The sequence below is a fragment of the Copadichromis virginalis genome, linkage group LG7, assembly GCF_057382275.1.
Source record: "Copadichromis virginalis isolate Kocher_CV1m ecotype Utaka linkage group LG7, C_Virginalis_male_GT1.1, whole genome shotgun sequence".
Classification (NCBI taxonomy): Eukaryota; Metazoa; Chordata; class Actinopteri; order Cichliformes; family Cichlidae; genus Copadichromis; species Copadichromis virginalis.
In genome coordinates, this window is record NC_140624.1 from 60,542,820 (window position 1) to 60,756,079 (window position 213,260).

A 213,260-nucleotide genomic window follows, 5' to 3' on the forward strand; every position below is an offset into this window, starting at 1 on the left:
ATTCTTTACAAATCCTACCATGTGAATTCATGGATTTTTTTTTTCACATTCTGTCTCTCACAGTTGAAGTGTACCTCTGGTGCAAATTACTGACCTCTGTCATCATTTTAGGTGGGGGAACTTGCACAATCGGTGGCTGACTAAATACTTGTTTGCCCCACTGTAAATGCACACTCTCTATATGCTCATGTAAAGCTGAGGAGCACAAGCCAAAGAATTTCATTATGGATAAATGTGGCTACACTGTTATCTGTACATGACAATGAAACTTGAAACTTCTTTTATGTCACATAGAAACTGCACTGAATGTGCAATTCCGGACAAAATGATAAAATTTTTAAAATTTCCGTTTTATTCATATAGTGCCAAATCACAACAACAGTCGATTAAGGTGCTTTATATTTAAGGGAAACACCCTATAATAATACAGAAAAAAACCCAACAATCAAACATGCCCCTTTGAATTTCAGGGTGTTGACCACGAAAATTAAAAACGCCCTTTTAACAGGAAGAAGCCTTCAGAAGAACCAGGCTCAGGGAGAGTCAGTCATCTGCTACGACAGGTTGTTTTGTTTTTTTGTTTTTTTAAAGTAGAATAATTTACTATATGTAACTAAATAAGTAACATTTTCACCTCAAAGTATGCATTGGTGGTTTTTGGTCCCTTATATCCAGATGTCACATGTATCCAAAATGTTGTTTTTTCAGCATATTTTTCGAATCTGTTTGTGATAATACGGCAATAAATTGAAATAAATCTGGAAAATTGCAAATATTTTGTTGTCCACATACACAGAAATTCAAACTTCTTAAGTGAAGCCAAAACTCACAGATTTGAAAATAAATTCTTCTACATATAGCAACGTAGTTGCTGCATGATGGCAATTTAACAACATGACATATGTGCTCAATATTCAGGCAATTTTGCTTTTATGTAGGAATACAACTACAATATACCGAGGTGGCAACCAGCTGAGTCAAATCCCCCATTGCACAAAGCAGATGAGTTGGACTCATTAGCGCAGACTGACTCGGGTTGATTGCACCATGTTGGCAATTATTTGCAAACCACTGGCAGTTTGTCTGAGTCAGTCAAGGATTATCTCGAGACAGGTTACCACCCATCAGGTAACCTGTGCAGTCAACTTGAGCTTAAAGTGGTTGACTAGAGGTTGAGGGTGTTGCAAGGTGAATCTCTGGACAACAGTTGGTTGCTGCAACTACTTGCAAATGGACACAAAAATATTAATTAATCAAATCATCAGGCAACCACAGATTTTTCTTAGCTTCAAGGACGTTGATGTCTGTTTTTTTACTTTAGTGGGATTGAGCCATACAGTGATGAATGATTTAGTTTGTCTTTATTAGTAGATATACTGATATCAGCTAAACAGGTAAAACAACTCAATTTCGTTATATTTCTTTCATTCTTTAATACTTTGTGTTTATTCTTTATATATATATATTTTACTTTTTTTTTATTTGTGAAAATAGCTAACTTTAACAATAGGCTAACGAGTGCCATTAGATAATTTAATAGTTTTTTCTATAAAAAACTGCAGCTCTCTGGTGGACAGGATAGGATTAGCTTTCGAATAGATGGGTATCACTGTCCTGACTTTTTGAAGACAGAATGACCACATTTAAACAGGATAACTTCAGCTTAAGTTTTCTTGTTTAACATTTAATGCTAATGTTTGCTAACATTAACTAAAAATATTAGCTAGCATGGTTACCAAGGCACTAGCAGAATTTCTCTATGAACTTAAGTAATGGTGTTTGTCAAATAATTTTATTTAAAAATGTTCTAAAGGGCACACTAGAGAAAATATGTTCAAGAAGTCTAGTTTGGTTACCTGAGTTACCAGAGGGGAAGTGTCTTTTCTTTTTTTTTTTTTACCACTGAAAGTTTCTGTTTGCTGCACATGTTTAAGAACAAGCTAAATTTTGACCTAACACCTCGCAGACTCAGAGAAGTTTATAGTCTCAAAGTATACATGTTCACAACTTAAACTCTAACCTTTCTGTTTAGCATGGATTTGCTTTTCCACAACATTTTTCGAACTAAAACCATCCACCTCCTTCTGCTGAGAACAATTTGGCTCCCACTGTTGAGTTGGTTAATTATTCTCTTAGGCCTCATGATTACTGTTGACTAATTTCATATCTCACAGGATCAGTTGTAAAAGTCAAGTGTTGATTAATGCATGTTTAAAGTGCCCAGTTCAAAGAAAAAGCATTATGTAAAAGTCATTTAAATCTTAATACAGCAAAACTGTGACCTACCATTTCAACAGCAAGGAAGGTGTATTAAATGCCACTTTACTGCTATATCTCACAGGTTTGCAAGAAAGTATCACTGAGAATGATGGGAAGCACTGAACAGTCCTGACTTTGACTGTATATTTTATTGTGTATTTGATTATTTCATTGGTCAGCCTACCCTCAGATTCCTTTGAAAAGGAACAGGAAACAGCTGCCGAACAGGCACTCGCCCACAGCGCTCTGTCACGTCTTCGCTTCCCAAACCTTTTCCCATCAGTGCTGTACTCCCTCTTGAAGGGACAACTTTATGTTCCCAGACAAAAAAATCCTTTCGCTCCTTTGAAGTGGGCGGTGAAATTTATGTCTGGGACAGTTGTGGGAATGTGTTTTCATAATTGTAATGCAGAGTCAGCACTGTAAACCAACTCTGTGCTATGTGAAGAATTTCAACATGAATAACCTCTAAATTCATTCTGACATTATTCCTAATATATTAGTCGGTAGGATGTAAATGGAAACCTGTGGGAAATACACGTCTGAAAGGGAAATGGCAATCTTCGGTCTCTAGACTGAAGAAGTCACTTGGATGAGTGACAAATTGTTTCTCCCACTGAAAACGCTATGTCCAGATGAACAGAATCAAGTCTGTTTTAAAAGCATAATTTTATACTCAGTTAAATGTGAAACTAATGATTGAGACTGTAAACTGTTTCCTGAAGGTGTTAGAAAGAATGGACGTTTAAGTCATTTTTTTATCAATTTGTCCATCTTTAATATACTGTTTATTTTATTTTTTAAAGCACCCACCACTTCAGAGGTCTGTCAGCTGAACATCAGCCTCCTACAATGACCATAAAATTCTGCTACACTTGTTCCCAGGTCTCTTGGGGGTCTTGGTAACTGTTCTGCAGGGTAACTGAGACAGACAGACGTAGCTACATGAGTCAGACACAGCAGACACGGATTAAGGTGCATCTATGATATGGCATTCTGCAGGCTTTGAGCAGATCGACCGAGACAAATATACAAGTGCACCTTTAGGGTGGATGTGATCATTCAATTTTGAGCGTGTTTACCTGCTCTAAACACAGGAAATTGTCTGTCTGTGTTTGTTTGTGTGTCTGTGTGTATCACAAAAACACAGTTGTGTATTTTGTTTAACCTCAGTATATATGACAGTCATCTGCTGTCAGAGTCAGATTTCAGTGGCGGTGTTGCCCATCCTGGATCTACTCCCAGCACTTATAAAGTTATCCCGTAGACTGACTTCAGTTTCCTTGATCCTGCTATGCAACCAACCTTGAAACAAGACTCCAACTCATCATGTCCCTACTGGCACTCAGTGTAAAAAGATAAAAAACTTTCATGCACAATTTCATGCCTCGCCCTGATGCTTCTCCTTTTGTTGATGGACTGATGACCCTTTTCTTCTTAGTAAATATGTGGGGGAATTTAACAGGTGCTTAGCTTGTTTTCCATCTACACTGAACAAAAATATAAACGCAACACTTTTGTTTTTGCTCCCATTCCCCATGGGATGGACGTAGAGACCTAAAATTCATTCCAGATACACAATATAACCATCCCTCCCAAACAGTGGTCACAAATCAGTCCAAATGTGTGGTAGTGGGCACATCTGCTATATTGAGATAATCCATCCCACCTCACAGGTGTGCCACATCAGGATGCTGATCTGACAACATGAGTAGTGCACAGGTGTACCTCAGACTGCCCACAACAAAAGGCCACCCTGGAATGTGCAGTTTTGTCTCACAGCAAAATGCCACAGATGCCACAAGCAATGAGGGAGCGTGCAATTGGCATGCTGACAGCAGGAATGTCAACCAGATCTGTCGCCCGTGCATTGAATGTTCATTTCTCAACCATAAGCCGTCTCCACAGGCGTTTCAGAGAATATGGCAGCACATCCAACCGGCCTCACAACCGCAGACCTCGTGTAACCACACCAGCTCAGGACCTCCACATCCAGCAGGTTCACCTCCAAGATCGTCTGAGACCAGCCACCCAGACAGCTGCTGGAACAATTGGTTTGCACAACCAAACAATTTCTGCACAAACTGTCAGAAACCGTCTCAGGGACACTCAACTGCATGCCCGTCGTCCTCATCGGGGTCTTGACCTGACTCCAGCTCGTCGCCGTAACAGACTTGTGTGGGCAAATGCTCACATTCGATGGCGTCTGGCACGTTGGAGAGGTGTGCGCTTCACGGATGAATCATGGTTCACATTGTTCAGGGCAGATGGCAGCTGAGAATGTCCCAGTTCTTGCATGGCCAGCATACTCACCGGACATGTCACCCATTGAGCATGTTCGGGATGTGCTTGACCGGCGTATACGACAGCGTGTACCAGTTCCCACGAATATCCAACAACCTCGCACAGCCATTGAAGTGGAGTGGACCAACATTCCACAGGCCACAATTGACAATCTGATAGACTCCATGCGACGATGTGTTGCACTGCATGAGGCAAATGGTGGTCACACCAGATACTGACCGGTTCTGGGTCCCCAGACCCCCAATAGCGCAAAAAACTGCACATTCCAGGGTGGCCTTTTGTTGTGGGCAGTCTGAGGTACACCTGTGCACTACTCATGATGTCAGATCAGCATCCTGATGTGGCACACCTGTGAGGTGGGATGGATTATCTCAATATGGCAGATGTGCCCACTACCACACATTTGGACTGATTTGTGACCACTGTTTGGGAGGGATGGTTATATTGTGTATCTGGAATGAATTTTAGGTCTCTACGTCCATCCCATGGGGAATGGGAGCAGTAACAAAGGTGTTGCGTTTATATTTTTGTTGAGTGTACTTCTCACGATATGCCGCTCATATTTTAGAGCACAAACCACGTGACAAACTGAATGAACACAATGGTGTTGAAGATGATTCAGCTGTGTTTTTTAATGATGTTGTACACTGTGTTCCCCAAATGAACCTGTGTATGAATTGTAAACATTCACAGAGTCCTAACTGGTCTGTTTGGAAAGCAAACAGTGAAAATGGAGGCAAATCTATTGTATGACCTCTGGACCATGCACATCTGACCTGATTCACTCTTGCTTCAAACAGCCACTTAAAAGCCACTGATGGCATTAACAAAAAAAAGAAAGAAAAAAAAAAAGAGTTGAGTACTACGTGTCAACACGCTGGTATTCACTTACATCTAGATGCTTACAGAGATAGAAACTGCTTGATTCTATACTCATGATGTTTCTCATCCTCAGGCAAAGTGAAAATCTAGCAAGACAGGTCTATGACTATGTCTGTAAATTGCACAACATGTCCTCATTCCAGTGGGACCAACTCCACTTGTGTTATTTTCTCTCAGAGTACAAGACCATAAAACCAGTGCAACTGGTTTCTGTGCGTTCTGGAAAGTAAGTATGAGTTTTTACTACTGTGGTGCACTAGACTTTCTTGTTTTATGTAGTGTGTGTGCACACTGTGGGGATACATGGTTAATAAAAGTGTCCACTATGGACAAGCCCAGGCCCAATTTCAAAAAATCTCAATTTCTTTAAAATTGAGATTAACATATCCTATTGCAAAGTATCAACAACAAGACATTAAACAACAACACAGAGACTAAGAAGGCTAGAGCCTGACTGAGGTATTCATCACATAGAGTGGGTAAGAACACCTCTTCCACCCTTGTGGTCAACACCGGTGCCCCTCAGGGGTGTGTTCTGAGCCCTCTGCTATACACTCTCTTCACCCATGACTGTATTTCCTCCTGCGCGTCCAATCTCATTGTTAAGTTTGCAGATGACACTACAGTGCTCGGACTTATATCCAACAATGATGAGACAAACTATAGGACAGAGGTGCAACAACTAGAGTCATGGTGCCACGACAATAACTTGGTCTTAAACACCAAAAAGACCAAGGAGATCATTGTAGATTTCCGGAAGAGGGGTCATAACAACCATCTGCCTCTCTTCATTGGCAGTGAGGCGGTGGAGAGGGTGAGCAGTTTTAAATTCTTGGGGGTAACTGTGACCGAGGACCTGTCCTGGGACAACCATATCACCTCAGTTGTACGGAAGGCCCAACAGCGCCTCTACTACCTGAGGAGACTGCGGAGCGCACACATTCCCAGATCTCTGATGTTGAACTTCTACAACTGTGCCATCAGCAGCGTTCTGACGTATGGATTTCTAGTGTGGTTCCCCAGCTGCACCAAGGCCGATCAGCAAGCACTCCAGCGGGTGGTGAAGGAAGCTGGCAGAATTATTGGAACAAGTCTGCCAGAGATCAGTAATATCTTCCCCACTCGCTGTCTGAGGAGGGTGCACAGTATCCTGCGGGACCAACATCACCCTGCGCGCCACCTTTTCCATCTGCTGCCCTCAGGGAGAAGGTACAGGTCTATACAGGCCAGAACATCCAGACTGGCCAACAGCCTGTATCCACAGGCTGTGAGGCTCCTGAACTCTCTGCCCCCCTCTCACGGACAATAACCATATCCAACTTCTTAATAGCAATGAACTGGTCTGCATTGGTGCATCATATCTTTATTCTCTTCCCCCTCCTGCCCCCCCCCCCCCCTCTTTCTTAAATAGATAACTATCATATCTGATATCATATCTCACAGTACAATAATATTGAATGGGTTGCATTGTAGTATTTTGTCATGTTTCTCAGGTCTTTGTCTGAATTTCTACGAACATTACTGCTAAGGATTGTCTTATTGCATTGGAGTCACACTGGGTTAAATATGTACACTTGGGTTTTAAGGGGTATTTATTATTTTCTTTTTTTTTTTTTTTTTTTTTTTTTTTTTTGGGTTGTATGGAAGCCCCAAACGCAATTTCATTGTTCTTGACAATGACAATAAATAAATAAATACTAAATACTAAATACTATTTAACAGTAGTGGCAAATATGTTAGGTCCAAAATGACCCAGTGTGAAAAAGTATACGCCCCCCCCCCCCCTTTTTTTTTTACAGAACATAATGCGAAATAATATTTTAAAAAAGGAAAAGATCCTTGGAGTATTTTATAACTAGCTTCATCACTCTCAGCACAATTAGCTGTGTTTGAAGTCCAAACTTTCAGAGACTCAGCGTGACTGCAGCTTGTTGCTATGTCAGCTTATTCACATGCCGGTCATGCGTTTTGGAGATGCGGCACACAGTGTGTTAATAACACTCACCATCATTCTACCTTCAAAGTGTTAATGCTGCCTTATCTTAAACCTGTCTTAATAAACAACAATGTCATATGAAAAACTAGGGTGACACTAGGGGTGGCAAGAGATCATTTCAGGATGGCACATGCCACCCCTCTAAATCCGCCCCTGGGTGGTGGAGACCTTCATCTAGAAGAAATGCTGTAAAACTTGTGAAAATACAGTTAAAAAAATGCCCTCACTAACATCTTCTAGTGTCTCCTTAAACTGGTTGTGTTACTTTCACGCAGAACAGTTACCCGGGGGTGGCCGTGTCCCATGATTTCTCTGTGATCTGGTCCCTGAAAGCCACGGGTGCTGTGTGGGCTTCGGGGGTGAGGCGGAGCAGTAGCAGATTTCCGACGCTAGGGGGTGTAAAGAATAAAGGAGGGCTTTATGGAGGATAGGCTCTGACGTAAGAGACGTCGTAATTTCCACGATTCTTTTATTCGTTCAGAGAGTAGAGCAGAGAAAGCACGCCGCTCTGAGTCACACAACAGACACGCCGTGGACTCCTCGTGGCTGAGGCCGGCCTGAGCATCAGAGCGACCGGCACATCAAACTGACGACAGAGGGGGGCGAGACGGGAAGCTTTGTGCGGCAGACAGAAGAGGAACCAGCTCAGCCAGCGATGTCAGGGCTGAAGAAGAGAAACTCCAACTCGTCCGTGGACAGGGAGGAGGATAAGCAGGTCACTGAGAGGATGCTGTCCCCGGGTAGCGGCAGTGATAGGGGGGGCTTCGGTCAGGATGGAGGACCGGGAAGCGACCTCAGCAGCCCCGGCAACGTCACAGCAGGAGACGGAGCGGAGGAAGGGGTCGCCCTGAAGAGGACCATCACGCTGTTGAACGGCGTGGCCATCATCGTGGGCACCATCATCGGCTCGGGTATCTTCGTCACGCCGACAGGCGTAGTGAGGGAGGCTGGCTCTGTGGGTTTGTCCCTCATAGTGTGGGCGGTGTGCGGGGTCTTCTCCACAGTGGGCGCCCTCTGCTACGCGGAGCTGGGGACCACCATCACCAAGTCCGGCGGCGACTATGCCTACATCTTGGAAGTGTACGGCTCCCTGCCGGCATTCCTCAAACTCTGGATCGAGCTGCTTATCATCCGGCCGTCCTCCCAGTATATCGTCGCCTACGTCTTCGCCACCTACCTCCTGAAGCCGCTGTTCCCCGTGTGCTCGGTGCCGGAGACGGGGGCCAAGCTAGTGGCCTGTCTCTGCATCAGTGAGTATCGGAGCTCAGGCACCGGGCGAGATGATGCAACTTTAGTGTGTGTGTGTGTGAGAGAGAGAGAGTCCCTATGCAGGCGGTTGTGGTTGCACTTCCTGTATATCTATACTATAAAAACACCTGTGCCTCGTGGGCACCTCCTGAGATAATGAACGACTATGCTCACACACAATATATAAAGCCTCATCCTATGGAGCGCGTGCGATACCATCAGCACTCGCACACGCGCGCGTGTAGTAGTGGAAAAAATGCGGCGATATTACATCAGCTGCCGGGGTGATGTAGGTTGCTCACAGGTTATAGGTCTTAAAAATAACCCAATTAATTGCTTTGAAATAATTCCTGGTGTTTATCATAAATAATATTTTCTGTGACGTGATAAGCAGCAAAGAAATCAAAATAAATGCCTTCATTTTAATTACTTAAAGCTTAGATATGATAACTTAATGTAAGTTGGTTTTATTAAATCAAATGCAAGCAAATATACACCAATAGATGATTTAACCCCAGTTTTAGTGGTGCGGTTTAAAAACAAGTAGTTTATCATCAGTTTTCCGTGTCGCATGTCTAAGTTAATAAACAGCCGCACATTTATGATGGATGTGCAGAGAGTTTTCTATGTGCACTGGGCTGTTTTACACCTTATTTTGTCTTAAAGCAATTATTTCAGGATTCTCACCTGTTTCATCACTTCATTCTTCTTTTCAAGACTTCATGGCAGCCTGAACATAAGTTTAGAGGTGTGTGTGTGTGTGTGTGTGTGTGTCTGTGAGGTGGTCAGGGTCGCTGCACATTCATAGCTCCTAAAGTCTATTTTAGTGCCAGGTTTTGTTTAATTTGACTGCTGCTGGAATCTGTATAATTCAGATCAGCGTGTCTCTGTTCCCTTCAGGTTTGTGAATATACGTGTACGCTACATGCCCAAGTATTAGCCATTAGTGTGTGTTTGTGGGTCTGGATGCCAAAGTGTGTCTACCCCTGTACTGTACTTGGCCTCCTTCTCCTTTGTCCTGGTCTCTCAAATACAGAGCCTCATTGTGCCGTCTCGTCTTTCTATTGTGGCCCCGACCTGATTTAGGAGCTTTGAACAGGCCTGCTGCTTTAGTTAATCACTTCTAACAGGCTACTGCAGCAACTTTGCGTGTGTGCGCTTATGGAGGATAGGGTAGGCACCAGCCGGTACATGGGCATTTAAAAGACAGATGGGTACAGGAGAAAAGACTTTATTCTCTTAAAATGTGTCACCCCTGTAACTTCTTCCTCTGCTCGCGTCATGTTGACAGCAGAACGTACAATCACACACACTCACTGTAAGGTCCCACAAGTGGAGCAGAAGAAACACATTACAGGGTAAAGTTGTGCAATTTGACTGGTTACAAGATTGGTTTCCTATACGCGTAACACACCTGTAAGCTTTATGTGTCAGTGGCCTCTTTTACTCTGTGGTCTTATTCTCTGCCTCCTTTTCTTTCGCAGTGTTGTTAACCTTTGTGAACTGCTACAGCGTGAAGGCGGCCACCAGAGTGCAGGACTTCTTCGCGGCAGCCAAGCTTCTAGCGCTCGCGCTCATCATCATCATCGGATTTGTCAAGATTGGACAAGGTACCTTGCACAAGCACACAAATGCACACGTCACCTCTTTGCTCTTATGCCGGCTTTATTTGCCCAACCCCCACTTTATAAGCGTTTCCCTCCATCCCTCCAGACACACCTTTAATAAGTTAAATGTAAATGACCGACATGGCTGAAGACGGGCTGAGGTAGCCACAAATATGCAAATGACACGTGCTGACAGTTTGGACTTGTGCATCTCCGTGATTTATAGTTCAAAGCACTCTTTTTCTAATATACTCAGGCTTGATGAACCCACTCAGTCTGTTTTTCCTCCCTCTCCTTTTCACTGGCTGTTCCTAAAAAGCAGGAGGTTTGAACATCAGGTGGGTGTGGCTTCCGTGCTCGCCGTCTGAGATGCCCACATTAAGGATTTCTGCTCTCTGTGACACCATACTGATCCATTAGCTCTTATTAAACATTGTCCATGTTTAATAAGAGGATAGACCATCGTGACAGTGTATCAGAAAGTAATTAAAAAGCATAAAAAGGTTACTTTAAGAGCCTGACACACATTACAAAAGTTAAACAGTAAATAAACTCCATGGTAAAATATGTGGATTTTATGAACTGTGGATTTTAATGTTCCGTTTATATTGTTATTAGATTCCCTTAAATGATTTAGGCAGTGTAGAAAGTCTTTACAGTTTGAGTTGAGTGATTTGCATCAGCGTCAAGGAAGTTGACGGACCAGTTTGTGTGCCACGCGACATAAAACAGGAAGTTTCAGCTGTGTTTACTCCAGCTGTGTATTCCATTGACACAGTAGCTCGCCTGCTGGCACAATCAACCCTTACATAAGCAGGTAATCTCAGTTTCAAGGGGGAAATCCTTAAATTAGATTACTTAACTTAATGGATCTGTGTCTCCTTCACTAAGAGATTTGAAGAAGTGTTGTCGTGTACCTTTTTCCTCAAAGTCAGTCTAAGATTAAAACCGGCAAACTGACTGTGACTGTGAGGTTAATTGTGTTAAAAAGAAAGTCGTGATGGCCCAGACGTATAAAGCTTTCATGTCTTTCATCGCTTGTGACTCCTAAATTGTGTCTGGATCGCCTCTCTTTCAGCTGCTGTGTTCCCATCCCGAGTAAATCCTCACACACATGATTTGTAGATATTTGATTTCATGGAGTGACTTCTGAATTTTATTACAACCAACAGGATCTGGTGAAGCGTTGTGTAAAGATAGGACAGATAAACCATATAATGGCTCTTATGTAGGACACATTTGGGAGTGTGCTCATTGACTGTTGCAAGTCTGAGTCACAAATAACTTCTGTTTGAACTCAGCTCACTATAAACCACTGAAAAGTGTGCTTTTAATCAGACAGGAAGTGTGCTTACGCGATCAAACTGCCCTCTAGAGGAAGGGTTTGGCACTCTCAGCCAAGACTGACTACCACGGTCTACATATCAAAGCTGACACAAGACCCCTCTGCTTCTTTTGTGAGGTTAAAGCTTCTACCAGGCGACTGGAGGCTTGTACCCAATCTGCTGCCCGTGTTGGCTCCTAACTGTGCTCTCATGGCTGGCTTTCTTCCTGCACGCAATGAAGCTGTTGTCCATCGTATTCCTCTGAGAGAGACGGAGGAAAATGGAAAACGGGGGTACATTAGATCATTAGCATTAGATCAGAGTAGCTCTCCTGGACAGAAATAGTAAGAAAGAAATGCAATAAAAGGGAATACAGCAAGCACTGTGTATTGAATGAGGATGAGCTGGTACATCTGAGTATAAGGAGATTGACCACAGGGCTTATTTTGGCTCTAGACTCTGTACATGACCTGTGTATTTTCACTGTATGAAACACTGACGTCAGTGTAAACACACTAACACCTTATATTCCATCGATGTATTGAAATTCAGCAGATTTTGTGGCAGTACTGGTTTACTTAAAACTGCAGCTGCACTGCAAAGTTGATGCAGTTGCACAAGTGTCCACATTCAAAATAACAACAACAAAAAAAGGAAATAAGCTAAAATATTATGAAGGAAATGCATCAAAACACAACACCGAAAGCAGACTGGGTTTAGTCTGGCTTTACTTCAGCCTGTTTCTTTCGTGATAAATGTGTATCTAAAATTACGTTAACAGCGCACTGCAGCACCAGCCAGTCTCTGCTGCTTTTTGTTTTCATATCAAATCCAAATCCACTGTTTATGTTCTGATCCCTTATTAGTTGCCGCTACTGCCAAATTGTTGGTGTAAAACTTCAGCTAACTGTTGCACACAGAAGTAAGTGAGCAAGGGTATCCTGTTATGGGGCAAGATTACTTAATCAGAACCAAACTGGGATAAATTTAACATGTTCAGCTGGAGCTGTGAGGTGCACTGGAGCCACAGATGCACAGGCTTAGTGGGTAAAATGACAGGTCGGAGATCATAGGTCCGAGATCACCTGAGTGGCGGTCGATTAAACCAGAGCTGCGTCTGGTTCAGCATGTCTCCTTGTCAGACTTTTAAAGCCAATATTTTCGACTCATACACCGATGTTCTGTGCGGCACTCGTTAATAAATCTTTGTAAAGTTGAGGTGACTTCCCAGTTTGTTAGTTTAAGGTGCTCGACCAAAATCGTGCCGTATGGATCCAATATTGAATATCCAGAGGTAAAAAGGTTGCAGTGACTCACAACATTCGATAAAAGTTGCCAAAATATCAATTTCCGCTGTTTTTGTTCATGTCAGCAAACCTGTGTCAGCCTTGTGTCAGTAACTGTGGGGAATTCATAGCAAACTGTGGAATCTGTAACATCAGCAGCTGCAGGGAGCAGCCTCTGACCTTTGTGCTCTACTCTCACAATACCGTTAATTACATTAATACTTTTGAAAGTAATTCTTCCCCCAGTAGTGTGAGAAAACTTCATCAAAGTGTTCTCAAGTAAATAACAAGCATGAGCTGTACCTGCTTTTACTCTGCGGCTTCATTCATCTTTCCTTCCTGATCCGTTCCCTGTAAGCTGAATGCTAAGTTCACCTATCTAGTGTCTGTTTTGGTTTGTAAATGAAACACGAGGACGGATTCTACCAATTTGTTATTCTAGTCCTTTTCCAAGTGTCATTTCTGGTTTGGTGTCTACTCTGAATCAATTTTAAGATCTTTAATCATCACTCTGCTTCTAATAACTGTTTACCTGGGACGTCTGACATTACATAGACTTCTAGAAAGACTAGGCATGTGCCTGTCATTATATCAACAAAGGAAAGCATAATCCCTCTTTCTGTTGTAGCTCTCCCTGGCTCGTGACTGGTTGAGTGCGCCTCGAAAGCACCTCATGCACTAACGGGTTCACTTTAGATTCAACAATTCCAAATATTTCTAGCTTTCTGAAGCATTTAGTGAGTGCATGGGAATTGTTAAAGCACGGCTCTGAAGCTTTACACATAGGGCCCTGTTCATGAGGCCTGGAGTGTCAGATTAGAAGGCAGTGTAATCTGATTAGCTCCAATAAAGCCTCCGCCTTCTTAGTTTGACTGCCGCCCACACTGTTTGTAAGAGAAGCAAACGGAGAGAAGGTTGACCATCTATCTGTAAGAACAAGTTCTCCCTCCCATCGTCTTCATTTACTTGACTGTAACAGGAATTATTCAACACAGCCGCTCACTCCCAAAGTTACACTCACAAACCAGTGTTCTCTAACCTCGTGTGAAAATCCACTGCTGGGTCACACTTCAGCACAGCTCTCCCTGCCCCAAGGTGTCCAAAAAGTAAAGGCGTGTTTGCTAGAAAGCCTGTTTACCATACCTGATTCACAGGTGGTTACCTCCCACCTATGTACAAATACTTCATCTCATTTCAAACAGTATAACTAATCCATGTGCTACTGCTAACTGTGAGTCTGAACCACATCAAGAAACATATTTTCTGATGTAAAACCAGCCTATTCACTGTATTGATGTGAAGAAACAAGAATAGTTGAGATACTTTAAAGCTTACACCACAGCAGCTTCTAATAAAGGCACAAAAGCCTTTATTAGCAGGGAGCTGTTGAGAAAGCCAGGAAATGAAGGGAAAGAACGCAGGGGAATGACAAGTAGAAAGGCCCTGTATTTGGAATCAGACTCGGGGTTACAGCTGACGACATCTGTGCCAATTTGATCTGCTCACCAACAACATGCATTGGTACTGGGCCTCACTGAAATGTAGAGAACTCTTTGCGTGAGGAAGTGACTGTAAATGATTATAAGGTAAGCAGGTTAATATTTCTTACAATAAATAAGTGGATTAAAACCATTGTCATAGCTGCGTGCTAAAGACCTTGACCGATTTTTGCCATTTCATGATCTGTCAATATTTGTGGTTGTAAAGAGCGTGACTGAGAGAACTAATATGCACTTGAAATAAAGTGTGCTTATCAAAAAACTAAAGAGGTGTCTTTGAGTGCATTGTCAGAGTTGTGCTTTGTGCCCTGATTCTACACACAGAATGGAAAAAAGGCAGGAATTTAGTTCATTCAGGTGTTGCTGGCAAGTTATCGGCTGCGTGTGTGTTCTCTGTCGTTCATGCATATTTGGTTGTGTGTGTGTGTGTGTGTGTGTGTGTGTGTGTGTGTGTGTGTGTGTGTGTGTGTGTGTTACTTTCACTGTCTGGTGCCTGTATCATGAGACCAGCTGGTGGTGGGTCAGCGTGCCCAGACCGATATGGTGGAATGTGATGAGTGGTAGAAACAGAACTGTGAGGAAAGTCCCCCACTCTGACTTTAGGCAAAGATTTAAAGGTTTCACCATACGCATGCCTAATAATAGGAGGTCTAAGTGTTATCAGTTCAAATAAAACGCATCATTTAGCTATGAAAAGAGGCTTATTTGGTTGCTTTTCTGTTGGATCATTCACACAAATGGCTTGCATGAATGATCTAACAGAAATGTGCCTTAATTTGGTTGCTTTTCTTAAAGATTAAGTTTCTGTGTTTTTTTTTGTTTTTTTTTGTTGTTGTTTTTTCCCCCATTAAATATCAAAGGTCAGTAAGTCCCGTAAAAATGTCATATCATATCAGAAAAGGAAAACAAAAGGAGCTGTGATGAGTCAGACTTCGCTATCATAGGAATCTGTAAAGGTTACTATGAAATTGGCCATTGCACTGATTTTTAAGCCTGATCAGAAGCTGTGAGTTTAACAGGAATTCTGTCGAGTTGAGACACGGGTCAACATAAGGCCTGAGGTGGATGACATGACTTGTGCAATGTGTGGCTACTCACATGGTTTTAAAAAAAAAAAAAAAAAATCTATTCTTCTTCATAGAAATGTCAAACCAGCATGAGCAAGCTGCTTTGTGACGTTTAACTGATGCTGGAATATGCAGCAGAATATTTAAAGGCAAACTCAGACGACAACTGTCTCAAATATTAAAAGCAATCCATCTTAAGGGGGACCCATCATGTAGATTATCAGTCCATACTTTTATTCTTGCAATAGATATTTTTGCATTATTCACAGTTCAAAATAATCAAACTTCTTCAAAGTGAGCGCCATGGTCTCTTGACACTGTGGCCACACATCTGTCTGCTTCATCAGAGGTGGAGCAATGCATGAGGCTGTCTGTTGGACCAGGCTGCACAATAATCGGGCGTTTCCCACGCTGCACATTGGCTCAGGGCTAACCCTCCCAGTACCAACACTGCCGGGGGCTGTTGGTTTAGCAACCGTCGCCATGTCTGAGAATGAGAATGCATGTCGTGGAGAGCAGGAATTTGTACACAGATCCCCTACAACCAGCAGAAACCTGAAGGACTGGAAAAAGAGGCAGTGATCAGAATGTGATAAATCCCCATAAGGGCTCAGGATTTGAGAAATACATATGCTGTCTGCTGGAACAAGTTGCATTTATATCAGCGTTAGCATCTCATATGCCATTGGATGGAAGGCGCGATTCATAGAGCTATGATAATTAGAAATGACACAAATGTTAAAAAGTTGAACTATCCTTAACCACAGACTTTCCCCTGCTCCTCTCCCTCGTCTTTTACCTCTGCCTCTTTTATAGGCTGCGTGAGCCTTATGTCAACCCGCATAGCCTTGCCACTGTCTGGGTTACTTATTGACTGTCTCAGCCAGGTCTTAACTCCAGTAATTCTGCAGTCCTTCACTGATCCGCATAGTGGGGCGGATTTAAGCATGATATTAGACATTTTCCCTTTCAAAGGCTCTTTGGCTTGTGGATTCACTGGTCAGTGTTTTATGTATTATGCCAGAATGACTGGTCAACCTGCCCGTGGCCCAATAGCGCAGACGGTAAACTGGGGCTTTTTTATTTTTATAAATCCTAATCCTTTTGTCTTCTCCAGGTGATACAGCCGGACTTCTTCCAGAGAATTCCTTCAAGGGGTCCAAATATGAGTTTGGAAGTATTGGCCTGGCACTCTACAGTGGCCTGTTTGCTTACGGTGGCTGGTGAGTTAACACATCAGCCTAGCTGTGCAATTAGTTTGCTGTCCACTGTCTGCCTGTATCCAGTTTCCCTCAATTCAAATGTTAAACCTGGTGCTTGGAGACGGTGTGAAAATGGATCAAACGCTGGGGCATTTTGTCAGTAACATATCATCTGATAAGTCCAATGAATGGCTATTACAAATAACACTGAACATACTGTACATTACTAATGTTTCTTTTAAATAATAAATATCAGAAAAATAAAGGTTCAGTGCATCTTCATTGCTTTTTACTGTTCAATACCTATTTGTTGTCTCTTTTGTTTCCAGGAACTACTTGAATTTTGTTACAGAGGAGATGATTGAACCTTACAAGTAAGTTGATCACAATTGTGATTTTTACCTTTAAAATTCATGTGGAGTAGTCAAAAGTCCGCAGTTGTAATCAGCCTGCCGTTGTTGTACGTTTTCCTCAGAAACCTTCCTCGAGCCATCATCATCTCCCTGCCGATAGTGACAGCAGTGTATGTCCTAACAAACTTGGCCTATTTCACCACACTCTCCCCCGATCAGATGCTTAACTCAGAGGCTGTGGCTGTGGTGAGTGCTTTGAGCTGCAGTAATGTACAAAAGTCTTGAGCCATCCCTCATTTCTTTATATTTTGCTAGGAAAATGGGAAATTGGTTCGGTGATTTATTAAAAGATATAAGACAAAAACAGAGTTTGTACAGTTCTAACAAGCTTGAAAGTCTGTATTTGGTATGCTTTAAGTGCTTCCTATCTAACATTCACACACATTCATACTCCAATAGATGCTTCGGAGAGGAGCTTGGAGTCTTTCCGAAGGATATTTGACATGCAGACTGGAGTAGACTGAACCAGCAACCTTCTGATTAGTATACAACCTGCTCTAATCTACCTCCTGAGTTAAAGCCAATCCAAAACCACGCGTGAAGCAGAAGGGAAATTTTCTTGTAATTCCTCTAAGTGGTCTTAGGGAATAGTTCTCCAGGCTTCTTCAAGGACATTTGAAGCTCTTCTTTAGATGCTGACTGGCTTTTGTTCCATTCTTTATCAGGATGATCGCATACTACTTTAATAATGTTGAAGCCCGGCCTCTGGGGAGGCCAGTTCATGAGTGATAGTGTGTTTTTCTATCCAGGTGTGCTTACTGCATAGTGTTTGGGATCATTGCCAATTTGAAAAAATGAAGCCATTGCCCTGACAGAGCCTCCACCTTGTTTTACAGCAGTATTTTAAGGCAGCCAGTGTCCAAAGAAAAACTTTAAGACACCTTCAGGAAGCCTGGAAAACTACTGCCCGGGACCATTTTATGTTTAGTTTCCAAGAAGTCGGTCTTGATTGTAATTGTCTTAAAGAAATTAGCAGCACTGTATATTTGGGTGGGGGGTATAACGGGTCCAAAGATGTGAATACTTGCTGCTGAATGCTGAATATATGTTCCTGATGTTGTTGTCTACAGGATTTTGGTAACTACCACCTGGGTCCCATGGCGTGGATCATCCCGGTGTTTGTAGGCCTGTCCTGCTTTGGATCAGTCAACGGCTCACTGTTCACATCATCCAGGTAACACTCTCACACCAACCATGTTAAAAAAAAAACTCGTGCGCACACACACACAATTAGCAAGTGTTAAGAGTCAAGATTAGAAACACCCGGAGCCTCTTCATCTTTCTTTTCACAGCGATTAATCACATATCTGTGTCTTTCTATTCATCTCAGGTTATTCTTTGTGGGTTCTCGGGAGGGTCACCTGCCCAGTCTGCTGTCAATGATCCACCCCACTCTGCTGACCCCACTCCCCTCACTTATATTCACTGTATGTTTTTGGTTTTTTAACTTTCTTTATTGGCACGCAAGAGAGTACATCTTCTGAAACCATAGCTAAAATAATAGTGTGCGTGTCTTTTCAGTATTTTAATTTGTGGGATCTCACTTCACTTCACTGCATAATAGGTTATTATATACAGTTACAGAATATTTTTAATTAATTTTGAATAAAAGGACAAAGGTGAACTTTTCTGAAAACAAAGACTTTTTGCTGCTCTCTTACACAGCGGAGAATCAAACCATACCAACATGCTAGCAACTTACACCTGCTCAGTTGAACTTCAATGAGTTACTTTATTTAATTGCATGCAGAAAATCTCATACTTGGAGGCAGTGTCACCAGACTTAGAGAGGTAATGTTTTCCCTTCTCTCCGTCTGTCCAGTGTTTAATGACGCTGCTCTACGCCTTCTCCAACGACATCTTCTCCGTCATAAACTTCTTCAGCTTCTTCAACTGGCTCTGCATCGCCATGGCAATCATAGGAATGATGTGGCTCCGCTATAAGAAGCCTGAGCTGGATCGACCAATAAAGGTGAGTCAGCCTCGAGAACTGTTTTTAAGAGGTTTTCAGCAAAAAATGTGGCTGGTGGTGGAGAGAACTAGTCTGTCAGGCAGGCCAAAACAATGGATCTTCTCTTGGTCTTTGTCATCATTGACTCCCACTGAAGTTGGCTTTGGCAGCAGGAAATCTTCCTTCTTTGTGTAAAGCGACAGACAAAGATCCATTCAGTGCAGATGAACAGATACTGATCGCAGATTAAAAGACAGGAGGGGAGCTGGATGCTAGTCAGCTGGTGCTGAGGCTGTGTGTGTGTGTGTGTGTGTGTGTGTGTGTGTGTGTGTGCGTGTGCGTGCGTGCAGTGTACTCGTGTTACCCATGCTGTGGGGACCTGAATGTGTTTATACAGTCAGTGTGGGAAAAGCAAAAAAAAAGTCTTTGAATGTTACATTTGAGGTTGAAAGCTTTCACAATTAGGGTCCAGATTTGGAAAGTTAGCTATGGTTTGGGTAGGTTTGCACGATCTCCGTGATGTCCTCTGAGGTGATGGAAACACAAACGTGTGTGTGTGTGTGTGAGTAAGAGGAAGAGCGCTACCGCTGCACTCTCCGCATCACAGAGGACCCTTGTTACAATTTGAGTGTGTGTTTGATGGTCAGAGGCGGAAAAGTGAAAGAGGCAAATGGATGTACTGGTCCAGTCCTGTGTGAAAGCGGGTGGCTGGGACAGGAGCGGCACTGTCCCTGCTGACCTCCATCTCTCTTTCACTCTCCCACTCTTTTCCTTTCTCCTTTCTTTGTCTGTCACATTCCTGCTGTTCAGCCAATGAGAGTAGTGGAGAATCACAGTTAGATTTATTCCTTTTTGTAGGAGAGATAGGGCACAGTGTTCTAAGAACAGCTCAGTTATTGACAGTGTCCACTCACATTGATGCTACGTGGCCAAATGCATCTGAACACATGTGCATCGCATATATGATTATTGAGCACAGACGCTATCAAACATAACCCGGTAATAATCCTTATTACCGGGATTATTATTACTGCCCTGGGGCGCCTCTGTCAGTGCGCCCCAGGGCAGCTGTGGCTACAATGTAGCTTGCCATCGCCAGTGTGTGAATGTGTGTGTGAATGGGTGAATGACTGAATGTAGTGTAAAGCGCTTTGGGGTCCTATGGACTAGAAAAGCGCTATACAAATGCAGGCCATTTACCATTACTACAGTGGCGCTGGGAGGTCAAATGCACTGCAGCTTAAACTTAAGAAAGTATGAGCGAATGTAAAAATACTGCAAAAGCTTTCAAAACACAACAGTTTAAATTTTTCTGGGAGACGCATTCACAGCTTATGTGTTGTGAGGGAGCAAAAGATGCAGGTAATTTTAATTGGATAATCCATAAGATACTGTAGATGCATGTTTGCTATTAGCCGTTTACACTTCTGTTGTGTTTTGTGAGCTTTTTCTGTGTTTTTTCTATTTACTGGTGTTTTCTTAAGTTGCAGTGCATTTGGCCTCTCAGGGCCACCATAGATTATAAGGACAATCTGTGAAAGATTTAGACTTTATTGAATCGTGCCACCTGCCACATCCTGGCATCCCATTTTATCACCTCAGCTAACCAGAGCTGTGAGGGTGGCGGTGGCGGTGATTCGATATTTTACTTGGCTGATGATTTTTACAACTGAAGGGTGCTAATGGAAGAGTCCATTAGTTGACACTAGTGGTTAAATGAGTTTATCTAGCATACATAATAGGGAGCATCCTGTCTTATTGCATCTAGCTTGGCCAGGTTAGATATCACAACGACTGTATATAAAAGATGGCCGTAGGTTCTGTGCATAGAGTATAAATGATGGATTTAGCCACCATGATGTCCCTCATTGGTTTAGGATTGGATTTTGAGCCTTCCTTGTTAGCATTTCCGCTGCCACCTTATGTGGATGAAATGGTGGAGTGCTAATGTTGTAGCTGCCATAGGGGCAATGCAGACACGCCCGTAGCTCAGTTATCCTGGTGGATACGTTGTAAAACAGTTTACGTCATAACTGTTTTTTGTAGCATATTGCAAATATTCTTTTTCCTGCTACAAATTTGGGTATTTTAGGAGCTTTTGACTCCTTTTGTCTCAAGTGGCTCATGGAGGAACTGTAGTTTTGGGTCACTTCGCGCTGACTCTAAAACATCGAGCCAATGCAGAAGTGGCTTACAGCGGCGTTATTTCTCAGCAAACACTCAGTTATGAGTTTTTGTGCTTCTCCCTGCAGGTGAACATTCTGCTACCAGTGAGCTTTGTGTTAGCCTGCCTCTTCCTTATCATCGTCTCCTTCTGGAAGACTCCAGTCGAGTGCGCCATCGGCTTTGGGATCATCGGCACTGGACTGCCCGTCTATTTTATTGGTGTGTGGTGGCAGACTAAACCCAAGTGGCTGCGAAATGGAATCCGTAAGTATCAGAATCAGAATCAGAATACTTTATTGATCCCTGGGGGAAATTATTTTAAAACAAAGTAAAACAAACTCCTCCCCCTTGTCTATGAATATGTTACTTGGAGCATTTTATTCCACCTGTTTTTGTGTGCGCTTTTAATTTGTGCATTAACCTCCTAAGACCCAAACTCTTCCATGGCATGCATTTTTAATTTCTCTTTCATATTTGGGCATGTTGGGGCCCGATGAATGTAAAAACAAAGAATTTCCAGATTTATTTATTTATTTTTTACCTTATTTTTGTTTTTAAGAAAAATAAGAGCCACATATGAGGATATTTGTTTAACATTTTGATAGAACAGTAGCAGTATAATGTCCTTGTAAGTGGATATCAGGCCCTTGTAGAGCAAAATTGAGTATTTTGGTCTAAATAACCCAAAATGTGATGTCCACGTATGTGGACGCCAGGTCCTATGAGGTTAATATAAACTCAGTTGATTTTTACTTATCTCAAATTCTGCGTGAAAGTTTCAATGCTAGGTTCAATAAAAACATGACAAGTTTTTCTTCTTGAAACTTTTTAAAATTGTCCTCCGTTCTGCTGCTGATTAATATTTTAGGTTTATACCTTTGGTGTGTTGATCCGTATTTCTCTCTTCAGCTGCTGCATTTTGTCCTTGTCAGTTTCCAGCTAAATAATAACATTTAACAATCAAATGTAAAATTTGGTAGGATTTCAGATTTATCATCTCAAGGCTTTACGTTGGGTAAAGAAAGATATGGTGTTGGTCCACACTGATAGGCTTTCATATTTCAGCTCCATTCATTTGAACATTTGCTTTGCTCTTGATTTATATCCAAGTTTTTTTTTCTTTCATCGCTGAGTTAAATGTTTAACTCCAGGTGACCTCAGCTGTTTTGGCCCCTGAAACCCAGTTCAGGGTTCAGGGTTAGACTCGGTTTGCTAAATCTGAAGGAGGTCCCTGTTAAAGGTTTTTATTAGTGGTGATCTCATGTTTGCCTCACTCATAGCTCTCCTGAGTGGAAATAAGAACGCCGCTGTGGCCTTTAAGGACAGATAAATGGGACTTGGGATGCAGTCGGTGTATTTGAGCTCTGTTTGGGTGGAAACTTAGGTGAAGTGATGATTAACCGTCTCCGATGTTTGTTTTTCAGACTCGACCACAGCTCTGTGTCAGAAGTTCATGGAAGTTGTGCCTCAGCAGTCCTAAAAACCAAGTTGCCCTTTTACTTCAGCCAAAAGGCCAAGACGATTGGGCTAAGATATCATAACTGATGATGTTTGAACTCCGTTAATGCTTTTCTCTCACACACACACACACACACACACACTCACACTCTCTCTCTCTCTCTCTCTAAACAGCCATCGTCATTCTTTGGGGTTATTTGACCCTTTTAGTGTCAATAATTTGTAGTTTCTTTTTTTCTTTTCTTTTTATAAAACAAGAACAGTTTTTTTTTTTTGGGGTTTTTTTTTTTTTTTTTTTTTTTTTTTTTTTACATTTTCACTAATTGTTCTGTGAATACGTCTAATCTGCTGTCACCAGAAACCTGTTGTATTTAGCGGTGCCTTTACGTTGCAGATGAAGGTGAGCGTAGGTGGGCGATGATGCAGAACCAGCTGTCAAAATAAACAAAAAACAAACAAACACAACAACAACTTTTCCCTTCAGGAAGTTGTTGCTGGATATCACTACACACTCTGTTTTGCTCCTGCAGTCTTTACAATTTCAGTGTTGTGTTGTTGTCTGTGCTGCTGTGCTTTTGACAGTAAGCATCTGTCTGCCTCTCAGTGTTGGTTATTTGACCTGGCATGTTGTGCGTCTGTGCACAAAGCTGAACAGAGGCTGTGCTTTTTTTTTTTTTTTTTTTTTTTTCCTTTTTTGAAATATTTAAAGACGATCAAAGTGCTGACGTCCTCTCACATGTAGGCCTGCTGCTGTGGTTTTATATCGGGTAAACGGGCAGTAAATTAAACCTAATGTATGTTTCGTTTGTCTGGCTAACCAAAGCCCGACTTAAATTTATCTCCGAGTATAAAAAATGTGCAGTCTACTGATTCCTCATAGGACTTCTATGTCTGAAGTGTCTTTTAAATCCTCATGTGGTTAAGCTTGACAGAAGTGCCCATGGGAAATAGTATTTTCTGTAAAGTGGGTCAAAATGTGCAACCTTTCTGCTGTTCTTTTTGTGTTTTTTATTTTTTTTTAGGGCGGGGGTGGGGTTGTCACTGATGTCAGTGATCAATATGGTGGATAACTGAGCCTGGCTCCCAGAGTGCTGCTTTTACTCCATCGCACTGAAAGTGTTTGAGGCAATGTTTCCAACTACATGCTGCAGTAAAGCCATGTAACACTCACAGCACGAGGTTGGAATGGAAAGACAGAAACAATGCAGTTTTGTGTGTGTGTGTGTGTGTGTGTGTGTGTGTGTGTGTGTGTGTGTGTGTGTGTGTAACATAGTTGTTTTTCTGGGCACAGACATATGGAGCTTAAATGCTCCCCTCCAAATTATTCCATGCAGCCCTGCTCCATTTTTGTATTTTGGGACCGTTAAAGTGAAGTGACACAGGAGTTTCTGCCTAGTTATACCCAGACTGTCAGAGAGGAAGTTTGATGTTTTTATTTTTATAATGGGTTCGTTGAGAGATGCAGCACGTTTTCACATCACAATATAACTGCTAGTTTTTCATTTTTCATCCTTGTCTTTTGTTTGTATTTCACGCACAGTAAAAGTTACAAACAGAAAACTAGAGCTGCATTATTAGTGTCCACCCCGCTCCTCCTGGAAAAAGGACCAAAAGTACAGGTTACCATGGCAGCGGTGGATCCAGGAGGAGTGATGTGTATGTTATAGAGTTAGAGCCTTCTAACACTCCAGCCATCGCTCAGAGCTGATGGAGAAACTAACATAAATGCGACTGTAGGAACTTTATTTATTTGTAGCAAACTTTTGATGTGTATTATTAGTCGCTCTAATTTGTTTACAGGGCATTTTGTGAAAAGTGCTTGTCAAATAAATCTTGAGGTTTTTTTCCAGTCTTGTGTTCTCTTTTGTTTGGTTTTCATCGTTTGCTCCTCTCAGCTTTCTTTGCATTAATTTATTTGTAAGGAGTATAAAGTACAGATATTAGTGTTAAAATTTAGAGAGGGTGGGGGAAAAACTACTTAAGTACAGATAACTAAAAATTATACTTAAGTACAGTAATGAAGTATTTGTAGTTTGCTATTTGCCACTTCTGCTGACAGTTAAAAGCATTTCTTCCTTCTGCAGCCATAGCTAAATGCCATCATACCAAGGCCACACCTCTGCTCGTTCCGGCCAACTTTACAACCCTAATATAACATAACCCCGATAAAATATAAAGACTATAAAGTACACATACAGTAAATAAAAAAAAGAAATAAATAAATATTTAAGTAAAGGAAAGATACCTGAAAATTCTACCTAAGTACAGTCATGAACTATTTGTGCTTCATTACTTCCCATCCCTGCATTTAACCCTTAAATTTCCAGTTTACATGATCAAACACCTTGTTTTAGGACGTCCATGTGCAGCGGGCTTGCTGCATGATTTGTTGTTATTAAAATTACATTAGGTCCTTACTGTATTTTAATACAATAAATGTATTTCCCGAAACGTAGTAAAACATTAACTAGAGAAACGCTGACACAATCATAAAATCCCATTGCCAGCACCTGAGAGCTTCCATGCTGGACTTTTGCAAACCAGCCACACAGACATCAGCGTGCTTCCTCCTGTGTCTGATGTTAGCAGGTGTAACACTGGCAGCATCTGTATAAACTTTGAAAGGAGGCCAGCGTAACAACAGAAAGTTTGATTTTTTTATTTTCTTGGGGAAACAAGAGCAACTCCAGCATGTTGATATTTCCATGGGGAAAAAAACCCCCCAAAGTGGTGTATGACTAGCATGGTGCAAACATGGTTAAAATGTAACCTTAGAAGATCTACATCTTTAAACCCTTCACTAATAATAGTAATGCTGTTTATTGATAAAGTTATTTTTTTTAGACCAAATCACTGGTTCCTGGTCCCCTTATCCAGGTTGTACCTTTAAGCTTGCTTCCTTTGTTTAGCACTTGAATAGCCTCTCATTCAGCTTGGTAGGAGTAGATGGGCAGGAAGTAAGAGGCTGCCATGTTTGGTCTCCCTGCTGCTTGTTGGATATCTGCAAAGTGCCTCTTCAGGCTTCACTCTGCTTCTTTTCAAACTCTTGACCGGTCCATGTTCACGTGCTCCAGCATCCGTCAAAGATCTTCAAGAAGTCGGAAATTCCTTCACCCCGCTTTTGGCCCCGTGTGCAGACTACAGCTGAATGGATGTTGGACGTTTAATTAGTTGAATTAATTACATTTACTTTGAAAGCTAGTCTGAAAGGCATGTTTTGAGCACGAGGGGTTAAAAAGCAACATTAACGACTGTGCTGCTGTTTCAAGTTTTTCTTTTCTATTTTTGTAAGAATTTGTGTTTTTTGTTTTTATTCAGGACAAAGTAAAAAGAGACTTCACAAGACTACAAAATACTACACAATCATATTAACAGACACTCACTGAAACATTTAGATGGAGTTAAAAAGCTAATGGTACAAAGATCATGTAGGTGTTAAATAACTGTTGCTGCTGCTGTGGATAGTTCTGTGAATGCGTACTGACAGTAAACCGTTGTGCTAGATTACAGCAGGATGTTTGGTCTTTAAGGTTAACATGACACACAGCTGATTGATGTTCAAACAAACATAATCCTCTCAAGCATTCAGAACATGCAATGCAGCCAGGAGTGGAAGTGGATGACGGCTCCGAGGTCACTTTACAGGCTTGTGGTAAAGGTAAGGCATGGATACCTGAACCTCTGAACCCTGTACAACACTACAAAGAAGTAATATTTATGTCCTGATATGTAATTTATTTTGAAATCTTAAACTTTCATTTACATTTAACCTTTTGTATTGTCTATATTGGTACCTAACGTTCTGTTTATTTTAGCCTTTTGTGTACAGGGCTTTGTGACTGCCTGTCTATGAAAAGCGCTTAATAAATAAAGTTTACTTACTTACTAGAGCAGTATTCTACAGTTGCACATGTCAGGAGGTCATCTCTTGCAGGTCTTAAAATTAGATATATACAACTTAAGGTGAGCCACACGACATATTACATTGAGTCATTTTTTTTTAAACAAATATTAAGAATAAATGCAGAAGCAGTGTGTCAAAAACTAAGTACACCCTCAGCTGCTGCTGATCAAATACACTTGAGTGACAGATTATCAGCAAGACATATAAAAGACGCATTCAGTGAAAACCAAACACAGGTTGTCTCATAGCAACTGTCAGCATGGTGGTGGAGGGGTGATCTTTGAGTTGAACAAGAACTTCTCTACATACTAAAAGATTTGAGTGTCAAATATAGGGAATAGGAATTGATACGAATTTAGCGATTCCGATTCCATTATCAATATCGCTTATTCTCTTTGGGTGCACTTTAAGAGTCACCACCATCGCTAAGCAGCACAGACATTACATTCCTGCAAATCAGTTGCCTGCTGTATGATCAAATGTTTGTGCCGATCACTGTTTTGGTCATTACTCAATAAAAATAATGTATTACACATATTACCCAGAACACTGACCTAAAGTAATGCAGTATGTTACTCAGTTACTCCCATGAGAAAGTAATCCATTATACTACTTGCTACATTACTTTCAGATTTCTCTGTAAAATGACCTGAAACACAATGTCTCATAATTACCATTTAACACTATAAACCGACAGACCACAGTCCTACAGCAAAAATGAAAACCAGCACAAACAGACTAAAGCGCTCGTCACAGTGATTCTACTTTAAAAACATGAACAGGTAGAAACGGGAGCTGCACACTATCTGCTCATTAGTTTTGTTACCTGTTGGATCTCAGGGTCTGGCTGCTGGGCTGGGGTCAGCATTCACTCAGCTTTATCACCACTCTGGGTTCTTAGCTAGCTTAGTGTTAGCATGCTACCTGTGCAGGTGCTTGTAAAGAGCCAAAGTTGTGTTAGCAGCATAATGCAGTTGTTTCTGTCCTGGATGCAGTTTGCACTTCACCATTGCACTCTTGCCTTTTTGTGCAATAAAAAATAAAATGTCCACATCAGTGCTGCAGAATATGGCACTATTTTACACTATTGTATTTCACATACAAACTGAAATCAGCTGATGGTAGCATAAGCACAAGTGGTGATAAGCGGGATCACTGAACTCAGCTTCCTGAATGGTTTTTACAAGTTTGTGTTCTGAGTCATAAAGGATTATTTCCTTTAATAAGTTCCTACTAATCTTGTTGCCTTTATATTGCCTATATGAATGCAGAAACACATCCACTGCATGTCGCACTAATCCTGAAATTCATAAACGTACAAGTGGGTATTGTAAAAAATGCTCATAAAATAATTTTTCCAGCAGAATCTATAAAGCAGATATCATCTATTGTGCAATATTTTGCAGAGACGCCTCGGTTCACCTTGTGTATCCATGCCTGAGAAAGGGAGCGAGGTGTTTGTGTCAGAGCTGATCATGGCACACCTGGTCAAACACCAGTGTGTGCGTGTGTGTGTGTGTGCAAGGGTGAAAACAAGCGTTCAGTTACTCTGGTTGCAACAAAATTTACTGCCACTTTAGTAGGTCGAGATCGTGTTTTTACTGCTTCCTATATGTGACTCTGTTGTAACAGACAAACTAACAAACTCGTTCTTTATTTTTAATGTAAGTTTTTGTTTTTGAAAAATGACACAGTTTTTGTAATTTTACCTGAACCACCACAGTAGATTTTTTATTTTCATACTAAGTTCCAGTTTCAGTTTATTGGTAAGCCCATGACCTTCCACACATTAAGAACTATATTGTATATTGTACAGTTTAAATAATTACTCTCTGAAGTGAGATTGTTATTGCATGTATCTATTGTCCATCGCATATACTCAAATGTAATGATCTCCATTCATGAGGTGCCGTGGTCTTTTTCATGGTTCTTGGTTATTGTTGTAAAGCTGCATCTGAAAGCTGGGTTTTACTCTATTCCCTGTTTTCAGTTTACTACAGCTCCTTTTTTCTGTTTTTATTTCCCTTCATATCCCTTGTTACGGTATTGACTGATTTCCCCAGTGCCATTTAAGGACTTTTATTTTGTGTTAATACCCTTCTACTTCTACCGTTCTTCCAGCTTCCCCCTTAGTAGGAATTTAATTTTTTCCAGTTGCAAATGTCTCATTACATCTTATTAATGCTGATTTGATAGGAGGCACTCTTTGCTTCCAGTTTAGTAAAATTAAACAACGTGCTAGCAGCGTCACAAAACGTATTACATTATTTTGGTTGGTTAACAAATCTACAACAACCGGCTTCACTCCAAATAAAGCGCAAATTGGGTCTGGCTTAAGTGTTTTTGTCAGAATCTTAGACAAGTTTTGAAAAACATTATTCCAATATGTTGTTATACAGGGACAATTCCAAAACATATGTGCCAGTGAAGCAGGTTGCTGTTTACATCTTTCACAGGACGAGTTTACATTGGGGAACATTTTTGACAGTTTCAACTTCGATAAATGGAGTCTATGCAGCACTTTAAACTGTAAGAGTCCGTGACGGATACATACAGAAGAAGAATGTACATTTTCTTGGGCTTTTGTCCATTGTGATTCTTACATAAGGTCCTTCTGCCAGGCATCTTTCAGATGATCAAGCGTAATAGTTCCATCCAGTTGTGACAATATATTGTGAATTTTTGTTATTAGTCCTTTTTTGAGTGGATCAAACTGGAATAAGTTATCTAAGGTAGAGTCTGGGGGTCGATCTGGAAAGGATGGAGACTCTTTACAAAGCTTCTGATCTGTAACTATTTAAAGAAGTCGTTACTATGCAAGTTAATTTTTCTTGCAATTGCTGGAATGTGGGAAAAAACCTGTGTGTGCCTGTTTGTCTGTGTCTATATGTCAGGTTGGGTATCAGACGCCACCTCTCTGGGGACATCTCAGGCCCTCCAAGGTTTGGAGGCCTATCTCCCCCCACCACCACTTCCCCTGCCGGTGGCGGACTCCCTCAGACATCGGTGCGTTGGTGGTACTTTGTGTCCGGGGATGGGCGTCCAGGTATACACCGGCTCACTCCTTGGCGGCCGCTTATCGGGGCCTGGAGCCTGGGGCTCGCTCGGGCCACTTCGGAGGTGGGGTGCCCCCGGCCCCTCGGCCTGGGGCTCGGTCACTCAGGCGCAGCTGGCTGCCGGCGGAGCTCACGGGCACGTCACTGCAACCCCCCCTGGCTTCTGCTCTGCGCCTGCTGAATGACCCCTCATCTGGGACTCTCCTCAGCTCTTTCTGGGACAGTGGCGCGGCTGCCCCTCTGTTGGTCTTCCTTGGTCTCTTGTGTTCTGGGGGCCTCTGGATGTCTGGAGTTTTGATCTCCTCCATACCTGCTTCATGCCCTGGTGGACGGGGCTGTGGCTCCCCCACACTCCCTAGCAGATTATTACATGAAGGAACCTTTTAAAAAAAAAAACAAGTGTGTCCATGCTCACAGGTGTACACACGGGTGATCACACCCACAAACTACACCCTTTTTGGCTCCTACCTCAAAGCACACTGTGCTCTCGATCTTACGTGCTGCACAATAATGTTTAATATTTAGTATTTACTGTCATATTCCCATATATCATTGTGATGTTGTTTATTCTATTACTCTTGTTCTCTTCTGCTTGTTTTCTTTTTTCTTTCTCAGCAGGTGATCCAGGTGATCGATATATGCATTTTTTTTCTGCTTATTCTGTTGGTTTTTGTTTTTTGCCCTTCTCCCCCGTCCCTCTTCTCAGCTGTTTTTCTTTCCCTCTTTCTTTCTTTCGTTCGTATTCAGCAATTGAAAATAAAATAAACAATAAAAGGTGAATCAAATGGATCATTACGGCAAGGCTGGGATGGTCAATTTGGTAAAGTAAATCTGTTGGGCATCTTTCTTCGCCTTTAGACAACAATTCTGAGGGCAAAAGAGCCAAACGGGACAGGCAAGAAAAAAAAAAAGGAATGTGGGAAAAACCTTACTAATGAATAAATCCTTTATTAAATACAGCCCCTTGAGGTTCCACTGGAGAAATGAAATGTTTGAGAGTGATCGGGTGAATGTTGCGTTATTCATGAGTGGAGTTAGTATGGAAGCTTCTTTCCTTCCATAATGTTTCCTTATCTGAGTCCAGAGTTTAATTGTATCAGAGACTACCGGATTCTTAAACTCATGTTTAGGGATAGGGGGAGCCGAACAGATCATAGCTTCTAATGAGGAGGGATAGCAACTTTCACTTTCCAGTTGAAACATTTTTAATGCACATTGGAACATCCTACATATACAATATAATATTTTTTCATGACATTGATTTTTTAAAATGTATTTTACATTATGAATGTTTTTTTTAATGGAGTAATTATAGCTGCCAGCTTGTCTATCTCTCATCTGACAGTGTCTTTCAATTATCAGGTCCAAAAAATGAAGTCTTCAGAATATTTTGACACAATAAATATATAAATATATAAATATATATATATCTCTACATCCCAGAGACTTGCTGTTAATTCATCCTTTGACTTATAGACCCCAGCCAGGATGAGGATGCCCAAATATCCATCCTTCCACTTCTTCGTCCTTTTAGATTATTCATTTCACGAATGACTTTCTATACTGACCAGCTCAAAGGCTGACTTGTAAAATGAGTAACAGGAGGGTCAAAACACAAACATGGGGAGTCTCACAGCGATCTGCATTATATGACAGCTTACACTTTATCCTGTCTTTGAGAACTCCCTTGCATCCTTGAAAATGCCCTGAAATCACCACTGATGACTGAGCATATTCTTATCTATGACCCCATAAGTCATAAACAACCCTAGATATTTTGTCTCTCTGGTAAGGACAGAATATCCCCAAATGTACTCACTCTCTCAAAACATGATAGTATAGTAAATCACATCCATACTGCTTAATACTAATAATAAATTCATGATTGTAGCGTACATAGCTTTCTGTGTCTGAATATTAACAGGGATGAGATAAGGCACATACATCTATATGCTTTTAAGAAGGATCTATTATAAATCCTTTTGTCAGGATCTGGGTCTGTGACCCATCATTTTGAGTTTATTTTTGTATTTTTGATTTCTTATGTTATATTGAAAGGTTGCTAAGTTCTAGTATTATTATTAGTTTGCCTTGAGTTTTAGTCTAGTCCTTTTTTACGATTCTTTTCTTGTCCTCTGTGTGGTCTCAGTGTTTTACTTTCAATTATGCCTGTGAGTTTGGCTCTCCGCATGTTCTATGTTCTAATTGTCTTGCTCGTGTGGTCATGTCTACGTCTCTCCATGTTTCATGTTTTATTTTGAAGAGTCTGGTGTTTCCATTAACGTGTTTAGTTTTACTTCCCCTGTGGCGTCATTATGTTTATTCCAGTCAGCTGTTTCCCCCGTGTGTTTCCACAGACTGAATACCTCCTGTGTGTATTTAGTCTGTGTGTTTTCATTCAGTCTTTGTCAGGTTGTCTGTTTTTCTCCCTCCACGTTACTTCAGGTTTAAATTCTTTCATGATTCTGTTCAGGGCATGTTCATGTTACCTCTTCATAGTTCCTTGCATGCACCTATTTAGAGTCATGTTCATGTCACTTTTGTCGTAGTCGTCACAATTTAGTTTTTCCCATTTTAGGTTTTAGTTTTAGTTCTCGCCCTGCTTTGTTTTTGTAGTTATGTTTTTTCAGCCTGATAAACAGCTCGCCTTTTCTTTAAACTCAGTTCTGTCTCCTTCCATGTCTGCACCCGGGTCCTCCTTCTCACTCCCACACAGTCAGCTTCAGCCAGACTGTGACACCTTTTCATTTTCCTATTCATCGTCCTCCTGCGAATACGACAAGATGTTCTGTGCTTGCATTTATTTCATGTATCACATACATCGCCTGCATGTAACTTCACAGTTATCAAAAGTTGTATCTGCAACAGTAATTAGCTCATGGGAAACAGCCAGATGCCGGTCATGTGGTGCAGTCGGCAGTAAGTGTATGGCTGGTTAAGGAAGATTTAATCATTTATTTTATAGAATTTAAGCTCTACTTAGATTATTTTATTCAACTAAATTCAAATCTCTTTGATTTCAGGCTACATTAAGTTTTTATTTATTTATTTATTTTTTATATAATCAATGTTAATTCACCAAATCCAAATGTATACAGTTTAATGGTATTTAAATTTGCTATAAATTTGAATAGGTACATGCATTTGTGGACTTTTTGTGTTTAATTATCTAAATATTTCATTAAAAATCTCATCACAAGCCGGTCACAACAGATGGCTGCCCCTTCTTGAGCCTGGCGCTGCCAGTGGTTTCTTCCTGTAAAAAAAACAAACAAAAGAGTTTTTCCTTCCCACTGTCGCCAAGTGCTTGCTCATAGAGGTCCTCGTGACAAAGGGCAGTCCTGGTATAGTCCAACACCTTATGGGAAAGAGTCCGACTTACTGCTGTGCCCTGAATGCTCGTACAGGGACCGAATCTCTCGTAGCAATGGACCACACACCCCATTATCCTGAAGCACCCCCCGCCCCAGTTTAAATCTTAAAGTATTAAGAATATTTCACATCTTGAGTGTTGCTAGTGCTTCTTGTGTCTTATACTGTGTCCCCCCCCCCCCCCCCCTTTTTCCCCCTAATTGTCTCCCCAAACCAAGCGGCAACACCAAAGCCTAAAAAACGAAGCCAACACAGAAGCCAAAAACTGCAGTTCCTCTAATATCCACTTGAATCTCTAAACATGAGTCAATCACAATACGTTCCAATGTTAAAATAGCCAGATTTACAACATTAATAGGCACTGATCAGTTTTATACTGCTTGGTAAAACCAAACAACTGAGGTACTTGGCACCACTCCGTTGTGATCATTCCCTTCGTTGACCAGCCTAGATGTTGTAGCCAACATAAGATGACATTTCTAGTTCTTTTGTGAGTCCAGCTCACTGTGTTTAACTGCTGTTTATGTATTTACTGAATGCTGTACTGCATGTGTGTGTTGTTGAGTGATATGAACCTTTTGATGATGAAAATATTTGGTATTATGAAGAAATTTGAATAAATGAAGGTTCTGCGTTGAAGTTGCCACGACAGCTGTGTAGTAACCTTTATTTTCACAGTTGCTTTTGATAAACAAATGTACAGTACATTGTGTAAAGCAACACACTTTTATTTAGAACTACAACAGTACATCAAGTCCACGGCGTCTGATAAAGGGTGTGAGAGGAAACCCAATAGAGCAGTGACTGCAGTTCAACAAACAGTCTGAGTCCACACAACAGGGGAACACTCACAGGTGTAAGCTCTGATTTTCAATTCCCCATATAAACAGTCACACACAAGCTGAAATGTCCGCAGACAGTGGATTACACACAGACACACCCACTGGGTGGAACACTGGGATCAAATACTCACTTGTGTTTGTCTTTCTCTATTGTTTCTGAAGTTTAAAGGAACAGAGGTGCAAGTGCAGAGTAAATGTATTTTTGACTACAGAATTCTTTTAACAAAAAAAAAAAAATGTGGAAATGTAGATGAAATATAAAATTCCAAAGTTTTTGGTAGAAAAATGTGATTAAGATCAGCAGATGGGGAAAGATGTCAAATTAAAGCTGTTTATATAAAATGAGAAAAATATGTTTTATGTTGTAGAGAAAGACAGGAAGAAAGGCAGGGAAAGAGGAAATAAGCAGAGTAACATGTAAGACATATCAGTCATGTCAGGTTTTACATCTCACTAACTTGTCTGAAGGTACAATTTGGTCCTCAGAGAGCTCGATAATTTAAGGAATACATTGATAAATGGCACGAGACAGTGTGAAGCCACCGTACTTCTCACACCACTGATTAAACTTAAATATGTAACTGTACATTTCCTCATAAAAAAAAAATTACAGAAAGTTACATAGTCACAAATAACTGAACACAACACATAGATACTTAAAACAACAGAGGAAATCTAGTGGTAAGAAGGACAAAATTGGCACAAAGGGATATAAAATGACAGAAAAGAGCAAAATGGTTCAAGAATAGCTCAAACCAGTCTCTTTCATTCTGAGAATCCTGCCTCTACACCAGGGGTGTCCAACTCCAGGCCTCAAGGGCAGGTGTCCTGCAGGTTTTAGATCTCACCCTGGGCCAACACACCTGAATCAAATGATTAGTTCATCACCATGTTGAGGAGGTAATTTAGCCATTTAAATCAGCTTGTTGGCTCAAGGACCAATACGTTCTCACTCTCCAAGTGTAACATATTAGGCTATGGGACAAATAGTCGGTATGTTACGCGTTCGGAAAAAGGAAGCAACATGAGAACTGTTTGGACTGAATCTACACATGTACATTTATTTTACTTTCTCATCATGAATTGCTTTGGAAAACACTATCTAACATGATTAAGGTTGTGGTTAAGGTTAGGGATAAGGTTACGGTTACGGTTAGGGTTAAGATTAAGGTTAGGGCTGGAATACACAGCTGAAATGTGTGTTACCGCCGGGAGCGTCATTCTACTGGATTTCATTCACAATCCAGCGCGTATCATAGGGATTCCTCGGGACGTGACAAATCGTCGGTATATTACGCATTGGGAATGAGAATGGCCTCCAAGGACACATCTAAAACCTGCAGGACGACGGCCCTTGAGGCGTAGAGTTGCACACCCCTGCTCTACGCAGAGGCAGACATCCTGCTATCAGCTGCTCTTCAGTCCTTGTATTCAAAGTGGCCACACTACATTATTTAAATCTATTTAAATCTTTCTTAGAGGAAAAAAAGAAAACAAACAAGATTAACAAAAATTAACAGCTGTGAGAATATTATTTCCACAGGTGAAGTTGAGGAATTTAAAATATGGACGTTGATGGAACCAACCTCAACTGGTCATTAGAGGAACTGCAGTTTAAAAAAAACAGCAACTATTGTTTAGTGTGCAGTTTGCTGCTTTCAGTTAAATTAGTCAAATCTAGCGTTGTGCTTGGTTTAAATGTTAACACCTGAACTGAGGCGTGAAACAACAACAACAAAGGAGACGATTTTTTTGCCGTCTCCAGTCGTGGAGCAATTCAGAGGTGCTGTCGGGTTAAAATAGCAAGTGAACAAATGTTTCATAGGGCAAACTGTGACAAACAGCCAGAACAAGGGGCTCAGAATAAAACTTGATTCTATTTGTGATTAGGTTAGGGTTAGAAACTGAGATATATGAGATGAATGCTTTGTTTGATTCGTTTTGTTTCAGGAGAATGATATCAGTTTTCCATGACGCGTCGTAAATCATGTTCGTGTGCACGGCAGCGTCTATTTGAAGCCTCCTTTATAATCACAGCAGGGGTCATTTCCTATCTTTTCAGCTGTCAACATTTTGGATCATCTCATCACAGCTCTCCTTTATTACCTCCCTGCAGCTTCAGTCACGGCCAGACTCTCAGATTAACAGGCAAACAGTTCCATGCCGCTGGCAGTATTGACGCAATGATTCTGAGCCACAGCGGTGTTTGTTTGTTTGTGCATGTGTGTGCGAGGGACACAGGTGCAACCCAGCCATCTGTTCTTATCTGTTCATCAAAGAGAAGATGTCCATGTTCCCATGTGACTCATCGCCCAGGCTCTGGGCGATGAGTCACATGGGAACATGGACATGTGTTAAGAAGTTATGTTAAATCATCCCGAATCAAGCAGAATTAGATCCAGTGATTCTCAGAAAGGATGTGCCAATATATTAAATTAAATGAGTTTAAGAAGAAGGGTAAAAGTTCACGGTTGATGAAGTCCTATTGTGAAGTCTGTGCTCGCCATCTCGGTGTAGACGTGAATAAAGACTTAATGCTCTGATCAACATTATTTACTTATCCTGCAGCATTCTTGTCTTTATCTTTTTTGTTTGTTTGTTTGTTTGTTTTTTACTCTAATTGGAATCATAATTTACAAAATGAAGATTATGTTGTTTTAAACAAGGTGTGAAACTGGAGACTGAGACCATAAACCTCTCAGAAAAATTGTTTAATGATGTCACAGATCGAGTGAGGAGTAGGATCGTTTTCTCAGACAGTTCAATTTCATTTTGCAACCAGAGGAGTCGCCCCCTGCTGGCCTTTTGAAAAAAGAATGCTGGTTTAAGGCATTTCCGATTGTCCATCTTTTCGATACAGTCTATGCCCAAGATCCGCTAAGACAGTCAATGTTAGCTCAAATAAAACAAATCCAAACCGTGATAAGTCAAGTCAATGTATATAAACTTGACCCAACAATAAAACATTACTTTTTCTGAATTGCTAAACCACTGTAAAACCTAAACTGTCAACTATGAGAACTCTTTCATCAAATCAATCCCACAGTTGCCAAAATCTTAAACACTATTCATCTGGTTAGCACACCATTTGCAAATCTGAATCTCTCATTTACCAAAACTCTAAACATATTTCTAACACAAAACACATTTAGCAGTGTGCTGCACTTGTACCCAGAATGTTGCACTGAGGATTATCCTCATCATCCTGATCACACCACCACTTATAGACCTCTAAGGCACATCTTTGGCTGCTGGGTGCTGAAATGCATCCTGCCTACAAAGGTCTGGAAGCCAGTACTGCTCAGAGGCCCAGTCTCGTGGAGCCTCACATGACTCCTGTGAAATGTTTCAGTAGTGAGTGTGTAGCGAGTGTGACGTAAAAACATCTTGAGTTTATGTTAATTAGCTGGTTGGAAACTGTGTGATATTATGTGTGATGCTCTCCTGCGATGGCCCGAGGTGGAGATAATTACAGTTTTTTCTGATTGCTTACAGTTTTTACTGATTGCTTAAGCACATTTTTTGTAACTATTGGCTAATTTTGCAAAACTCTTCACACAAATAAGAAAACCTGTCACCCAATAATCAAAACATTGTAGTTCTCTTGCAAAAGCAAACACAGCTAGACTAACTCTTCACACCTTCGTAAAAGTGGTGTTTCCGTATCAAACAGTACACACAAGCCATCATCTACTAAGCACACAATGCGCCAACTGCACACTGATGGTATGAATACAAAACACATCTGACTTTTGCTTTCTCCGTGCACAAGGTAGGCTATGTCAGTTTGAGCTCATACTTCTGTCATAGATCCATAAGCATAGAGGGATCCAAACTTCAAGTACTGGTGTTTATTCAAACACATCAAAACAAACACAAGTGTTTATTTCCAAGTATAGGATTATTTGCAATCGCCATAATGACTATATGGGTTACTTGGTCTGCAGTGAACATGCTTCCTCTGCCCCCAGCATCTGGTCATCTAGCAATTCTGTAAAGTAACAATTTCAGTATTTTTACATCAATGGTATTGGTGTGTTTCTCATTGGCATATGGCAGTGCTACAAATCTTTGTGCGAAGTGACTGTACTAACCGATTCTCATTTCAAGATGTCCTTATGGTACTTGCTACAGTGTAGCGGCTCGAGTTAGGCTGGACCCGTTGGCCAGCTACCCTCAGGGTCATTCCACGGTTGATTACACGGTCCACCATTGTAGCTCTGATGTCATCAGCAATTCTATTTCTTACTCTTCCTACCCTTCCTCTCCCCCCTCCTCATCCTCCTCTCTCCCCTCCTCATCTTCCTCTCCCCCCTCCTCGTCTTCCTCTCGCTCCTCCTTGTCCTTGTCGTCCTCTTCATCCTACTTCTTCACCTCTACGTCCTCTTCCTCGGCCTCCTCTACTTCTCACTCTTTCTGCTCCCTCCATTGTACTCCGCACACACAGCTTACCTGTATTATAGTGCTTAGGCTGATTGCAAAGTGAACTGATTATCTAAAAGAGTTTTCACATGTGAAAGTGTGCCAGACAGTTGGCAAATTAGTGTTAATGATAGCCATACATGTGTATACTTTTGCTAGGAGTGTGTTGGAAATTTGGTAATTGAGTGTTGTGCAGTGAATTGTGCCTACAGTTTTGCAAAGTGTGTGTTACAAAATTGCAAACTGAGTGCAAAGCAGTTTTTGTGCTTTTAGTTTTGCAAACTCAGTGAGTGGTTTTGCTATAAGTCTGAATAGTTTTAGAGATTGTGCTACAGGAATCACAGTTAGGGTTTAAGCATTCAGAAAAAACTGTAAGACGTGGTCCCTCAGGTTGTCTACTAACCTTTCCTTATGAACAGACTGCTCTCTGTGTCTTTTACTATTTACAACAACGGCACACAAGAGAGATTGTATCCAGTGTTCCTGTTAGAGGCATCGTTTGTTCACATTTGAACCCCAGTAAAACACACACCCCGGCTGCTCACAAAAGTAACAAAGACTATCAGTCAGAGCGAGTGGTGGGCAGAGAAGTCATGTGCTGCGTCTTTGTAGTCAGCTGATACTAGTGAGTATATGTGTGTGTATGTGTGTGTCTAGGTGTGGGTGCAAATGAGCTTTTGTGAGTATAGATGCTGGGAAGGAAAATGAATATCATAATATGCCGGCAGATGGTTGGAAAGTGCTGATAGCTGCAGCAGAAACTGGCCTTGATAAATAAATATGTCGCTTCTATCAGTCGTGTCTTCTATGTTTAATCACAGTGAACGGATAGGAAATTATTAGAAGGGATGGAGATGAGAGATAAAACTTCCATTTAATCAGTGGTTGTGGAAGGTATACGTGGGAGCAAAGAAACACACAGCTGTCCCCTTCTGACAGTTTGCAGTGCTTTCCATTTTTAAATTGTCTCTGTCACAGTGTGATTTTTTTTTTAAAAATTACCTAATAAAAAATTATTATTTTTTACTTAAAATAGAAAAGTATTTACTTTTACTTTTTATGAAAAAAAAATCAATACGAATTTGGTTTTACATCTCTGTAATATTAAATAACGTTAAACTTGCCCCCCGCCCTTCCTACAGCTTTTGTTTTATATTACAGTTTTTTTCAGTCGCTAACAAGCGTTTGTCCAAACAGTTGTCACATTTGCAAAACTCTAAACACAATTAGCACAGCATCGGTCTGTTGTGGCCATACCATTCACACATTTCATGTCGTGTTCACCCAATATGCAGTCAGTGAACACATTTCCACAATGCTTACATTTTCTTAACAGACAAGCTATACCTCCCAACAAAATTATGGACTGTTTCTGTAGTATCTACGAATGTTAACACACAACATCCCACAATAGCAAAAACAATATTCCAAACCTTAGATACAGTATAAAAACCTCTGCTTCTGCAATGATATCAGTACAAAAACAATATCAATATCAAAAATAGATCTCAGCTGATAATAAACAAACAATTGAATAATTGACACACAGCTGATTTATGTTGGGTAAATTGGGCCAACCACAGCTTCTTCCATTCTGGCTTAGAGTCAGTGGGGTTTATAAGGCAAGACCTTGAGGAGTGATGTTTTTGGAAACAAAAAAAAGACAAACACTGTATTGTCTGGTCGAGGAAGAGTAGGAGCAAGGGGCCCAGGGAGAAGAGCAGGCCCAAGGAGAGGGCAAGGTAGAGGTGTAAGAATGCGTGGTGGTGGCATTCCAAGGGCTGCAAGAACAGTAGTCAGTGATGAAATTCGTGCCACTATCGTTGACCATGTAATCAACCATGGTCTTTCACTAAGAGAGGCTGGTGAAAGAGTGCAGCCCAATTTGAGGCGGTCAACGGTTGCCTCCATTATACGCATCTTTCAACAAACCAACAGGTAAGTATTGCATTTTACATGGATTGTTTCTATTCTCACTTGACATGTCAATATGGTCATACAGTAATGCATATGTTGAATTTTTTGTCTTTCTAAAGAATGCAACATCTTCCACCCTCTGGGGGAAGAGGAAAGCTCCTCAGTAATGATCAGGAGCTTGCCATTGTAGAAATGGTTACTGCAAATAATGCAATAAAACTGCGTGAAATTCAAACTAGAATTGTGGCGGACCATGAGATATTTGACAATATCGATAGAATCAGCCTCACAACCATTACGCGGACATTGTCCAAACACAGAGTGCGGATGAAGCAGCTCTACACTGTTCCCTTTGAGAGGAACAGTGAGAGGGTCAAGGAGCTACGACGACAATATGTCCAGGTATAGTGTATATTCAATCCAATGTCCAGTTCTATAAGCTTTGCACTTTGCAAGTAGGTAACCTACACAATACTAGGTTACAGTACAGTATGGTATACAGTAATAACATGACTTACATAAACTTTGTTTCAGAGAGTTATGGAATTGGAGGCCAACCATGCCCCTCATGAATTCATATACATCGATGAGGCAGGATTCAATCTGGCCAAAAGGCGTCGACGTGGACGAAATGTAATTGGAAAAAGGGCCACAGTTGATGTGCCAGGACAGAGAGGGGCAAATATTACCATGTGTGCAGCAATTGCAAATGCAGGATTACTCCTTCACAGATGTCAGGTTGGACCCTATAATACAGAGCGCTTGCTTGCCTTTCTCAATGATCTCCACCAGTGCCTGGTTCCAGAGCAGGGTCAGGAGGGTGAAAACATGAGGACCTTTGTAATTACCTGGGACAATGTGGCTTTCCATCACTCGCAAGCAATAACAACATGGTTTGAAGTCCACCCAAGACTGGTAAGTCTCTTCCTTCCACCCTATTCACCTTTCCTCAACCCCATAGAGGAGTTCTTTTCTGCATGGAGGTGGAAGGTTTATGACCATCAGCCATATGACCAGATGTCCCTCCTTGAAGCCATGGATGCTGGCTCCAGGGACATCACAGTTGACGATTGCCAAGGGTGGATCCGACATACCATGCGGTTTTATCCCAGGTGCATCGACTTGGATAACATCAGATGTGATGTTGATGAAAACATGTGTCCTAACCCTGAAGATCGCAGGGATTAGATGCAAATTTTTTGCCTTTTTTTAGCCCCCCTCCCCCTCCCCCCCTTTTTATCTTGGCTTTTTGCTGTTGTTTTTTTGTTCAGAATGCGCTTGTGTGTTTCATGGATATTTTGTTCACTGTAAGCAATACTGTAGAACTTTCTCTGTCCTATCATACCGTGTTTCTACTGTACCTCCTGTAGTAAACAGTAAAGAAACAGAAACTTGTTTGCTTTTTACTGGAATGCTTTTGAATGTGAACATTACTGTACATGTGGACATACAGTTACCAACCAAGACATTTCTGGTGTCAAAATGGTGGATTGCATGTTTCGCATGCAAATACCTGTAAAACTGAATCATAAAGGTCTATGCAGTTTTTGTAATGTCAATAATAACCAGTATTTTGAAACCTGGTGTACTTTGATTGACTGCATGTACCTTGTGAAGTGAAAACAAGTGTTATTCTTTGACAGACTAATTTCATTTTGAGTCAGATTTATAGTGTTTTTGTACAGTTAGTGTGTGCAGAGAAAGATGTGTTCTATTTTGAAATGAAGAGGTAGTATATATTTAACAAAATGTATTTTTGAGAAGAAAATTATCCATTTGGCCAATTGTGTTTTGTAGGTGTGAGTCTGTGTTAAGAGTTTAGAAAAAGTATCTGAAGTATGGGTAGGCGCTTGTTAGCGATTGAAAAAAACTGTAAATGAATAAATATCACATTAGAAACTGCAGCCAACATGTTGTTTCACTGCTGCCTGAGTCAAAGGCAGGTCAGAGGTGTTTAACTGACAAATAACTGGCCATTAGTTTCTCTCTGTGAGATTCCACACAAAGTAAAGACAAACAGACACGTGATGTTAAACAGGTGACTGTCTACACGTGTCCCTCAAAAACTTTCTGCCACTGGTGCACATTTACTCTTAGTTTATTTTATATTTTATCTTTATCTAAACGTTTCTGAAGACTAACAGGACTGCGCAGGACAGTAAGGAGCATACAAGGAGTCCACAAAGGCATCAACCAAACCTACCTCAGGACTCCATGAGCGGTGCCCTGTCCAGACTTTGATGAAGACCTACACAATATTAGCCAGTAGAGCTTGGAGTAGAGAAGCTATCTGTCTTGAACCATCCATCGTATTAATTTACTTTGCTTCCAAGGAGCCAGACTTTTGAGGTGGTTTTGAATAATAGTTCTCCAGACTTTCTGATGATCTTTTAAAGTTTATATCTTTACATGATCATTTTCAGAAGTTTTTTTTGTTTCAAGCATAAAAAGACACCTGGCTAAAGGGATGAAGCAGTGTTGTGTCTACACATAACAGACAACTTTCCAAAGAAACAATTTTAAAGTGCATCTTCAGATGCTTTACTTTGTGCATGTCACAAAAATGGGGCGACCGTGGCTCAGGGGGTTGGGAAGTGTATCTGTAACCGGAAGGTCGCCGGTTCGATCCCCGGGCTCTCTGTCCTGGTTGTTGTGTCCCCATGCCACTTTACCCTACCGCCTACTGGTGTTGGCCAGAAGGGCCGATGGCGTGATATGGCAGCCTCGCTTCTGTCAGTCTGCCCCAGGGCAGCTGTGGCTACAACTGTAGCTGCCTCCACCAGTGTGTGAATGTGAGAGTAAATGAATAGTGGCATTGTAAAGCGCTATATAAATCCAATCCATTATAAATGTAAATTTCCATGTCTTTAGTTACACAAATTGTCAAAAATACCACAGTTTGACAAGCATTAAATAGTATTCCTGCACCAACTACATGATTCAGCTCTTAGCCAAACAAATTTGGCATACCTCAGCAATGTGTGTATTGTTTTATTTATTTATTTTGAGGAAACTAGATATTTGGAGAATAAAAGTAGTAACATGTCACTTAAAAAAATAGGAAAAGAAATCCGCAAAGACTGATCCAGGGCTTGAGACCTTTCGCTGAACAGTGACGGTCTCAGTGGAAGTGAAGTCATTCTTAAGAAAAGAAAACAGGGAGAAAGCTGAAGTATGTCAAACTGCACAAGAACTGGACTGAAAATGAATGGCACTTAGTCTTATGGAGTATGAATACAACTTTGAAATACAATGAGTGTCTACACTCACTGTAGAACATGATAGAGGGTCTGTCGTGGTTTTGGGCTTCATTTGGCAGTTCAGTCCTTTCAAAATTGATGGAGTAATAAATGCAGAAAAGTCAAAGGAGCTTGCAAAGAAAAGCGTCTGGACTTCTTTAAGTTGCTTGAAGACGTTTCACCTCTCATCCGAGAAGCTTCTTCAGTTCTAAGGTCAAATGGTGGAGAGTCCCAGATATAAACCTAGTGGGAGTATCCCCCCACAGAGGGACAAAAGGACCCCCTGATGATCCTCTAATCGCCTGAGCCAAGGTGTGAAGAAGCTTCTCGGATGAGAGGTGAAACGTCTTCAAGCAACTTAAAGAAGTCCAGACGCTTTTCTTTGCAAGCTCCTTTGACTACGATGACCTGGATGACTGAGAACCTTCACAGACAAAATGCAGAAAAGGATTTCTGGAGCTTTCTGGTGTAGTAAATAAATTAAATGTATACATCATTAAATAATTAATTAAATGTGTCTTTCATTCATTAAAATGGAGATAATTAATTAAATATACAAATAATTAATAAAATGTCAATTAATTTCATTGTAAGCGTTTGATATGTTACTTATTAATGAATTAATTAAACATTTAATAAATTAATTAGTGTCACATTTCATTATTTATTTAAGGACGCGTTTATTTGATTGGCAGGGAATGAGCGCCTTATCGGTTATGTAGTCCTCCTCCGCGACTGAGGGCGCTGTTACATCCCAACAGCGTGCTGACGTCAGGTTTGTTGCCGGAAGTACCTCTCAGTTGTCAGAGGAAAAGCATCGAAATCCGGCGTGAGAGGCTGTTTTGGCTTCCATGTGGCACTGAAGTCAAAAGAACTGAAGATTTTACGAGTAACTGTCCGCTTATAGAGCAGCCATGGGGAAAAAAGGCAAGAAGGAGAAGAAGGTTAAGGGAGCCGAGAAGACAGCTGCCAAAATGGAGAAAAAGGTTTCAAAAAGGTCCAAACGAGAAGAGGTAAGAATTAAATCAAAGTAAAATAGGATGAATCGGAAAGCCCTATCCTGTTGCAAACCTTTTACGTTTCGCAGATTATTTATTTATTCTATTTATTTATTGAATCAAATTATCTTTAATATGAGGTGAGCACATAAAGGCGTTTTTGATTTCTTCTCCGTTTAACCTTTTCTGCCTGCAGGATGATTTGGAGGCTCTGATCGCTGAGTTTCAGAGTCTGGACGCAAAGAAAACCCAGGTTGTCGAGACGACGTGTCCGCCTCCATCACCGAGGTGAAAAACATAGAGTCAGGCTCAATATTTGGAAAATATAAATAAAATTCAGTGTCATAAGCAACATCACAGTGACCCACAAACAAAGATGCAAAACAAGAGATGCAAATTAACATAAATTGCACATAAAAATCACCAAAATAAGGCAAAAAAAACCAAAACAAACAAACAAAAAACGTGCGTAAAGAGATGAATGAATCAAAGATACAGAGTGACTAAAGAGCAGAGGTGGGACCAAGTCATTGTTTTGCAAGTCTCAAGTAAGTCTCAAGTAATGTCAGGCAAGTCAGAGTCGAGTCTCAAGTCACTGGTGTAAAAGTCCGAGTCAAGTCACAAGTCTGAAACTTTGAATTTCAAGTCCTTTCGAGTCTTTAAAAAAAACAAACGAAAAAATAATGTTGCAGTTATATGCTAAATGTAAATATTAGACCATGTAATTTTAAAATCTGTGTTTTTCTCAACACATACAAAATAGTGAACTTAGAAAATATACACAAATTGTGAAATTGCACCTCTTTAAAATGCAGCTCAATTAAACTTAGCTCCAAGAATAATTTTCACCGACAGTTCTGAGATAAGCTGCATGTTATTCTTGGATGCGGTTGTAGGACCAGCTTTAAAATCGCATGACAAAAATATCATACACATTAAAAAAAACTGTATCACCAACGTAGCCTGGAAAACATTTGCTAGTTAGATGAAGTCAGCTATCTCATCCTAGCATATTTATATGCATATTTATAATTATACGGTTCTTGGAGTGAGTGCATACACTCATGAAGTTTAGTAACTTCCGGTCACTGCAACAAGCCCAGGTACAGTTTACCGACGGATGGGTGCAGGACCTTGAAATGCACCGTGTAGAACGAAAGACCATCGTACGTATCATAAGTTTACCAGTCTCACAAATCGTCTTCATAAATACACATTCGTTAACCGTTTATTAATAGGACCTTTGAGCTCAACGGTAATTAATTGGTAGTAGAAATAATTTCTGGTACCCATCACAGAAATGTAGCAGTGACAATAATATTGTATGCTGTAATCGTACTGGGCAATTAGTGATACAAAAAACCTGTTTTATCCTGTGAATAAAAGTATGTGTTTTTGTCAATGTACCATAATAACAGAAGCGAAACGCAATATTGTGTCAGGACAATTTACTATTTATGCACAATAAATAAAGGAGCATAGCGCGACAATTTCTGTTCAGCGCCAGACTTGCTTGTAACCTATATCACCAGTTATGTTAAGAAAAATGACGCATTAACTACAACAGCAGACTGACCTTTGTGTAAATGCTTGGAGCAGACTAACCTGTGAGCTGGAGTGTTCTAGGACGTTATATTTGATCTTTGAATGGCTGCAATCCAGTCGCCTCTTTGTTACTTCGGAAACATGGCTCGAACAATTTCTCTTCCACGACGTAATCCGATAACAACCGATCTCTTTACCCGTCGGCTTTCCGTGGCTGTCATGCGACCGGCTATTGCAGTTAATAATACAACAGCTTCTTGACATTTTTGTGTTTCTTTTTATCGCTGTGTGACTGATTTTAATTGAAAGCTTGCGTGCGCTAGTACCGCTTGCCACGAGTTCCCAGAATCCTTTGCGGTTCTACCCGTGAATGACGTCACATTTTCAATCTCCATATAATATGCGTGTTAAATTTTATATTTGGGGTAAAATATCAAGTCTTTTCAAGTAAACCGGTTCAAGTCCAATTCAAGTCCCAAGTCATTGGTGTAAAAGTCCAAGTCAAGTCACAAGTCTTACAACATTTTTTCAAGTCAAGTCTAAAGTCATAAAATTAATGACTCGAGTCTGACTTGAGTCCAAGTCATGTGACTCGAGTCCACACCTCTGCTAAAGAGAGAAGCAAAACATCAACAAGGAATGCACAGTGACAGAAATTCACAAGAAATCACCAAAATAATGCAAAAGAAAGTGTGTAAGAGGGATAGAAAACAACCACAGATCCCAACCTTTGATTTTTTTAAAAGATATAATTTTCTATAATTTTGTATTTTTTATCGTGGTTTTGACGTAGTTTTGTGGTCAAAATTACAAAAAAACTTAGAGTTTTGGATTTTATATTATTCACTCAAATGACTTACAGTGTAAACAAGAGAAATGCCAACTCAATTTTTTGCTAGTCCCTGTCATGAATGAACAAATCCATTATTTATTAAATTAAATGCACTGAAATTAAAAGATTTAGTACATTATAACATTATTCCAATGTTATAAAAAGTACAGTTTGGGGGATTTGCTCCTGTTTAGCACCAGTGAGGACATTTTTCTGCCTCTTTCCACTTGTTTTCATTATTACCAGTGTTTTCTACACCATCACAAGTCTTCTGCACAGTACAAAGGATGTGCTAGTTAGCTGTGCACGAAGTCTGCAGTAAAAACACAAAAAGTTTAATTCATTCATTCATTCATTAATTTTGATGCCGGTCCAAAAGTAGAACTTCAGGGATCAATAAAAAAGGATGTGAATCATCCTTTGACGGAGTCGTTAATGAGTGCACTGAGTGCAATTTCACCAGAGTCCATCCAGTATAAGTTCAGAGATTGTATTCAAAACAACACATTTCAGCCAGACTGTGGTGCTAAAGAAAAGACTCGGGGACTATTGAAGTGAACAGGAAGAAGAATCGCTTGATGATTTACCTCTTCATGCTTTTTAGATTGAATGGATCCCTCTCTGCACATCCTGAGAAAGATGAACTCATCCTGTTTGGAGGAGAATTCTTCAATGGAAAGAAGGTAGCAGATTAGTCCAATAAATGATATTGTGCATTAGTGCTCAGTCGTGTGTACCAACCTTCAGTATATGTCTCCTAGTGTGAATGAGCAGCTAATTACACAGCGAAACAGTTCATCTAACACTCTTTTCACTGATATTTGTTTTTCTTGCAGTGTTGGTTTGTTATTTATTTGGTATTTTTGGTAGTCCACTTTTGCACCTTTTTCTATGTATTTTTCTCCCTGTTGCATGGGCTGCACCTTATTATTTTTATTACAACAACATCAAATGTCATCACACCGACCTGTGTCACTAAAGAACGAGTATGGGCCATCTTGTGTTCAAAGGCTGCTGCACCTGTCAGGACAGCCAATGCTAGTTTGAACCTGCTGTGTGTTTCAACTGACCCTAGCAACCAATCAGAGTAGAGACTAAACATTTTCAACAGAAGTTACCAAGGTGATTTTCGCAGGTTAAGAGAGAGTGTCTTTGTGATGCTCAAAGACCTCACTCACCGGTTATTTTTACTTCATAGTACAACCCTCCGCTTTCTGATTGGATTTTTTTCACAGTGTGTTGATTTCGAATTAAAAATTTTATAATTATTTGCAAGCATCACATGCTTAAATCTCTCCAGCCTATGGTTAATATGAGCCTAAGGCTTCCGTGGCTGATTTTGTGTGGACAGTTTTAAAACCCCTGCTGTGGTTTTCTGTTTTTGCAGACGTATCTGTACAACGATCTGTTCTTCTACAACATCAGGAAGAATACCTGGGTTAAATCAGAAATCCCCAACCCTCCTCCACCACGCTGTTCTCATCAGGTACACAACATCCCAGATGAAGAGTCTTAAGTGTCTTTTGGTACACAGTTTACAACTAAACATCTCAGGGGTTTCTTAGCATTTGATAAACCAGCAAACACCACACTTTTTCACCACACAGCCAGTACCTGGGTCAAATTTGTGCTGTCATAGTGTTGTGATTTATCATTTCAGCCACAAGGGGGCAGTCTGCTGTAGCACAGATCAGAGGGCAACTTTAAAACTTATCAGCAATCGCACATCATCACAGCAAGACAGCCTTTTACAAGGGAACCAGTTAAATCTGAGGACATCAAACTGTCTTATCTCGTGCTGTTTTTGCAGCCGTCTTCTTCCCCCCCGCCTCACTCCTCCCCCTCTCCTTTCTTTCCTCCACTCAGGCGGTGGTAGTTCCTCAGGGCGGGGGACAGCTCTGGGTGTTTGGTGGAGAGTTTGCCTCTCCAAATGGGGAACAGTTCTATCACTACAAGGACCTTTGGGTACTGCACCTTGCTACACACACCTGGGAGAACATCAAGTGCGTACAAAGGCTGCTAAGCATAGATGCAGTAATTGGAAGTTGTTGCTGATAGATGGATTGTGTAAATACAGAGTCTCAAGTCCAGCTGCTGTACAGATGTTATGTTAGTTTTTACTTTTCAGGGCACCGGGCGGTCCATCGGGCCGCAGTGGACATCGGATGGTCCTCAGCAAGAAGCAGCTGCTGGTGTTTGGAGGTTTCCACGAGAGCACCAGGTAAACAGGCTCACTGAACAGGTGTCATGGTGGTCACGGTCTGCTTGATATCAGCAACGGATGAAGTGACAAAGAAACTGAATCCACTGAAAATCAATCATTTATTATTTGAAATTAAATGCAAAAAATCTAATTAATTTGTGAAGACGTGTGTAAGAGATTGCGTATATACCATTCACAGCAATCTGAGGACATCAAGCCTCCTTATCTCACTCTGTTTATGCAGATATCTTCCTTCCCCTGCTTATAATGGAAGTTTAATCAGGCTGCGAAATGTTGGCCGGCTCAAAACTGTGTCAGAATTTGACTCGTCGATCGTGGGGACTGGTAAATGAAAATCACTTCAAGCATGAATACAACTCAGAATATATTGCTCCTAAAGTTCTACTGCGTTCCTTTACTGTTAAATAAATAGATAAGGAGCATGACAGTAAATTAGAAGATTGCGTCGGCATTTGGACATTGCTCGGTGTTTGTTTCAGACTCTTCTTGTAACATATTAACACTTTTTGTGGACAGAAATTTTATGTTTTGGACATACAATCTTGTGAAAAACTAAGTACACCTTTACTCCTTCCAGTCAAATGCCTTTGATTAACTGATAATCAGCACCTCTATAAAAGCACAGGTTTTGTAGGTCTGGAGAATTCAGGTGTTTAACACATTGTCAAACTCTTCCCAGCAACTTAACCCCAATTTCAGTCTGCAATGACATGACAATAAGAATGGGAATGTACAAGAGTGGTTTGTTTGGAAGGGTTAGCAGGAGAAAGCTTCTTCTCCCCAAAAAGGGCATGACAGCAAATTGCATCTAAACAAATCACGAGATTTCTGGAATAATGTACTTTTGACCGACAAGACCAAAGTATAGAGCTATTTAGACTATGCTTAGCACCTTTTGGAGAAAACTAAAGATAGCATACCTGCGCAATTCGACCATGAACTACTCTGTGTACTAAAGTATTCTAGATTCAGATGTCAGGCCATCAGTCCGACAGCGAAAGCTTAGATGAAACTGGGTCGTGCAAAAGGACACTGATCCTGAGCACTGCAGCAAATCTGCTACTGAATAACTTCAATAGAAAAGAATCGAGGTGCTGCAATGACCCAGTCAAAGACGGGCATTAAGAGAGGACCTCTATCTATAAACACATTCCCACAAACCTCAAACTGAAGCAATGTTGCAGAGACGAGTGGGCCAGAATTCCTCCACAGTGATGTGAGAGATCGATAAAGTCATACAGAAAATAGTTCAAATTGTTGCTGCCCAGGGTGGCTCCACAAGCTATTTCATTAAACATCCACCGCTGCTGACGACAGTAGTGACACTAGCTGATGCATCTGTGGATCCCTACAGTTTTTCAGTGTAAAAGCCCAGTGTCCTTATGCTCCCGCCTCTGCCTCCTCACCCTGCAGGGATTTTATCTACTACAATGATGTCTACTCTTTCTCCCTGGACACCTTTTCTTGGTCACGCCTCTCTCCATCAGGCTCCGCCCCCTCCCCGCGCTCTGCCTGTCAGATGACCTCCACTCCAGACGGCATGGGCGTCATCATCTATGGGGGATACTCCAAAGTGGTGCGTGTGTCGTCTGACAGCCTCCCCCGTATTGTTGTCATTTTTTTGTTGTACAGCCTGATTAAACTGCGTGTGCGTTCATGCAGAGGGTCAAGAAGGATGTCGAGAAGGGGACCATCCACTCTGACATGTTCCTTTTGAAACGAGAGGGTAAAGATGGTCAAGGTACACAACACTCAGTTGTTAACGACAAAATCATTCAAGTCTAACGATGTTGCTCCTGTCCTCGTGGTATATGTTGTGACTTTTCCTCTGTCCTGCAGAGAAGTGGTCGTGGTCCAGACTGAACCCTTCTGGCAGTAAGCCCCCTCCTCGCTCTGGTTTCTCCTTGGCGGTGGGCCCAGCTGGGCGGGCGGTGCTGTTTGGTGGGGTTTGTGACGAGGAAGAGGAAGAGTCGCTGGAGGGCGACTTCTACAATGACCTGTACTTGTATGACACAGTGAAAAACCGCTGGTTCCCCGGTGTGCTCAGGGTAAGCTACGATCTATGTCTGTCCTGATGAGAGTGGTCCTTTCCAGGATGAAATTACCTCCACCTATAGATCTGAGTGGTTTGAGTGTGGAAACTGATACACTGTGGTGTCATTCATAATTGCTGTGTGTGCATAAAAGAAGGAGTAGTAAATTGAGATCTATAAAAGCAAAGGCTCTGAATTATAGCTCAGCATAAGCAATACGTCGAGCCACAGTTTCATACTTTCCTTCTAGATCCACTTTATCACAAACATTCAGCAGCTTTGAGCTCATCTGGTCCATAGTTTGTATCGCATATATGTAGCCCAGTGCAGAGGAGGGGGTCTGATGGCATGCTGCTGTGTGTTCAGTAGGGCTGCCACGATTAGTCGACTAGTCACGATTATGTCGACTATTAAAATCGTCGACGACTAATTTAATAGTCGACGCATCGTTTGAAGCTTTGTAAGATCACAAAGGACGCAGGAATGAGTAGTAGGATTTAAGAGTGTAATAACGGACTGAAACAGAAGATGGCAGCACTGCATGTACAAGGATGCCAGCTGCCGTTAAACCCCGAAGAAGAAGAAGCTGTGTCCCAGAATTCATAGCGCAGCTGTCAACAATGGCGGCAGCTAGTTAGTTTTAACTTTACTCTTATTATCCTTTCTGGGTCACAAAAAAAACGTTTAACATATTTTCAGGCGAGAATGTAGCTGTGTAAACCTCAAATATCTGCTCAGTTTATCAAGACAACACATATTTTCAAAAGCGCTCCGACGTTTTCGGAGACGTCTGTTACCCACTAGCTCGTTAGCTAGGCGGGGGCAAGGCTAACTAGAGCCGTGAGAACACCGGACTCCCGGCAAATCGTTTTCAAACCCACCGCCGTCTTTCGCTAGTCAGGTTAAACATATATATAAGTCACTTAGATAACTTAAAAATGTTATTGTTTGGCTTTCTTTAGTATTTTATTTGTTCCTGGGTAAATCGGTTTGGCTGAGATTAAAGTTATAGTTTTTGCACAGCTAAAACTGTCAAGCAGACAGCTGATTATCAGAAGCTGGAGAATATACTCCGGTGTCCTGTTATATTTTAGAAAGCAAGGAGTTTATTAAACTTCACCGAAACAATCTGCAAATTTCATTAAAAATTAATAAACTACCATCTTGTCTTTATTTTTAGTTAGCACAAACACTTCAAGCTGTAAGCTAATGATAGTTATATAAGAGCAGATGCTGCTGGTGCAATAAGCTGTACGCTGTACGTCCAATGGATGATGATCTGATTAGTCGACTAATCGCAAAAATAATCGGTGACTAGTCGACTATCAAAATAATCGTTTGTGGCAGCCCTAGTGTTCAGTTATAAAGCATCGCTGCTGATGCAATGCAGAATTCAGAAGGTAGGAAAAAAGACAACATCAAAGAGGAATAAAGAAATGCAGACTGTATCGGGGCAGGATGACGGTGCAGTGTTCAGCTGTCACAGCAGGAAGCTCCTGAGTTCAAACCTGCCAGCCAGCTGCGATCTTTCTGTGTGGAGTTTGCATGTTCTCCCTCTCTGTGTGGGTTCTCTGTGGGTACTCTGTCTTCCTCCCACAGTCCACATGCATTCTTTACATGGCCATCAATTTAATTTAGTTTTATATATGTAGCTCAAAATCACAACAACATTTGCCTCAAGGCGGCCATCCACCGCAACCAGTTGGGGCTGAGGGGGGTGGAAGACGGGAGAAAAAGCAGCCTGTGGAAGAGAGCAGAGATTAGTAATAACTAATGACTCCCTGTGCATTGTTAGATCCAAACCCAACCCAACTCGGTGGATGAATTTGGCCTGATGTGTTAGTGTTCTTATCACTTCACCAGCTGTAGTACAACATCTGTCTTCAATGGACATTTGGAGATTTTACAGGATTTACGTCACATCTGACACTTGCTGCTCTGATATACGTTATTTTGCACATCTCCATGAAACAGAAGTTTAAAAGAAAGAGCATTGATATGATCAGAAGGTTGGTGGTTCGATCCCTGGCTCCTCCAGTCTCGATGTTGCTCTCCGATGCATCCATCGGAGTCTGATTGTCGTCAGGAAAAAGCACTCAGTTTAGAGACAGCGCTTGTGAGAATGGGTGTGATTGGGTGAATGTGGCATGTTGTATACAGCGCTTTGAGTACTCTGGGAGAGTAGAAAAACGCTGTATAAGAATCTGTCCATTTATCATTACCATTTACTTTCTGTGTGCTCAGTTTTATTTGATTTCTTCTTTGTGTGTCTGTCCAGGGAAACAAGACAGAGAAGAAGAAACGGCGGAGGGTGAAAAAGGATATGGCAGAGGGGGAGGAAGCGGAGAGGGAGGAAGAGGAGGCAGCGGCACCTCAAGGACCCACTGAGATCATCAAAGAGATCGTCACTGAGGACGGAACAGTGATGACCATTAAGGAAGTGATTCCTGGTCCTCAGGTGCAGGAGGAGGAGGAGGAGGAAGAGGAGGAAGAAGATGGCAAGATTACACACACTCGTGCTAAACTAAAGGAAAGAAGTTCTCAGCATCTTTGTCTACCTAACTTCAGGGTCTTTTTTTTGTTTTTATCGTCATTAGGCTCGGCCACGGCCCCGCTCATCGAGCCTTGCCCGAGGTCCAGCGCCATGGCAACAGTGCGACAAGGCAAGCTCTACCTGTACGGGGGGATGTTTGAGGTGGGCGACCGCCAGTTCACTCTGAACGACTTCTACTGTCTGGACCTGCACAAAATGGACCAGTGGGAGGTTCTGGTCGAAATGGACCCAAGTGAGTCAGCCGGACAATAAAAGTCCAAAAGCGACAACAAAGAGGCCTTAAACGAAATCCGTCAGCTCAGCGCACATAATTAAAGCAGCCAGTGTGTGTGTATGTGTGTGTGTGTGCGTGCGTGCATGCGCGTGTGTGTGTGTGTGTGCGCTAACGTCTGAATATCCTCTGACGCAGGAGAGAGGTGCTGTTAAGATGGGAGTCAGGGGCGTGAGGTTTCATTTGGATTTATGATGGTCTCTCCACAGAGACACAGGAGTGGCTGGAAGAGTCTGAGTCAGAGGACGATGAAGAGGAAGAGGAGGAGGCGAAGGGAGCAGAGGGGGAGGAAGAGGAGTCCGAAGAGGAAAGCGAGGACGAGGAAGGCAAGAGATTATTCAGGTTCTTCGATGGCCGACACTTATGTGCTCTCTTTATTTATAATGAGCAACAAGTGCAGAGTCCCATTCAGGATGTGCATGACATCTGTTTATATTGTACACTGCCTGTTGCAGTCTAATACAGCAGCTTCATAAAGGTATTAATACTTCAGTGAAATGTTTTAATATTTTTCCCTGCTCATGTTTTCAAATGAGCATCGAGATCATGTTTCTTCATCTTGAACTTTACTTTGCATACGTTTGTTTTTTTCCTCATTTGTTTTAAGGACACACTGCACGCCGTGCTGAGAGATACCTCGTTTTCAGCTAATAGCTTTTTGTAAATCATGTTGTTGCGAAACTGTCAAACTGTTTTACAGACACAACTTGTGTGTTGTTTTTGAAAGGCCACGAGAACTGTTGCTTAAAAAATGACAAGAAAGTTCCTCCTGAGACATTTACACAGTACCGTATTGTACGTTATTTCATAATCGAGTTTCTCACCCACCACATCTGTTTTTAATCTCATCATTCTTGGTCTGTCGCACACACACAGCAGCGTGTCACGACATTCATACTAACAGTGCAGTATCAGGCAGTTTAGAAAGTTTTTTGAACGTTTAAAATTCTCATGTGCATTTTTACTGGCCTAGGAAAAACAATGTCTGTTACTTTATATACTGTTAATCATATTGATTTATATGTATATTAATAATCTTAAATCTATAAAATAATGAGCAGTGACCATTGTAGGATAAATATAGCGCAAAGAACAATAATTGCCTTAAAAATAAAATGTAGGTAGGAGCAGGAAGTAGGTATGGTTTCAGTGTTTGAGTCAATGGACATGTTTATATTCCATTATTGGTCCTACCTCTGCTCCCACCCAATCGTGTGGGGCATTGAGAGCACACAAAGCCGATGGCGCTGGGCTGGAGTGTGTTCGTCACAATCTGAGAAGTTAACCTGCAGCCACGTTTACAGCAATGTCCCAGATTTGAAGAACCATGACTAGAGTCTCTAGTGTGCACGCCAGTTTTTAATTACTCACACGACTGCTGTTACGTTTTCAGCCTTGATGCTGAGATAATGTAACAGAAGCTGTTGGGCTGAATTTAATTGAAATGAGTTCAGAAGCCCAACTTCCCACATTCCCACGTTTGAATCAGGATTTCTGAGCTGATGCGGTGATTCCAGGAAGTTAGAGAGCTGTGTTTTAACCTCTGCTTCTTGCCATTTTTCGGTCTTTCCACAGCTATACTCAGCACGAAGATATTAACTCTGAGAGAGAGCATCTGAACACATGCAGCGTTAGTGTCTCCCTCTCTCTCTGTTATGGACAGGTTTCTTTTGCTTTGCTTTTGCAGTTGGCTGTTCTAAACAACTCAACAATGCAAGCATATGCATGTGTGCAAATGGGATATTTATTTTGGCACCCAGGTGTAAATAACTCTGGATTAGTTCAGATTTCAGCTTTGTCCCTACACCTGTTTAATTTTTAAATTCTCGAGTTATCAGTCTCACAGATTTGGCTTTGGTGGAGCAATAATCCTTGTACTACTCCCTAGCTCCAAAGACATCAGCTCTGACATTTCTGGTAATGCTACCAATGTTGTATTTACAGATGCTAAAGAGATTTTTGTTAATAAACTACAGCTCTGGCTACTTAAGAGGAGATGCAACTGTGTTGTGGCTGCATCTGCTCAGTAACGTTAGTGTCTCTATTATGCAGGGCGCTCCCTCGTCTAACATCTGCACCTGACTGTGTGTTTCCAGATGAAGAAAAGCACCCCGCAGTGCAGGAGGGGGAGACGGTAACGGATTACCAGAACCGTACAGAGCAGTACTGGATAGGACTGGCACGTGCCAACATGGGCTCCGACGCCAAGGACAAGAAAGTTGCCAAGGTCGCCCTCGCCATGGCTAAAGTCTTCTATGAAGACCAGTAGCAGGATACGCAGAAGTGTGTGTGTGTGTGTGTGTGTGTGTGTGTGTGTGTGTGTGTGTGTGTGTGTTAAAACTTTTTTGTAATGGGTAAACTTTTATATAACATTCAAAAATGCCTTTTGAACAGTCTGGGGGAAAATAATTCAGTCATGAATCGATTACATTCACTTTTCACAACGAAAACAGTAACAAATACAAATGACTGATGGTTTGTAAAGGTCAAAATGTTCATTCATTTGAAATAAAATCACTTAATTCATTAATTTCACCAAAACATATTTAATGCTGACATGTTTCACACACTGCTGCCGACATGTTATCGTGTCTTTGAGTGTAGCTGAGCAAGTGAGCAAATGCAACCCACCTCCAACTCAGTTGTACTTGGAATTAGAATAACTTTATTTTCCACAGTAGAAAAGAAATTGTCTTTGGTTCACAAATCAATTCACAATAAAGATGCTGATAATAATCAGCGCACATTCATACATGCACACACATAAAGCCTCAATAAAACTATAGAAATATAACAAAGCATCTTGTTACTTGGTATGCTAATTACATTTGGCACCCTTTTACGCCTTTTTAGTAGCTAGAGGCATCCTATGACATCATCCTCAGGGTGTTAGTTCAGTATCAGAATAAAGATGGTGTTCTTGGTCAACAATGATAGACCGAGTTTTCCCTAAAACGGCAGTGTGATCCGACTCATCTAATGTGGTTTGTTGTTTACCAATGATTCTTCCAGCAGCTCCGACAATCCTGTCCATGTTGTTTCTATTTGCCAGAGTCAGGAAAATAGGAACAAACATAATCAGTGTCATAGCTGTTACTGATGACTTGTGTTTTCTGTGCTGGGTCTCTTTCCGCCTTACTGGCCATGCATGCGTAGAAAGGCAGGGAGGATGCAGAATAAAGCCACGCTGCAAAAATATGAAAATCAATATTCTGACTACACTCTAAAAACTATTGTTTAAGCTCAACAAAAAAAATTAACGCAACAGTTTCCATTAGTCTTTTTGAGTTATGATAACTTATGTTGAAATTAGATTGAACCAACAAACTATATTGAGTTACGGGAATTAAATTATCCTCCATAATCAAAGGTGATTTGAATTACCATTTACGTAATATTTGGTAGCTTAAAAACATATTTTTAAGTTGTTTACTCATAAAAATTATGTTCCTCCAATTACTTTTTCCACATTATTTGAAATGATTTTTAAGTGTTATGTAATTAATTACAGCAATTACAAAAACAATTTTTTAAAGTTCATTATTTAAAATATTAAGTTGCTGATTTTCAGTATTATTATCATCATTTTAGCTTTCTCTTATTTTTTTTTTATTGTAATAGCTTTTAAGAAAGGAATTCATTCAACATTTTTTTTTATCAAATAACTTTTTTATTTTTTTAACAGTAGGCATTTCAACACTTTGTATTTAAAAAGTGAAAATAAACCAGAAATTTAGATTTATACCATCACAGCCAAGTTATAGAATATGCCTTTATGTATTTAACACCACAGAAACAAATGTGTTCAATTGGTAAAAAATCTACTTAGAAAACATTTTGTTGCAGTAATACTTCCATGCAAGTGTTCAGTAAATGTTAACTTTCAATGCCTACCAAACTTTACAAGATCTTGCATCTTTCTATTACACAATGTAGCAAACACCTTTAAGATCAATTTTACACATACAGGATTCAAAACAGTTAACAATTTTTGAAACAGAGTCAACATCTTTAACATAATGATGGTTCCATCAAGGTCAAGGAACAGCTTCTGAACAACTTCAAAAGTATATTTGCATTAGCTCAGATTGAGAGCATATATTATGCCCATGAGCAAAACACAGCACCATGGGAAATTCTGGCCCTCCATTATTTTTGTTTCCTCCACCACAATGGTTGCAGTCTTATGGTTAGATCCAGGGGTGTACCGGTCACTGATGATGGCAGTTTTCATCACCTGCCTTAAGTTCTTTGGTGTCCTTGTAAAGCAAATTTTAAAAAATAGGTTAGTGAATTATAGATTAGACTTTTATACTTACTGAATCTTAATGAATTCAGATGATCAATGGAACACACACACACATACACACACACACACACACACACACACACACACACACACACACAATGCTGAATTACTTACACCAAACTCCATGAAAAGGTCCTCGTCCTTCTCTCCAAGGAAAGTGATAAGGCAGCAGATGGCTACTTCTCTGCGTGTTTCAATTGTATTGTGCTATTTAAGAAAAAATAAAGTGTGAGTATAAAATACATGGGTGACTGACAACAAAGTGCATTTCAAAGCTACCCAAAGTCTAAATAGTTGTCCTACCTCAAGAAGCATGTCCTTGATCTGCCTGATTCTCACTCCCCTAGCTCCTCCCCTTGATAAAATGACATCCATCAGTTTTGGGGTGCAATGGTCAAGTGTAGCCATTCAAGGCTTACAGTGGTTATTCTCTTGAACTCCTCTTTTATCTGTAGACCACACAAACAGAAGAATTAAACCTTGCAGACTATTAGCTATACTGCATTAATGAATGCTGTAATACATTATTTAAAGAGGATAGAAGTGATCTAAGGCTACCCCAAGTTTTGAGGGAACAAAAACAATCTTGGTGAAGACAAGGGAGACTTCCCCACCATAACCGTGGTGTAATCTCTAATGTTTTAGCAACCCTGTTTTTGCAGAGGTTTCGAATTTACACATTGTTCACTCCCAGCCCATTTTGTAAAAAATGTGTCCCAACTTAACAAAGCACTAATGACCCTACATTATCACACTATACTAACTGCTTACATAAAGTCTTAATATTAAGTAGATTCACATTGTTAATGCCAGAATAATGCTATTTGAATGACATTAACAATATTTCACACAATCTGATTTAAAAAAAAAAAAAAAACCCAAAAAAACAAAACAAAGATAGCTACAGCTCTTAAGATCAAGAACAATACTTACTTTAAGCTGTATCACAATACTAACCAAAATCATTTACAATGTAATATTACGTATAGGTCATGCAAGTTTTATAAAGACATAAAATAGGTGAGCCAGATGGAAAAAAGAAGCCTCTAGGTTATCCCTCTGACAAAACTATTCACAGTTTAAGGCTTCCAATTTTGGTAAAAAGAAAAACAAAATCAGCCTAAGATCGAAATTAGATTGCACTGTGTAGCAAAACTTTAACCACGCTTTTCCTAGCCACAGTTGCACTCTCTAGCTGAAGACTTTTGTCAAATGAAATTGTTTAGGTTTTTTTATTTAAGAAAAACAAAACCTAGAACATCAGGCTTGAGATATAAAGAGGCTTTTTGTGCCATTTCCATGGACTTTCACGCAGCATCATTCATTCCTTTTATTCCAAAGTCATAATTGGGTTGGTGTGCCCTCTGCAGATGGCTGTTGGCAACAAATTTTCTTTCTCTCGCTTTGACTGGGAAAAGCAAACAAGCTCAGCTGAGCCGGGGAATGACTGCATTTGAGGAGGAGGAGCAGAAGAGCAGGGAAAGGTGGAGAGAAAGCCGGAGTGTTTTACAGGAAGATGGCAAAAGGAAAGAGGAGTGAGGCATGCAGGGAAGGATGAGAGGGCAAGTGCACGATGTCAGGAAAGACATCAGTCACCGTGTGAGCACCAGCCTATCCCTGGGTGACCTATTTTATCCTCCGTCAGCATAGCAAACAAGGGATGAGAAGAGACTGATGAATAATAGAGGAGGAGATGGCTGCCTTCCTCTCGTTCACCCTCTCCCCTAGTGCGACCCCACCCGCCACCCACCCCTCTTTTTTTTTTATTTCAACTGCGGTACAAAAAAAGATTTTATAAATAACTTAAGAGATTTTTTTGGGGTGTGCTGCTGACGTGGGGGGCACGTAGCGTGCAGTCGTCAGAGATACGTCAGCCGTGAGTGTGCGCAAGAAAGACAGAAACTTGTAGAATGTGAGTGCATCAGTTCGAGGCAGAGGGATATTTCTGGATATTTCTGTTCTCGCTGTACATTAAATTGCAAAAATAGACGTGCAGGGTTTTCATTCAGTCGTTTCAAAAATGCACACTTGTGTAATGATTGACCACGCAGAGGAGCACACTTATTGATTGCTTGGAGATATCACCCACTGTATGTACCGAGCAGATTGTGAGCAAACAGTGAGCTGCTGGATGAGGTTGCCTAACAGCGAGGAGAAACGGGTTTAGAGACAGATGTGGGTTTCTTTACTTTACCATCAATGTCTGAGCCAGTATGGAGGAACTGGCCTCTGACATTCCTAATGGCTGAAATTTATATCCCCGGAGCATTTAAGGAGTCATAATTCTCACTATAACGCTGACACACATGAGTGAAACCATGCTCGCCAAAGCCGTTTTCATACAGGCGCTGCAACTGCACACTGACTGTAATAGAAAGACTAAAATAGATTTTTTTAAAAACTGTAATTTGTTGTGCTTTGCTTCTTTTGAAGCTACAGATATCAGATATCCCTAATATGGCCATCTGAGCACAGAAGCTCCACCTACCTGCTATTAAACCCTTCTGATTGTGAGGAGCAGCCAATCACAACAAAGCTGGCTTAAATCTGGGGCGTTACGAGTCTTGCTAAGCTACAATAAAAATAATGAGTTGGAAATAAATAAAATGAGAACTTTAAATGTGGCTGGAGCTAGAGTGACCAGATGTCCTCCTTTGTGTGGGACTCCACACCATTTGTGTTCCTTCTCCTCTGTCCCACATTATCCTGAGGTAATGTCCCACATTATGAATGGTTACGCAGCACAAGCTCTTTTCTAAAATCTGGCTTTTACCCAGTGAGTATGGAAGGAAGGCATTTATTATTAGGAAGAGGAAGGTTAACCTGTCTAATCACTAAACAAAGGTGTGACAGTCTGTGATACATTCCTGGATAAACTATTATTTAACATAAAAATTTAAGATTACCGCTCAGCATTGCTGACATTTCCCACTTTGTCCCACATTTTTTTAAATGAGTGAATTAGCTGGTGGGGCCTTGTGGACTTAGCTAAATTATCCTTACATCAACCTGCATATAAAGATAACAAAATATGAATATCTGCTGTCTTGCTTTGACTAATTAATTTGCAGTTAATGTGAACCCTGTTTGTACTCCAAGTTTGGAGTTGAAGTGGCCAATCTCCACCCCTCACCGTCTGAGTGCCACTTTTATTCAGGGCTCCTCTTCATTCACTCAGTCTTCCTCCTCTCCTCACCCCATGACATTATCCGTGATTAAGCCAGTGCTGTAATTGAATCTGTTCAAATGATGTCAAGGATTTGTGAACCTTCGTTACTCTTTTGCTTCCAACTTCTCTAAATCCTAATCCATTTGTTGTGGTCAGGAAATCACACCAACCCAGTCTCACTCTGTTGCCCGCTCACCTGCTCACCTTCAGCCTTCCCCCACCTTTGTCTCTCTGTCTGCTGTGTTTAGAGGTCTAAGCCTTAATCCCTACCCTCAGTGATTTTATTACCATAATCTGGGTCAGAATTGGCTTAGCTCTCATAGACACTGCCATGCGGAAGGACAAAGACAACAACAGCAAAAGGACAGCAGTGTGAAGAAAGTGAATGGGAAAGGAGGACGCGATAAGTCTTGTAGGAGAAAGTGAGAGACACAGGTGTGAATGTAGTATGTTTTACATCACACATTGAAAATGAGCCACACTGGCATTAAACATTACATCCACTTGGAGGTGTTAAGTTCGCTGAGGTACACTTGAGGCAGAAATCACACAGAGAAGAAAGAACAGCGCTTCGAACCCCGGCCAGCATAGTGGACGAGTCAGCAAAAAGGTCAGCAAAGAACAATTTTGGTTTGTTAGAACTGAATCTAAAGTAGAAAAGGCTCTGTAGTGTCTGCCAGTGTTTTATGGTTTTCAAAGTTTTCGGGAGCAGCTCCTCTACCTGCAGCCTTTCAGATGTCAGCAGGTTCAGTGGTTCATACCTCTTGCCTCGTGAGCTGCTTATGCTCCATTGAAATCGCTTTCCTCACCCTGAGTGTGATGTTATGTAACAAGTGACACAAAGACATGGCCAAGTGGAGCGTAGCCCCAGCTGTCTTGGCTGCAATATCACAGAGAAGAAGTTGAATCCCGCTGGAACCAAACTCGGAGACGCAACTCTATGGCGTTATTTTTGTGACACTATTCTGAGCGCACGTAAAAAAAAAAAAATTGAGCGCATGTAAAAAGAAAATTTGCAGGTGCAAGTGTTGCATTTTGAGGAGAAATTTGTTTTGAGCTAAGAAAAGCTCAATTTGAGTGAACAAAATTCATTGCTGCGTGCAAAAAATTTATTTCAGTGTTTGCTATTATCCATACATACAATAGCACAATAGGATATTGCGTTTCGTCATTTCGAGCTGGTTGGAGACCAAAACAGCCAATCAGATTTTTTTGCAAGTCTGTGATTAGCTGGTTTTGTGGCACAAATATAACGGTGTACAGGAAGAGTTGAGCGCGCACAGGCAGAAATGTTGAGAGCGCAAGCAACACATAGCGAGCGAGCGCAAATGCAAAAACTGAGCGAGAGGGGCTGCTATTGTGTGTGTGTGTTTGTGGATAATAGCAAACACGGAAATACATTTTTTGCATGCAGCAATGAATTTTGTTCACTCAAATTTAGCTTTTCTTAGCTCAAAATAAATGCAACACTTGCACCTGCAAATTCCTTTTACGTGCGCTCATTTTTTTTTTACGTGCGCTCAGAATAGTGGCACAAAAATAACGCCATACAACTCTTTGGAGTGGCCAAAGTTGGTACAGCACTTCATGCAAGGCACCCATAAATATTACAGCAAAGCAAAAAGGAATGCTTTTCTTGGTACTTTACATGCCATTGCACACAAACATCTAATATTTTTAGCATTTAATATACCCCCATCCAAAAACACAAGAAAGAAAACAAACAAAAGGTAAAACCACATCTCTAGTCCATTCTGCAGCAGTTAGCTTAGCCTCAGTGAAGACCACGAGAAAACCACAGGAACTGAGGAAATTAAGCCAAAAATGAAATAACCCAAAGTGTATTCCTCTAGTTTTATTTATAGCTCATCCACCTGGATATTGGGTCTTAGTTATGGGTATCCCAATAGTGAGAGCTGTAGTCAATCTGCTCTGCTATTTAGCTAGCCACCAATCTGCTTTTATGCTGTGCTTGTGCTACTGTTGTCTTTTGGAGGATTTCTAACGGCCTGTTGTGTGGTCCAGTCTGTCCAAGGGACATTGTGCTTCAGTTTTAGTGAGTAAAATTAAACTATTTCATTAGTTTTTTGAGTATCAATAATTAGCAGATATGAGTGTCTGTGTGTTTGCTAACTGAGCTAACTAGTATTAGTGTATAACTTAGCGCTCCACCCTTTGAACAATACATATGGTTACTTCTGACTCCAGGAAATTAACAGCTATAATGATGTTGAAAGCATATGGCTCCAAAACCAATCAATGGCCACATCCACGTTTTATATATGCAAGCAGTACATTGAAGTTCTTCAGAAGCTCCAGCTTCAGCTGCAGGTCCACACACGTTTGCATATCAGAGACTAAGAAAAGCACTCTAGCTAAGCACACAATGCACTTAAATGAAATAATTAAATGACACTGTGTTTCACATTAATTAGTCTGTGTCTCCCTCCTGCTACAGAGTAAACCGGATTCTTCTGAACCCAGCATGAAGCCTCTGTAGGTGCTAGTGAGCATTACTGATATTATTATGGGTAGATTAATCGAATTTCATCATTAAATTGGAATCCTTTTTTAAGAAAAAAGTTATAACTGTAATGCATCACCGAGTTATTCATTACTTCAAGAGATTGCATTATGACAGATTTGATTAGATGTTGCTTTATGATGATAAACATATGAGAAAAATGAGAGCCTGAAATTGATTACTCCTCTGCAGATTTCCAGATTTCTTAAGGCATTATTAATTTGAGCTGTTTATGTTAACATCTGCAACAGAAATGGAGCAGAAACTGAAATCGATTATAGAATACATACACATCCCTGGCTTTTTTTTTTCTATGCCTAGGTACTTTTTAACCTAACCTTCACACACTCACACTCTGATGGATGCATCCAGGGCATCTCAGGGTTTGGCATCTTTAGAGATACTTCAACATCTAGATTGAAGGAGCCAGAGCTTGGACCACCCTCTTTCTTAACAGTAGACACCCACCCTCTTCCTCCTGAGCCACAACCGCCTTTAAAGGAACATAGAAGACAGGATATGCAGCATATTGCAAGTTTGGCACACGGCTCAGGCAGCATCGAGAGATTACTGACGACCTGTCTGTAAAAATAAAGAAAAGGCAGGAAATTAAAATGACAAAAATGAAAAATGCTAATAATAGAAAACAATAATGGGATGCTCCCAGCGCTCCCATTGAAACAGATTACCTTCCAGCTTAGTGACAGATCCGACACCAAGGCAATATACAAAGGGCTGAACATAATCATGCAGTATACAGAAGCATCACAGAAGACGTGGTGGACATGTAAGGAATAAAAAGAGTCTGCCGATTTATTCAAACATGGAACAAGACAGCTTTAATGGAGCACTGTAACAAAAAATAATTTCCCCCGGGGATCAATAAAGTATTCTGATTCTGATTCTGATTAATTTCTCATTAAGCCCACAGAGAAACACTTTTCCTGGGTGAAATCCCCAGTGATGGCACCATCATCTTAACGCTTCACACCTGTGCATCTTTATGCCAACAACCACACAACACATCTAAATCCACCTGGTTGTGTTCTTACAGTTAACTTGTGACAGTCCATGTGACAGCATTTGTATTGGTCGTGACGACAAATTTACTTGAAATCTGTTTTCAAATCTCTAGCGCATTTCTTAGTAGCGCAACTTGTTGCTGGTACGCTAGCTACCTCTCACAGTCCAAAGGTTTGCGGTTTAAGTTAAATGACAAATTGGCTGCATGTGTAAACCTGAGAGTGTGGAGTCGTATGTCTTTGTGTTAGCCCAGCTACGGATCATAACCTGTACAGGATGTACACCAACCTTAGCCCTATGATAGGTGGGAATTACCATTGATAATTGTGAGTAGTTGAAAGTTGATTAAAACTGTGAACCAAAACATGTGGCTCAATATTTAAGGTCTGACTCTCATTATCCACTGGAGCACTAATTATGTGTCATTAAAAAAACTGCAACACTGAGCAAACACTGTCCCCAAAGACACAGTTGCCAAGGAAGCAGAAGAACACCATATCAAAGATGATCTGGGTAAATTTGGTTATCCCAGCTGAGCATTTGTCAAAGTAGAGAAGACACCTAAAGAAAGCTCCAGGCGATCCAAGACAGAAGAAAAAGGAAAAAAACTGCCTGAGTGAAAACCATATCTGTGATCCTGTGTCTGTCAGCTGGGTGTATTTTTAAAAGGCTCGATCTCTGTGGTTTATAAGCCCCAAAACATGCTACACCAGAAATTAGTCCACCCCAGGGCAAGCCGGCCGTTTATGTAATAAGCAAACAATCATCTTTGAATTGAAGAGTGGACCTAAGAGTACATCTTTGAACATCTAACTATGCTTTGATTGCAGCCATTCATCAATTCTCTTTGTATAGCGCACATGGCCAGTGATTAATGGCAATGACAACTTTGCATATCAGTGATCTTGAATCTGATCTCATGACTTATTGCTATGTAGGGGTGCTGGTGTTGATCATTAGGGAGCTATGCGTTTTTATAGGGTTGTGGAATCTGCTGTCAAGTGAGACTGAACTCGTGTCCAGATGAACTGAATGAAACTCCTAGGATTAGCTGTGATAGGCTCCAGCCCACGTAACTATATGTCCAATAAGGAGAGATCCTTAAAAGAAGCTGAAAGTTTATTGATATACAGACAATGCTATTTGGCTATAAGCCTCTGATGGCCCATCACAGCAGAACACAATCGCAGCAGTGATCGGAATTAGGGAAGGATAATCAGAGTCTAGGCACCGGTGGGGAAGAAGATAAGATGGAGGCTTGGATGGCGCACTGAGTGACTTGTGTTTAGGCGGAGGTGGGTTGCACCACAAGTGAGAATCAAAGATGAGCAGTATGATTTAAAGTATGCAGAGTGGAGGCTGATTGGCTTGAAGAACCAGGGCAGAAAGATGGCTGGGCTAGAGCGATAATGTCAGAATTGAGTTCTGCTGTGTAAATGGTCTGTATTTGTATAGTGCTTAACTAGTCCCTAAGGACCCCAAAGTGCTTTACACATTCAGTCATCCACCCATTCACACACTGGTGATGGCAAGCTACATTGTAGCCACATCCACCCTGGGGTGCACTGACAGAGACAAGGCTGCCAGGCCCTCTGACCACCACCAGAAGGCAACGGGTGAAGTGTCTTGCCCAAGAACACAAAGACCAAGACTGTCCAAGCCGGCGCTCGAACTGGCAACCGTCCGATTACAAGGCAAACACCCAACTCTTGAGCCACGAGCCCTGTAGGTCTTTGATCCACTGCGTCCATAAGTGGTTTATCCTCTGCGTGGGCTGCCTTCAGATTGCCTGTTTGATGAAATACTATCCATCTCTACAGTGTATAGAAGTGGAAGTGATGTAAAGAACAGACTAGCAACCAAACACCCTAAAAAGCAGACAGATTAGTAAATACAAAACTTCCTTATTGCACTTAAGCATAAGCTTCATTTGGATAAATAGTTAAGAAAATCGATGGATTAATGATTATTTCTTCAAGGCTATATTCTACAGAGCCTGCAGTGTCAGAGAGAAAACCCCAACAATCTAATCCTCTTTGAGCGATTACTTGGCAACAGTGGGAAGGAAGAGCTCCCATTTAACAGGAAGAGCACTGAGATCAGGGAGGGGGATTAATTTTGGCATGAATCTTTGGGGGATGAAAGAGAGACCACAAAGGACAAACAAGGCAAACAGAAACTACCCAGTAGACAAAAAGTTAATGACATGGAATAAACCATCCTCAGGACTTTTAGAATCAGTATCATCATCCAGCCCTTGTGTATTCAGGCCAATAAAATTAGAGATAAGCCGAGATAATGATAAACAGTCTAAAAAATAAAGCTACAGATGAGGGTGGCAATAGAAAGTTGTGTGTGGCGTTTCTATCTCTTTAAGAACTGGATTGTGCTATTGAGCAGGGAAGGAGGGGGGTTGTGGCTGCATTGGAACAGTCCTCTCTAATGAGCAGATTTTCTGAGAGAGAGAGAGAGCTACAGAGATCCAGCCGTAGGAGGAGAAGAGATTGTAAGACCAAGGCAGCAGGCAGGCTGTGCGTCAGCCGGCACTCCATAGGGAAACATGGAGACGAGCAGGCGATGCTGAAGAGGACAGAGCGCACCTTAACAGGATCATATAGATGGATGGTATTTCATCAAACAGGCAATCTGAAGGCAGCCCACGCAGAGGATAAACCACTTATGGACGCAGTGGATTAAAGACCTACAGTCAGACTGAGAGAGAGAGGAAGACGGGGAATAGAAGAAGAGAAATTAATCAGTTCAGTTATTTATTTTCATTGTCTGTGTGTGCGCACTTTCTGTCAGAAGGAGTGTGTGTGCATATGTGTGTGTGCCTGCATATAGTGTATGCGTGCATAAGGCAGGAGACTGCATTGCTGCTCTCCGGCACCACAGGACAGACGAAACAGGCAGCCAAGCAGATTACATTCTGTGTTTTTCCCATTATTTCTGTCTCTCTCCCTCTCTCTATGCATGTGTGCGATCCCTGGCTGTGCAGCAAAGCGCAGTATATGTGTGTGTGTTAAAGCTGAGAATGAAGTCTGGTGTGAGCCACAGAGTCTCACTTTAAATATTTTTGTCTGATCGTCAACAACAGACTTGGAGAAAAAGAAAAATCTGAGGAGGGGAATCTTTTTTTTTCCTTTTTGTTTTTTTTTTTCTTCTTTTGTCAAATATCATGTCACCGCTCCAGCTGAAGCCTCTGTGCTGATCAGGGTGGCGTCTATGCTGGAGGCTCGGAGGTTTGAAGGGCTGCCACCGGGAAAACTTCTCGGCTCTACACCCCAGAGAGGTGGAGGCATCATCAGGTAGGAGGTGGCAGATTGAGTGGGCCTGAGCGGAAGGCAGGCGAGAGAGTAGGAGGAAGAGTTCTGCGTTTGTGTCGTAGACTGTGTAGGCAGGCCGATGGCAGGCCGGCGGAGCTGCCTCATGGATTAAACTTCTGCTGAGGGAGAATAATGGCAGCTCTGGCCCTACTCTCCTCCTCTCTCACCTGGAAAGGCCACAGAGAAGCTGGAAAGTGCTAGCCAAAGCTACAAAGAGCCCACGAAGAGGATGGAGTGAACAGCAACCTGCTACCTTTCCCCAACAGGCCGGGAGAGCCCTGACACAGCTGTGAGGGGCCACGTTTTTTTTTTGTTTTGTTTTTTTTAGTCCACCTCATTTCCAATTCTTCCACACCAAGCTAGTGGGAAACTGAAAGTGGCCTATCTTGATTTGTGTGGGAGTTCACTCCCTCCCACTCCCTCCTTCACCTCCTTACCCCTACCCTCACCAACCTCCAAACTCCGCTCCATGGATTGGTTCTAGCACCAACCTGTCCTTTTTCCTTCCTTCTTTTTTCTTTTCTTTTCTTTTTCTTTTTGTCGAGGCTTCAGGGGAATTGCCAAGACCTGTTTCATGCATGTCCACTGGCGGCAGGTTCAACTTTGACGATGGGGGGTCATACTGCGGAGGGTGGGAGGAGGGCAAGGCGCACGGTCACGGGATCTGCACTGGACCCAAAGGCCAGGGCGAGTACTGCGGCTCCTGGGCCCATGGGTTTGAACTGCTGGGTGTCTACACTTGGCCCAGCGGGAACACCTACCAGGGCACCTGGGCTCAGGGCAAGAGACACGGTGTGGGCGTTGAGAATAAAGGCCGCTGGGTGTACAAAGGCGAGTGGACGAATGGCTTTAAAGGACGCTATGGCGTGCGGGAGAGCACGGGGACAAGCGGGAAGTACGAAGGGACGTGGAACAACGGCCTGCAGGACGGATACGGAACAGAGACGTACTCGGATGGAGGTAAGAACTATAGGAGATACAGAAGGACAGATGCATTGTGGGTGTTTTGGGAGTTGGTTTGCGTGTGGCAGAAGGCACACCACTCAGTTCCTGTCAATGAGCGATATTTGACAACTGTCCTCTGTGAAAACAGCCTCTTACTGGTTGATGATTGACAGGCCGAGAGCAGATGCACAGTAGGAGGAACTTTTCTAAAGGTTTTCTAGGGTCATCCTTTCTTCTATCACGCCTTGTTAACACACACACACATGCTCATGCTGAGGCAAGAGGTCGCGCCAGGACAGCTTTTGAAAATGTACTTGCTCTCATTTTCTGTCTCTGATTCCTCCTTTCTCTGTCTTTCTCCTCCTCTTCCTCGTGTCCTCCCAACCCTCAACTTTCAATTCAGCTGCTGAGGACACTCTGTGTATTTAGAGTCCTTCAATTCAGGCCACGCAGTCTTAAGGGATGAGTGAAAGGTTAGAGGGATGGAAGAGGACATCAGCTCCCAAGTAACAAGCCCCAAAAACATTGCTGAACAGAGGACAGACATTGCATTTGTGCACTTTTTCATAATTTCCTAGTTACCTAAAATTTGAACTAGTTTGTATAGGACAGAAGTTTTTAATCCATCTTGCACTTGACCTGGCTGCAGTATTTGCTTTTATAGGGAGGGATATTTTCTCTACTTGTATTAATGGGCTTGAATTGCTGGAGGAAAGTGCTATCAGAAAAGATAGATTGCTAATGCATGTTTTTCTGTTATACCAGATGCACCAAAACTACTCGTAAGTCTTATATTTTTGGTGTTTCTTTTCAGGAGATTAAGCAAGCTTTTAAAGGGTCTTATTTTCAGACGTTTGAAGGCTTAATTTTACCCCTGAAGCCAGAAAAAAGTCCCAAAAAAATACATGAAATCTTTCCCACTGTTCTTTTTTTTCCTGTTTCAGGACCATGGACAGTGAATAATGTTTATCCAGGAAAAGTAACAATCAGAAAGTAAATTAAAAGTTGGGAACCGGTTGGAGGTCAGTCTTGTGATTTCCAAATGGTGTGCAGTTACCACACAGCCTTGGTGGCAGCAGCGTTCCAGATTGAGAATTGCTGGTTAGCACAAAAATAAACCGACTGTTCATCAGTGTACACATTATTAGTATTCCAGTCCCGCTGGTGCTTTCCCCCCTCCACTTTAAGTCATTACAGTAATTTCCCCTGCTTATTAAAACTGGCCCTACGCATCTACAGTCATGTTAGTCAGTCACATGCTGCAATAAATACGAAAGTCAGCATCCTGATATCTTTATGACAAGGGAAATGTAACGTTTATATTGTTTATCATTCTTTATTAGCATGTTAACATGCTATAATTTACTGATTAGCAATAAACCCAGTGGCATATGGCTTATCTCCCCCCAGTTTGACCAGAATAACTATATTAAAATACTTTTTAATTGGAATTTTGATCCAAGGAATAAAAACTATCATAGTAAATCTGTGGAGCCCATAAATACATTCACAGTTTGATGCTATTCCATCCAATAGGTGTCAAAATATTTAATTTTATGATGAAATGATAATCATAAGAGCCACTAGCATGACTACAAACACAGCCAATATCAGCACACTATTTGTGCCGAACACCCAAAAGCATCCATCAGTCTGCTAGGGACACCAGATGAAATGTTGGTCGCTTAAATGCATGAAATATGTCTGTGTTTGAAAAAGCAAAACATGTAATTATACATTTGATTCTTCTTCTTTCATTTGTAAAGTCTTCCAAATCTGCATCACAATTGCCTAGAAAATGAAATCAGTTGCATGTTGAGTCTCTTAGGTTGTGACTTAGTTCAGTCGCTGTGGGTGTGACTGCACATGCATACACTACATTGCATGCATGTGCAAAAACTGCACAGCCATGAAATCTGGTAGTATGTGTGTAAGTATGGAGCTGACAGCATACGTGCCGCTAAAGCCTCGTTACATAACTCTACAACTACCAGGCCGCATTACACTGCTCTTCACGACACACAAACACACACAGTCCTGAGTAGCCCGATAAAATCCGCAGACCAGACTGGTTTTAGGGGTTGATTCGGTACAAAGGAGAATAATTCGGCTTGATAGATGACCAGACAGATGGACGGACTGACAGAGGGAGGCATAGATGATTCAACAGATGTACAGATTAATGGATGAATAGATCACTTATATGATGAACTGAAAACTGAGAGATGGCTCACTCGGTGGATAGATGATTATCGTGATTGTTATGAGAGATACTCTCTAATCAGGAGGCGAGTGAGATCATTAAAGAAAGAAAGAGAAAGACAAAAATGGGCCTTTCAGAGAGGGATATGTTGGAGCGTAACTGTATCATTTGAACCCACATACAGTAAATGCAGCAGAGATTGGCCTAGTTACGCGTGGTTATCTAGCTCCAACAGTACACAGTGTCCTTATTATAACAGCATGCATCTGTTCTTTTTATAGATCTGTGAGGTAATAAAACTAATATGTTTTAATAGAGGAAGTAACCATTGATGCTGGTGCAGAATTTAAGAAACAGAAAACAATAACCAGAAAAAGATAAATAGTTCAGTAACCAAAGAAGAAATGCGAACATGAATCTTGCCTTCCTGCGGCCGAATGTGTTCCTGACTTTACTTGTAATTATAAACCTGCATCAGCGCCTCCATAGTGTAGTGATGAACACATTTGCCTCACACACAAAAAAGATGCCCAGTTCAAAACTGGGAGGAAACAAAATCCCAGCCTCAGTGGGTAACACGCTAGTATGACTCCTAGGGTTCCTCCCAAGCCTGGATAAATGTGAACGTCAACTAAGAAGAAGCTGGTGGAGCCCAAAAGTTGTTTGCACCAAAAAACGATATTTTCTAGCTGTCCGGTCTGTGTGTAAAGAGAATGTGAGCTTTTCCTACTTGCGTTCTATCCTTTACCTATTTTCTAATCTGTGCTAATGCAAACTTATATTGACATGTGTAAATTGCTTCTTCGAATGCAAATGCTGCATAAATAATGTGTAAAAATTACTTGTTTTATCATCACTTTGGAAGAAGACATGCAGCACAGTTCAGTCCGTTTTTTTTCCATTATCCAAGTTGTACAATCACTTGGATAAGTGACTGTACAACAGGTATTTTCTCGGCAAATGAAAGATACAGTAGAGGCTATTCAGAGAACATGAAAGCTATCAGAAAATAAAGTGCAGCTCAATATACAGACAGTATTCACAGAAGCAGCAAAGTTAATCTGTTCATCAGGTTTTTCTACTTTCATTCGAGCGGCAGTCGAAGGCTACATCCTGAACTGACATCACAGTGTCCATGTCATGAATAGGGAGAGTAGTCAAAAAACTTTTATTTTGAAAGTAAATCTCCAAGGAAATTACTAGCAATCACGATATATATAATCTGCTATGTATCAAATAAGGTTTATCCTTACACTTAACACTTATCCTGAGAACCCGGTGGTTGACGAGGCGTCACTGCTTTCAGGGCTGAGTGAAAGGGGCCTGAATGACTTGACCCTACACTGTCACAATTATTGTGACATGTCTAAAATATCGGACAAGTTAACGTCACATAGTTAGTTGTCATGTGACTGCAAAACTTTAATAAAGTCTAAAAAAGGACATGAATCTTATACAGTGTCAGAAAACCTGGGACTTGTCAGTCCTTTTTGCCCCTCAGCCATAAAAGGGTTATTGGTGTCACGTGGACACCCAAGTTTGTGAAGAAGATATAGGAGTTTAAAATTAATACCATAGCTGTTAATTTCCATGAAAAAAACACGAGCTTAAACTATGCCAGGTCTAACTGTTGTTGCTTATTAAGACAGCTTAAATGTGATTTTAAATGTTTAGCTTAAAGCTGAAATAATCATTTTCCTTCATTGGTTTTGTGATACGGTCCAGTGCAGAGCGCTTCACAGTAAAATCTGCCTTACAGACTCACAGCTCAGTCATCTCCAGAGCAATATGAGCCAGAAGCCACAGCATTCAAAGATGCTCTGCTGCCTACATACTTTTGAAACACGCTGTGCAATTTGAGTCAGCTACACTTCCCCTCCAACTCCACCTGATGCCAAATTTCTAGGAAACACTCCTCCTCCGTCTCTACCGCTGCTGTTTAGTTTTTCTCTTCGTTACTCTCCCACGTCTGCCAGCATCCCTCTCTCCTCTCCTCCCACCTCTCTCCTCCCTCCCTCAATTTGCTGCATTTCCACTGAGCCGCGCTGTACAGTAGGGTTTCCATAGCAATGCTCACTGACATGCAGCAGGTCACTGTGTCACGAGGGACTTGATGTTCCTCGCTGCTATTGGCCGCCCAGCCGGCTCTGCCGAGCCTGGATTGGCTGGTTTGGCCTTCCGGGCTAATGTTGTTTACTGAGAAGAAGAGCTAAGCTGACTGATTACCAACCACATAGAGAGAGAAGGAGAGAGGGAGTGGAGTAGAAAAATGAAAAGAGAGCAGTAGACGGATTCAGTAATCACTTTAGTGAGAGTTGAAGTCACAAAGAGAGATTACAGCTGTCACTGTGTACAACAATGCTAACTGCTAGAGATTACAGCAGTAGTGGTGAATATGCTATTGTCAGAGATGTACAAACTGACCTAAAAATTCCCCTTTCCAACTTATGTGAATATGAAATGTCAAAAAGACAAGAAAAAGCACGAGAGCATTCATATCATGGCAGATGCTCAATCACAGGAGGTGTGCGGCCGCTCACAAGTATCTCTGAACCTCCCTCATGTCCTCCAGCTGTTGGTAAATATGCTAAATCTGATTTATAATTGTTCTAAATTAACACACCCTGCTAGCCTGCTAAAAGCCGCTATCACTGCTGTAATTATTCTCGCTCTGGCCGTGTTATGTAAGCATAATAAATCTGCATAATAAATAATAAATCCACTTATCTTGTTTTAAACTCACCCTGCAACGGTAGGTGGGCCAAATGAGATCAAAAACCTGTTTCCTTTGGCTCGCTGATTAGTGAGACATGCATTTTACAGGAAAAATAACAAGTAGAGATGGACCGATCCGATATTACGTATCGGTATCGGTCCGATACTGACCTAAATTACTGGATCGGATATCGGAGAAAAATAAAAAATTTAATCCGATCCATTAAATATCACGAAAGCATCTCACAAAACTTGCAACACGCCGTAACTCACCTCAGAACGTTAGCACTCGGAGCAGTATGCATCACGTGATAGAGTGGCTGTGGCATGCGGGACCTGTCGGTGGTCTGGATAGCATTTGGAGCTTTGCTAGCAACCCGGCATTTCATCTCCGACAAAGTTATCCCGAGAGAAGTAAAGCAAGTGTGTAAGTCCATCTCTGAATGTTTGTAAAGCATTCCTGCGTTAAGCTTAACAAACGATATATGGAGCGACTGCCTCTTCTTGCTGCTACTTCAATCATGAAACTGCTTAACGATCAGCTGATCGGCTTTTCTGTCGCGAGTCCGTCTCTCTGGTTTGCTTTTGGCCCACTTTGCACCAGAAAGAGGAAACCAGCGGCTGAACAACAGCAGCACGTTTAAGCTTGATCAGCTGTTGTTAGAATGTATTTAATATTACTTTCTACTCCAGGATCTTTTTCTATGTAGCTGACGACTGGTAACTGTGCAGGGGCGGATCTAGCAAAGTTTAGCCAGGGGGGCCGATAGGGCATTAACAGGGAAAAGGGGGCACAAAGACATACTTTTCTTTCTTATTCTCATTTAAAATGTCTAGCTTTTAATAAATAATTATCTGACACCCAAAGTTTTAATTTGATGCAAAATGAATAGAAGTCCATTACTGTATATAGTAACTATTAAGTCTAATATATATACCCTAGTAAGCTATAGTACTTTTTCCTTTGGGAAGGTACCATCTGTGCAGTCTGCAATTCTGTTGAAGAAAGATGTTGAATCTATTTAATATTTCTTGAAAAATAATTGATTTCTGTGCATTTTTTTTCACACTGCATCAAATTAAGGTTGATTACGGCGATTAAGCATCATGAGGTGGCGCGTGAGGGGTGGTTCCCTATTTTTTATTTATTTATTTTTGTTGTTGCTGGGAGTTGGAACCCTATTAGTTAGGTTGCTTAATATTTATGCTAAGTACTCTTTAAAATACCAGAATAGGGAGGATGGTGTAGGTTTAAGTTTATTAGATTGATCAGTATTGCTGAAATATGAAATATTTTTTTTTGCATACAGGTATAACAGAATAGCTTTAGTGTAGTTGTTGTTTTAAACTTGAGTATGAACTTATACAAAATGCAGCAAGATATTTAAAAAACAGTTTTGTTGATTAAAAAACACTATATCGGATTCATATCGGTATCGGCAGATATCCAAATTTATGATATCGGTATCGGTATCGGACATAAAAAAGTGGTATCGTGCCATCTCTAATAACAAGCATGTGTAAAAGAATATATTTGAGAGAATATATTTTCAGTGTGTGTGGGAGGAATCACTTCGGTCAGAAGTGCCACTCTGCTTTCTTTCACCCAGTCGGCCATGTAGTTAGCTCATGCCCTATAGCAACTCATGTAACCAGCATATAATGGACTTATTACACAGAATTATCTTAGACATGGCCAAGATAATGCTCGAGGTCTCAGACAACCCTAACAGGCTTACAACCGTGAGCACGGCTGAAGTCTTCTGAGCGTTGTCTCAGTCCCCGTCAGCTTCAGGATTGCTGTTTGCAGGAAAACCTTCACTTCTCACCTCTGTGTGGAAGAGAGGAAGGGAAAAGCAATTCACAAACAGTTTGAACTCTTATTTGTGACTATGACAAGTCACAAGTAGGAATTGCATATTCAGACAGCCCTTTCCTCTCATTTGACTCAACTTAGTTTCATGTATTCTGTCCTTCTACTGTCTATTTTTATGATTAGTTTATTTTTAAGATTTTTTTGCTTTGTAAAATCTCATCAAAAAGAGAAATATTGAAATTTCCCAAATTCTGAGGCTTATCCTGTTGATTATTTTAGCCTTGAAAGAAAGTAAATTCAAAGGAAGTGTCATGCAAGTCAGGTGAATCCAGTATTTTACCTGCAATTCTTAGACTGTCCATTCGGATGAAGAAACATTTGAAACCAGCAGATGTTATGCATTTTGGTTTAAAACATTATAAGCAACGATTAAAGCTGTTTACAGATAAATAAATATTTCAATCATGTTATTTTGATGTCATTATCAAGGTAGGTTTGCTGTTAGCAAAGTTGCTGATGTTGGTTTGCTAGTGGTAGTTTTTAATAGCATTAGTTAACTTGTTAACTGAATGCTATTGAATGTGATTGGCCATCTCCTTTCATTTCTGCCTTCAGCATTTCTAGCAGCTATAGATTGTTTTTGACATGCTCACCTTTATTTGTGTAAACTGTATTTCTGTAAAAGCAGGAAGTCCTCAAGATAAATTCCTGGGAGGTCTGCAATATGATAGAAGGTTACAAGTCAAATCAAAGCATGTTATTTTCAAAATAAAAGCCCTAAAGTTGTGAGATACCTTTCTTATTTATTTTTCAGTTGTTCTTTTGCAGTGCACAGTATTGATATCCTTTGTTATTTTATTTCCTCTTTTTAGAGAGAACACCTAAAAAATCCAAACAAGGTCACTAGAGGGTTAGTGATGATGTATGCTTTGTCCCATGGGATTTTTAGAATGTTGAGTTTTGTTTCAAGATGTTGTGTGGCACCATTGTTGTTTCCTTTTATTTTTTACTTTCATATTCACACACTCTTTGATTAGTTCTGGGTACCAAAACTACTTGGTTAGATTAGAAAAAACATTATATAAGTCACAAAGCTCAATTGTCCATCTGGCAAAGCTGTTAAAAGGATTAATCCTGGCTCTACAATGGAACTAAAAAACATGTAGGTATCTCACCATTTTACAGCCTTTACTGTAATATTACTACATTTATGGCTGAGGCCAAATGTAAAGTTAGGTCCATAGGGTTTTTTCACAGGGAAACTTTGTTTGGTTTTGTTATTTTGTTGTAATTGTGGTCTTTTTTAATGTGGATTTTAAATAAAACAATCAAGTGAATGAATTACTGACTTTAATTTCTTTAATTTAATTTCAGCTCCTGGGCATAGTCCCTATTTCCAGAAGTTAAAAAAGTTAAAAAAGTAATTGGACAAACTAACACAATTAAAAATTATGTTATGCAAGTCTAGAAGTCACAGACGTCAGCAAATGCTGAATTTCTTCCATTGTGATGCCAGGCCTTTACTTGCTGCTTGTTCGTGGGTCTCTCCTTCCAGTTTTGTCTTCAGTAACTGTAAAGCGTGCTGTATTGGTTTGAGATTATGTGACTGTCTTGGCCATTGAGGAATATCCAATTTCTTTGTCTTGAGAAACTCTTGGGTTGCTGTAGCAGTATTCATTGAGTCAGGAAGTAACCCTCAACCAACTGCTAAAAGCATTCAAATGTCTAATAGCAATATTAGACATTTGAATGCTTTTGCTAAAGGGCGACCCAAGTACTGCTAAACTGGATATGTTGACTGTGTTGGCAGTAACCTTATTACTAATAATCTGTATTAGTTATAGTTAGCTCCATACATCTTTGGGAAATATTAGCTTTTTTGTATTTTTAAATCCAACAAGATGTGATTATGATTAAGGGAATTAACTAAAGTATTACATTAACTAATCAGGAATTGTTTAGCAGAAACTAATGCCACTTTAAGTATAAAGATTGTTTTCAACGCTTGGATGAAAATATTTTGCTGTAGTGCCTGTTTGAAATTTAGAACTCATCAACAAATGCTGTGTTTCATCCCTTGAGATGCTCTACCAGGCATTTACTGCAGCCGGCTTCAGCGTCTGCTTGTTTGTCTGCATCCAGTTTTATCTCCAGTGTTGGCTTGAGAACAAGTGACTGTGAAAGATCTCATATCTTCGCCTTAGGAAACTCTCGGGTTGCTCTCGCGGTATACTTTGGGTCATTAATCATTTGCTCTGTGGAGCACTGTCTGATCAGTTTTGCAGTATTTGGCTGAATCTGAGCAGAGTATATAGCACAGTCACATCATCAATAAACACTGCTGACCTGCTTCCACTGGTAGCCATAGATGCCCATGCCATAACAATACTTACCCCCATATTTGACAGATAATATGATATGCACTGGATCGTGAGCTGTTGCTCTCCCTCTCCATATTTTTGTCTTTCTATTTTTTGAGTACAAGTTAATCTTGGTTGTGCAGCTATTTTAGATGTTTTCTGGTAATGTCTAATCTGGCCTTGCTGTTGAGTGTCACCAGTAATTTTCACCTTGTTGTAAACTCTCTATGTTTACATTCATGAAAGAGTGTACCTTGGAAAAGAGATGCCTGCCTCCTAAAACGTGTCCCTGGCTTGGTTATCTGTTTTGAAGTTGTTTTTCTTAAATCATTCTGTGCTGTCATTCTGATAGTCTTATATCTAACTGTAGCTATTAAAGAAAGGGATCTCACCATGTTTAGTTAAGGTTTGCAACGCGTCATTTCCAGGAAGTATTTATATTTGTACTGATTAATGGTTTTCAATACCTGCCATCTTCTTGTATGGACCAGTTGACAGGGAAAACTTAGGAGGAAAAACGAAAGAGAACATGAAATTACTATATTCTCATCCATCTGTTGATAGGTATTGTACTGTAATGCCAGGTCACCTTAATAGTACTGGCTGACAAATCCAAATGTCCAAATCCTAAGTTGCTGCTAGCAAGGTAAAAATTGACAGCGTCTTCTTTGGACACGTTTTTGAGCTGCCTTTCGTGATGAATACTTTAAATTGTACAGCAGAAAGCTGTCGTCCATTCTTGCTCGGTGGTCACACAGTATCTCGGTTAGTACAGGATCTATTCTCTGTGAAGCCCAGTGGAGCTGAATGATGACTAATTCCTTTATTCTGTGCAAGATGATCCTGTTAAGCACTTTGCCTGGTATGGATAGGATTGTAATCCCACGGTAGTTTGCACAGTTGATGAGGTCACCGATTTGCTGTATTGACGTAAAAGGAAAAGCATCTTCCCCGTGTTGCTGCCAGGTCATGATCCCTTTCCAGATTCCTTGTTTGAGTTATTTATGATCTTTGCTGCTTATCCCCTTCAGTATTTCATCTTCCACTGGTTTTCAGGAATCTTTTACTTGTCTGGTAAGAGCGCCGTCATGCTGCTAGTTTATTTATGAATGCCAGGCCACTGTGCTTTTCTTTTTCATGCTCTTTCTCATTGAGCCGTTGACATCATGCATTTTCTTCTTTACCATTTCTTTCTGAAAGTAAAGCGTGTTCTGTTGGTAAGAAAGATGCACATACGTATACGACATTGAAAACTTAGCACAGGATTGTGGAACTCCATTTGATTAAGGGTTGCACAAGAAAATGGGAAGTAATTTATACACATGCATTTATAAAAAAAAATATGTAGCCAATTTGATCCACATGAAGGTCTCAACGAATGAATAAATGCATGAAAAAAGCAAAGTGATCCTGAAGTCTTACAAAATCCCACCGACTGTTTCACAGCCCAGAACATCCAACTCAGTGACTGTGAAGCAAATCATGCAAGCCTGAAATGGGGAACAAAAGAACACCAGTTGACGAACATGGATGCAAACAATGAGAATGTTAAACAGACTAAATGTTTTATGGGGAACAAAGAAATCTGACTGACTGAGGTTAAGGACACATGACAGTATTTGTTTTTTGCCAAACCATTCATAGTTGGATAAACTATTATCACCAAAACACTGGTTACAAGATGACAGAAAATTGTAGGCATTTTTTCAATGTGCAGGTCATCAGAATGTCATCGCGTTATCGCGAGCCTTTTTTATGAAATTTCTGAGCAGATGAATAATCCTCAAATTGCAATCTGAAAGACTCAGACAGAAAAAAGGGGCCCAAGCAAAATCCCTTAAACGGATAATAGTCCCACACAGCGATTTAGGCAGGAAGAGGTTTAGCTTTGAACAGACTTTTCTTGCTTTCAGTGTTCAGTGATTTGACCAGTTTAGTGGGTTTGTCTGCATGCCTGCACAGCCTGACTTTACTGCCCTTTTTCTTGGCTTGTTGCCTGTCGGTTTTCTTGTCTACCTGTCTTTAGTTACCATCTGTCTTTCCTTCTGTTTGTGTAGTTGCTGTTTTTCTCCCCCAGCCGATGTGTCCGTGCACCGTCCCCAGGGCTCTCTCTCCCTTTGCCTCTCTTCAGTAGTTTTTCTCACTACAGACTGCTCCACTGTATAGCATAATAATAAGAAGAATAAGAATAATATAATCAAAAATTATTAAGGAGGATTGATGCATAAGATTTAATTCTCCCTGTTAAACTAAAACATTTTTTTTAGTGAAAAACGCCCATAAAAAACAAGTTTTCAGTAACTTGTTGTTTATCTTTTTTTTCCTAGGGTCATTACTATTATGTGCCTTCTATAAAGCCAAAACAACAACCCATCTGCAGGCTTTAGCTTATGTAACGGGAGAAGTTTTATGTTTGCAGTGAGGATTAATGGTGCTGACTAAATCATGAAACTCTAAATATCTGTCTTGGAAGTCTGCCCCGCACTGTTGTTGATGCGTTACTAACTGCGTAGATGGAGTTTGCCCGAGAAGCACTTGGGATGGTGTAGTGTTATATGAACAGCAACTGCCTGGGCTGGAAGCATCATGATCCTCCTTCATGATATATAAGCTATAAGGGGTTGAACCGTTACAGTACTGACCCATGTAAGTTTCATTAAAGCTTATACGTATGCATTATTAGGGGAATAGCCAGCACAGGGGGCTGTTAGCCACTGTCTGCTAGACTTCAGCTAGTTTGAATAAAACTTCAGTCACACAGATCTAGAGACATGTTGGAGACCACTTGGCAAACTCCATGGTTGTCTGTAGTTTCGAAGATGCCAATGTGTCTGAAAACACTCTCCAGTTCATTATTCAAGTTGTAGTGAAACTTGAAAAAGTGCATCGCGAGTGGAGAAAGATCACCTTCAATGTAAAACATCCTGATTTTATCATGTTTACTTTATTTCACCTGTTCTGTTCAGGTATAGCAACTCAGGATTGTAGCTCTCACAAACTCTCTCAGTTTGTCTCTGAAAGATTTAAATCCATACTCAATATCTTAGAAAACAATCCACCTCGTCAAATAGCCGTTTCCAGCCTCTCCCACACTGTAGCCAAACTGAGGGAAAGCTCGTTGCTGTGCACAGAGGATTCTTTACCTAACTTGGAGGACCACTGCTGAGCAGGACCTCAAATCTTGTATGGTCAGACATATTGAGTTATCTTGTGAAGATGTTTGATGAGAGGGTTTCAAGTGCTATGGAAGGCCTAAATATATTGAAAAAACTTTTCATGTATGACATATCGGGTCTATTACCAGAGTCAGACTTGTCATTTTCTTTTCTTAAGTGGTAAAAATGTGGTGCACGCTGTCATGTCCTGTAGCTTGACAGCTTCATGTGATCCTTAACCTACTGACTAGTGCAGTCTAAGGGATCTGCTGGAGGGGAGAGGTTTGCACTCATGCGTCCCCCTTCTGTTTGGCTTGCTACAGCCTCATAGATGTTGACTTCAGCGAGGGCTGCCTCTGCATCACATTGCTGATGAAGCGCTTCTAACGTGTTTCTTCCTTGCTTAGCTCTCATTTCCATTCATTTCCTTCTGAGTGAATTCTGCTCTTGTTTTTGCAGTTTCTGCCTTTATGCAACCACTGACTGCAGCCAGCTTGCTGATGGCTTACTGGAAGTCTTCGATGATTTAGAAATGCGTATCCATATAGATGTAGTTTATCTGTAGCGTATCTGTCCACCTGAGATTTATTACTGTAGACGCAATTTCCCTTTTTATTGTTCTGCCATTACTGACCTAAGCAGATTGAGAGGTTTTCAAAAAGCCACAGGTGTAATGTCTTTTTTTAAGACGTTCCCTTCAGCATGCTAAACAGAAACAACGTGTTAATTTCTTTCAGAAATTAACAATAATATTTTTAAAATGGGTGTATAACCAGCATCAAACACACATACAGTAAATTATGTAAAAGAAAGCCTGCTAAATAATTGCTGCCAAGCTATGCATTAGACATGAAGAGTGTTATATAACTTCACAAAACAAGTGTAGATGAGCAGTTTTCACAAGCACAGTATAGCTGCACATCTGAAACACTCACAGAAAACACAGCAGATAGAACATAATAAAACTTACAGCTGCATAGCCATATACAGGGTGTTTGTTCATATAAAACACCTTCAATAATAAATCCAAAACATACTAAAGCCCCCAAAATGATGACTGAAATTATTTTAACAACTTTGCAAGCAACAGAGAGGCTAAACGACAAGGACTTCAAGCTCTTCAACTTTCCACTATGAGAGCACATGTGAGTTGCTGCCTGTTTCTCGCTTTGCTAAGTCCAGATTTACTCCTGCAACACATAAAATATGAAGACAGAAAACAACGTCCCCACCGGCTGGTGAGATTTAATCTCTGCTACCACAGCTTACATTCTGCACGTTTTGCTGTTTTACCCTGCAAAATAGTTTGCAAGTGTTCGCCGACAAGTCAGCATCTTCCAAACTGCTGGTCACCACGGCAACCTACTAGATCCCAAAGCAATCGGTTTTTGGTGCAGTCGTAAAGCTCTTTGTGACCAGTTTCACTCCAACGACCACAAGCAACAACCAGCCATTTGTACCGAGTGTCTGCAACATAAAGGAGAAAAAGTGTTTGATAAACTCGGCCTTGTCTTGTCTTATGTTTTTCTCCCTCCCCATCTCTCTCATATGCACAAGGGCAAGTGCTGACATGGTAAAACAACACATTTATAATTCATATAATAACCAGTTTGAGCTCCTTCCAGCTTGTCTTGCTCCATGTTTTGTTCTTTGCAAGTGCTGTGCATCACAAATCAATACTTTGAGTTGTAAAGTAGTCTGCTATGCAATAATGTGGACACACAAGAACCACAGACTAAGAATCACAGACACCTAGCCGTGTAATCACATTTTTTTTGTGTGTGTGTGTACAGTCCAGTAATACTTTAAAGATTTCTGTTTGCTGTGAATGAAATACAGACCCTATAATGCAGAGGGTTTTTAACCTAGAAACAGAGGACAGACACGCGCATTTGTTAAAGAGACAATTATGAATTCAGCCTGGGGGTTGGCGCGTGATCAGATCGCTGTGACTCTGTGATGTTTCCGCAGCTTTGATCTCGCCGTGTTAACTCTTTCCGCGCAGCTGCCTTGTCCTTGCTGCAGTAGTTGCAATGAGAGTCCACTTTGCTTGTGCCTCCCGTTGGCTTCCAGGCAGAATCAGTGAAATTTTGTCGGCGTGGGAGCTGTGGAGCAGATTCTCCTTGCGACTGTACTCCTGAGGTTGAGGCGTTGACATCCCAACAGTGTTTGTTTTGTCAGTGCAGCCACGGCAGGATAATCCAATCCAGTGTATCTTCTGTCAGAAAACTCCTGTACAGTTACCCCACTGCACTTGCTTTCAGTTAAGACTCTGTAAGGTGTGATATTGCAGTAAATCACTGCCAGCTGCCTTACGCTGTATTTTTCAGCACCATGGAGAGCGACAGGCAGACTGAGGGTGGTATACGCTTCCAAGAAGTCATGAAAAAGCTCAAACCCACATACTGCTTCACATATATTTATTCATTTACACACTCACTTGCCATTTTCTTTGGTGCACCCAGCTGCAGTTAACACAGCCTTCAATAACTCCTACATGCTTGAAGGTTTCAATGTTTCAGTGTGTTAGTGCTATAGAGAGGTGCTGATTCAATGTAGCAGGCATTTTTAAAGCTGCTGATATCTTGTATTGTGCTATACTGCTTTTTTCAGTATTTACAGAAATATTAGTGTATTTAAGTCTATGAATCACAGAGTTAAGTAATAACCTAGATGTAATTTAGCTAATAATAATCCAGTAGTTTAGAAATGTGGGATAAATACAGGTTCATAAATGTGTAGGGCATACAGGACAATGTAAAACATTTACACGTTCTTCTGGGTTCCTGTGCTCATCGTACACACTGAGCTTAGCAGGACGGTGCCGAAGCGGTTACTTCTTGGTTCAATTATTATGTCACAGTTTAGCTTGTTGTTAGCTATTTTAAATATTTATCTGTTATAATAACTGGACTGTAAACAGCAGCGCTGTAAACAATGATCTGCACACAGAGACACTAGTACACTAGTAGCTCAGAAACAAGCTGTCCAGCACAGTGAATGGGCCCTCAGAGTGTACTACATACTACCTATAGTACACTGTATATAGCATAAGAAATCCTCATATTTGGAGGTTTTACTGTAACAGCAAATGAAACAACACTTGTCCCATTTTTCACATTTTACTCATACCGTTAATTTAAAGGGATAGTTCATTATTTTGGGAAGTGTACTCATTTATTGTCATATTTGTATGGTTGATGCAAAACTACAGTCAACTTTGCCAGACTATAAAAAATTCAGTAGTTCAAAAGCTGACAATTGAAGTACGAAACATTAAATTGTTGCCTTCTATCTGAAGGGTTATTAGCAAAAGGCTTGGCCCTGATTTTTTCTTTTTCTTTTAGAAATATCTTCAAGTGGATTGGTAATAAATGAAAGTGTTGGTATAATGAGTTTTTAAGTACCTGTGGGTGAAGCCGACAGCTTCATATTCTAATTTTATTTTTAACCGTGAGCAGTTACTCCTTTACATTTTGTACATTTGTGTACAGGAGCAGCATTATGAAAAATCAGTGTAATAGTCGTACTTTTAAAAAATTTATTTTGTATGTTTTTTCCTTTTTGGATGCGGCTGGTGCTTCTTTTTTTAAAATCATTTACACAACTGCCTTTTTAAATGAACGTGACCTGTTGTAGCAGCGGGTTATTTCCGTTCTGCTCTGTCAGCACAAACACGCACTCGCAGGTGATGCTCGCTCTTCTTGCGCCGGCCTTGGAGCATTCTGGCGGCCATTTAATGAAATGCTGATCTCGTCAAGCTGCTGCACAGGTGCTCGTTTGTGCATGTGTGTGCGAGTGTTCTTTGATCCGCCTTTCATATGGTCGTACAGCTGTGTGCTGATGTGATTACAAAGGCCTTGCCAGATGTGCTCGCCAGCTGTCTGTGACACAGCCTCTGTTTGTTTTTGTGTGTGTGGGGGGGTGAGTGGTGGTATGAGGCAGCACTTCGTGGGGGCAGGTTCAGATTTAACACCACCGCTCACACGGGCTTTTTTGAAAGCGGCGTCTGGGTGCTTGTTGTGCCCGTGTGATCATGTTCTCATGTGTCCTGGAATACGATTGGCTTATAATATTGTCTTCATTCAGCACTTCCCATTTCACCGACACTTTAGCCCACTAGGGAAACATTTGTGTGTGTTTGTGATGGAGACAGAGAATGTGGTTGCAGTCCTTATATGGTCATGTAGTTTGGTTTTGAGTGAGTGCGTTCGCTACAGAATGAATCAGAGTGCTGTTACATCAGAGGTATGGGCAGGTGGGATGGATTACTTGGCCTCCTATTGGAACACACACTTCCATGGAGAGTGAGAGAGAGAAAGAGGAATGACAGCACATGCATGCATATGCATACTCAGATGCCCTACTTTTCTGCAACACAGAGATATAGGGACTGTTATGTAGCAAGGGATGCGGACAGTGCAGATTCATGGTGTGAATGAATGGGAGTGACAAAAGGAAGCCACTCCCCTGTACTGCTTCCCAACACCTTAGCACAGAGAACACAAAAAAGAGGAACTAGTGAAATCTACAAATGCTTGGCAATGAATGAAATGCAGAATGAATTACACCAAACTGCAGGTTGCTAGGGGGCTGGAGCCTATCCCAGCCTCCACTGGACACCGTGGACAGGTCGCCAATCTGACGCAGGGCCAACACGGAGAGACAATCGTTCGCACTCACAGTTAATTAGTTAAATTAAATACCAGAGAGTACAAAAAATCAGTACTTTGCAGCAAGTGGTGTAAGTGTTCATTACTCACAGATGAACTAAACATCACTGGATTAAATCTGTTCTCCAGTAAATTTTCATTATCATCTGTATAACGATTAATTGAGTCATTCAGGAACTCCTCATTAATGATGCTTTAATGGTCATGTCTGTATTGCCTTTATTGAGAAATAAAACCAGAAGCAGATGCCTTCATTTTCAAATGTTGCCGGGAAACTATTGTAGTTTTGGTGTTTTTATATTGTTATTTCAGGTCTTTAGTTTGACTTTGAAATGTGGATTTTTGGGTTAAATGAACTAAGTAGTCCAGAGACCATAGAATAGAGGGTTTTATAGATAAATACTAATATTTGGTATGAGTAAGTCAAGCTGAGCTATGGAGCTAAGGAGTTTTTTTTACTGACCTCAGGAAACCTTTTTGGCTCCAAAACCGACGTCCCTCTCTCTTCAGTAATCTTCTGCTAAATCAAATGGTTCTTTCGGGGTCACAGTAGCCGTAGGTTAGTGCACCTTACCACATAACTGCAGCACCCACTGTGTTAATGTCACAAACCCCTCACTGCTCTTTACGCCTCCTCTCCTTCAATATCAAAAACAAGAGTGCGCGATGGTGAAGATACCAGCAGAGCAAAGCAGAAAGAAAACAGAGAGAAGCTAGCCCAGCCAGACAGCTAGCAGGATGAAAGCTGTGATGTTGTGCATGCTGATAGCTACTATTTACTGGTAAAAAAAAAAAAACCCTTCCCACCTATGGGTGGTTTTTGCCAGGCTTGCAGTGTTTTTTCAAATTCTTCATTTCGTATTTGGTGGTGAGTCTAAAATATATATATATATATATATATATATATATATATATATATATATATATATATATATATATATATATATATATATAATCTTAAACATATGGATATTCATAATTGCTCTATGTGTGACGGTGTTAAAGTTTCATTCCTACAATTTCTTAAGGAGACAAAATTGGTAAATACAGGCAAATATAAATGAGAAATTATTAATACATTTGAGTCTACATGTAGTATATGCTGTAGGTTTTGGAAATATTTCACACTGTATACAAAAGATGGCCTCTCCTGGGAGAGCATGCTGTGGCTTTTTGGATTGTTTCATTGAAACCTCCATCGCCATCTCGTTTTCATTTGTTTGTTTCTTTTTGTTTGTTAACGTATTTGTAAAGGGGGTACACCTGCTAATTTGATCACTGGCTTGCCAGCAATTAATTGACAGCAGTGTTAAGTTACAGTCCATTATTTACTAATTGACTTTAGTTGAGTTCCACTGTTATCAGCAGATACAGTGGGGCAAAAAAGTATTTAGTCAGCCACCGATTGTGCAAGTTCCCCCACTTAAAATGATGACAGAGGTCAGTAATTTGCACCAGAGGTACACTTCAACTGTGAGAGACAGAATGTGAAAAAAAAATCCATGAATCCACATGGTAGGATTTGTAAAGAATTTATTCGTAAATTAGGGTGGAAAATAAGTATTTGGTCACCTCAAACAAGGAAAATCTCTGGCTCTCACAGACCTGTAACGTCTTCTGTAAGAAGCTTTTCTGTCCCCCACTCGTTACCTGTATGAATGGCACCTGTTTGAACTCATCATCTGTATAAAAGACACCTGTCCACAGCCTCAAACAGTCAGACTCCAAACTCCGCCATGGCCAAGACCAAAGAGCTTTCGAAGGACACCAGGAAAAGTATTGTAGACCTGCACCAGACTGGGAAGAGTGAATCTACAATACGCAAGCAGCTTGGTGTGAAAAAATCAACTGTGGGAGCAATCATCAGAAAATGGAAGACATACAAGACCACTGATAATCTCCCTCGATCTGGGGCTCCACGCAAGATCTCATCCCGTGGGGTCAAAATGATCATGAGAACGGTGAGCAAAGATCCCAGAACCACACGGGGGGACCTGGTGAATGACCTGCAGAGAGCTGGGACCAAAGTAACAAAGGTCACCATCAGTAACACACTACAACGGCAGGGAATCAAATCCCGCAGTGCCAGACGTGTTCCGCTGCTGAAGCCAGTGCATGTCCAGGCCCGTCTGAAGTTTGCCAGAGAGCACATGGATGATACAGCAGAGGATTGGGAGAATGTCATGTGGTCAGATGAAACCAAAGTAGAACTTTTTGGTATAAACTCAACTCGTCGTGTTTGGAGGAAGAAGAATACTGAGTTGCATCCCAAGAACACCATACCTACTGTGAAGCATGGGGGTGGAAACATCATGCTATGGGGCTGTTTTTCTGCCAAGGGGACAGGACGACTGATCCGTGTTAAGGACAGAATGAATGGGGCCATGTATCGTGAGATTTTGAGCCAAAACCTCCTTCCATCAGTGAGAACTTTGAAGATGAAACGAGGCTGGGTCTTCCAACATGACAATGATCCAAAACACACCGCCCGGGCAACAAAGGAGTGGCTCCGTAAGAAGCATTTGAAAGTCCTGGAGTGGCCTAGCCAGTCTCCAGACCTCAACCCCATAGAAAATCTGTGGCGGGAGTTGAAAGTCCGTGTTGCTCGGCGACAGCCCCAAAACATCACTGCTCTCGAGAAGATCTGCATGGAGGAATGGGCCAAAATACCAGCTACTGTGTGTGCAAACCTGGTAAAGACCTATAGTAAACGTTTGACCTCTGTTATTGCCAACAAAGGTTATGTTACAAAGTATTGAGTTGTATTTTTGTTATTGACCAAATACTTATTTTCCACCCTGATTTACGAATAAATTCTTTACAAATCCTACCATGTGAATTCATGGATTTTTTTTTCACATTCTGTCTCTCACAGTTGAAGTGTACCTCTGGTGCAAATTACTGACCTCTGTCATCATTTTAGGTGGGGGAACTTGCACAATCGGTGGCTGACTAAATACTTTTTTGCCCCACTGTATATTAACATTAGAGACCAAAACCTAAACATGTTTCTTTCTGCTGATGGGTATTGTTAGATCCCAGTTACCCCTGTACACAAAGTCTGGACCTGCTCTTCTTGTAAAGAGTCTGAGTGGCTGATCCTGTGGGCATTACTTATCTTCCTGTATATTGTGACCGTTTTACAGAAAGACTTCCTGTTCATGCACGTCTGTCATTCAGACTCATTACAGAATAATTATTTTCACTTATTTTGTTCAATTTATAATGCTGCATTTCAAGTTAAATTACCATTAGTGCAATCACATCCGTATATATCTCTGAACTCCATATTTAGGGACAGATATTAACCTTTAAAGCCTGAATTGTGAAATTGTTGCCAGAAAATTTAAAGTTAAATTTAAAGTTTTTGAAAATTAAGCATTTATTCAGGCAATTAAAAACAATCAATTAAATATTAATGTGCTTAAATTCGTTTTAATCTTTTTATCATATTTGCTACATTCCACATTTTTTGCAATGTATTGATTAAAATTTATCGTTTATGTAAGTTTTGACAAAAATTAGGCGTTAAGGGGTTAAATCCCTTATTTAGACAGTCTCAGGTGGATGAGGCCTTGGGGATCTCAGTCTCAGACATTATGTTAACAACAAACTCTATGGGGATTTAACTTGAGCTGCCCTACACCCGTATAACAACTGCAGTTTAACACTTTTGTGTTGACGACAGGTATTTCTAGGCAGCACCTTTTGGCACATTTTAATTAATGCGACTGTAAGTATTTTGCATAACAGCTGACTGAAATGATCACTTGTGAAATCCCTCATTTAACCCATAAAGAAATCCATTTTCTTCCCGTTTTTGAATTCATTATGTATCTGACTCTGTAGCTGTGGGAACTATAGTGTCAGTCGACACAGTAAAGGTGTACAAATTAATCATTATGTGCGAATTATTATCACTTCATGACTTTCATTAATGCCATAAAGCACTGATTGTTGTCAGTGGTTGGGATTTTGTTGTTTGTTTATGCATCTCCATGTGATCTTGATCAGGTCTAATCAGTGTTTTCTTCTTTCCCCCTCAGGAACATTTCAGGGTCAGTGGGTTGGCGGGATGCGTCATGGCTACGGAGTTCGTCAGAGCGTCCCTTACGGTATGGCAGCCGTTATCCGCTCCCCGCTTCGTACCTCCATAAACTCTCTCCGCTCCGGTTCAGAGCACAGCAATGGGACAGCTCTGCTGGACCGGACTGGGGCAGTGGTTCCTGGACCTCCCCCCCTTCCCGGCACGCTGACCACCAGCGTCTCCATGTGCAGCACAGGCAGCAGCGGCAGCAGCCCCGCGGTGTCTCGGGGAGGTTTTGTGCTGACAGCGCACAGCGAGGCTGAGCTGCTGAAGGGGAAAAGGAAGGGCGGGCTTTTTCGAAGATCCATCCTGTCAGGTCTCAAGCTGAGGAAGTCAGAGTCCAGGAGCTCTTTGGCCTCCCAGAGGTCTAAACAGAGCTCATTCAGGAGTGAAGCTGGCATGAGTACCGTGTCCTCTGCTGCATCTGATATCAACTCTACCATCAGGTAATGGCACGTGGACAATAGAGGTGGTAGGTTTGGGCTGCTGCAGGATACCAGATATAAAAGACCCACAAAGACCTTTTTGCACATATAGTTTTCATCCAAATTTGGGGCAATCTGCCAAACCTTTTGTTCTCAAACATAATTTTTCATTAGTTTGAAGCCTGTTTCACGCTGTATACTAGGGCACCAGTTTAGCTCACTGGCTGAGCAGGTATGCATATGCCTTATGACTAAAACGTAGCAGACTGGGTTCAAGTCTAACCTGCAGCCCTTTCCTGTCTACTCCACACTGTTTAACTATCAAATGAAGGCAAAAAGCCCCAAAATAAACCTTAGAAATCCAGCATACTGTGTTGGTTAACTAAAACTGATCCTTCCTTGACAAGTTCCACAGTAATCATACTGATACCCATCATCGTTGTCATGTTTTAGTTATGCAATCTAATATATTTATCCCTGAAAAGTTCAAATTTACTGTAAAAGTCAGACATTTAACACTCTAAGAAATTCTGGCAGGATTTTAACTCAACAGCAATGTTTACTTGAAAAGTATGTCAATCAAACATGAGTCTATCCACCAAAAATCATACAAATAACACCACCTACTGTGGTCTCCTTTCTTGATTCACGCAAGAGGAAGTCTAGCTTTGAAAGATTGTGACTGGAATGACTTTGGAACGTGGTTAGTCCAACGTGGTGAGTCAGATATCAACTCTGTGGCAGGGTAGTGGAATGACGTACTATGAAGTGACCTGTCCTTCATTTGGAGGACAGGGATTCAAGGAAAAAACAAACACCCATTCTTCTTAAGTGCCTTTAAATGGATTGGCATGCATTCCAAAGGAGACTATAGGTCAAAGGTCAGTATGTTGGTCCACTGGACCGGTGCCTGAGGAGAAGTTTAATGCCAGTTTCATTCATTGTGTGAACTTCAGCTTCTTAATCTGGCTTAGATGTTACATGGAAGTGCTTGGCGTCAAACTCCAGGTATGCTGGATTGAGCCGGCTTATTTTGAGTTGAGTCGCCACCTCGTAACCTAATGGCTGGCAGTAGTAGATATTCTTAATATAGTCACCGTGGCACAGAAGTCTGGCTCTGGCTGTTTCATTTCAACATTTTATGATCCTTCCATGATTGATTATTTACTATTTTAATGTAACCTTTCACCCTTTCCAGCCTTGGAGATGCAGACACAGAGCTGACAGTCGCTGAAGACGATGTGGACGCCACAGCAACAGAGACCTACTGCGGGGAGTGGAAGAACGACAAGCGGACCGGATTCGGCGTGAGTCGGCGGTCCGATGGGCTGCAGTACGAAGGGGAGTGGCTCAGCAACAAGCGGCACGGCTATGGCTGCACCACGTTTCCTGATGGCACAAAAGAGGAAGGGAAGTACAAGCAGAACATCCTGGTGAGCGGCAAGAGGAAGAACCTGATCCCCCTCCGAGCCAGTAAGATCAGGGAGAAGGTGGACCGAGCCGTGGAGGGAGCGCAGAAGGCAGCAGATATCGCCCGGCAAAAGGCTGAGATTGCTCTTTCCAGGTAGGGAATTATAGGCGCGATACCTTTTAATGAAGTCATGTTCTAGGTCCTGGTTAATTTAAAATTCAAGTTGTTTGAAGCTGGCACAGTTCATCTGAAAAAAAGTGCTTTTAAAGTCATTTTTTATGTTATACACCAATCAGAATTTAGTGATACTTAAATCAACAGATGATGCCAGGTGTGGGGTTGCTTTAAGGTCACTGCTAATCAAATCTCACCCACACAGCCCTGATCAGGCAATTTCTCTAAGTGTTAATAAAAAAACGATAAATAAATAGTCATTAAGGGAAATTCCCCCCTAACTTCATAATTTGTCGTTTTTTTATGTTATAGAGCAAATCCAAGAGCCTGAGATTGTAATTTGCTTTGCTTTTCTGACCTTCCTCATATTTACAGCTCTGTAGTAATCATCAGCAATAAGGCTAATAGCATATTTCTTGAAGTGTTAGCATATTTACTAAAAATGTTGTTGTGAATTTTTTTCTCATTTAAAGGCAAAAAAAACCTATTATCTGTTATACTATGCTGCATTTCTGTTAGCAGAGGATGCTAACCAAAAATCAGAGAATTTCGTCCCACTCTTCTTCACAATGTTGCTTTAAATTTGTTGCTGTTCGTTTATGCACAGCTCTCCTGAAATCCTGCCAGAGCCTTTAATAAGGTTGAGGTCTGGACATTGACTGGGTCATTACAGCGACTTGATTCTTTTTTCCTTTTCAGTCATTGTGTTGTAGATTTGCTGCTGTGCTTGGATGTTGCGTGATGCAGTTTTGGCCAACATAGATTAACAACAGATTAGAATACTTTGAAGACAGAGGATTTGGTGGCTGCAAGACGAAGTCCAAATCATCAGCCCTCCACCACCGTGCTGACAGCTGGTGTGAGGAGTTTGTTCAGATAAGCTGTGTTGGGTTTTTGCCAAATGTCGTGCTGTGCATTATGGTCAGACGTCTCCACAGAAGTCTTGATGCAACTTTGCAAGCCTGAGCTGTGCTGCCGTGTTCTTTTCAGAGAGAAGAGGCTTTCTTCTGGGAGCTCTTCCAAACAAGCCGTATTTGTTCAGTCTTTTTCTTATTTTCCTGTCACAAATTTCACATGGCCTGTAAGATGTAGCTCTTGGGTTTTTCGTTGTTTATCTGAATGTTGCATGGTCTGAAGTTGTTGTGATGACCATAACTGGAAAGATTTTGTAATTGTGTTAATACACACCTGAACTGAATGCTCGGGACCAGCAAACTGCCAAAATTTCTGCTTTTACAGAGTTGCTCACACTTTCTGATAATCAGTTATTTAAATGAATCTGATTAGCAGCACCTGGCTGCTACTTACTCTCTCTTGAATCCTTTAGAAGCAGTAAACTCGCACCTCACAGGACGTGTAATGTTTAAAACGATTAATATGATACTATTATAAAATGGTTCCCATAGTTTAAACAACTTGTCAATTATATTGCCTCAATGCTTTTATCCTCTTTATTAAGTCAGCTTACTAGGTACATCAATTTAAACATGTTCATAGCAAAACTGTGTTTCCAGGTTCTGGCACGTCTTTAATAAATGAACAAGTTTTACCTGGGGTGAGTCAGAACCCCCAAGGAAGATGGCAGTGCCAGGGCTGCATCTCAAAAGCCCAGGCATCAACATGTTTATATCCACGGGGTGCTGTTATGTGTTAATCCATCTTAAAACAGCTGTTTTTCTGTCTTTCACCTGTCCATCCTCTGCTTAAAAACAATTGCTGATGGCTTTGTTTTACCATGTAATTGAGATCAGTGACATATTAAAAATAATATTCAGGTTAAGGTGAAATTAGGGTTACAGAATGATTGAAATTGGCAAGCCAAACAAGCCCATCTGGAGCTGTTAAGACTCTGATAAAGCTGTTCTGCTGAATGGAGATGAGAGCTGATTCTCATTAAAACTGAGTTCATTCAGCTAAAACAATGAGAGCAGTCTGTCTGATGATGTTAATGGGCTTGCCCTGACCTTCTTTACAGCTGCAAGAAACTTTTGGACAGCAATATAGAACAATTTTTGTTTTTTTATTTGTTTTGTTTTGTTTTTTTACAGCTAAGGACTCAAAACAGAAAGTAATTAGCTGTCCTGGGACCTGAAGCCACAGATACACATTGATACTCTTGTCAAGTGGGGACTCATCAGAAGTAGGCCCATGGCCTAGTTTGTGTCCAGACCTTGTTGTTTCGAGGATCCAGGGTATGGCTACAGTACCTCTGGTGGTGACAAAGCTGCTGCTTTTAAACTCTTTCTGTAGAGCTTAGACAGGAAGGAAATAACAGGTACCAAGGAAAAAACTGGAATACAAATGAAAAAAAAAAAAGCCATTACGAGATGAAACTCTTTGAATTCTTTTAAAAAACATGAAGTTGTTAAATTCCTGATCAGGCAACTCAAACTCAAACATCTCCATGTAGATCTCTTGCCACCTGTAGCATCTATGTTATGAAAAGTCCTGCTGTGATTTTGGAGATTTAGCATCGACTTGGTACCAAAGTGTGACATCCCATGTAAAGAGAGAGAGGTGTTCTGCATCTGTGCATTTACGCACATATATCTAAGTGACATAAATTTTGTCAGCTGGCTAAGTATGTGCTGTCTTTCATGAACTCCACATGCAGAATTTGACACTGCACGGACGGCCTGCACAGCAGAGGCGCCGTTATTTGTGTAACAGATTTCACACCCTTCGTACTGTTTCTGATTTGTTCACACGGTTTTCTTTTTGATTTTTTTTCATGTCATTGAGCCAAACACAGAAAAGCAAACTAGCTCTTGTTCTTGCAGCCAGAAGTTGCCTTCATGCTTTCTGGAGCACATGGTCGAAACGCTTGAACGTATTAGAGAGGAGCGGACCCAAAGATGGCACCTGCTCGCTTAAACACACACATGAGTCCCTATATAAATGTGTCTGATCTTCTGGCCCCACTCACATTAACCTGCCTAACATTGTGATGACTTAAGAAATTTAAGGCTCAGTTTGTAGGTTTTGTGTTTGTTTGTTTATTATAAAATGGAATGCATTAAAGTGCTTTGGAGGACTACTGGTAAAACTTAAAGCTTTGATTTAAAGGCTTAGCCAGATTCTGCTCTATATCTGTGAGATAAGTGTTTAGTGTGTGCAAGTTGACTATTTTGAGTTAAGATATTTTTCCCAACACAAGAACACAGGAGCAGTGAATTGGCTAATAAAAATGTCTGAATCTTCCTGGATTTTAAACCTAGTAATCAGTTATAACATCCTCCAACTTCTGTTTCTAATCTTAAAGGTTTGAATGTGGGTCATAAAATAATTTATATATAATCCATACATTTTTTTGGGCTGTGGATCATTGTCCTCTCTCAGTTTTGGTTGTGCTTCACCCAAATATGAAGATCTGAACTTTGGCTCTGTCTGTGACTTTGTGTTTACATGCTTTGTTGTCATGTTAGTATTGCATAGCTACAGATCACGCCTTTTCTTCTGTACAACAGATACTGAAGAGTGTGATTAGAAACAGCTGGCTGCAGAGTGACAACAGTGTCAGTCAGCGTGTGAAGCAGCTGTCTGAGCTGTTTTTTTTCTGATAAGCAGTTGACCTTGGAGCAGATCAATAATGCAGTAATGTTTTGCACTCTGTTAATGATGTACAGCATATACGTTTAGGAGCAGATCGCCAATTTTCCGCAAGATGTCAAGTTGCTTTCTGAGATGGATGAGCTCGTTAAAATGGAAATATTGAAAACACCAGAGGGTGTCAAAGAAATGATGTGAGGTGGGACGAAGAGAAAAAGGCATAATAAAGTGAGAGAAAAAACCCATTAGAAGTGAGGGCAGATTTCCGCATTATGCCAACAACACTGGCAGAGCGCCTGAAAGAGCAGAGAGGCTGAATTACTCTCTCACAGACTAACCTGCTCTTGCTTATAAGCTTACCTGTGTAGATCGTGAATGAAGCTGCTGAACATGTCTGTGTTTGTAGAGTGCATGCATGAGGAGCTGAATAAGTAAAGATCCAATCCTATTAGTCCTGCTGACGGTCTTCCGCTGAGGGCAGTGTGACCACAGCGAGCTACAGCTGCTCAACTAATTCCTCTCACACTGTTGAGAAGTCACATACATAGAAGAAAGAAAAACAAATTAAAGGTAGCAAACACATCAGCCGCTCGGTTTCTTATATTATGATGACAATATATTTGCATTCGTAGTGACTTGTAGGCTTTTTACAGCACAGGCCAAAACATCATACTGTAGGTTGGCTCACATAGTTTCCATGGTTTCATCTTTCTTGTGAGAACTACTTTATGAATTTAACTGTGCTTAAATGCTCAACTTGACAGAGACCATTTTTTAAAATAAAAAATAAAAAAGTGCATTAGTTTGCTGTAGTAGCTAGTTGAGTTATGGGTGAGTAACTTTTGCTTCCAGTTTACCTGTCGATGCTAAATTAGGCTTCAGATTGTGGACCTTTCTCTGGACACAGACTGATACATCTGGGTCACTCTGTAAAACACTGAAAGTGCTGACTTTTGGTTTTAAAGGCATAAAAATCCCTTCAGTTCACTAAATAGTCATATTAGTTATTGGTGTTCAAATAAACAAAGTTTATTCATCTAATATTCAGTGTTTATCTCAGTCACCGTATTTAAAATATATCTAGAATATATTTATTTAAAACTTTATTTTAAATTTCATAAAATATCTGCCACACAGAATGACGTCAGTGGTGCGACTTTTACTTTGAAATAATGAAGTTTTTCTCGCTTTCAGAGGTCATTACATTCCAATTTTAAGCCTAGTGTCTTCCTTCATTTTTAATAAAATGCCGACTTATTTAACAATTTAACTTAAATTTCATTATTGGTATAATTCATTTCATACTCGCAGGGTTTCCTGGTTTATATCTGTTCTTTCCTCGTCACCATTTAATTCTGTGGTTTGCACCAGTTTCATTTTTACTCTTTCTGAACTCTTTTTAAAAATATATATATATTCTAGGTCGCATATTCTGTTCTTTGTTGCAGTCATACCTCAGTTTTTATATGTTTATCCAAAATACAACCTAAAATCTTATCCTAAGTCTCTAACATAACATGAAATGTAGCTGTGTGGTTGGAAACGGTGCTTTGCAGCTTGATCTTGCAGGTCTAAGACACAAAATATGGAATAAAGACTAATGCCGTAAAAGTTAAGCTAATGAATGCTGAGTTAAATTGTGCTTGAATATTTGGAAGGCAAGAGCTCATGCACAAGTGGGTAGGCCTGAATTATTTTTGAGGAGGGACGGAGTGTCCTTGTTTAAAGTAGGGTGCCACTTTATGCATGCTTAAAGCAGATAAACCCAGATCTTGACACAAACAATATTTAAATGAAATTTTTGCATGATAGCAGTTGGAACAAAACCGAAACTAGGCATCCGTATCAATATAAATAGTTTTGCAATGTGTGCTGGGATTTTGAGTTAAATGCAAACTACGGTATTGCAGGCGTTTGGGCATATCTTTACTTAAAATTAGATTAATGGTAGTGGCCAGTCTGTAGCTTGTGTCATGGTTGTGTTTAAGAAACAAACTGGTAGAGTGTTTTCCTTCTGAGCTGCAACTGTCTTCTTAGACACATCTTCATGTAGCTTTAATCTGTGCTGTGTTGTGTTTATTGAAGCCCAAGTGTGACCACAAAACTAGCAATCTAGGTGGTGCCCGTGGACAACTGCTTTGTTTTTCCAACATTCTGCAGGTTTTTGCTGTCTCTTGCTGTTGAGTTTCATCTATTAAAACTGCTACGTAGGACACCTGTGTGTGAACTTAAATATGTCATGGTCCTGGGCCATGTTGGCCCAGTATTCTTAGTTTCTTGTATTTTTGTATTTCGTTCCTTATTTAGGCCATGTTTCCTGAGTTGTCCTGTTGTGTTGTTCCCTAAGTGTTTTCCCTTCGTGACTCTTACCCCCTGTGTGCCCCTCTGTGTATTTATGAGCCCTCGTCTCTCTTTGTGTTTATTCCATGTTTCCCCTGCCCGTTATGGCTGTGTTCTTCCTGTGCTCTCTCTCTCCCCTCCTGTCTGAACCCCCATGTACTTCCTGTTTTACTTTGTGATTCCCGCACCTGTATTTGTTTGTTTCAACTATCTGAAAAAACTCATGTAAGGTCTTCTGAATGGGTTTCATCAGATAGGGCATCTGGCATAAAAAAATCAAAAATACGGAGCTACCTGCTGTGGTGACCCCCAGCTGAAAGTAGCTTTACTACCGCATTAGCAAAAATAATGTCTGTAGACTGTGGGACGATTGGCGATCCCATTGCCTTTGAAATGGTTGCTTCAAAGGAACCAGGTCTGTGACCTCTTGCAGTCAATTGCTGCCTTCAAAATGACTTTGATGTATCAAGATAGCAATAACAAGTCAAGAAGAAGGAAAACGTCTGCTAACAGTTTGGGATTGAATGGACTGAAGTTGGCAAAAAACTGATAAATTTGTGAAAATCATAAATCGGTTGCTTCTAGACTCTGCTTACAATCAGAGTCCAGTCTGAGCTGTAACAATACAATTTTATTTATATAGCACATTTAAAACCAAAGGTATACCTAAGTGCTTCACAATAATGCAATAAGAACGGCTCCATAATTTAGTGATTTACGCATTGACATGGCTTTTAAAGGGTTCCTTGTTTAAGTTCAGCTGGAGATGATCTCGGGGTTGCATCACCGTGGCAGCCCCTTAGAACCTCATAGATGTTATACGGGGATTCAAAGATTCCTCCACAAAATGGGACGTAGTTTCATCAGGATGACAATGTAACTGCAAAATGGCACTGGCACTTAATATTCAATTTAATTCATTTTAATTTATGTATCTGCCACCAAATCACAACAGGAGTAACCTCTACAGCTACAATAGCAGAGAGAAAACTCCAACAATCAAACCACCCCCTTTGAGCAAGCACTTGGCAACAGTGGGAAGGAAAAACTCCCTTTTAACAGAAAGAAACCGCTGGCAGAACCAAGCTCAGCTATGTGCTATGACCAGATAAGGATTGTGGGGGAAAGTATATATAAATGAATATAGGAGTATAATGAGAGTACAATCAGTTGAATCAAGCAGTCATTCTGAGTCGAAGAACTGTTTGACTGCCTTGAGATCAAAAACAGTTGATGCAAATACTTGTAATTGGACTGCAAAATAAATCCAATGCAATCACTGGGCAACAACCGATTTTTCCTAGTCATAAGGAGGTTGTTGTTCTATTTTTACTCTAGCGTGATTGAGTGTTTCCACTGTTACAAAGCCCACAGTCCACAATAGGAAGGGCAGTGTTGGCACAAACACACCTGAAATCCCAGACTCATCTGGAACCAGTTTTTTACCTTTAGGTTTTACTTTCTGATTACTTTCATTCTTACTCACAGTTTGGTTATGTTTGGCCCAGGAAATTACACAGAGAGGTAAACATGTGTATGAAAGAACCATTTTCTAGTAAACATGTAGAAGCTTATACAAGTAAGGCATTTTAAAATCACTTATTCACACATAACTGGCACATAGGTGCAAAACTGTGGGGGGGTTCTTTGGTTTGCTGATTTGTTGTCAAAGCTGTGGGCAAGATGTGCCAGCTCAAGGGCAGTAAGGGGCAACAATATGACAATAAACCCCTCTGAAAGCATGGATTTGTAAACATATCATCCTGAGTTGGGTCATTAAAAGATCATGATGTCAATTGATTGCGTTGTTAGTGAATGCTCCAACCTAATTCAGGATGTATTAAGCATTTAATGTTGTTTCCACAGAAGCATAAATATATATATATTTATGCTTCTGTGGAAACAAAATGGTAAAGTCCAATTTATTAGTATAGTACGTTTATTTTGGCCTGTTTTTCATCATTTAACATCAGGGTTCTGAGACTGGAGCATGAAGTTGTCGGCATATTGCTGAGGTAACATGCAGATTTTACTAATTTGATGAGTAACAAAGTGGTGATGCTTTAAATATTTGCTCAGAGCAGGTTGCTGATTTAGGATAACGGCACAACTTTACTTGCCCAGAATAACCTAACTGTACATACAGTTTTAGCCTGGCCTAGCTCTCCGCTCTCCTACACACACACACACACACACACACACACAGAAATGTCTAACCCAGATTCGGGCAGCAATGTAGCACAGCACAGAACAGCCTCTCTGTATGTGTGTGTGTGTGCGTCCCAGAACAGAACAGCAGGGTATTTCCTTGTGGAACACCAGGAGAAACCCTGAGAGGTGAAACAGTCACAGGATAATTGCTTCAGTTCTCTTTGAGCAAAATGAAAGCACAATGTGTGAGGATTTGTGGCCCTTTTTCGTCGATTTCTTGCTGTGTGTATGTGCGTCTAAAATTGTCCATAGGCTGAGTTTGAATGTACATCCTACTTGTTCCTAAAGGCAGGGCAGCAAGCAGTGAGGTCAGGGGTCGGGTTTATCTCCTGAAGAGAATCCAACAGCTGGTAGAAATTCAGGGTCAGCTGTCCACGTGCCTGATGTTACAGTAAATCCCAGATTTGTTTATATGTGTGTGTGTGTGTGTGTGTGTGTGTGTGTGTGCGATACCAAGCTCATGTGCCCTGATTACTGCTGTCACATGTGCTGATGTAAATGATTTCTCATCAGGCTACCTGTGATTAGTCAGTACCAGATAAACACACCAGTGACTCACTGTGTCACAGGACTCCAGTCGCTGAAGTTCTGTGACCTCGTTTCATTGGTAAGCCTAAAGTTCAGCACAGAGACACACACACACACACACACACATTGAGTTTCCATCACTTCACAGGGCGTTACACTGACTTACATTCATTTGCCGGTGATTTATTCTAACTTTAATCCAAAACTGTATTTCATACTGTGTACTCCAGTATTTACACTTACTATTGTGAGCATGATTATATGAAGTACTGGGGCTTTGCAGTCACACGACAGCTTAACCGCATGAGTTTAGCCTCTCTCTACCAATTTGGATGTGTGACAATATAGAGTCAAATAAATAAGGCCTAGACACTGCCTGTGACTACTCGGCAAGCACCAGTCACAAGGGAATAATGCGCATTTCCTGGCAAGTCGTTGCTAAAGGCTGATAAGAGCTGCTTTGAAACGGTCACACAGGCCTAGAGACGAGTGACCTCCTGGAAACCACTGGTCTCTGTTTCTGGTTGGCGTGTTTTAAGGCTTTTAAAGCTGTTTTACTCCAGCTCAGCTAGTAGCTAGCAAGCATTTGCAGACAAGTTGACATCTTCTGTGCAAAGTGTGGAAATCCCAATGCCGTAAAAGCATGCCTGGATAGAAAAAACCCACAGTGGAACACTAAAAGTTATGGATTGGCCTCCATACGTGGAAGTTTAGGAACAGAAATATCCCAACTGAGACACAGCGGAAGTGTCCATGCTGAAATTGACAGATTTACCTTATGGGGGCTTGTTTTTGTTGGAGTCCCGGCACTGTTTAGACAGATTTATATCCTCACAACATGAGTAATACAGACACACACACTATTAGCAGTGATGCAAACCGGAAAGCTTTGTGAGATATGAATCATCCTCATCATCATCAACTGGTTCAGAGCGATGACAGAGATGATGGAGGAGCTTAGAGCGTGAGCCCCGGATTAGACTTTCTCTTCCTGTCTCTTTCCTAACCTCATCTCATTGCACTTTGTTGTCTTCCTCCGTATCTCCTGCATCGCTCTGTTTTCATTCTCCTCATGTCCCCTGTCCTATTATTTCGCCTGTCCTTTTGGCCTTGATATCCCTGCTCATTTAGTGTCCTCTGAATGTGTCACGTTTTAAGCATCAATGCGGCTTTCTCAAAGTGTGCCGTCAGTTAAGGAACATTTAGAAGGTGTCTCCGAGATGTAAGTTAGATGTGGGGGTGGGGATTGTATGAATATACAATATTTTATTAAGCCTTATTTCTTTCTTTTAGGGATCTATTTTAGCACTACTGTGCACAGCAGGTGCTCTACACAACCTCTGTGGTGCAGATACTGTATCTGTAGTAGCCATCATACGTTTTGAGAAACTTGCTTTTTTGTTCCCTAGCAACAGCCCCAAACCCAAAGATTTGCTGTCTGGCATTAAGTCAGGCCACCGGTTTGTTTCAGATCATAGACTGTATACAAATGATGAATGTAGACAGGTTTAGACAGGTCCACGTTTACAAAGTGAAGCCGATGCTGAAATGGCTTTAAAATTTGTTCTTTTTTAACACCAGCAGGGGGCGACTCCTCCGGCTGCAACAAGAAGTTTATTTATATAGACGTGTATTAGGAAATATATCTACTTCTCATGCAATATGTGACCTCAGTAAAAACTTTCTTGATTAATTTATTGTCTCAAATGCTAATTTGAAGTCTTACAGTATGATGTTAAATAGGTGATATATGAGGATAAGCTTTCAGGCTGGCCTCTGTTGTGATTGTCACTAACACGTGAGCACAGTTTTCCTTGCTTTCTCAGCAGAGTTATTGTCAGTTTTGTTGTTGCTGTGTTTTATTAACACATTGTTTGTTCATCCATTTTCTTCCACTTATCCAATTCAGGCCTACAGGGTGGAGTGCTGGAACCTATCGCCACTTTCAAAAGCTGAAAGGCAGAGTACACCCTGAACAGATCACCAGTCTATTGTAGGGTTAACACACAGAGGCAGACAGCCATTCACACTCACATTTACACATACTTCAAGTTTATGGAAAGCTGCCCCTAATTATTTTTCATTGTATTTATTTTTTTATGTGGTGTTTGCATGTTGTCCCTGTTCTTGTGCAGACTGCTTCCACCTACAGTCCAAAGACATGCATGGATTGGGTTAACTGACAATTCTGAATGGGCCACAGGTATGAATGGGAGTGTGAATGATTGTCCGACTTGCTCATTTTGGTCATCCTTTTATTTTGATATCTCAAATTTTACTTTGAAATCTGGAACTGCGGTCAGCTACGTTTCCCAACAGCACAACAAAACCTTTGGTATCCTATTTATTTTTATTTTCTTAACTGAGCTTTGAATATGATAAGACTATGATAGTACTAAAATCCAGGTCTGCATAAAAATATAGCAGCAACAGTGCTAGCTTGTTTCCTCCTGTCCACTCCTGCCATGACTAGGATACCACTGGTTATCCTCCTTCCCACAATTAACCCGACAGTGATTTGGTAATGTCGAATATGTAACATCTTTTAACTCAATCTTTCTTTCAGTCTCACACCAATCTTCTTCACTCCCCATCCTCACACTGTACCTGTCCTTTGTCCTCCTTCCCTCCTCCTCATCACCTCCCTCCAGCTCTGCTTCCTTTCCTCTCCTCTTCCTGCCCTCCATCTGTAGCTCTTTTTTTTCGTCTTCTCTTGGACAGGATGCTGTGTTGTATAATCGAGCCCTCTTTGAACAGGCAGCTCCTTTCTCTCCAGGCAGTTGATTCATCCAGAAACAGGTTGTTCCCTGGGAAGACGGGAGCAGGACAGGAAGTTGTGGAGGAAAGGATGACACAGAATTAGACAGAGAGACTTTTTTAAGAGTGGGCTTGTGTGTTCGTGACATTTAAACCACATGAAGATTTTTTTATTTATTAAAAAAGCACTATCCTTGATTATGCTGTGTAAATTAAGGAAACAGTCTTTTCCCTTTCTTTATACCTCACCTCCCTTACAACCAGGAGGCGTGCACTCACATGGTGGTGTTGTGTATGCTGTGAGCCTGACACAGTGGATGCTGGCAGAGAGTCCACAGAGGGGAAAAGAGAAACAGAGAGGCCGAGAAGAAAAAATCAATAGCCATCGACATGCAACACTGCATCAAGACTGTTACTGCCCAGAGAGGGAAAAGGGATGGATGGAGACGCTTTTGTAGACGAGTGGAGAGCCCTTGGATAGACAGAGGAAGATAGGTGAATGGAAATATAGAGATGATGGGGAGAGGAGGGTTGTAATTGAGAGAAAAGATCTATTTGATATTACCAGAGAGAAAGAAAAGAGGGTGGGACAAGAGGTACATGAAAAGGGGTTTGTTATAAAGAAGGCAGGGGCAATTAGAGAGAGGCAAAAAGAAAAATGAGGAATAACAGAAAGAGTGAGAGAGTGGTTTTAAAAAGGAGACTGAAAAAGAGGCTGTTAGTGAGATGAAGGGGATGTGAAAAGCCTGACAGCCTGAGAGGCAGTGAGATGAATTATTTTGTGATAGTAAACACATTTTCAAGCAGAAGATTACAGCGCCTGTAAACAGATGAATGCATGCTATCTCATCATATTGTGGCTCTGTAGTAATTGTCCCTCCGCAGCTTCTGTTTGAGGTATCATGTAATATGCTGATGCCTGCGCGTGTTTGTCACCTTCTGGCTCAGGTGTCTTTTATGAAAGAGATTCCATATAAACACAAAATGAATAATGCCGGTTCTGTTAATAAGAATACCCCAGAATAAATGCTTTATATGGGCACAGCAGTGATGTGATTGATGTAGGTGTGTTAGTCAAGCTTCCATAATGACAGGAAAAATGTTATTATACAACCAAAGCATTATGACCTTTTCTCCAGTTGTGTTTTTTTTTGGCATTCATAAATTTTCTCCTACTTAGACGTAATTTCTGCACAGAGTAAAAATGACAAAAATCACCTGCTTGGCTCTGAGACGCTCTATTATGCTCATTTACACCTCAGTTTATTTATTTATTTATTCAATTCTTGGACTTTACTAGAGGTGCTGTGCATGATTCACATCTCAAAAAGTAATCATTGATTGTCTTATACTGCAGCACTTCAGTTCATTCACTCTCTAAAATTAATCGTTTAGCTTCTCTTCTTTAAAGCACAGCCTTTAAGCCTGCTTTCTTCTGATTGGCAGCCCCTGCAAAGCAAAATGTTTTAATAGCAGGTGGGTGGAGCTTCTGTGGTTATAGCTGATGCCAACAGTAGGAAAATAAACTGCCTGGAACTGAATATTTGGCTCAGAGAGATACTTAAGATAAGATAAGATAAAACTTTATTAATCCCTCAGGTGGGTTCCTCTGGGAAATTGTACATACACTGACCTCACTTTCTAAACTTTATCCATGTTTAATATGTGTCACGGTTTGCGGGGGCAAGCCGTGTGGAATATATATAGGACCAAAAGGCGGCAGCTCTGGTGCAGGTGAGTGTTTATTAACAACAAAAATGCAAACAACAAAGGCGCTAGGAACATGAAACTGAAACCTAAACTGGGTAAACTAACAACACAAACCAGAACCGAAGATGCAGGGAGATCCGGAGAACTATACACAGAGAGACGCAGGGAGACCGAGGGGAAACAACACAGACGAACCAGCAACTACTATGACAGAAGACACAACTTAAATACACTCAGAGAACACAGGGGGATTACATACAGGTGGGGACACAGCTGGGAGTAATTAACATGACGAGACTAGGGAGGCAAACTGAAAACACTCACATAAGACACAGACCTTCACAATAAAACAGGAACTTACACATGAAAGGACACAAACTAAGAAACGCGGACTAGATACAGGAACACACGGGCAGAACAGAGTAAACACTAACCAGAGGAAGAACAGAACCAAAATCGCGAAGAGAAAACACAAAACGCTGGGTCAAAAGGACCCAGGATCATGACAATATGAACATTTGTTGCCTTGGAAACCCAGATAACCCACCTTCTCTGGGGGAAAATACCCATACAGCCAAGGTATGCAGAATAGCATTTCTTTTAATGCAAGATATGTCAAAGTAGCAGAAGCACTGTAACTACAGAGGGCAAGGCCTTACTGAATGGTTTGTTGAATATGAAAAACATATCAGTCTTATGTTGTGACTTTCTTGGTTATCAGATTTCAAACCACTCAAATAGTTATAGTAGGTTTTGGACATGCGTGTCAGACAGCGCTTTCTGCCATTTAAAGCACTAAATGAAGTTCTTTTTTTTTTAAAGAGTGGTGTAAATCCCTCCATTGGATTTCCAGGAAGGTACAGAATCAGTAAAAATGTGCCGTGATGCTGTGATGCCCAATATGACTGCTGTTGGCTTTTTCTGCTAGTTTGAGAAACAGTCAGCCAAAAAGGTTGCTCACAGTGTCTTCGCTTTTTATATAATGAGCTAGATACTTAGCAATGTTTATTTAAAAAAAATCTATTAAAGGGAGTCCCTGTTTAGAATAACTGTGACAATAAACAGATTTTAACCTTCCTTTTAACTATGCAAGTGTTCAAGCTACTACAGTGCGACATCACCCTTTGGGCTACAAACACCGGGATCTAATTAATGGAGCAAAGTTGGTGTGTTCTGTAGGTGCTGTGTGAATAAGCCGGGGCTCAGCCACAAATACCCCTGTATCAGTGAAAAACTGAAACACTGTGGAGCATTGTTGGCACTTTTATTGTTCGAAAGGTCAGTTTCTAATGACTTTTTTAAAATTACAGTATTTTTGGACAGTGGTTTTTCTTTTATTCTATTCTTTTCCTTATCTCCCTCTAATGTACTGCACTGTTTTATATTCCCTATTTTTAGACATGTATAGCTAAAAACTCCTACTTAACACTGTTCTACAAACTTTTTATAAAAATAAAAGAATTATAGCCTCAACTGTGTCTATTTGTACGCACAGTTGAAGCCATAAGTGCAAAAGCCCCACCCACTCTCTGGTCAAACCTTCTTCTTGCAATGGTCTGCCAATCATAATATGGTTGCTTGAAGGAAGGGGAAAGGAGACACAATTGATTATTCCAGCTAGTGGATGAGCTGAGGAGGATTATTTTTGTGGCTCGATTTCCTCAGTGTGTGGTTTTTTTTGGGTTTTTTTGTCCTGTCTCTCTCCCCTAACCCCCAACCGGTTGTGGCAGATGGCCATTCCTCCCTGAGCCTGGTTCTGTTTGAGCTTTCTTCCTGTTGAAAGGGAGTTTTTCCTTCCCGCTGTCACCAAGTGCTTGTTCAAAGGAGGTGGTTTGATTGTTGGGGTTTCACTGTATTGTTGTAGAGTCTTTACTGTCCAAAATAAAGTACCTTGAGGTGACTGCTGTTGTGATTTGGTGCTATATAAAAATAGAACTGAATTAAATTGAAATTTTGAGCTGTAGTTCATGCAAATGTGCTCTAGTATAGTCCAAGCATGAAAACGTGAAACTGGAAATGAGCAGAATAGGTCCCCCTTAAAGATTAAAGATTAAAGTTGGCCTTTTGTGCTGTATTCATTTATGTTAAACTGGTATGTTTTAAAATAGATTTTAAGATTTTATTGACTGACTTTAAAGGGTTTTCATGAACCATATACACCAGAATGTAGTGAAGGGAACAATGGTTACAGTCAGGGCTGAGTGGGCTGAGTCAGTTACTATATTTAAGTTTCATATTTCAATATATTTTTAGGGGAAAAACATTCCTGATTTTTTTTAAATACATTTCCCAAACCGTTTCTCTCTCTTTTACTTTTACTATGGTTTAGCTGTCCTCATATGCGTTTTTTTCAAATGTTTGCTTCATTTAGTTGCTGCTGTCAAAATGCTCAGCAACAGAAAATTTGCTCAGAAAATTTGTAATATGCTATATAAATTAAAGTTATTATTTTTACTATTCTGTGTTTCAGGACGGCTCACGCACAGGGTAAAGCTGAGGCGGCGGTAGCAGCAGCTCAGAAGGCCCAGGAAGAGAGTCGCATCGCGAGGGTCACTGCCAAGCAGTTCTCCCCTTCTTTCCAGCACCCAGGAAATGGTGGGCAACCATACATGCACTGATTAAAAATTTTATATATAGCACATGTTCATATCCGTCTCTATAGAGATCCAGAAACCAAGCCAAGCAGGCAGCAATACGTAAGCATACACCCCGAACACACAAAACACATCAAGAGCTGTGTGTGTGGTAAAGGTCAATGCCAACCACCCTCCAGCTTTGCGGTTCTGCAACTGTCACTCATACCTGTAGAACGCTGCAGGTAGCCTACACAGTCCAACATGCAGCGTGACACACACGCACACAGTGACTTCATGCCGTGCGCTGTACACACACACGGAGCTGAGATGACAGTGATTGTTCTTTTGCCGTCAATTCTGCTCGTCTGCTTCTTCGCACAGCTAAAAAAAAACCTCACACGCACAGAGTTGTGAGAGCATCTTTGTCAACAAGCATCAGCGCTGACATTTTGCAGGATGTTTGTTTTGATAACCTGTTTTGATAATCATCATCTACCTTACTGTTGCCGCCTCTTCTGCTTTCTGACAAAAAATAAAGGACTGTATAGTAAGATGTAAAGGTGGAATGGATGAGAAGATCGATTATGGAAGGATCTTTACACTTCTTCTCCTCCCAGTTTAATTTTTGTAAATGTTTTTTTAAACAGGCTTATAAAAAATCAATGAGATGGCTTGTGTTTTTATACTTGACATATTTTTTTTTTATTTGGAAGGCATTGCCAGGCAACTTTGGCGCTATGTAGCTGATTTGTTAATGTTAATCAAGTGGACTTTGAGTGGAGGGAAACTGCTGCAGTGCACAAGTCCTTCAGCAGACACAGAACTCCCTACTGTGCTTTGTTCACTGTTTACGTAACAGTTTCAGAAAAACATGGAGAGTAGCTAGAATATTCACAATTTACCGTGTGATATTTTTTTAAGTTTATTTATTTATTTATTTTTGTAAAAGTCTCAAAAACTCACAAAAACTGTATGTATCAAATGTGATACACTAGCCATAAACCCGGCATGCTTGTGCGTGGCTTGTCCGTAGTTGCTGTGCCCATGTTGTAGCTATTTACTGTCAGAAGGGGGCAGTGTCCTGGTTGGCCTGTCACTTAGGGGCTGCTATGGAGAAAAGTCATAATTTACAAAAAATACTTATCAAATACTGCAACCATTGTTTGCAATTTACACAAATGCTTTTTGAAAAATGTTTTGTACAGTCTTTACTGCTCGCAGAGATCTTGACATCAACTCTTTTCTGTTCAAGCCAGCTTTTTAATCAGTCAGCATTTGACCTATATAGTCATCAAAAAGGAACCTGACAAACCAGTGGGTGACATCTACCTACAACCATCTCTTATACTGTGTGATTGGGCTACACACTGCAAGCTTTTTGGTGTTTTTGTGTTGTTAAATTCCCACAATCCCAAAGATCTGCACAAACAGAGACTTACTTAATAATGCTTTTTTACTACAAGCCAAAGTTTCACATTTTACACAAACATTTATTCATTTATTCTGGGCTTTTGAGCACTTATCCTCTGTCACATATACACTGAAACTCTAATGAATACACTGAATCGGGGGAATTTGGGGTTCAGTATTTTGCCCAACAATACTTCAACATGCTGACTGGAGCAGCTGGAGGTTGCTGTACCATAAATGCTACAGTCGTCTGATGACTTCCCTTCTCTTCTTCTTCTGTCTCCTCTCCTATGTGCTCTGTGCTCTGTCTACCCCACATTGCACATGCACAAATTAATTAAATCAAATGAATTATTTTTGCTTTGATCATTATGTTTTCCTCTTTGGCTTCTTGGTGATGTGGGAGAAATGAGAGTTCTGTTGGCCCAGTGGCTTTAATCCTGTAAGCAGATGGAGTAGGGAAAACACTGCAAACATAATGTCTAAAGAAAATTGTATTGTTTTCTTGACAGTGTTAAATTCAGCCCCCACTCTAACCCAGTCATTTTTACACATGTAACGAGATTTTATGCAGTGTTGTGCAACTTGTGGGATTATTTTCTGTGGGTGTTGTCACACTTACTCACCAGCCTAAAACAGTTGCATGTGATAATTGGAATTGCAATGATATATTTTATGTAATTGTAAGATTTAACCCCATCATGTTTTTACAACAGGCCCTTACTTTTTATTTATATAAGTTTTATGTTATTTTTTTCTACAGTGATACTGGTGTATCATTTAGAAACCCAGATTGGGTAATTCCAACAAGTAAAACTCCTTCATCTCCTCCTTCTCATCCTGAATGCCTTTCTGATGTCTTCTGCAGGTATGGAAGTGCAGCGTCCCAAACGTCAAGTGTCCAGTGAAGTGGAGGGCGAGGGTTTGTCGAGTAGCGCTGGTACGGCCGACAGTCCTGACCTGTATGTGAAGAGCGCAGCCTCTGACGACCCCTCTAACGACGCTGCAACCCCTGATCTCAGCCCGCCTTCGTCTTCGCCACCCCACACTCCGCCGCCACCTGCCCGGCCGTCGCAACGCACCAAGAGTGCCCGTTTCCACCGGCAGAGCGCAGTGGACCATGGGGACAGGGGAAGGGAGGGGGGAGAAAGAGGTGAGAAAGGTATGGGGGTGGTGCAGACAGAAATTCAGGTGTTGATGGAGGGAGGCAGTGTGGGAGGCGAAGGTGTTGGAGGTGGAGGAGGGAAGGGGGAGTATCCACGGGCCAACAGCTGGAGTGAAGACAAAAGACGGGGAATGTTGTCAAAAGGAGGTGGGGTCAGTGGGAGAGGCACTAGCCGGACCAACGGACACAAACACAGCTCCTCTAATCACAAGTCGCGGGAGCACAGCTCTTCCAATCACAGACAGGCCAGGTGGACAGAGTCATCCTCATCTGCCTCTTGGACGTCCAGCCACAGGGGCGTGCACGGCAGGGGAGGCCGGCTGCTGGAGCAGGACGAGGAGAAAATTAGCAACTACGAGATGGAGATGAAGCCTTTACAGCCCAGAGACTCAACCACCCACAAGCCCCATGGGCACGGGGAGGAGAGGCACGGTCACGGAGAGGGGCGTTCACACGCCGTACAGCGACAGAGGCATAAGAACCGAGATGGGAGGGAGGGAAGGGAAGGGAAAGAGGGGAGGGAAGGGGGAAAGGACTCAGCGCACAAGCTGGACAGACAGGGGGAGAAGCTGGACTCACGGCCTCTGCGCCGGGACCTCACCCTCTCCCCCCCTCTTAAATCCTCCCCCATCACACCGATGCAGCAGGACCACAGCCTCACACAGAGCAAAGGCAATTCGGTAAGACCGTCTTATTCTCTTACACGCCGACACTTTACCAGCTCTAAAAGACGAGGTCAAAACGGCACAAGGGATTTTTTCCCCACAGAGCTGTTGATTTCTGGCACTTAACGTCTAAATCATCACTTGCGCTTCACTAGCCACTGGAATATAACAGCTGACTGCTATAATGTTAGATTAATGATTCTTCAGACCATTTTTTTCAGCTTTAAATCTTAAGGTTGCAATCAGACCTGAAAGTTAAACTGTTACAACACAAATACCTCTGATGGCACAAAACTCAGCTCTTATGTTCCTTGCCTTGAAAACAACAATAAGTAGTTTTCTTGGGGTACTGTGTGTGTGGTTGCATTGCATGAGAGAGGACACAAGCAGCTATATACAATATCCATCCATCCATCCATCCATCCATCCGGGGGAGGGGAAGGGGGGACTGGAACCATTCCCAGGCACAGGGGATAAGAGGAAGGGTACACCCTGGACAGGTCACCAGTCTGTCACAGGGCTTTTATGCAAGAGTTTTATAAATTTGTATGATTTGGGCTTCAGTTAAGATTAGTTAAACCTCTTAGCTCCCAGAAATCCTGCCTATGCCAAACTTGCTCAATAGTACACCACTCTGGTTTCTGTGCATTTTGTGGCCATATGCTGTGCCTGATGCACATTGACCGTGATGAGCTCTCTCATTTATTATCACGCTTTGTGCTGATAAATTTGTGCTGAAAGCATTTTTATTATTCTCAGGAACAAACAGCTGCAGAGCAGATTGGCAGAGTCAGCAATTTCTTTAATTAGTTTGATTTGTTTTACTGAACAGTAACACAAACCTTTCCTCTGGTTTGAATCCGGTCGTCTTAATAAATACTGTCGTATTCCTGTGGATGTGGCCATGTGAAAGAAACATACAGACCTGTTTCAGTAATTATATATGTGTGGAAGCAGTTCCTCCACTAAGTCTGTTTGGGAGAATTGCCTTAATGTGCTTAAGCTTAACTTCATATAATACTGTGTTTAAACCTGTCGGAAGGATTCTGCAGCCCTGTCTCAATAAAGTCATGACATAAATCATGACTTAAACAAGCCCATTTAAAAAAACACAACATCTGGAAAGGCTGCACTCAAAAAAATAATTCATTGGATGAACGTAATTTTATCTTGCCTCTTATATTCCATCTAAACAAATCATGTTATATTAATCCATCTTGGTTGTGTTGTGTCAACACGATATATGTGTGTAGGTTTAACATAATATTAACATTAACATTCAATTAATTTGATTTTTGTTCAATCAACATGTTTGTACCACGTTAGTCTAATTAGATTTATTTAAATTCATCTTATATTGTTTAAACACTTTGGCACATCAAAAGTCTTGTTACAGGAACTAAAATATTTGTTTGTTACACCAACGATAATCTTGTTGAATGAATGAAATGTGACTTATGTCTGTAGTACATGTTGTATTCATATTACATAATGTTCAACAAAAGAATTCAACGGATTTACAGCAACTTCCAATCCACCCATCTCCTTATCTTTATCTGGGCTGCGGAAGTGATAGAGTAACAAGGGCAGGGTACACACTAGGTCGCTAGTCTATCATACAGAGACAAACAATCATTTGCACTTCAACACCTTTGGGTAATTTAGAATAACCAGTTACCCTTTAACTGTGGAGGAAACCAGAGTACGCAGAGAGAACCCACTGCAAACTTTGCCACATTGTGGATTTGAACCCAGGATCTTCTTGCTCTGAGGCAACAGCACGAATCACCATGGCATTAATCTGTCAATACAGACTTAACAAAAGTAGGAAAGCTATGCTTGATGATGCTTTATGTTGTTGTCCCTGACAAGTTAAACCATAAGAAATAGTAACAGCATACACGCGGTGTGGTTGTCTGCCTCTTGTAACCCCAGTGATTTTCCAGTGGTTTGACATCTAACGTGATCTTGTGAATTTCGTGAGTCAACTCAAAAAATGAAATTGGGTGGTTGTTACATGCACAAGATCCAAACTTGTAATTTGAACTAAATAATTCCATGTTTCTATGGTGAACGTAATTAAATCATGTAGCATCTGCATGAAATTCAGCAAATTAATTTGTTCTTGTTGAGATGACATGATACAATCCAGTAAGAGTGGCTGGATCCAGGCAACTAACCTTTAAGGGTGACATCACCCTTAAAGGTGTTTGTGTCACCCGTTATCTGCAGTATTGTACGCCACAGTACTCTTCTTTCATTTATCACTCAACTATTTGTGCCACTTTTTGTGTGTACTAGCCAAAAAAGCACCATGAGTGTGTCCCCAGTGAGACTTTCTGAAAATGTGTGCTAAATGCCATCACATCCCCATCAGTGCTTTAATGACAACCACCTTTTCACGCTGCCTTCCAGTGTGGCTGTTCAGATCAAGTGGAGACCTCCCCCAAAAAAGAGTAAATGTGAGGGACCAAAATGCCCATCTTAACCACACCAATTAAGATTATGTAGAGGTTAATGTCCACCTGTTTAGTAGCATTACCAGTTTTTCTGGTCATTTTGGAGCAATGAATGTATATAAATAATATACAGTGGGGCAAAAAAGTATTTAGTCAGCCACCGATTGTGCAAGTTCCCCCACTTAAAATGATGACAGAGGTCAGTAATTTGCACCAGAGGTACACTTCAACTGTGAGAGACAGAATGTGAAAAAAAAAATCCATGAATTCACATGGTAGGATTTGTAAAGAATTTATTCGTAAATCAGGGTGGAAAATAAGTATTTGGTCAATAACAAAAATACAACTCAATACTTTGTAACATAACCTTTGTTGGCAATAACAGAGGTCAAACGTTTACTATAGGTCTTTACCAGGTTTGCACACACAGTAGCTGGTATTTTGGCCCATTCCTCCATGCAGATCTTCTCGAGAGCAGTGATGTTTTGGGGCTGTCGCCGAGCAACACGGACTTTCAACTCCCGCCACAGATTTTCTATGGGGTTGAGGTCTGGAGACTGGCTAGGCCACTCCAGGACTTTCAAATGCTTCTTACGGAGCCACTCCTTTGTTGCCCGGGCGGTGTGTTTTGGATCATTGTCATGTTGGAAGACCTAGCCTCGTTTCATCTTCAAAGTTCTCACTGATGGAAGGAGGTTTTGGCTCAAAATCTCATGATACATGGCCCCATTCATTCTGTCCTTAACACGGATCAGTCGTCCTGTCCCCTTGGCAGAAAAACAGCCCCATAGCATGATGTTTCCACCCCCATGCTTCACAGTAGGTATGGTGTTCTTGGGATGCAACTCAGTATTCTTCTTCCTCCAAACACGACGAGTTGAGTTTATACCAAAAAGTTCTACTTTGGTTTCATCTGACCACATGACATTCTCCCAATCCTCTGCTGTATCATCCATGTGCTCTCTGGCAAACTTCAGACGGGCCTGGACATGCACTGGCTTCAGCAGCGGAACACGTCTGGCACTGCGGGATTTGATTCCCTGCCGTTGTAGTGTGTTACTGATGGTGACCTTTGTTACTTTGGTCCCAGCTCTCTGCAGGTCATTCACCAGGTCCCCCCGTGTGGTTCTGGGATCTTTGCTCACCGTTCTCATGATCATTTTGACCCCACGGGATGAGATCTTGCGTGGAGCCCCAGATCGAGGGAGATTATCAGTGGTCTTGTATGTCTTCCATTTTCTGATGATTGCTCCCACAGTTGATTTTTTCACACCAAGCTGCTTGCCTATTGTAGATTCACTCTTCCCAGTCTGGTGCAGGTCTACAATACTTTTCCTGGTGTCCTTCGAAAGCTCTTTGGTCATGGCCATGGCGGAGTTTGGAGTCTGACTGTTTGAGGCTGTGGACAGGTGTCTTTTATACAGATGATGAGTTCAAACAGGTGCCATTCATACAGGTAACGAGTGGGGGACAGAAAAGCTTCTTACAGAAGACGTTACAGGTCTGTGAGAGCCAGAGATTTTCCTTGTTTGAGGTGACCAAATACTTATTTTCCACCCTGATTTACGAATAAATTCTTTACAAATCCTACCATGTGAATTCATGGATTTTTTTTTCACATTCTGTCTCTCACAGTTGAAGTGTACCTCTGGTGCAAATTACTGACCTCTGTCATCATTTTAAGTGGGGGAACTTGCACAATCGGTGGCTGACTAAATACTTTTTTGCCCCACTGTATGTAGTGTGTGATTAAAACAATGGTTAAAGTCTCTGCAGATAATTTTTCCTTTACTGTATGGGGTTGAATTTTTCTAAGAACACATGCATGTAAACCTATTAAAGTTAAAGGTTGCTGAAATTAGATTATTTTTATGTTATGCTACTGAGATACACATCATTGGCGTTTTGAAACTTTAATCAATATAATATATGTCTAACACTATGGCTGAAATTTTCCTGGCAAAATTTTTTTGAGGTGTTTTATTCAGAGATGCATTAAAGCGTGTTTCTGTCTATTTAGCTCAAAATTAAATGTGCGCTCAAAGATGTTTGAGGTACTGAGTATTTTTGTAGCCACCCACCATGCTCAAATTAAATTTTCCCTTATATCAGTTTTCGATCCCTTTCATATCTTGATTAAATCTTTCCCCACGCTCATCGCTGTCATCTAGATTTAGTGGGAAAAAGTCAACAAGAGAATGTAAAAACTGCTTCTTCAGTGACAGTCTGGCACTCATTAGCTGATATGATTTCAGCATGTTATCCACAAGCTCAGCATAATTCTCTGCTCTGTGATTGCCAAGAAAATTCTGGACAACCTGCACGGATCCGTCCTATGCTGCTGATGTAGTTGGCTTCAGTTTTTTTTGAACTCACGCATCAGTTCATGAATTTCAGAATCCACAAAGACCAAACCTGGAGACCAAATGTAACTCTTAAATGCTAAAATGCATCAGCATTCCCACCTGGTCATCCTAGTTATCCAATTACTAGAAGATCATAACAACAACAAAAAGAAAAAATGTTTTTTTTTGTTGATGCTAGATAAAAAATAGTTGTCAGTTTTGGGGTCACCAAGTAAAATTTGTAAAAGCACAAGTAGAAAAATGCTTGTTGACCAGTGTAGCATTTGCTGATAATGTAGCACTTCACCTTCTTGTGGAAACACTCCGACTGCTAGCTGCATAAAAGCCAAGATGATGTTCTCCATAAGAGCAGCTTTAAGTGATGCCACAGTGGCCAAGTCCATATTTTATGTACAGTCTGTGGTTCAGGGCCTTTATGAACACATTCAGACAGCATGTCTTAATAACTCTGTAACGCTGTAACGAGATAAGCTCTGATATCGTCAGGAACACTCATTCTCTTACAGTTACAGGACTTGTAGTAAGTTAGTGACTCATGGACCTGCCATATTTACAAAAATAACCATTTCTTCTGGAAATTGTATCTGTCTTTTTCATAAAAAGCATGTAGAAAATAAACATTATTCTGGTTTTAGATTGTTTTGATACCTTATTTGTCTTTATAGCCTTTTAGCTCCCTTCACTTCTATTCACTGAGGACTATCTTCCAAGCGCCCTCTACTGTCCTCGAGTCTGAACTGAATCTAGTTTCTGAACCCTAAAGAAAGTGGAATGGTAGCTCTGAGTTCACCAGCTGTTCATTAACTTTGCCTGCAATTTAGTGCTGGGCAAGTAAAGAGAGATTTTATCAAACTTTTATTTCCTGGAAACACTCTGCTGCTCAAACACGTTTTATGCAAGTAAGTATGAAGCCAAAAGGCACTGAACAACTTTGGGTATAACATAAGTGACCCATTACACTTTACATTAAGCAATTTGACTTCATATAAAGTTGTTTACATAAAATATAAGTTATTACTCGGAATTTTAGCATGAAATTCTCCACTTGGCTTCAGTATCAGTGGACAGCAGCTGAATGGAGCGTTTTTCATATCTGTCATGTCACTGCCACACATTGATTTGACTAAAAGGATTTGTTGCCCACTGTCATGAGGATACATCCCATCCCCAGTGACATAACACAATGTTATCCCACATATTAAGATAATCCGGGTGGAGAGGCACAAGGTTTAACCTTATGAAATAAAGAAAGATTTTTTTGTACTGTGAGCGAGCGGGGAGGGATTATGCTGCTGTAATATAATTTTTTGGCTTCATCTTGACTTAGGCTGGTGGATGGCCCCATCCACGCTAATCCTGGGTGATAATATGGTCGCGGCATTAGCTAATGAAAGCAACAGGAAAATCACCAAGTGAAAACCACACATCGTACGCCGCAGACGTTCACTGAGCACATAAGGACGCACCCCATTTCTCCCTCTCGCACTCTCACTTTGCTTGTGTGTAAACTGCTAAATACAGTTCCTCGCTCCTCAAACAACTTGCTCACTTTAATCAGAATTTTTCTGCAGCAGTGTGATGGCTTTAGTGGCTGAGGCCGGTTGCTCATCAGTTCAGTGTGTGCTGCTACCTGCTACATGCAAACACAAAGCCTTAGACACATGGACACACACACTGATAGAGATACACAGAACCCCAGCAATCCTCTCTGCACCTTAGTAACAGCAGACTGGCAAACTAGCCCCATCCTCACAGACGGCCCCCTATTGGTTAACCAGTGCTCTGTTGCTAGGGAACAGCGTATGCCTTGCTCCAACGGCGCCAATCAGTGGGCGCGTGTCAGTGACAAAGGGGGGGGGGGGGGGGGAGGTAGGGTGCTTGTGTGTGTGTTTGTGTGTTTGCAGCCGCAGAGAAACAAGTGAGATTTGTGTAAGACAGGTTCACAGCATGCACAGATACTATCACACTCAGATAAATACACAGCGAGAACGCCATGGGAATGGACACCGGGGCCCCTTCCGCATGCAGATGTGCAGCAGCACAAACACAGGCCCTCAAAATCAATCAGTCGATTGATCACTTACATCCGTCCATGAAGTGTTCGTACAAGTTTGCAACAGAAAGATGCATACAATAAAATTACTTTAAAAAAAGATGTGTTTTCTTTACCGTGTCTGCTCTAACATGAATACTCTGGACTGAAATAGTCACTCAAGAACATCAACTCAGCATCATGTAACACAGAAGCCAACCTCTGTGCATCCCATAGGCTCATATTTACATGAATCTGCATCCCCATGGCCCATGTCCTACAACAACCATTAGTAACTCGATGACGAAGATATCTAAAAAGTAAACAACTAAAGTTACATTTAAAAATAAAAAGCATATTAGCGGATACATCTGAGACAAGCGCTGAAAATATCTTTAAGATTAGCTACCTCTGGAGGATCCCAGACTGTTTCTTTATTAGTCTTAGTTGCAGATTGTGGAGGAACAGGTGAAAAGCCCGAGACAGATGAAAGAAAAATTAGCAGGAATGTGTAATAAAAAGCATAAATAGACGTGTAATCAGTCACTAAAGTAAACTAGAAGCAGAAAAAGACAAATCTACTACAGAAAATAATCTGTCCTCTCCTGCTAATCCTGGTCAGCACACCTGCTGCATTTTGGCTTCTCTGCAGTTCATCCAAATCTTCCTTGGTATAGGCCACAAAAGAAACCATTACAGTACAGTTGTCAACCCCTGTAAGTGATAAAAGCACGAACAGGTCTCTCTGTATCTGCGTGGGAGAGATATGGCTGTGCTTTTGCAGCATTTCTTAAGATGATAAAAAGGCAGTTTTTGCGATATTTTGTCTGTGCACTTCAAAATTCAGATGAGGATCAAAACGCACACCAAGGTTACTAGCTTGGGGCGTATGTTGTGTGCTTGTGTTAAGGATTTTTTCAAAGTCACCTCAAAACTGAATCACTGCTTTAATTATCAGAACCTCTGTCTTTGATGCCGTGTAGGACTGTTTGACGGATAAAAACAGTCGTATTGTGACTTGTTGCGTCTACCAACAAGCGAGTGCCTTTAATGCAGACTTTTATAGCTATATGGATACTCTCTTAATTAAAAACATTACGGTAATTTAATTGTTGTGTCCTCCAGTGTTAATATTTCAGGTCTGAAAAACTAATTTTTTCAGGCTGGGCATCGTGATGGTGTAAATAACAAGACTTCAAACAAAAGTCCAGTTCTTTCTTTTTTTTTTTTATTGAGGCTAAATTTGGAATGCACCATGCATACTGATGCTAAATTTTTACTACCAAAACATATTGTAATGTAGACACGCTAGCTGGTGTTTTCAGTGCACAGGTAGTACAGCAGCATCAATCTTCTAACTCTCAGCATGATAGCAAGTAATTGTGTTTTCCACAAAGTGCAGCTATTCATTTGAGAGGCACACAGCATCCAGCTCAGTCCCAATTCACTTCAGTTTTATTTATACTGGACCAGTCCACAATAAAAGTCATGTCAATGTTCTTTATGTTGGAAGGAAAAACTCCCTTTGAACAGGAAGAAACTTCCAGGCAAACCAGGCTCTGGGAGCGAACAGGTTCAGGAGAGAAAACACGAACTATGGGAGAGCACAGGTAAAAGTTAAGTGGGATGTAAACATGCTAGGAGTCAGAGAGAAATGCTCAGTGCAGCATGAGAAGTCCCTCAGAAGTCTTAGCCCATAGTAGCATAATTAAGACATGGCTGATGGTCATCTGATCTAGTATTATTTTGAGCTTAGAGAGAGTTTCTCTCTCCTGAAACCCAACCGGGAGCTGGTTCCACAGAAGAGGGATCTAATAGCGGAAAACTTTGCCTCCCATTCTACTTAGAGTACAAAAAAGTCTGCAGTGTAAGAGCAAAGGCCTCTGTTGGGATAACATGATACTATGAGATCTTTAAGACATGATGGGACTAAATTTTTAAGACTTTCTTTGTTGGGAGAAGGATTTTAAATTTAACAGGGAGCCAATGAAGAGAACCCAATGTGGGATAAATATGCTCTGTCTCTTTTTGGTACCCGTTAGTCTTTTCACTGCAGCATTTTGGATCAGCTGAGGTTTGTGTAGGGAGCTGTTAGAGCAGCCTGATAATTAGAAACTAGAATAGTCCAGCCTTGGCGAAAACAGTGCATGAAATTTCTAATTTTAGCAATATTGTGCGGATGAAGATATATGTTTGTGGTGTGTGCTCCATATATTTTACTAATTGAAAATACTAGTTACAAATAAACGTTCTCCAGAACCAATGAAGGAATTAGACTTAAGGCCAATCTATTATATAATCAAGTACCCACTTTTTTAAAAGGGTGCTCTTAGAAGTTGGGTGTCAATATGGAAGTCATTAGTATCAAGTGGTGTGATAACACAAATAAGGACCTCATTTTTTAAATAAATTAGGTTAAATAAAACACACAAAAACAGGCCATCAGATGAATCATCCACTTGTGGTCTGGTAATCATTTATGACACGGATCTGTGATAAGCCTATCGCTGTGTTGATCAGCACAAACCTTGTTTACAGCCTCTGGACAGATTCATTTACAACTGTGTTGCACTAATGCAGCTTAATAAGTGTGTGTAGAGGTTCACGGAGTCCTATTTTCCCTCTCCCACTGCAGCGATTGTTAAAATTATTTCAGAGGTAGACTTAATTAAAACCATAGGTCTTCTGCAGGTCCTCCTCTTTCGGTAAATCTTTTATTAAGAGTAAAAATCCGCTCTGTGTGTGCTAATGCCAGTGCAGTGCGTTATTTTGCAAAAGACAAAAAGTGGTCGTGTCAGTGGATATACTCGTTTTACTTGCACATAATTACCCACAGCGTACAGGTGGTCAGAAAGACTGGCCTTCACCCACATGACCCAGGTTGTCAGCAAGCATCTGCTGAAGTGTCACTGAGCAAGACACCACAGTGACACCAGCTCAAGGCTTCTGTAGTGCAGCCAAGCTTCACCTCTGACCTCACTCTCTCAGAGAATTTAGGCTTCCTTGTTCGATAAAGGCAGAAATGGAGTATTTATATTCACGTGCAGTTTTCGCCTTCGATCTTTTTCCTGTTTGTGTTTATTGAAAGTCTTTAACAAGAAGACAGGTAACACAATGCAAGGCAACAAAGAGATCACAAAAATTTCTGGTAGGCTTAAAACAGTTAACAGAAGCTATGTAAGTAAAACCCAATAGCTGTCTTTGGATTTTTACATGCATCACCACTCCTGCTGGTCTTTTCTCAAGTACTGCTGGTCAAAAAGGCAACTTGGCCCTTTCAAATTGTTTCTTTTCTGTGACATTTATTTTAGGTTACATATTTTACATGGACAGGGGTGCAATGGTTAGCACTGTTGCCTCAAAGCAAGAAGGTCTTGGGTTTAACTCCATCAACTCTAGCTTCCTCCCACAGTCCAAAGACATGCAGTTAGTGGCATTAGGTTAATTGGTGACTCTAAATTACCAATGAGTGTGAATGGTTGTCTGTCTGTGTGTATTAGCCCTGTAGCAGACTGGCGATCTGTCTGGGGTGTACTGGCCTCTTGCCCTATGACAGCAGTGTTGGGCAAGTTGCATTGAAAAAGTAATTAATTATAGTTACTAGTTACTTCTTCAAAAAAGTAACTGAGTTACTAACTGAGTTACAAGATTCTAAAAGTAATTAATTACTTAAAAAGTAACTATTACGTTACTTTAAAAAAAAAAAACTTTAACCATGGGGTCCAGGGTAGAATTGGCCATTTTTAACTACTTTTGATGTTTCCTCTACATTTCACCTTTAAAAACTATTTACTTTGCCTTGTTTGGTATCATCCTTTTAAGCACAACCTCACGTGTCTGAATTTACAGTTATTCTTTCATTTTGACATACTGTGTTAACACAATTGATCTAAAATCAGACAAAAAAACCCCATAAAATCCGAGTAGAAAAAGTTATATTTTTTACTGTAACAACCACAAACCTGTTTAATGAATCATATTTCATAACTTTAAATGCAAATATAAATTGTCAGTTTTAAAAATCCTATGCACAAGTTTTGCAAACAACAAAGTTATTTGCATCCATTTACCTTTTACCTTGATTTTTTAAATAACCATTTCAAACTATTTACAGAACAATCAGCTGTTCTGCATTCAATAAGATGCAACACAAATTATTTGTGCCACTCCAAAAAAATAATTTCTGTCCACTATAAAGGAGAACATCACAGCCTGATACCTGCAGGTCTGACAGCAGGTGTATCACTCCTGTTTCTACCTGGAGACAGCAGTCGCCTCATTGTTCTGACACACAACACAAAACTATCCACAACACTACACACTAACTACACAAGACAACACATTAACTACACACTCCAAACATGCTAAACGTCGCAAATCTGTCACATCTCAAAACTCGCTCTCTCTCTTTTTCTGCTGCCTTTCTCTCTCTCTCTCTCTCTCGCCGTCACTCCTAAAACTTCCCCCTCTTCCTAAACAACCAAATGTCATGTTGCCATATCATTTTTGATTGGTCGACATGTTACATTTTTCCATCAACACGAACAGGCTGATTTTTGTTTTGTTTTTGGTTTTTTTGCTCATAAGCAGAGAGTGCTCGCTGCGCTGTCCTTAGACAGTAAACGTGACGAAACTATTGAGGAAAAAACGCCGCGTATATATTGTTTATCATGACTCTGGCTTTACGTGGCCTATTGACACAATTTAAAAACTGGTATATATCACCTTGTTGCTTTGTCGTCTTGAAGTGGTCATGTGATTGGCTTACCACGACAACTTTAGTATTTCTCAGTCAAACAGCAGCACTCATGCGATTATTTTGCCCCCTCAGCTCCAGGTGTTGTGCCAAAAAGTGACTGCTGCCTGCGGGAGCGCGTGGAGCTGCTAATCACTGTAGCGCCCAGATTACTTACGTAGACAGCTACTTCAGTGGAACTGATATAAGACGCGATAAGCTGAACACAGCTTCAACCATCTGTTTGTTGAAAAATAGTAACGCGACCGCACCGCATTTTCTTGTTAGTAACGGTAACGGCGGTGTAACGATAGAAATAGCAATTAGTTTGATTACTCGTTACTGAAAAAAGTAACGCCGTTGCTTGTAACGCTGTTATTCCCGTCACTGATGACAGCTGAGATATACTCAGCCCCCCTGTGACCCTGATAACGACAGAAGAAAAGAAAGGATGGATATTTTAGATAACATATTATTTTGTGTGTCATGTTTTTCAGTATTACCTCCACTGCAAATCAAATAACAAGAATGAAAAGTAATAATATTGTATTAGTTGGTGTATGTGTGTGTATTATTCTTCTGTAAACAATATATTCTGAGCTTAGAGATGGATACAAAAAAGACCTTAAAATACTTTTTTTAAGACTTTTATTACAACATCATAAAATAGCAAATTAACAGCAGTTTTTAAATATATTTTAGAGGAAAGCAGAATAGTATAAAAAACAAAATACTCACATTTGTTTAAAGAGTTCCATGATCTGATATTGAAATTTTGTCTTTGAGAGAAATGCTTAAATTAAGAAACCAACATGTATTGCATATTTTAAGTCAGTATCCTAAGCTCGCTTTAACTGGGAGTTGTTTACTGTGCCAGTCCAACATACCTTAATGAATATGGTAACTTACCATAACTAACTAGGGGCTTTTATTGTGAAAAGCAGAGATATTCCAAGTTCCTTCTGTTGTCCTGGAGAGATTTAGGACTAGGTCTTCAAAAATGTCACAACACTGTATTTAACTTGACACTTGTGTGTTCAAGATGATCTGTACTGAAAATCCCAGAACTACAGGATTTGTAAACTAGTAATATGCCACAGATGAAATACCAGAATTCATCTGACAGCGGCAGTTATGCAGTGAGCAGTGCAATAACACAGTTTCCAAAAAGAACAAGAATAAATTAGATAAGAAAATTAATGAATGGATAAACAGAAGAATAATGAATACTGTTTTGTTTAAGACAATCACGTGTGAGCACTAAAAATATGGCAATAATGAAAACAGGATCTCCACTATAGCCTCCAAAGGGTTTGCACTGTTAAGAAAAGGTTTTCCAGTTCAACCAAGCCTTAGAGTATTTTAGCTGATGCCAGGAATTCTCATTTTCTTGTTGACCAAAGTCACACTTTCTGTCATATTGGCTGAAGCTGAATTAAACCTGCCATATCCTGCTGGGGAGTGAGTTTAGGGCTTTAGAGATGGGAGAAAGTGCACCACTGTAAATTCAGCTCAATTGAGTTTTGTTTATATAACGTCAAATCACAACAACAATTACCTCAAGGTGATATACCTCAAGGCGTATGTGTGTGTGTATATATATGTATGTGTATATATATATATATATATATATATATATATCTGAGGAGATAAAAGGATGAATATAAATGTGAGTGGTTTTCAGGTTGAATGTACTGAAAACAGCCTCTATTGTGAGCTCTGTGTGTGTGTGTGTGTGTGTGTGTGTGTGTCTTTATTATTGACACTTTCTCTCTTTTCTCTCTTTCTCTCCCACGCAGGCATACAGCTCCATCCTGGTTGTCATGGTGATTCTGCTCAACATTGGAGTGGCTATTTTGTTTATCCACTTTTTTATTTAAAGGCAGCACCGCTTTCAGAGTCAGCCCACCTATGCTACAACAACTATAAATTCATATGAGTATTACGGCGAATCTGCTGCCCCTTCGTGTTCCTGGTGAGATTACTGCAACCAGCTGGGACCAAGGAAGGCTCCACCCTCATTTGGGCTAAAGGTGGCTAACCCAAACTAAGCAGAGCTTGGTCCGGCCGTCCTGGAAGAAATGCTGAAGTGCAGAGCCCAAAGGGGTGGACAAAGGAGGGGTAAAGCAGTCCAGATGACTGGACTGCAGTGAGATAATATAGTCCAGAAACTGGACTTAAGTGAGCTTCAGAGGTTCACGTCAAGACTCGAGTGGGCTGCCTGATTCTCAGGCACGAAAGCTGCAGCTGGCATTTACAGCAAGTGCACAGACAGGACTGACCAGACAGACTTTTTCATCTTCAAATCATAGTTTTCAACAGATTTGTAACTTAAAATTTATTTATTAACATTTTCTCTCATGTACAATACATTGATGGATATGTTCTTTATTTTGTAACCTTCCTCCCCTTCTTTCTAAAACTCCTGCCTTTTGGTTCTTCCGCCTGCCCCGGTGTTGTTACTGATGGTTGTGTGCTTATGTTCCATTGTGTTGGCTGAGACACACTCAAGAGCTGCAGAGTGTGTATGCGCTGTCCACACAAACACACATGCACACACGCACACACACACACACACACACACACACACACACACACACACACTCATTGCTTTTACCCCATCCTTCTTCTTCTTTATCTGGTTAATTTTTATCGCATACTGTGTGTGAGGAGCAGCATGTTTGGATATCATGTTCACAGTGAGATGCGAGTTTCTATCAAGCTTGGATGTTTTTGCCATCACAGTGTATGCCTGTGTGTGTAGGTGTGACGGTGTGTGTGTTTGTGTGTGTGGTCTCAAAATTGCACAGTGGCCTTTCATGCTGTTCATGAACTTTACAAGAGCATCTCACGAGGACAGAGTCGGCGCACAGCAACATCTAGCCGACTAGCATCAGCTGACAGCTGCACTCGCTCCATCTCTCTCCCTCCCACTCAACCCCACCTCCACACACACCGGTCAAAGGATGGAACTTCCTCTGAGTTGGTGGACATTCACAGCACAGCGTATTGGCAGAGCCCTGCGCCTGCTGTACCACCAGCTGAGGTATTTAAAGGAAAATACCGCTTCCATCGAAGCCTCACAAATACGGCTTTCCGACTGCTTCTGTTAAAACCTAACCTGAAGATAATGACAACATCTTTTATACTATACTTGCAAGATGTCTGAAAAAAATCCTAGTCGCCCAACTGCATTGCTTTTGTAGAGCAAATTGATCCAAGTACAACAATGCATGCATATGTGCTGTAATATCTTAGTTGTGCGTTGAATCTGGAAGCTTCAGAAGCTTCAGAAGCAACATGTTAGGTTTTGACAGGAGCACAGTTTGGAGAGCGGCCTCTTTCTCATTGATTTTACTCAACTAAGCGACACAGATTGAAGTCCCTAGTTGGAGCTAGGTGATGCAATGCTGTTGTAGTAAGCAGTAGCCAGCGCCAAGTGAGGATTTATCCTTTCCATTCCTTCACTTCTCCTCTGCTGAGCAAGACGCTTACTGACACGCAAGACTGTCGCAGACAGCTGTCGTGCTTTTTAATCAACTGGATTTCTCTCAAACCGCCCAGTACAATCCCTCTGTTTCTTTCCATGTGTGCACATGACTGCTCAGAGAGTACCGTATATGAACATCTGTGTGTGTGTGTGTGTGTGTGTGTGTGTGTGTGTGTGTGTGTGTGTGTGCGTGTGTGTGTGCGTGTGTGCGTGTGTGCATGTGCGTGTCTGCTCGTCCTTCTCCTTCCTCATGATTGGATGGCAGGATGGCTGAAACCCTCACCATCAGTAACAACTTCCAGGAGGGGCAGAGAGGTTTGCTGTTGCTTTTCTGTCCGACAGCGTTTCTCAGGCTGTAGGCTCATTTCTGGCGTTTCCCCATGTTCTGACAACACCTCGGTCTAGAAGCTCTGCTGTATGTCATCAGCCTGGTGACGATGCCCTGCACCACCCCGTTAGTCTGCAGCATGCTACAGCATGCCAAGCTCTCTCTCTCTCTCTCTATAGTTTCACCCTCCTCTTTCTTTCTTTCTTTCTTTCTTTCTTTCCGTTTCTGGGAGTTACTCTGTTTTTCAGTTGTGTGGAGAAAAATAATGAAAGTGTTTGAAAGAAAACGACTTGGCTCCTGTATTTTTGGTTTCTCTCTCTCTTTCTTTGCGTTGCGTTGTGTTTTCATACTTTCTGTGTGTGCAGTTTTTGCAGCATCCCTGATGCAGAGAGGGAGTGGTACAGAACCTGCTTGGGAGGGAGGGGTATGGTTACTATAGCAACCTTAGACCTTTCCTCCGTCAGCAGAGGGCGGGGTCTTTATTTATGGGCGGGGCTTACCTATAGAGACTAATGTGCTGAAACAGTCGAGACGATGGAGCAAGGGAAAACTGCAGGTGGAGGAGAAAGAAGATTAGAACTACATTGTAGGGCGAGGTGAGGGGACACAGTGCACTAGAGTTAGCGCATTTTATTATTACGTAAATCAGAATTTAAGCAGCACTTTTAGGGTGTGTGTACATTTTTTATCATCTGTGAGGAGGCAAATATTACGCTGGACACAACACCACGTCCGTCGGCAATGTGCCGCTGCAGCAGGCATCAGCATAGCCATCTGCTGCCATCTTCTGGACCTATATATGAACTACACCAAAAAGGCTGTAAAGTTTAAATATATACACTGTTCCGCCACAACAGTTAAAAGGAAAAAAGGAACCCAGACATGAAGTGGAAAACCTGATTTATCCTATTATAAGTCTTAGGTCCTGACATTCACACTGAGACGACCAGATCCACTTAGCTAAGTTGGATAAGTAGTTAAGTGATAGTTATCCCAGCTAAAACTGGGCGAAAGTCAGGGGGGAAACGCTGGACACATTACCAGCTCAAAACAGCATGACCAGATTCTAATATACTAAAATAAATTAAAAAAAAATGTTTTTGTGGGACATGAATTTACGGACGGGTCACAAGGGATAAAAACATGGTGCATTCCCAAAGATTAATGCCAGTTCAACCGCCATACACTTAAATTGCACTCCCTGACGACTGCAGCCTCATTCAGAAGAACACCAAACTGCCCACATCTTTAACTCAGGTCTTACTCCCAGCACACGACTTTAAAGGCACATGAAGTAGTATCAAACTCTGAACACACATCATTCTGCTCAGAGGTACTCAAAGATCAGTAACTATTGGCAAAACTCACCTCTAAGTGGAGGGGAAATGTAAAATACTGTGCCAGGACTTCCTCAAAAGTGACAGTTTATAAGTCATGATATGCATTTTTAAATACACTGATGATGCCATACTGAAATAAATAACTAAATAAACGACTAAAGGGAACTTTACCAAAAAAATCCCCGAATTTACCCAAAAAAAAAAGTGAACCAGTACTGACAGGAAACTACTATTCTGCATATTCTCTTCCGTGGAGATTATTGATTCGATATTGGAATAAAGACAACTGTTGCAGTTCTCTTTATTCCATGAAGCTGAAACTGCCTTGGAAGCATCAGTTGAGTGTGTTTCTGGCACTTTAAATACCTAATAACTAAGCGGAGTATGAACGCATGAGAAAAAGATGTGGAATAAAAGGGCAACGGATATCGCTCTGAACCAATCGCAGGAGGAGCCTCGATTAAAGACAGCTCTCGCAGCCAATCAGAGCAGACCGTTCTCTGTGGTAGGTTTGTCTTGTTACCAGAGTTGGGATAATGTTATATACAGCTGTTTTTCTCGCTTCCAAGATTCATGGCAGAATGAGAAGAACCTAGAAGTAAAATGTGCACCAAATTCCTTCATGGCTTCTTTAAAAAACGCCTCCAGAGTCGTCAGTGAGATTTCTTTTTAATCCACAGCTGCTTTTGATGAGGTAATGTCTAAGAAATGTTCTCGTGGTATTTCCACTGGTAACCAGCAGTAGCTTCGGGATCTACTAGTTGTGTTTACAAACTTGAAATCCGGCAGTCTTTGGCTGGTGCCCGCGGCTCCTCGTACAAGTTTTGGGAAGCCATGAGGACGGTGGAGCAACTCTACAGGAAGGGCTTGTTGTTGTGCCTTTTGGCTTGGCGGCTCGGATCAAAAAGTCTCGGTGTGTTTGAGGGTATCATTGAATGGGGCGGTGTGTTTTGATCTCGCTTGCCTTTGTGCAACCACTGTTTCTGAGCCGTCAGGGGGTCCGCGGTCCGACCGGCGGAGGGGGACACGGCGGAGGGACTCTGGGCTGCCGTGCTCCGTGGTGAATGCACTTTGGCTCCATGTGAGACGACTTTGGGGAGATTCTGGTTCGGGAAGGCCTGCTTAGGTGTCGTCTCTGCTCCGACAACAAAGGAAACGACTGTTGCTTGTTAAATTTCACTCCTGCGGCCGCTCTCAGACAAACACCGAGAACGTTGAAGTGGCAAACAGCCGCTTAAACCTAAGTTGGTAAATTAGGACTGAGTTTGCCAACGACGCCTGCGCAATTTGTGCGCACACCCGAGCGCGCTCCCTTCAAGTCGTTTTTAAAGTGAATTCTGTAGTTACTGTACCGGTCCACATACAGTGTGAGTGCGTGTGTGAGGATGGTGGAGAGCCAGAGCTGTGTTCACAGAGAGGGGGTGTACCGCTGGTTCTCCTCACTCAACTCAGCCCAGAGGGCAGAGTTCCTGTGCGGCCTGCTGGACCTTTGCGTCCCCATCGAGCTCCGTTTCCTCGGCTCGTGCTTGGAGGACTTGGCTCGCAAGGACTACCACTCTCTACGGGATGCGGAGATCAAAGCCAACAACCCCGTCGACCTGTCGGGCCTTACCAACATCACAGATGAGGTGGTGCGCAGCAAGCTGCTGGTGTCCCTCGCACTGCTCGGTTCAGACAACCGGGAGGCTGCGGGGGTCCTGTACCGGACCCTGACCCACATAGACACGGTGATCAATAACTACGGCCTGGCGCTGAACGATGGGAGGACAGAGGAGCAGTTTCTGCTGCTGTTCACCATGGCATCCAACCACCCCGCCTTCAGCTTCCACCAGAAGCAGGTGCTGAGGCAGCAGCTCAGCCAGATCCAGGACATCCTACAGGTGAGAAAGTGCACCTATAACTCCTTCAGAGGGAGAGAAATTAGTTGGGGAGGGGGATTCACACTTTATTTGTTTACAAGAGCCGTATTTATTGGTAGACGTGTCAGAGGAAGTTCTGGCTTGATTGGCAGATGGTGCATTAAAACAGCACAGAGTGTGATATGAAATCGTGTGCCAACTTTTTTGGCAGACTGAGAACTGTTTCAAGAAACGTTGGCAAAACATGCTGGGATCTAACTTCTGGAGGGAAAATGCACAATTATCAGACAGGAAATGAGGCTATTTCACTTGAATTCTCCCACTTAGGTGCTGACACAGCTGTTCAGGAGGTTCAGTTTATGTATCAGATGGAAAAAGCCTGCACAGAGGAAGAGACTTTCAGTGAGATTTTTCTGTGGTTCCTCAAAAAGAGGAAGTGAAAGGCACTTCAGAAAACAGTACCAAGTTTGAATGATATAACCCAAATACATAACGTAAGTCCAGTTGAGGGATTTACTAAGATCCTGTGATTATCCACTGCAAAAATAGTTAAACAAGATGAAAATGGAAATTCAGATCACCTCAGCTTCGCCATCCAGGGTTATTACTGGTGCGTGGCCAGAGGTGAGGGTTTCTCTTCTGGTCAGAAAAGAAAGTGTGATTACAGCAAGTGAAACACCAGCTGGTTACAGGTGTGCAGCACATTCATGTTACCTATGCAGCAAATTACAGGTGAGATACTGTAAATGACAGGCTGCCTGTGAATGCCACAGATCTTGGTCTGTGCTGTTCAGTACTGAACAAGGTAAATTACATGGTTGTAGGTGAAAGCAACAAGTGGTGGGTTATCAGTGCTGAATAGATTGAAGAGGAGCTACCTGTGCTTATTTCAAGCTCAATATTTTCTTTCTTTCTTTCTTTCTTTCTTTCTTTCTTTCTGTTTTTTTTTTTTACTTTGCTTCATTTAAAATTGAAGATAATCTTTAATCATCTGAAATGAGCCGTTTAAAATCTCTTTAAGCTATCTCTGCTGGGATTGGCTGTCCTTTGCAAACTGAAGGTTTTGAGGAGCAGGAATTAGTTTATCGTTTTTAGTGATAACAATGTTATTCTCTGTCGCGAAATCAATCAATGTAGAGCAGTGTCACAAACCACGGAAGCCCCAGAAAAGTGCAATCAAACGATGAGTTTATTAACAGCCCGGAGAAAACATCAACATATGTCTTCTGACCAAAATACATGTTGTGGACACTTATAAAGCAGTGGGGTACACGCCCCCCCATGGCGTCAATGACAGATTAAAATAGGTTCCAGACATTAGTCACAGTTAATCGTACATCTTTAATAGCTATAAGCAGACATACAACTTCTCTTTTCTATAACACCTTCCATACAAGGTAATAAACTTCAAGCCCTCAGGGTCTCTGAGGCTAATTATTGACTCTGATTGTCTGTTACCAAGTAGAATAAAATATATTAAGACACCAAATGAGTTGAGGCCTCAGGCCAGACACATTCCTAGATTATATGTATTATATGTACTATAAGCATGCATTGCAGTTATCCTTCTATGTTCTAGTTTCCCTCAGCATGTATCACCTGGACAGTCACGCCAGTGAAGCTTAAAACCCTTAATGAACTGAACATCAACTCAAAATAAGCACAGATATGCAATGTGTATAAAATACTTCTAACCGTACTTGTAATAAAAGTTAACATAATGGAAGGATCCTCAAATGGACATCTTCAATAAACAACTGTAATGCAGTATCAATACTGTGAGAAATATTATTAGATGAAATAATGCTGTGAAGAATGTTATTAATGCAATTATAATGATGCAGATTATATGGCAGCAATAAAAGAATTTCTGTATCTCCACATTCTCTCAGAAAAATCTCACAGTTAAACATCTCCTCCCAGAAAAACTCTTATATATGACTAAAATTTAATTTAATTACTTCCATTATGATGGAAAATCTCCTACAAATAAGCAGGAGGGTAGTTCCACATTTCTTTTTTGTGTCCTGTGCAGACCAGAGATGAATAGATAAATGGATCACGCTGTCACTCAGCATGTTGCAGGTAGTCATATTTGTGCTCTTCACCCTGGTACTGTGTGTGTTTGTTGTTCCAGGCAAGCAGTGGAGGAGGAGGAGGAGAAACTCAAGCTGCAGGGCCGAGCGGTGAACGAACTGCCATCTGTTACGCTCAGCCGCATCACCACTATCACCGTCAGTCGGTGTCCCTGCCTCTGTCCCCCTTGTCTCCCACTGCCTGCTCCCTGCCTGATGCCAGCGCTGCCTACCTGCCTCTGTCTGCCTGCCAAGCTTGCCTCACACACTGCACCTGCTGGCACAAGGTAGGAATAGTTTAACACTACACCAAGCTTCAGTTCAAACACAAAATGTATTTGAGTTTGTTTTTGGGGGGAGGGGGGTTTTGCCTCCAAACGCGAACTTGTCCTTGTGAACGCCTACTTAACTATAACTTTCCATCCATTCACTTCCGGGTGAGGGATTTACGCCCTGGACAGGTCGCTAGCCTGTCGCTAACTAATTAATGATAAATGTTCTTTTTATAAGCACAATATCAATCAGATTTATATCAACTTGTTAAAGTTTAAACATTCAGCAAATATTTATTTATTAACTTCAGCAATTGGAAATAAATATAACAGTCTTATTAAATGCAGCTTCAGGGTTCATCATAGGAATGTTATTATTTTGACGCTCAAGGCATAAAATATATCTTTCATGTTGAGACCAGTCGAGCTAATCCTAGCTCGTTTTCTTTGGCTTGATGTGCCGGGCTGTACACATCAACCCTTATACACACTGTGAGCTGAACAAAGAGGGTGAAAGCTGTGAAAGAACACGTTACAATATACAGTTTCTTAATATTGTGCTAGAAAAATGGCAAATAGGTTCAGTGAAATACAGTATATAAGTCAAAAGCAGAGTTTGTATAATTTTAACAGGTTGTTTGATATGATCACATTTATTCTTTAACACAGACTGAAGTTGGCTGCCTTTATGTTGAATTCTCGATGATCCCACACTGCTTCATTAATGTTGTAGCCTGGGGTCTGGGGAGGCCAGTCTGACTGATAGTGTCCCGTTGTGTGTTTTTTGCACTTTTACTTTTTTGAAGCTGCAGATGCTTTCCACATGGCATTGCATGGTGGATCAAAATCTGACTGTCCTGTCTTCCTCCCCTCACCCCCAAACTGGTTGCAGCAGATGGTCGCCCCTCCTTAAGCCTGGTTTTGATGAAGGCTTCTTCCTGTTAAAAAGGAGTTTTTCCTTCCCACTGTCACCAAAGTGCTTGCTCATAGTGGGTCATTTCATTATTGGGGTTTTCTGTCTCTTTATCTTGCAATACACAGTATCTTGAGGGTACTGTTGTTGTGATTTGGCGATATATAAATTGAATTGAAGAATGGCTTTGTCACAGCCATCCTCCACTGAGAACATTTCTGATGCTTGTCAAACAGCTGAAGGGCCAGATGCATCTCTTAGGTCTTGTTTGAGGTCTTTGCTGGATTTTTTCTTTCAGTTTTTTAAGGACATGACTTTCAGATACTGTTCGTCTGGTGTAGATGGCTTTTTTAGGCCTGCTACTTATTTTGTCCTCCACCTGTCCAGGTTGCTCAGATTTTCTGAGGACACATAGCACACCATGCTGAGACATGTCATGTTTTCCACTAGTAGCTATCACCTTGTTTGTGAAAAAATATTGTTTTATGCCCGTCAAACTCTGTTGTCTTTGGCATTTTTTTATAGAGTCAACTAAATAAATGGGAACAAATAACGTGAAAGCCTGGAGAAATACTGTTCAACATCACTTTAAAACATGACAAGACCGTCTAGCTCCTTGGAAGCAAAATATAAAGAGATGAGGGGGGTGGCTTGAGACTTTTGCATAGTAATTTAAGGAAATCAAGCACATGTGTTATCAATTTTCATGTCAGTTATATTCTAGTTTTCAAGTCAGCAGGACAAGGAGTTTGAACCGTCAACCTGGCTTTTGAGGATGGACCAAACCCCATCCAGTGACAAATGATTAGAAATTGGAAAAGTGCACTTTGTGTAAAACAAACAGTATCTCTTAACAACACTCATAAAGCCATAAATATTGTATATTGGTGCTAAAATGATTACAAGCATGTGGTCTGTCAGCTTGGATGTGTTGCAATGAAAGGTGGAGTCTGTTGGAGGAGATTTCCCAAAATGGTTCATTAACCAGCTGATACAGTAACAACTGAGATAGTGTTGCAGAGATTTGAGGGATTGTTTTGAAATGAATCATAAATGTGTAGTTTGGGTACTTTGTTTCTTTCTTTCACACACACACACACACACACACACACACACACACACACACACACACACACACACACACAGCATACGCTCTCTCAGAAGCAGGCAGACACTCCGTTTTAAACATGTGTAAGCACTGAAGGGAAAGTACCCAGCTCAGAGAGGAGCGTTTGTATTTAGTGTTTTGTTGCCCTTGGCTCTTGCTTAGTGCAGGTCAGCACATTTCTCTATGCTGAAATCAACCCTCTGTGGTGTGTGTGTGTGTGTGTGCTTCTCCAGTGAATCCCCAGGAAGTTATAAATGCTCTCTCCCTCTCTCTGTCTGTCTTTCCTTTTCTTGGCGCTCTGAAGGCAATGATGGCGTTTTATGTGCATTATCTACATTATAGCAGCTTTTCAGCTGAGCCTGCTGCTGCCTTGTGTGGATTGCCACGTGTGACACAATAGCTGAAAGCAGGGTTTATGCTAGCCACGATGCTAGGAGCACAAAAACACGTAACCACTACCAAATTTCCACATAATCAGTGGTATGGGAAAATGCACAAAACCTTAACTTAAAGCTCTGATCTGCACTAATATGAGTTTTCATTAAGAATTTATTAATATGTAAAGGTTATGGCTCTAATATACTTTGGTAACTCTTAAAAAGAAACAATAAAAACCCCCCAAACAGTACTGCCTATTAATACAGCTGCTGTACACTCATAATTAATACAACAAAACTATTAAAGCCAGTTCTGTACTTTCAGTTTTACAACTGCACAGCATAAGACTGCTGTTCTGTCTTTATATCTATACTAAACAGAGACTTAATGTGTTGTGTGTTCCACCTGGTGGGTGGTTTATTGATTGATGCAGTGTTAACATAGATGTTGCAGGTTATTGCTGCATAGGAAGACTAATATAGTGAATTAATGCTGTGCACAGATTAAATAAGAACTGCACTGTGTCTGCTGAGCTTTTGAAGCTAAGCCTGCCAGCATGCTCTTGGGGCTTTTGTTGTCACATGACCATTAGTCATGTGACGCTAACTTGTCAGCCATTTTTGTGCACCACAGTGTAGGGTTCAAGTGATTAAAGCCCCAGTAGCAAAGGGCTAGAGACCAACTGGCAACCGCTGGTTGCTAGGGAAAAATGTGCATTTTTCTGCAGACTGCATGGAAGATGCAGACTCTTCTGCAAACTACTCTCTAAATTGTGGCGAAACTGAAATGTGCGACACATATAAAGAAGGAGATTGTTTGCCTTCAAGGTAAGAGTAGTGCCTTTTGAAGGCGACCTGTCTCCATTTTCAGTTTACATCACAACTTTTCAATTACTACTGCGCTGCCAGCAAACTAGCTAGTGCTAGTGGGTGTATTCCATTCAAACTGGAGGCAAATCGTGGCAGTCTGCTAGCAAGCACAAGGAAGCTTTTGGTGCAGCACCTTTATTCCAGTGATCGTGTGTTCCAAAACCTATTTTGTTTTTATTTATTCTTTTAGCTCTCATCAACTTTACTTCCAGAGGCAGAATTATTTGAAATAAAAAAGACATTTTAAACCAATGCATGCTACAGTTCTTTGGTGTGCTTGACATCAAACTTCAACTACATAATTAACCACTAGTTGGTGAACCTGAAAGTCCATACCATGATTATTTATTCATTAAGGCTACGTTCACACTGCAGGTCTTAATGCTCAATTCCGATTTTTTGATCAAATCCGATTTTTTTGTCTCCTCGTTCACACTACAAATAAAATGCGACAGCAAACGCGCTCTAGTGTGAACGCTCAAAGCGGCCCGCATGCGCAAAAGAAGATGTCACACACAACGCGCTCTGTTTAGACCAAGAACAAACAGTTTGACTGATGGCCGTTAATATAAAGACTTCGGACTTTACGTTTCCCAATTTTTGCTTTAAGTTATTTTGTTATTTACATAATAATGTAAATAACCTAATAATGATCCTTATTGCTGTTTAAGAGAGGAGCGGTGCTTCAAAGGATAGCTGCAGATTTCTGTCAGAATCTGCAGATTATACAGTACAAATAAAATGTTTACGTTGTCTTCCCAACAGTTTCACTGACATCTACACTGGATGGCTAGGAAGCGTTCGCGATGTCTTCTCGGGCGCTGATAATTGGCTTCAGTCTTGTGTCGGTGACGTAAAAGGCGGATTTAATGCGACTTGACCGTTCAAACAGCAGTCGCTTTCTAAAGCATCGGATATGTATCGGATTCAGTACCACATACGAAAGTGACCCAGATCGGATTTGAAAATATCGGATTTGCGCCGTTCACACTGTCATAGCATGATCGGATATGGGTCGCATAGGGTCAAAAAAATCGGATTTGATGCGCTTTCGCCTGCAGTGTGAACGTAGCCTTATTTATTGTTACACTGCATAGATTTTATCCTTGTAGTTTTAGTTCAAAGAGCTTATGTGAGCACACTGAAGGACTTTACATGACCTACCTCTGCTGCCATGGCTCATTTCTTTTCTTTTAGTGCTGATGACAGCCCCTTTTTCTTCTTCCTGTCATTGGTCCAAAATTCCAAACCATCCAAGAGTGTTTTGACACTGGAAACAAACTAAACCCTGGTTCAGTTTGATCCAGCTCTTTGTCAGTCTCAGGATTGGCTGTTTGGTGCCTGATGGTCTGTGGTAAGTTTCACACCTATAATTTTCAGTTCATGCCAAAGAAAATTCCACACTAAGCGAGTTAGGTGTGAAAAGGCCCAAAGTGCAGCTTTTATCATCTACAGAGAATAAAGCTAACATGACTCGGATTGTTTGCAATCATCAGGTAACTAACTTGTTGCTCTTTTGTTTACAACTTGATCTACTGCCCCCAAGTGGCCAAAAATGAATGAAGCTTTAAAAACAGGATTGAATTTAATGAATGTTTGTTGGGAAATTCACAGAATGCACAGAAAAACTGTTATTAGTGAGATTAACAGCATTTCTGCTTTTCTCAACTACACATAGGACAGACCTTAGTGCCACTCCAGTATTTTCCTCCTCCAGGATTTAAAGCCAACTTTCATGATCTCGTTTTAACACAAAGCAGCTGGATTCTGAGCAACTCCGGGGAGGGAGCAGTGGTCGGGAATTTGATTTTCTCCAGCAGGATCCAGCAATTGCTCATTGGTATAAACAGCAAATGCAGTATGCTGCCCACATCTGGTGGTCCTGCACAGACCTGAATAATTGCCTCATTATATGAGAGCTTTATACGTCTATAAAAACAAAGCTAGTGTCAGAATTAACAGCAGAGTCGAGCTGGTTTCTGAATGCAGGGGGAGGAGGGGCAGCTGTCAGCTCCCAGTCTGAGTTTTACAGTTTTCAGGAGGGTGTTTTTTTTTTGTTTTGTTTTTTTGTGCTACTTGCAGCTTTTTTGAATTACTTGGAAGGTCTCTTTCCACACTCCTTGTTTTTCTGCTTTCCTGCCTCATAATCTTGCTTATTCTTGTTGTTCTCGTGAGTGCTGCTTTTGCTTCTTGTACCTCCAGTCTGAGTTTCCATCCCCTCACTTGCAGTCTGCAGATGGAGCAGAAGTTGGCCGAGTAGCATGCGGATGTGGCAGTAGCACACTTAATTGTTTTCAGATCTACCGCCTGTTTGATTTTAGGCTATAGTATGTTTTGGCTTTTTCCCTTTGAAGAATCATCAGAGCATATCAGCTGAAGTCTCGTAACACTAATCTTTTTGTGTTTCATTTTATGACTCAGCATTATAAGGGGAATTTCCGAGGAACCGGGAGACATAACAGCAGTTAAAGAGCTGATGCTTCCCACTGTTTTTTTTTTTTTTCACATTACTGTACTTAAAATGAACTTCTCATGCTAATTTACAGTTTCACATTTTTATTCTGGGATTCTATCACAGTAGCTTTGCATGATTCACAGTTCAAAGTAATCCTTATTTACCTCATACTGGAACCTCAGTTTATCCTCCTTGTGAAACCAGAACACACCCTCCCTCTGATTGGTTTGAACAGGATGTGGGTAGGGCCCGAGATGACCATGTTGTAGATAGCCCATCTAACTGACATCATCCAGATCCAATACTAGAAAAAAACAGTTTAGGGAACTCAGAGGCCTGAACAGCGATTACTGATTGCCTGTAGTTTTTCATGTTTGTCTGCAAATATTCGCTAACTACTAGTCGGGCAATAATAAATCTGCAGCCAACATGTTTCATAAGGGACAGCTTTTACTTTGAAGGTGAAACGTCTTCATATCCAGTTTCACTGCAGCTTGCAGAGTAGCTGGACAGTGTTTGTGGACACGTCTGTAACTCCCAATCAAATTGCAACTGCAGCAATATGCTAGTGACCAAAGGAATCACAAGGAGGTTTCTGCCACCCATTTGGGGAATATGTCGTTTTCCTTAGCAACAGGTGGTTGCCAGATCATTAACTTGATCCTACATTGTCACTATGATTGTCACATGTCCAAAAATGGGGGTCAAGTTAATGTTGCATTGTTTGTGTCTGCAAAACCTCAAAATGACAATTCATGGGGAAGTTTTTTAATATAATTCTATACAAATGGATTGATTCTCTGATTCAATTCATTAGCCATTAGCATTAGCTGCAGCTTATAGTAAACTAGGTAAACACTCTATGAAAGTATAGAACAATCACTGGGACCATTTTTCTTATGAGTACTTCTCCTTTTAGTGCATTAATACATTTCCTGGTCATACTTAAGAAAAAACCTTTATTTGTAACCTTATTTACCAAATAGGACTTGACCTCAATAAGGGCTACAGTGTTATCCCATTAAATGGATTTGGATGGTTCTCAGGGCATTTTTATTGAATTAAGTTGGTTAAGTGAAAAGTCTGATGGGTGTTTGATCATCCCGTCAATTCAGACTTGAAAATACTCCTCCTTGGCCTTAAGTGCAGGACCTTAAAATAAAGGCGAGTGTGAGGGTGTTAACTGGTTTGTTACTACACAATAACTTATTTTACTGGGAAGAACGACTTAACAACAGCCTCAAGTCTGGTGATTGAACTTCTGTGACTCAGTTATCTTCAGCAGCTGTGAGTTCCCTGCTTTGTGTACACAAAATAATAACGTAGTTCTCCAGCTAAACACGTAAACAGTGCATTATCCTGACAGACTGCAAAGCTGGTTTTGGGCTGGGGTAATATTTCATAACCGCGAGGGTTCTGCTGGGATTCACAAACTGTGTTGTTTGTGTTCGAGGCTGACAGTTTGTAGCGCAGGAATGGTGCATGTTAAAGTTCTGCTTTCACCAAAGCATGCGTTAACGTCACCTTATAAACAGCAGACTTGGTGAGGATCTGTTGTAATCATAGAAATGTTTTTCCTCTCTTTTTCCATAAACCTGTAGGCAACCTCCAAAGCTAAGCTGTAAACCCATCATTAATTTGTTATCACCTTATAACATTTTTACGATTAGCTTGTTAGCACAAATTCGCCCGTTTTCACGTCCAGCAGATGACATTAGCATGAGCATCAAAGGCCATGTGATGAAGGCATGTCTAATATTTATTCTGTTTATCGGGGTTGCGTTGGTGTTAACCAAGTGCAGCCACTTGTGTTGAAGAAAATGACCAACATGGAAATGCCAAAACTGCTGTTCTCATAAACACTCATAATTTAGCCTCAGTTCCCTGTGAGGGAGCCTTAAAGCTGCTCGTAATTAGCGTCGCACAGGTTTCATCTTGTTCAGCTTTGGTTATGCCAAGAGACACTGTTCAAAATTTGTCTGCTAAGTTTTGCTAGTAACTACATTGTGTTTTAAGCCTGTTTTTTCTTTTTTGGTAGCCTAAAATAGCATCCCCGCCCCCTTGGTTGCCAATGCTACCGTTAGCCAATAACCCTCCAACTCTATGGTCTCTTACAGATATTGTCACCTTAGACTTGAAAAGCAAATATGTTGATGGGCACAGACTAAACTCAAGGCTTGTAGTACACAGTGGCATCGGCCATTATTTATATACAGTCTTAATATATCTGAAGCAGCTCCTGAGGCGAACGTTACACTCTTTAACTTCTTTGTCCTCCCTGCTATTTGTTTGCAGATTCTTAGCTGAAAATGGCTTCCTGCCATCCCTGTAAACTACTTCAAAATACTTTAGAGTTGGGTATTAAGTCTCTTATGCTTTCCCACTTAAGATAAGCCCTTTGATGTCAGACACAATCACTTCATCTGTTGTTCATCTGAAGTATTTATCGTTGTTGATTAAAGTGGCTTTAATGAGTCTTAACTTAGTTGACAGTCTTGGCTTGCATTGTGGACTTTGTTCTGAGGCATTCAGGACATAAAGGTAACTAAACATAACTGAAATGACTTTTACCAGAAAAACTGTTTTCATAATAACTTAATAATCCATATGTGACCAACATGCAATAGTTTGCATGTTGCGGAGTAGCTTAGCAAGCTTTGTTTGGGCGTCTCTCGTCATAGCAGTCGTAGCAGCAGCTCAGCCAGCAGCTCCAGTTTAAGTAGATGTTTGGATGTCAGCTCTTCCTCCCTACTACTGCCCCTCGAGGGCATTGCTATAAATAAGAACTCCCTCTCATTCGACGGGCCTCGTTAAATATTGGTTTGCTTGGCGCTGCCAGATCTTTCTCCTCACTTGGTTTTAGCATCGTGCCAGCCGCTGGAGAGAGAGCATCGCTCAGAGTTTGTTTGCGCGGCGACAGCACAGAGTTTTAAGCGTTGCATCCATCTCGATGCTCGTCGAACGTCGTGTGTTTTGTGAGCCCGTGAAGGCGACAGCTCAAGGGAGGGGGCGTTGTGAGGAAGCGGATTCACTGTTTGCTTTTTCAAACTTCTAATTTGTCAGTTGAACTCTGTTTTATTTCGCTGTGTATCGTCTGAAAGAAAATATATAAAGAAAAAAAGCTACGAGCTTCATTAAATAAGACCGAAAATGTGTGGGTCATGGCAGTCATGTGACAGTGAGTCATGTACTTTCTTTGGTAGTAAATTATTGTCATGCTTCAGTGTGGTTACCAACCATGGCTAAAGCTGAGGAGTAAATATTTACCCGAACTGTAACTGCTTCTCTCTGATCTTCGCTCTGTGGTCGTGACCTCTCACCTCTGCCCCTCCAGAGCCAGACCAGAGAGACCGGCACAGTATTAGGAGCTGCTTTGGGACAAGGAGACCAAACAGTCAGCCAGGACCTGACTTCTCCCCACCAAGAACTCCGTCCTCCACCACCACCTCCTCCTCCCCCTCCTCCACCACCTCCTCTGCCGCCCCCTCATCTGCCTTCTTCTCCACCTGCTGGGCAAAGTCAGGATGCGGCAACTAAGAGCCAGCAGGGGAATTCTGGAAAAGGTGAGCCGGCATTAATAAAAAGTTGTGTTTTACATTTCTAAATTGCCCAATTTCTGACCCACTGCATGGATTTAAGAATATGTATGAATATATTGCCCCCTGGGTTTAACTGGGTGTCACGCTATACACCCAGTTAAACCCAGCCAAACAAGACGTGACATGCTGGCACATCTAAACACTTTGACTGCACTGAAAGAATGCTGCCCTAAGGCTCAGGTGTGTGTAGGCTGCAGTGGAGATGCACCTGGTTTCAGGCTCGGGTGGGCGGTACTATCGCCAAACGGGTAGAAAAAAACATTTATATTGTGGTAAAACCCAGCAATATATCCTTCTTGCGCATCCTCTTCCACAAATATGTTTATAAAGATGCGGAGCAGATATGATTAGGTGTAAGAGACTGTGCACGCTCACAGGTTAGCAGCTTGTCAGTCACGTTGGGCATGCCCTCCTTTATGGTGCTTTCTCCCTCTAGTGGGGACTTGAATTTAAAATGTTTATGTCATGTTGTCTTGAATAAGACCTTAAAATACCGACTGAGACCATAAAATAATCAGGAAAGTGTTTCACAGGAAGCTGGGGGAGCAAAGAGCTGTCGTACAGTTTTAAAGCCACATTGTCACCCAGTGAGCAGCTGGTGTGTTGGGGTGTACGGTACGGTTTAAGGTGGGATGAATCTCTACAGGGCGGGTGCTCGCCTCTGTCCGTAACACAATACTCAACTATCTCTCTACATCATGGTCACACCACATAGCTGTCACCAGCAGAAAACGTGCACGCACACACACCTAGCATACACATACTGTGTGTGTTCAGTATACTTGCAGAGAACTGTGCATATTTCCACACACAGTGAAACCTTCCCTGTTATTTTCCCTCTGCATTTTTTCCACTTCTAGCCAGACGGAGTAGGCCACGTGTTGGTTTGCAGCATGTTTTCTGGCTCGCACAAAAAATTTTTTTGCAACTGTAAAGTAATAAAGACCGAGAGGCCACATGAAGGATATTTATCTGTGCCATGTCTCCTCAGTGGATAAATGAGACTCTTCATCGGGACGTTGACACTGCTGGGTTTCATGGTTCGTGCTGCGTGTGTGTGTGTGTGTGTGTGTGTGTGTGTGTGTGTGTGTGTGTGTGGCAGCCCAGATTAGTTTGAATGGCAGGCCTTCCACAGCTGCTTGCCAACTCACTCCCGACAGAGTGATGAGAGATGCGCGACTCCTTTATCTCTCTGTATATTGCTCATGTCTCCTCCTTCCTCACTGCTTGTCTCTGCACGTAGGTGCAGTTTCAAATTGTCCTAAATCAATACCTGAAGGCCTGGCATGTAGAGACACACACACACACACACACACACACACACACACACACACACACACACACACACACACACACATGCACCTCAATGTCTTTTTCAACTTTTTCAACCCAATTCTGATCTAACAGCGGTGGAGCAGCTCTAACCTGCCACTGTGCCTGAGGCATGTATCCACAACAAAAAGAAGACCAAAAAAACCCAACATGTGTGCACATATGCAAATATTCAAAGCATTATCACAGAGTTTGCCACAATTTGAATTTGCTTGGAGAGAGATTCTTTTTTCTTTACCCCTCAGCTGTAAAAGGTTGGTGGGGTATTGTTGTCACCCTCCTAGTCGGGAGGTCAGCGTGGACACCCAAGTTTGTGAATGCAATAAATCGTGAACAACGCAGCGTGAGAGTTTCAAATTGATAGCATGGGTGTATCTGCTAAAATATGTGTGTCTAATGTGTGTTTACTAGGAGGTCGCCAGTAATTTAACATTTTAATTTCACATGAGAAAATGACACCTAGCTAATCAGCTACCCTGAGGCCATTTCAGTGTTGTGTTCTCCTACTGGATATAGTCCTCGATATTATACAGCTTCCTCTCCAGAGATGTAAATATCATCATCAGATGGAGAGTTCAAGTGTGTGTGCAGATGTCCACATGTCTGCCAGTGTTTTTCAGGACCAAACAGACTCGTCTGCAGAGACTTTACATTACAATGAAGCAAGTCCCCAGGTGATGGGCTTCAAGTGGTCTTCAAAGAAGTATAACAGGAATAACTGCTTGGCTGTTTTATCTCCAGCTGGATGTATCCACAACAGAGTATAATCAGGTGGAGAACTGGTTCGTATGGTGCTGCATGAGCTCACCAAGCCTGCAAAGCACAACAAGGACTACTGTCGCCACCTGCAGTCCAACAGCATGGAGTTACAGTTCCTCTGCACGATGAAAAACTCACCGGAGAGTCAGCTGCTTATATTAATCTGTTATCTGTTATTTATTTGTCAAGTAGTTCATTATTAAAGCATTTGCGGGGGAAGCTCTTATAAACGGGGAGTTTTTCCTTCCCACTGTCGCCAAGTGATTGCTCAAAGGGGGTCGTATGATTGTTGGGGTTTTCTCTGTATTATTGTAAGGTCTTTACATTACAATATAAAGGACCTTGAGACCTTATTATGATTTGGCGCTTCATAAATTGAACTATATTATAAGACAGTATTCATAGTTTATATCTAATTTATGGATAAAATGAGTAGAGTTATATTTATTATTTGATTGGGCTCAGGAATGACCCCAATTTTCTGATAAAGAAAAGCAGGAATCAGCCTAAATCAGCCTTAATCAAAATTAAGCTCAATGCAGTATGACCCAAAACGAGTGAATGATTGAGACTCTAGTGACCCTTAAAAAGACGTTTACGTTTCAAAACCTGAAGTGACGTCCATCTTTTATACTCTCTATGATTAGTATTATCACTGAGGCCAGCTTTACTGTTTTTTGTGTCAGTGTTTTTTAATGCAGACAGCATGTGGTTAGCATTGTTGCCTCACAGCAAGAAGGTCCTGAGCTCGAATCCACCAACTGGCCTTTCTGTAAGGAGTTTGCATGTTCTCCCCACGGGTTCTCTCTGAGTACTCCGGCTTCCTCCCACAGTCAAAAGACATGCAGTTAGTGGGTTTAGATTAACCGGTGATTCTAAATTGCCCATAGGTGTGAATGGTCGTCTGTCTCTATGTGTTAGCCTTGCGATAGACTGGCAGCCTGTTCAAGGTGTACTTATGACTGCTGGGATAGGCTCAACCCTGATAAGGGGAAGAGGATGGATGGATGTTTTCAATGCTGATGTGAGGCAAAAAGATTTACTTACTGTTTAATTGCAGTATTTTTGTAAGCATTTATCTTGTTTATAGTAAAACCAGCATCATACTTGTGGTTTTACTTTAAAAGTCTTTATTGTCCACCTCTAACTGGGAGTTTGTTTAGCTTATGTGGAGTGAAAAATGGAGTTTGGATTTAATCCCCTGATTGAGGCATGAACAAGGTCTTAGAGTATTCACTGGATGTTAAATCAGAGCCCCAGATTCTAAAATCTCAGAACAAATCGGACCAAAACCGAAAACCAGTAAACAGTTCGTAGGACTCACCGTCAGAAAATTCAGGCCTGTTGTCTTATTCTCCTTTCTGTCTGAGACATCTTAGCCAAGGAGTGTGGTTTCTTAAATGAAGAAAATTTAAGTGGTTGCCTCCTGCTCAACGCTCAGGACTGCACGCTGTCATCTCACATTTACAATGGAAGGTTTCTCTTTACAACTGTGGGATAACAACTTAATTCTCTTTAAATAATGGAGTTGTTACACCCTGGTATCTTTTTGGGTGCTAGTGTAATGAAAGCATTTTCTATTTATATAGATAATGCTGCACAAATATGTAACACAGATGCTGGCACTGTGGAATATCAGAGGCTTTATAGCCTCTGATATTCCACAGTGCCAGCATTACATATTTGATTTGATGCTTGGACTATGGTAGATTCAGTTATTCTTCACATAACGCTGCAAATATATTCATTTTCTAATTATACGAATTAAAAGAAAAAAGAAAGAAACTCTTCACATTTAGAAAGAGAAGAAATGTTTGCTGTTTTTGATTTAAATAAGCCTCGCTGACAATAACTGTTGATTAAATTCTTGTGAGATAGTCTTTCTCATTTCACCACTAACTTTCTGACTATTAGTTTCACTTTTTTAAACTTTCATAAACTGGACTAAAATCTAAAGTAGCTACAAACCTTCCTATAAAGAGATGATAACACTTATATAATGTTGTACAGCGTTTTACTTCGTTTTTAAGCATTTAAACGTCTCATTGTCGCAGGGGGATAATCTCTTTTACAACTTCATACAAAGAGAGCTAAAAAAAGAAAGTAGTCACAGAGATTTCTCAGCAATCTTATGCTAAACTTCTCGCTACAACATTCACCCCAACCCTTGACCTTTGACTTTTCTGCTGAGACAATGTAGTTAACAGGCCCAGTGACACCATAGTACTCGAAACTGCTTCACCTCTAGCTTGTCATTCTGTCCTTTTCTGATTCATCATGTTGCGAGAGTAAGCTCTGTTTAAATTCCTCTAGGCCATTGAAACCTACAGTATCAACCCCGAGTGAGTGATGTGTTGAAGCAGCTGTCTCAGATATGTGACATGTGGTTAATCATCTGCGGAACGATCTGTGCTTCTTTCAGCGGTGATTGAAAGGGTGGTGCTGAAAGGAGTTCCTCACAAGCCTGAAGACTCCAGCGAGTATAGTTTTGAGGTGGGTACCTTATAAATATGAGTACATGCCGGCATGTATTGTTTGACTCCTAACTTTTTTAGACTTTCTTTAAATATTTTTCCCCCTCATTTCCCTACTCCTTCACTGCCTTCTTCCCATTCCTTTCCTCTCCTCCTCCAGGTTAGCTGGACCAATGGGTTGGTAGTATCTGTTGTAAGAACTCAGCAGGAGGTAGCAGAGCTGCTGACTCAGGTCAGGACCAACATTTCAACACACGAATGAAAATGAGCCCGAGTTACATTCAGGCACTTTTTATTGCACAGTAAAACTAATATGTGTCTCAAAGTGAGTAGGAGATAGAGCTGCTTTGTTTGAAATCAAATCAAATCAATCATTACACGATTGGTGTAATTCTAGATTTTATGGTAAAAAATGTTTTATGTTTTCTCATAAAACATGATAAATATCGTATTTTATCATTACAAATCTTTTTGTGATGTTTTTGTGTTTTTGAGGTGCACATTAAACCTTATGAGCCTGACCTTTTCCAACTGTGCCTATAAATTAAGAAATCATCAGCTGCGATTGAACAGTCAGGCATTGCTTGGTATCATCAGCATAGCAGTGTAATGACACAAAGAGCTCTATTTACTTTGTTTTTATAAAAAAAAAAAAATGTTTCTCACTTAGCTGTCACGAGCATTTCCTGATGGAGTGGAGAAGTTCCCGCCTCAGTCCATGGAACTGGATCCCAGGTTAGTCCCAGAACCCCCATCCTTTTGAGGTGGTGTTTTGTTTGTTTCAGGCCGTGTCCACACTAACACATTTTCGTTTGAACACCGTTTTCGCGTCACAGTGTAGACTGTGTAAACGGAGGCTTTCGGAAACAGTGATGCATTTTAGTCATATGATGCAGTCATGTGACCAATCAAACAAAGATAGCGGAGGGCATTATACAACAGTTGTTTTGTTTGCTCTCAGTTTTGACAGCCCTATTAAAGATTAATATCAGTCTGTACATGCTCCAGATAGCTTTTCTTCAAATTCTTTAATTCTCACTCGCTTTTGCAACTTTGTACTTGCAAAGTTACTCGCAGCAACAACTCCACCTCATTGTCAGTCCATTTAAAGAACTCTGTGCTTTTCCTCGACGTTTTGCGGCAGAGAGAAATGACACAGGTCGAATCGTCTTACGTTTCACGCATGCATAATACAGGAACGTAAGCGTTTTCAGTCGTGTCAGTGTGGATGAACAACTGTTCGAAAACGATAGTAAATGGCCTGTATTTATATAGCTCTTTACTAGTCCCTAAGGACCCCAAAGCGCTTTACATATCCAGTCATCCACCCATTCACGCACACATTCACACACTGGTGATGGCAAGCTACATTGTAGCCACAGCCACCCTGGGGCGCACTGACAGAGGCGAGGCTGCCGGACACTGGCGCCACCGGGCCCTCTGACCACCACCAGTAGGCAACGGGTGAAGTGTCTTGCCCAAGGACACAACGACCGAGACTGTCCGAGCCGGGGCTCAAACCGGCAACCTTCCGATTACAAGGCGAACTCCCAACTCTTGAGCCCCACGATAGTGTGGATGCGGAGCGTTTTTAGACAAGAACGCCGTTTTCAAATTTATCAGGATTAGTGTAGACGTAGCCTCAGCTTACAGTCTGTGAGAAAAAGTGTGATAATTCATATCAGCTTCAGAAGTTACAGTGAGAAATTTCACACTTTAGTGTAATCCAGCTGTTTAAAAGACCTTCAGAAGCCTGGAGAGCTATTGCCCAAGACTGCTTAAAATACAATTACAAGAAAGCTTGGCTCCTTGGAAGCAAGATATAAAGAAATGAGGGTTAGCTCAAGACTTTTGCACAGTATCTTACTTTGGTTAGCAAAGCTACTCGTGTTAAATTAACCTTAATGTATTAGAAGTACTCTTACAGTATAATCCATCACTATGCTAGCCTAAACAAGTCTTGTGTGAAGCATTGCTATGTAAACTCTAGTTTTCCCAATTCACATAAAATACTGGCAGCACTTCAGGATGTTAACATATTGTTAATAGATGATAAGTGAACGTCTAAACATATCAACTTGAAATCCTCGTACAGATCCAAATGTTTTGCATTCTGGCTTTTTATTGTCTACAAAAACATAAACAATCTCCTGACATGGCTCAGTGCCTTTTTAAAACTCAGTCTATTGTTGCACCTGCGCTTGAAAGGCCCATCAAGTTATAAAGTTTTGTCCTCTGCTTGTTCTTCGTCTCACTCTTTCCTGGCAAAACTGCTTTAAAGGCACCCTGTGGCTTTTTCTTATAAACAGACCAGAGATATGTTTAGATTAGAAATGTTAGGTCTGTCTGTACAAATATAGATTTTATGTTAAAGTTTCTTCCTATTGCAGTTAGATATATGCGTTTGTTTAAATCTGACAGCAGAGCATCTATTCCTTTAGCTTTTAATCTACTTCCCACTTCATTTCCTTTTCTTTCTGTTGTCCCACTCAGGTGTCTAACAGCCCTGCCCTGCCATGTCCTCCAGCACCAAAGTGTCCAGCTGTTCTTTACCTCCACCAGGCCTCTCTCACCCAACTGTTCCTCCTCACCCCTCTCCTCCCCACTTGCATCCTCACTACCAACCTCTCCTATAGCTCCATCCTGCCCGTTCACCTCCAGCTCCAGTAAGTCATTATTTCATTGCAAAAAAATTATAGCAAGCAACAGAGATATAAAGGCGGAGACATTCTTATTCATAGACGATGATGAAAGATCAAAGGCAAGAACAGCAAGATAAAAGATATTATGCCTGTGTTCGGTTTTTGGGGATGAGAAAGGAATGAGAGGTAATGGAAAGGACAAGGCTGCAAGTCTGAGCCCTGGTTGGTTGTAGTGAGGAGGTGAGACTGCAGGCAGGATTTTCAGTGTGTGCCTCTGAGGTGTTGGAGGGCGCGGACGCAGTCTATTTTAGTCCGGTGTGGGAATTCAGCATGGCATGTTTGTGTTGGGAAGCCTAGAGTGTGGTGACCTCATGTTGCTGTGTGTGTGAGTGCTCGATCTATTAGTGTGACTTCATCCCAGAGGGTATTTATAGCCACCAGTGCAGTGTGTTTCTATGTGTGGTTGTACTTTGTGCATGTGTTTATTCCTCTGTGAGTGGGTATCAGACTCACAGGAGAAGCAAGGCTAAAATGAATGTGTCCGGTTTTGCTCCACAAACACACCCATCAGTGAATTCTGCACAGACTGCAACAGTTGGAATTAGCTATAAGGACATGTTTTCACAGCATTTCTAACATTTTGCCTACATATATATATTTAGTCCATTCAGGTGCAATCAGAAATGTACCTACACTCGTCATGGGCATGAATGTTACGGTAATGTTGGGGCTTTTAATGATTCCTTTGAACTGTTCTGCTATGGTGGGATGATTGTACAGCATACATCTTTAAAAAAACTGTTTGAATTTATTCTGGATTTTTCTCTAATACACAGGCTCAAATATATACATACACTTGTATTTGCTTAAATATCCTTTGTCAAGTTGCACCTTGACCTTTGGTAGTCATCAGCAAGCTTCTGGTATTATTCTGGCTGGACATTTGAATATTTTCTTGGTAGAATTGGTTTGAGAGGTTTGATGTTCACCTGCTTGATCCATTCCAAAACCAGTCTCGGTGAGTGTTTGGGATTAGTGTCCTATTCGAACACCCACTTGTGTCCAAATTGCAGTTGTTTTGCTGTTGAGAATTTGGAGGAGGCGCTCCATTATTCCATCCACTTTGTCCCAGTATCACTGGCAAAACAGCCTCATAGCATGATGCTACCACCACCATGCTTTTAAATAATGTTCTTAGGTTTATAAGTCTTACTTTTACTCCTTTAAACATACTTCATCATTGTGAGATTTGCCATTTTTTTTACTAAATTCAGTGAGTCATTTTAACTCAGCTTTATCATTATGGCTGTTTGTGCGTATAATACTGATTGTTCTCATCGTTCTCTAATTTTATTTTATTTTATTGACCTGCATATCCGCTAGCTCTTATTTAAGATATTTGTTGTATCTTATGCTTAATATTTTTTTCTGCTGTAACAAGTGAATATAACTATTTTGGGATAAATAAAATAAATCTTATATATTTACTACTTAAATGTTCGCCCAGTTGACTGACATTTCAGATTTTTGTGGACTGTTAGCCTCGTGTTGTGTGACTATCGCCTGATGGTGATGATGGTTTGTATTGTGAATCTGTTGCACAGATCTTGGCTGTATGATGCAGTACAAAGGAGGTAACAGGTACGAGTTTTGCCCCTCTTTGACCTCGTTGCATTAAAACACATCTACATGTACAGTCTTAGAAGTGCACTTGTACCAACGTCGCTCATTGGCTCTTGCTGTCTCTCAGGGTGGTGTACAGAGTGGCCAGCGTCCAGCCCGTCATCAGCACCCACAACTCCATCTTGACTCGCTCCACTCCTCACTTGTCCTCCCTTTCCTCCCCTCCTCTTCCGACTCCGGCTCTCCTACCTTCCATTCCTCCTCCCCAGCACTCCCCACAGCTCTCCTCTCTCCCTCCCCCCGTGCCAGCCCTGCCAGCACGTGGCTCTGCAGGAAGCGGGGGCGACAGCTCCTCCCAACCGCATCCTCAGCATGGTCAGCTTCATTTATACCCACAGCCCTCCCAGCACCACCTTCATGCACAAACCAGCAGCCAGCCCAGTACGCAGCCTCAGACTCTGCACCTGTCCCATTCCCAACCATCGTCCCATTTACATTCACAGTCCCGCTCCCAGTCCCATAATCAATCGCTCTCCCAGTCTCAGCCTAATACGCCAGAGCAGAACGGCATCCTGGACTGGCTCCGCAGGCTCCGCCTCCATAAGTATTACCCCGTCTTCAAACAGCTCACCATGGAGGAGGTGGGTACATCTTTAGATTACATCACGTTGTGTGTATAAAACGTCGTACTCCTGTGCATGTATAATGTATTTGCATATTTCTTGATCAACGTTTTGATTCTTTGAAAGCTTCTGAATTTGTTCCTCTGTATAAATTGCAGTTTTTAGCTCTGACAGAGGAGGACCTGAACAAGTACGACCTCACCCAAGGAGCAAAGAAGAAACTGAAGACCCAACTAGAACTCCAAAAGTCTGCAGAGTAAGGGCAGATAACAAAAATTCAGTTTTTTTGTCTTTAAAAAAAAAAGAAAGAAAGAAAATATTTGAGAAGTCACTCAGATTTGTCACAAACTTGTCTCTCTACCATCTCCAATATTAGTATACAGACCGAAGTTGGTTTGTGTGCTTGTGGCACTGATAGTTTTGATTCTGCAGTTCAGTTGTTTTCCAAAATCACCTCTTTGACTTGACTGATGCCTTACCCTGTTTAACAACTGGCAAACAGACTGACCCGCTGCTGCTCTCCCCGGTAAACATCCTGCACCAATGGTCCATACAGCATCAATGGTTAACCAGCTGAGGATGGGCCGGAGAGATAAGATGTGTTTTACGTGCAGAAGCACAAAAACACAGGCTCTGATTTAAGTACACAAGCATCTGAACTTGCGCACCCCGGATGCACACGCACACCTGAGCGTGAACTTGTTTTCTCTCAGCTGTGTTTCCATTCCCAGAATCAACAGGTTCCCATTAGGCAGGCGATTTGTGTATTTGCGTGTGTACGTGCTTGAACAAGACTCAGAAAATGGAAAAGTTCCTGTGGTGATTTTCCAAAGAGATAGTTGTGTTTATAGAGGTGCAGCTGAGACCCGAGGAGCACGTTAAGTGGGTAATGTCTCCCCCATGTGGTCAGTAAAAGACACTAGTTGTTTTTGTAGCACAGAAATTGCCTGCAGTTCAGCTGGGCACAGCAGGGGGCGCTTGTGAGATAGTCCTTAATAAATAGGAGTGAATGAAGATCTATGATTAAAATAAGTGCACCTGCTTCTAGACAAAAAGTCCTTTATATTTTCTTTCAGTGAAGCTTAGTTAAACAACAGCTGAAACTTGTGTGTAAGAAGCAGCTAGCTGGGCTATCAGGAAGTTGCTGCTCTCTACTGTTCATGGCTGAAATACTGATTCAAGATGCACACAAGTGGCTCAAGTTGCTAGGATGTCCCTAATGCTCACAGAGAGAATATTACATTTTTGGTGTGGGAACATGATGGAAAGAATTTCTGGTCAAAAAGAGCTATCTAAAAGAAGTACACATGGGAAGCTGCATGTTTCCTTTGTTTAAGGATCTCAGAAAATACTTCACTTAGTCCACTTATGATGGCACAAAGCCAATGAGTCAGTCGGCTTTAGGTCTTGACCTCTCTGCTCATGGCTGCTGGTTTCCTCAACTGAGTCTTGTTAGACTGTTACCGCCTGGGTGTCTAGTTAGCCACCGTATGTGTCTGTTTCATTGACCTTTAATAAACACAGTATAGTACATACTTATCTTAAGTATTCGCTACACTTGATAAAGACTGTGTTTCTGACTCGAATGCTTGCGTGTTCCCAGCAGGGAGATGAAGATGGAGAAGCGGCCGTGCAGTGGCATTGCCAGGGTGACGCCTTCCAGTCACATGGGACCCTCAGCTCACTCCACCTCCGGTGCAGGTAAGAGAGCAGGGTTGTTTCCAAGTATGGCCAAATCACTCTCAGGCTTCAGATTGCTTTAAATGTTTCCCTTTTGCGTCTTTATGATGTCATAGTGAGGGAGTGTAATAATATGGTCATCACGAGCTGCCGACCTGCTCTTCTCTCCAAGAAAATTTGGTTTCAAATTCAAATCGGTTTCATAAACGTGCTCCAGAACTATGAGGTTCCATTAGACATGTACTAGATATAGATAATGAAGCAGACTCACTTCACTGGACCCAGGAAGGATTACAACAGTTCAGAACTGAACTGTATTCAAATGTTTTGCAGGAGAACTGCGAGTGGAGGTGGACGCCGTGCCGCACCACCACCCTGTCTCCACAGACAGCAGCTCGTCCTCGGGCTACTCCAGCTCTTCCTGCTCCCCTCGCACCCCACACAGTTGCGACTCCACCTTTGACAGGACCAGAGACATTCACAGACGTACGTTTTTATCTCACGACTGCAGAATTAATTCAAACCGCGTCAGCACGATTTACGAAGAACAATTCTTAAAGTCTAGATTGACGTTAAGGAGAAACAGGTCAACAAAATTAGAAATAGAAGTTTGTTAAAACGATAAGATCAATGACGCAAAACTAGAGACTTTTGCTTTTTCCATACCGTTTATATCCAAATATATATGCAAATGTTATATAAACACAAATCTCTTTCAGGTGTGTTGGCTCCAGATACAGCAGGAAGTGGTCCAGAGAAGGATCGGCCCTGCATGTTCATTCTGAACTCGACAGGCTCCAGTCGCCCCACAGCCCAGGTTCTGCCCGTCCAAACCGATCCAGCTCCTCCTCTTCCTCCCACATGCTCCTCCCACCTCCCCTTCGGCCTCCCGCAATCTGCTTATCACCCACAGGGCGGTTACCCACAGACGCTGCTCTCCCCGGTCTCAAACCCAGCACGCATCCTCACCTCCCCTCGCAAGCCAAGGCCCCCTCCGCTGGCCACAGAGGACCGGACTAAGCCGTTGGGCTCGAGCCTTCCTGTGGCCGGTGCAAGCTTCAGTTCAGGGCTCGGGGTGGGGGCTGGGGTGGGGGTAAGACGGGAAAACCTGTTCTCCAGGGTCAACATGGATGGCTCGTCTGGACTCCAGGACTCTGTGGTTTGTCGTGGTCTTGCGGGAGGTGGTGTTAGTCTGATGGTAGAAACCAGCTGCGCTCTGACCTCCACCTCCAACAGCCACCACCACGTTTCCCACCCCCCTGTCCACTTCCACCTCTCATCCTCTTCCTCCCCTTCTCCATCTGGATTTTACTCTTACCCCCCTGTATCCTCATCCTCCTTCGCGTCTTTCTCCGCTTCCTCCTCCTGCACCTCCTCAAAATCCGCCTCTCAGACTGGCAGCTCCAGTGGTGGAGGTAGCTATGTTCCCATGGCAACAGCAAGCACAGTTCCTGTGGCTGCAGTCCCGGGCAACACTTACTACCCACCCCAGCATACCTCCAGCCCCTCTCCTTCGCCCTCCTCTGCTTCTTCATTGGATCAAAGTTCTGGTCACAGCCCTTCCGTATGTGTTTGCAGTTCTTGCGGTTGTCGAGGGAACTGCGGCGCCTACGGGGCGTTCCCTGGATACGCCGCAGCCAGCTACCTGCAGCCGTTCTCAGCCGGGCCCTCACTCTTCACCCTGGGTCCTCTGCTCCATCTCAGCCCCCTGATAGCATCGTCCAGCAACGCCGGCACAGGCGCTGCACCATTCTCCTACCCAATGATGGTACCGCCGCCCCTCTACCGCCACAGCCCGCTGTCACATGACCAGCAGCAGGGGTTCGGCTTTTACCAGCCCCATGGCATCATGGGAAACAGTGGGCAAAAAAGGACAGCAGGGAACCTGTCATGTTATAACTGCGGTGCCCACGGACACAGAGCCGAGGACTGCAAACAGCCACCCATGGATGCGACACAGCAAGGTGAGTCAGTGAGTACGGAGTGTGAAAAATACCATATTTAAGGTGTGATATACATTTATAAATGCAATTGGCTTTAAGGACAGTACATTTGAGAATATAATAACTGATATTTCTACTTCATTTTGTATTTAAATATAAAATGTTTGTTTCTAACAAATTTTACTTCAGTTTTCAGTCGTTTTCTTCACACGATTTAGTTTGCAAACTGTGCCCAAATGCACAAAAGTATAACAATTATGCAGGAATTAAAATGGTGAATTTGTAAAATGAATTATAGGTATTACGAACTTTAATTTGAATGTGTAATTGGATTAACTGAAATGATGATGTGTAATATACAAAAGTAAAACTTGACCTGTTTAGTGAGATGGAGTTCTTTATTTCAGTATAATTTAATATTTCAAAACAGATTTTGATGTTACTAAAAATTAAAATCTGTTTTGAATAAATTTCTCATTCATTACTTAAAATTTTAAGTCTAAAAACATATTTGTGACTTCATTTACATATTTTACCCACTTCCTTCATAATGTCATGTGTCCGTTATATAATTTTGAACCCTTTGGGATGCCATAGATTGGGACATCTCCAAGGCATCACTTTAACAACTCTGCTGTGTTTCTCAGGGACATTTCGCTTGAAGTACACACCTCACTCTGACAGCAAGGACTCAGGAGACTAAGCAGCAGAGGCGGCTTTGGATTTGAACTCCAGACTAAACTGTACCTCGTGGTCCTGCTGAAGCCAACAAAAAAAACCCAAAAGGGACAGGAGACAAACAGCCTGCTCCTTTAGTGCAGAGGGTTCACTGTTAGTCTGTTCAAAGACTGCTGAGTTGAATCATTGGTATTCGTTCTTTCTTTCTTTTCTTTTCTTTCTTTTTTAAGCCAAAGCTTGCAAAGAGATTAGAGGAGGAGAAAGAAGATTTTAGGCACAAGTAAAAGTGGACATTTATAAACTCTACCATGCTTGATCTCAGAGATGTAGCTCAAAGTCTTCCTCAGAGAAAACACTACAGACCGACAATCAGTCACATGATCTGAAAAGAAGCTTCCCAGTCAAATGATGGGGCATTCACCATGACAACCACAGCACTCCAGATGTGGTCTTCCAGAATACGCAGCCTCTTGCTCTAATCAAGTACCAGTGCTATCCCTCCTTTCACAGGATCTACTGGTGCACAACATCTCACAGTACCAGCTAATCGTTTGAGTGTTGGCTCGTTGCTTCTCATGGTTGGCATGTCCACACAAAGATTCCACTTTAATCTACTATTTCTAAAACTGGCACTGTATGTTCAGGTGGTCGAAAGTTCCAAAGTTAATCCTGACCAAATCCTGAGTCACAGTATTCACATATTCACCTGGATTTAAGCTCTGTTTGATTTCAAAACAGCCTCAATCTACCAGTTACATATTCAGAGGTTTATTCATTTGCTTTGCTTCTGGTTATCAACAAGCAGGAGTCAAATGTCTGGTTTGGTGCTTTACATCTCGTGCACCAGCCTTTATACAGGTGTGCACAGAGCTGTCGGCCACATTTAAACAGGAACACCGTATTTAAATGTGCTAACAGTTGAATGAATGAATTCTAACTGTCACACAGACTGCATGAACTGGAAACCACCTTCAGCAACTGGAGATCTAAGAGGAAAACTGGTGTCTGTTGTGCATCTTCAGCCCGAGTCTGTATGTAAAGATGGAAAATCTGATGGTTGATGTAATGTGCAACCAAAGTAACAACCAGGGGATGAACATGTGGTATTGAGTGCATGCCTTTTTCTCAGCACTGCTGGCTAAACATTATCACACAGCACTTCATCCAAGACTACCAAAATAGTTTCTTTGAAGCGTATTGTATCACGGTGATGTTTGAGTGTTCATTTTTCCATTTGCTCAGTTTGTTTTGATTTTTTAATTAGTTTCTAAGCCACCTGTTGGCCACTGTTCAGGAAGTGTACACAGGAACTTTCTGCACGAATCTTCTAACACATCTTGAGGGACTTTGGCATTTTTTTCAGGAAGTTAAGTTTGTGTTAAATGGGTGATTCGAATGGTAAGCAAACGACCCAACCAGTGTAGAAGACGGGCAGTTCAGATTCTGCTGCAGTAAAGTTGCACAATGGAGGTGGTGGTTGCTGGGCTACGTCAGAGCAGATCTAGAGGGAACAGCTTCACTTCCTGCAAACCCAGGGGAGCTAAATAGGTAAAATAATTATTTTCACCTGCTTCTATACAAAGAAGAACATGCTTTATTTTAGTTTTCACAAATGCAGCATTAATAATATGCCTGATTGAAGTAAACTGCCAGTTATGTCCTCTAGTTTTTTGTTTGTTTGTTTTTTACAACGCTGTTGTTTTTACCCATAAAATGCTAGCACTCTGCTAATGCATGCTGATTGGTTGACTGAGGACTCTCCTAAAAGAAAGTGTTGCTAAATAACTTCTTCTCCACTGCTGGCTTGCCTTAAATCAAAATGATGAACGCCAAAAAGTGTCTCAAAGTGCCGAGACCTTCCTAATGGGGGAGAAAGGGATTTTACTAATAATTAAACCCATATATACAAAACAGAAAATGGAACGATATCTAAGGTTTCAAACTGTTTTATGAAAAACATGGTGGAAACATGTTTACCCCTCATATGTAACATTTTTGGGTCTGTAGGCTGCTGTGAATTCTGGACTGCCTGGAAAGCATCTTCTTTCTTCTGGTTGCTTGATGTTTAAGAGCACTGTGCTTAGACCTCAATACCATGTCTCCACCCCTGATGGGTACTGCACAGACTCTGGTTGCAGATAACATCACCATCACTCAAATTCCATGTTAGTTGGGCTTTTATGCAGTGGCATGCATTGGGGACCTGTCAGCCATTTTTATTCACTTCTTGGCGATCTGCAGCCTTTCTACCTCTGAGCATGCCAGAGGGCGAAATGACCCTCTGTGCACAAATGCAGCAACGACAATCAGAAAATATCATGTGGTTTACATCAGGACGAACATTCAAAGTGCCAATTTTCTCTTTTCATAATTGTGGTGTAAGCGGGAGTTGTTCTTTTGTACATTGTTTGTACAGGTCTAAGTATGTCGAGCATGTTGGAATTTTAAGAAAGCAATAGGAAGTGCTTCTGTGTTCGGGTCTTTGACCCGGTGGGGTTGGGCGGGTGGGAAGCTGCTGAGCTGGACCCAGAGCTGCACAGACACAAGGACAGCTGGTCCTTCAGATGAAACTCTCTTTGTACCCCTGGAGGGCACAGCACAGGGATGTGTGGGGTGTTTATTTAAAATAAGAAATCCGAACATTAAGTATGTACGCGTTTGTTTGAGGTATCGGCAATTCGCTTTCATAATGTAAAATAAATTGTTCTGTGTTTTATTCCATTAGTTACATAGATGAGGGAAATTTCTTTATATTGCTAGTTTATCCTGTCATTGTTTTATATAGATTATACCAAAGAACAGAGATGGTTTGTAGACAGAAAAAGTTCCACTTTTGTAGGTTTTACTTACTCTTTAAGGATGTTGGTAACTTGATGCATGCATGTTCCAAAATCTTTGTTTAAATATGCTTTTAAAATATTTGTGTGTTTTGAAAGTTTGGACTTAATTACCCAGGTCTTTGTTGGTAAGATTTTTTTATGGCTTAAAATTAAATAATTTTGGATTCTCCCTTTTATCACAGTGCCTGTGTGGCTTATTTATTATGGGACCGGCTGCTCCGAGAATCCTTAAAAGGTTGAAGGTGAATGTTTATGTACAATACAATGTGTAAAAAAACAAACAAAAAAACAAACAAAAGGCGGAGCCTCAAGCTGAAAGTTTTTGTTGCCGTCATTTTAGCTTTTCGAAACATGACGATGACACAGTGGACACGCTCCACGGTAATTGGCTAAGCGACTGTCAAAGACATGCATCGGCATTTATATGCAGTCAAAGGTATGAGTCACTTTCACATCTTTTTCCATTGTCCTCTGAATATCTGCACTGGCTGTTTTTTGTTTGTTTGGGGTTTTTTTTTTTTGGCAGTATTTAGTATTGTCTGTTCCTTGTTTTATCAGGAAGTACAAAATCTTGTTTTTCTAGTTATTTGAAGGATTTACCTAAGCTGAATAGCATGCTGTCTAACCAGATCCTAACTCTTCACTACTTCAGTAACACTGAGGAACATTGGGAGCCAGTTTTGACCAGAATATGTCCTTCAAGGCACATATTATACAAATATGCAGGACTGCTTTCTTCCATTTGTGGAATATCTGTAAAAATTGGAAACATCCCGTCTCAGAGTGATGCTAAAAAGCTAGTTTATGCAGTTATTACTTCTAGGCTGAATTACTTTTATGCAGTTATTATCAGGATGTCCTAAAAACTCCCTGAAAGGCCTTCAGTTGATCCAAAATGCTGCAGCAAGAGTGCTGACAGGGACTAGAAAGAGAGGGCATACTTCTTCATTGACTCCCCGTTAAATCCAAAATCAAATATAAAATGCCTCTCCTCACATACAAGGTCTTAAATAATCAGGCCCCATCTTATCTCGTAATATTGTATCACTATATTAGGGCACTTTACTCTAAGGCTTTAGGCTTATTTGTGGTTCCTATTTGTGGTATTTAAAAGTAGAATTCTCTAAGCTGCCTAACATTTGGCATTTTTGCTGTTACTGCTATGATCCTGTCTGCTCTGGTTCAATCTAATTGATTTTCAGTGTAAAGAACTCAGAAGAGGGTTGCCCTTCAGCATTAAAACAAGCAACAGACAAGGTGATTAGTCAGTCGGGCAATCACGTATTTTATGTGCATCTTTTATACAAATCGGTGATCAGCTGTTGGACATGTAAGCACAGACGTCATTATATGGCATTCTATTGTTTAAATTACAGCATCACCTTTTAATGCTGTCCTTTCACATATGTAGCAGTAATAAAGTCAATTTAGGGTTTAATGGTCAGGAAAACAAAACAAAATACAGGAACCTTTTTTCCCTCCTTTTATTGTTTACAAAATACCAACATAAATACATAAAGGAGGCTGTGTGATATTGCTGTATGTGGATGTGTGTGAAACAGAGGAGCAGGCGGAAAGGACAATGCACACACCCACACACACAAATGCTCCACCCCTCTGTTACAAACACACAGTAGCTTAAACTATTTGTACTGCAGACAGCGAATAGTCGCAACGCATCGTACAGTCAAAAAAAACAAAGCCTATTAAATAAAGGAACCAAAAAGATAAAAATACTGTGATATAAAGCAGCTAAAACTCAAATCTGTGAAAGAGTGCCGCCCTTTAAAAACCTACTGGGCAGGTGTAAATTCCTAAATTCCCCTGTAGTGACAGTGCTTGTTGTAATTCAGTGAAGTGAAACTGAACAGCAGTGACAGCTCTGGGAAAAATCAGCCCTGTGGGTTAAAGGAAAAAAAAACAAAAACCCACAGCCAGACACGATGTTCGTGAACCTGCCTGTGTTTTGCTCTCTCCAATCATCGTTTCTGCAAAAAAAAAAAAAAAATGAATTTAAAAAAAAAAGAAAAAAAAAGGATGAGGACATGGCAAACTCCTCCCCTGTTCTGCATTTTTTTTCCCTTCCAGCAACACCATCAATCCTCCAGTCACTCGTGCAATCAGACCACGCTCCTTATAGTGTGTCCAAAAATCAACTTGGTTACACTCACATCGGAACCCCTTTTATATTCAAAGTCAACAATATCTGTACACCAACAAACGAGGCATCTTTTTTTTTTCTTTTTCTCTTTTCGGTGGACTACAATCATCTGTTTCAAGAGCAAAGCAGTTTCCTAACATCATACAGCGAGGATGCTTCAGACTACAAAATGCAGCAAGGTGTAAAAACGGCAAAGAAGGAAGACCGTGAAGGGAATGTGACGACACGTGACGCTTAAGGATCTTCTCTTCTTAATTTTCAAATCTCTCTGGCAAAAGAAATCCCCAAGCTTTATCTTCTAACTGCAACAGAAGGCTGGCTTTGTTCATTGTCTAATGTATATATAGACACAGATAAGTGGTGAGCCTCACCACCTTTTTATGTAACATCACTACCTGAAATTTATATATACATTAACATAAATACAGCCTAGGAGACGTTTAGCCACAACACTGGAAACTGAAAATGCCATCAACATGTAAATGCCAGAGGACAGGATTTATCCAGAGAGGAAAGACTCTTATTGGCCTGAGTCGGTTACATTTTAGGTGGGGTGGGGATCTCTCTACCTAAACTCTGCTGTTTCTGGTCACCCCTTGCGGCTTTATGCTACAGACTGAGAGTGGCGGCACACAGACAAATAACCAGGACCAAAATGAGCTGACAGACGATCAGATGCTGTGTTTAGATTTAGCAGTTTGTGTCTGTGTTTTAGTTCTTACAGTTAATACTCAAAAGAATGTGACAAGAGACATGAAAGGGGGGACGGGGAAACTAAAAACTACAACTGTCCAGTCGCCGGGTCCAGTGGAAGAAGAAACTGAGGGATGAAGGAAGGTTGTTCACTGGGCAGTCGTGGCAGCGCCGAAGGTTTCCTGGGAGGCGTATACCATATAGAGGAAGCCATCTTGGTCGCGCTCTCGCTCATACACCTCAGAGATGGCGGCTGACACAGACACCATACTGTGACCGTTAACCAGCAGGAAGAAAGCCTGGTTGGAGTTTAGCTGGAGGCGCCTCCTGGTGGGGAATGAAAGACATGACAAGAGTGAGAAAAAGGGGAGACAATAGAAGAAAGTGAGAGGGAAAAAATATCCTAAGTATAAACTATAGATAGGAGAGGAATAAAATCAAGAAGTGGAAAAGAACTTGTGAAAGGAAATGAAAGAAGGGGAAGGAGAGTGAATAAAATATGAGATTGAAAGAAAGAGAAAAGGAAATGTATGGAAAAAATATGGCATCCATCTATTTATCCCTTCCTCCCTCAATCCATCCATCCATCCATATGTTTGCTAGCTCAGAAAAGTGCAACAAAGGTTTGGTATATTGAGGTCATTAAAAATACAGAACATGGAATGAGTAAGTAAGAAGAATATATATGCAAATATGTTTTGTATGTAACAAATATGCAAAACAGATGAAAGAAAGAAGAAAGGAAATTTGATGCCAGGAAAAGGGATGAAGACGTTTTTTAAAAAAAAAAAGGAAAAGGGAAAACCAAAGAAAGAGGAGATGAAAGGAAATTAAAAGAAGTGAAAGTGAAGGAAAAGACAGACAAAAGAGGAGTTGGAGATATTTAAGAAAAGCAAACAAAACTGAAGAGGAGAAAATGATGAATGTAAAGGAGAGATGGTGAGGAGGGGAGAAGAGGTCAGCGTCTACCTGATGATCTTGATGAGTTCACTCATGTTGACATGGTCTGGCACCAGGAACTTGGTCTTGTCCAGTACGGGGAGCTGCTTTTCTCCTTTATATCTCTCAATGATCACCTGCAGGAGGCAAAAACTTTATCAGCAATTCATTTCTCCTCTTTTTCTTCTTTTAGCTGGTCAGCTTCCATGAATGGTGCATTTCCTGTGCCCTTTGTGTGTCTGAGACCAGTGAGATGTAATAAGGAAGCTTGAGCTGCCAATATCAGATGGAGAGGTTAAATACAAGAACACAGCTCTCTGCCTCACAGTCGGGTCCCTGTGAATCTAAATCCACATCTACTAGATCAAGATTTGCGTTAGACTTGAAAGGGAATGCCATTGTTTTACTAAGATATGTAAGATGGGTTTCAAACCCACAGGATTAGACTCCACTTCAGAAAGAATCACAATCAGACTCTGTATTAAAGGCTGGCAAAACCCAATTTAACTCACAGTGATGTGCTGATTAAACAAAGGCTGTCAGCCTCTACTTAACGCTCTGAAGCGGCCTATAAGTTCAACGAATCAAAGCTTCTCTTAACAAAAAACAACCAATCACTGTCACTCAGGCCGCACTCACAATCTTAGTTTCCGATCACATGTTTTGTCTTAATTAGCTGTTTTAACTGATGGAGCGCAACTACAAGGGAAAACAAGAATGCAAATCCAGCCCAGTTCGGGTGACAATGATGATGAATGACTGGATAGCTGTGGAGAACTAATATAGCAGTGGGGTTGTGTTTTTTTAGCACAACTTTCCTCGTTTGTTACGCAAATATTTAAGACACTTCTCTGTGTTTAACGTGTCTTATTCAAAATGTAGACACTGTTCTTTCTTTCTTTTTTTAGAGCCTGCCTAGCAGCAGGCATTACTCCCTCTTTCCACTTTAGGAAAGCTGCTAATTCTAACATGTCTCACTGTGAGCAGAACACAAACAATGTTCTGTTGTCGGCTGCAGGAGTGAACAAGATGTTTCATGCACTCGCGTTTCAGGAAATGAAAAACCAATATTATGGTGTTATTGTGTGTTATTGTTCAGTGTTGCTTAAATGTACCGAGGCAACACCGCACTGTCTGATGGTACATGGTTTAAAACCACAAATAGTCCAGTGCAAATCTTCTTGTGTCCTTTGTTGGATTCTGATTGAAACCTGGTTGAACTTCTGGTTTTTGTTACAAACCAACAGCTCTTACGAGGTTAAGGCTATACTAGAGCTTATATAGTTAAGGTTATAGTACATAACCAACTTTGCCATATTTCTCCTGGGTCAGCTAACCAATCAGAGCGAATGTATTTGCGAAGGAAAACCCTTCAAAAAGTTATGGCATTTAGTAATGATCACATTGGTACTAATGAAGCCATGCATCACAGCACTGAAGGTTTGTAGACTCTACCCCGCGGAGGCCCCTGTGACAACGCAAACATCTGATGAACTGCGACCTGACGTTACACAACATTAGCGGACTGTGTGATAGCACAGGCGTCAGCTACACAAAATTCTTGCAACTGAGTGAGTGTCCTACATGCTTGACCCACCCAGTGCAACCCACAGAAGTCCATGAGTGTGTGAGAGGCTGCCTGGGTCTGAGTGACCTACATTTTATCATCACATGAACACAAATTGTGTGAATGCTTGCGTGCCCTTCGATAAGTTGTGAGTGTGCAGACGCTGCACTACAAGGGCACCAAGTGCAAACTGGAAAACAGTCTAATGAGAACAATTACTTGTCTGTATGCATGTCCAGAAGTGAGTATAATACCAGCATGATGATCACCTGTTGACAAAGGGAAACTTCAGATTTACAGTCCAGACCACAGCACTAAGGGGTTCTAGCACTAATCCAGTGAGACCTGCTGACCCAGAGCTTCCTCAGCTTTCGCTTGGCATGCTAATGCATTTCATCTGGGCAGAAAAGCAGCAGCCTCAGTAAACCTCTTCACCATTTCTGCTGAAAGTGCCACAAGACAATGACAAGGCTGCTTTCACAGGCCAGTGATGTGTAGACTGACTTTACTGTTTGAATTAAGTTAAAAGGTTAGAGCAGCTGTTTAGTTCAGAAATCCTAACTTTATATTTTATTAGTAAGTACAAGATAAAGACATTCTAATATTTAAGCCTCACAGATGAGAAAATGTACTGTTTTTCTTTCTCCAGACTTTCAATACTGTCGTGTTAGGGGCTGTTTATCAAGCAATGCAAGTGAAAATGAAGCTGCAATCAGTTTTGGACATTGGAAATTGGTTTGCTGTTTTGTTTCAAAGTAATTGGTTCATATATTATTTCAGATAACAAAATACTATTTGTCTGCTTCCACACAGACCATGAATATTTGATAATTTTTTAAAGAGCATTTCATTATTATTTTTAGCCAATGTCATCCATGATTGATTTACTAGTGCACAACTTCTTCAGTCTTTAAAAGTTTACTGTGCAGCTGGCTGACTGGCCAGAGCTCATTCGGTTGCTTTCCCAGAGAGGATTTCATCCCACAGTTGAACCTGCTCCTGCTTGCACAAAGTACCTGGTAATTCAAATATTTGCACAGAAGAAACTTATAATTTAAAATTGTCTGCAGGCAGCATGTCTGTGTGGGCTCTCAATCACCCAGGTCGTGGCAGTTTCAAGTGCTTGAAAAGATAATAAGTGGGTTCTTTATGTTTATGAAGACATTTTACAATTTTTTAATTTAATTCAACTTTATTTATTTAGCGCCAAATCACAACAGCAGTTGCCTCAAGGCGCTTTATATTGCATGGTAAAGATCCTACAATAACACAGAGGAAACCTCAGCAATCAGATAAGCTCCTATAAGCAAGCAATTGATAGTGGAAAGTAAAAACTCCCTTTTAACAGGGCGAAACCTCAACATGCGCAGGGAGGAGCAAAGTCCAAAAAGCGCCTTCAGTTCTAAAACAACCAAACCCAACAATCACTCCACAAATGCATGACACAGAGCAGGTAGGAGGCCACCTCAACAGGACAGCACTCTGCTGTACACCTGCACCTGAAAGGACACTCTTTTGAGGATCCCAAAAGTCATATCTTGGCCTGAAAAGACAGATGGGACTCAGTAGAATTCTACACTCTGTTTTCCATTTACACATATGTTTGCACATTTCAATAAATCGCTTAGGACTGCACGATTTTGCATAGAATGAGAATCACGATTTTTTGGCTTAGAATTGAGATCACGATTCTCTAACGATTTTCTTTTCCAATATAAATATTTATTGCACTTATTAACTGCACATCAACTTCGTAACAGTTGAAACTGAACATCAAAACAACAAATGTCTCACGTTTTGTGGTTGCCGCAAAATGTTGTACTGCTTGAAATTCCGTCTCCACCGTTGCTCGACGCTGCGTGTATAGAGCAGGTAGTGCAACAATAGAAAAATAGTTGCGGGACGGCACTGTGTAGCGTTTGTCTAGGGTGTTGATCATTTTCCTAAATCCCTGGTTTTGCACAGTGTTGATGGGAGCCATATCTTTGGTCAGGTGATAATAGCCTCCGTAATTTCTTTGTGCCTGCGGGAGTTCGGCGTGTATAGGGTATGAGGTTTCCGTTATTGATGTTTGGGTGGTTGACCGGGACGGATTTTCTCCTGTCACGTGCTCTCCGTTGTTTTTCCCTGCTAATTTCAATCAATCAATCAATCAAAGCTTTATTCGTCACATGCAGGTTGCCCTGCAGTGAAATAGGACCCCCCCCGACCTTACACATATAGCACAAACATTACATGGGGATACAGGTCAGAGATTGGTAGAATCAGAAAAAAACATTGAAATGTACACTACACTGGGGAAAGTACAAGAGGAAAAAAAGAGACCCCTACTCATGCTATGCTTCCATGGTAGGACAGCATGAGAACAGGAAACAAAAAAAAATTTTAGCATCACACGGCACAGCTTCTGTATCACGTGGTATAAGGCTCCGCCCTTGTCATTTGTTGAGCAGGAAGAGTGAGCGCTTGTTTTCATGCAGATTACGTCCCGGATCAAAATGCGGTACAATCGTCGTTGTCTTTTTTTTTTTTTTTTTTTTTTTTTTTTTTTTTTTTTAAATCGTTGTCATTTGGAAATGAGATCGCACATAAGTATGAATCGAGATCGCGATTTTCTAATGATTAATCGTGCAGCCCTAAAATCACTGAACACATTTCCCTTTTCCCAGCAAAACATAAAGAAATGTGGCGAAAGAGTGATGCGAGACTACTATATCACCTGAAGTATTTAGACATGTGCTGACCCCTGTGTATTGTGAAAGCAGGACACTACTGAGTCTGACCCTAATGTGAAAGCTATTAGCAGTCTGCCTCTCCACCTCCTTCAGGCTCCACTGTGGCTGTCTGGGTGGAGTTACATTACAGTGACACAGCACATCTGCCTCTGGTCTCATACTTACTGTGACACGGCAGTTTATAGCCCCGGGGAGCACACAGGAAGCGTGCACAAACACACAGACGAGAAGAGCCCTTACATGAAACGACAGGTGCAAAGCTGTGCTGATACTCTATCTCACTGATAAAATGAGCAGGTGAAACACGAGGTGTGCGTTTGTTTATTGGTGGTTGCTAAGAGGTGCTGGCCACTTACATGGTAATGCAGCTGCACCCACTTTTAACACAACATTCCAGAAAAAAAACAGCTGCTACATCACAACTGCTAAAATGATAAATGCATCTCCAACAGAGTTGACTGGAAAATCCCATCGAGGAACAGAAAGCTCTTTCAGACAAAAGACATTTAATCAGTCGCTGTGAGCTACAACCAGGAAATATGCGGTAACATTTTCTACTGCGGAAAGTTCCTGTGTGCTGCTTTGCACATCACACTTGTCCACAACCACACCAACATCACTGTCAGCTTCAGACATTTTAAACATGTACTTGAACTCACAGGTATCTTGTTGGGGTGCTGCTCCCGGATCAGTCTGACATCTTCTACTCGCTGTTCTGTGGAGCAGAAAAAAGGTCAGTGGGCATCAACCGGAATGAGCTGATAAAAGACAAACACGGTCAATGACAAATAAGGCAAAAAGAAGAAAAAAGCTGGCAGCAAATCCTATCCTATTTGCATGCTGTTTGTTTTACATATCCCTATCTGCACAATAATATCTTTGGTTCTCGTATCAGGTGACTGTGACTGTTTTTACAACCTGTGGTTCAACAGGTTTGCGAGGTGATGCACATCAGACCAAACAATGTCACAGCTGTAAGTGGCTGCCTACTAATTTCTGAAACAGATTATAAAAGCGTCCCGTTAAACATTTATAACACCGGTAAGCTTTATGTACTAGACAGATCTATAGTTTAGAATATGTCTTCTCTCATTTGGTACAAGCTGTTTTAGGAATCCTTACTGGCTGTCCTAAACAAAGAGGGCAGCAGGTGGGTGCTGTTGCTGAGCATATTATCTGATACCTGCTCTTACTGACATCATACATAGCCAAGAGCAGAAAAAAAATGTCTGAAACAGAGTGCGTTTTCAGAGCACAGGGTAAACTTGTACACACGTGCCTCAAAGTTGAAAGTTTAGTCACGTTCAGTATGAGCAACCACTATTTTAACAGTGCATACATGTAAGAACATAACGAAAACCATAATAGGTCCAATTCAATTAAAAAGAAAAAGTAGGATTAGAGACATGGAGCACAGAATCACACGGGAACAAACTGCTTACTGGGGTAAAGCGCTCGAGTGAAAACAAGATGGGCTTTTCTAAAATCCACTCATGGTGCAACAGCATTGTTCTGCAGTGATTAGCAGATCATTAGGCAAAAAATTATGATCCACTTATTATCTATTCAAAGTCTGCACTGATTACTGGGATTGCAAATCTTGTGTGCGTTTATCGGACATGTGCATTCTAGTTCCTTGGAAATCTTGGCTGAAAGCAGAACTAATAATTGGGTTTTTTCTTCACAGTGATAACCCAAAGACTGGATTGAAATTCTACTATTAATTGGTCTGTTTATTAGCAATGGTTAGCAGATATGCATGTCATTGCACTGCACCTGTACAGCTTATAGATACAGCTGCTAACCAAGCTTGTTGGCGTCAGCTGGTCATCTAATGCTTTTGACTCCAGAAAACAGGGATAAAAATTAGTCCAAAACCAACAGGTGGCAACATAATTTTTGTACACACAGTCTACAACCAGCACATATGACCAAAAATATCACCTTCTACTTGCAGCAGCACTACCTACTTGAACTAAACATCAGATTTTGGACCTTGAATTACCTGAATGGAGTCGAGTAGAGACAATTAAAAAAAAAACTGAAGCTTTGAGTCTCTGGTGTCCCTGTGACCCACCGCTGAAAGAAGTTGTTGTTCAGAAAACTGTGCGGCCACTGTAAGACTGTCTAACTAAATTAACTGATTAACATGCTGCGGCCAAAACACAAATGTTTATTTTCATGCTAAAACTGAAAAAAAAAATTCTATTATTACATTTTTCCATAACTGCGTTTCAATCAGAAACAAGGAAGTTCTGCATGCGTCAGTCTCTCATGACCAGACCAAGAAGGGAGAGAGAAAAACCAACTAAATGGGAAGCAAATGACTTTGAGGTTAAAAGGATGTGCTTTTTAAATACATCTTTGTTATGTAATATTGGGAATTCGTCAGTTACCTCAAGGGGACACTGGGAAACTCCCTTTAAGTTCCTGAGTCATTCTATGACAAGCCTAGTAACTACGTAACGGATCATTTATGTTAAAAAACAAAACTAAACACATGGGGCTAGATTATTCTGTCCACAGAGGACAGTAACACAAAGATTAGATAAAAGGCAACATGACTACCAGCTAGTGACCCTTATCACTGAGTAAACATTCATGTATACACACAAAACTGTTTCTGAAATGGCAATATTACAAAAATTTTCACATGACCACGTTAACCAGTAGTTTTTGGACCAGACTTGTTGGACTGTCACAGCTTCATGCCAACTTTAACATCATCATATGTACACATAACACGTTTGTCAGAGCAGGCTGGAACGCACACGCTTTGTTTGTGTATATTTAGACCAATAACATGAAGCACATGCATGTTTAGTCATGCTGGGAAACATACTTCTAACGTTGAAGGCAGCGAGTACACATCTTTGTTTATTAGGTAGTAATTATGATACGGACATAAGTTAAAAAGTTATCTACTTTTATAACGTCACTCTTTGGTATCATTATTATTTTATTTAAATATTAAATACATTCATCCAAATTTCATCTTTTCATTGAGATAAAAATGCTATTTTTAAATCAAATTTGAATAATTCGTATGATTTGAAAAGATGTTCAAAATTCTAGCAGCAAAACTAACTACACCAAACAAAAACTAGAACGACAACACTTAAAAAAAGTTCCATATTTTTAAGTTCTGGCCATCAAGTCTGTTGAACTTAGTTTATGATTTTCATCGTTTAGTTACAAGCAGCAAACCCAATAAACAGGATAAGAATGTTAAATAATCGTTGCGTTATGGAAACTCGGCAGTGAGTTTGCAGGCCTTACATTTAGCTCTGTTGGCTGGGAAACACAAGTGAAAGTATCCTCTGCATCGAGGCTATATGGCCTGTGCACCAAAACCAAAAAAGAAAAACAGGAAGAAAGAAAATAAAGAAGGACACGTAAACTCCACGTGTTCAGTTGCAGTTTTACATTTTCTCCTCTTTTAAACTCTTTTCTTTTCCTCCACAAACTGTCCCATCCCCCAATCCTGCAGCTCTCCTCTCTCTGCCCTGCGTTTCGACACCACTTTGTTTTCCTCGCACTGCTCTCGCACAAGTAAACATTACAGAGACACGAGCCAGCAGCTCACAGCCTCATCATATTCGTCTACATCTAAAGCTCAAAGTCCACGAGTGGAAGCAACTGTCTTTCATCTATAAGTTAAAAGGAGCACATGCCCAACGAGGAGGCTGATTCTGTTAATCAGCAGCAGCAGAAAGTAGAAGCAGCCTGACAAAATGTAGGCTGATACTCGGCACGGGGATAACAACTAACCCCCACCTGGCCTGTGCACGCCAACGCTGTGATTCACTTTTGGGCAGTTCAGAGGACAATTCGGGGCACAACCGAAAACCCACGACCCAAGGCGGAAAAGCAGAGCGAGACATGTTAAAATTAGGAAACTGTAAGACCTACCGAATGTCCTTCTTTGTTTGAAGGTTTTTTCTGAAGGCATGTTGCACCAAAGTCGGTCAGCTGGCAGTAGGTGAAGGCGGAGGTAGTGTCTGTTTCGAAGCAGCGATATAAAAGCTAAAAACAACGTATTAAACTATCCGTGTCCGCGGTGCTGGCAGCTTCTTGGCGACACACCAACGCATAGAGATGAGCTCCTAGCTGGTTTGATGTCGTCGCTTCCTTCCTCTGCCTCTGTTTTTGTCAGCGCGAGCTGGAGCAAGCAAAACAAACCAGTCACATGACCCATGACGTCACGCACCACCCCTCTCCTCTCCTCTGCCTCCTCTTTTTAATTTATTTTTTCTTCCCCCTAACGGCCACTGTCTCCACACGGACGATATTTAAAATTGAACCAACCTATTAAAAAATATGTATGATTTAATTAAAAAAATACGCTTATTTTATCAAAAAATAAAATAAAATAAAATGTTTAAATGTTTATGGAAAGAAAACATTGTTAAAATGGCCACAAATTTAATTTGTATATCAACAGTTTATCTTCAGTTTCAGAAATCTGACCATTTTCGCTTTACAAAAAAATTAACATAATAATAATAATAATAATAAGATTTTTAACAGGGGGCAGCCCATCGGAAGAAAGCTGGATTAGGGGGCTAAAACAGCCCCATTCAGACAGTCGACGACCTTTCTTTTATATTGGGCCCTTGAGGCCAGTATAAAAGAAAAAGAATGCAAGTGTACGCTACTCCAATGGAGTATAGAGCAGGAAATGAGCAGAATAGGTCCTCTTTATCTGGTGTTAATGACCATACTTCTTGAACACTTCTGCTCTGTGAAGCATCCTTCACAATGATGCCATTCTAGTCCACACACCTCAGCAGGTCCAAATATTTACATACCAAAAGCTTGAAGTGCTGTAGAATTGACTTTTGAAGGACTTCATAGCATTGTACATAAAAGCCACTGAAGTTACTGAGAGTTGTGGGGACTTCTTAAGCATGGATCTTTTTCAGCCTCAGAGAGAGGTCAAAAACATGGAACTGTATAGGAAAGCTGGATTTGATGAGTATATGGCATATAGAGGAGCAGTCTATAAAAGGAACATAGGAGAAATGAGTGGAGGTGCCCTCCTGCTTCTGGGAAGTATTTCAGTGTTGTTGTTGAGGGACTGGGGGAGTGTTGGTGGGAGGAGACGGCCATTCATGGCCTTGTAGTGCTGGAGAAAGGTATTCTAAGGAGGGACACTAGAAACCACAAGGCTGGTTCAGTCTTTTAACAACCCTGTTGAAAAACTGGTTTACCTGCTCCTCCTCCTTTTTTTCTCATACCAGTAATGCTTTGTCTGATCTCTTTTAAGTAGTTGATCCATAGCATTTATTTAAAAGAATTAAGGGAGCACGTGCTGATTTATAAGTGAAGTAAAATCCACATAAATTATTCAGTAATCCACAGTAATTATACAGAACACATGCAGCAAACACGAGACAAGAAAGAAAAAGAATACCTCTTTAGAAAAATCACCATAACATTAACTGATGAATCGTATGTATCCCTGCCACACGCATGCAATGTTATCATCTCAGTCAGCAGCTGCACCTCTGCAGCCTTTTCTTTGGTACTGTACACTAACAAGCATGTTGTAACTGTGGAGGAGCCAAAATAGGAGAAAGTCAAACATTAGGAATTTTTCAGAAAGTGTTAAATTTTTTGGTTCCATGTTACACAAAAGAAACGAGTGCAAACAGATGTAATGGAGTTTTTACTTATTGTAAAGACTACAAATAGATTTTCCACCACTGCTTTAATAGCCACAACATTTAGTGCCATCTTGTGGTTAAAACACATCAAATCAGCCAAATCATATGAACAACAAAATTTCCAACACATATAATACTTTATTCAGTTGTTGTAGTGATGGTGTATTATTATGTATCTGTTGTGTTATAAACCCACAGCCCCTGTAAACAGTGTGTACTAAACTGACACCATACTACAGACTGAAGGGCGAGCATAACCATAAAAGATTTTGAAAACTAAATATAAGGAAGAGAAAATGTGATTGCTACAGGCAAAAAAAACAGATATGAAAAAAACAACAAAGAGACAAAACAAAATCATAAAAGCACAAAAATAATTCAGTCAATCACTTTTCAGTTGAAAACGTCCCTAAATATATTTGACTGATGGGTTTTCCTGATGAGGCCACATGTCTGTGCCCAGGCGCCAATTACCTGATTGTCACTGTTAGTATATATTGATGCCAAACCTAACCTGGATGAAGAAGCCATTATGTTAAGGTTACATTTTCAGCCTCTAGCAGTAGGATCGTGTTTAGCTGTTTTTGTGGGTTTTACAAAAGCTGCTGCCACAATTGTGAGACGAGGACATACATGAAGATGTCAGATCCACGAAGTAACAACAGGTCATTTTGCGTGCAGTGAAGTGATTTGATAGTTAATGTTAGGAGCGCCTATAAATGCAGTGCTTGGGTAAAAGTACCCGATTACTTACCGAGGAGATCAAGAAGAAGCTGCAGGTGTTATTTTTGTCCAGCAGGTGGAGAACTCTGATCACCTGTTGCTGATTGTAACGTGAAAGCGAACAGCGCTGGATTCACGGATATCGACGCTCTGTATTTCCAGCTGAATCTGAAGTGAATACACTCAGTTTTCCTTTTACTGTAATAATATAAATCTTATATCGGAAGAGCCCTCCGCTACTTTTTATGCCATATTATCACAAGCATGAAGGCGTACATATTAAGAGGTTGTTTCTTATCTTTCTTTCCCAGTTCAGAGGATTACAGCTTATCCACAAAGCACCTCCCAGTACTTTATATTTTTAGGTCGACCATACTGCGAAACCTTCCCTGCGGACTTCCACCTGAAACCCCCCAACCGTTGCTCAGTCAGGTGTGTTTGTGTTATAGGGATGAAGACAAATCAGTGTTTGTGTATGTGTACGTGTTGGCACCCAACTGGGTGTGTCTGGGCCAGAAATGAAGTCAGTTAGAAATGATCTCCTACAGTCAAGCTGTGTATTTGTCTCAGCAGGGTGCCGGGCCTGAGGACTGTGTGTGAGGCATCCACCTCTCTCTGTGCACGTCAGAGACGGCTGTAGCGCATGAAGGTGTGTGTGAGCACACATCTACGAGCCGGGGGACACCCCGACCCTTCAATCAAGTATTAGCTGTCAATATTTGGACCTCCTTCCTGCTCCCCCCGCTCATTAGGTGGTGGTGGTGTGATTTCATGCTTCTCACCAGGAGGCCTTCGCAAAGTCTCAGTCTGCTGTACAGACGGATAAAGTGCTAATTTGTGTGATATGAAATGTTGACACTGTTATAGTGTTATATGTTACAAGGAGGGACAATATGAGTGTGGTCAATAACATGACAGATGCAAAGGTGCAAAGGCAGAGGTTGTGTGGTGGGCTCTAAACCTCATTGATTTACTATATTAATTCAGAAAGATAAGCACAGACAGTAGAGACAGCCAGTTTCAAGAAGAACTGTCGGTTCACATTATCTATCTATCTATGTATGTATGATTATTTAGAGAAACCAGAACATTGTTACCACCTTATTTGCAAGTTATAGTTCTTTAAAAGAAGGAAAACATGGCTATGTAAGAGACTAAAACAGTAATACAGTTGAGAAATGCAGCAGTCATCTGCAGTGTAATAAAACTGTGGCCCTTCTCTCATCATTGGGCATTCAGTCTGCTCTTTATATGTCACAGGATAATGAAATCCCCTCCTGGTAAATCTGTTCTGACCTTTTTTCCCCCACTCACCTAGTATCCATATGATTATCTGTTCTTTTCTTCACCAGCCCGCTGATGTTTTTCACCAGTCTGTAGTAAACTTGAGCCCCACGTTCAAGTGGCTGCCTCCTTTGTTTTTTGGCATTCAAGCTTTTCAGTGGAACACAGCATCAGGAAATTCTGTCCAGGTTTCAGACTGTGGACGTGGTCATTAGATATATGGTGTGTGAAACAGAACAAGAACACTTATATAAATAAAATTAAATGCAAGTTGTGTCATAATCACATCTGATGTCTAAAGTTTGAAGTTGAGCTCATTTGAGAGGCTCCATAATTAATCAAAAAGAATATTTTATTTTATATATTTGAAATTGATATCTGTCCACTAATCAATAAAAAAGTAGAGAAAATTATTCCTGAACCCAACTCAGTACTTCCAAGTTTGACCCCAAATTACAAAAATTATCTATCTATATTTATTTATTAACTTTAAAATAAATTATCCATAAGACAGAAAATATGATATTTCTTCAGCAGATCTCCAAGCCCATTAAAATATCTATCAGGTTATAGAACATACAAATAATATGAGTCCACTGCGTCCTTCACATTACAAGCTAACTCCTGATAAATTTTCACACAGTCCCTTAAATAACATGTCTAAATGTAAACTTTACAGCCTCTTGCTATTGCTAATTATTAGCCTGTCAATGTGCACCATGGTGACTTTGCTCAGAAAGGTGCAACAAACAGACTTGTACTTCACACAGTGCTGTTCATATTATAGTTATGACTCAGAAACACTAACAGACTTTGAATGTGCTCAGTAAGTACAGGGAGTGCAGAATTATTAGGCAAATGAGTATTTTGTCCACATCATCCTCTTCATGCATGTTGTCTTACTCCAAGCTGTATAGGCTCGAAAGCCTACTACCAATTAAGCATATTAGGTGATGTGCATCTCTGTAATGAGAAGGGGTGTGGTCTAATGACATCAACACCTTATATCAGGTGTGCATAATTATTAGGCAACGTCCATTCCTTTGGCAAAATGAGTCAAAAGAAGGACTTGACAGGCACAGAAAAGTCAAAAATAGTGAGACATCTTGCAGAGGGATGCAGCAGTCTCAAAATTGCAAAGCTTCTGAAGCGTGATCATCGAACAATCAAGCGTTTCATTCAAAATAGTCAACAGGGTCGCAAGAAGCGTGTGGAAAAACCAAGGCACAAAATAACTGCCCATGAACTGAGAAAAGTCAAGCGTGCAGCTGCCAAGATGCCACTTGCCACCAGTTCGGCCATATTTCAGAGCTGCAACATCACTGGAGTGCCCAAAAGCACAAGGTGTGCAATACTCAGAGACATGGCCAAGGTAAGAAAGGCTGAAAGACGACCACCACTGAACAAGACACACAAGCTGAAACGTCAAGACTGGGCCAAGAAATATCTCAAGACTGGTTTTTCTAAGGTTTTATGGACTGATGAAATGAGAGTGAGTCTTGATGGGCCAGATGGATGGGCCCGTGGCTGGATTGGTAAAGGGCAGAGAGCTCCAGTCCGACTCAGACGCCAGCAAGGTGGAGGTGGAGTACTGGTTTGGGCTGGTATCATCAAAGATGAGCTTGTGGGGCCTTTTCGGGTTGAGGATGGAGTCAAGCTCAACTCCCAGTCCTACTGCCAGTTTCTGGAAGACACCTTCTTCAAGCAGTGGTACAGGAAGAAGTCTGCATCCTTCAAGAAAAACATGATTTTCATGCAGGACAATGCTCCATCACACGCGTCCAAGTACTCCACAGCGTGGCTGGCAAGAAAGGGTATAAAAGAAGAAAAACTAATGACATGGCCACCTTGTTCACCTGATCTGAACCCCATTGAGAACCTGTGGTCCATCATCAAATGTGAGATTTACAAGGAGGGAAAACAGTACACCTCTCTGAACAGTGTCTGGGAGGCTGTGGTTGCTGCTGCACGCAATGTTGATGGTGAACAGATCAAAACACTGACAGAATCCATGGATGGCAGGCTTTTGAGTTTCCTTGCAAAGAAAGGTGGCTATATTGGTCGCTGATTTGTTTTTGTTTTGTTTTTGAATGTCAGAAATGTATATTTGTGAATGTGGAGATGTCATATTGGTTTCACTGGTAAAAATAAATAATTGAAATGGGTATATATTTGTTTTTTGTTAAGCTGCCTAATAATTATGCACAGTAATAGTCACCTGCACACACAGATATCCCCCTAAAATAGCTAAAAATAAAAACTACTTCCAAAAACATTCAGCTTTGATATTAATGAGTTTTTTGGGTTCATTGAGAACATGGTTGTTGTTCAATAATAAAATTATTCCTCAAAAATACAACTTGCCTAATAATTCTGCACTCCCTGTATGTCCTTACTGCTTCTATAGGAATTAAGAGGGTAAATATATTAACTAATTATAAGCAAGTATCACCAACTCTGTAAAAGCAGAACTTTTGGCACTTTTCTGGTCTGGATCATTTAGTTGTGAGTTAACACAATGTCACAACCTGGGAGTGGATGTCCCAGCAAATTCACCTCAACACCAGATTGTGCAATACTCCCAGAAAGTGTAACAAACAAACAACAACAAAAAACATGTAAATTTAAAATTACGGGCCTCAGAACATGTTAAATGTTAATGTTCATGACATTACAATTAAACAATAAAGGAACAAGGACGGCATGTTTGGAAAGGCTACCAGGAGAAAGCCTCTCTGAAAAGCAATAGTTCGGTTTACAAAGTTGCAACTGATCAAACCACAAAACGTCTGGAACAATGTCCTTTGGAAAGATGAGAGCAAAGTGGAGATGTTTGGCCCCAGAATATGGTCATCGAGTCATTGCAGTCATTGAGTCGACCATGAGCTCCTCTGAATACGAAAAGTATTCCTGAGAAATGTGAAGCAACTTGTCTGACAGCTAAAGTTTGGCCCAAATTGGAGGACAATGATCTCAAGCAAGCAGAAGGACTGAAAAGTAAAAAAAATCGAGGTGTTGCAATGGCCCAGTTAAAAGTCCAGACTTCAACCTGATTGAAATGTTGCAGAACCTTAAGAGAGCTGTGCATAAATAAATTCCCACAAACATCAATGAATCAAATCAACGCTGTAAAGAAATTCCCTCACAACCAAGTGAAAGGCTGATAGTAATACAGAAAACAATTACTTCAAGTTATTGCTGTTAAAGGTGGTTCCTCAAGCTACTGAATCATGGTGTGTATGGTGTGTACTTAGTTTTTCACAGGACTGCATAGAGACCTGTGAAGAGTTTATTTTTCACATGCCTGTATGATATGTGCAGTGAGCTATGTTCTCTTTGACTAACAGCCTCCCGGGCTGAAACAGGACCAGACACCATATCCATCTTTTCTCATGCACCAATTATCTCATTCCTCCTCTACATGTCAGTTACATTTTTGCAGTTCTCTAAACCAGCTGTGCATATGTGAAAGTCCCCACACTTGTAGTTCACAGCTTTTTTCCCTGTCCTGTCAAAAAAAGAAGGAAAAAAAAGAAAATCCAGCATCCAATTGCCACTTGTCAGATTTCAGATTTAATCTTTGGAAGTTAAACTAACTCTATCCTTTTAGTTAATTATTTACCATTTAGCCATCAATCTGTCCAATGCTGTATTAATTATTATAAGCGAACTATTTGAACCATTTGTTAAAATCTTTTTAGTTTTAACAATGTATCCATTTTTTTTATTTTAAGATAAATATCTCACCATTTATTAATATATTACCTGCTGTTGCTGTTCTTCTCATTTATCCACCAGTAGTATAGACATTTAGGGATTGAGTGTGGAAGGAGGTGTACAGTCCTAAAACATTTAATGAATTGGAAGCACCAATTTTGACCACAAGCAAAGTGGAGAACTTTGTATGACGATTACAAGCATATCTCTGGTTTGGCCTCAAATCTACCTGAGCTATTAACTCCTATTTGCTCTTAGGTGCAACATTTTTAATAGTTATCAAAGTTTGTAAGTTATACTGGGGGCTTATTTTGCATATTGAACTTTGGAATCCGTCGTTGTGTACAGTCAGGCATCTTCAAAATGTGTTTTAAACTTCAAGTTTTCATTCACACTTGAGTCCTGTGAAGACATGAGGCTGGTCCAGTTCAGTTTGAGGTGCAAAACGTGGTTTAAGGGCAGCATCAGGGTTACATCACGAGTTAGAAACAAAAGAAAGAACGTACTCTGGAGTGATGGAAACACATCTCTGTGCATGAATTTCCTAATGCTTTCATAACATCCCAAAGCGCACACAGCTTGAATCATTTTTGCTTTGATGATGAGCTAACAAAATAACATCACCTCAAAACAAAAAATGTAGAGAATCTGGTCGTCGTGCATCTGTGACTGCTGTGAACCACACTGAACATGGAGTGAAGGGCTCAGATTAAACAACAGAGTAACGCACAGTGCTGCACCAGCCTGCACATTTTCACTGGGTTCTGCTGTCCGAAACATTAAATGCAGCTGTGTGCAGTTAGATCTGTGAAGACTAGTGCTGCAACAGGAAACACTTAGGATTGTGGCCTTTTCTGGATTACATTGGTTGCGCTGTTGCCTAGACAACAGTAATTAGAAAAGACTAGGTTACCAAGCAGAGAGCGGTTATGTTTCCTTAGCAACCAAGGTCAGGGAGAAGGCTCTGTGTTTACCTGATTCTGAGGAAGGAGACAGATACAACACATCTGTCATTGTAGTAAGTACTGGGAGGCGTTAGGTTCATGCAGTCATCTATTTTCCCTGCTTGCACTGAAGACTGTAACTTTAGCACCACAGTAACCTGACTGCTTTTTAATTCATCTGTGCAGAAAATAGAGCTTGCGTCAATTTCCAGCCTAACTGTCAGTGCAAGCTTTAAAACACACGGAGAATACGAGGGGGAAGGAATCTGTTAGGAGAGCTGAGGAGAGCACACATTGTGTCCTCCTATATGTAGGCCTGTGTGTGCCCGCTGCGTGCTCTTCCTGTAATTAGTTGATTATCACAGCTTGTCGTCACACACAAGCTTACACAAACACGCTATAATGACAATGACATAACACAGCCTCCTTAAGTATCAGTCTACCGTTTTGTCACTCCTCTGCTCACTGCTTCTATCATCCATCTTCCCTTTCCCTCGAAGCCCTTTTAGTCCGTCTGTCAGACAAAGACACACACACACAAGCTTCCCATGTCCACGTGTAACCAGAGGCTATGAGAACACTTAATCCCTCAGCACCTGCTTTCCATACTACTGTGACCTCTCCGCAGCTGGCTCGGTGTGTGCCTTGTTGCCTTTACATGTTCATATCAGTGCCAGGAAGGAGGAGAGAGGTGTTAATTAATTTGCATATTTGTAGATTTGTTTGTATCCGTGCATTTTAGTGACACGTTTAAGCTTAAAAACATGGCCAGCGCTGTAGTGCGGAGAACAGATGGAGTGGGTATAACATGGCATCGTTATGATCCCATACAGTGCAGCAGAACAGACTGCAGGGATCAGCTTTTCAAATTAAATATGATGACACTTACACTGTGTCCTGTCTGCTCTCTGTACGCAGGTCCAACGAGTGCCAGCATCACTTCCGGTGCTTTATAAAGCCTCTAAAGGCACAGCTAGTTAAAAAAAAAAAAATTGTTCAGGTTTAGAGATGAAAAAGGAAAAAATATAGAAAATTTCATTTGGAGAAACGATGCAGATTACTTGTTTCTGCACTCTAAAGTGTGTGAATAAATGAATTCATATAGAAGAATCTGAAGCAAAGAATAAACAGGGCAATTATTTATAGGGGACAATAACGCTGCTTAAATCTACACACACACACACACAAAAACACACACACACACACTACCCAAAATGTAGATCATTTTATTGCCATAAAATATATACAAACAGTAGCATGTAAATTAAAAAACAAACTGTAAAACTAATCTAAAATAACATGACCTCTTTCCACATCCATGTGAGGAAAAAAAAAAAAGTTTTCTTGACTGCTGCTCACCGACTGGATAAGAAATTCGGACCTGAATGTGCACAGCAGGAAAAAGAAAACACCTTTGGTTCCTTCTAAGAGGTCCGGCTACCTACAGCTCCCACCTCAGCTGCACATCAATCACTCTCTACACATCTCCATTTACACTTATTCCACCCTCTCCTCCCTACAGGTCGCTCTTTGTTTGGTGGAGGAAGGGGCAAAGAGAAGGCAAAAGGGAAATGGCAGAATTGCAGCCTTCTCACCGAGAGAGAAGAGGGGCTGAGGTGCAGTGAGTGCTGCGTGATGGCAGGGGAAAGAGGAGAGGAACAGTGGTTTCCATCAGGAAAAGAATGCAGAGAGAAGGCTGCTGATTTCTCTGGAGGAGGAGACGGCGACTAAGAGAACAAAGTGTTTTGTGCCTCCCGATGGAGGACATGTTTGTTGTATTGTCACCAGTAGCTGCTAACAGAAGCCCAACAGGCCCGCAGTTTATCTCCAAGTGTGAGTCCATTTTTACGCCAGCTCCTCACGCACACACGTGTCTCATGTGGAAGTTGACCACGTACTCTGCGTTGGTGCGCTGGACAGAAATGGCAAAGGGTTCAAAAGGGTGGAAGGTGAAAGCGACCAGGCGACGCACAGCGTGATTAACCGGCCGTCCCAGCAGGCCCGCCTGGATCTTAAACTTCAGCAGGCCGGAGTCACGTGCATAAAATCTGGTGGGTCAGAGATGAGAGACACAGAAGCTGCGTTAAACTCATTTAGTCCAGTCTCTTCTTTTCTAGAACGCTCTATGATGAAAATCCAAAGTATTGTTCTTTCATCTTTTTTGGGGAGCAAGCGGCTAAGACTATGACTGATTAACCTGTCAATAATTTTGCTAATCAGTTGATAAGCTTAAAAAAAAAAAAAAAAAAAAGGTGACAAATGGCCCTAATAATGGGTCAGGCAATCATAGCCTAGCTGTGAAAACAACAGTGTCCATTGCTTATTTCAAATTACTTTAAATTTCAGTGAATGTTTCTTCTGCACTTGGCTCCAGTCTTACTAAGAATTGACTGGTGTGACAGCATATCACAGCTCAACATTAAAGAATTTAAAATTTGCTAATTCTCATATTTTTTGAATCAAAGTGTCTGATCTAACAGCGGTTTTTATAACGGCACGCACATCACCGCATCCAGCGCCTCTAAGACAGAAGCTACAACTGAACGAAGCTAGTTATGAAGGCACCTCTACAACTCTTATAATTATTGGCCAGAGCGTGCCAGTCAGCTGTTTTTAATGATTTCAGTATAGAGTGCATAACTGAAAATGATTTCATACGCTGTAACTAATAACAGTCTGTTACATTTTGCTGATAGGTCAGTGAATGGTAAATCTAGAGAAATGATGCGGATGTGATTTTAGCTCTAAGTTCTCCACAACAGACATTTTGATGTGTAATGACAGGAAAAGCACAGGTGTAAGTTTGCTACTGCTGCCAGCTCTGGTGCTCTCTAACGAATGCCAGGTGAGCTGAACGGTGCTGGTCTGTTAGCACAGGTCCCACTGAAGGACACCAGGCTCTCACTGTGGCCTCATGGAGTTTGTTTCTGACAGTTTGGTCAGACACATGGCACGTGAGCCGTCCGTTTTAGGTTATTATGTAGGGGTCTGGTAGTGCTGCTCCTCGCAGAAAAGAGCAAATACTGGTTTCTGCTGCTGTGTTGATGGCCTTCTATAGCCCCAACAGCTCCCTCTTGTCTCTGTATCCTTGCATTTCTTCCACACTGTTGAGACTATGATAGGAAACAGAGCAAACCACGCCATGCTGGAGGATCTGAACTACCTGTGCAACCTGCGAACCAGCGAAAAGCAGAACTGGAGAAAAATCAGTCAGGACATATAAGGACACCGCAGTAGTCTATGGCCAGCACCTGCAAAGCCATTGCCTTTTTGTGCGTTGCCTGTTGCACATTCTGCAGTGCACCTGTTGTCACTTCATTTACTCACACAGGTGAAATGGGCTGACAATGGTTTATGGTTTCTAACCAGACAGATTGAGATCCCTGAGCCATTCCCTTTTTATCTTGAGTAATGTTTTATTTTCACGCCTATGTTTTCATTTTATTACTGGGATATATAAAGATAATGCCAGTGGGAACAACAAAAATGGCCTCAAATGATTATTTTTTTCTAAACTAACAAAAAAAGAAAGTTACCATGTGAGAAGTTTTGTTAAATTTTCTTTCATATTTTGGTTGTTTTGCATTTTTCCAGAACATTTTATCGAAATCGTTGATGTTTAATTTACAGCTGATTAACCATTTAGTTAAGCGACAGTGTGTCCTCCACATCGCTACCCAAGTTTCATAGTCAGTAAGGCTGCTGGATTATGGCACAAAAACCACCATCACAATTATTTGGTCAAAAAAATGTTAATCTCAATTGTTTATCACAATTATTTATTACGTTTATAAACACAAAAATGTCCTTTGGCACTGGATTTCTTTAAATATGTAAATGAAAAACAATCAGGATAAATTAAAACAAGATAGTAGTGGAAATCGCAGTCAAGAAGGAGAAAGCCTAATTTCTGGACATTAATTAGCATGAATCGCGTCACGCATTAAGATTACAAGAGGACTGGTCATCCTGATGAAGTCCATACCTGATGGGGTGGTCTCCGCAGGTCTTAGGCCTCTCCATAACTGACACCCACTTGTCATCATAGCTGAAGAGGGAGAGGTCGAGGTAAGGGCTGCTGCTGTAGGACTGTGCGCTGATGGGCAGCTGACCCAGCAGCCGACGCACCGCTTCGGTATGGCCGCCATATTTGGCATTCACAATAGTGTCCTTAAATCTGAAGCGGCAGACAGACAGCTCAACATTAGCTGATCCTGAATTGTCTCGTTTCCACTGCAGCTGAGTTTATGTGCAAATTCCCCATTTATTGAATAGATTTCCATAAATGGCATTTAAAATAAAAAAACACTTTTCTGAGAACTTCTTATAAATTGTAGTCTCCAAACTCTCACTATATATTTCCAGCACTCAGCAGTGACTCAGTGGTCTCACTCCTCCTCTCTCCCTTCACTCTTCTAAGCTCGGGATCCATATTTTTCAGACGTGCTCTCACTTTGTTTCATACTACATTATCTCCAGTCTTACCGGCCTGTCTGTTTCACTCTACCTGGCTTGTGCTAGACTGAAGCCCTCTGAACTGGGCTTCACTGCCAGCTAGTTGTAAGTGGTACAAATCGGGTTTGCGGAATGTGCTCACCAGCTTTCAATTTCTCCCCTCCTCCTGTCTGACATCAATTTTCACCACTCTAAAATCCAATTCTGAGCTCTTTTCCTCACTCAAACTATCCTTTATCGTCTCCTCCTTCTCCAGCGCCCTTCCTTGCCACCCCATTCTGCTTTACCCTCCACAGGAGGATTTTGTCACCTATGCTGGCCAGTCAAACCACCAAATTCAATCACAGTTCCTCCAGCCACACTAACCGTCTTAATGTCTTTCTTCTATATCCAGATTAAGTCCTAAAACTCCTTTCCTCCCTCCTTTAGGCAATCGTTGCTGATCTGCTTCACTTCCTGACCACTGTCTTAAAATCCTCCCTGACATTTGATGCTGTGTGGCATTAGGAACATCTGTTTATAGCTTGGGTTTTGAAGACAAACATGAATATATTTGGACTAGTTGTCAGCTAATGCTAGTAAGCTTGGTTAGCAGCAGTGTCCACAGATAGCATTATGGGTACATAACACAGATAGTGGCTAATTAAATAAAAATACAAATAAAAAATGTCATGACACGTCCAGAGACCTGATTCACAGCTTTTTAATGCCAACATTACAGCCTGGAACAAAAAGTGGTTTTGGCCTGTATGAACAGTTTCTTCCTTCATAACAACTGTATGGTGGGTAAATGTCTTATACACTGACAGAGAGCTGTAGCTAATAGCTCGTAGCTTGGCCTCATCTTCATTAACGTGAGTCACTGAACTGGTTGTATTTGTACTGTTGGTGCTTTCTGGTATCTTTCTTCTCTTCTTTGATCCCTTGCTGGCATTAGGTCTGGATCGACTCATGCGCTGCTGTGGGTGCCAATGGTTGTCGAATTTCCTTCACAACCCGTTTCCATGCATTGCGATCATTGGCCTGGCCTCGTCGAGATTTATTCTGCAATCTCTGATGTCATCTTCTGGTATATTATCCACCAAATAATACAGCTTACTGTGTGGTGCAGTTGTTACTGTTGTCTGTTACTGTGTCTCTCTGTTAGACCAATACAATCTGTATTCGCTAACCAGGCACGTTAGAAATAGATGGCAACTTAGCTATCTAATGCTAGATGATCTATCATCATCTTGTCCAAAATATGGTTACTTCTGGTTATAGAAGAAACCAATATGGCAGTGATCAAAATGCTAAAAAACAGCTCCAAGAGTCCAAAACTAGATTGTGATGGTATGGTGGCTTATGCCGTTTTATATATACAGTCTAAGGTAAGAATCTTAATCTTAACTGAAGCCTAATCTGCAAGACTCACTTTGGCAGAAATCTTCAAATGAGATAAAATGTAGTTTTTGGCATTATGCACCGACTTTGTTAATCATCACCATGTGGCTACTTTTTCATCATTTCACTTTATTTTTTAGTCGGTACCTTCTCTGGACCTGCCGTGCGTAGTTATTTGATGAAGCAGAGCAGGGGAACTGGACAGCTTGGCTGTGCAGGGTAGCATTTCTGAACAGGTCGCAGAAATTCTCAAACAGCTCCAGCAGCTGGTCGGAGGTGTTCTCGAAGACAGCCAGCACCTCCGTGGACACCATGTTGTACACAACAAAGAAGGATGGCTGTGAGAGATCCAAACAGGGGAGTGGAAATTTAGAGAAACACAACAAATCATTCTGTAATTATTTACTTTAATTAATTTAATTGGTAATTAATACTTTGATGTAGCTATGTTTTTCAAAACCATGATCAAGGCCTTTAATGGAGAGAACAAAAAAAAAAAAAAACATAGTCAGACACGAGACATTCATTCTAGCATCATTAAAGCTTTGAAGGCTTCAGCATGTTTACATTACAGGGTCACTGCAAGTTGAATATGGCAATGTTTATAAAGTCTTCAAGGTAGGGCTGCTCGATTATGGCAAAAATGATAATCACGATTATTTTCACTGAAATTGAGATCACGATTATTTGACGATATTTATTTAACCCTTTAAGACCTACTATGGAACCAAGTCCACCAGATCTTATATTATTATTTTTTTTTTTTACATGCTGTAGTGCCATTTGTGGGAGCATTTCAAGTTGCTATACATCAATACAACTGTTATAGCCCATATTTTAATAATATGTATGCATTAAGTCCATAGTAATTACATAAATTGCAAAAAAGTGCAATAAACTACAAAAAAAAATTGAAAATCGCTTTTGTTTTGTTTACATATATTTCTACTTGGAGAAATTTAAGAGGTTTATCCCTCAAAACTTTAAATACAATAAAGTTGCAAAAAATAGTTTCCCACCACAGGAAATTTATTTTGTACGGAGCCCCCCAGGGGACATGGGAGAAAAAAAAAATTACGGAGGAAAAAAAAAATAATTAGGGAGGAAAAAAAAAAAATTAGGGAGGAAAAAAAAAATTAAGACGGACTTTTGCGAGCACTCGCAATGCTCGCAAAAGTATTGCGAGCGCTCGCAAAAAGTATTGCGAGCGCTCGCAAAAAGTATTGCGAGCGCTCGCAAAAAGTATTGCGAGCGCTCGCAAAAAGTATTGCGAGCGCTCGCAAAAAGTATTGCGAGCGCTCGCAAAAAGTATTGCGAGCGCTCGCAAAAAGTATTGCGAGCGCTCGCAAAAGTTTTAGCCGCATTCTTCGGAGGCCGCCAGCTCGAAGCCGACCGGGAGGTCGAGGCACGATGTGCCGGGAAAGCGGTGTTCCTCCCGGCTGTAGTAGGTCTCGACCTCCCGTTAGCTTCGAGCTAGTGGGTGTCAGATCTCCAAAAACGTCGGAGCTCTTTTGCAAATATGTGATGTCTTGTAAACCGAGCAGGTATCTGACGTTTACACAACTGCATTCACGCCTCAAAATATCTTAAAAGTGTATTTTGTGACCCAGAAAGAGTAATATTACAACTAAGTAGCTGCCGCCATTGTTGGAGTTTTGCGAGATCTCGCAATACTTTTGCGAGATCTCGCAAAAGTCCGTCTTAATTTTTTTTTTCTCCCTAATTTTTTTTTTCTCCCTAATTTTTTTTTTTTTTCCTCCCTAATTTTTTTTTTTTCCTCCCTAATTTTTTTTTTTCCTCCCTAATTTTTTTTTTTCCTCCCTAATTTTTTTTTCTCCCATGTCCCCTGGGGGGCTCCGTAATTTTGAGTGTCTTCATAGTTTTATTTTGGAGATACACCAATTTTTATATACTGCAGGAAAAACAAAAAACAATCCTATGATGCAAATTTGCAAAGAAAACAGCATGTGCCTCATTTCACTGTGGGAAGTGTTACGAACAGCTGATCGGATCGGCAAAGCGTGTTTCTGGAATATTATGTTTTTGTTCCTGCAAGCGCTTTTTATGCAATTTTTGCAAAGCTATATGTGGAAGGAAACCGTGACCGAGGACAAGCTGATGGCATAAGATGTAAGTACAACTCCTCCGGTTTCATATGCAAAACAAATTATTGCGCTAGCTTACACGGTTCAGGTTCTACAGGGATTTAAAAATAGTTACGCAAAACGGAGCGTGCTGCTCTGACCGGCTTTAAAGGGTTAACAATGACTTTAAAAAAATAATATAAAATAGTGTGCAACACCACTGAAGTTTTTTTTTTTTTTTTTTTAAACTCTCTTTTCAACCAACGGCAGTCACTCTCCAAATAACTTCTGCTTAGCTTTCCGTGCTTCCCTCGGGTCCTCTTAATCAGCGGTCTCCAACCTTTTTTGCGCCACGGACCGGTTTATGCCCGACAATCCGGTTGTTCAGTCTGACGTCACTAGCCGTGTCTGGGTCTAAACTCCGCTGCAGGTCCATATATCAAACGATCACTATGGCATTACTGAGAGTTGAAAAACTGTCTAAAGTATTTCATCTTTAATAAAATGATCAGCCTTCTCCTCTACCAGGTGTAACAATTGAGTTTAACATCCAGGCATCCATGAAAACGGAATTTATGACATTTAACGGAGTTAGAAGTTAGCAGGGAGTTAGCTCGCTAGCTTCTATCTAAATACAATATAGCATGTCCTGACTGCGGGGTTTTGGAAACAAATTAAAACGTACAGCTCTGCTATCACTTCCAGCATAAATGAAGACAGAAAACTAAACAGCAGTGACGTTTGTAGGGTTACTGAAGTTGGGCTAGCTGGTATATAATGATGTGCTACGTGACCGCTAGCGACACAGCTATGTTAGCATAATATAAACAAGCTAACTTTTTTTCCACTCGATAAAAGTTAATGTGAGTGTTCTCGGTGGTCAGGAACAAATGTAATCGCATGGCAGGATGCTGTAAAAGGACCAAACTTCAGCCAGGAGAACAACTGAGATAATCCATCCACAATACGAGGTTAGTCATTCATATACTGCTGCATGGGCTGGGCTGTAGTTACATCGTAAGGTTTTAAAAACTGAGCTTAAATAAATGATTAGCGGTAATAAAAGCCGAGGGAGGTCAACAGTGGTCGCTGACTGTTTTAGGAGCTTTTTGAGATCAAATAGAAGAAAATACATAACATTAAACATGTTAACAACACAAAAGCCATATTAAACGCAGACTACTTTAGACCCGGAAGTAGGATTCGTCGCGTCATCACTGAACAACCGGATATTTTCACGGACCGGCCTTTAAGGTGTCGCGGATAAATGAGGGAGGGGCTAATAATCGGCTCAGTCATTTTTAATGATCGTTGAAAGCCCAGATCGTAATCGTGATTAAAATTCGATTAATTGAGCAGCCCTACTTCAAGGGTAAATTAAAAATGGCTGATTAGCTCAGAAGTCAAATGTGACATTTCTTGAAAATAAACTGAGCATTAATTAGGTCTATTTGTTGCCACAGTGAATTCAGAACTGAACAGAATCTGTAGGACAAGCGTATCCTTGGAGACCTGAAAGAGGAATTCCTGTTACACAGCACAAACAACAAAGGACAGAGAGAGAGAGGCTGGGGAAAGCAACAAAGAGAGGAGAGGGAGGAATTCAAACTCAGATCATATTTTCTGTGTGCTCTCTCTACCTGCGAGGGGTCGGTAACTCTGAGCGTGACCACGTCTTCGCTGGTGTATTTGATGAAGAGGTGATGCTCATCCAACAGCTGCATCTTCCACATCCTTAAACGTTTCAGCTGATCAAAAAACTGGAAAAACCTGTGAGAAAAACCCCAAAACAAACAAACAAGGAAACTTACATGCTGGATGGCCTTTAATTAATCATAGATGCACAGTGGACAAAATCATGAAGAGTTTCAGTGCTTCAGCAGTTAATTTACTCACACAGCATTACACAGAAAATAAGATAACACTAAATAAGCTGAGCTGAAAAACCTTGCCAATTACACAAGTCAGAATTTTGCCAAGCAAATTTAATTTAACTTTTAAATATGAATATTTGTCTGCTCTTTCTTTCTTTTTTTAAATTTAACACAGTCACCATCTTACACTTTATTAGACAGTAAATGTGAAGAGCCAGAGAGGAAAATTTGGGTAGAAAAAGAAGTGGACTGGCATGCAGTAAAGGTCACACGAATACGAATTAAACAGATATATGGCATGTGTGCCATGTATGTATAAGGCCGCCCCTACTTCTTTTTAAATCTGTCTGGCAATCAGAAAAACATGCATGAATTCAGTGATAGCCTGATTCTGTCTGAGTGTTTTTCCTGTTAAAAGGGAGTTCTTCCTTCACACTGTCCCCAAGTGCCTGTTCAAAAGACAAATGTCTGATTGTTGAGGTTTTCTCTCTGATATTGTAAGATCTTTGCTATACAATATAAAGCGCCTTGATGTGACTCATTGTGAAGAGGGATATAAACAAATCACAGGAGCAATGAGGGAGGTGTTCTGGTAGAGCAGGGCGATATGACCAAAAAATATTTATCGTGATATACATTTGAAAATTTGCGATAACGATAGAACTGACGACATAATTGTCACTGGACAAAATATTTTACAACTCCACAACTTTATTTAAACAAGCAGCTGTTTTTTGTGCATTAAAGTAATATAAAAATTTAACAGTGCAAACGCAAATTCCTTGCTGACAGTTTAACCAAAAGGCATTTCCAGTGGAAACTGGCCGACATATCCTCAGCATAACCATGTATAATATACACTGAGGTTAAAAATAAGTTATACACACACAATACGGTAATATTATGTTGAAGCACAGCACATATCACTCCGCGAGGCTCCTGCCTATGATAGCCGTAATGCTCCGACAATCCATCAAGCGGTGCGGGTTCGTAGCTCAGCAAAGTCGTACTAAAACATTTGACAGATTTTCGAGCGCCGTGTACCACATAAAATCGTTTCGAGGTCAGTAAACACAACCAGAATTCATACATAAAGCACACGGGATTATAAGGGGCACTGTCGATTTTCAGAAAAATCAAAGGATTGATTTTAAGTGTGCCGTATTTTCCAAAAAACACGGTAATGACGACGGCCCGCTAGCATGCTCTACCAAAAATTGTGCTTTGTTGTGTATCTGACGGACGAAAGCTAAACCAGTTCCACACTGAAGTTGCAGCAATTTTACAAATCAATTCTGGTTCATCAGTTTCATTCAACGATCCGCTTTTGCCCTCCTCATTCTCCGTCGCCGCCATGCTTTTTCTGCCATGTGCATATGAAAACAAAGGCCCTGCGCGTTTGACCCATATTCTATCGCAATATTTCATTTTCTTATCGTTGCCCAACATTATACCGGTATAATATGGCCCAGCCCTAGTTTCTGGGAATTATAGTATACATCGAGTGTACAATGGCTTTACTTTTCAGATCAGAATCAACATCCATGACTTTGTATAAAATTCAAAATGGAATTGACAAACAGATGAAAATACATGCCAAGGAACTGGAGATAATTGTGTCACTCTGTGACAGCCAAGAGATAAGACGGTGCTGTTTCAGGCTTCAGATTTGAGCTACAGCTGATGATTAGTTTTTCAGTACTGACTACGACTCAAATCAACCACTTGATAGATAAAGTTTAAAAATGCGCATCACAATTCTCCAAAGCCATACATACCATTTGATTTTAACGTTGAACCAAAATTAAAATACCCCCAAAATCTTTACTCTAAGTTAATCTAAGATTAAAGAAATGTTCTCATTAGAGAGCCTGGAAACAATCATAAACATCTATCACAACCTGTGATGACATTTAGTACAACTCCGTCTGCAGACAACAAAGGCTTTCTTATTCGTCCATACAGGCATAGAGATACAAAATATGGCAACCAATAATCAAGAAAATTGAATTATTTTTCTGATAATGGAATTTGAGTTGATAATTACATCCAATAATGTGGAGCCTCCTCAACATCCGGCTGAGCATCTGATTTTTTTGCCTCTCTCTCCTCTGCCATCTTTTGCTGCCCATTTATAGAAGGGCAGAGTGCCTCGCATGCATTGAGGACATAAGTGAGTGAAGAATGGCTGGAGTGAATGACAATCGGGCTCTTTCTCCATATTCAGCAAAATCCAACACTGAGAGATGGCACAAACAATTTATCGTTTGAAGAAGAAGAACATAAACACGGCGAGTCCTATACTCGCAGCTCCTTCTACATCCACCTTTGGTGTGCTTTCCCAGAAGTAGATGCAGAACCCATAAACAACATACAAGCAAACACACCCATCATGAAAAGTGCGTACATATGTCAGGATGTCAGTGGTGCAGTTTGAGCTTTTGTTGGCAGAGTTAGGACCAAATCTAAGGAGGCAGAGAAATAATTTCAGACAGCCAACTGTCCTGGAGCAGAATCTAGCTGTGTGTCTAAGGTAACATAGGATTATAACAGCGTTATTTTACCATTTCCATATCAATGTATATTCAGTGGCAGTCCGCATTTTGAGTTATAACTGCGCTTGTTGCCAAATGCAGTGGTCTGATTGGTCTGATTGGTTTATTCGCATATTGAAAGGATAAAAAAAAAAAAAAAGCCACAAATTTGTTCTTTTAAATTATGCAGTTAGTGTGAACAGCTGCATTAGGAACAGGTGAGTCTGAAAGATCTTTGTGACACACAAAACATTTGCATGATTTTTTAGTGTCCGTGTTTAAAGGCCTCAAGGCTCTGTCAGCATATTCAATTCAATTTTATTTATACAGCGCCAAATCACAACAACAGTCACCTCAAGGCGTTTTATATTGTATGGTAGACCCCACAATAACACATACAGAGAAAAACCATAAACCAAAAACAATCATATGACCCTATGAGCAAGCACTTTGGCAACAGTGGGAAGGAAACAGGAAGAAACCTCCAGCAGAACCAGGCTCAGGGAGGGGCGGCCATCTGCTGCAAATCCACGGCAGCATATCCACATAGATATACATTTTTCCCTGTCCACATTTGTATGCCATTATTCTCCACAACAAAGGTTATTTTTTATCAGATCTTAAATTATGGAGCGGTCCTTAATATTTGGCTGTTTGGATATAAATTAATTGGGTCTAAATATTGAAGTATATACAATATTAGATTGCCCTTGAACTTGAGCTTGACATCCCTTTCACTCAAAAGTGCCTAATCTTGCTCTCCTAGCAGTGCACAGCAGCATTTTCCCCACATACAAACTTAATAATAAATAAGCAAATAGCAAATTACACTTAGCGGAGATTCCACCTCTACTGTCTAGAAAAGCAGCTCACAGTTATTCACCCCCTCTCGACATCTGCTACAAGTTAGACAACCATTTTAACCACAACCAGGTGGAGATCTGATGCCACCACACTCAGCTTATCAAAACTGCAGAACAGGCAATAAAGTTTGAGTCTGTCAACAGTTTGACAACATATTTGAGAAGAAGATTATTATCTCTGCAGGAAATGCTGCACAGGAACAGGAAGCTCTCCACCCTAATGTTTTATGTGGCTGAGGATTTAGTTTTAAGTTATAAGTAAGTGAGTACTAGAGATAAATAACTGTAAAGGGCTTTCTGTCACTATATGCAGTTCATTCAAGTCGACTGATCCAACATGATCACTACCTCCTCTTGGCTGTGGCGCTGCCGTCCTGCTCTGCCCTCCTCCAGAGGTAGACCAACAGTCTGTGCTTGAGGGAGTTGATGGTTTTGTCGGTGTACAGACGGGCGAAGCCTGGCTGATTCTCAGCTTGAGTTTCCGTATAAACAGCTGAAAGAGTCAAGAGGTCGTCCTCATAACAGAACCGACCGATAGTCCTCACATCCAGAAAAGTTCCGTCTGGAGTCACCTGACACAGCCACAAAAGCAAATTATTAACGCTTTATATCACAGACTGTCCCATCACTGCAACATGCTATTTAAGCACTCACCTGGAAGACATGGATGGTCTGCTGCTGGACCGACAGCACAGCCAGGATGTTCCTGTAGAGGTAGAGGCCCTGGTTGTGTGACAGGATGATTTTGTCACACTTAAAGGACCTGGTGTCACATAGCCTACCAGTGTGGAGATCGATGATGTGGAGAGAGTAGTCTTCTAAAGGAGACCGGGGGTTGGGAGTCACGGATTCATTGTTGCGGTACACCTGGTGGGAGAAATGTAGATGAAAGGAGCAGCAGGAGAAAAATAAATCATTTCTGCATCTTCCTTTTTTAAATTTTTTACTAAGCTGATACCTCAAAGAAGAATGGGGGCGGCTCCTCGGGAACATAAACAGCCGATCCGACAATGACATAGCGGCAGTCGTCTGTGAAGAGGCTGCACTCCCGGTTCAGGTGCTCTCCATTCGAGGCCACATTTGTAACGTGGAGCAAAGAGAAAAAGCGCTCAAACAGGCGTCCTCGTATGTTGAGGGAGCGCTGATCGTTGGTGGTGAGAAGAGTCTCTCCTTCTTGGCCTCTAAGCAGATCCTGAGCTGCCTGGCAGCCTTGGTATTCGTATATCTGTATGATGAACAACAACAACAATATTTTCTGGTGAATTTCGTATTTCAACAGACTGTGTGAGTTACACTCTGGACCAGATGGAAGATAAGAATCACACAAGATATTTGGTTTAGGGAATGTGAAATAATAGAGGGTTTGTCTCCTCTTACCTCTAGGGAGGTTTGGTCAGAGGAGAAGGCGATAAAACAACGTCCATCTGGTGAAAATTTTCTGAGGAAGCAGGGTGGCTTCTCCACATTAACCACAGTGAAATTGGGGAACAGGTTCTGGTGGAAACAGCGCACTCGGTACCAGTGAGCTCCAGGTCGACCGGAGCAGATCCTACGCTTCTCAAGACGATGGACCACATTCTGATTTTGGATGCGTCTTGGTTTCAAGGTTGGGAAGTCCTCATCCATAGTTGTCTGACTCTTAAACCCCCTCACAGTAGGTAGTTGGGTTGTTAGCAGTTACAGGTAAGCAGCTACATCACCTGTTACATGTGTGTTTTAAGGGAAAGTGAGAGATGAAAGTGTTAAATGGTTTTGATATCTGTCAAAGTGTCAAAGTTTTAGAGATGGCGAGTTTTACTTTTACATGTGCACCTGCTATTATGACAGAAAGATAGACTATAGCAAACTACGCAATCCAAGAACTTGTAAAACCTTTAAATTTTCTTCCTGTCTTCATGTTCAGGCCTGTGAAACAGACTGTGTGAGATTTTGGAGATATATGCCCAAACTAAAACAAGAGTGATTATTTCACTTTAACATCCACGTATGGCCCATACCATCAGTAGCTGTCACATTTAGGACAACACAGATGGTTAACAAAAAGCAAACTTAACAAATGGGTCCTAACATTTTAAGACAAACATACGACATATAAAGAATGGGCTAAGTTAAGTAAACCATCTGTAAGACATGGTTTCTTCTCTTTTTTGCGCCTTCTTTGAGCCTTTAACGTAAATTGCGTACCTGGACGTTTGATAAAATGATCAATAAAAATAAACTGTTGCATGTCTAAAAAGAAGCTTTCTGTCTTCTCCAAGTCCAGCAGCTTGTGTTAGCAACAGCGTTAAGTTTGGCTGACGAGATCGAGTTTAACTTACCTCCGAAGCGTTCACAACTAGCCACCAACGTGAGTCTCCTCTTATTCGCATACGCTAAAATAATTTCATTCAGCCCACTGAGTCATTGTAACCTGCCACGTTTCTCCAAATCCCAGAAAGCCCGAGGAGTCTCTGGATTCATGAGCCGCTGTGCTTGTTGTTAGACAGCTTATCAGGAAACGTAGAAGAAGACCGCAGACGCCAAAGGGCTGCCATTTAAAACAGCGCCCCCACGTCCTTCCAAGGTGAAGGAGGACATTGCAGTCTGTGACAACGAGGGACTACAAAGAGTATTGTGCAAAGCTAATCTTTGACATGGCTGTAGTGATACTTTTGTACAGTCTAGAAAACTTGCTCAGATCTTTGCCCTAATACAGATGTATTAGCATACATGAAAAGCTTGAAAATTATTTGGTTTTTAACAACTTTTTTGCAAGACTCTAGAAAAGAGAATGTCATAACCCTCTAATAAATGTAATGTAGTGTACACTCATTGACATTTATTAGGTACAAATCGCTAATACAGGGTTGGGCCCCCTCAGAACTGCCCTAATTCTTCATGACATTCTTCATGACACAGATTCAACATGGTGCTGGAAACACCTGAGAGATTTTGGACCATATTGACATGATAGCGTCACACAGTTGTAGCATTTTTATTGGTAGTACTAGCACATCAGTGATGCAAATTGTGTTCCACCACATGTCAAATGTGCTCTGTTGGACTGAGATCTGGTGACTGTGGAAGCCATTTGATTTGGCCAGACAACATTTTCCCCATCTTCTACTGACCAGTTTTGGTGACTCAGTGCAAACTGTATCCTCAGTTTTCTGTTCTTACCTGACAGGAGGGAAACCCAGCATGGTGTTCTGCTGATGTAGCCCATCTGATACAAGAAGGACCAAATCATTGTTTGTTCAGAGATGGTTTTCTGCAAGAGTTTATATCTGATTTACTGCTGTCTTCCTGTCAAATTATACTGGGGATACTGTCCATGATTTAATAAGCCAGTAATCACCATAAACAAAGCAGTACATAATTACTTATTTACTGCTTTGTAGCATTAAATAAGTAAAGTAACAACAAATGTAAAAAAAGAAAGTGACAGAGTACACAGTACTATATTTGTCATTGTAAGATTTTACTATACAGAATACCAATGCTACTTATTAAAACACAAAGTTCACTTTGATTTTTAAAAATTATTAAATGGCAGTAACAGACATACCTTTGTGAAATAAATAAATAAATCGATTATTGTTATCAAATGACACGTTTGTGATTACACTATATAAGCTAAAGTGTAGCCAACTTAACTTAAATGTCTTTAATCAAATGACAGTTTATTTTTCCCCAAATTTTATTAACAATATAGAAAACATACAGGGGCCGATCAGCAGTCAAAAGCAACAAAAGGAGCAACAACACAAGCTGAAGTATAAAAATATTCCAATGCCAGCTAGATAAAAACAAAGGAAATGCAACAAAATAAAAAACGGTGCTGTTTATCTTACCATTACTGTATTTTAGAAGCAAATATAGTGCCTTGTACTCTATAACATTTCTTTTTGTATTTTACTCATTTTAAAGATTGACTGAAAGGCATTAAGTCATTTTTGCAATAATTCCAAATAGGCTTAGTTTACAAATACCTACATTTATCAATGAAAACTTTACTGAGAAAATTAAATTACTAATCAAAAAGTCCAACTTTCAGTCCTTAATACACATTTTTAAATTCACTTTCCTTTAATGTTAGTGGGGCCAGCACTCCAAAAAAACTCCACTGACAAAAAACAAATACACAATCCAAAAAACCAAAACCACAAACACCAAAACAAACCGGTGGTTGTATAAATCATGTTAAAAAATTTTTAAATGTGACTTTATTTCAATAGCCTGTTGTTTCAGAAAACCTATTAGCATGATTTGGAACATACTCTCTCACTAACATTTCATATAGATTAAAAAAAAATCACTTTATCAGCTTTTTGATTTGCTTTCCCCCGCTGCCCGCTGCTTTCCTTCTGTGAGCATCTTCCTTTTCTTCGGCTTAGTTAGCTCCCGCCTGTCTGGTGCTCACTCTTTTGATAATTCTGCACGTGCTAATGCGGACATCAATCCTTAGCATCAGATAGCGAACTACGAGAGGAAGTCGGTATCGATATTTTTGTCCCACCATTACTACTTCATTTTTCTGAGCATCCCAGTGTATCCTTTCACTGAACTCATTTTTAAGTGGGTAATTGCAGTGGACTGCATTTCGATGAGAACCTTATAGTGGCCAAAAATGAGCCAAATGCACACCTGCTGATTTCACTGAAGTGCCAATTTGCTGATCGGTAGGTGGGTTTGCAGGTGAGGAGCAAGTGCTCCCAAAGACTTTGAACATGATTATAATTGCTTTGACTAAATTGGCAGGGAAAAACAACAGACCTTTGGCCACTGAACCTACAGTGTATATAACTGTCCTGTTTGTTTAGCCTATGTCATTTAACTGATTTGTTTATAGCAGCACGTAGCATACGTGAACCCAAGGTGACCTGTGCTTTGCTCCCCATAATGATAGATAATTAAATTATGATTATCCTCTTTCAATGAGGCATGTTCTTGAGGATGGAGAATAGCATTATAAAAAGAAAAAGAAAAATGCTCAGAGCACATTGGTCTTGGAAGACTGCTAATGGTTCTTTGTGCAATTATCTCTGACCAAAGAGTCTCGATTAAATGTTGTAATTTTCCATAAAAGCACATGTAGTGGGCATAAAAGGCCAGTTTGAAAAGAAAAACGAAAAATGAATGGAGAGAAGAATGTGAAATTATCCACTTTAAAATCTAATGGCATTTTCCTTTTCAGCTATGTCTGATTAAACCTTCGCTTCAAGATGTGGAAGACGTGTGTCTGTATGTGTGGTGTTTGCGTCCGTGAGCGCTCGTGTTTGAGCGGCGCCCGCGTTTGTGTGCCTGAAAATTGTACACGCCCGCATATGTACAGGTTTTTGTGTGCTGCAGCAAAAAATCCACACGGGAGTAATTCAAAATAGGAACTATGTACCATGCTATGGTTGTTCTTCTGTTATTTTCCCTCTAATAAAGCGCAGTACACAGGACACTCGCCTCAGCTTTTAGCATCAGCCCATGAAGTAGAGAGGAGATGGTGAGTGTGCATCTGAGTGTTTTTATACACTTTTTTTTGGCCTCGCTACGAGGAGACACAGTGCTTATTTAAGATCATTTTTTCATCCCTTTGGGCTTTTTACAGCCCAAAATGGATGGTCACTATTTTTCCTGCTTTTGTCCACATCTCTTTCTCCAGGTGAAACAGCACAGATATTTTGCTCTTAACTGCATGCTCTCGGCACAATCAACCTACCTCAGATTCAAGAAATGTGAAAATTTTAAATTGTCCTCTTTTCAGCAGACTGGGGGAAAATGATGGGGAGTAAGAAAACAAGATTCTAATGTACGGTACTGTGCAAAAGTCTTGAGCCACCCCTCATTTCTTTACACTTGGCTTCGAAAGGAGGCAGATTTTCTTTCAATGGTTTAAAATGGTCTTGGATTTCTATCAGAGTTTTTCTATGTGTGTTTGCTGCTTTTTCACTTATTTTCAGTCCAGGCCTTGTAGCCGACCATTTTTAGAATGTTTTTTTGTTTGTTTAAGCCACTCAACAACATAGACTTGGAAAATCTGGAACTCTTACCACTCACCCATGAATAATTAAAGCATGAAAAAGACACCTAACTCAAGGGATGGACTAGCGTTGTGTACATAACTGCACATAACAGATAATTTTGCAAAGAACAAAATTTTAGGCACTCTTATTACTCACAGCCTGTTACAAAAGCACATTGTTTGTTTGGATTTATTTAGCTGAATCTGTAAGAAATGCCAAAAGAAAACACAGTTTGACAGACATAAAATAGTATTTTTGCACTCTCTGATTCCCAAAGAGTTACTAAGAACTTGATGTGCAGCGTATTCTTAAAAAATATGATGAAACGGGACAAGAAGAGGACAAAAGAAGAAGTGGCAGGCCTAAAAAACTATCCACAGGAGAGGAAATCTGACAGTCATGTCCTTAAAAATTGGAAAAAACACAGTAAAGGCCCAACACAGGACCTGAGACATCCATCTGCCCCTTCAGTTGATCTACCATCCAGCTACTATTCAGTGAAGCCTCATATGAAATGGTGTCAGTGGGTATGTCGCTGTTAAGAAGCCATTCCTAAGGAGGGGAAACAGGAGAAAGGTTGAGGTATAACACGTGATGCAATGAATGAAGGTCATAAATGAAAATTTGAAGTCTTTGGTTCAAATCATCATTATTTTGTCTGGAGGAAGCCAGGAGAGAGGTACAGCAGTGAGTCTGTACATGTGTAAAACATGGTGGAGGTTCTGACATGTTTTGGTGTTGGACATCCAAAACTGATTTTGTAATGAACACGGAAAAGTAGCAAGACTGTGGCTCAGGTCGTACAACAGGTCATCTACCAATCAGAAGGTCAGTGGGTCGATCTCCAGCTCCTGTTCCAGTATGTTCATGCCATCACTGGAAGCAATGCCAGGCTGCAGAACACAAAAAATTAAATCATTGGACTGTAATATGCATTAATCAGATGTTCATTAATTGAAGGCGCTGGAATGCCGCCCACTTTAACCCCTGGTTACCTCCATCTTTACATGCAGTCCATAGTGGTACAAAAAAAAAAAAAAAAAAACACCCAGCACGCCCCTGCGGGCGGTTTATCCTTCAAGCTCGGGTCCTCTACCAGAGGCCTGGGAGCTTGAGGGTCCTGCGCAGTATCTTAGCTGTTCCCAGGACTGCGCTCTTCTGGACAGAGATCTCCGATGTTATTCCCGGGATCTGCTGGAGCCACTCGCCTAGCTTGGGAGTCACCGCACCTAGTGCTCCGATTACCACGGGGACCACCGTTACCTTCACCCTCCACATCCTCTCGAGCTCTTCTCTGAGCCCTTGGTATTTCTCCAGCTTCTCGTGTTCCTTCTTCCTGATATTGCTGTCATTCGGAACCGCTACATCGATCACTACGGCCGTCTTCTTCTGTTTGTCTACCACCACTATGTCCGGTTGGTTAGCCACCACCATTTTGTCCGTCTGTATCTGGAAGTCCCACAGGATCTTAGCTCGGTCATTCTCCACCACCCTTGGGGGCGTCTCCCATTTTGACCTCGGGACTTCTAGGTTATACTCGGCACAGATGTTCCTGTACACTATGCCGGCCACTTGGTTATGGCGTTCCATGTATGCCTTGCCTGCTAGCATCTTGCACCCTGCTGTTATGTGCTGGATTGTCTCTGGGGCATCTTTACACAGCCTGCACCTGGGGTCTTGCCTGGTGTGATAGACCCCAGCCTCTATGGATCTTGTACTCAGAGCTTGTTCTTGTGCTGCCATGATTAGTGCCTCTGTGCTGTCTTTCAGTCCAGCTTTGTCCAGCCACTGGTAGGATTTCTGGATATCAGCCACCTCCTCTATCTGCCGGTGGTACATACCGTGCAGGGGCCTGTCCTTCCATGATGGTTCCTCGTCTCCCTCCTCTTTCTTGGGTTTCTGCTGCCTGAGGTATTCACTGAGCACTCGGTCAGTTGGGGCCATCTTCCCAATGTATTCTTGGATGTTCCTTGTCTCATCCTGGACTGTGGTGCTGACACTCACCAGTCCCCGGCCCCCTTCCTTCCGCTTAGCGTACAGCCTCAGGGTGCTGGACTTGGGGTGAAACCCTCCATGCATGGTCAGGAGCTTTCTTGTCTTTATGTCAGTGGCTTCTATCTCCTCCTTTGGCCAGCCTATTACCCCAGCAGGGTACCTGATCACGGGCAGGGCGTACGTGTTGATGGCCCGGATCTTGTTCTTACCATTCAGCTGACTCCTCAGGACTTGCCTGACCCTCTGCAGGTACTTGGTGGTTGCAGCCTTTCTAGCAGCCTCTTCATGGTTCCCATTTGCCTGCGGGATCCCCAGGTACTTGTAACTGTCCTCTATGTCTGCAATGTTGCCTTCTGGTAGTTCAATCCCCTCAGTTCTGACTACCTTCCCTCTCTTTGTTACCATCCGACTACACTTCTCCAGTCCGAACGACATTCCAATGTCATTGCTGTATAGCCTGGTAGTGTGGATCAGTGAATCGATGTCTCGTTCACTCTTGGCATACAGCTTGATGTCATCCATGTACAGGAGGTGGCTGACAACTGCTCCGTTCCGTAGTCGGTATCCGTAGCCAGTCTTGTTAATGATCTCACTGAGGGGGTTCAGGCCTATGCAGAACAGCAGTGGGGACAGAGCATCTCCTTGGTAGATCCCGCACTTGATGGTAACTTGTGCTATGGGCTTGGAGTTGGCCTCTAGTATTGTACGCCACATCCCCATTGAGTTCCTGATGAAGGCTCTTAGGGTCCCATTGATCTTGTACAATTCTAGGCATTCCAGTATCCAGCTGTGGGGCATTGAGTCATAGGCCTTCTTGTAATCAATCCAGGCAGTGCACAGGTTGGTCAGTCTGGTCTTGCAGTCTCGGCTGATTGTTCTGTCTACCAGTAGCTGGTGTTTTGCACTCAGTACTACATGGAAGCTCCTGTCAGGCATCATATCGGCTAAGATGAACAGGCACATGGGTCAATACATGAGCGGGACACAGAAAGGAATTGGCAAGAATATATATATATATATATATATATATATACATATATATATATATATATATATATATATATACATATATATATATATATATATATATATATATATATATATATATAAATCACGACTAGGGTAAGACTTTTGCACAAACTTGTTTTTTTAAGGGGGAAAGGACACCCTGTTTTTGGCACAAAAAAGTAACGGCGCTGAACAAAATGCATTTGCCATTATTATCATCATTATAATAGAAATTTTTAAAAGAGCATTTGCATTAAAGGACATGTGGATGAAAACTATAGAGCAAATTCCTTGGCTTGATAAAGCTCCTATATAATGGCACTTAGAAAAGGTTATTCGAATCTTTGGGAGCAAAGAGAAATACATTGTTTTACCATTTCCTCCAGCTTTTGTTTTTTTTGTTTTTTTTAACTTCGACAAGTGTGTTTGGCATTTAACAAAAGCTTTTAACTTTTCGATCCAGTGTAATTTCAGAGCACAATAGGACATTTAAACACTGTAACTTTCCAATCCTTATGCACCTGAACTTTTCATGTCTTTTGTGACAGTGGATGATTTCTGCTTTTTTTTTTCTGAGAAATTACAGTGATCACAAATGCATTATGGTGGACCAGTTTGCTGCAGCCTCTTCAGTGCTGCAAAGTGTAAGCTGCCGGACTGTGTAAGAGGTGGAAGTGGAGAGATGGGCGAGGGATGTACTTTTGTGTGTCTCCTTTATGCACGGACTGCTCAACGAACCAAACCCGGTACATGCTCAGGTGCTTAAGGAGCCACCAGACCCCTAAGACTGGACTCACATGTACTGTATGCATCTCAGGCTTCATGTTTAACTTTTTCAAGAACCAGCTAATAAAACCACCATATGAAAACATCCTGATAGAGCAGGCAGGGTGCAGGTTATCTGTATCACAATGGAGGAGAAGCTGATCACCGAGGTGAGTACCACTATGGACTGCATGTAAAGATGGAGGTAACCAGGGGTTAAAGTGGGCGGCATTCCAGCGCCTTCAATTAATGAACAAGAAAATCTGATTAATGCATATTACAGTCCAATGATTTAATTTTTTGTGTTCTGCAGCCTGGCATTGCTTCCAGTGATGGCATGAAGATACTTGCACGGTAATAAGAAAATAATGACATCCCACAGCCCGCTCATTATATCCCTTTTTCCTTCTCGTCCCTGTGATGCGTTTGCAAAAAGTTGTGGTCACAGCTGTGGTTCAGCATCTGGCTAGAACTACAGAAGAGAAGAAATCGTAAAGGGAGTAATATTTTAAGTGTCAGGTAATTTCAAACAAGTCCAACTAGCAACTTGTGCACAGCTTGTCTCACAGTGTGTCTGTGAGCTAAATGTACAGCTGCTGTATTTCACAGGAAGAGAGAGGAAAAAAAGGTTTATGTCCCCTGAGACGCAGAGAAAGACCGGACAGGAGAGGAAGATGAGAGATTATTTTCAAAGGTGGGGCCTGGCTCAGCAAGCAGCGTTTCATAAACTGGAAATTTAAAGCTTATCTGTAATGTTCTAGTTCATTTTAGAGTTTTTAAATAAGATGTTGGATCTATACGTGATGTGTTTTTGAAAAAGAAATCCTTCAAAGCTTGGATAAAATTGCATTAAAGCAAAAGTTGTATGAAAATACTGTAATAGGCATGTTAGTGCAGGCTAAGCGGGTTCTTTTGTGGTAATGCAGCATGTTGGATTGATGGTGTTCAATGTAAGATTACAGGAAGGTTAGCAAACACAAGTTTATAATCAAGGTGATGCTGATTAGATTCACTTGCTGAATTTTAAATTTTATGCCAGTCTTATATGTCGGAAATCAGCCATAAATCTGAAACATCTGCACAGATCTTCTTGAATTCAAGACGTCGGCTGAAAGCAGCATCACATCTTTCTACCTAATCCACCAGCACTCACAAATTAATACCACATTACACTCAATCGTAGGGTTCCCCCACCTGCCAAAATCCCACTTACACCTTTTTCATCTTGGTGTGGCAACTGAAGGCTGGATCTAACTGAGAGACTGAAAAGACACGTACACAATCAGTCATACGTCGGGTAATTCTCCTAAGCAGCTGATTTGTATGTTTACTGTCAATCGAACCAAAGCAAACATTTCAAATGATTGGTGTAAAATAAATAAATAAATGGAAAAAAGCTTTTTATTTTTTAAACAGAAGTGTTTTTCACACATTGTTTTAAAAGCAGCTCCTCATGTCCTCAAATCTCTGTGCAGAGTGCAAAGTTAGTCTGACACACAGAGGGAAAAAGTCACATTAACTGAAGTACGGCAGCTGGAATAAACTATTAGTATAATAAATAAACAGCAATTTGGAAGCTATTTTTGGTGTTTTATGGAGTGATGCTTTCTTTGGTAACTCTATATTTGTCAGACAGACAACATCCAGTAAAGAGCACAGTTATTTCCTATCTGTTGCAACAGGCTGGGAGTGTAAAGTCACACTTTTCACTCTAACATAAAGAGTGATTGAACTACACGAAGACTGCAGTGATATGTGTTGTTAATAAAAATAAATGCAATGCAACAGATACAAAAATAGAACATATAAACCGAAAAATAAAAGCACACTGCTGATTTCAACCTGGGAGCAAAATGCAATCAAATAAATTACAACCCACTCTGATACATAATGCCTCTCACCATCTACCCTCGGCCTCGTGGCTGAAGGTGTGGGTGTGTTTACAAAGAGTATTTTAGCACATGTGATAAAAGACACATTTACTGACATGAAGCTGTAAATCTGAGTGTGTTTCCTGCTGCAAGATTTTGGTTCCACACAAATTCCATCCAGCCTGCGGCGTGGGGAGGGACAGGCCAAGTGTTACTTTGATATTTAGTGGAAAATTTGTTTCCACCCACAAACACATCTCATTTAGACAATACAATAAAATAAATAAATAGAAGTGTTTAGGTTACCACAGAATTTGTCTCCACTTGTTTTTTTGTTTTGTTTTTTTATCCATCATGAACAATTTTGATCAGATACTTGGTTAAAATAAAAAATAAAAAATCATCTTTGAACGTGACTTCTTCTTTTTTTCAAAGGGGGGGGGGGGATTAAGCTTAATTAATTTCCACATCTCTCTCAATTAATCATACATTTTCTCCAACCTTCTGTTATTTAGTTTAGCCGAAAATAACTCCTCGGCTTCGGGAAGCTGCGTTCTGGTTCTCGTGTGTAATTGGTTATGAGGAACCCTCCTGCTAAATGTTCCACATTTTCAATTTCAATTTTCTTCAACTGAGGCATAATTTTAGATGTGGGTTAGCACAGGGGGGTAAAGGAAGCATAGTGAAAATGCAGCTGGTGCTTCTTTGTCAGTATGCAGTATACGTACCAGGCTACATGCTTATGTAATGTGAAAACTTCCAATTATCCATTGATTTTTCTTGATTGTTGCATATACCAGGAAATTGCCATCTTACAATGACAGTTATAATTTCCTCAGATAGGCATGCGTCCCAGTTTTTCCATTGTGTTTGTGGGCAGAGCAGAGAAGAAGCACGAGACATCAGGGCAGTACTGATCATGAACAGGACGCAGCCAGTTCCTTCCACAGGGTCAAACTTTTCCCTCACTGAGGTTACCTGCGCAGGATGAAAAGTCAGGGACACAATTATCGTGCCATTTTCCTCCCCCTAAGAAAAAGAGACTATGCTCAAAGAAAGAGCTTTAAAAAGGTCACCTGAACTTGCCTTACTACCCTCTCACTTTCCCAATTCAGTCAGGGGCGAATGGCCTTGGTGGGGGACCGAACGGCTGTACACATTACAGCCGCGTCTCAACGGCTAGAACCGAAGCAGGTCTGTAATTTCTGCCATTTGAGAGTGTGAGCTGAAAAGCAGAGTGATGGCCACTTTTCTGTTATTATTCCTTTGGTGGAGTGCTAGCTGAAGGAAACAACCACGCTTTAAGAACATGTCCATCAGTCACTGGCAGTATTTGGAAATGGTATTTGTAAAAGTAACTCTGCTGTGTTGTATCGCTAGCTTTGAAAAGCATGTCCAGTTGCACATGTTATAGTATAGTATAATATCCCACCCTGCATCTGCCTCCCTGGCCTCCTGCATTATATGGGAGCAGCTGCAAAATGGCAGAGTTTGCTTTTTTAAGATCCAGTGTCGACAGGTTCTCAAGAGAGTTCTTATTACTTGGACGTGCAGCAACATAGCAGCAGTGTTAACTGGGTATTTGCATGGAATTATTCGCCTTAAAAAGCAGGATATTTATATTCAAAAGTTATGTGGAGAAAGCAACAATTTCTGATGTTAAAACAAGTCCAAACACTGATTTAACATTTAGGGCTGAATTTACCATCTACAGTTCTTCTTGAAGCACAATAAATGCTAAAAGAACAGGGACCAAATTATCATATATATAATGTCTAACTGAATATAAATAGACTGTATTACTTGTTTAGATTACCTAGCTGAGCTTACTGCAGATAATCAATGGTAAATTGTCATGCTGTACTGTAGCACACAAATCAAGGAGAATAAAACAGCATCTTACTCATTTTACTTTGTTAATTCCAGTTGTCGTATTGCAATGTTCTTATTTTTTTCAAATGATGTAATTATAAGAGAACCTTTCTGTTACTGTTTTCTATAACTTTCACTGCCTTTGACAAAATGTGAACCTTATATAATAGTACAACTTTCCAGCTATTTTCTCAAGTTCATTGTGATTTGTGTGAATTGTTTTGCCTAGTTTTTGGATTTTGCCCGTTGCCAGTCCACCTTTTGGAACTGCTCCCATTCGTTGGTGATTAACCACCGCTGAATTTGGCCCACATTGGTTTTTCTCCACCTGGCAACTGCTACATTTGCATTTTGTTTGAGTAATAAAAATCAGAGTCTAAAATTGTTCATTTACTATATGGTTAGTCTCTATATAAAACAACTGTCTTCACAAAAGGTCCCTAAGAATAAATACATAACAATAGTATGATTAGTTATCATTTGAGAGTGCAGCACTTAACATAAAAAAAGGTTATTATCAGATTTAAACAGTTTTTTTGGTTTGGTTTTTTTTTTGTATCATGACATCAGGCTGTTTATATTAATGTCCCTATTTAAGAGCCTTTACATCTATTAGCCACCATCACTCTGTTTTATCTAGCTTATGGAAGTATTTTCAGCCTCCAACTCCAATTAAAAGCAATTTATGAAATTACTATCACATCGCAGAGTGCTCCAGCTTGCCATGCTGCAGGTATTATCAGCCATGCTTATGAATTAAGAAATGAAATACAAGTTGATGTTTGTGTCAAAAGGAATAGCCTTTGCATGTCATTATTATAATAGCGCTGGCTGTCGAAGCATAAAATTGTTTACAGGCTGAGACGACAACATGAAAGGGAGGTGTGAGTGTACAAGAGTTTATTCAATAAGGACTGTAAGTGACAGACAACATAAATTGACTGAACCATTAGTGTAAAAAATAAATAAATAAAATCCAGTATTTGGACTTTTAAGCTCAGGCTCTCTTGTCGAGCTGCAGCTGCGCACGGCTGTCTTTCTTCCGCCTCCTTTTCTCGACATCATCTCACTTTCCCTCTTCTGTTTTCAGACCTGACTTCATTTTAGCAGGTAAATGAGTTCTTAGTGAGTATTAACTAAGATCAGTGGTGGTTATCTGATCAGAGACAGTCACATGGAACATAGACCTCTCCTTTTTCTCCAGCCACCTGCACTGCCTACTACAAATAACCCATGTGCCTATGTGTGTGTGTGCACAACTGTGTATGGTATACCTGCATTTGTGCATGTGACCCAATGCTCATGTAAGTATGTTTATCTATGCATCTATGCATAACTGTGTGTGTGTATGTGTGCGTCTCCAGGGGCTGAGGGGTCGACAGATGCTCCTTCTCAGTGAACACAATGAATTACTTATAGGCCGTTAAGCCAAACACGGCTCGCTGGCCGCTGGTTTACCCAACACTGATAGGGCCATCTGCCGTGGTGGCTCTACCTTCCCTACTGCTCTTTACAGACACGTAACAAGACGCTTATCTGGCAGGGTGGGGCCCCACAGATGATTAAAAACATCAAGACTTTTACAATTGTCTGTGTGGATTTGTGCATGTGCCTCACTATTTGTCTATGCAGGTGATTTCTGAACAATGGTTTAAAAAAAACAGAAGGGTTGGGTGGTGGGCTCAGGCTAAAATTAGGGCTAAGTCTAGATGTGAGGTGTGGAGTTAGGTTAAATGAGGCAACTGAATGAAGACTGAGACTTGCATTATGTGCCTGCACAGTTTTTTTTTTAATTCTCAGATTGTCCTGTTTCAGCGGGAAAAACAGGAGCAGAAAACATGAAACAAAGGGTAAGTATTGATACATTACAGCCTATTCATATTATTAAAGCCTGATCTTGGTGATAGACAAAGGCATACCTGGACTAAGAGCTAAAAGAAAGTTTGGATTCATAGAGCGCTTTTCTAGTCTTACCACTTTAGACTACAAGCCACCTTTAAAAATCCATTCATACTGTTCTTTATTGTTTACTCTAAACTTGGAAGCATGTCTTCATGCACATCATTGTGCCCCACTGCAAAATGACAGCGTTAACCTACCAAAGTTTAGCACGTATGCTAACATGGTGGTCGTCCTAGCTTAACGTTGTAAGCTAATTGCGTTCATTGTAATTAGCATGGAAAACAGAACAGCTAAAATTGTCATTAGTTGTATAATTATTAGTTCAACAACCCAGTACTGGAGAAAAATCATGTCACTTTTAAATATCTGTGTCTAGAAACTGAAGCACATGCAAAAGTACTTTGAACTATGAATCTTTGTGCTAGCTAGCAGGGAGCGACTCCTCAAACAGAAGCCCAAGAGAACACATTGCTACTGCTCACTCAAGCTGATTATTTTCATCATCAGTTTATGGTCTCCTTCTGGGAAACTTGTTTTCTCATAGCAAAAATAAAATAATAAAAAAAAAATGCCAGGCAGCATTAAATTGACATTTTGATTTTGTTACCCCCAAATTCCAAGTTTGGCATCTCAAACATTTAAGTTGCTGACTCAAAATTTTGTTACTTCTGAGTAAGTCAGAATTTCAAAATAACTAAAACTCTGGCTTACAGTTTGTAAACCAAAAAACATCTCAGTGGCAGAAACGAGCTTCCACACTCCTTAGTTTAAGTCTTACTAAATACATCAGTCAGAAACAATGCTAAAGCAGGGTATGTTTCTACCCACCACATACAAGTCATTGCTGTTTGGTCAGCGATCACGATTTCGGTCTGCTCTGTCCCTCATTTATCTTGTTAGGTTTCAAACCAGTAAAACAGCCAATATGCTCAGCTTGAGGATTCAAGTAATAATTAAGGAACGGTTTGTTCCCAAAGTTTGAGGATACTGATAAGTCATGGTGAATTAATTTTAATGAACAAATTCTAGGAAATGTTGGACAATATCACAGGAGACTTCCCTTAGTTTCTTGTTTCCTACTGGAAGAATTTCACTTGGTTGCAGCGATAGCAGTGATTTTTAACAGTTAATCCGTGACATTGGGTTAATAAAACACCTTTGTGGTGTTTTTGATTGGAGGACTTGTTTCTGTCAGGAAACTTACAGGAAGTTAATTTTTTTTTTACCTGAATCTGAACTGACAAACAAATGCTTGTTTAATTTTTTTTATGTTATATTTGACCCACAGTTAGTCAATCAACAATTTATATGAGTTTTGCTTTTAGTTTACATTTTCAGGAGGAGTTCATGCTGAGCGTGTGGGTGCAAATGTCTGTGTGACTGAGAGCGTAGGTGAACAATATGTACATGATAGTGTCTATGTGTGTGTGTGTGTGTGTGGGAGTGTGTGATTTTTTTTTTGTTGTGGTTGCCATGCTAACGGGACCCTTTGTACCCTCTAACACAGAATTATAAATTTGGGAGGTCTCCCTGAAATTATGTTTGGACCTACTTCAAGCGTACTGAACTGTAGTTAAGTGCAATCTCATATTCAGCTTTATAAATAAAGATGACAATAGAAAGCCTTCAAGCAACATGTTGAGTCCTAAAAAGCACAATGCAAAGGTCTCAAAATGCTTTTTTTTTTTTTACATTTATTCGGCAAAAATAAAATTGAAAGAATCTTACCATTAAAAAAAACAACAAAAAACTGGATACTGCCATGTGCAGGTAAAACGTTATAAATTTGTGAGACGCTTCCCCACTGAGTTCTTGAATCCAATTCAAAGCCCATTAAACAGACCCAACATGTGCATTGTTGTCTAGCCAGATATAAGGTAGTTATCAGTGTCATGATCCTGGGTCCTTTTGACCCAGCATTTTGTGTTTTCTCTTCGATTTTGGTTCTGTTCTTCCTTTGTTTAGTGTTTACTCTGTTCTGCCCGTGTGTTCCTGTTTTATTGTGAAGGTCTGCGTCTTATGTGAGTGTTTTCAGTTTGCCTCCCTAGTCTCGTTATGTTAATCACTCCCAGCTGTGTTTCCCACCTGTGTGTAATCTCCCTGTGTTCTCTGAGTGTATTTAAGTTGTATTTTCTGTCTTAGTAATTGCTGGTTCGTCTGTGTTGTTTCCCCTTGGTCTCCCCATATGTATTTCTCCGGACCTCCCTGCATCCTCGTTCTGGTTTGTCTTATTAGTTTACCCAGTTTAGGTTTCCAGTTTCATGTTTTGTCGCCACCGCTGTTTGTACTTACCCACCCCTGTTAATAAACACTCACCTGCACCAGAGCTGCTGCCTTTTGGGTCCTTCCTACATTCCACACGGCTTGCCCCGGCAATCCGTGACAGTACGAACCAGCCACCATGGACCCAGCATCAGTAAATCCGTCCGAGGAGCTCCAGGACGACGTTACATATAACGTGGAGATTCTCCTCGGGCTGTGGCTTGAAAACCCTCCAGAGGAGCTTCGCCGCACCGTCGAAAGCCGGCTACAACGGCTCTTTTCCGGCCTGCCATGGCTTCTAAAATCGCTTCCTCCGACCATGCAGGCTTTTCTCCAGCACACACCTCACCTTCTCTCAGCCACTCCTGCCTCGCTGCCCGACTCGCCGGATGTGATCTTGCCCGGCCCGTCGGAGCCATCTGCGGGGAGGAAACGCCGATCGCGCCGCCGACGCGCCACCCCACAGCCGGACGTTCGGACTTCTAATTTACCGGCTGTGGTGAGTGAGGACTCTGTGTCTTTTCCAGACAACGTGACTGTTCATTCAGGGGCTGTGTTTTGTGTGGCGGATGTCAACGCGAGCTGCGTATCGCCTGTGCAGCTACCCTCAGTTCAGTTAGCTCCCCCGCGGCTACCCTCAGTTCAGTTAGCTCCCTCGCGGCCACCCTCAGCTCAGTTAGCTCCCTCGCGGCCACCCTCAGCTCAGTTAGCTCCCTCGCGGCCACCCTCAGCTCAGTTAGCTCCCTCGCGGCCACCCGTGTCCCTTCCAGTGCCGCCTGTAGCGCAGGCCCCAGTAGCTCCGGCTCCAGTATCCCCGGTTTCACTCATTCACTCCATGCAGGGAGAAAGTCTAATATCACCTCAAGGGGCTTTTCGCGGTTCAGCCGCCATTGGCACAGTTTGCCGCTCCAGGGCTTCCCCAGAGGCTAGGTCTCAGTCCCCAGCTGATTCTGGACCCCTGAAGTCTATGCAGCCACCTGAGAACTGCACCATGTCAGCGTTGCCTGGGCAGAGCCAGTGCTCAGTGCATTGCCAGTTGCCTTCGTGTTTGCCAGAAGACTCCATGACTGCTGGCTTAGTGTTGACTTCTGCTGGAGGGTCTGAGGGACCGCTCCGGCCTTTGTCTCTAGTCTCCGCTGGAGGGTCCGAGGGACCGCTCTGGCCTTCGTCTCCTGTCTCCGCTGGAGGGTCCGAGGGACCGCTCCGGCCTTCGTCTCCTGTCTCCGCTGGAGGGCCCGAGGAGCCCGTCCAGCTTCCTACCTCATCAGCTGGGGGGCCCGAGGAGCCCGTCCAGCCGCCTGCTGCAGCTTCATCATCCTCCTCGCCGGCTGCAGCTTCATCATCAGCCTCGTCTGGTCCAGCCTCAGAGCCTTCAGCCCCGTCTGGTCCAGCCTCAGAGCCTTCAGCCTCGTCTGGTCCAGCCTCAGAGCCTTCAGCCTCGTCTGGTCCAGCCTCAGAGCCTTCAGCCTCGTCTGGTCCAGCCTCAGAGCCTTCAGCCTCGTCTGGTCCAGCCTCAGAGCCTTCAGCCTCGTCTGGTCCAGCCTCAGAGCCTTCAGCCTCGTCTGGTCCAGCCTCAGAGCCTTCAGCCTCGTCTGGCCCAGCTTCATCCGAGTCTTCATCCTCGCCTGGCCCGGCTTCATCCGAGTCTTCATCCTCGCCTGGCCCGGCTTCATCCTCGTCTTCATCCTCGCCTGGCCCGGCTTCATCCTCGTCTTCATCCTCGCCTGGCCCGGCTTCATCCTCGTCTTCATCCTCGCCTGGCCCGGCTTCATCCTCGTCTTCATCCTCGCCTGGCCCGGCTTCATCCTCGTCTTCATCCTCGCCTGGCCCGGCTTCATCCTCGTCTTCATCCTCGCCTGGCCCGGCTTCATCCTCGTCTTCATCCTCGCCTGGCCCGGCTTCATCCTCGTCTTCATCCTCGCCTGGCCCGGCTTCATCCTCGTCTTCATCCTCGCCTGGCCCGGCTTCATCATCTCCGCCTGCTGTGGCCTCAGCCTCGCCTGGCCCGGCTTCATCATCTCCGCCTGCTGTGGCCTCAGCCTCGCCTGGCCCGGCCTCGTTTGGGTCTGGAGCTAAGCGGCCGTTTTCTAGACCGCTGGCTAGGCTACTGGCCGGCCACCATCGCCTGAGTGGCCGCCGTTGCCTTCCGCGCGGCCGGCCCCCTGGACTGTTTGGGTTCCTGTGCTGTCGGCCCCCTGGCCGGCCCCCTGGTCTTTTCTGTTTTGGACTCGGTTTTCCTATGCTTTGGTGTGCTTTTCTTTTGGTTTTGGACTTGTGTTTTGTTTTTCTTTTTGTCTTCTGGCCTTCTGGTGCTCCTGTTTTGTTTTGCCTCGAGCCCTCCGTCCTGGACCCCCACCGCCCGCCCTGGTCGGGTTGTTTTCTGGTTTTTTTTGTTTTGTTTTTGGGCTGTCGGGAGCCAGCCCTTGAGGGGGGGGGTTCTGTCATGATCCTGGGCCCTTTTGACCCAGCATTTTGTGTTTTCTCTTCGATTTTGGTTCTGTTCTTCCTTTGTTTAGTGTTTACTCTGTTCTGCCCGTGTGTTCCTGTTTTATTGTGAAGGTCTGCGTCTTATGTGAGTGTTTTCAGTTTGCCTCCCTAGTCTCGTTATGTTAATCACTCCCAGCTGTGTTTCCCACCTGTGTGTAATCTCCCTGTGTTCTCTGAGTGTATTTAAGTTGTATTTTCTGTCTTAGTAATTGCTGGTTCGTCTGTGTTGTTTCCCCTTGGTCTCCCTGCGTCTTCCCATATGTATTTCTCCGGACCTCCCTGCATCCTCGTTCTGGTTTGTCTTATTAGTTTACCCAGTTTAGGTTTCCAGTTTCATGTTTTGTCGCCACCGCTGTTTGTACTTACCCACCCCTGTTAATAAACACTCACCTGCACCAGAGCTGCTGCCTTTTGGGTCCTTCCTACATTCCACACGGCTTGCCCCGGCAATCCGTGACAATCAGCCTCTTTCAGATCAGTTTCCAGATTGTGACTGGACATTTAATTTTCTAATGAAGCTATGTGCTGTTTATACACGTACACAGACACGTACACACACATGCACAGCTGCAGTGCCAAACCTTTGTGTGTAATCTTCATGCTATCTGCTTTCTCTGAGAGTACAGCCATTTAAAAAAAGAAAAACAGAAAAAAAACCTTTGCAATATAAAAAGTACAGGTGGAAGTTTTTAGTGACAAGATTGAATTCATCAGGACTGCCATCTACCACCACTAGTGCTGCAGTGTGGCTGTTCCTTCCTCTGAAAATACTAAATGACAGTCCTGATTATATTTCATTTTCCCTGAACACTGTAATGTTTGTCAAAACTGAAAATAACAGCAGGTCATGCAAAACACCAGAAAAAAAAATCACACTAAACTGAAACATTATCCAAATTTCCCCATGGGAGACCATTAATCTATTATTTCATCTAACAAATGTCACATCGTTTTTGGTTTCCTTAGCTTAAATGGAAGTGTGTTGCAGATATTTGCTGCAGTAATCACATGCCATTGTTTTTGTCATCGTGTGTGTTGATGTTCTAACAAATTAGGGTTTATCTGTAGAGTTGGCATTTGTGCTACTCTTTGTAATAGCACATCCAATGCATTATAAGAAAGAATGATGTGTTTGTTTGACTAAAACATCTATAGGCCAATCACACTACCTTTTACAAAGGTCAAGGGTACAATCGTTGGTATCTTGTAAAGATGCCGTTGATCGTTTCACGTTTCCAGAACATCAAACTGGATAGTGCTCAAAGTTGTCTGAAACCTTCAGGATACGCTTTCTAATGCTTTCTCTGGAACTGCTCTACTGTTAGTGATGGCTCTAACTGACATGCCAAGTCCAGCAAAGCCTCTTACCTCTACAGGGAAGCACCTCATTCTCCAGCTTTCTCTGTGGCAGTTCTCCTACTGTATGCTACAGATGAACTTGCATGAATACAGTCTTCACTGTTTCCAACAGGAGGTTTGGTATTTGTAATGTGCATCCTTGAGTCTT

The 213,260-nt window shown here is 41.3% G+C and overlaps 6 protein-coding genes and 2 long non-coding RNA genes across 8 annotated transcripts; 5 read left to right on the forward strand and 3 right to left on the reverse strand.

Moving 5' to 3' along the window:
* The first annotated feature begins 7,880 nt into the window (after positions 1–7,880).
* slc7a5 (solute carrier family 7 member 5) lies at positions 7,881–22,936 on the forward strand. The gene is made up of 10 exons (XM_085464567.1): positions 7,881–8,691; positions 10,174–10,299; positions 16,591–16,696; positions 17,005–17,049; positions 17,151–17,274; positions 18,159–18,262; positions 18,419–18,515; positions 18,911–19,060; positions 21,292–21,469; positions 22,630–22,936. Exons 1-10 carry the CDS (start codon positions 8,097–8,099, stop codon positions 22,683–22,685), a joined length of 1,581 nt encoding a protein of 526 aa, XP_085320693.1. The 5' UTR covers positions 7,881–8,096; the 3' UTR covers positions 22,686–22,936.
* A 21,257-nt stretch (positions 22,937–44,193) lies between these two features.
* klhdc4 (kelch domain containing 4) lies at positions 44,194–56,402 on the forward strand. The gene is made up of 13 exons (XM_085464568.1): positions 44,194–44,428; positions 44,610–44,701; positions 47,395–47,473; positions 48,178–48,276; positions 48,657–48,793; positions 48,919–49,011; positions 50,428–50,590; positions 50,677–50,755; positions 50,854–51,062; positions 53,326–53,545; positions 53,645–53,833; positions 54,082–54,198; positions 55,969–56,402. The coding sequence occupies exons 1-13, from the start codon at positions 44,330–44,332 to the stop codon at positions 56,139–56,141; spliced, it is 1,749 nt and encodes a 582-aa protein (XP_085320694.1). The 5' UTR covers positions 44,194–44,329; the 3' UTR covers positions 56,142–56,402.
* Positions 56,403–58,008: 1,606 nt separating this feature from the next.
* Positions 58,009–58,541, reverse strand: LOC146706407 (uncharacterized). The gene is made up of 3 exons (XR_014921540.1): positions 58,485–58,541; positions 58,296–58,388; positions 58,009–58,131 (listed from the first exon to the last, which is right to left on the reverse strand). It is a non-coding gene; the product is annotated as an uncharacterized LOC146706407 (long non-coding RNA).
* Positions 58,542–67,371: 8,830 nt separating this feature from the next.
* jph3b (junctophilin 3b) lies at positions 67,372–126,799 on the forward strand. The gene is made up of 6 exons (XM_085464569.1): positions 67,372–69,183; positions 90,137–90,623; positions 91,801–92,166; positions 107,753–107,877; positions 110,137–111,113; positions 124,490–126,799. Exons 1-6 carry the CDS (start codon positions 68,802–68,804, stop codon positions 124,568–124,570), a joined length of 2,418 nt encoding a protein of 805 aa, XP_085320695.1. The 5' UTR covers positions 67,372–68,801; the 3' UTR covers positions 124,571–126,799.
* A 1,586-nt stretch (positions 126,800–128,385) lies between these two features.
* Positions 128,386–157,615, forward strand: zcchc14 (zinc finger, CCHC domain containing 14). The gene is made up of 14 exons (XM_085464570.1): positions 128,386–129,728; positions 131,845–132,069; positions 141,112–141,340; positions 145,890–145,960; positions 146,102–146,173; positions 146,612–146,676; positions 148,435–148,607; positions 150,188–150,224; positions 150,334–150,847; positions 150,988–151,085; positions 152,433–152,530; positions 152,843–152,995; positions 153,229–154,473; positions 155,100–157,615. The coding sequence occupies exons 1-14, from the start codon at positions 129,234–129,236 to the stop codon at positions 155,153–155,155; spliced, it is 3,531 nt and encodes a 1,176-aa protein (XP_085320696.1). The 5' UTR covers positions 128,386–129,233; the 3' UTR covers positions 155,156–157,615.
* Positions 157,616–159,430: 1,815 nt separating this feature from the next.
* On the reverse strand, positions 159,431–170,261 carry map1lc3b (microtubule-associated protein 1 light chain 3 beta). The gene is made up of 4 exons (XM_085464571.1): positions 169,978–170,261; positions 166,725–166,780; positions 161,794–161,900; positions 159,431–161,151 (listed from the first exon to the last, which is right to left on the reverse strand). The coding sequence occupies exons 1-4, from the start codon at positions 170,015–170,017 to the stop codon at positions 160,974–160,976; spliced, it is 381 nt and encodes a 126-aa protein (XP_085320697.1). The 5' UTR covers positions 170,018–170,261; the 3' UTR covers positions 159,431–160,973.
* Positions 170,262–178,390: 8,129 nt separating this feature from the next.
* Positions 178,391–180,233, forward strand: LOC146706411 (uncharacterized). Its single transcript, XR_014921541.1, has 2 exons — positions 178,391–178,476; positions 179,925–180,233. It is a non-coding gene; the product is annotated as an uncharacterized LOC146706411 (long non-coding RNA).
* det1 (DET1 partner of COP1 E3 ubiquitin ligase) lies at positions 179,613–194,106 on the reverse strand. Its single transcript, XM_085464573.1, has 9 exons — positions 193,914–194,106; positions 192,973–193,295; positions 192,554–192,820; positions 192,250–192,462; positions 191,944–192,167; positions 187,965–188,094; positions 184,388–184,578; positions 182,388–182,579; positions 179,613–180,450 (listed from the first exon to the last, which is right to left on the reverse strand). The coding sequence occupies exons 2-9, from the start codon at positions 193,219–193,221 to the stop codon at positions 180,261–180,263; spliced, it is 1,656 nt and encodes a 551-aa protein (XP_085320699.1). The 5' UTR covers positions 193,222–193,295; positions 193,914–194,106; the 3' UTR covers positions 179,613–180,260.
* Positions 194,107–213,260: the final 19,154 nt, after the last annotated feature.

Bases quoted from the DNA above. Each gene is read 5' to 3' on its own strand.
- slc7a5 (XM_085464567.1), top strand. From the start codon at position 8,097: ATGTCAGGGCTGAAGAAGAGAAACTCCAACTCGTCCGTGGACAGGGAG. The intron at 16,697-17,004 runs GTGAGTTAACAC...TTTTGTTTCCAG, and splicing joins CTGTTTGCTTACGGTGGCTG to GAACTACTTGAATTTTGTTA. The intron at 18,263-18,418 runs GTAACACTCTCA...TATTCATCTCAG, and splicing joins TCACTGTTCACATCATCCAG to GTTATTCTTTGTGGGTTCTC.
- klhdc4 (XM_085464568.1), top strand. From the start codon at position 44,330: ATGGGGAAAAAAGGCAAGAAGGAGAAGAAGGTTAAGGGAGCCGAGAAG. The intron at 44,702-47,394 runs GTGAAAAACATA...CATGCTTTTTAG, and splicing joins TGTCCGCCTCCATCACCGAG to ATTGAATGGATCCCTCTCTG. The intron at 54,199-55,968 runs GCAAGAGATTAT...GTGTGTTTCCAG, and splicing joins GGAAAGCGAGGACGAGGAAG to ATGAAGAAAAGCACCCCGCA.
- jph3b (XM_085464569.1), top strand. From the start codon at position 68,802: ATGTCCACTGGCGGCAGGTTCAACTTTGACGATGGGGGGTCATACTGC. The intron at 69,184-90,136 runs GTAAGAACTATA...TTTCCCCCTCAG, and splicing joins AGAGACGTACTCGGATGGAG to GAACATTTCAGGGTCAGTGG. The intron at 107,878-110,136 runs GTGGGCAACCAT...TGTCTTCTGCAG, and splicing joins TTTCCAGCACCCAGGAAATG to GTATGGAAGTGCAGCGTCCC.
- zcchc14 (XM_085464570.1), top strand. From the start codon at position 129,234: ATGGTGGAGAGCCAGAGCTGTGTTCACAGAGAGGGGGTGTACCGCTGG. The intron at 146,174-146,611 runs GTCAGGACCAAC...TTTCTCACTTAG, and splicing joins TAGCAGAGCTGCTGACTCAG to CTGTCACGAGCATTTCCTGA. The intron at 151,086-152,432 runs GTAAGGGCAGAT...GCGTGTTCCCAG, and splicing joins GAACTCCAAAAGTCTGCAGA to CAGGGAGATGAAGATGGAGA.
- map1lc3b (XM_085464571.1), bottom strand. From the start codon at position 170,017: ATGCCTTCAGAAAAAACCTTCAAACAAAGAAGGACATTCG. The intron at 166,781-169,977 runs GTAGGTCTTACA...TCTGCTCCACAG, and splicing joins CAAACAAAGAAGGACATTCG to AACAGCGAGTAGAAGATGTC. The intron at 161,152-161,793 runs GTAGACGCTGAC...ATTCCCCACCAG, and splicing joins GAACTCATCAAGATCATCAG to GAGGCGCCTCCAGCTAAACT.
- det1 (XM_085464573.1), bottom strand. From the start codon at position 193,221: ATGGATGAGGACTTCCCAACCTTGAAACCAAGACGCATCCAAAATCAG. The intron at 192,821-192,972 runs GTAAGAGGAGAC...TTCATCATACAG, and splicing joins CTGACCAAACCTCCCTAGAG to ATATACGAATACCAAGGCTG. The intron at 188,095-191,943 runs GTAGTGATCATG...TTTTTCTCACAG, and splicing joins AGCGCCACAGCCAAGAGGAG to GTTTTTCCAGTTTTTTGATC.